At 36.1% G+C, this 271,831-nt stretch overlaps 26 protein-coding genes, 2 long non-coding RNA genes and 2 pseudogenes across 62 annotated transcripts in view; 14 read left to right on the top strand and 16 right to left on the bottom strand.

Annotated features, from left to right (window-relative positions):
- Positions 1-32,227: 32,227 nt before the first annotated feature.
- LOC105431889 (uncharacterized) lies at positions 32,228-43,827 on the bottom strand. 4 transcript variants are annotated; one of them, XM_089081712.1, is made up of 16 exons: positions 43,502-43,827; positions 40,794-40,857; positions 40,227-40,497; positions 39,606-39,789; positions 39,095-39,281; positions 38,894-38,982; positions 38,400-38,673; positions 37,912-37,993; positions 37,641-37,832; positions 36,983-37,178; positions 36,729-36,907; positions 35,414-35,777; positions 34,805-35,139; positions 34,431-34,742; positions 34,101-34,214; positions 32,228-34,035 (listed from the first exon to the last, which is right to left on the bottom strand). In XM_089081712.1, the coding sequence occupies exons 1-16, from the start codon at positions 43,590-43,592 to the stop codon at positions 33,892-33,894; spliced, it is 3,078 nt and encodes a 1,025-aa protein (XP_088937838.1). In that variant the 5' UTR covers positions 43,593-43,827; the 3' UTR covers positions 32,228-33,891. The 4 variants fall into 4 exon arrangements, with proteins under 4 accessions (XP_088937838.1, XP_011644677.3, XP_088937837.1 ...); XM_011646375.3 differs by having other exon boundaries at positions 32,228-34,214; positions 37,680-37,832; XM_089081711.1 differs by having other exon boundaries at positions 32,228-34,214; positions 36,729-37,178; positions 37,680-37,832; positions 40,227-40,325; positions 40,392-40,497.
- A 50,671-nt stretch (positions 43,828-94,498) lies between these two features.
- On the top strand, positions 94,499-96,920 carry LOC105431893 (NAD-dependent methylenetetrahydrofolate dehydrogenase). Its single transcript, XM_011646380.3, has 4 exons — positions 94,499-94,959; positions 95,360-95,544; positions 95,619-95,987; positions 96,409-96,920. The coding sequence occupies exons 1-4, from the start codon at positions 94,886-94,888 to the stop codon at positions 96,798-96,800; spliced, it is 1,020 nt and encodes a 339-aa protein (XP_011644682.2). The 5' UTR covers positions 94,499-94,885; the 3' UTR covers positions 96,801-96,920.
- Positions 96,921-97,595: 675 nt separating this feature from the next.
- LOC105431892 (glyoxylate reductase/hydroxypyruvate reductase) lies at positions 97,596-99,673 on the top strand. Its single transcript, XM_011646379.3, has 4 exons — positions 97,596-97,783; positions 98,178-98,498; positions 98,583-99,040; positions 99,138-99,673. Exons 1-4 carry the CDS (start codon positions 97,596-97,598, stop codon positions 99,269-99,271), a joined length of 1,101 nt encoding a protein of 366 aa, XP_011644681.2. The 3' UTR covers positions 99,272-99,673.
- On the bottom strand, positions 99,353-105,216 carry LOC105431891 (mitochondrial thiamine pyrophosphate carrier). 5 transcript variants are annotated; one of them, XR_016140331.1, is made up of 6 exons: positions 104,954-105,216; positions 103,673-104,159; positions 103,286-103,453; positions 101,829-103,122; positions 100,925-100,992; positions 100,826-100,848 (listed from the first exon to the last, which is right to left on the bottom strand). XR_016140331.1 is itself a non-coding variant. In XM_011646377.3 (4 exons), exons 1-4 carry the CDS (start codon positions 101,045-101,047, stop codon positions 99,622-99,624), a joined length of 927 nt encoding a protein of 308 aa, XP_011644679.2. In that variant the 5' UTR covers positions 101,048-101,058; the 3' UTR covers positions 99,353-99,621. The 5 variants fall into 5 exon arrangements, 2 of the variants coding, with proteins under 2 accessions (XP_011644679.2, XP_088937566.1); XR_016140332.1 differs by lacking the exon at positions 104,954-105,216 and adding an exon at positions 104,324-104,947; XR_016140330.1 differs by lacking the exon at positions 104,954-105,216 and having other exon boundaries at positions 103,673-104,947.
- Positions 101,357-103,406, top strand: LOC105431890 (hatching enzyme 1.2). Its single transcript, XM_011646376.3, has 6 exons — positions 101,357-101,501; positions 101,968-102,068; positions 102,144-102,240; positions 102,359-102,488; positions 102,572-102,768; positions 102,911-103,406. The coding sequence occupies exons 1-6, from the start codon at positions 101,357-101,359 to the stop codon at positions 103,180-103,182; spliced, it is 942 nt and encodes a 313-aa protein (XP_011644678.3). The 3' UTR covers positions 103,183-103,406.
- Positions 105,217-106,076: 860 nt separating the features above from the next.
- Positions 106,077-108,821, top strand: LOC105431894 (mevalonate kinase-like). 3 transcript variants are annotated; one of them, XR_016140470.1, is made up of 5 exons: positions 106,077-106,214; positions 106,368-107,574; positions 107,689-107,948; positions 108,301-108,437; positions 108,594-108,821. XR_016140470.1 is itself a non-coding variant. In XM_089081984.1 (4 exons), the coding sequence occupies exons 2-4, from the start codon at positions 106,651-106,653 to the stop codon at positions 108,307-108,309; spliced, it is 1,179 nt and encodes a 392-aa protein (XP_088938110.1). In that variant the 5' UTR covers positions 106,077-106,214; positions 106,368-106,650; the 3' UTR covers positions 108,310-108,821. The 3 variants fall into 3 exon arrangements, 2 of the variants coding, with proteins under 2 accessions (XP_088938110.1, XP_011644683.2); XM_089081984.1 differs by having other exon boundaries at positions 107,689-107,934; positions 108,301-108,821; XM_011646381.2 differs by having other exon boundaries at positions 108,301-108,821.
- A 2,209-nt stretch (positions 108,822-111,030) lies between these two features.
- LOC105431895 (transmembrane protein 170B) lies at positions 111,031-112,839 on the top strand. 6 transcript variants are annotated; one of them, XM_089081419.1, is made up of 6 exons: positions 111,031-111,101; positions 111,175-111,254; positions 111,337-111,547; positions 111,636-111,868; positions 112,186-112,291; positions 112,359-112,839. In XM_089081419.1, the coding sequence occupies exons 4-6, from the start codon at positions 111,775-111,777 to the stop codon at positions 112,552-112,554; spliced, it is 396 nt and encodes a 131-aa protein (XP_088937545.1). In that variant the 5' UTR covers positions 111,031-111,101; positions 111,175-111,254; positions 111,337-111,547; positions 111,636-111,774; the 3' UTR covers positions 112,555-112,839. The 6 variants fall into 6 exon arrangements, with proteins under 6 accessions (XP_088937545.1, XP_088937546.1, XP_088937548.1 ...); XM_089081420.1 differs by having other exon boundaries at positions 111,042-111,101; positions 111,373-111,547; XM_089081422.1 differs by having other exon boundaries at positions 111,044-111,254; positions 111,373-111,461.
- On the top strand, positions 112,186-140,042 carry kar (monocarboxylate transporter 10-like protein kar). 4 transcript variants are annotated; one of them, XM_089081415.1, is made up of 9 exons: positions 112,186-112,291; positions 130,342-130,924; positions 135,357-135,508; positions 135,670-135,943; positions 136,239-136,383; positions 136,804-136,969; positions 137,136-137,382; positions 137,535-137,687; positions 138,226-140,042. In XM_089081415.1, the coding sequence occupies exons 2-9, from the start codon at positions 130,402-130,404 to the stop codon at positions 138,483-138,485; spliced, it is 1,920 nt and encodes a 639-aa protein (XP_088937541.1). In that variant the 5' UTR covers positions 112,186-112,291; positions 130,342-130,401; the 3' UTR covers positions 138,486-140,042. The 4 variants fall into 4 exon arrangements, with proteins under 4 accessions (XP_088937541.1, XP_088937540.1, XP_088937539.1 ...); XM_089081414.1 differs by lacking the exon at positions 112,186-112,291 and adding an exon at positions 118,195-118,335; XM_089081413.1 differs by lacking the exon at positions 112,186-112,291 and adding an exon at positions 122,003-122,208.
- On the bottom strand, positions 112,887-116,454 carry Ufl1 (UFM1 specific ligase 1). Its single transcript, XM_011646384.3, has 5 exons — positions 116,360-116,454; positions 115,267-115,844; positions 114,925-115,071; positions 113,493-114,851; positions 112,887-113,168 (listed from the first exon to the last, which is right to left on the bottom strand). Exons 1-5 carry the CDS (start codon positions 116,437-116,439, stop codon positions 113,023-113,025), a joined length of 2,310 nt encoding a protein of 769 aa, XP_011644686.2. The 5' UTR covers positions 116,440-116,454; the 3' UTR covers positions 112,887-113,022.
- LOC148935406 (uncharacterized) lies at positions 125,546-127,016 on the bottom strand. Its single transcript, XR_016140327.1, has 2 exons — positions 126,587-127,016; positions 125,546-126,470 (listed from the first exon to the last, which is right to left on the bottom strand). It is a non-coding gene; the product is annotated as an uncharacterized LOC148935406 (long non-coding RNA).
- Positions 140,043-141,401: 1,359 nt separating the features above from the next.
- Positions 141,402-145,013, top strand: RNaseZ (ribonuclease Z). Its single transcript, XM_011646387.3, has 7 exons — positions 141,402-141,555; positions 141,643-141,910; positions 141,993-142,737; positions 142,820-143,136; positions 143,227-143,622; positions 143,694-144,037; positions 144,387-145,013. Exons 2-7 carry the CDS (start codon positions 141,665-141,667, stop codon positions 144,784-144,786), a joined length of 2,448 nt encoding a protein of 815 aa, XP_011644689.2. The 5' UTR covers positions 141,402-141,555; positions 141,643-141,664; the 3' UTR covers positions 144,787-145,013.
- Positions 145,014-145,188: 175 nt separating this feature from the next.
- Positions 145,189-161,861, bottom strand: singed (fascin domain-containing protein singed). Of its 2 annotated transcripts, none has more exons than XM_011646394.3 (8): positions 161,838-161,861; positions 149,854-149,953; positions 149,301-149,544; positions 148,736-148,869; positions 148,112-148,407; positions 147,731-147,891; positions 147,179-147,649; positions 145,189-147,041 (listed from the first exon to the last, which is right to left on the bottom strand). In XM_011646394.3, the coding sequence occupies exons 2-8, from the start codon at positions 149,917-149,919 to the stop codon at positions 146,836-146,838; spliced, it is 1,578 nt and encodes a 525-aa protein (XP_011644696.2). In that variant the 5' UTR covers positions 149,920-149,953; positions 161,838-161,861; the 3' UTR covers positions 145,189-146,835. The 2 variants fall into 2 exon arrangements, with proteins under 2 accessions (XP_011644696.2, XP_025075345.2); XM_025219560.2 differs by lacking the exon at positions 161,838-161,861 and adding an exon at positions 161,516-161,831.
- Positions 161,862-169,033: 7,172 nt separating this feature from the next.
- LOC105431898 (rho GDP-dissociation inhibitor) lies at positions 169,034-173,558 on the bottom strand. 5 transcript variants are annotated; one of them, XM_089081437.1, is made up of 4 exons: positions 173,103-173,558; positions 171,676-171,861; positions 171,127-171,351; positions 169,034-170,903 (listed from the first exon to the last, which is right to left on the bottom strand). In XM_089081437.1, exons 2-4 carry the CDS (start codon positions 171,857-171,859, stop codon positions 170,704-170,706), a joined length of 609 nt encoding a protein of 202 aa, XP_088937563.1. In that variant the 5' UTR covers positions 171,860-171,861; positions 173,103-173,558; the 3' UTR covers positions 169,034-170,703. The 5 variants fall into 5 exon arrangements, with proteins under 5 accessions (XP_088937563.1, XP_011644694.1, XP_088937561.1 ...); XM_011646392.3 differs by having other exon boundaries at positions 173,107-173,532; XM_089081435.1 differs by lacking the exon at positions 173,103-173,558 and adding an exon at positions 172,979-173,093 and having other exon boundaries at positions 171,676-171,831.
- Positions 173,559-173,722: 164 nt separating this feature from the next.
- LOC105431901 (Dynein axonemal assembly factor 5) lies at positions 173,723-177,438 on the bottom strand. Its single transcript, XM_011646397.3, has 7 exons — positions 177,299-177,438; positions 176,493-177,224; positions 176,153-176,392; positions 175,846-176,041; positions 175,386-175,692; positions 174,304-175,279; positions 173,723-174,104 (listed from the first exon to the last, which is right to left on the bottom strand). The coding sequence occupies exons 1-7, from the start codon at positions 177,417-177,419 to the stop codon at positions 173,968-173,970; spliced, it is 2,709 nt and encodes a 902-aa protein (XP_011644699.2). The 5' UTR covers positions 177,420-177,438; the 3' UTR covers positions 173,723-173,967.
- A 24-nt stretch (positions 177,439-177,462) lies between these two features.
- On the bottom strand, positions 177,463-181,652 carry LOC105431902 (phosphoribosyl pyrophosphate synthase-associated protein 2). Its single transcript, XM_011646398.3, has 6 exons — positions 181,157-181,652; positions 180,754-180,907; positions 178,977-179,385; positions 178,410-178,688; positions 178,190-178,336; positions 177,463-178,112 (listed from the first exon to the last, which is right to left on the bottom strand). The coding sequence occupies exons 2-6, from the start codon at positions 180,828-180,830 to the stop codon at positions 177,954-177,956; spliced, it is 1,071 nt and encodes a 356-aa protein (XP_011644700.1). The 5' UTR covers positions 180,831-180,907; positions 181,157-181,652; the 3' UTR covers positions 177,463-177,953.
- An 865-nt stretch (positions 181,653-182,517) lies between these two features.
- On the top strand, positions 182,518-186,344 carry Exo70 (exocyst complex component 7). Its single transcript, XM_089081389.1, has 8 exons — positions 182,518-182,700; positions 182,759-182,831; positions 182,936-183,331; positions 183,409-183,947; positions 184,038-184,589; positions 185,155-185,392; positions 185,484-185,744; positions 185,967-186,344. The coding sequence occupies exons 2-8, from the start codon at positions 182,804-182,806 to the stop codon at positions 186,236-186,238; spliced, it is 2,286 nt and encodes a 761-aa protein (XP_088937515.1). The 5' UTR covers positions 182,518-182,700; positions 182,759-182,803; the 3' UTR covers positions 186,239-186,344.
- Rac1 (ras-related protein Rac1) lies at positions 186,305-190,653 on the bottom strand. The gene is made up of 3 exons (XM_011646402.2): positions 189,916-190,653; positions 188,921-189,308; positions 186,305-188,605 (listed from the first exon to the last, which is right to left on the bottom strand). The coding sequence occupies exons 1-3, from the start codon at positions 189,948-189,950 to the stop codon at positions 188,450-188,452; spliced, it is 579 nt and encodes a 192-aa protein (XP_011644704.1). The 5' UTR covers positions 189,951-190,653; the 3' UTR covers positions 186,305-188,449.
- A 129-nt stretch (positions 190,654-190,782) lies between these two features.
- On the top strand, positions 190,783-194,020 carry FucTB (alpha-(1,3)-fucosyltransferase 10). Of its 7 annotated transcripts, none has more exons than XM_089081390.1 (7): positions 190,783-190,821; positions 191,080-191,264; positions 191,337-191,531; positions 191,620-191,839; positions 191,958-192,147; positions 192,214-192,391; positions 192,466-194,020. In XM_089081390.1, the coding sequence occupies exons 2-7, from the start codon at positions 191,154-191,156 to the stop codon at positions 192,949-192,951; spliced, it is 1,380 nt and encodes a 459-aa protein (XP_088937516.1). In that variant the 5' UTR covers positions 190,783-190,821; positions 191,080-191,153; the 3' UTR covers positions 192,952-194,020. The 7 variants fall into 7 exon arrangements, with proteins under 7 accessions (XP_088937516.1, XP_088937517.1, XP_088937519.1 ...); XM_089081391.1 differs by lacking the exon at positions 190,783-190,821 and adding an exon at positions 190,828-191,008; XM_089081393.1 differs by lacking the exon at positions 190,783-190,821 and adding an exon at positions 191,294-191,336 and having other exon boundaries at positions 190,828-191,222; positions 191,407-191,459.
- TBCD (tubulin folding cofactor D) lies at positions 192,948-198,661 on the bottom strand. The gene is made up of 17 exons (XM_011646403.3): positions 197,979-198,661; positions 197,752-197,890; positions 197,482-197,668; positions 197,175-197,403; positions 196,905-197,053; positions 196,587-196,816; positions 196,365-196,504; positions 196,168-196,273; positions 195,897-196,074; positions 195,663-195,821; positions 195,356-195,559; positions 195,096-195,260; positions 194,893-195,017; positions 194,666-194,820; positions 194,346-194,544; positions 193,851-194,153; positions 192,948-193,682 (listed from the first exon to the last, which is right to left on the bottom strand). Exons 1-17 carry the CDS (start codon positions 198,497-198,499, stop codon positions 193,401-193,403), a joined length of 3,471 nt encoding a protein of 1,156 aa, XP_011644705.2. The 5' UTR covers positions 198,500-198,661; the 3' UTR covers positions 192,948-193,400.
- A 414-nt stretch (positions 198,662-199,075) lies between these two features.
- On the bottom strand, positions 199,076-202,402 carry LOC105431945 (double-strand break repair protein MRE11-like; annotated as a pseudogene). The gene is made up of 11 exons (XR_016140347.1): positions 202,266-202,402; positions 201,993-202,166; positions 201,291-201,686; positions 201,030-201,225; positions 200,683-200,941; positions 200,446-200,524; positions 200,193-200,337; positions 199,947-200,110; positions 199,740-199,864; positions 199,429-199,649; positions 199,076-199,350 (listed from the first exon to the last, which is right to left on the bottom strand). The product of XR_016140347.1 is annotated as a double-strand break repair protein MRE11-like (transcript).
- LOC148935405 (dynactin subunit 4-like) lies at positions 202,304-205,243 on the top strand (annotated as a pseudogene). Its single transcript, XR_016140346.1, has 9 exons — positions 202,304-202,433; positions 202,586-202,655; positions 202,738-202,940; positions 203,028-203,170; positions 203,253-203,421; positions 203,539-203,722; positions 203,831-204,014; positions 204,096-204,286; positions 204,368-205,243. The product of XR_016140346.1 is annotated as a dynactin subunit 4-like (transcript).
- Positions 204,998-206,961, bottom strand: LOC105431907 (small ribosomal subunit protein uS11A). Its single transcript, XM_089081508.1, has 4 exons — positions 206,801-206,961; positions 206,353-206,504; positions 206,070-206,157; positions 204,998-205,273 (listed from the first exon to the last, which is right to left on the bottom strand). Exons 2-4 carry the CDS (start codon positions 206,499-206,501, stop codon positions 205,055-205,057), a joined length of 456 nt encoding a protein of 151 aa, XP_088937634.1. The 5' UTR covers positions 206,502-206,504; positions 206,801-206,961; the 3' UTR covers positions 204,998-205,054.
- A 1,123-nt stretch (positions 206,962-208,084) lies between these two features.
- On the top strand, positions 208,085-210,209 carry Prp18 (pre-mRNA processing factor 18). Its single transcript, XM_089081529.1, has 5 exons — positions 208,085-208,307; positions 208,392-208,478; positions 208,561-208,839; positions 208,920-209,348; positions 209,461-210,209. The coding sequence occupies exons 2-5, from the start codon at positions 208,416-208,418 to the stop codon at positions 209,695-209,697; spliced, it is 1,008 nt and encodes a 335-aa protein (XP_088937655.1). The 5' UTR covers positions 208,085-208,307; positions 208,392-208,415; the 3' UTR covers positions 209,698-210,209.
- P5cr (Pyrroline 5-carboyxlate reductase) lies at positions 209,888-212,068 on the bottom strand. Its single transcript, XM_011646410.3, has 6 exons — positions 211,506-212,068; positions 211,160-211,413; positions 210,983-211,064; positions 210,735-210,874; positions 210,439-210,650; positions 209,888-210,345 (listed from the first exon to the last, which is right to left on the bottom strand). The coding sequence occupies exons 1-6, from the start codon at positions 211,603-211,605 to the stop codon at positions 210,255-210,257; spliced, it is 879 nt and encodes a 292-aa protein (XP_011644712.1). The 5' UTR covers positions 211,606-212,068; the 3' UTR covers positions 209,888-210,254.
- Positions 212,069-212,368: 300 nt separating this feature from the next.
- LOC105431911 (ADP-ribosylation factor-like protein 2) lies at positions 212,369-217,474 on the top strand. Its single transcript, XM_011646412.3, has 8 exons — positions 212,369-212,699; positions 212,804-212,874; positions 212,990-213,123; positions 213,259-213,374; positions 213,601-213,777; positions 213,880-214,057; positions 214,176-214,206; positions 214,277-217,474. Exons 1-8 carry the CDS (start codon positions 212,641-212,643, stop codon positions 214,582-214,584), a joined length of 1,074 nt encoding a protein of 357 aa, XP_011644714.2. The 5' UTR covers positions 212,369-212,640; the 3' UTR covers positions 214,585-217,474.
- Positions 215,074-223,587, bottom strand: LOC105431912 (caspase-1). The gene is made up of 4 exons (XM_011646413.3): positions 223,329-223,587; positions 219,229-219,488; positions 218,338-218,640; positions 215,074-218,221 (listed from the first exon to the last, which is right to left on the bottom strand). Exons 1-4 carry the CDS (start codon positions 223,406-223,408, stop codon positions 217,971-217,973), a joined length of 894 nt encoding a protein of 297 aa, XP_011644715.3. The 5' UTR covers positions 223,409-223,587; the 3' UTR covers positions 215,074-217,970.
- Positions 223,588-224,087: 500 nt separating this feature from the next.
- LOC105431913 (uncharacterized) lies at positions 224,088-228,790 on the top strand. The gene is made up of 4 exons (XM_011646414.2): positions 224,088-224,736; positions 225,248-225,370; positions 225,473-225,653; positions 225,901-228,790. The coding sequence occupies exons 1-4, from the start codon at positions 224,664-224,666 to the stop codon at positions 227,873-227,875; spliced, it is 2,352 nt and encodes a 783-aa protein (XP_011644716.2). The 5' UTR covers positions 224,088-224,663; the 3' UTR covers positions 227,876-228,790.
- A 43-nt stretch (positions 228,791-228,833) lies between these two features.
- On the bottom strand, positions 228,834-230,840 carry LOC105431914 (translational activator of cytochrome c oxidase 1). Its single transcript, XM_011646416.3, has 4 exons — positions 230,207-230,840; positions 229,733-229,976; positions 229,357-229,516; positions 228,834-229,187 (listed from the first exon to the last, which is right to left on the bottom strand). Exons 1-4 carry the CDS (start codon positions 230,385-230,387, stop codon positions 228,987-228,989), a joined length of 786 nt encoding a protein of 261 aa, XP_011644718.2. The 5' UTR covers positions 230,388-230,840; the 3' UTR covers positions 228,834-228,986.
- Positions 230,841-246,582: 15,742 nt separating this feature from the next.
- The window catches only part of LOC148935403 (uncharacterized), a 162,810-nt gene continuing 137,561 nt past the window's right edge, over positions 246,583-271,831 (top strand). For 3 of the 5 annotated variants that reach the window (XR_016140357.1, XR_016140356.1, XM_089081536.1), the window contains exon 1: positions 246,584-246,996. Coding sequence is in view for 2 of the 5 variants with exons in the window: in XM_089081536.1 (XP_088937662.1) it covers positions 246,941-246,996 (56 nt within the window). In the remaining 3 variants the exon portion in view is untranslated. Of the gene's footprint in view, positions 246,997-247,809; positions 250,539-271,831 lie in introns of those variants that run through there. The other 2 variants (XM_089081535.1, XR_016140362.1) reach the window with 2 other exon arrangements.
- LOC148935404 (uncharacterized) overlaps positions 260,684-271,831 on the bottom strand; it is a 19,755-nt gene continuing 8,607 nt past the window's right edge. Inside the window, exon 2 of the long non-coding RNA XR_016140363.1 lies at positions 260,684-261,477. This is a non-coding gene — a long non-coding RNA (uncharacterized LOC148935404). The remainder of the gene's footprint in view (positions 261,478-271,831) is intronic.

Genomic DNA, 271,831 nt, shown 5'->3' with positions numbered 1-271,831 from the left:
CAGCACCACCGACGACGAAACGTGCGGGCGTCGCTTTCCGATGCTGCCGATCGCCCGCCAACAGCAATGGTGTCACACTATGAATTCGAGCAATTTCTCTCTCTCTCTCTCTCTCTCTCCCTCTCCCTCTTCGTATCGCGCATTGCATTCGAATAATTATCATCCCGATTTTGGAGGCAGCATGTTATTCCAACACAACAACTGATTTACGTCCCGAACTTCTAAACGCGGACTCCCTTTGCAGCGTTATGTCAATTAATACGTATTACAAATATGTGACGTTCAAAAGGCGGTAAAGTTTATTACACATCATTATTAAATATAATGTCGCTTTTAGATTTATTTAGATGTTTGCGCGGGAAGAACGGTCCTGCTGAATTATTCAAAAGTTTAATCAAATACATATCTGAAAATGATTTTATTGTGCCATCGAAATTATTATATAGAATATTTAAACGGGACGGCAAAAAGTGTTATTCTTTTCCAGAATCCAATTAGAATATTTTGTATAATTATTTTGATGACTCGACAAAACTATTTTCAAATCTGGACAAACTTTAAATATTTCAACAAAATCCTTTTTTTTTTTTCATAAAACGATATATTGCGAAGCAATATTTAAGATATATATATATATATATATATATATATATATATCTTAAATTAATAGTATTTATTATAATTATTATAATTATATTAATGTGCATATTAAATATTACATCATTTATATTATATCATTTACAGTGTTTTCGTTAATCAGTTAATTCGGAGCATCGATTAGTATTTTCATACGTAGTTAATAATCGTTAATTAATTCACGTCGTGTGATCGATTATGTCGTAGTGATCGAACTTAGAATAGAATGAGCGCCATACCTCCAGAGGCATAAATAATTATCCAATAGCTACACGATAATGTGTAGCAGTAAACGCATGCATTACCAGACAAGCGGTGCCAGATTCACGAGTCATACAATGGATAGTATCATGAATTGAGATGTTAATCTTTCATGCATTGAAGTCGCCAAATATTTGCTATTTCAATTTAATAATTTACGAGAAATTGGCAAATCAAATTATTGGCAAAGAGAATAATTTAATAACTTAGCTTTTCAAACATTTTCCAGAAAAATTCTTATTAATATTCAAAAAACAAAGTGGCACAAAATGAATTTTATGTTTGCATCAATATTAAATTATACCGAAGCAATGAACTAAATTTGATTTTATACGTTTTACGTAATATATATGTTATATGTTGTACGCAATATGTTTCATTTCTTATATATTTCATTTGATATCTTTCCAAAACTCTCTTCCGCGCGACCGTAATTGGGCAGTGCATTAGACGAAGCAGAGAACAAAGCCAGTTAACGAAAAAGCGTTTCTTGTCTTCTGAAGGAAGAAAATGTTTACAAAGCCACGTACGGATTGGCGTCCTACGAATGGAATGGAAGAATTTCAACTTCAAAGAGAGAGTATTAAGTTTGTGATTCGCCGCCTGCCTGTCCGCGACAACAAAGAAGGCGGTGAATATAATAACAAAGTCGAAAGCTGCCTCTCGTGACGTCATTAGTCGTTCGACGTGTGAATAAATGCGTTATAAAGAAAAGGGAAGAAAAAAAAAACACGATAGACATAATTACGAGTGCTCGTCAGGTTCGGATAGCCTTAACTATTTTTCGACCGATCGAGTCCCTAATTCGCGTTCTCAAAGAGAACCCGACATTTTTCCGGACGATGGTTTTAGCAGACCTGCGACTGATAATCGAGGAACGAGGAGCGTGCTCGACGAAGATGAATTCCGTACAAAAAGATTTTCACGTCTACCACCGTCTCACGCTTTGATCGGCGTATATACCGATCAAAGCGACGTTTCACTGTCTCATTTCGATTCTGTTTTACTTCGCCCGCATATCGATATCCTCCCGGATTCTTTTTTTTCCGGGCTTTTTACATTTCTTCTCGATCCTTTAACGCGCGCGAGCGCGGCGCCTCCGCGAGTCCCTTTCTTCGCCTCCCTCCACCCCCTCCGGGACCAATTCTCAGTCTGGCGTGGAATATACCGGAAGATGAAAGAAAGGATCCAGTCATTAACTCGTCGTCGCATCGACAAAAGGAACCGCGCACAGACGCGGAAATACGCGGATGCATTTTTTATTTAATTCCGTAAGAATTCCGCGACGGTGTCGGGGAGAAAAACGAGAAGCAATAAGAAAGTGTCAATAGTGGAGAATAAAATTACAGTCGGTGGTTACACCTACCAGGTGTAAACGCGCCATTCCATTTATCTGCAACTGCGTACATATAATAAGTTACGCTAATGCGTTTCTCTCGTTTCTGACTTAACGATGAAATATTTCTGTTATTTCCAACATACCCATAAATCGAGAGAGAAGTAAAAATAAATTAATTAATAGTCCTATTAGTAATTGTATCCTATTAGGATAATTGCAGGGTTGGTTAGGAACGCGTTACTTGTAATGCCGTTACAGTTATCTTTTTTTTTTTGATAACGTAGTTATATATTTTCTCAGTAACGAATTTAACAATTATTTTTATCGTTATTTTCTATATTTTGAATCTATTTATGTCATAATTTCTATATATTCAATATTCAGTCTTCAATCGATATTTAGTCTGTTGTTACATTTAAAACTCATCTTAAGTATAGTTTGACATAAAGCAATCACAAAAACAAATTTTATAATTACTGTTTTTTAAAAATTTATAAACAGAGAATTTATAAACAGAGAAAAGTGTAAATTTGCCATATTTATGAATATAATGAAAACTACATCATTTGTATTTGTGTTTTGCGTATTTTAAAATGTTTTTAAATCTTTCAGTCTTGCGAATTTAAGATAAAAAGTTTTATTATTTTTATACTGATAGTTTAACAAAAAATATATTTTTTTGAGAAAAATTTATTTTTTGTTTAATCTGCTCTCGTTTTAGTACTATAAACGTAACGGAACGGAAAAGGTAACTAATCGTTTCCTTTTTAAGTAACGATAACCAGTTACTATTCAGAATTAGTAATGGTGACAAATTGTTTTTAAAAAGTAACTTTCCCAACCCTTTAATAATTCCCGTTGAATCATAAGCGCGAGTGACAAAATGCGAATTCGCGAATTAAAACGCGGCGTACTCGTATATCGATTACGAATGCGGCAGGCAATTCACGCGTCCGATGATAATTAAGCTCTCCGTTAGCAGATTGATTTGTGTACAAAGAGGGAGATCCTCATCGTTTATACACGTAAAGTTCTCCGCGCGCAAATACGCGTGGGCGCCGACAATCAGATATGTATACTCGTCGCGCAGCTTATCCAGCCGCGACACACCACACACACACACACACACACACATACCCCACACCCCCCCCCACACACACACACACACACACACACACACACACACACACCCCACACCCCACACACACACACACACACACACACACACACACACACACACACACACCACACCCCCCCCCACACACACACACACACACACACACACACATACACATACACACATACAGAGGCTCGTGGACGATTATTGTGACAATTTCATTTCGCATTATACCGTCCGCGCCGTCCCCTCGCGCCCTCGACCGGCCAATAACTTCGTACCGGCCGAAAACTGCCCCTCTCGCCTATCTCCGATCGTCGGACACCGATGCTACATTCGGTAAATTTCCCTTCGGGACGTGTTCCGTGTGTATCGAAATCCCGTTTAATCGAAATTTCGAATGTGCGTTTAATCCATCCCCCGCCGATCGCCTCTTCCCTCAAAACATCCCTTTCCGCAACAATCATCTCTGTCGCGCGCAAATGTGCTCGGGAAAAAAAAAATATATATATATATATATATAAAAAATGTCTCTCTGTACACCGTTATGAACCTGAAGCCTGCGATGGACGGATTCAAAAGTCGGAGCACTCGAGGCCAAATTGCCGTTAACGTTCTCCCGCCGGAAACTGCGCGATTTTCAAAGCGATTTTTGTATCCGGTTTTCGAATTTATTGACAGAAAGCTTTAAACAATACACGTGAAAAGCTATTAGTTTTTTGTTTCAGACAATAGAGTTTATCGCATAACGATGAGCAAGTATCAGTTTCGCGAGGGCTGTTATCGGATCTAAAATTACATCGGCAATCAATTTATATATCAGTTTTTTAACCAGATTTACAACCAAAATATTAATATTACAGTTGTCGTTGTTGTTGTAATTGTTATTATCGACCTATTACCAATCGGTTTATACGATAACAACGGAGGAATAATAATCGCAACTTGTTCGTCCTAAGCAAAACGTTTCTCTTTACTTATCGGAATCACCAGGGGGGAGAGGGGGAGGGGATGCATACATTTCAAATTGAGGACTGCAATAACACGCACATTGTTGTGAGAATAAATTCCAGGTCGAATTCTCTCGGCGCGTCGTGCCGATCAGCGGTTTTTCCACGGCACGTCCGCAGCAACGTGAATTCGAGCGAAAGCCAACGAGCGGCGACAAACGCCGGCCAATTGTCTCCGGCGCCGATCAATTCAAGCCGGTCGATTATATTTTCCAAAAATGCAAACGACTCTATAACGCGCCTCCCGCCCTTTCCCGCCCGCGGTGAATCCTCTCTCTCTTTCTCTTTCTCTTTTTCTCTCTCTCTCTCTCTCTCTCTCTCTCTCTCTCTCTCTCTCTCTTTCTCTTCCCGTTTCTCTCCTTTTCGCCCGCGCGCCGATCCCGCCTTTTTTTTTCTTTCAGGCAAGAATTTTTCAATATTCGCTACACTTCCCTCGGGATGTTCCGCGTATCGATATTCCATTTCGTCGGGAATTGAGCGACCGACGTACGGCGATGGTGACAGAGAATGACGGGCGGCGCGGGGGAGAGCAGGGGAGGAGAGGAGGGGTGGAGAGGCCATGGAAAAAGGACTCGCCACGCCATCCGGCTGAAAGATGTGACGAGCCTGTCGTTTACCTTTATCGTCGCCCTTACTTTCGTCATCGTCATTATATCGGATTATCGTCCCTGCCATCCTGGATGCATTTCTTGGCTGCTCTATTCGCTACCGTGAGAGTTTATCGTAACGCGTCGCGTCTCGTCTCGTCTCGTCACGTCGCCTCGACGATCGAGCCCGCGGCGAGAGATGCATAAAGCGCGACACGACATTTACATAAGAGTTACATCCCACACATGGTTTGCGGAGTGCAGTCGCAGTTACAGCCAGGAAAAGAAAAAGAATGGTCTTACGCGTCAAACGTTTCGTCGCAATCAATCATGGTAGCTGCACGCCCGGTGAACGTTCGCAAGTGCGCGAGTTTCCTTCATCTCTCTATTACATAAAAATATAAAAGAGATTTCTCTCTTTTTCTTTTTTTTCTTTTTTTTTTTTTTTTTTTTGTATCAAGACAGATTTAGCAACACGAGATTACAAGAAGTGCAACAACAGAACAGAGCGGGAAGAAGGGAGGGATGCGAGACTGTATATGGAGTCTGATTTATTAAAGCCCTTCAATTTGCTGTTCCTTTTTCCTATGGGGCTTTCGCTTTGTACTAAAATTCGATAAATGAAATTAATGCACACGGTGTTTCCACATGGCGGAGCCACCGCACGAATTGATTTCATCTCCAATTTCTGCACATTTCGTCCTGGCTTTTAATTCTGTTTTTTTCCCCGCGCGCAGAGACTCATCCTATACTCCGCCGCTACTCTCTCCGCCGCCAGTAATCCTTTATCGCCCCATAACACGCTCGCGGCTGCATCATTTGCGCGTTCCTTTTTTCCATTCGTTTATTCTATTTGCATGCGACAAGGATTTGCTTGCCTGTGCTAATAAATCACCGGTATCCCTCGGTCTGCCAGGACAAAACAAGCCCGGCCGCTATGCGGCTTGGAATCTACGGGGTGTCCAATAACCATTGTATGATACTTTAACAACGATACTCTTGGAATTAATTAAAGATGGATATCCTAATGTAAAAGTGTCAGTATCGCAGTAATTTCCGATTTATAAGCCGATAGTGCTGCATGTTCAAATAATCGCGCTTACGCGGATATCGATCTTCTTTCGCGAGATATTCATTGCACTTTACATCATTTTACTTTATTTTTTTAAAAATAGAGTAAGTAGAGTTTTTAAGAATAGAGATGACGTTAATTTATCAATAAATATGAATGGATGAGCTATGAACTAAACTGGGATAAAAATTGACTCGTTATAGAAATAAATATATTAATTAGTCACTGAAATATTTCCTATACCTTTTTTATTTTATGTTTGATGTATATATATATATATATATATATATATATATGTATATATTGAAAAATATTTTTAAATATTGTTCTTCCTGCATCAATATACAATATTTAATTTAGATAGATAGACGAACCAAAGCTTTATCATTTTTAATAATAAATAATGATAGAATAACTATTGCAAAATTAAATTTCGTCACATATAAAATATTTTTTATTATTTATTTTCTATTTATGCTGGCACAAAATTTTTTTACAAATTTTGACATTTATCTTGATATTAATATACTCTCAAAATATATTATTATAATAAGATAATATTTTTTCTATTCTTTATGCGCGGTAAATCGACGGATATGATTATTCCGAAAATAAATATTAATGTATTAATTCTGTCCTCTAACCCATCCATTTTGAAGCAACGGATCTGTGAAATTTTGCATTTATCTTTTTCATTTTTGCAATATTTTTTTCACAGATCCATTACCTTAAATTAAAATAAAGGATACTTCGTCACTCACCAACATGCGACGCGCAATGACGGAGTTGTAGCTGTGTGTACGTTGTGTGTACATTAATCTGTAAGATACAAATATAAAATTCAAACTACTAAAATAATCAATATTTTTTAAAATATTTGATAAACAATTCGAATCTTCCATATTACACATTATACACACAAAAGAATCATGTAATTTCCAAATATCTTTCTGTAAAATGGAAACTTTTATAAAATTTAAAAAATATAAAAATATAATTCATATATATATATATATATATATATATATATATATGAATATAATTCTAATTAAATTATAAACATGCAAAAAATATATATAATATATATTTCATTATTTCAATAATTTTCCATATAAAATATTGTAAAAACCTCAAGGCAAAGAATCGTAAAATGTTTCACATTTTGTTTTATTTATTTTATTTTATTTATTTTATTTTATACCATGTAAAATAGTGCACTAAATGACGCGAACGATTTATTCCGTGAATAATAAATAAATAATAAATTACCTCGGGGTTACATCATCATCGTCCGATGTCTCCTCCTCCTCCTCCTCCTCCTCCTCCTCCTATGTAGTTCCCCTGTGTCGGCACTCACACAGCGCTCGATTCACACATCCACGCACACTCGGGAAAACGTGGTTAATTGCGATCGTACGCCGGATCGGTTATCGGAATCGATGATCGCGCGTTACTTTGAACGGCACTCTCGACGTTAATCGCACGAGACACGCGCTTTATTACGCCATGACGCGGATGAACGACGCGAGGGGGAGAGCACAGTTTCCCGCGGAAGCTACGCTCGCGCGAATCACGTCTCGTGGATCAGTGCAATGCTCGAAATCGTAGAATCACATCTCCTTTCTCGACTGCCAACGTGACAAATCTCGATCGAACGAACATTACCGAGCTGCATTACACAAATGGTAAACGTCGAAACGCGGATTCAATTTGCGAACTATGTATATTCACCAGTTAACTCGTACGAAAGAAATATTTTTATATTCCGGCAAACATGGGCGTGAACCAAGATAGGAAAAAGATTCAAATCCCTTTGAAGTAGTCGCATAATTTTTTAATTTTGTAAATTTTTATCACCCCTCCTTTTCTTTTTACTTTATTTTAATTTATCACATTTTTAATAATATTCAATGATGTTTCTCAAAGGCCTTTTTATGTTCCTTTTTTAATTTTTTTTTCAATACCTTTTTATAACAAAATAATTATACTTTGTTTGTAATAACAATAATAATAAAATGTGTAGAATTTTAATAATAGCAATATTAAAATTCTACACATTTTTTATAACTGTATTTTGCTTATTTTTTTTTTTTAGGAAAAAAAATAAAAGTTCTGATTTACAAAACCTAATATTTTTCTCATTCAAAAACGAGGAGATATTTTAAGCTCTAAAATATCCAAAAAAGCAATTCATTAATATAAAAAATTGCTGTTTAGACGTTAACGTAAGAATTGATAAACCCTCCTCCTCGAAAAATCCTGGATATGCCCATGCGAAATTCTGAAAATTTATTCAAATACAAATCTGGAAATAAAATTTTGTTAAATCCTCAAAGTTATTACGCACGACAAATCGGTTGCCAGAGGATTAAAAATTTAATATTCCTTTACCGTACGACAAATTTTTCAAACACATCGAGAATACAGCTCGAGAATGAAGCTTTCGAGTCTTCGGGAAAAAAAAGTCTCGTAACTAATTAATATGTTTTTCGGAATTAATATGTTTTCGCACGACGAAGACGTCTTCTGAATGATCTAAAATATTACCCCCGGGCATATGCTCGTCGTTCGCCCCTCGGACGACAATCGGATCCCGATGGCGTCTCTGACAACAGAACAACTGGCACTGAGAGCGGCACGCGCCGCGTCGCTCCGAGTCCTTCGCCGCGCGAACAACAACAACAACAACAACAACAACAACACGACGAGCCCTGTGTACGCGATTTCGAGCAGGCGTCGCGTGCCGTGAATAACGGCGTACATAATAACAGTGTATACGCGTATAAGGTCGGTGTGTGTGTCGGAGCGTCAGCACGAGACGACCAACGTTACATGATCCAGGTACGCGGAGCGTGCCATCCCTCGCATCTCGCAATCAATCTACGAACGGGTTATTACCGCGCACCTTGCGTTTCCTTTCGCAGTCTCGTTAACGTTAACCCCGCTCGCGTACCGCGTCAAATTGAAATTTTATAGCTGTCTATTATTACGCGAGAGGGCCGGGAGAGCTGTTCGTTTATAAAATGAAAGACGAATGCATTAGCGATTAATTGTTACATCGAAATGCGATTATTAGTATATACATTATATTCATCATAATAAGTTATTGTTGTGCAATTATATTTCGTAATGTCCATAAAAATAAATAATTATATCGTTCAATTAAATAATTGTGAAATTTCATATTTTATTGTTATATATGATTCTTTTTTTTTTTTGACTCGTGAAACATACGTGTTTTTGTTTCAGGACAATGCCTATCTATTCACCGGTCCAGAATGCAACCAACTTTTCACTTAGATCGATCGACCGACCGGAGATACGAAGAAAATAGCGAGAGCTTCAACTTCCTTCTCAAGTGACCACCGATTGCTACTTGGAGGTATCATACTCTATGTAATTTTTTCATCTTTCTATTTTTGAAAAAAAAAAAAAAAGCGAAGCTTGTAAGAAACGAAGAGCATCATTTTAAGTATGTTGAGTGATTATTTACTCGCTTATCGACCCTCTTTGTTTTAACTCGCTCATTTTAAAACTCATTTAAAATCCTTTATCTTAATATTTTTTTCTCGGTAATGCGAAGGAAGGAAATATAATAGAGTTTTTCGTAAAATCTCAAAATTAATTGCGATGCAGTTTTAAATAACGCGCGATAAATAATTAGTTGTGTAGCGACGGCGGCAATTTACGATGACATATAGGAGACATCGCGCACCGGAAACTCCCGACATAATCCGCGACGATCTTCGAACGAGCTTTTAAGCACGTCGCGCGGATTTCAGGCAGCGTCATAAAATTTCTTAGCAACTCTCCCCCGCACGGGACGTCGCTATTCGTCCCTCCCAGGAAGAATAATCTTGCAAGCTGAAAAGGAGGACGTGGAATGATGACTCAGTCGGTAGCTTTGCAAGAAGACCCGAAGGCGACATTTTAACGGTATCCCCATCGCCGGATGTTTCATATCCTCTCTTTGTCTCCCTCTGAATATGTATGGATCCATGTATGTGTGTATGTGTAAATGTATGCGCGAGTATGTGCGGCGAGGATCAGTGCAAATCAAAGGCAGGTAAGAATAAAGAAGTGTCGCTGAAGTGTTTATTTTAATATGTGTGTTCTTCCGTGAATTCGAATTGTGCGAAAATGGGAGCGGAAGGATATTTAAAGGAGGAAATCTCGTGGGAAGGGGGGGGGGGAGGGCTAAGGAAATTAATATACTCTCTCGGTAGCTTTAATGGCCTCTGCGACACGATTGTTCTTTGTGGCCAAGTTGCGTCCAACTCGCACAACGTGCAAACGAACGCGGTAAACGCGAGGTAGAATGCATACGTGAGCACATCTACAAGCGTCTATAGCCGCAGGTCAGCCACGCAAACACACGCTGACATTCGCAAAAACATCGCACACGCAGGAGACCCCCGGTGAATGGTTTGCGGACGCGCATGAAGCACCACCATGAGTGAGAAGTTCTTGTTCAAATCCTTCCGAGAAACCGCTTCATGAGTTTCTCACGTGATTTTTTTTTTTAGGTAGCATTTCGAAGTAAATAAATAAATCCTCGGGTTCTTTCAGAAAAGCGCACATCCGCGCAATCCATGAAAAGTTTTACTTTCTTCGCTGTATCTGTCTTCTTTAGGTTTACTCCTCCCTTAATGAAGAAATGTAAGAAATAAATTTGGACTTTTATGACTTATATTTTATGATAACCGAGATCTTTTCTTTTCAATGTTTCAATTATTCAATGTTTCAATGTTTAATTATTTTATATACTTTAATAATTTTATTTCTTTCTATTACTATATTATATATTTTAATAATTTTATTAACTATTTGCGTATTTCCTTTAGAAAATTAAATGAAAAAAGAGAAAAAAAATTAATGTCTTACAAGTAAACCTACTCAAATAGGAACATTCTGATTTCTTTCAAACTTGGCACAAATGTAGAACTAAATGGAAAGAAAAAGATTTCATTTATGTCTTTCCATTACCATAAATGGTTTTAAGAGCAGTTAATACCTTTTATTATGCTCACATCTATGAGAATAATAATATATAAAAAATAAAATTTAACAGAATAGGATGTATTCGTAATCAGCGAAAAACTCCTATATTCTGTGTTTTTTATATTATTATATTATTATTATATATACATTATTATATTATTTATATGTATATTATATTATTATATTTTTATAAATTTTATTTTTATATATTATTATATTATATATATATATTTATTAATGTACTCAGGATGTGAGAATAATAAATAAAAGGATAGTAACTACTTCTAAAATTGTTGCTTATGGGCAAAAATGGAAAAATGTGGACGAAATATTTTTCGTAGTTCTACTTTCGTGCCAAGTTTGAAAAAAATCGGAGTGTTCTCATTCGGGTAGGTTTACTCGTTGGTGTTTCGAAATCTATTACGTTTCAATCTATTACGTTTCGTGTTTGATAATAATATTTCAAAATACGGATATAATTAGAGCTTGAATCAAGGGAGGAAGGTGGAGACAAGTAAAATCGAAATTCGCAGACGTGGCGGATCGTTTTTAAAAAACGCGTCGGAAGTAAGCCTTAATCTGCAATTGAACGGAAACTTAATGGCGGACCGTTGGATTTCACCGTTGGAATGCGGCGCGGCAGCCACTTGGCAATCCGCTCAAATACTGCTGCATCCAGAAGCGCGTTCAGAAGCCGATCGGACTGCCTATCTTCTGTTCCATCTCACAATCCGGCTTCGTTCCCGGTACATCCTCCTCTCGCGATGGTCGTGGGAAACCACATCCTGGCGTGACTCCAAATTGCGTGCAAAACCATCAGTGGTAAATGCGAGTCGAGCGTCGGGGAGCAGAGTAGATGGACGAAACGAGCGAGAGAGAGAGAGAGAGAGAGAGAGAGAGAGAGAGAGAGAGAGAGAGGGATGGAGGGAGGGATAGAAAAGGGCAGCTGTCGATCGCGATCGATTGATCCTAGCCGCTGCGCGTTGAAAGGCAATTAATCATTAATGACCTGCCGTAAAAGAACGGCGCCGGCTTTTAGCAGGAGAACTTTTGAAGTGCGGGACGGTGTACGGTGAAGTGTGTACCGTAATTCGGCGATACAGCTAATTCGCTGATAATGAAATTCGCAGCTGTTGTTTCGTGCCGCCGGGAAAGCGCGTTTCTTAAAACCGTTGCCTTGTACACATCCCCCTACTTTGCTTTATTTAAAGCCCCTCTCACCGATATAAACCTCTAAATCGGAGACCCTCTTCATCCAGGAGACCCAAATTAATAAAGCGAGTGGAAAACGCACTTACTTCTCCCTCGATTTAAATTGCAATTTTAATCTTCGGAGTAACGTGACATCGCCACAGCCGCCGGTACTTCATCAATTCCACTTGTTGCCGTTAAGTTATTTACGCGGAACGTAAAGCTCGGAACGACGGGCCCAATCGTGTCTTTTCCGCGATAATTGAAGCCGTGTGCAGGTGCCTCACTGACAGCCCAATTACGCGCGAAGATACTTACAATCAAGCCAATAATTGTCGTCGAGTGCCGGCGCGGATAGCGCCAGGCTGCAATATTCGCCCGACGGCGGCCGATACATCGACAGTGCCAGACGTAATTAGCTCGGCGCCCGGCACTGTTTCTAGATTTCAATTTCGTTGGGCAAGCACGGGCGGATTACTGATACATGGCGATCTTTCGTGGTGACGACACCGGAGAATAACGGCTCGCCGAGTGCTAATCGCGCTAATCGCGCTAATCGCGCACGGGGAACGTCTCCATTAGAACGCCCGCTAATTCTCCGTACAAACGAGAACGTCCGGCATTTTACAAATATATATATATATATATATATATATATATATATAGAGCGATGCGATTACACTGAAATTTTCGATTACGGTATAACTTATTATACTTAATCGTAATACACGCATCCACTCCGCGAGGGGGAGTCGACGTCGAATCCGATATTGAATAATTCACGTTCCTACATATTTCTCTTTTTACTCAAGGACTCACTTTGAGCGACCGGTAGCTCACATACACATTCCGATGTTAATATCTCTTTGTGATCCACTCCGGGCCAACGAAGGACAGAATTGACTCCACTCCAGTCGGACGGGAAATTGAGTTCTGGATATGAAATAATTAATGCCAGCTCTCGCAAGCGACACGGACGTTGCGCGTCACCACGTTACGTCCTCGATCTGCTCTCTCTCTCTCTCTCTCTCCCCCCTCCCCCCTTTCTCTTTCTTTCTCTCTCCGCAATCCCAAAGCGCGGCCTCGCCATCCCATTCACCGGTCCCTCGTGTCGCACCCCTACGACCCTTCGTTTCACCTGCGTCACCTCCTGCGTCTGCCTGACCACCACCGCCGCCGCCGCCACCGCCGCCGCCGTCGCCGCCGCTGTCGTTTCCGGTCATAACTCAAAATCCCTCAGGTGTGCTAACCGCGTATACCGGCGGTCACGTTGGAATGTTAGGTCGCGAGTTTCCACCATTATTAAGCCTCGTCCGCGTTTCGCAATCGCCGCACGTGCGCCACGACATAATACACACACATGACCTCTCCCTCCCTCCCTCCCTCCCTCTCTCCATCCCTCCCTCCCTTCCTTCCTCCCTCTCTTTCTCTCTCTCTCTCTCTTCTCCTGCAAGAGGCCAGGAGGGCACGCTCGGTGCGGCGAACCCATCGGCAGAAATCGCGCGGACGTCGGGCGGACGTTCCGAAATTGTCGCCGCAGCGACAAATTCGCAACCGTGATAAATTTGCGGTCGTAATAAATGGAGCGGCCGGGAATAAGCCGTCGGTAAAACGTTCCTGCTCCTGACACTTAAGGTATTACCCAACAATTACCTAACTAGAAACTAGGCGAGAAGAGATTTTCTCGTGATGGATTTCACGAGAGGACGGGACGATGCGCGCGAGCTTTTCGATTAATAAGATCCCCGGAAAGAAGAGGAGTTGTAATGCGCGGTGATTCGTCCTCGAACGACACCGGTGGATGCGTGCGTTCCGATACCTAAAACGGCAAAAATCCAAATTACGGCAAAGGATCGATAATAAACTTTTCCGATACTTAGTACTAAGGGTCGATCGGTTACAAGGCGACGAAAATTATTAATTCAAACATTCGCCGGTAAACGCATATATTTTATCCCTATCGACCGTGAATATAAAGTTCCGGGGAAGCGAGGTTCCGAACTTCTTCAGTCAAATGTGCCAAATTGAAGCCGAATTATAACTTTCCTGTGATGTGTCAAACCGAACTCGTGCCGATCTCGGATGTAAAGTTCGAAGTCGACTTTTATGAGCATAGTTCCCCCGCTTTCATAAGATCGTCCTACTTTTAGTTTGGCTTCTACTCTCAGGGCGACCGCCGATTGATACCTGACAATCAAAATTAAAAAACTCGACTCTGTTCTTTATAATCACAAAATCGAAATTCAAGTTTTCTTTGCAATCAAATATCTTTGATTTATCGCTAATTAAATTGTTGCTAATCCTTTATAAAAAAAAGAGATGTTAAGTCGATTACTCGCATTTCTCGAAGTTTATTGTTGCCGCTCTTCCGCGATGATTGCTGATTGCTTCTTTTGCTGCGCTAATTTCGTGAATTTTCTGTCAATTTACAAATGACAATTTGTAAAAGGCGGGCGAGATTAGTAGCGAATGAAATTTTGAATCGGTTTTGAACAAAGATAAGATGAACAAGGATGAATGAGTTTCTATTTTTCATCACGACAGTACGTCGCTACCATCAACGAATAATATAAAAATATATAATATGAAAAGCTTAGTGACGCGCGTGTAACGCGCGCCTGTTATGTTCTAGTGTGTATTAAAAAATAATATGTAACGATAACAATATTTTCTCTCTTTTAAAAGTTCGTAATATTAAAATTTCCTCTTTTTTCTTAAAGTTAAAAATTATTTAAGTAATAAATTTTAAACTGTCAATGTATAAATTTATATAGAATATTAATTATTTAAAAAAAAAAATATATATATATATATATATTATTGAAAATTTTCTTTCAAAAATTCATAATTTATAAATTTAATGTAATGTAGGTTTCCTAATATATGTTACAATTTAAATCTATTTTACGATGATCGACAGAAGACCTATATCTCAAAATATTACCTGTAAATAGATTTTTAGTTAATTTTACGTTAGAACATTCGAGAATAATGTCCAATATAGATGTATAAATTTTAAAAGACGGAAAAAGATTATACAAATTACATGCACTTTTATAGATATTAATAAATTAAAGAGTCACGGATAAATTCCGGATAAATTTATCAAAAGCGCAATTATATACATTTCAAAAATTTATTACCTCTTACTTCTCTATTCTCAGCTCATTAAACCGCAATTGATACAGAGAGATTTCCGTATATATTTTGAGAAGAAACATTTTTAGTCAAATAATATTTGTCCAGTGCTAGATTTCGAGAGCGTAGCTTTCTTTGATCCCGTGATATCCCTTTGGAAAGTCAGGTCGCCAAATGTTTGCCGTCATATCATAAGAGAACATAATCGTGACTGTAATTGCGTTTAACTTCTCGGCAAGCTTTCCACCGTTCCGTATCAAAACAACTGGAACTCGTCTATTCTCCGACGGCGGCGGCGGCGGCGGCGGCGGCGGCGGCGGCTATGAATTATCCCGTTTAACCCGTCCCGCCGTCGTGTTTTCGCGACGTAACCGCATCGTTTCATTACGCGTAATAGAGAAATCTTGCGCGCGAGCTGCCGCGCGAGAGTTTGCCGGGGCAGCACGTGCAAAAAGCGACGAAAGGGATTCGCCCTCCGTAACAGCCGACCGACCGACCGACCGACCAAGCCAACGTGAGACATATACAGACACGCCGAAAGCTCGGTATTGCTTTTTGCCGCGCCAGCCAATTTGTCGGGGCCGATTCCGACAAGTCGTGGCAAGAAAACGTTTGACAAACGTCCGGATATTCCCGCGGTAGGGCCATCGCGCAGGGTCTCGCCAAACCTGGGCTTCGCCGGACTGGGCTTCGCCAAGTCCGATCCCTGCGAAAGAGACGAATGGAACCTCGGCGAAAGTTCGACGCCGCCCTCGTTAACGACGAGGCCGCATTAATTTTGATCGGTCGTCCTTATCAATTGACAAGCAGCCCTTCGACGGATCGCGGTAGCATTAGCGGACGTTACTCGCCCGAGTTTGCCTGCACATATATATATATATATATATATATATATATATAATATGTTTACCGTTTGTATCTTTGTTACAGGATGGTGTAACAATGTGGAGTAAAGAAATTCATGAGATATCTGTAGCTTGATAAAATACTATATATTATGTTATATTAATATTATATAAAATAAATGAAACGTGCGTCTCTTGTTGACAATTTTATGAAATATATACAATGGCGGCACACACGCGTCTTTAAATTAATCCAGATTTTTCGTATGTGCGACTCAACAAACGTCATCCTTGGGAAACGCATTTTCGCCAATTAGGCGAGATTAATGCTCCGCGACTTTTCATTACTCTGACTTTTAAAAAAGAATAGTCATAATTTTTTTATAAATGTAATTATTCCAATTTTCTCTTTCTCTATAAACTCGCGATCAATTTCGCACACTTGTTGAAGTATGGCAAAGGAAAGTGCGGGTTGCTTTTCTTTTCTGGCATCGATTACAGCTTACCCGGCGGCTACGCATTAAAGTCGGCGAGAAGAAAAAAAAGGAGAGCGTAAGATAATTTTTCGCGACGGCGTTAACGAGATTTTAATATGCAGGTAGCGCGGCTACGGAGGAAAGTCAGAAAATATCGTTGCCCTTTTCAGGGAGTCTATCCGGAAGCGTTCGTTCACGCAAAAGGGTTGAAATGGCCGTAAAGAAGGAGGAAGAGAGGAAAGTCCGAAAGAAATCGCGCCCTCTACATCGGGTCGCTGAAAAGTTTGCGTTTCATCCCTTTCACGAGACCTCATTGAGCTTTTCATTCGTCTCCTTACGAATCAATTCGTATCACCTCCGATCTCGACCCGCTCCATCGTCATCCCTCGTTCTCACCCCCCTTCGCGACTCTGCAAATTGCTGTGCTGCGGAAATTCCATGCCGCCCGACGCAAAGTAGCCCTTGTATGCACATTTGCCAATTTTCGATATTACCCCCTTTAACATTTGTTTGCTTATTAATAACTACCCCTGTTTCGACTGCTTCTTCCCGTACTCGAACTCAGTCTCGTATTTCAAGCCATTTCGCCCATCACGCGACGTTTGCATAAAGAAAACACTTCAGATTTCCAGCGCTGCCGAATAAATTTCGCGCGGCACTCTTTTTTTCGAAAATATGTTTTGCTACCTCGAATTCCGCGAAAAATAATATTTACGTTGCGACCACAAAATAACACGGGCCGTCTGGTGTTAGAGTCTTGATACGAGCGATCTATTGTGGCAATTCTCGAACAATTTCGACAGATAAATTTTGCATACCGCGTTTCCGAATTAATCACAACGCGAAAACGCGTTGAATTATCGCGATTTTTTTGATGTTAAAGTATCGATGAAAAAAAAAAAAAAAAAAAAAAAAGAAATACCAATGGTAAGATCTCGGAGCAAAAGTTTCTCTCGCGCGCGACACAGGGAGAAAGCACCCCTTTCGTAAACACCGTCGTCGACTTAGCGTGTAAACCCTCCCCATTTTAACAATTTCGAGCATTTTGACAAGCGCCAGAGAGTAAGGAAAATTTCATTCCGAACCCGGCCACGTACAACAAAATAGTTCTACGATTGGGCGAACTTGCGAAATAGCTTGGAAACGATGAGTTTCATATATATATATATATATATATATATATATATATATATATATACCCGGTCGGCACGTGTATTCCGTACGCGTATGCTACTTCCCTTTTTTTTCCCCCACCCCCTATCGTACATGGCGGTTCACGCGCGAAAATGGAAGCTAATTCATTCGTTTCTTCACAACGCGGTGTGTCGTTTATCGTAATATTTTTCGAGCCGAATATATAACGTATCTGTATGTAACGTTCGTCCCCGCGTATATACGATTTGAATTACATTTCACCCTGATTATTCCGGCAAATAGAAATCTCGCGCATTATATTACGCGCGTGTCACATCCATTAACTCGAAATGAGAAATTTCTTTGCATTAACGACATAATGTTTCGACGAGCGGTGAATATATTATCAGACGGAATTTTTTTCATCAACGTTCATCCGAATACCTGATTTTGCCTGTGTACAGATGAGTAACGTTACGCGATTCCACCAATTTTGATGACCCATATATTAGTTCGTTTAATTACGTCCAATTTCCATATAGAATTAACGTATGTCGCATCTCTGTAACTTCATCGTTATCGATTCAATCGAGTTTCGATTCATTAATTATCAAATTGATCGTTTTCCCAATTAATTAACTAACCATGTCACTGGTATACGAGCACTAATTTTTTGTTTGCCCGTGCACGTTGCGAATACTTAAAATGTAATTATTCTGCTAGTATCTTGTGTCGTAACGTCAAATATAACGCAATGCGAACGAAAAATTCACCTTTTCACATTTAGGAAGTAAAAGCAAAGTCAATATTATAACAATATATAACATTTAATATATATAGAGTGTCCCTGATTTTAATGGCCACACTTTGTCAGTATATTCTATGGACTTAAATAAAAAAAAATATTATATAAACATAGATAGTTTATACCTTTATAAAAGTTATAACATAAAAGTTATTTATAAAAGTTATAACAAAAATGAGAGAAATGTTAATTTTTGGTTATTGCGAAATAATGTAGGAATAAATCAATGTTTACATTTGTTCACATCTGTTTATCTAAGCTGTGTTTACTTACTCTGAAATCGTCAAAAACATGATACTTTTAACATTTCCGGAATTAATTAATACTCCATTTCAAAATGTAACGGATTCGTATAATAAATGAATTGGTATGAAAAATTAATGATACGTTCAATGAAATAAAACAAAATAAAAATGAAATTCGTAGAGTAATAAATTCGATTTTTGACCGCTGTCAATCTTGTATTCATCAAAAACGGTGAACATTTAATCAAAAATTAACATTTCTTTCGTATTTCGTATTTCGTATTTTTGTCATAACTTTCGAATAAAGCTGTAAACGACCTATGTTTATATAATATTTTTTTCTTATTTAGACCCATAAAATACATTAATAAAATTTGATCATTAAAACCTGAGATATCCTGTATATTATCATACATTTAGAGAGACGTTATGTTAAAAAATAAATCACACAGATTAATGGAAAATGGAAGCGTCCTCGTAATAATATGCAAATGATTTTTATTTAACAGCATTATTAATAGCGTTTGAATTGTAAACTTTTAAGAATAACGGGCTTCCTGCGAACTAATCTTCAAATAGAAGCTCATCATTTGAAAAATTTTTTGCCCTAATAAAATTTTAATTTCATTTAATTATACTGCGATTGTATCGAACTAGAGGTAAAGTTATAAATGTATCAAGCAAAGAACTTCCGTTTTTCGACGACTTATTTTTAGTTTGAGTTAAGTCACTCCGCATTCGTTGTGCGCGCCATCGCTTCCAAGCCTCTTTTCTTCGAGTGGCTTCAAAGTGTCAGGGCCGCACGCCTGTGTAGATACGCGATAGTTTACGAGTCCGAGTTGCCGCATATCGATCCTCGAAAGTTGAAGTGAGTCCTCTCTCTCTCTCTCGCGCGCGCATACACACACACACACACACACACACACACACACACACACACACACACACACACACACACACACACACACACACACACACACACCATCCCCTTTTGGCCCGCGCTCGCTCACCCTCTCGGCTCCGGCGCGGCGCGGCGCGGCGCCTAAATGCATTCGATCGGTGCTCCTAAAATAGAAATTGCATCCCCGCGCGAAGGGCCATAAAAGGAAAATTCCCGCCGCGAAGGAGGCGAAAGGAGAGCCGTGTGGCAGGGTGAGAGCAGACAATCGCGGGTAAGTAGCGGGTTGACACGCTCGGGAATGTCTTCGCGCCGGGGATGAAACTCGCGAGCTTTCCCGGAGATGCGCGCCGGAGAGGCGGTTGCGGAGGAAAACGATCGGCGGAGAGAGGGGGGAGGGGGAGAGGATCGAAAGAACGGGACGCGACGGAGGGCGAGGGAGGATGGCTGATGCGAATTGAATCATGGGGGCGTTTTAGCGTCTACGTGGCCCGCATTCGGAATTTCGGCGCCCCGAACTACATTCAATACTCCGGGCTTCGTCTTAGCGCACGTGCACACACACACACACACACACACACACACACACACGCGCGCGCGCGCGCGCGCGTGCACACATAGGGATACACGTACGGACCAGAGCGAGGCAAGGCACGGAGAAAAAAATGGATACGTATTTTCGATTTGCAATTCTGCGGCTCGTGATCTCGGCGGCGCATATGCGATGTATCAAACTGGAAAATCCCCCAAAGGTACCCCCCGGAAGGCATTAAAAATACAGATCCAGGCCGCGAGGCAACGGACGGTAAAAATAATACGCGCGCACTTCCGCGCGGTCTGTAGAGATAGCGAGTGTAGCTGGAAGTTCCACAGAACGAATTGTTAATTCCCATAGCGAGAGTTATGACTTATATAAATTAATTATTAACATCTAATTCACGCTACGTAAATTAAGGTTCATACGGGGAAGGGAGGAAGAGATCAAAGCGTCCCTCCGAAACCGGCAAAAATGAAGGTGAGAGCGAAAACTTTATACGCATCTAAATTCCAATCGTGTTTACCAAAAATTCCATTGAAGCGACGAGGAGGGCATGCTTATCGCAACTGTAGTTTATATCGCCTATCTCGTACGCGTATCTGACCATCTTTGGCCGGTATACGTTTTTTTCCTATTCACGAAGCGAAGAAAAGGAGATCCGATAAAGGAAAGCAAGGGTGGTTTTACTCCTCCGCGAGATCGAAACGAGAGAGAGAGAGAGAGAGAGAGAGAGAGAGAGAGAGAGAGAGAGAAAAGGAAACGCAAGAGGAAGAAGGCGAAGAAGGTTCCTCGAGACTGCATCGATTTTTAAACTTGCTTGGTCGTGTGCAGGGGTTGGCGAGGGACCGAGAGGAGGCGGAGAGGAGGGGAAGGGTGCGACCCTTTCAGAATTTGTCCGATTGAAAATTTATCCGATGTGCACGGTGTATCAAGCAGTCGCCATTTCTATCGGCGCGCGCGTGTGCGCGTCGTCCTTCCTCCTTTTCTCCTCGTCTTTACTCGTTTATTTTTTAAGGGCGCACCTTTTTTCGCTCCCCTCCCCCCCCTCTGCCCGCGCGGATACGCGTTCCTTTTCCTAGCGTCTTCGTCCCTTTCATACCTTCAATATAATCCGCGGCTCGTCAATAATTCCAACGATCGAGCGCAGGCAGAAAGGGGATGGTGAAAGAAGAAGTGTTTTATCCACGACGTTGTTATAAGTTATTTCGCATCGTAAAGAATTTAAGATGGACGGGGGCTTCGCCGTTCGAAGTTTTGGAATTTTTCAACAAGAGATCTTCTTCTACCCTTTTTTTTTTTTCAACGGAGATTTTCCACCCCTCTTTCAATAGGGGAAATCCTCTTCCACCATCTCGCGAATACGAAAATTTGTAAAATTAATACAAACATTATACATTCTGAATCATTATGAATCATCATTATCAATCATTTCTGAATCATTATACATTCATAACGTGAAACTGAAAAGATTAACGGTCATTAGTTGAAAATAATTTGACGAAAAAAGGAAAATAAAAAATATCAAGACAGAGGAAATCATCCGGCGAAATCATCGTAGATATTTCTAAAGGAACGCGTGGCAAAAGTAACACCTGGCGTCAAATCAACCCTATGGGCGATTTACTTATTTATTCGATGTGCGAGAGAGAGAGAGAGAGAGAGAGAGAGAAGCCCAAGATGGGTTACGGGGGAGGGGGGGGGGTACGAGGGGGATTACTGTGGAACATGCAGGCCGCGAGTAAAGTGTATCGTCAAAATGCGTCGGGTGTTATTCGCGCACACCGACATAACGTGGCAATAATCCCGTGGAAACACTATTGTGGTAACGCGCGGAATCGACTGGGCCGCTTCTGATGTGATTGATATGGTCGGACAACCGTGGCGTATCGTTGCGCGATTACGATCGAAACTAGGGTCGGCCGCAAGCCGCCCTCGAGATCTCACCCTTGTTCGTACCGCCGGCGAATTTCACACATTCGAGCACACGGCGCTTCGAACGACACCGCGCGCGATATTTCCGCGTAAAAATCCACCGTCGCGCGATTTCCCCGATAATCGATTTCTCGCGGGAGAAATCGACGGGGGGCGAGATGAGAGAAGGATCATCGATTTGAGGGCTGAGCAAAAATAAATTCGCATGACTCTCGTCGCTTTCGCCGCCACGATTCGCCGCACCGCTTCGGCGTAACACAACATTGCGTTAACATCGTATTTGTGCAATGTCTATGGTGTAACGCACATTACGGTGATTGCTCAATTCGGGAAAACGTGTATCGTATTTCCCTTACAATGAAATTTCTTTTGTCCAAACACATCGATCAATTATTGCGCGATGATTCGATAGTTTGATTTCACATTGAACGATAAGTATTATTAAATTACGTTATTATGCCGTTGAATTATTCAACGTTAAATCTAAAAAGTCGCAAAATGAAGAAACTGAAAAAAAAAAAAAAAAAACTTGAGGATTTTGACACACATATTTTAATCGAGAATGATTATTGACAATCGAATTAGGATCGCTATTTGCGAAAGGCAACTCCGTTTTAAAAATTCACAAGTGTCCTAATTATTTCTAATAAACAAACAATTATTCATTTCGAAACATTCCAAAATACTTGAACACAGACAGGTCCGACAGACAGGTAATCGAGATTAATGCAGAGGTATCGGACATTTTCTCTCATATATCTTTATTTCATTGGCCACGGGCCTCTTGCGATTCTCCACTCGTATCCACTTTCTATGTTTTAATTACTGACCGCGCGCGTTCGTTTACAGTGGAAAAAAAAAAATAAAAAAAAAAAGTAAAAAATAAAATAAAATAAAACGAAGAAAAACGCGGGCGGACGAGCGCGATTGGAAAAAAATATCAACGGGCGAGCAACTGGCGCTGATAATGAAGCGGCTAAAAATTCAATTAACGAAAACACGCCAATTGATGAGTCTCCTTCCTTTTTTTCCAATTTCGACTAACCGAACAAGCTAATTTTTGCGAAATTGATACGTTGTACGTGTATCACAGGTTTATCGAAGTGTGAATTTCCGCGATACGCGACCGAAACGAAATCGTAATATAATTAGAGGCAAAAAAGGTAAATATTAATTGCGAAATTATGCTCTCGCTCGCAGATTCTCGTCGATAATGAGGGGATGGATGAAATTAATTTACGCTTTCAGGATTTTGTACCCTGCCCGTGTAAACGCGCCCACGTTACAATATGCAACGCGTTTGCACGCGTTTTACATGCCTGCTTCTGAAAGTGCACACGCATACATAACAGCGCGGCCATGTGTCATCATGCTCTATTTTCATGCCTCCAAAATACGCATTATTAATAATAAATAAGAGAATGCATATTATCACATGTTACAGTCAACTCATTTTATCTCAAACAACCTAATCTTGCGCAATTAATTAATACTGCATTTACGATTTATATTCAAAAATATTTACGAGTTACGCGCATGCAGAAATATTTTGAATATTTATAGAACTCGATATATATATATATAGATCGAGGGAGCAGATATTATTTAAGCACATAAAGAATTTTCTGAAATAAACTTCTCTTTAATCTTTCTCCCATCAAAAAATTAATATTAAATAATGATGTTGGTAAAAAAAAAAAAAAAAAAAAAAAACAGAATTGATAAATTCATTTTACTCCGCTTACCGTAGATATTACCTAACGTATACGTTATAATCCTACCAATTTAATAATTTTTATCCGATAATTATTCTTCCAAATGCCAAAAAAATAAATCATTCGATTATCGAAAAAGTATTCCTAGTTGCAACAAGGCTTTTTTAAAAAAAAGTGGGGGGACGGGTATTAAAATTGGCATAAAATGATCTCTTCGTTTAAATACAAAGTTTAATAAAAAGATGTCAGTATATTAATTAGAAACGTGTTAGAAGGAAGCTGTAACAATTGTGGAGGAAATAATCTTTTGTTCTTGAAGATTGTGATTTCATTCCGTTTCGGCCGGTGTAGCTGGACTACTACATAGCCGCCCCCGCACAGAGATCTGCAGAAAATTCCTGATATAATATTCAAAATCCTCAACCCTGCATCGTGCGGATAGCTCCTCTTAATCCAATTTAATTTGACTTATTAAACTCACCATCTGGCGACGTACACGCACACCCCCGGATTATCACTATTAATAATTTTCCGAGTTCGTTCGAACGCGATATATATATATATATATATATATATATAGATTGATATATATTGACCGTCGATGCGAATAAGCGACGAATTAAACATTGCTTTTGTGGATTTATTTATTTCGTCGAATTTACGCGTCCCGATTTTCGATTTTATCCCGTAAATCAATTTCGCATTTGGCGCTTTGTTACACGCGCGTGCAAAATGCAGAAATTATATCTCTGGCGTTTTCTCGATCGCGAAATTCAAACGTCGTCGAATTGAACTGCTTGAGTCGCTTTTAACGCGCGCTTAATTTATTCATACAATTCAAATTTGACAAACAAGGCTAAATGGAGAGAGTGAGTGAGAGAGAGAGAGAGAGAGAAAGAGAGACGAGAGAGGTTTAAAGTCGCCCCTCTGCGGAACGGAAGCTCTGCCTCGCGATGGTATTTAGCGAAGTTTGGAAATCTTGAGCAATCACATGAGCAGAGTGTAAATGTTATTGGATAGCTCCGTTGCGTTTCGGAACATGTTTGAAAAGCGGAAACGGTCCCGGCAACTGGCCCCGGCGCTATTACACATATTGGTTTGCAGATCGTTAGCGGGCTTTCCACTTACAACCATATAAATGTTCTTCCGTGGTGACGCGAAACGGCTTGTCGCTGCTGATAATTCCCGTGAAAACCTCGTGACCCAAAATAGCGCGCGTGACGTGTTCCCAAAACGAATAAGTAGCGTGCTTAACAGCGTGTCTAACAGACAACGTCGCGTTGAATCTTAATAAGAAAGTAACGAATTTTCTTTTTTTTTTTTCATTTACAAATAAATTTGAAAGACCACTTAAATAAACCGCATATAAATATTTTACGCTGAACACGACAGGCCTCTCGCTAATTTACATATATTTCTTTTTTTTTTTTAATTTTCATACAAAGATACTCGTGTGATACTTCTTGTCGCGGAACTTATGTAGCTTTGCCCCTTTTACACGTGAGTTCGTATATTATCTTTACATCTCGCGAGGCACGCGATAGAACATAAAAATAGGCTTTTATTTTATTTTTAACGTCGTGGAATAAGGAGTTGTGATATGCGCGATGCGCGATCCGCGACACTTTCCTTGCGATGATTAAATCACGCGTGTTACACACGTCGGGGTATAGTAATGTCGCGTCAGGAACGAGATCTCTCGGCGAGGCTCTTTGCCCGATGGTCAATTAGTTAATGAACAACGGGTTTTATTAATTAATTCGCCCCGCGGCACCGCGCTCGGCGCGGGCTTAATAGCCGCTGGCTGGCTCGAAATATATTGTACCGTTGAATTTAACTACTCGATAATATTGTCCCGGCGGGCCGTAGCAATATCCAAGATTCATACCCCCGAATCGAAACCGAGGGAGGGGAGGGGGTATTCGATAATTCCGAATATTTTATCGGTACTTCCTCGCCCAGTAGTTTTATTTGCCGCGCATCGGGAGATTTCGTGCAGATTTCATTTCTGCGCGGCCTTATCACCTCACTTTATGGAATTTTAATGATACCTACTTTGCTTTTAGCGATTATGTTGCCTAATCAGATAGAAATGAGTATGTATTTATTTCGCCTTTTCTTTCTCGCCAAAGAAACATAAAACACACTTCACTCGAAACACTCGAGAAAAAAAATTAAATCGAGAATACAGATAATGGACTATACGAATCAAAGCTAAGTAATTGCTAGAGATATTTTTAACAAATAACTTTTACAAAAAAAAAACATCCTAATTGTCAAACGTTTCGACCTTCAATATCATCATCAGTGCGTAAAACATAAAATAAAAAACAAACTAATTATTAATAAGTATTAATAATAACTAATAATTCTTAAGTTTTTAATAATTATTAAAAACAAAATAAATCGAAAGAAATTAAGTAATATTACATAAATATTGTTACAGCAATTAAATTTAATTAACAAAGATAGAGCCACCTTAAAGTTGTCCGAGGTATAAAAATCATAGAAAAGTGGGAAATCAGAAACTTCATCGTAACCCTTTATCAAAAGTTGATAAGATGTTAATAAAACGATTGGATTCCTGAACGTAACTACAAACAAGCATAATAGGAAGAAGAAGGATCAATCGAGAGTATCTCAGGAGTTGTCAAAGTGAAATTCGAAATGGAAGTGAAAAAAAAAAAAAAAAAAAATTATCGAGAAAAATACCGCGACTCTCGCGTGTATTTTTGAGTAAAGTATCTCTTTCCGTAGATTGAACTTGACACTGTGTGCGAAAGTAACGCAATGCGTAATCAGCATTCGACGGACGCTTACTGCACGATCCAATTCCATCTTGGAGCCATAAATTTTTTTGCGGCGCTCGTAAAGAGCCGCTTGAGCAGAATCGCCGTGATATATCGGATATTCCTCACAAAAGGCTGCAACGAGAGTCAAGATAGCCGAGAGGCCGCTGGCACGCTATAATCGAGGCGTATAAAACTTTCGAGGCTTTAAGAATGTAAAAGAGCCAGATGAAAGATAGAGACATCGATGCTCGATACTCTTCCTCTTACATTTTACGTTACATTTTTTTTTTTTTGGTAAAAGAATTGATCTCTGATTTCCTCTGAGCGGCAAAGTAACTCGACATATTATCGAATTTTAATTAACCGACAAATGGAACACAAATAGCATTAATTAATTGCATTTAATTTATTACGTTCTATCAGAAATATTTTACGATAATTATTTCGAAATCTTTACCATACACAACTCGTAGAAAAATATGAATTTTTATTGCTTCTTTACCTAAAGTGATGTATATGTAACGACAAAATCAAGAACATTGAATATTCAAGAAAATTGAGTTTTCTGTTATCAGCAAAAAGAGTCGTGTTCTAGTGAGTTTTCATTGTGAGTAATAAGAAATGTCCGTGGTCAGCCGGTATAAGAACCAAATGAAGAAGCGTCAACATCCATTTGACAAATTCTATCTAAATTCTACGAGGACTGAAGTAAGGAATATTAAATGGGAAATATGATAATCGAGAAACCGCTGAATGCCTGAATTTAATTCACTGTATAATCAAACGTCAGCAAAATTAACAAAGAGATGAATATTTAAAGAGCACGGCAATAATATTTCCTTCAAGAAAAGATTGTTATCATCTTCCGACAGAACGATATTCGAGATATTCGAAATATTCGTACATAATTCACGCGTAATCCGAGCAAGTTTAGCAATACCATTTCTCAAACAAAAATATAGTTGGAAAAAACCGCGCGTTATTTTACGTCATATTTATTTTTATCGATCCTTCAAAAGTGGAGAATTATCGAATCCAATAAAAGATACTCCCTATCGCCAATGACGGCGAACATTTGTCGTAGCAAGGTTGCAGCTTCATTTCCGGTCCACTCTTCCGCTCTCTCTCTCTCTCTCTCTCTCTCTCTCTCTCTCTCTCTCTCTCTCTCTCTCTCTCTCTCTCTCTCTCTCTCTCTCTCTCTCTCTCTCTCTCTCTCTCTCTCCCCCTCTCCTCCCCCCCCTCTCTCTCTCTCTTTCTTTTCCCTCATGCTCCTTTTATTCTGTCGTAGCGAAGAAACCTTATGTCTGCACGATAGTTCTTGGAGTAGACTGAAATCAGATTGGGTCAGATCAGGTTCGCGTCTCCCGCCTTTTAAAACAAAAGGCAGCATCCTGGGAAAATTTCTGCTCGACTGAACGATTCCCTGTCTCCTTTCGTCTCCGTACAATTCTTCCTAACGATTTTTAGTAGTATAATACAATGTGCACGTGCGACTAATCCAATAGTAAACGCGCAGCGTTCTCCATCACTTCGTAACTCTATCACTTCGATCCCGATATTTTTCATCGGTGAGTTTTATTCATTGAATGAATTAGGAGATAAAAAGGAATAATTTTCTTCTACAGAAAAAAAATAAAGAATATTTCTTTCTAAAAAACTTTACTCGATAAAAATTTCTATATATAATTCTTCTATATATAATTTCTATATATAATTATAGAATAGATCCATAATAATAATAATTATGTATAATATATAATTAAATAGTATAATAATATATAATTACGTATGATTATATATAGTTATATATTAATACATATATTTATATATAATTATGAGCGTGTGCAGGCAGAATGGTTTGGGGAATTCAAATCCTTTAATCGTCCGAAATTTCTTATTCATTTTTTTATTTTTAATTTTAAAATACTTAAAATACAAACTTTTGACTCTGAATAAATTTTTTGTTATCATATAAAATGTTATTTTTTCCCCGTTACAATTATATAAATAGTTTCCGTTAGAGTTTTGATAGTGTTCGACATATGAAATAAATGTGCAAGATTTTTTAATCGAAAATCAGAATATACGTTTTGCATTCGCAATCGAAGTCGATACCCCTGGCCAAGATTTAATTTACAAAACACAAATAGTGCTATTTTGTATGATTTAAAAAAAGAATCGTATAAGAAAAAAAAGTTGCATTGTTTATTTATGTTATTGTTTATTTTTTGTAAACTTTATTGAATGATCTTATTTATCTTTTCATAATTTCTCTTTTTCTTTTTATTTTATTTTACACATTTTTAATAATATTTAGCAATGTTTCTCATACAGTAGCCTTTCCTATGTTTTTGTTTAAATTTATTTTTAAATTCTTTTTTCTAAAAAAATAATCAGAATTTATATATAATAATAACAATAGCAATATTAAAGATCTATACATTTTAATAATTTTGTTTATATTTTTTCAGAAAAAAAATATGATTTATAAAACCTAATATTTTTCTCATTCAAAATCAGAAATAAAGAGATATTCTAAGTTCTAAAATATTCAAGAAAGCACTTCATTAATGCAAAAAATTGCTGTTTATATATTAAGAATTGATATAAACCTCTTCCTCTAAAAAAAATATCCTAGACATGCCATGTATATATATATATATATATATATATATATATATATATATATTTATATATATATATAATCATATATCACCACTTCATATATTATATATTTTTATTTTATATATATAAACATATGACGCCGTATATGTAATTATATATAACATATATGAAAAATTTTTTATCGAATGGAAATGTTAGTGATAGATATATCACAGAGTGTAAAAAATATATTAGAGAAAATAATAGATTTATTCCATTGTGAAATTAAAAGGAAGAAACATTTGAGGAAGTAGTTTATCTCAAGATCCTTAGCACGAAGTTTTAGCACGTAATATCTATTTTATATCATCATTTTTAGCACGTATAATCTCTTTTATATCAAGCCTCCGACGTTCCAAGAGCGCAGTGGTAATCAACCGACGGGCGCAGTTTTATATGTCGCAAGTCGGTATTAATTTAACGTTACGCCACTATGGCGACTGACTCGCCGGCTGACTCGCGCTCGTCTCTTTCTCCTTTCTTCCGTCGAGCGGCTCGAAATGCGAAGGGGTCTTGTCGCGCGTCTCGCACACCGAGGAAGATCGAATTTGCGAAATGGCTGTGTATGAGGGCTGAATACCTGACGAGGTAATTCGCGAGGGCACGAGCAGCACGAGCGGACGATGGGAACGACGTAATGTCCCGTAGTAGAAAGTAGAAAGGAAAAGCTCGCGTAGAGGGAGCGAAATTCAAAGTAAATTTTCCAAAGTAGGCGGCAGCGGCATTACGGCAGCTCCTACGTCAATTGACTTTGTTAGGAAGAATAGTTGTCGTCAGACTTGCGCAACAGACGTCACGTTTAGCCTTTTTTGCGACGGGCTTCTCTTTGAATCATCCATCCCCCATCCATCCCAGCCTCCCCCCCCCCCGAAAAAAATGCGAAACGTGAAAATGCGAGCGAGAACGGTATCTAATCCATGAAATCCGCATATAATAAAATGACTTTTAAAACTGACGGAAGAACTACTTGCGGATTCTGAATTTTTAATGTCGTGCGTTTTTGTACGTTGAAGTTAAATAAAATTTCTCTCGAAGTAAAATCTAGAGATTAACCGTGGGAGGGGAGAGAAAGAGAGAGAGAGAGAGAGAGAGAGAGAGAGAGAGAGAGAAAGACCCTTATACTATCCACCTCTTGAATCTTAACTTACAAAAACTGAACTTTTTCATCTGCAATGTTAAACAGTCCTTTCTGATTACAACTTTCATCAAATCTTCATCAGGCCAAAATCGATTCCGCGGTTAATGCGATAAATGCGGAATAGTTTTTCTTTTTTTTTTTTTTTTTTTACGTAAAAAGTTCGCGGGGAATCGAGTGAAATCATATTACACTTACACCTCGACTTTGTCTGCCGTACATTAAATCTCGCGTTCGACTGAGCATCGCCAATCTTAATCTTGTGGGATTTAATCAACACGTGGATTTTTCTTCCGTCGCGAATTGTCAAACGCGTTTGAGTGGAACGAGGCACGCACGGTATCGATAGAAATACGAGGAGGTAGGCGAAGGAAGGAAAAAAGGGAGGAAGGAAAAAAGGGAGGAAAGGTTGGTGAAGGGAAAAAGGTGCGGGGAAGAAGGAAGGGCGGATCGCTCGGTTTTCATCTGCGAAAATCAAGGCGAAATCTGCCAGCGGTAAGAAAGTCCGTGCTAATTAAGGCTGCTTCTTCGGAGATTCCCCTTTCGCGGCCAGCTTCCCCCTCGGCCTCGGCTTTTAAATAAATTATTCCGAGTTAAAAGCCTCTTCGCACTTCCTCAGATAATCCGCGGGGCCGTTTCGCTCACCAAAGTTATACCCACGGGAGAAATCTCGCGTCGGTGGAAAAGGACGGGCGCTTATACAGGGCTTTGCCGCGGCGCCATAATGCGCCGAGTGATCTAACGCGAGAATACTTTCTCGCCGCAATTACGTTATAAAGCAAACAGAAGAATGCTCATCCTCCGGGCCGTTCCCATCGCCCGGTTCTTTTACGAAAACGCGATTAGCCCACCGAGCCAAATTCAATTATCCCTCAGCGACGCTGCCCCGCCGATCTCTCTTTTTGCCCGATAAATCGTTACCCCTAAATGGATTTATTGGAAATGATTATCCGATAATAAATCGCGCGCGCGCACGCGCTTAGAATACGTTTTTCCGGAAAATAGAATTTTACACGTTGCTGAGGAAGCATGAAGAAGTCGATAATATTACGAAAGTAACGTCGCGGATCTCAAAAGACGAAAATCCTCCGGCGTAGGAAGCATCGATTAAGAACAGTTGTAAACATTCCAGTCGGCTTTTCTTCGGAACTCCTCGTCTTTTGTGAGGTGTCGTCGAACGACAGCGAGTCGTTGTTAACGCCATTGTTCTCACGGTACTCCCGGCGCGTTAGAAACATCCCCTCGCGGGATGTGCCTTCGAGTTAAGTAGATGTTTCTCGGTACGTCGGGTGCATTTTTAAATAATTCGATGCAAAAGCAGCCGAGAAGAGGCGCGAATTCCCTCCCGAGAGGGAGGACCTGGGAATGACGGGAGGAGACGACACGATGGGGGAAGGAGGAAAGGAAAGAACGAATGGAATTTCCGTGGGATTCGCTCTACCTCGCGGCAGACGTGGCTGGAAAGCGCGAGCGATTCGGAGCGACTTTTACAACTTAATTTTTGCGTATTTGCGAGCTGCGACGACGACGGGTTGCCGGCTTTGCGGGAGGAAAGTAAATTTTCCGACACGTTTGCTCGCGCACATGACGTCGCGTTCGTAAGCAGCAGTGTGTCGCCGTCGGATTTGCGTCAGAATTTTATTAATTTGCTACTCCCACCAATTTTATCTATTTTACGAAGAAAGATTTTACGAAGAAAATTGATTTAAGTTTATAACGTCCCTTTTATCGAGTTTCAGTAAAAATACCTGGAATGGAAAATGAATAATCTCTCTCATATCATATAACAATAATAATAGTCGATCAATATTACCCCATGATGGATAATAATATTCTATAAAATCTTTGAGGGAGAAAAAACGATTTCAACTTGACCAAAGAGATCGCGTCGAAAGAAAAGATGCCGAACATTTTACATCAGAAAACGCTACATTGCTTTATCGATACACGAAAAGGCAATATTACTTCTTTCATAATTTATCACGCTTGTTTCGATCTTGTGCCTTCCCCGAGATATTATATTACTAGTCTTTCGTGCGTTATCTAAATGTAGAGAGGTTTCTACGAGCTGACTATCAAGTAGTGAAGATAAATGCTAAGTCCGACCATAAGATATCACTCGATAGATATACCGAGGCTTACGTACCAATACCAATATTACTGCCCTTGTAGATTTATAAATTTACCATACATTTTCACACGACGAAATGTGACATAAAAAAAAAGGACCAAAATTTGGCGATTATTCAGAGATACAATCAAATATTATTTTTTTTTAATTACATAGTATATCGCTATTAAAATATATTAATTATATCTATGAACAATTTTGCGCACAAGAGTCTATTGTCAATAAATCACTAATTGATTTGTTTTTCATGTTAATTTTAAATTCTACAAATTACGGAAATCAGGTTGCTTGTACGGGTTACTATATAAGACGGTGCGGTTCCGAATGGGAGCTGACTATCAAGTAGCAAGGATGGATGCCAGGGCAGACAGTATTAACCACTCCACCTATTGGTATTGGCACGTGTACGCGGAGAAAATATTGCCGAGTCAAGAATTCGCGAATAAATCTAAATAACCTTCGTATCGGGATACCGCAGTCTTTCGTATCTCTCTATCCCACGTATTTATTAAAAACAGCAATGCTGGGATGATTTTTCTCCCCCATGCTAACGGATATAACCATCCTTTGTTTTTGTCGAATAAAAGGCAAGCTCGGGAAAAGGGACTTCTATTTATACACTTTATTTTTTAACATTCAAATCTGAATATAAAATACTAGAGATTTATACAATCGTATTACATAAATCAATGTAGAAAACTCGAAAGTAATATGGCGTAATTCAAGAATCATATATAAAAATCAATGAAATTGAATATCTGAGATATTAGTTATTTCGATTTACAAGCATATTTCATAAGATATATATTTGCAATTTATTAAAAAATATAATATTCATATTTTTTGATAGATATTTCATTCAACTGTTAGTCACAAGTCAATTGTATGTTCTCAAAAATATTGGATAGCACAATTTCCACGTAATGTCACTTATTGTTTAACGATAAAATTTGCAAAAAAAATGCGTAAATAAAAATTTGATTTATAGTAGATTTAAATTAGTGCAATCTTTTATAGAACGAAAAACTATAAAAATGCCAAAAAGACGCACCTGCTTTTTCATTGCATAATTTAATTATTTTCATTCGTGTATCACCTTCCACTTCTCTGTACGCACCGAATAGAATCGAAGCAACGCACGAATTCCACTGGAACATTTCCAGACGAATAGTGACACAAAACAACGAATAACTCCTATAAGAGTCCACTTCGTCTACTATCGCGTTTCGTCAATCCAGATCCAACATTTCTCCGGATGTAAAACTGTCCCCGTGATCATCCTTTTGACTTCTATCGATGTGGCCATCGGGCGACAAGTCCTTACCGGCAAGGCGATTACCGAAATTCAGAAAATCCGAGCAGGGGCTGCCAGCCTGCATATCGGAGAAATATTCTCTTTTTCGTCGCTCATATAATAATTATTGTGAAAAGTGTTTACTTGGAGCAAAAAGTTATCCGCATCATTCTCCATCGGTGGTTGCCGATGTAACCGTCTCGGCGACATGGTCGCACATTGTTGCAAAACATTATCGCAGAGATCCAGCGTGCTTTCCTGCAATTAAAAAAAAAAAATGTCTCATTGGAAAAATAGAACACTCGTTAAATCTTAATTGAATCTTTATCCAAGAGTCCGCTTTCAGTCATCATTTGTAAATTATTAGCGATAAATATGACATTTATGATGATATACTATGTTTTAAACTTTAAATAACTTTAAATACTTGTGTTTTAAAAGATTAATTAGAAGAAAAAAATATATATCACTTACAAATTTAGGCTTTTCATCAAGAACTTTAACGATATCACCTTCTTCGGTCGTAGTGATAATGCCAGTACCGAGCTTTTTACCAAGTATCTTCACTTCCTTTTTACATCCCTCGGATGCGTCGGCGATATTAGATACGCAAATGTTCTGCATAGTAACATTCTTGAGAAACTGCTCGTAAGGACTGAGAAATCTAGAATCTTGATAATGTGGAGTTATCAACTCATGACTATGATTTTTCGGTCCCAAAATCTTCACCTCGTTTAGACCGGGATACATCTTCGGAGGTGGCAAACAGAATTTGTCGCTAAAAGACTGCAAAATTCGTTATAAACGTAAACGTAAAAATATTCCCAACGATGTTCAAGTGTTTGTACCTTCATGCATTGACTTCCAGAGTCGAGCATCTTCATATCCGATTGACCGAAAGGTATTAAGCCCGTATCGCAGTCGTCGTCAAACACCGAGGGTAACTTCATCTTTGAATCGTATTCCGCATGATGATCTTCCATAGGGGAGACACCGAGAATATTTAGATCTTCCGTAAAGCTCTGACTGCTCTTCAGATACGGTAGCGTCTCACTCAGCAGTGACAATTGCGGATGGTTCTTCATTAACATAGACGATAACGAGGACTGCGAGTTGGTAGATAGGTTCGAGGGATGACCCAAGATGCTCGTTAGGTCCTGCTGGCTCGACGGCACAGTCATTGCTAGAATCATGCCATTGACAATAATTATGAAGACGCAACTATTTTAGAACTGATTCCCAACACCTCAAGAGACTCAGTGAAATCATAAATTTATATATATCGTCCGTTTTTATTATCGTCACCTTAGATCAACTTAATTTTTTAATTAATTATACTAATTATCTAAATTATTCAAATTAAAGCCAGCTCTAACTTACTTAAAACTTGCAATAATCCTGTGTGAATGTTTAAGGGACTTTTGTAAATTATGCTATTAAGACGCCAATTGACCTACCATCGTCGTGCCCGGCAAGAGCGCTATCGCCATCGATAGCCAGCGATTTGGAACCCAGCAAGAGGTCGTCGATTTTCGCCTGGGAGAAGAATGTCATGCCATCCACGAAACGATCGTCTAAGTTTTTAGTGTCAAGAATTCTAATATCTTTATCTTCGAGAATTTCAATGTTGTCCATTGACATACTGCTGGGCTTCTGATCGGATTCCAGCACCATGATCTGATTATCATTGTCGCCAATGATGACTTCACTGTTATTGCGTATATTCGCGAGATTGATGGCGTCCGCCTGTTCGCCGTCAAGAATCGTTACGTCGTGGGAATTCTGCACCATTAAGTCGCGGGCCTCGCTGTTCGTCATGACCTGTAGTCATAATGCGAGTGTATAAGGGCATTGAACTGTTTAAAGCTTCGTCATGATCGGAATAATTTACTACGATAAAGCGAATTGTGTGCGAAAATATGCAAAAGAAAATATGATTAAAAAATACATTTTATTATATTTATATAATTACATAGAAGATAATTTGAAAATAGAGAAGAATAAAATACATAAAATTTTAAATAGGGTTCATCTACCAATCTAAATGTTGCCAATGGGAATTAATTAGTCTTCCAAAGTTACTTCAGAAAATTAGGATGGAAATTAGGATTTAATTAAGATTCTTGTAATATATAGAGTCCTATCGATATAAATGTTAAAATTAATCGGATTTCTAAAGCTAATTTGAAGAAGCGCCAAAGATAAATTCCAGCGAACGCTATATATTCCTATAAGAACGTTACACAAGCACGTTTCGCAAATGCGGCAACGCAGCAGTTCTCTAAATAGAGAACTCTATGTAAAGGAATGAAGGCGCCTGACGTGAATACTCGGAATGTGTCGCGCGTACCGTAAGTCGAAAAGTCGATCGAAAAGACGTCGATGCCGTAATGCCGGGTCTGCGTGAAGAAAAGTACGTCGTCTACCCGGAGATAAAGATGTCGAAAAGCGACGTTGTACCTCCGGATTCGTGTTTTTACATTAAATTTCCACAATAATATTGTCTCTTAAATTTATTACAATTGGCATCGATCGGATTCGAGGCATTGATTATCACAGATTATCGCAGATATTTAATCTTGAATTTTGTAAAACCGCGAAAATAATACAGAAATAATAGTAGCAAAAATAATTGGATTAAATCCTAGAGAAAGTTATTTTAAAAGTTCCAACAAGGGATATCATTCCGTTCCCAAAACGTGACTGTTACCGAACTGCTACGAGCGCTAACACAGTTTCATACGTACAATGTGGTAATCGTTTCTACATTACCTCGTAACGACCATCCTCCATGGCGCGAACGAACTGTATTCCACCTTGCGCAGCCAGCTCCAGTAACTCGTTACACTCGCCTATCGACGTAGTTGAGTTTGGGCAATTTTGCCGGTCCGGCTCGTTGCGATTAAGCATAGATGGAGAGAACTGCGAGTCCAACGCCGTCACCAGATCATCTGGCGACGATAGATTAAAGAAAGGAGCGCATCTGCTTCTTTGCCTCGTCTTGCAAGATTGACGAGAGAGCTTACCTTGCTCCTCTTCTGCACCAGGAGGCTCAATGACAAAGCTAGATTTTCCATCGGATTCGATATTCTGTATTACAGTAGCAACTACTGGTACTTTCACCTGAACAGCCTTATTGCTGTCAGTATCCGAAGTCTCGATAGAATTCAGAGTTATTTTTCCTGCCATTCTCAAATCCTCGGCAGTCGCAGGTGTAAGTATCTTTATGATAAATAACACATAATTATCAAACATTTATATGAATGTCGAATAGCCAAGTATTAATAAATATTAACACTCAATTAAAAGGTCTAAACAATCACTTGTACCGATCCTATTGTAACAGATTAAATTTAAGAGAAACCTGTCGGGATTACCAATGACAAAATAAACTAAACAAATACTCTCGCGAAATCTGCTTGCTGTAATTTGAATATGTCTTTTAATAACTTTCTTGCAATGTTAACTAAAGCTTCATGAAGTAAAAATATAAGCTATATTAACAAAAAATTTTTAATTAACTTCACTGTAACTCTGACGTTTCGTAGTTATGCATAAATTCATGTATTCCATTCATGACAAACATATATAAATATATATTACATTATTTTACTCGCGATTTTTTAAATAACCCAAATAATTTGCGAGCTTACCTGTTTTTTTTTTTTTCTCTAAAAACATAACTTGCGATGATTTATGTTGACAACATATAAGAATACTTACGTGCTTATTACTCGCAGTTGGCGAAATTTTAACGAGTACCGGTATACCTTTTGCGGGTTTATAAAGAGCAAAAGGAGTCTGTCCCTGGAGCAATGCCATTTCCATTGCTTTTGTATCGATTTTGTCTATCACAATGCTGTCCATCAAATCCGACTTTCATGAAACAGGAGCGCAAAGCTAATTACAAAATCCATAATTCCTTGTATATCTCGTAAATCAAATATATACTAACCGAGCCAAAATAATCTTTCTCTTTGGTCTCGCTTGTTTGATTCCGATCGCCATTGTATAACTGAATGATCCTAACATTTTTGCTGAAAATGCATAATTATATAATCATACGCTGAAATATCTGTAATTAAATCAATTTTGTGTGAAATAATAATTAAATGCATAAACGCTTTGAACATCCCTAGCCTCTGCGGAAAATAAACTAATTAAGAGAGATCTCTTTTATAGGAATTCAATCTGTGAAATTATAACTAATTTCTGCCTTCAATTTATCTCTTTTTGCGATATCTTCCCTTTTATATCCAATAAAAATACCAATGATAATCCAGAGGAATCAATATTTTTAATTAAATGAGTTTGGAATTTACTATTCGCATTCTGTGGATATTCAGGGATGGCAGACAAATTCCAACGATTTTTTTAGAACGTTTATGTATTTATTATACGCATTGCACATAATTATAATTAATGTCGCAATCATTTTCTTACCTTTTGCCGGCATTGGTCTCGTTCACGGTTGATTGTGTGCTGCCCGTGCTTCGATATTTAACACCGTGCTTGTGCTCCTCGTGCGAACGCAAAGCGAACCTGCGTGGAAACTCCTTTCCACAGACTCCGCACGAATATTGCATCTTATCGGCGTGTGCGTGCGCTTTTACCTTGTGACAGACCAAATTCGACATCTGATTGAAACCCTTGCCGCATAACTCGCATTTGTACGGTCGCTCGTTCGTGTGCGTAAACACGTGGTTTCGCAGATTGCCTGCAAGGAACATTAATTGCCAAATTTTTGGACAATGCGGTTCGCACATTTATACACGAAAGTACGTAGTAAATTCACCAGATATTAATATAAAATAAATCTAAGGGGGGGGGGGAAAGAGAGAAGGAAGGTTTTATGATAATCGGAAATTTTCTCGGAAGGAATTTGCCGATGCGAGATAACAGATCAGCGTGTAATTTATATTTCGTGCGTGTTATACCCTTTTGATGAAATCCTTTACCGCACACGTGGCACTTGTGCGGTTTGTTTTCCGAATGTGTTTTTCGATGGGAGATTAACGTAGATACTCTGAAATATGAATTATTTTAAAATCGATTTTATAAATACATATTCAAGATTTATTACTTGTTTTTATTGTTTACACATTCAAAATTTAGAGTTACTAGAGAAGGTTTCCGACCTGTTAAACGTTTTCTTGCAAAATTCGCATACATAGGGCCTGGCATCGCTATGTATAGCTTTATGCTGACTCAATGTTGACAACTGTCGGAAAGCCTTGCCGCAAGCCTCGCATTTAAAGTTTCTCTCGTCGGTATGGGTCGGCAAATGTCTCATCAGAGTGTACTGATGGCGGAACTCTTTTGAACCTGATTCGAATATTAAACGTGAAAGTTTCTTATAACGAAAACAAGCTCGGGCCTTTCGAGTTGACATTAAAAAGTAATTAACTCGCTGCGCTGCGAAATCGAATGAGAAATCTAAATCGCATTTTCTATGAGAAAAAAAAAAAGTTTTGCTTTTATTTTTATTCCACTTTTCTAAATCTTGTTTTTTGATACAAATATTAGTTGGTACCAATATGAGAACGCGACAATTATCATTCATATAAAATAACGTTTAATAATTCTACAAAAACTTCTCTAAAAATTAAAATAAATACAGATGTTACTACAGCAAAAAGCGTTACATACAAATACCGCATTCCCAGATTTTGAGCGTCTTTCCATCGCGTTTCAAATATTTTACAAAGTGCAACCTGGATCGCGGATCATCCTTATCAATAAGCCGAGTTGTGGAGGACGAAGGTCCTTCGGCAACAGGATGCGAATATACAACTACATTCTTATCCGGTACGCTGACACTTTGCTCGAAAATCTGAAAAGAACAATTTAAAATACCAACGAAAATAAGATAAAAAAGATAAAAAAAAAAAAAAAAAAAAAAACAGAGGAATTCAGAAGACATACCGCAATTAAGAAACGCTGTAAAATTAAAATATCCGCGAAAGTTTGGTACAATTTTAAGGATTGTATTATGCTGAGCAAAAATACAGTTTCCAACAATATTTCCGTAATTATGCATCGCGATGTAGATAGGCAAATACTTGGAGCATAAAACTATAGAAATGGGCGTATGCAAATGACGTTCCTCGAAGTAAGAAGAAAGGGGCAAACTAGATAAACGGAGCGGCGCCCGTCAGGTGAAATATTTCATGTAAACTGCTGCTGTAACGATATTCACTCGCTCTCGGCAAACAACTTGCCGCGCTAATAGTTCGACAAATATTTAAGATACCTTACTTTGGCACTTACTTTGTACCTTAACGAGTCCTTGTCGACGAGTTTCGTGACAGTGCCGTCGATATTGATCACTTCGGAACCTATGCTTGTATCCAGGTCCACGCATTCTTCCTTAAAAGTAATTTCATTCGATCGCAAATAAGTCTCATCGATAAAACAATTGTGGGGATTGGTTACTTGGCTCAAATGATGATTGATGTTGGATCCTAATCCTGAAACACTCGGTACGTCGCCACTTCTCGATTCCGAGGCCGGATCTTCCTTCACGTAAACCTCGTAAACGCTAAGTCACCACATTGATTTCAGAAATTAATGGAATTAATAACGGAATTACGACAAATGTACATATATATTCATACATTTTTCATATAATCACATATCGCAATTTTATTTACATGTATAAAAAAATTACCTACAAAACTGAATGTTGTGAAGCAATTAAATGTCATAGAAAAAAAATATTTTATACATAAATATACAATTCAGTAATTATATATTTTTTATATATACCGATACTAAAGAGAAATAATTCACATTTGTGTTTATATTGATTGACTTACGCGAATATTGCAAGCTCACCTGATAACTTCATCCGGAATGGGACGAGGAAACTGCACCTGCGGATCGCCATACTGAGTTTCCCCTGAAGTTGAAAGCACATTTCATGGAGAAATCGTTGTCTTATCTAAGACTCCTGCTGGTTTACTACAGCCATCTTGAATTATGTCAGAAGCGAGAAAACACATGATGAAAATTCTTGCAAAATATATTAAAATAGAAATGTTTTTTAATAAAATCACATTTGCACTCAATAAAACAGACTTGTAAAATATACCGAAAACTCTTTTTCTGATAATCAATAAATAATTACATATTTAAAAGTGAAAAATATGTCTAATTAAGGGCAGAGTCACAATTTAATTTAATTTTTATGACTAAAAGAGGAGTTTTATATTTTTATGACTAAAAGAAGAGTTTTATCAGTGTGTTCTTAAGTAAAAAATGTTATTTTATCGAAAAACGTTTCTACTTTAATTTATTTTACACGAATTTTCGTCGTATTTTCTCGCTTCTAACATCATAATCCAAGATGGTTGCAGTGAACCAGCAGGAGTCTTAAAAATAATTACGGTATGTTGGGTCCTTCGTATCGCTCGTAAAAAGCACGTTTGGTATTTTAAAACAAATTTACTTATTCCGCAAATTTGCACTTTATTATTTTTTATACCCAAGTATGAATACACAATCTATGTAACCCATATTTTGAAAAAGTTATCTTTTTAAAAAATCTATCTAATTTTTATCACTGAAGTTTTAGCAACAATATATATATATATATATATATATATATATATATATATATATAGTCGATAAAATTTACAATTCAACAAAGCAGAGTAAAAATACTACAAAATGATCCTTCATTCTCGACAATGTCGATGTTTTCTCGCTCGGAAAGAAATACACTTTCGATATTATTCGGAAAAATCGAAAATCTCTTTCTGCTTTTGTTACTACTTTGTCCAAAATTCTCTGGAGGAGGGGGAAGGGGGGGACTCCATTGAACTGTCTCTTAATCGGTGAATAATATCTCAACCGAAATAATGCGATACAATCGTATCATACAGGTATCACACGTGCAGCTTGATAAACGCAACGATATTACATCGTGTAATATCGATATTACATCCGTCTCAGAGTTTCAGTTTCATAAATTATGCAATAAGATATTTCATATATATATATATATATATATATATATATATATATATATATATAGTGTATATATATATATATATATATATATATATACATACTATCGACATTAGTTTTATGAATTAAATTTTGCATTAACAAACGCAGCTATTAACGAAGAAATGGATAATTATATTCACAACCATTGTTAGATTAAAATATAAAATAATTAATACTAAATCTATTGCAATATCTATTAATTAAAAATTAAAGCCGATGAAACAAACAAAGAGAATATAATCTGATACAATTAATCTTCCATTGTCATATGCCAATTACAATCTGTTTCCATTATTTATAATATATTTAAAAAATGGAATATATTCTTAATGTATTTTTAACATAATATTTGATAAATATGCAGTATAACACTCTCTACTCCAGTTTTGCTGTAATTTTGTAAATTTGTGTATTTTTATGCGTAGAATATATTCTGAGAAGGAAAATCATCACACAAGTTTTCTTTTACTTTTAAAGGTTTTTGATGTTAATAAATTAAAATATTAATGATAAGATAATTAGCTGCATATTTTGTTTTAATTAATTACAAACATATACATTATTTTCTTATATAATTTAAATTATAAGAGAATGCTTTGTGATTCAAAATTTATATCTTTTTCACTCTTTTTATGTGAATTAAAATTCAAATATAAAAAAGCTTTGAAATAAAAAAAAAAAAAAACTCGAGACTTGAGAGACGATTTTTCTTCTCAGAATATTCTATGTATAATACGAAAATATATAAATTTACAAAATTACAAAAAAAATCAGAGGAGGACGTTATACCGCATATTTACCTAAAATAACTAATGCTCTATCGAAATATCTGTTAATTAAAATCAAAGCTCACGAAACAAAGAGAATATGATCTAATATAATTAATCTAGCCGTTGTCTGCAATCTGCAAATCTATTTCTATTACTACATAATGTATATAAAAAAAATAGAACATATTTTACTTTTAACATAATATTTAATCCTATTATTTATGATTCACTAACATAAATATTTAGTATTATTTTCCAGAGCATTTTACTCTGACATTTTTTGCCGCAATTTGCGATTCCCAGGCATTGCTGCGTACACAAACTTTAACTCGCAACGCCAAATAACGCCATCATAGTCGGGAAAGGAAGCGTACGACGACATTCTGCAGGAAGCAGCGACGATTCCGAGAATCCGCAAGCCAGGAATCCAGCAACGCACAATTCGTTCGCGGAAAGATACAACGCGTTCTTTTATTCACCGAGTAATTCCTACTCTACTACAGGAGGAAAACGGCCTTTTTTTTCTTCTCAGAACACGCGAGCACCGATCCTCTCGAGGTGACACGGCACGTCGCGATTCGCGGCTCGGCTCTCCCGGCAGATCTCTCGGCTTGTTTTTTGTCTGGCGTCAAATAAACGAAAGCCGCCATTATCAGAGCTCATTTTTCATATGGGTCACACGCGCGACGCGTCCGCTCGCGGATCCGCGGCCCGTCGCCGAGAGGAAACGGCGAGGATCGAGGTGTAATTCGCGTTACTTACAATTGTATCCCTGCAGCAAATTGCCGTGCGACATCTTCGCATCGATCCCGCGCCGGTGGATCGGTCCTTGGCCGCCCTCCGTCATTCGCATCGATCGCCACCGGATAAATTCTTGGAATCTCAGGTGGACGACGCGGCGCGAGCGCCCTCTCGCGTGGAGCCTCCGAGATCCGGCGGGAATATGCGCTTCCGATCGCAAGCCTTTTGTCTAGGGGAGCTCGTCAAAATGCTCGATTCTTCCACTTACCTTCGACGAGCGCGAGGAATCAGGCAGATCGACAAAAAGGTCTGTCTTTTTCTTTTTCTAATTTGCGATATATTCACAAAAGGCGAGTTTTTTTTCATCGATTATCGATCAATCGCGTTTCTGCGCGAATCCTACTTTTTTATGAAGCAAAGTTGTACTTGCGATTCATCAATCAATTAAAAATCAATGAGTTAAAAAAACTCGCTTAAAGTTTCAAAGAAAAGTTTGGCGTAGCTTTAATCGATATTTAAAAAAAAAAATGCAGAAAATATTTCAATTTATGGTAGTGTGTCGAATTGGTTAAACGACTGATTTCACTCTTTAGAATAGAATTAGTTTATCGTCACTGAAAAATAATGAATAGTTACTAATAATTAACAATGTTCTTGATTAAATTTACTTTTCATTTATATATATATATATATATATATATATATAATTCTATGAATCAAAAGTGAGAGAGAGAGAGAGAAAGATAAAGGATAAGTTGAACCGCAATCAAAATTAATCTAGTGGGTGGAAATGGGAGTTAAAAAATAACTTAGTAATATTAACTATTTTAATCAATAATATTGAACTGCAGGAAACAATGGTTATGAAAAATAAAATCAGTGGTATGTGTATGTGTATACATTGGTTTAATCAGTAAATATTATTTAATACAATAAGGAGAAAATGGTACGTTGATTATAAAATGATAAAATTAATATTGTAATATATTTATTAGTCCAATGTTTCCTAAATATATGAAATAATAATAACTCATACATATATATATTTATATAAATAATAGAGGAAAAAGTGATATTATGGCCATCCATTTACGTTTTGTACAATAACTTTGTTAATAGTCAATATTTTAAATTGAAAACTTAACGATCATATTCATCAAAATGTTATTCAATAGGTTCTAGATTCAAAGTTGAAATATTTATTGCATTGGATATTATTTGGATATTATTTATAAAAATGTAATGACATACATAATGGGTCGAAAAAGAACAGGAGTGATAATTTGAGTTATAAAAATAAATTTAGAAATTTAATTTTATTTAAAAGAGACACAGACACATATTTTATCATAAAATTATTATATATTATTTTTATTTTAAAATAAACTACAATAAATAAATGTAAATATCAATAAAATCAATATAAAAATATTAATATAAAAATCAATATTAAAAAATATCAATATAAATAAATATATAATTTAAAATAAATTATACACTTTAAATAATAATTATATGTTTAAAATAAACTGTTAGAAAAAACGATATAACCGCAAAGCTTTATAAAATAAACAGAAATAGATACTGATTTACTTCAATTAGAAAAGAGATTACAGACAAACTGCATTTTTAACTTGAACTTAAATTATAATCGAAGAATTATTTTAATACAAAAATCTCGAAAATAAACATATTACCAGCACGCTTAGAGGACCTCATTAATAAAATATTATGTTATTGTTTAACTTTGCATAACTAAATGTATTTAGCTGAATAAAATGTTAAATAATAAAAAAATACTCAAGTGTACGTATATTCATGTGACAATACGTTGAAATTTAATTTAAAAAAAAATGAGAAAGTAAGTGTAATTGAATGTTAAAGTATACTTTAGAAAAATTGCTTGAAAATAAAAATGCCTTATAACAAATGTTGATTATTGTGTACTAGCGTATTAGCGTCATTGCATAACAGCAAGCTGCTAAACAAATGATTTTATAAATAATGATTACTAGAACTTGTCTAATAACGAAGATATTACAAATGACCATAGTATCCATTTCTCTTCTATTAATAAATAAAAAAATAATAGGATATACATTATGGTCTTAGATATGATATATACAAAGCATAACGAGACAAATTTAAGATGTATAAAATTATTAATATGTTAAAAATTAATGTTTAAAATATATTAATATAGATTGAATATACTAAAAGAAATGTCATACTTTATGTAATATTTTAAAACAATAGTTTTCTAAAAATGGATTTCTTTTAAATTAATTGAGAATTTAACAGAGGCATAAATAGACAATGAAAATTATTTTAATTGTTTTGAACATAACATCTTTTTTACGACTGTTTTACGACTGTTTCCATTAATTTGGCGATTGAATGCATTTTTGTAATGTATTTCAATAAATGATAATTTATCTCAAATGAATATGATATTTCTATAAAAATGAATTCATAGACACAGTTCAGTTAGTGGAATTTCAATTAGTTTGAATATACTTCTTTCATATTCTTAATATAATCATCTATTAATATAACTTTGGAATATGGCCTCTTCTTTGTCATTTATTATCGCGAACTTGATAATGCAGGAATTGAAGAGTACGAGATCTTTGCGATTATTATTTTTCCGGTATCAATCTACTGTAAATATATCGATGACATGATTCTTTCTTCTATTGCAGCAAATACAATCTTCAAATTGTTTAATTCATTCCATTCAAGATTACAATTTATATTTGAAAGTACTAACAAAATCAACTTTTTAAATTCTTTTTAAGTTCTTTTAATCATCAAAAATACGATTAAATTTGGTACCATAAACCTACCTATTCCAAAATATATTTCGATTTTATGTTACAACATCCATTTTCCCCAAAAAGAGGCACAACAATGAGTTTAATAGGCAATATTTTTTTTATGTGATTTATCGATTATAGCAATAGCAGGGTGTGTACTAGCGGGAAAAATCGGGAAAACCTGAAATTTTCAGGAGATTTAATTTTTCTCCTTGAAAATCGTGGATTTTCATGAAATTTCATTAGTATTCAAAGAAATTTTTGAAATTTTACTTTTAAATATAAATTTTATTTCTTTTTGGCAAAATTATTTCTTATATTTTAGATGTTCATTCTTTTTCTTAAAAATACCATCTTTTATTTTATATTTTTGTGTATATTTCTGTTATGTGTCGAATGTTTAAATAGTGTTTTATAGTAATTCTTTAATAGATATATTATTCAGATTAACTTCGTAATTAATAAATCAATATTAACTTTTTAGTGTATAGTTGCATAATATATATTATTTAATTAATATAATTTATAATAATATTCCTTATCATTATGCGTTGTGTATTTTTGAACCATTTTTGAAAGTCTGTATCTCTGATAAGCTAAATCTATGTATTGTAGACAAATTGTTATACGATTCTTCATATTATTTTTTTTAGTATTCTTCAACTTAATATTCAAATTTCAAGTAGTTTTTCTCTATAATTAAATGATTAAAAAATATGAAAAAATTCGTGTGATAAATAAATTTATTTTAAAACTGCCTTAAAAATTTTTATAAATTTCCTGGATTTTGATTAAAATTCCTGGAAAATTCGGGAATACTCAGGGAATTTATGTACAAAATTTGAGTACACACTCTGAATAACATTAAGAAAATACTTGTCGAGATAGACGTCAAATCAATTCTATTATTATCGATTAATCCATTGATTATACAATAGAATATTATTTCTATTGACTATAAATAGTAAGATATCAGAAGAAGCAAAGTATGTATACACTGATGGTCAGTGAAATAATAAAGGATTTAAAAATAGCTTAGAGAATCCAAATTTATCTTAAACTGAATCAGTCTGTTTAATCAGAATTTCACTGATTTTCAGTGAAATTTTATTTTATTATTTTAAACAATGACGTTTTAATTAATTCGGCTCAGGATAGTAGATTTGGATTGTTTAAGTCATTTTTAAGTTCTTTTATATGATCCGATATTCCGATTTCACTGTTCCTCCTCCTTCTCTCTCTCTCTCTCTCTCTCTCTCTCTCTCTCTCTCTCTCTCTCTCTCTCTCTCTCTCTCTCTCTCTCTCTCTCTCTCTCTCTCTCTCTCTCTCTCACTCACTCACCATAGACGGAGACAGGATATTTGCGGGAATAGCATTAATATGCTGAGAAACATCTGTACTCCATTCGATCGGCGACGAACTAACGGAAACCATCTCGAGACCGAAGAACTACTCCCCTTCCTGTTTTCGAATTCCGGTCAGGTATGTCGGCAGCCGCGCTTTCCACCTACCGACATGGACTCCGCCATACTTGCCCGACTCAATTATGACTTGCTACTTCTTGTTAGCCGCTGTTTAAGTTAAACTCCAACCTTCCTTCCTGCCTGCCTATCTGCCTTTCTCGTCTGCGTCCTTATTCGAGTCACCCGTCAGTCTCCTTTCTCGTGGACAGTTTTTTTTTTTTCACACAGACGTCTTCTTCCGAAGAAAGAAGCATTTAAAGCGTTATGGATTAACGTCTTAGAAAATTGTCATCATTTCGAAAACATTTATAGCAAAACATTTGTAGCAAAAAGCTGTAAAAGTTTTAAAGAAGATATCCAATCGTATTTTTAATTGGTACAACGAGATACTCCCTTGTAAGCCAATAGCTGAGCAATGGATGGTTCATTTCTCGCATACAAGCATTTGGACATCCGGCTGCAAAATTGCATTACCTGTTGCTCACAACAAGTTACACTTTGGCATACGGAATTATATATGGAATTTCAGCTTTCCCTCCCGGATTCTTTCAGAAAGATCTAAACTCGCAGTACGATACGCGATGTATTATTCGGTGAATATATATATCGCGCCTGCGATTGGTCCAGCGCAGTGAAAAAAAAGTGCTCGCGAACTGTGTGCTGGCATTCACGCCGATGTTTGCCAGCTACTTGCAAACTGTTGAGGAAGTGACGGCAGTTCTCGCTGGCTGTTCTTACTGCGAAACTTGGTTTCTCCACGACGGTGTTGCAGGGAACAAAGCACGCCTTTCTCTTTCTCTCTCTCTCTCCCTCCCTCTCCCTCCCCCCTCTCTCTCTCTCTCTCTCTCTCTCGATAGCGAGAGCATTACGAATGCAGGGGAGGGAAATTCAAGGTGACGTCAAAAATTACATGCACACCTCCGAAACATCGCGGCAAATTTTTATATATATATAAAATTTTGACTGAAATATTCAATTCAAATCTAGAACGGAGTGTGATTAAGCACTGTTCTAAATACGAACAAGTTCCTGGAAATTGATTACGGTTCGATACGTGAGTGGCCTAATTCCTCCTTTCAGGAAGGACGGAAGGCATCGAAACTTAATTTTAGCAATAATCTTTTAGTTAACAAGTTAACAACTTTCGTATTTATTTTTGCAAGCTCTCGGAAAAGTGGGTCGGACGATTGTTGCGCTGAAAAGCTTTCGATTTCAAATAGGATTTACTTGAAATACGTGGCCTTTGCTGCTTAAAAAGAATCTTAATTTAAAGTTTTTACTTTTGCCCAAGATGTACCTCGTATTTCTAGATAAGGCAACATTATGGCGAAGTTATATTCTTTTGTTCGCTGCATCTAATACTCGCGTATTCTTTTCTTTCTTTCTCTCTCTCTCTCTCTCTCTCTCTCTCTTTCTCCCTCCCTCCAAAGCTTCTCGAATTGATCGAAATTTTTCGCAGGTCGTAAGATTTTCAAATGAAAGCGCGGTCATTAGAATGGCGAAGGAATTGTTTTTCTCGGAAAACGTTTGATTTACCTCATCAGCGAGTTTTTAACTTCGGTGTGAGGGCTTGAATGGTCGGTCGGGTGCTCGAACGGAACGCTTTCACGAACTCGACTCGGCGAGTGGCTGTGGAAAGGTGCGAGAATTCGAGAGGAAGAGGGAAGAGACGGGAAGAATGGAAAGATGGAGACGGTGGAAAAGGGGAAGAGGGGAGCGTGGGAGCTCGCACGGCGGCGGTAGGGTGGCAATTTGATTTTGCAACCCAGATAAAGAAAGCTTTCTCCCTCGTTATTGGTTACTACGAGTTCGAACCTCCTCGCCTTTTAAACTCGGGGGAAGAATTTCCCGGTGCGCGATGGAACAGCCACCGGGGATAGTTCCGCCGGCGTGAACTTTCTAATGCGATATTCCCGCGCGCGCGCACGGGGCGTAAATTACAGACGCGGCACGAAGATGCGTGACCGCGTGGTATAGATGCTCTCAGTGGTATCGAATGTTCGGCGAACGGCTGCTGGTGAGATGGATAGCCTTGTGTCGGGATGAACCATCTGCAAACTGTGCAACGATGAATCATTGCCAGGAATAAGGAATGGGATGTCAAAGATACAATTCTCCCTTTCTCTCTCTCTCTATCTCTCTTTCTCTCTCTATCTCTCCTCTCTTCTTCCCTGCCTGTTCTTATTTTTATGGAAAGAAAAGAATATCTCGATCTCTCTCTAGCCTCTTATGTAAAATTCGGAATATTTTTCTTAATTTTCTGAGATAATCTTTCTCCACCCTTTTCGAGTGTTGTCAAAATAATATCGCTGGGAGACGACACGACCGGGCTCAAAGTCCAGATCGCTGAAACAAGAATTCGCGATCGTCGACATAACAAATGTTCGATCGGGCATCGCCATTTGCCCGTCTCTCCAAGCGAACGACACGGGGACATGGGATCGAGGAAGAAAGTCCCCAGACTCCCTTCCGAAGTGCCGATGGAGTCGGCCGACCCAAAAACAATGCCGTAACTCGATAGAGACGTCATCCTACCGTCAAGAAACTCGGGGTGACAAGAATAGGGTGACTCGCGAAGCCGCCGCCGCCGCCGCCGCCACCGCCACCGCCACCACTGCCGTCCCGTCACCGATTCTCTCACCCTCGCTCTTCCCCGTTCCCATCTTGCCCGACCACCGATCTCGCAAAGACTCGAACGACGACGACGACGACGACGACGATGCTCGTCTTCTGGCCGACCACGAACTGTCCAACTGTCCAAGTGCCCATTTTCGCGCGGGCTATGACGGGACACCTCCATCTTTCTCCTATCGCGAATAATATCTCTCCGGGATACCGACAGGCATGTCTCGCGGGCGAGTCCTGACAAATACGTAACCGCGGCCCTCGTATCATTCGAGTTTACCCTACCAGAATGTAGCCGCGCATATCTCGACGGGCGAGTCTTTCGGAAAAATGTCGCGTCGACTCCTGTCGACGTTATTGCTCGTCCGTAGTTTCCCATGCGGAAAGATCACCCTCCGCCTAATGACGTTGTCTAGAATCACGGGATCTCTCGGTGAATTCAATTATATTAGGGATACCCATAAAGTAATGTTTTTTTGATATGCAGAATTTTATTTTACTTAACAGCTTAGTAGATTAATTTACAAAATAATCATCCATTTATTGACAATCTTTTATTGACAATTTTTTTTCATCCTCTTGGCAAATTTTCAATTAACTTCTTCGTAACAAACTCAAGATTTTGGTCCATCGGAAAGATCGAAATCATTGTTTTTAAATTTTTTTAAGCACCAAATGTTTAATATGCATGTTATCCATACTTTGGCCTTTTATTCTTGATGGTATATTCAAATTCTTTCAAAATTTTACGATAAGCACATTAAATGTCAATAAATTTAATTATTACATAGATTACATAATAATATAAATCACGTTCACCAATAAGATGGTAATGTTTACTCAATCTAAAAAAAATGACTTATGGATACTAATGTCAGTAAGTACGCTAATTTCCTTTATAAAATGAACAAGAAGATCCCGACGCATTTCACCCATTCGATCTTAGGAAATTAACAATTTTTCCTAAATGAAGTCGCGATAATCCTGAAGATGAAATAGATAGAGTATGAGTAGAACGGATTAAAGAAGAAAACATTATGTAACGTTCTCTTTAAACATCGAAAACACACACACACACACACACACACACACACACACACACACGCACGCACGCACATGCACATGTGACTTTTTTAGACTACACTTTGCAAGGAAATTAATTTTCTTAATGATCGCGCGTGCGTAAAATTTCGTTTTCATTTATTAATTTTCTTAATGGCATAATCTTCAGTTTACATCCAATTGCTATCGCTTCTTCCGGGATCAGATCGCCAGAACGAATGGGGGACGCGCATCCCCTTTAACCGGAACGGCTATAAAAAATTAATTTTCTTAATGCAACACTATCTGCGAAATGGGGGTGAATGCCGAGATTGCGAAATAATTAGTGTTTCCTCGGTTGGCGCCCGGGAACTGAAACCTCCAGGAAAATTTTCTCCGGTATTAAGGCTCCGGTCCGAGTGCATAAGTTTCATAGCGATTGCCCACTAGAATATTATATTATGTATACTCTGTATGTAATATACCTACATATACCTTTTCTGCAGGTGCATGGCGCACCATCATGTATGTAAAATCGCGAGACTTTTATGATAACCGTAATGCCCCAGTGTTTAAAACCGCTCGAGGTTCTAGGATTGCTGTTAACTAGATAAGTAGTTCGTCCCGTGAATTAATGTTTCCGCATCGAGAAAATTTCCCTACGATATATAATTTTCTGCATCTCCCATTCTTGAATATTTTACTTAAAGTGTTGCCTTTCTTCCACTTCGAAAGCGTTCTCGAGCATCAAATTTTTTCATTCGCTAAAAGTACTAAACTCGTACGTTCTCTTTTACGACAACATGTAATACACCTGTGAATTAGTAGTGAATCATGTTTATTGATGTATATGTCGATAATAATTCGAGAAAAGGACGGTCGAAGCGATAAATATTATTCGACGTTTTCTTCCGTCGTAACAGTTTGATTGCGCGCTTCTTCATATCGCGTCCGCGTCGTGTAAGAAGCGAATGTTTGTAAGTTTCTTCAAGGTTGAAAGGCATGTTTTGCATTTCCGGTACCATTAAGAAAATGAAATTTGCAATTCAGATAGGCGAGAGAGATACTTCTCGCATTTGCATTGACGTTGCCGACTTTTTCAGTAGAAAAATTGGAATGTACCTCGCAACGCGTTGCTAGAACCTATCGAGAATCAGGTTAATCATCACGAGAAAGGAAAAACGTAGATGGTTCGAAACGTCGAATCGGCCGATCGTCATCCGGGATCAGCTGTAAGGGTGAGCCATTTTATCCCCGACAAATTTGACGCTGAGCTCCTATCACCTTACGTCCCTTCGAATGACGTGCGATGTACTCGATATCGGGGACGCCTCGCCCTTTATGTGTCGACTAACCGCTTCTCGAGATTATTTCGGATGGGTCAGTCAGAATCAAGAGAGCTCCCGTCAACGCGGGGCCGTAAGTCTTCCGGAAACGAAGGGGAAGGACGGCGACGGACGAGGAAAACGGCATCTCCCTCCGGCAATCTCGTGTCGCGACGTCGTAACTGCCTCGGACGTCCTATAGGTCCGTAACTGTTTCGGAATCTGGGGAAGGCGCTCGGACGGGGGAGGGAAGGGGTGATGGTTGGCAGCGGAGTACAGCGTAAATTGTTAAGGCGAGGCCTCGCCTAGTTATAAATTAGGAAAGAGGCAATCTCGCCCGGGTCGGATGTTTTCCCGCATTTCCCACGTCCTCCCCGCGCACTCCCCAGATTCCGATTCCCTCGCGCTACTTCCCTGTCTCTTTGTACGGGGCTTTAGTACCGGTCATAAAAAAAGGAGGAAGCGAGCCGTCTCAGAAATCCAGCTGAAATTAAGCCCCGCCGTATGGTTCCTTCAAAAAAAAAAAAAAAAAAAAAAAAGAATAAAGGAAAAAGAGAAGGAGGAGGAGGGAAAAGGATGGAGAGGAAAGAGAGAAAGGACATTCGGATCCGGAAACTCTGCGGCATCTTCCTCTGGGTGCGTCCCCCTTTCTTACCTAATCACAGTTAGGCCACCGTCTTGCTGTCTTTCGCGAGATTGTGTCGTGTTTGTGTGATAGTATCGCGGCAAAGCGCGCCCTTTGTCATGGAAAGCGGTTTAAGGAAAAGCCCGATTCGCAGGAAGTCGGAGACGCGTTCCCTGTAACTAAGGACGTCTTCAAGATTCTATAAGGTAGTCCGCACACAAAGAGGCGAGTAACTATAACAAATAGTTATACTTACCTCTAGCTACTTACTTTCTTCTAACCATGAAGAAATGCGAAATATTTTTCCGCGACGTACCTCGTCCGCTGATTCTTAGGAGGAAGCTTGCGACGTTTGCGAAAAAAAAAAAAAAAAAAAAGAAGAAAAAGGAAAGGATTAAATAATCCCTACACATTTGTACAAGCTGCACTTGCACGGGCGAGATCGTGTTTTATTATTTAAAAGCGGAAACGTAAAATATGGGTCAGAAAATGGATAGGTTTTTCATCGATGAAAACGACACGTACGCGATTAAAATGAGATATGAAAAGATTATTTACATACGGAGAGCGTGTCGGACGGACAATCTGATATATACATCACTAAAAACGTGATTCAATTATATAAAATTTTTTTTTTTTTTTTTTTTTAATCTAACTCCACCCGGATCTTTTATTAGATTTTCGGGATATATTCTTGACGTATATATATATATATATATATATTCTGTCGCGCGTTTTCCCGCCCAAAACGGGCTTAAGCGCGGGCGAGCGGAGGTAACACGCGAATATTCCATATCTCGTCGAACGTGCCCTTTGTTCGATTCGGATAATACGGGAGTGTCAGATTTCAATCTCTCGATATGCGAGATACGCCGGGGCGTGCGCGGCTCCTTTTTAATATCTCTAATATTTCCAGTCAATATTCCCCATTTATTCCCGATCCATCACTTGTCTGACGTGTAACCGGATGCCTCTTCCCCCCCCTCCCCCCCCGCCTCCCCGCCCCGCGCCCCATCCCATCCCACCGATATAGAGTCAATCCGATATAGAGAGCGGAGTTCGAATTTCCCGCACCGTAAGGCGATCCGCTGTAAGTTGAGTGCAGAGGCAAATGTTTTCTTTCCAGATGGAAAATAACCAGCGTCGCATTTCCCGTACGGCATGTGTGTGTGTGTGTGTGTGTGTGTGTGTGTGTGTGTGTGTGTGTGTGTGTGTCAGCGAGCATGCGCGCGCCCCCCATATGCCATATCCTGCTGATATGGAAAAATAATTCCATCTCTTGTAATTTCCTACCGGAACGCCCCCGGTGAGGGATCCGTTTCGTCGAGGATTTTTCTGTGGTTTCCGAAGTTCGAAGTCGATGCCAACCGAGACTGGTTCATCCCACTTCTCCGTCCTTAAACGCGCGAGCTCTTTACGACAACACAGCCACGCGTTTTTCTTTGTTTCCCCCCCCCCCTCCACCGATATCGTTTAATTTAAAAATAAAATACAAAAATTACGAAACGGCAAACGGTGCGCGTTTTTTATTTCATTATTTGCGCGCACCTCGGATTGCCTCTCCGGCCGAATAAAGGCTACGATAAAAGTTGTCGATTATGCATTTGAGATGCGCGAGAAGATCGTACGCGAGAAGAAAGATTGTTTCCGTTAAAAGCGAGCTTACATCCTCCAATTGTCCAACTCTCACAGAGAGTGGATCACGACGGGCAATCCCGGTCGAGTTCGTATCTCGACCGAAAGCGGGAAACGATAGAAAAAAGAAAGGACCGAGGAGGACTGTCGCAGTGGCCGGCCACAGAGGGATCGCGATTTCTATCCAGTGGTTACGCCCAGAACTAGTCAGGCAGTGGGTTGGCCCGATTAGGATCAGCCGAGGGAAAGAGGCCCGGAACGAGCCCCCGGTTATCCGGCTCACGCGCGTCGTTCTCCTCGCAAAAACGGACGTCCAGCGTCTCCGACTACTGATCTGTACCTAGAATGTTCCTCTCCGGCTACGTGTCGGCGGACGATGGTGGGCATCGACGGTTATCTGGTGGAAATTTCGCCAGGGGGAAACGATCGCGGACGAGGAACACGATTTCCACTTGCGTTGTACTTTAATCGGGAAACTCGCCGGCGCAGTTGTCCGAAATCGTGCGCAAAAAGGAAGAAAAGTAAGAATCGCCTTGCGCTAAGAAGAAAAATAGCTATCTTTATTATTGCGATAATTATGTTATAATATGCGGATAAAGTTCCATTTGCGATCTTTTACTTCAATTTCCGACGTCTTCTTTCAAATTTTTCGTTCTATTGTGTCCTTAGTGCGTTAGTTATTTTTTTCCTAAATTGCATTATTTATATTACAATTGAACGTGGAGAAAAATGATTTGTTGATAACAGATTTTACGCAACAAAATTTACTATGTGGATAACAAAGAAATTTTGTTAAAAGTATTAATTGCCATTTGTTGAATACAATTTTGCTGGGTTTACAAATTATTTTACTGCGAAAACAAATTAGTTTTTATTCAGTCACTAAAATTTTCTTGAACTGGTGATTTCCAACAATAAATGTATTTGCTAACAAAAGAAGTATTCTGTTCGACACCGATTTGATTCTTTCTGAAATATTGTTAAATACAAAAACTTAAGAGACACATATTTTTTACATGTTTGTTTTGAATTTTAACAGATAAAATACCCCTTCAGAATCAGCTGTTGAATTTTAAGCGAATATCACAAAAACTGTTAGGTATATATATATATATATATATATATATATATATATATATATGCAAAAATATTTTAAATTAAAGTTGTGTAATATTTAATGTTCTTTGCAATTACATATTTAAAATTTTATAAAAATCTAAAATTTTTAATATCTCCCTCAATCTTTTTTTTTTTTTTTTAAGAGAAAAACCTTTTTTAAAATAGTCTTATAAGAAAAATTCTATTTTATATTTCTGAATTATCTTTTCAAAGTATGAAGTTTTCATCTTCTCAGATTGCATAATTAAATATAAATAACATTTATTAATGTTTCATCATTTTTATGAATTGTTTTTCAATATGATTATCTGATGAATCCAAAAGCGGAAATACTGTCAGAAAAAATGGTTGATATAAAAAAACGTGTTTATCTACCCTTTCTCGACGCAATATCTTAAGAGTATGAGACGAGAATATCAAACACACAGTTTATTTTCGGCGAAGCACACAACAGCGGCAATCGGAATCCCGGCACTCAACGACGGCACGAAACAAGGTGCGGGCCATTTCCTGCCACCCCGGTAATCGACCCCAAGTGATTGGATATGGATTATAATGGAAGTTAGACTTAATGCCGATGTACTCCACCCTGAAGCATTCGTGGCGTTATGTGATGCCCGTAATCCTCGAATGCAGATTGAGAATTGATCGCTCAATGGAACGCATTTCGGTCGCTTCGTCATGAACATTCTATCGCAATTGCAATAAATTAAACGAACTACCTGATAAATCAGTAAGAATCAATTTTTTCTTGCAAGAAAAAAAATTATTTTTCATATTAAATCCTTTTATATCTCAATATCCCTTCGCTAGTCGTATAACGCGGAATACAAACCTAACCATCAGCATACAGAAGAAATATCAGTTACTTGTCCCTTATCGTCGATTTTAAGCTCGCAAACTTTTTTCTACCTTCGCTCCCTCCTTCCCCCTCCCCCCCCCCCGAAGTACTCCGGGCTGCTTTAACGCTATCTAGGATGTATCATGTAAATGATTTGCCAAGGGATTTGCTAAGCGAGCTGTATCTTGATTTGTGTACTCACACATTCTGTGAGTAGTGCTAAAATAGTCTGCAACTTTTATTTATTAAAATTTTAAAAATAATTGTCCGCTATGCGGACAATTTTATGTAATAATTATAAGGAAGTTGACAAAGCGTCATAAAATAGTTTGCTTTTTAATCTCATATTGCAGGAATTGCATTTGTTCGATTGTTAAAGCTATAAATCGATAGAAAGTTAATAAAAATTAATTGATAAAATTTAGATAAAAAAAAAGATTTAATTTCTAGTACACACAGCTTTTTGAGTTCCGATTCGGTTGACTTTCGGGCCACGACTTCCGCTCCTGCGTCGGCACAGACACAGAAGTGTTGGCTAAATTAGGCGTAATCATCGCGGGGGGGGGGGGGAAACACGCGCGCGCATTTGTGTATTTGCAAAACTAATCCACGGGGCACCGCGAGGCGAATGGTGAATCGTTTCAACGGCAGACGAGCGAGAAAGCGGCAAGGAGTTTCCAATCTGGCCGCCGTCGTTTCCGGGAGAATTATGCGTTTCCTTGCTTAGAGGTAAGGTAATTAGTCCGGTCTGTTGAACATTAATGCGATTATTTTACATAAACGCCCTTTGTAGGAAGTTGTAATTGGATGAAGCTCCGTTTTACGTTTGATTCACAATCTTAACCTCGCGTTTCTGAATGTGCGCGCGTTATTATACGACGTTGCCGATTAAATGTTCTTGCGCTTTGCGTTCCGCGGAAGCGGAAGCGTAAGCGCGGTAGGACGATTACGGTAATGCGATTCGCGAAAGATTGATATGCGCGAGATACGCAACGTTAATAATATACGGGGTGTTCCGCGAGTCGAGGCCCGGCCGCTCGGGAGACGAAATAGGGAGATCCAAAAATTGATTGAAATTGTTTTGCTTCCGAATCTGTTTTGCCAAAATTGAAAGAAGAGATTGGTTTTTATGAGTTTTATAACATAATCAAAATCAAATAAAAGTTGCGGGCTGCTTTAACACTATCCAGGATGCATAAACGATTTGCCAAGGGGGATTTGCTAAGCGAGCTATATATCTTGATTTGTGTACCCACACATTCTGTGAATAATGCTAAAATAGTCCGCAACTTTTATTTGCGAAACTCGAAAACGATGCATTTTCGGACCTGTGTTTATCAACTTCCTTGTTTCCCTTATTCATTTCCCGAATGATTGACTTACGGATCACCCTATACATCTCTGATATTAATTGTGATAGAATTGTATTGCGTATTAAGTTGTTGCAAAAGTTTATTGTTTCCTTATCGAGAGATATCTATTTTGAATAAGAAGTCAAAGGTCATTAAGTGCCTTAAACCAGAAACTATAAATTTATTGCAGGCATGAACGATTATGAGATAATAAGCACTTCGAAATACTTAATAATTTCATTTTATTTTAATTGATAAATAAGGGAAAATGTCTCAAACAATGCTAAAATGTTTTTTTTTGTTGAAAACATATTGATATTTCTAAATATTCTCACGCGTTAATTTGTTTTTAGAGAGAAAATAATTATTTCTTCAAGTAAAGAATAATGTAGGCTCATTGTGTTTACAAAGTAATATGATTCGAGTAAATTAAGGTGGAAAAAATTAATAAAAAATTTATCACATAATGTGTTAAGATGAATATTTCGAACTTTATTTAATTCTCATTAGCATTAATATAACAAAAAATTAATAGAAAAACTCTTAGAATATAACAATAAGTAAAATTACAACATAATTCTAATATTATTAGCACATTAAAATCAATTATTATTGTTTGTTTAACTTTGACACAGCCTCTTAATTTTTGTCATTTTTACATCATTTACGTACATTATTATTTAAAAATATTATTTGTTCATTTATATATCACTGTTATCTGTTATCTGTTCACTTTTTCTATTTTACTAATATTTTGATATGAATTTTGGTTATGTTGTAATTTTACTTACTTTTTATGTTTATTTTTTTTTGTAAAAATTGTTTCTTTCAATTTTTTATTATTGATGCTGATGAGGGCTAAATAAAATCCGAAACGTTTATGTGATTCATTTTTTTTAATTATTAATTTTATCTTAAAAACTGCTCGAATTTGATCGTTAAATCTTCATGATCGTTTCTTCATTCATGAAGGAATTACTGATATACGTAACGCCCGCAAAATTCACGATTTAATATAATATGGATCGTTTAGTTACGGCATGTATGTTCAATAAAATCCGTCAGAATTGTCGAGGAACGACGCGGATAGGGCCACGAGCGAAGAGGAGAATTCTTTGAAAGTCCTCGAAATTAATAGGCTGCCTCTCGACCCGAAGTATCACGAATTAGATCTTGAGATAATGCCGCTTCAGCGCTAATGAATCCAAACTATTGAACTCCAATTACATCCTAAAATTGCTTAACTACGCTGAAATCCTGACGAGGAAATGAGAGATGAAGTAGTTACAGAACGTACCAGAGAAACAGAGAGAGAGAGAGAGAGAGAGAGAGAGAGAGAGAGAGAGAGGAGGGAAAAGAAAACGAGATGATAATGTGTCGATATATGCTACATTGTAAATTCATCCCATCTATCTGTCGCATTACATCGCGATATATTAATATACCCTGATCTTTATAGCGAAACAAAAGCGTATCTCGTCTCTAAATGAACGGAAAAAAAAGGAATATGGAAAATTGAATTCGAGCCAAGGCCGGTCGCGATAGCGGTAGGTGTAATCACGGTCTTTGCCGGCCCTTCTCTGTGACACAGGCTCGATCAGATTGGAACATTGCTATTCGGGCCGAACACACAAACCCGCCCGCCCATGAAAGTTGTTCCGCCGACCACAGATTCCCCGGTGATAACCGTCGTTCCCTAGGAATGGCCGCTTATCTGACGATTTTTTCAGGGTTTTGCACCGCAATCGACCGGAAGGCCTTCCCCTCCCGGGCCGAAATTAAATGCCCGAATTCTGAAGTCTCGAATTGGGTGTAAGCTTGGACGGCTCTCGTTAAGGGAGGCCGCCTCGGTAATTGAATCGCGCGGGATTTCCGGAAAATATCCATGGATCCCATCACTTATCGTCGGCGCAATCGAGACCACGTGCCAAGCGCGGTTTAACGTAAATTAGTCATGACTAGAAATATTAATATTTGTCTTCTGTATGGCATTCTTGCTCTATCCCGGGACACCCTATCCTCTTGAACTTCTTTTTCCGCTGCCATAAATATCATATAACAACTCTTTCTTCCGTCTAAGTTTTAACACCTGACATATACTTGCTTTCAAACTCGACCATCAGCTCTATCGTATGCCGCTTTCTCTTCCCCGGCATTCTCACACTTCTCACAGTTTCCCCCTCGAGAATAATCCGTTCCTTTTATGAAAGCTCGTTCTCAGTTCTTTCACGTGTTATCCCATCTTGCCCCCCCCTCTCTCTCTCTCTCTCTCTCTCTCTCTCTCTCTCTATCAAAACATCATCTCTCCTGGCAATCCAATTGCGAAATTTGCCAGTTCAGCCGCTTTCAGTTGTGCGAATTTTCCGAGTGCCATTATCGCTGCAAATAAATGAATATTTATGAATCTGCGATTTATGCAAAATGAAATTGCGGCTTAATAGAGGGTCCCATACTGCTCGTAAACATTGTACTAAATCCGCGGAACGAAAAGCCTGCTTTTCGCGAGAAAAGCAGAAAGAGCATCTCTTACTTAGAAAGGCGTGGCGACGAAAGAGGAAGAAAGGTAAGGTCGCGTGGGGAGAGAGGAGACGCGGGACGTGGGAAAGGGAGGGGGGGGGAGGGGAGATAAGAGTGACAAGAGTAAGAAGAATGGTCCGCGACGACACAGTGGAGAGCAAACCATAAAGATAGTAAAGAGCCGCGCACACCAATTCCACGGTCTATCTAGGCGACACGAGACGAGAGAGAGAGAGAGAGAGAGAGAGACCTTTGAAAATCGCGTTGCGCCTTTTATCAAACACACAGCACGGTTGCGCCTTCGCCGCGATTCAGGCGGGCTAAAGAAAACTGCGTCTGAAAGCTCCTCGCGAGAGGATCTCCGATGGACGACGACGGCGAGGACGACGACGAGCCATCGTTTGCGACTTCGTTTCCCGAAGAATTCCCGTCTGAGAAATTCCCGCTGTTTCGTCGATTACTCGACGTTAAACGTTAATGAAACATCTTTTCTTGTTGTAATCCCAACTATAAACTTCCCTCACAACTTTGAACTTAATTTAAAATGTTGTTGCCCAGATATTTGATAGCGAAGACTGGAGATTTACTATATATAAATTACACGGGGCAACATAGAAAAAACTTTTTTAATCATTTTAGCTGTTTTTAACGTATTTTTATTTGTCAGACAATGAATAAGCTGCCCAAATTTGGCCATCACGTCACAATTTTGAGAAAAATGACATTAAAGAGGCAAAAAAGAATCAATTTTAAGGATTTGTGTGATGTAACATTGATAACATATATTTTTTTTTTTTTAATTTCATTAATGCCACGCAAAAGTATCATTTTTAAAATGCTTTTGTTCTGCTCCGCTATAATTTTTCGCTTTTGAGATATAATCATTTGAATAGTTTTTTTCTAATAAAAATAGGTATTTTGTTCCATCTCAATACATGCTATGTGGAAAGTACGTGCTTTTGTACTTACACAATATAATCGGATTGTGTAATATAACTAAATAAAGAAGCAATATAAAATGAAATATTTTTCATTACTAATTTCATTTAATCACAGATAGTACACCATAAAAACGTCGACGAAAAACGTTGTAGAAAAACTGTAGATGATAGAGCAAACTTGAAATTATTTTTGGAAATTATTTTGGAACATTAAATTCCTATATAAATAAAACCAAAGCATATATTTTTAAAGAAGTTTCTAAAAATTTTAATTTTGTTGACATGCGTTATGTGGCAATACATGCCAAATATTCTCGAAGATCAAATATTCTCAGAAAAATCTATATGGATGGATATTCCTTAAACATCTCCTGCGAGGATGCAAAATTTTTCTCTTATTCGAGACGAAGAGTTTTGAATGATCATCGGAGATACATTAAAATATAAGATATAAACGTGGCTGAACGTGAAGAATTCACCTCGCGCCTTCAGGCCGGAAGTTCGCAGAAGAGTAAACAAATTGTCTCTCAGTTACGCGCTAATGGGTTAAAGTGTACGAAATGTGCAGCGAACGATAGTGCCGGTCTTCAACGTGGCTACGAGCCAGCGTTATTGACACACACAGGCCGCGCCGGGGCGAGATCGTTTCGAAGATCCGCGTGAAACCGCGGTTAAATCCGACGTAAAAATAAAGGCGCGCTTTACGTCCCCGAGGGATCCGGGAGGGGTGCGGGAAAGTAGAGCGCCCCGGGAAACGGAGAGGGACGACACACAGCCGTGGGATTTACACGTGCCGTCCGGTGGTGGGTGTGCGCGCGGGGGTGTGCGCGCGAGGGGCGGGAGGGAGGGATGGGCGACGCGGCAGAGGCGAAACGAGAGAGCGAAAATACGGGGGATAAAAAAAAAAACGGGGGAGAACGTGATCGCGCGCGAGAGCGCGCGGGTGAACCGGAGGGGGTGGATCGCGCGGAGAGGGAGTGGGGATGAATCTCACGACCGGCATTTATGTAGCCCGCGTCTGCACTTAACTCTCTATGAGCCAATGAAGTGGCTAAATCACTTTACGACGGACGTTTACAACGCCATCGACCCCTATTTATTTATTACGCCGGTCTATACCCTCGGCCGCTCCCCTTTCGTCTTCCACCCCTTCCGCCTTTCGCGCCTTGTTTCTGCTCTCTCTTCCTGGAGGAAAATAACTCTCCTCCTTTCGTCCCGGGCTTATATCCCGGGAAAACAAATTTAATATGTGTGTCGCGGGCGCGATATGGGAAATTTCATTTTTGCGGGAGTTGCGTCGGCTGAAATTGCATACCGTTTCGGTTTAGGTTTTATCGACGGCAAATGGCGGGCAAATGAATGAAATTATCGGAGGGTGCGCCATGTCGTCAGACGATACGCACGGTGATTATAGCTATCAGTTTCCCCCCCGTACATGCACATGTCACTCTTTAATCAATTTGCGTGAAATGCGAAACCGGAAATTCCCTCTCCCCCCGGGGAGAGATGTTTGAGTTCGTTTCCGCAAGCGTGTACCGACGACGGGAACGCTAATACGATTTTCGATACGATATAAACTGGGAGTCATTAACGAGCAACGATGATGTACTTATGTTTATATTATACACACACACACACACACACACACACACACACACACACATATATATATATATATATACATAAAACGTCTCTCTTCTATCTCATTTTCCCTCAAAGAACCTCACTGAAATCCTCTTCGGGGGATAAAAAGGATGGAGGGTGCGCGCGATGTTGTTTACCGTGGCGTCGATCAATTTGAAGCGGAGTGGAGACTCGCTTAATTAATGCATTCTAATCCGGCTCTCGCGTTTAATAAAGAAAAGAGAAGAAAAACCGATGTTCCCGGTGGGAGAGAGAGAGAGAGAGAGAGCCGGGGGCAGGAGAGAGAGTTTACCGAATTCATTACCATTCCGTTAATGCCATGCATATTTATAGTCGCAGGCGTCTCTTCTGCGTCGTCGTCGTCGTCGTCGTCGTCGTCAACGGGACAGCTCGATGACGTACGCAGATGTTCATTTACTCGGTTTATCAAGAGAAACGCATACAATGAATAAGTAGCGAGGACTGCAATTTGCGCGCGAAAAATCTCGACAGCTGCGCGCCGGCAATCTTTCTCGTTTCTCCTTTATTTTTTTTCCACGAATGAAGAATGTTAATGGTTATTGTCGCGCGGACTTAACTTTACAAAAGTGTGAGATAATAATCTAATATATCTCACGTGTCACTTACACGATACATACTTAAAAATAATCGTTCTCGTTTTCGCGAGAACGATGTGCGATCCGTTTACTTAAGAAATGGAATCAGTTGAAGATGTTGTTGACTTCCCTTAAAAATAAGTGCAGGATACACGTATCGTAGATGACTTTTATAGATTGCATTTCTATTATTGTACGAGAGTATTTCTACATTTACCTTCGGTTTCCACGCTGCGAAATATTTAACTTCTTTCGCGAGCCGCGTTATAACTATTTATTATAAATTCTCTCTTTCTCCTTCTGGATAGAACAATTATTTTAAATTTTTAATTTGCCTCATTTCAGTGCACATCACAATAAATTATATGAATCTTGCAGTAAAGTTATTTGATTTTGAAATTGCATTAAAAGTCAGGAGTTTCGGTCATCAAAGAAAGCGATTTGGCAAAAGGGAGGACAGAGTTACCGCGTGATTTGCGCCATATTTCTAAAGTAATAAAGCCGTTCCTCCTCCGCGAATGCGGAATGTCGTATCGCCTTTATGACCCTTATACCAGGCGCTTAAATCAAACTTACCGAGGCCCTTCGAGCGGGTAAGAGGGAGTTAGGCAACCAGAGAGAAGGGTTGCGCACCCTATCGCGGAGTTGCAACTCTCGGACCGTCCGCCGCCGTATGCTCGATTACATGTAAAGTTTTGTCATTTGTGGTTGGACCGTATTACACGGGTTCACGGAGCTTATTTTACGCAAGGGCGAATCTCCATATGGAAGCTAATGAAACTTATGCTTCGGGCCACCCTCAGAAGAGCGAGGGCCGCCGCCCTCTTCTATTTTCAAAAATATGTGACAATATTTTAAGATTGTTACAACGTTACGTTGTCGGAGTTACACGAAACTTTCTCGCTGTATTAACGAAATGAGTTGCGGCTTGCGTTTAATCTCGATGGAAATTTGTTTTACGTAGACCTCATTTGGCAGTTACGCATTTTAGTATTATGCAAATCCAGCAGCATGTAAATATTGATATTTTTCATTGTGCATTTAACGCAACATTATTATTGTGCATTTAATAATTATAACACCGAACAACACCGAACATCAATTCGAATTTCTGATTTTTAATGTTGGCATAAGCGACGTAATAGATAATCTAATATTGTTACCATAAATGGCGTAAATTTGGGCGTTTTGGGCGTTTTAACGTTTCGAAGTAAAAACATATTTGGATGCATTTAAAGGTATTCAAATATGTTTTTTTTTTCTTTTATTTAAATGAAAGCCTCATTAATGGCAAAAAGTGTGTACAGCGCAGTTACGATTTAAATGAACAGGCAGTTACATTATTTAATCGTTGCACGGATATGCAATCCGCTGTAGCAATGAGAAATTTTCTTCATTGAAATTGTCTGGCAATCGTATGTAATTAACTCGCTCATTCGCATTGGCATTCGCATTTTATTACAACTGAATATTGAATTTTTCCATTAACAGCTAGCGTGCGCATATAATTGCTATTTAACAAGTCATCCCCCGAGACAGTATAACAAATTAATTATTAATTTGCAGCAGATTTTTATAATTTATCGATGTTCCGAGTACACTTAAAAAAGAGAAAAGAGAAAAGAAGATATAAAAGAGTCCTGAAAAAAAAAAAAAAAAAGACGCGATATGGAGATCTCGTCAAATGCATGATGCAATTAATTGGAAAATAATATTTTTATATATTTTATATTTATATATATTTTTATTTATATTTATACATACTATTTATGTCTATTTTTATTAGCTACATTATTTTTTCAATTACATGTAATTATCACAATTTCGAAGTAGCAGTACGAGTTCTCGTTATCTTCAGCTTTCACAAGGGGAGACACTAGATAGAGGGTACTCGGTCGAGTGTCTTCGGCGCAGAATTAACCGATTTCAAAATCGAATTTGTTCGCCCGCGCCACTACGTGAATTTTAAAGCTCGAGCGAAATATCCTGCGTGGAGGGACTACGTACGGCCGATTCTTAACAGAAGTAGACAGATGGACTGAAGTGCGGAAGCTCTGTATTCAAGTACTAGCTGCGCGCGACGAAGGTACTCGTGCGAGGATGCGAAACGGCAGGGAGGAGCGGGTCGAGGGAGTAAAAGAGGAAGTAAAAGTGGAAGAGAGGAAGAAGAGAGAGAGAGAGAGAGAGAGAGAGAGAGAGAGAGATGGGAAAGCGAGGGGGTGAGGGAGAGTAGAAGGGCAGGACGCTGTACTTGAAGTTGATGGCGTCAGCTGTTACCTACTGTTGTCGACTTTAAGTCGAAGCCCTACACCTACCCCCGCTTCTCTCTCTCTCTCTCTCTCTCTCTCTCTCTCTCTCTCCCCCCTCTCTCTCTCTCTCCCCCTCTCTCTCTTTTTTCCGCTTCCGTACCGGGGCACAACGAAAAGAATATAATATTAAATCTCACGGTCCGTACCCTCGACTCTCGGTCGGATAATCCGCGGTTTACGTCGCGGCGACCGTGCACCCCCCGCACCCCCGAGGACGTCTCTCTTTTCGTGGCCGATACGAGGAGATGGTATACGCGAAAAGTTATCAGGCTTTCTATTATACGTATCTTACGTCTGCCTTCGCGCCCTGAAAGAAATCCCTCAGTGCATCCCTCTCCTCCCTCCCTCACACTTTCTCTCTTTTTCTCCCTCCCCCTTTTCTACATTTTTCTCTCTTCTTCTATCCATCTCTGTCTCTAGATTTCGGTTCTCACTGTCCTATATTCAGCGTGCGATTCTCTGGGAAACTCAATTTGATGTCTTCTGTTATTCTGTTTGTACCGTTGCACCTCTTTCTGCTCCTCCCGCCCTGTTTCCCGCCGGAGCCCGAGGGCAAACCTCGCTTTTTCCATCGCTCGCGTAAACATTTGAACTAGGAGTGGATCGAATGGCGACAAGAAATTCCTTCTTTGATCCTTCCAAATATTAATAATTATGTCATTATTTTTTATGTGAACGGAATGAAAGTAATAGGGCTTTCTTTTTTTAGTATACGATAACCAAAATAATAATTTGTAAACAAGATTACGTGAGGAATACGTACAACCTATCTTTTCCAATTTTCGCAAAAATTTAAGCGCGAATAATTCTCCACTTTATAATTATTCGCGCGGAAAGCTTCGTGCTCATTACGACGAAAACATATATATAAAGCGAACAATACAAATAACGCATCAAAATAAACAATTCTGTTTGCGAAACGGATTGAGGATGATTCGATTGCCGAGAGTCCATTGATCGACGGGAGCTCGGCCCGTTTAATCAGACGTCATCGTCATGTTTGTTCGTCATTTATTCATCACGGCTTTTATTTTCCATATAATTACCGTTTAACAATTCTGATCTTTCCAGATCATTTCGTTCATGACGACGTATGCATTGACGAAAATCTCACGAAAGTCTCAATTTAACAGCCCCATTGTAGCTTTAGTCGCAATAATTTTCCTTATCGACATCTCTTTTATTCTTATTAAATAGCATTTTATAAAAAATTAAGGAACTTTACCAAAATTCTACAATATTCTCTCTCTCTCTCTCTCTCTCTCTCTCTCTCTCTCTCTCTCTCTCTCCCTCCCCCCCCTCTTCACTCTTCTCTCAATAATTTCTCGTTGTCCGTAGCTTTGTTTTATTTTGGTAAAAGTTTGAAAGTTGATGTCATTCGAAAATCCAACTTTCATTAAGGTTTAAAAATTACGAAATATATCGATCACACTTAGACTGATCGGTAATTAATTTAAGGAATATCCCGTTACACGTCACTTTCCCCCCTCCCCTCCCCTCTCCCAATTAATTTTTGACGCGATTAACTTTTCTAAATTCAGACATAATGCAACATGCTCCGAAAATATACGACGCACAGACATTCGCTGGCATTAATTTATTGGAGTTAAATGCGAGAAGTTTCTCTTCCCTACGCGAATACGTATTCGCGACGGCAGTTCATCTCCCGCGGTCCCCCGCTGATTCTCCGCGAAATTCTCGAACGCATAATTTCATAGAAATATCTCGCGTGTTTCACGAGTCTGTCCCGGGGCTCACGCGGACTTTTTTCTACTTCGCGGCGCGGAAAATGGCGGCTGCGGCCCGCCGACGTCACAGTCTGCCGGTGTCACGATGAAGAATCCGCCGCGATTCATTCTCCTTTCCCTTTTGTGTCTCCTCTTTCTTTTCTTTTTTTTCCCCTTCCTTCCTTCTCTTTCCCCTTTTTCGAGCGGTTGTATAACTTTGACCCTCGTGTACAAGTTATTCTATTTTAACGCTCGCAATCGCGGCTTGGCTTGAATTTGCCATGGCAGCACACGCTTCAGTCGAACACACGACGCTACGTCACCGTCGTCGGTTTCTGCTCGTGACAATACCCCCTATTATTCGTGTAAACGAATGAAATCACCTTTCAACATCGGTATTTCCAAGATAATTATCCGCGTTACAATCGCGTTCCTGATCCCAAACTGATAGTGGATATTTCATGGATAAATATTTTGACGAGTTGAAGTCGATCCCACATATCTAAAAATTTTTTACAATTTAATACGTTGAATGCTGGATTTAATTTGATTGTCCTTACAATTTATGTACATCTACTTAAATTTACATAATTAGAAACAAAAACATTATTTATACGTTTACGTGTATTTTTTATTTTAGAGTATTAACCCTTTGAAGCAGAGTGTGACATATGCACACCTCTTTTGAAAATTAAAAAAAATATTTCTTGCACCATGATTTCTTTATAACTTCATATTAATTTACACGATTAGATACAAAAACATTTATACGTTTATATGTATATTTTTTAGAGTATTTATCCTTTAAAGCACGATGTGACATACGTCATATCTCTTTTGAAAATTAAAAAAGAAATATTTTTTGCACTCCGATTTCTTTACTGATCTCATACCTAATAATATTTTTAATTGTTGAGTCTGAATCTAAAGTAAAAATTTCACATTTCACAATTAGTTTGTCCAAGATGGCAATTCAAAGTCCGACAAATTTTTGCACATGTATACTATAGCAAAAAATATTATTTAGGATATCAATTATATAGGATCAATTATAGGATATCAAAACTTGGTATCCGAAGATTTTTGTGATCACTGATTTCGAATTTGAATCAAAATTTATAAATTTTCCAAAAATCTAAGATGGCGGATCAAAATCATAAAAAGTCATCAAATTTGATAACCAACATCAAATTTGATACTTTGGGTTTCTTTAGTTTCGAATCTAAAGCTAAAAATTACCAAATTCAAAATTGTGCATTGAAAATAACAAGCTCAAATAAAATATACTCGAATTTCCATGAAAACATATACTCGGTGATTCGCGATTAATTTCACTAATTTTAAATCCAAATAAAATTTTGAATTTGGAGAGTTTTCAAAATTTGTTTGCATGTTTATAATCAGCGACCCCAAAAACTTGTGTACCAAGTTTCAAGAAATTTGTATGTAAAGAGAACTGTATATATACTTCAAAGGGTTAAAAATCAACATTAATTATGGTTAGACAATTTCAAATATTAGTATTATAGAATGTTATCCATTTTTATCATATTGAATCCAATAACGCCGGTGACCGACATGTGACATCAACTGTTAAGGTTTCTCTTATATAATAATTTTATATAACGTCAAGAATTTTCATTAAATGGTGTTAGTCTGCATGCTTTCTTACGTGTGGTAAAATTCTTCGTAAATTCTTAATTCTTAGAATTTTAGCTTCGTAATAATAATAAAATTTGCCGAACCGCAAGTAAAACCTGTAGAGTAATCCGTCGACTAACCTGAAAGAATACAAAAAAAAAAAATCGAGTTTTCTAGTTTCACGTTATTCGATATCGTTGGCTCGTTTTCCGTAACCGAAAGAATCGTGTTTCGGCCGACCGGTGTAACCGTTCGGCGGAACTGAAAGTCGCGCGGTCTTTTTTAATTGAAATACATACGAGAAACGAGCTTGTCGATAGAAAAGTTTCGGTGGATTATCAAACAACGCTATTGCGCGCGCAATTATTCTGAAAATAAATTAACAATCTAGCCTAATAATAAAGATTGATTTTCCGCGTGTTCGCAACGCTATTGCGCGCGCAATTATTCTGAAAATAAATTAACAATCTAGCCTAATAATAAAGATTAATTTTCCGAAATAAGCTCATCAAGATGAATGTAAAATTGAGATAAGGATTTTCGCGCGTCTCGTTAATCTGAGGGACAAAAATCGATTTCGCGTGGATTGCATCTCATATAGACTCACCGAACGCGGTTCGGTTACCACTGTCACGTACAGGTCTTCTAAACTTACACAGACTATGAATGTCTATTAATATCTGTGTAAGTTCAAAAGATCTTTAGGTTACATTGGAAATTGAGGGATTAAGAGAGCCTTCATGTATTTCACGTCACCGAAATAATTGGGCGCGGCGCGCAATAATTTTCTAATCACAAATCTAATCTTGAACGTATAATCACACGTGTCGTGTGATCTCGTGTATCTCGTCTCGACGGACGGTGTTTTCGATTATACTCTTAAAAAAAAAAAAAAGAAAAAAAAATCGGTGAAAATCTGAAACAGCCCTTCGCAACTTAAAAGACAACCGCTCGAGAGCTCTGCGCGGCGCGCGCATAAAAGGGCGTTTCGCCCCATAAATGTCAACGTCACCCTTTTTTTTTCCTCTCCCCCGAGTCCCCGAGTGTACAGTGGCCGAAAGAATCATGTTTCAATTCGCGTTACATTCGCATGCGACCGAAAATGCGACGGTGGTGTATTTAACTGGATTTCGCGCGGAAGCACTCGTGGGACGGCGCAGCACTGAAACGAACGGTCGGTCGGTCGGTCGGTCGATCGATCGATCTCGACAATTTCGGCGCCGACAGATCGAGAGGGCTCTGACGCGGTTACTGAAAATCTAAAAAAATAAAAAAATAGGGGGAAGAAAACAGAAAAAAAAAGGGGGGGATGAAATGGACACGCGGCGATGGTCGAGCGAGGAGAGACGCGCGCGTAGAGAAATAGCAGCGTCAACGACTGACAAAAAAGGGGCGCGAGCGCGAGCTGTGTTTCAGGAGGAAAATATTGCGGCGCGATAAACGTCACCGATAAGCGCGTGGAGACGACCAATAAATTTTTTGACGGTTGACGGCGCCCGCGAGAGAGCGAACTTGTTTAGTGGCCGTAGGAATTCGAAATAAAATGCGCACCCTCCCTCTCTTCTGCCCCTCTCTCTCTCTCTCTTTCTCTCTCTCTCTCTCTCTCTCTCTTTCTTTCTCGTTTTTATTTTTTTTTCTCGTCGTTTTATTCACCAACCTTTTGCAGAGGGAAGCCCACACGCTGGAGTGCGTAACGGCGCAGGAATTTTCCGCGCGTTGTTGGAAAGTTTTTGTTGCAGTCACGGGCGCACAGGAAACCAATTTTTCCTCTTTTTGTCGTTTTTTTAATGAAATCAAACTATTTCTTTCACATTCCGTTTGACATTACTCCGCTTTCCTCGATAGAAACAATTTGTCAATGTGGATGTATGGGGTGTTTCAGCAGTCGATTTTTTTCCTAACTGGAAATGTCGGGACGTCAATCTTTTCGAGCAACGAGCAGTTGGAAAATTATTCCATTTTCTAATTGAGAAAGTGTTAAATATTTAAAAAATGAATCCCTACGCGTCATTCAATCTTAACGGATCTTAATCTAGTGAAAGATATCTGGATTAAATAGATATCTATTATTAACGAGATGTGAGAAATAGTGCTCGTTAAAAGAAAATGTAATAGCTCCCAAAACAATTAGGACCCTGTCAACGAGCTTAAATAGTCGTATTTTAAACTATATCATTGTTCGCTTCAAACAACGAGATCTTGTTAAAATAAATAATTTACAAGACGAATTTACACGAAATCCGACAGAATGTATATTTAATTAATCACTAAAAGTTTAACTTCCTTTGGAAAATATTCGCCCTCCAGTATTAACATTTTAATTTTCTATACTCTTTCTACTTGTATATTTAATCTCTTGATTAGGAATTTAAGATTATTAATTGAATGGTCCGAGTAAGAAATAATACGGAGGAGGAAAAGAAGGGGAGAGAAAGAGAGAGAGAAAGGGGGAGGTGGGAGGGGGGAGGAGCGACAGTAGATTATCTCGTGCAGAAGCTCGAAATGTAAAAGGGTTGGCAAGATAAAAAAAAAAAGCATCCACCTCGTTCCGTACATCATCGGATAGTGGCTAGTATAAATGGGTGTCGCCGATAGCCCTCGGCCACCCGTTGGGAAAACCGATAGCGCAACGATCATCGAGTAAAAGCGTGATTGATAAAAAAGGAAGCGACTATTGCCGCTCCTCTCTCGCGGGGGATCGTATCTGCCGGCGGTGGCATCGAAATGAAATGATTATCGCATGCAACGATTTAACCCCCGTCGTTAAATTGGCGCTTGTAATAAAACGTTGGGAGCATCGATTGTCGTTTAAACGCGATAACTTACCCAGAAAAGTGTTTCCCTTCGATGAGGGGCCTCGGGGGATGCTTCTTCGTGCTTCTTTTGAAAACGCGTGTAGCGTAAGGGACATTAGGACGGACGACCGCGATAAGAGATATCGATGCGATATCACCCTCATGATGATTGAATAATTTTCTACTTCTATGAATCTTATTGTAAATTTACGTAAACGTAAATTTTGTTGATATATATAAAATTCCTGAAACGTGAACTTGAGAAAAGCCCTACGAGTCCGACGAAAACGGAAAAAGAGAGATTTAATCAGGAGAGATAACGTCACTGTTTCGATGTAGATTCACGATAGATGATGACACGGGATTATGTTTGGAGACTGGGGTATTAACCGAACCGGTGCACACAGTGCATTCTCTGGATGTCAATAAAGGGATAAAGAGATGGAATCGACTTTGCTTGCCTTATACTGAGATATCGACTTTGTCCGCAATATCCGGCGCAGATATTTTGCAACGGTCCGAGTATGTTTCACTCGATTCTTTATCCGAAAAGCTATTTCCGAAGATCCCCGAAAGGTAGAAATGAAGCAGACTTTTTATTAGAATGATATAGCCATACAAATTATAGAGAATAAATTCTCCTCTGTTTTTTAGTAACGAGCGAGCAACATCGATACTTTATCAGCTTAGCTTTCGACACACGACGGGTTTATAAAAAATTAGAAGAAACCTTCAAGTAACGTGACGTTAAATTCTAAATGCAAATAAATACTTTAAATAAATATTTTAAAAATGTTAAACTCCCGAAATTGTCAAAAATAAAAATGAGAATAATGCCCGATTCCACCAACGTAGATTTATCTTAATCTCGGTTTAACTTGCTCTTCATTTTCTTCTAATTCTTAGAACTAGAAAAAGATAAAGAGTAAATTGAACTGTAATTAAAATTAATCTACGTTGGTGGAATCGGGCATAAGAGAGCTAATGAGGATATAAGCGCGATATTCGTTGTGTAATATTTTGTTAAAAAAAAATAACCTAATTTATTTAATTACTTGTATGTTTCGGCTCCGTTTTAGGCCATCTTCAGCATAAAATATTGTAGAAATTTTTTCAAAAAATTTGCAAATAAAGTCAAGTATCTCCCCAATCATTCATGTCAATCCAATATCGCTGACACGTGGTTGGAACGAAACATAATTCTATTAAAAGAAACGTTCCAATAATTAATATTCACGCTGTTTAAATTTAGAAAGAGAGAGAGAGAGAGATGACAAAGAAGAAATGATTCACACATATGCCAGAAAAAGCACAAACGGTATCCGTCAAGTTATAAAAATTCACTAGTTGTGTCAAAAATTAAAATTAAACTTAATTAGTTAAAATTAATAAAAAATGAAGAGCTTATTTGTTTGAAAGTCAACAAAATAAGCCATTGATAATACGTGATACAAGATATAAAGATTGTAATAAAATCAGTAATACATAGATAATAATAAAGAAGAATAAAATAAAAATGTTCTATGTTGTAGAAATCGAGAATTACATTTATAAATTATCACCGAGCACCGAGATGTAAACCGTGGTGTAAAAAATTCCGTGTCTGATCGATATTTATTTTTCCGCGCTATCCAAATACTAAGTACACGAAAGTTCATTCCTTTCCTATCACTGTTTACTGTGGCTGAAAATCAGCCGAAAATCAGCCGAAAATTTACCGCAAATAAATTTCTGAATACGAGGAAAAAAAATCGGCTCGTCTCAAATTTCTACATGACACATTGATACTAACCGCTATAAACAATAGCTTTCCTAGCGTGGACGAAAATGTCCACCTGTGACGCGAGGCTCGTTACACGCTCGTGCACGCGCGGAATGATACGGATACCGCACCCTCCCCCCCTCCCCCCCGCCCGGTGAACGTGCGAAATTTCCCAATTTTCATTTAATCCTCTAATGCGGTGTATTAAGCACCGATCGGTCATCGTCATCGGCGCGCTTATGCACATCGCTCTCGCGTTTAGGAGCGTTTAGGAGCACGTTTGTACACCGCGTAGCGTTTTCCGACCGGGCGGTCCGACGGGCGCACCGCCGCATCTATTAGTCAATGGCGAATGAATATTTGATAGCGAGAGTTATGGTCCGATCAAATTCCAGCTCCCGTGTACACCCGCTGCTTACGGATATTTTATGTACATGACCGGATGATATATATATATATATATATAGGATGTATCTCTTATTTACGGCCCGTTGCAGATCGACGTGCGCGAACGATATTTCCACACTTCGCGAAAATTCCCACCTATTCCGAGTACGCTCGCGCTGTATTATTAGACATTAGACAGCCCCGAGAAATGATGATATTATTCATCCCCTAATTATCCACGCGAAAAGAAGAAGTTTGACTTAAATGACTAATTAAAAGACTACAGGTTCTCGGACGTCATTTATGTGAAAATTTGACTTCTCCACGTTATTTCGATCGAGCTTGCCTTGGACTTTAAATTTTATGTATGTATTTTATTTATGTGACTTTATATTTTTTTATAACGATGATGTGTCTGTTTCTTCGATGTATTTTTTATAAATCTTACCGAATTCTTTTATCATAGACAATAATGTCTTGTTTATTTGTATCAGTCTGTTATTCTCTCTGTTTAACATGGCATTTAACTAATTAACGTGACAGCTATATACATATTTATTATTTTTATATTTAAATTTTTATTTAAAAAGAATTTTTATTTAATAATTTAATAATTTTTTTAATTTGCTGAAGAAGACTCGATGTAATCGAAACATACAAGTTTTTAAAGTTTTGATTTTATAAGTTGACATATTATTTTAATTTGTTCTGATAAATATTTATCACTTATATTTGTTTTGCTCGTTTATTAGCCTTGACTTGTTGATTTTTGTTTTACACATACGAGCTGTAATATATATAAATCTATCTATCTTTTTTTATCTATTTTTATATTTTTATACATAAGCAAGAATATTATAATCTTCATATAGAAGATTTTTGGTCTTGAGCAAAAGTAATACTTGCATTAATACAAATTAAAATCAAGTCTAAAATTTTTAAGATTATAATTTATAAAGATTCTTGGTTAAATTATATGAGAATATTTGTCTTGATTGAAAACTAATTTTTTTTCTGTATGTATGAAATATTTTCAAGTCTTCGGAAGTCTTTAATTTTAATAGTAGATTCCTTTTTCATAAACATGAAAATTGATTAATCTATTTAAAACTTAAAGGGCAAAATATTTTTTTTTTATATCTCGAATAATTTTGAAAGAGGGACTAATCATTATAACTTTTAAATGTTTAGCATTAAACATACAATACGTTTCACGTTCTACGAAAGTTCTAAGCTTTTACTAATGGAACTTTCAAACTGCTATTAATGATCGGATGTGATTAGAATGGAATAAGACGGTTCAAACATGAAACAGTTTGTAAAGACGGATTACAACATTTCCCTTTTGAATAGAAACGTTTTCTAATGAATATAACTATTAATAGGAAACTATTTAACGACCTTGTACAGCGTCTAGTTTCTATTACGCGCAATGAAGATATTACATTATAGAGCTGCGTATTACACATCGAACTAGAATCGATTTGTTCGTAATACGATGTAATTGAATGTAATAAGATATTTCTCTACCTTAGATATAATATGTATCTATAACAGATATTTATTACAGAAAATGTAATTATATATTGCTCTCATTTACCACTGATATATAACTCAAAAAACAGTTTTTCAAAAAATGAGTCTGAATGTTTCGAATCATTAAAATTTTTTAACGTGTGATTTCAGTGTAATAAAGAATTGATTATAAAGAAATAATAGTATTATTAGCTCTTCATTAAGTGTATTTCTAATAAAAATGATAATAATTCTTAAAGACAACCTTTTTCGATTTATGATATACAATTCTTTTTAATGAAGATTGTTAAGAGCTTAATTATATCGCTCTATCAGTAATAAAAAAAACTCTGTTCTTTTTTTGCAAATTACTAAAAAATAATTCGGCTTTAGCTTCGAGCTGTTGCATTCCAAGTCCATTAAAAATAATGGCACACGGTTCGCGATCTAAACATAATAATTGTCCTGAATTTATAGATATAAATGCAAAAAGAAAAGAAAAATTTTTAGATTAGCCTAAAATCTTTGTTATCGAACAACTTATTATCCTATTTTTTGAATCTTAATTCGGCTTATTACATGATCGGCTTATTATTTGATCATTTAAGAAATAATTGTTGTGATAATTATAAAATATATTTTCTCATTGAACCATGTTTCTGACAAGCGAAGAATTAATTTGATCAACACAGTAGTCAATCATTTGCAGAATATGAAGCGAGAGCGTTTAAAACTTATAGACTTCCGGAATGTCGAGAACAATCTCACGGATTAACGTTACGTTGCGTAATAGAAGATACGCTTTAAGTAAAAGATCTCGCGCGCCCGATTGCTACGCTCTCCATTGTTATTGTTACATTGTTTCGCTAAAATTAATGGACTAACCGTGCTCCTTCTCTCTACGATTTAACGACCTTATCTACGTCTCGAAAATCTCTGAATGTATTTTCGCAAAATCAATTTTGACGAAACTTCAACAGTTTCAACGGGGTGGGAGAAAGTCCAAATTGTAATTTTACAATGCACAATAATCCTATAATAATAATCAAATTACCACATTACGTCACACGTTACGTCACAACGCGACGTAATTAAATTCCACGCGCACACGCGTGCGCGTAATATTAAAATGATTTCTGCGGAACGCGGGAGAATAATGATTTCTGTCAACAACATAATCGCTGTGTTATCGCTGGACGACGATACGATAAGAGGTAAACGCGTACAAAGCGTAAAGTCGCTACGGCTGACCAGCGTCGGCTGTTACTACTTGAATTGATACGCCGCGCCGCGTGGCCATTCTTCCTCGCGCATACCGGCCCTTTTGTTTCCCTTCATCCATTACCTGGAATACTCTGCGAAGAGACGAGGAAAACAGAAGCACGTGTATACGTGTGTGTATATATATGTGTGTGTGTGTGTGTGTGTGTGTGTGTGTGTGTGTGTGTGTGTGTGTGTGTGTGTGTGTGTGTGTTAATGAATGTGCACCGCGCCTGATGCACGTGTTTCTTTGAACTCGCACACTCACGCGCGCGCGCGCGCACACACACGCACACACACACACACACACACACACACACACACACACACACACACACACGTGCGTCGAATTCGCACGTACGGAATACGCACGTCAACGGAATAACACCGAGATGTTTCGCGATGGTATTAAATGCATCCTCCGAAATGATTCCGAAACGGGAAACGTTTCCAAAACGAATGATGCAATTGAGAATCAATGAGACAAAACGATAGTGAATGTACGCCACTTGTCGAAAGTCTGAATACACGCTATCTCTTCCGGAGAATTTCTTTAAAAGTAACCGAACAAATAGGAACTTTTAATAAATTATTTTATTAAGTTAATAATGAAAGAAATAATGAAAGAAGTTTACTATACTGTTTATTTTGTTTTTTATTGTGCATCGTTTGTTTATTATTATTTTTAATTATTATTATTTTTTTATATGTTCGGATTTTTGATAGGTAATGTTGTTCTTAAAGCTGCTGATGCAAAACAGAGACATTTTCTCTCTCTCTCTCTCTCTCTCTCTCTCTCTCTCTTTCTCGATCGCCCGTTCTCCGTGTCTCATTATTAGAATTTCCTCTGTAATTCTATAAAATATTTCAATATTATTCTGTAAACAGTCTGTATATGTACGTGCTGCCGTATCCGCGGCACGCTCTGGCCTTAGCTATTTAGTCATCGCGCGTGACTCGCCTGGCGAACCGGGCTTCTACCTCCCCCCCCCCCCGGTTCTCAAAGGGAAAGCCGAACGAGAGAAGCGAACGAGATAAGAAGGCGGACTGGCGCCTTCGTCGAGAGCGGGAGGAAAAAATCCAAGAGAATATACGGCGACGGGCGAAACGAAGGTGAATGTAATCGGGCAGTCGCGAACTTTATCGGCTGCCTCTCTCTCTCTCTCTCTCTCTCTCTCTCTCTCTCTCTCTCTCTCTCTCTCTCTCTCTCTCTCTCTCTCTCTCTCTCTCTCTCTCTCTCTCTCTCTCTTGAGTTTGTACACCGTCGCTTTACCCGTCGCCATTCTCGCAAGTTGACGCTGTCGGCCCTCTCTCGAATCGCTCCTCTCTCATCGTCTTCCTTTCCTTCTTCTTCTGCCGCGGCCCTGAGACGCGACGCCTGATTGAACGGCTTTGTCGCGACACAGAGGCACGTCGTCCCGTTGCGGTAAATACATTTCCCGGCAAGCTTTCCCGAGCAGATTTTCGACAAAACGGTTACGTCAGATAATACAGCGTATTCGACAGTACGTACAACGTACAACTCCGCTCAATCGCTATCGACGACTACGTCTACGGGAGTAGTAGACCCGAAGTTTAAAAGTTAATTTAATAAATAATATTCGACGAACGCTCTTTCATTTTCCGACAAAAAGGAAAGTTTAATCACTTAATGAAGGTAAAGAAAAAGTGCTCCACAGAAAAAAAAATTAATTTTAAATTAAGAAAAATATTCTCATATATCTTAAAGAGTTTAGTTCTCGATTTAATTGAATTTGTATTGATGCAAGTATTATTTTGATTCAATTCGAGATTAAAAATTTTCTATATGAAGATTATAATATTCTTGCTTATATTTGAGAATATATAGTCTTTAACACTAACTTTTTTCTATGAGAGAATCAATGTAAAAAATGCACAAATTATATTTAAAGAGATTTATTTTTATAAAAAAATAACCAAACGTTTTGACTCAATTTTGAACCGTCTTCATTGGTACATAAATATGATGAGAATAATATATCTCTAATTTCAAAATAAGATCATCAATGAGAAAAGAGTGTCGTTCACGCTGATTACAAGAGTGAAATATCGATCGTGAAAAATCCTAGAATGAAACGGCACACAATTGTTCGTAAACAGTGAGAAAAACCAATCATTTATCAAATGGACACAGATTATAAAAATATAAAAATACACCGTAAAAAAAGCAGTACATATAAGTATCAGGACAAGTAAAAATCAGTAAAATATAATTGAAATACGAGTCAATCTAAAAAGTCAATCTAATGATGTATCTACAAAGATTAAAGACGATAAATTTCACCGAACCAAGATACAAAAAAGATATATTAAATCTCAGCCTTATAAATTAAGGCTGTTTTTTTTTTCTGATAAATAACATTTCAAAAATTAAATATCTTCCCAGATTGCGTTCAGAGTCTAAAATAATTTTAACTTTTAATTAATCATAGATACGTAGTTACATTTACTAGACATTTCGCAAAATCCTTTATACAACATACAATAACAACACAGCAGCGAGTTTACGGCTTCGTTTCGGAAAGTCGCCTTGTTCTCGCCGCGATCGTGCGTACGATCGCACGCGAGATCGGCAACTACGACAAATTTTGCCGTGGTAGTGGTATTACATGCAACATGAACGTAATATTAAGGCTTAAGCGTGTTCTCCAATGGATTTCGACGATATAAATCGATGTCGTAACACCGCGAGCGCGAGACATTTACGCAGCATTTAACACGCTCTGTTTCTAAACCAGTGTATCAGTAAGGCAGGTGTAAGTGGGATCGTGTAAACGTAGTTACAACTGTGCGGCTGGAGGAGTTTAATCCATTACACCGCCTCGAAGTGACCATCGTTGGCGACTTGGAAATTGAGCTAAGTATTCCCCCCTCCCCCCCTCCGTGAAATCTCGTTAATCGCACGGCCAACTAGCTGCCCCGAGTCAATCGGAAATGTCGGTAATTCATAATTACCGTATTATTCCGTGTGTATAATTTAATTTATAATTATTTTAATTTATAATTATTGATATAGTAAAAATGTCAATAATTAATTTATACTTACCATTATTTATTATTTATTACTGTAAATGTTTGATCTACAATTATCGCATTATTATCGCGCAAATGCCGCGTCTTAAGTCGTCATGTAATTATTATCTCTTACGAATTATTTAAGTGTCACCGACATCACAACGACATCTCCCTGTTCGCATTGTTCGCGAAACGCGGAGAGATATTTAATCGATTTATTTCTCGCGCACGCAATAAAACGGTCCCGCTCGCCTTTCTTCGTCCCACTTTCCCGGCTCGGGAAACGGACGATTTAGCTTTGAGACATCGAAGCGACTTAACGAGATTCAATCAATATCAGGCGCGTGCGGAGAATGGCAAAAGAGTCTCGCGTAATAATACCAAATCCCGTAAAACGGATGGGGGGAAACGGATCGGGGGATGGTCGATCGCGCGTACGTATCGGGCATCTCTTTTTCTTCTCTCCCCGGCGTAAAATTTAATTCCACCGAGTCGTAAGCTTTCGCGGGATGAGCGATTCGCTGATATTGCGTATCCCGCAGAATCGCGAAGCGACGGAGCGACTCGTGACGACTCGGATTTACGGATGGCGCTTTTAGCTTGTCCCGCCATTTTTCTGGTCGCGAGTCCGGATTTGTGAAAGGAGAACGAAAGCGCCGGCTGGCCGCCGTGAAGGTGGAGAGGGAACGAGACAAAAAGCCGCTGTTCGACGTGAAAGAGAGAAAGAGGAGGGCTTGTTGTAACAGCAGGCACTGACTTTATCGGGCTTTCGAGTTTATATATTTTTCTTTTACAAGGGGTTGCCGCCCCCGCATTTTCACGCTCTCGAACCCGTACCCAATCCTCTCTTCTCACTCTCGACAACTTTCTCTCTCTCTCTCTCTCTCTCTCTCTCTCTCTCTCTCTCTCTTTCTCTTTCTTTCTCTCTCTTCTCTCACCCTGCTGTTTCCACCACCGACACTTGCATTCACCGGCAGCCGCCCCATTTCGTGCACTGCGCATTCATTTCAGGCCCCACCCCCGCTGAGTCCTCCTCGTACCCTCTCTATCGCGCACCCCTATTTCGCGCTTAGAAACCAACCTCTCTCCACCATTCTCTCCATCGGTTATTTATTTGCGATAGTCCGTACTTTTTACACCGCTGGCCGCTATCGTGTCGGAGCCCTTTGTTCCCTGGAGCCACCCTCGGAGTGCGATTCCTTCCTCCCTCTCAACGGGAGGTTGAAAAGCAGCGAGGTGTACGAAGGGCTACCCGGCGGCACCGTTACTAAGGTGCATCGTGAAGATGGAAAAATAATGATTTCCGTCCTTCCGAGATACTCCGTATTATCGAGGAACACGGTCATCAAGGCTTCATTTAGTGCGTTTCTCTCCCTCTCTCCCTTCTTCCTTTTTTTTCTTTTGTCGGGAGCCTCGCACGATGTTCGATAATGCGGCTTTCCAGGCTTGATGGTGGTTTTATCGAACCCGTTCATGAGCTCCGCTCAATTAGCTTCCCCTCGATGCAACGACAAAAGCGTAACGACGCGTGTCCATTTCCCGAGTTTCTTCGCGCTTCGATTTCTGCACTCTGTTTTTTTTTTGTTTTTGTTTTTGTTTTTTTTTTTTTTTTTTTTTTTAATCAATCTCCTCCCCGCCCGAGTCCATTCCGGAATGTGAAAGATGATATAAAATATATCCTTATTTGTATTTTTCGACGGTAGGAAATTGACGATCGTGTACAATTTAATACCATAAATTTAATACGGTAAATATAACGATGTAACTTGAACGCGTAACGGTGCTGCGGCTCATCTCACGTACGCGGAACGACGTACTCTTAAAGGGCCGATTAGCGGGTCCAATTAATTGGGAAAGCCGCCCCTCCGTTTTCGCAGGGAGAACAGAAGCACCGGACACACGCGCGCAGACAAGCAGGCTCGCTCGCTCACTCGCTCTCTCTCGAGCCGGTAACAACAGGAAGATTAATCGCTTTAATTTCCGAGACATGATTAATCATAATTAACAGCTTGCGTTGGTAGCAGCCCCACGGCACGACGAGAGAGGCGCTGAAAGAGAGAGGGATGAGAGAATCACGAGAGCGAGGAGGAGCGGCGCTGCGAGAGACTACGACAGATAATATCGAAATATGCGAGATCGAAGATAAGAACCCGAATTTGAATGTAACACATTGAAGCGAACGGGAGAGAGAGAGAGAGAGAGAGAGAGAGAGAGAGAGAAGCTATTACCTTTTCCTCGCCTCTGTCGCGAATCGCTGCGATTTCTTTCGTTCAAAAATTTCGCATTTCGAAATCCATGCTTCAAAATCAACTTCGTCAAAAAGAAAGAAAATCAATACTGATCCCACAATTTTCTGATCTTCAGGGTCAGACGTAAAATAAGGGTAGTTAGATCGTAGATTGAAATTTCGCTTCGGGACCGAGATCCATCGGAGATTACGACGAGAGCGTCTCATCGTCTCGTAAACCGTGTCTTCTTCCCCTCCCCCTCCCGCTCCCCTCTCCCTCTCCTCCTGCGTTCCTCTCTCTCTCTCGGACTAATGGCGCGCTTAGAATCGCTATTGTTGGAGGAAGTGGCATACGTTTTACGCGTCGCGGGGGAGGTTTCGCGTTGCCGCGCGAAATCTTTAGGTATTCTCTATACAATAGAACATCGTGTAAAAGTTACGCGAAGCCCCGGCGGCTGTACGCCCGCGAATCCTCAAATGCACTGGCAGACTTACGTTTAAATATTCAGGTCTAAAGATGTAAAATTATGCCGCGGAGAACGTGAACTGTACCCAAAGCGGAGTAAGACTTAAGACATTGACTGGGAACGGGAAGCAACTTTGAAAATTTCGTATTCCCAGGGAATCTTAGTGTATATCCGCCTTTTAGGGAGAGAAGTACAGGACACAAACTTGAGGACGGAGGCTGCGCCTTCGTCTGTTTGCTTCAATAATGTCGTATTAACATGTGAAAATAAAAAGTAAGGTACGGCGCGCGCGGGGAGGGATAATTCCTGCGAAACCATGATATGACCAGCGGGACTCTTTAATCAATGTAAAATTCGCGATTCTCTTAGCGATTGAATTTGATTGAACGCCTATCTAGTTTTGTCCGTTGAGTATTGATTATTAATTTTCTAATCTAATCTAACCAGATTACACAAACCGTTTTGCTAGAAATCAAATTTTCTCAGAAAATTATATGAAGGATATTAGATTTATTTATTAAATCCTCCTTTTCCAATTTGGAAAAATCTTCTTTTCTCTTGCCAATTTTTTGCTCTTCCAACTGTGAATAATTAAAGAACTATTTTATATTCCTGCACTCGACGAATTGATACCGACTTGTTACGCTAATGCGAGATAAAATTCGCGGAAATGATCTTGTTATCGGCGAGAGTGACGCTTTAAGAAGGATATGATAAGTGGCCATTAACAGTCGGAGTTGCTCATAGTAATTGGCGGGGGGGGGGGGGGGAGGAAGGGGAAACATAAGTGAGAGAACACGAGGGAGGGGGGGAGGAAGGAAAGGGAGAGCGATATAATCCGACGAAAGGAGGTCAAGAGCCGGTTGGTTAGAATGAATAATATCCCGACACATGCGGCGAACAGTTTCAACCCCGCGGCGCTTCATTTAGCACGCACCGCATCCGCTCCCGCCCCCTCCCATCCCTCGCATTTCCCTCGCCTGCCCCGTTGCGCGAGAGAGAGAGAGAGAGAGAGAGAGAGAGAGAGAGAGAGCAGTGTTTTTCGCAAATTAAGAGATTCACAATAATGGCCTTAATGGTGGTCGTAAGACCTAGCAGCTGAAAATTACGTTGCCACTTAAACGCGATTATTTATTGCCTAATTTACTATTACTGCCGACAGGACGCCGCCGTGTACTTCGGTACACCGACTCGTTTACAGCATTACTCGGCTCGGTTGCGCGGCCCCACGATTAATTTCTTTTTTTTTTTCCGCTTTCTCAATTATCCGAAGCGGCGGCTGAGGTTTAAAGACTCTCAGCGAGAGACGCGTGGGAAATTTTGCGAAATCAATTAATCGCGTAGAAACAAAGTGTGCGGACACGTAGTAGCGATAACGTTTCTCTCTCTCTCTCTCTCTCTCTCTCTCTCTCTCTTCCCCTCCCCCGAACTCTTCCGCTCGAGATGTCAAATTCAAAGCTGGAGGTTACTCAGAATATTTCGGTGCGTTTGTGTCCTCGTGATGGATCGGCCAAATTTCAGATTACGCGGTGATTTGTGTGCGGAAGCGCATGCGGGGGATTACAATTTAAAAGGGGGCTTTCGAAAGACGAGGAGAATCGACAGTTATGTAATAAAAGCGTCGAAATCTCAACGCCGGACTGAGATGTCGAGGATCAAGAGGCGTTATATGAAGTCTTAAGCCTCGCCGGCGAGAGAGAGTCTTTGGGGCTGCTGCTACCACCGCTGCCTGATCGGGAAGTATTTCTCATTTAACCTTTCAGGCTGCTCTCAGGATTACCCCTCGACCGATCCCACTTTCCGCCGCCCACCCACCCTTCTCCCCTCTCCCCCGCCCCCTCGCTCGCACACGTCTACCGAAGACATCAATAACGCCGGCTCCAAAGTTTTGCTCCGCTTCAAAGTGTTTCTCCTACCTTCTTCTCACCGCCCTTCCTCTTTTTCCTACATTTTTTATACCTTACGTCCGATAGTCCGGGAAGCAATGAACTTTGCTCAAAAAATGACAAACGAGCGCTCGCAAGAAGTGGCGGGAAGCCATGGGGAAGCGATGACCGGGAGCGAGAGCGCAGCCACGGGGGTAGAAATCTGCCGGGTTTGTCTCTGGATCTATCGTAATGTGGAATTCCAAATAATCTCAGTTACATCCTCCACGATATCGATTACAAATCGATTACAAATCTTTAATTATTCTTATATTATGAAAATATCCACATTGTCAGGCCAAAAATCTTCTCTTTTAAAATAAATAATTTGATCTTGCGTGCGACTCGAGTATGATATCTGCAAAATGAACCACTGCCATTTTTTGCGTTTACGATCAGATGAACGAGATCTACGCTACGAGATCTCAAAACGGCAAAAAAAAGAAAAGCAAGAAATACCAACAAGATCAAAATCCGAGCCAACAATCGGCGGAGAGTCCGAGCGGGGCGCTCGAAAAGAGAAACGAAGAATCGGGAGAGCAGTTAAAGGCACTGCATCAGGTAGATCAAACATTTTCCGTCGGTTTCCCGCTTCACCTCCTCCCCTGCGAAAACATCATGGAAACCACAGCGCGAAAGGCTGGAACGAAAAAAAATCTCTTAACCAAATGACGCGAAAGAAGGATCCGTGGCGAAAAGGAAAAGGAGGAGCGAAGGGGATGGCGGACAGAAAGAAGAAAAGCTCCCTGGAATTTTAAGCTCCTTCGAAAAGAGCGGCCGATAAGAGGTCGGGACGAACCGGCTCGCGGCGAGGGAGGGGCGAATAAAAAGTTCTGCAAATTTGAGTGGTGGTTTTAACGCCGATGTACGAACCACCGTGGCTGACCGCCGATAAAACCGCTCCCCCGACCCTCCTCCCCCCCGCAGGCCGGTGCCGAAGGCGATCCCGGTTGCGATCGATTGTAATTAAATGGAAACGCTTTTACGTCCACGATGGGCTCGTTACGCTTATCGCTCCATTTTCCACCCCCTTCTTTTTGTCGCGAAATAATATTTTAATTATTACAGCCGCGACGCGCGACGTCAAGCGCGGATTTAACGGCGATAAAAGTGGCTTGCCTGGAACAATGATTTCTTAGCGCGGATAGAAAGATAAAGCTTTCCCGTTAGATATAAATTTATAAGCATAAATCCACGCAAAAACTTTTTTTAGAATTATTGCCGAGCGTCATCTGTCGCGAAAACATTCGCGCGACATTTTCTAAACGCTTTTCGCTTCTCGACAACTAAATTGCTGACGTTAAGCAAAGCTGCACAGAATCCTGCTTTAATTACGAGAGAATGACTCGCAAAGATAGTTCTAATGAAAAACGGTGTGCGCAATATATATCGTATGAACGCTACGTATGAACAATATATGAACAATAAATATACCGAATGGCCGGCAATTTTGTGCGCGAGAAAAATAAAGAGTATATATGAAAAATTAAATGAGAATTATAAAAATCAATTTTTTTCAAAGGCAAATGAATTCTCCCGATATCTCGCGGCAAAGATTTATAATTTCGGCTTATTTTCAAGAGAAATCAAGAGAAGCCAATCGAGTGATCGTATCGATCCCGTAAATTATTTAATCGAAAAAAATACATCGACACCTACAATACATTTTTACGCGAATGGAACGCGATAGGCAGGTTTATTCAAATTTATGCAACAAAGTTACATTTATCGTACACGACTGCGTATCATCGTGTCGTTTTACATTTCTTTTTTTTTTTTTTTTTTTTTTTTTTTAACGTGACATCGTTTTCTCTTAACTATAACGTGCGCGGTCATTACATTAATGTCATGTAACTACCAGCGGTGTATCAAAATGCACTATGTGATATCTAGAAATGTATCCGCGTATATATTCTTATCGAGCAGGGAGAATCTCGGTATGCTTTGTGTAACGCAACGTATATATTTATACGCGAACGCCCGTATATATTTCTACACAAACATTAATTTAATTATGCAAATCCTATACACGCTATCCCGGACTAAATTAATTTCAATTTGAAATTGATTCGGAGTTTTTGTGATTTTTATTATTTGAAACATCAGTCGGATCATCCTCGTCCATCCAGAATGGAAAAAGAGTCAGCGATTATCTTTCTCGCCGCAATTGTAAGCCTTCAATTGACATCCCTTACGCCGTATTACATGTATTTTGATATCAGCAACGGCTGGCCCCAAAGATCCGGCGGATCCGTGTTTCCGGCAAGTAGTAATACCGCAAATGCGGTCAGCCGCCAGTCCAGATTCTGATGGAAATCGCCGGCCGCAAATCCAGATTTCCACGAGAATCGCGAAACACGTCCGACATCCTCCCGATGAGAAATCGTAGAATTTACCCCACCGTTGCCGCCACCGCTTACATTAAATTAAAAGCTTAATTAACTGCGCTCTGCAGATGGCAATCAATGACCGACGGAATTCCATAATAAGCCGTTGCCTTAGTAATTCGCGCGTGAGATCGGAAATAATGTCGGGGTCAACGACGATAGCTGTCGGGAAAAAAGGGAAGATTTTCGAGGCAGCACGTGAAAAACGAGAAATTCGGTGAAAAAAATCGAAGCGTACACCATTCGTTTATAATTCCTAGGCACTTTATGAAATAAAATAAAATACACATTTTTGTGTGATTTTTTTTTTTTTATTTCGGCAACTACATTCTTTTTGATTACAAAATAAGAAAAATGTCTGTTAGATGTCTATTATATTATTGCTGGAAAAAACTTACTTTTATTTTATTTTATTTTATTTTATTTGAATTTAATTTATTTTATTTTTTTAAGATTAGTCAAGACTTCTAAACGATAGCGTCAAAAAATTAATTTTGATGCGTCGCATCTTTTTTTTAATCTGTTATCGTTAAACATTTCATTTCTATTATTGAACTCGAGGACTTAGTCAATCGCTTCTATAAATAAATTTATTTGCGCGATTATGATAGACGATCGTGTTGCTAGTTTATCGAACGCGATAATAAAAATTTAGCGGCAATCGCTACAACGTGTTGCAACGATACTACGATCGTTACGCACAATTTCAATCAAAATAACCACAGTGTCAGTGCCCTGTCATCGTCGTCTGCGATATGTGCGAGCAAATATCCATTGCAAAAGTTGATTCGCGACAAGCCGATGCGTGACCTACTGACGTCAACCGTCGACATCGCTCTTGTTTTCAGAGATGTCGGTGCGCCACCAGTTTTTACGTCATAACTTCTCGTTAGCGGCGATATTCCGAACAAGTTTACTCATATCTGCGCGATTTTTTTTTTTTCGCCGGAGTTTATCAAGACCTCCTCCCCCCCCCCCTTCCTCCCCCGGATATGTCTGATATAAAAATAGAAGTGGGCGGTGTGACATCCGATTGTCGCAATGATGAAGTGAAAAGTGACAGCATAATATGGAGCATCTCGATTTTATTACAATTTAATACTACAAATATATAAAAAAAATAACGAATCTTTGAAATTTTTTATTACTAATAGAACGATATAACAACTCTTCTAAAATTTTTGATTAAAAAGAGAATTTTGTATTAAGATCATCAGAAGTCAGAAAGAATTATTTTTAAGCATTTATTTTTATGATATTTGAAATTCAATACGTTGAATGAAGAGCTAATGATATTTTTCTTTATAATCAATTATTATATTAAAATTTAAAAATATTAAAAAATTTTAATAACGTTTTAAAACATTCAACTCGTTTTCTTATTTTCTGTGTTATATCATTGTTGTAACATTGTTGTAAAAATGAATGATATTTATATTAGTAGTACATATTTCTTTTTGTCAAATATTGAATTTAGCGAACGGCAGACAAATAATAGATAACTCATATTTCTTTTAATATTTAATTTTTTCTTTAATATTTAACTCTAGAGGGTCTATAATGAAACATATATCTTTAAAAAGTCTCCAGCATACTGAAAAAATTCTATTTTTGGTAAATATTAAGCTATTAAAATTAAAATCAGAGTTTATTTTCAAGAAAATCAAGAGAATTCTTTAAATTTTAATTAAAAGATATTGTGACAAAAATAATTATAAAATATAACAATTATTTACGTAATAAGATCAGAAAGTTCTTAGATTATGAAAGGTTCGACATGATGTATAGTAATTACTTTTGTGAAAAAAATAGTTCTACTGAAGTATCTAAAAATTTGAGCAGATACAAATTTAACAATAATTTTGTCAAACCATCAAAATAATTATGTAGAACGTTCACATTAATTGCTAAAATATTAAAAAATTTTTAAATATTATCATCATGCTTAAGCAACCTATGTAATTATTTTCAGATCTGACCACTTTTTTAGATACTTTAACAAAATTGTTCTTTCTATACGAATAATTATTACTCTAATATAACTGACAATATAAATTTTTCATGATACATGTGTAAAAAGCGTAATTTTATTTGAGCCCTTTAGCTCATAATTTCAAAGATATCGAGAAAAGAAAACTAAAGTCATTTGTGTAGAATATGATGTAAGATTATGTATTGGGATATATTTTTAAAAATTCCATGAAAAATAAAATGTTATGTTACATTTCACCGTATATAAAAATTTCATTAAAATTTGATATCTTAATTCTTGCATTCGCCATATCCGCCACGTCATTTTTTATTTTCATACTTTGATATCTTCGTATTCGGTAATTCTAAAAAATTCAATTATAAACAACTTTAGAATTTATGATAATATTTTACTTCTGACATGACACCTGTCATATTAGAATTTTTATATCTTACTTCCATTTTTACATTCTCAGCAACCCCACGAACTTCTAAAAATAATCAAACAGAGATATATGTCTCAACTCTCAAAAATAATCAGATCTCGATCAGGATTCGAAGCGCAAAGCTGTGTTCTACATAGATAAGAGGAAAGAAGGTTTCGAGTAAGACTGTCGAATTTGGAAGCATTCGCGCAAGCTGCTCTCGCTGTGTCAATAGCGATAACGACGTATGTTCCGATTACCGGCAACCGGTTTTATCGGTGAGAAACGCGCAGATTCTTCGGACGATAAATTATGTATGAGCGCTGTCGCGAAGCTTACCGGGCGGAGGGTAAAGGACAAAGGGGCGAGAGGTAGGTACGAGACAGGAATACATATTTATTCATTCAACGGGCGCATATTTTTTTGCATAATGCAGCCTGCCGCGCGGTGCTCCGATCGCGTCGACGTCGTCTGAAATATCGGGAGTAATTCCACGCTCGAAGGGAAGAAAGGCGAAGGAAGGGTTGGACGAGGAGGGTCGAAAGAGGAAACGCGACGCTTACGCGTCTTACGTGGAAGGCGGAGGGGGAGGATGGGACTCGCGGAGGGAGGGGAGGGGGGAGGGGGGGGAGGCGGGTTTACGGGGAACGGGCGCCGCTAAAGAGACGCATAATTATCATAGTTGCGCAGTTATGGCGGGCGCTGAATTGTTAAAATGTTGAGTGACGAGGAATTCTGGACGGGCACAAAACCAGCTCGTGAATTTAGGAAATTCAAGCTGCACGGACACACGCGAAAAGAACTCGCTGGAATTAATCACCACCGACTAAAATAACTGAACTGCGTGACATAGTTGCATCTCTCGCTCTCGCTCTCTCTCTCTCTCTCTCCCCCCCCCCTTTCGTCACCCTTTCTCCCGGCGAGATGTAAAACCGGATATTTGCGCGGGCGGGATATTTTATATATAATTTACATTGTGTCTCCACTGGGAAGAGAGTATATTAACATCCGCGTCAATGCGCGACGCTGTAAGAACTCGCGCTCGAATTAATTTCAACATTGATCATTCTTCTTCGTTATATGTTACAATAATGGAACGCCACTCTCAAATGAACTAACGATGCCGGAACATAATTAATTATTATTTAATACGTGCATACACACGTGCGCGCGCGCGCGTATTAAATAATAATTTTGTCCCATTCAAGCATAGTTAGTCTATTCAAAAATAAAATGGCGTTCTATTATTGTAAAAAAAATATATATATTTTTTTTTTTATTATATTATGTGTCATATATGTATTTTCCATATCGTCAAAGACATCGGAAACGTTTCTCGTTGCAACGTCAAGTATTTCGGCCGGGCGTGCCGCAATCAATTTGAAATTTTGACAGCATGATTTTAGCAACAAACGCGCGTTCACACATACCAGCACTTTGATCGGAACTGAGACCAACTATTTGATCAATGGTCGCACGTCGAGGCAGCCTCAAGCTCGGCTTATAATATCGCGGAAAGTATGCGCCCAATGCGCCAAATCTTGCGGCCAACTAAATATTCGGCCGCACCACGGGGGGATCTGCTAAAATTGTCCGGTATCCCATTCTCGTCCTCAAAATAGTTAACAATAATCGATAGACCGCTATTTCGAAACAAAGTGACGACAATGCATTGTTGCGAGATTACACTGAAAGACGCGAAGCATTCCACCGGTCCATCGTCGTAAGCAGCGACAGACCTCATTAATTTCTAATTTTGTTACTTTAACTATCAGATATTCTCCTTTTATTATTCTCGCTTTCTCTTTCCCAGATTTATCTCTTTTTAATAAATTAATAAATTTAATATTAAAATATTAATGAATTTAAAAATAATTATTATGCATCAAGATTCAGCAATGATCATAAAAATGCCATTTTTATACAACATCTAGTAGAAACAAGGAATTTTGTTTCCTCGTTATATTTTATAAAAAGAGACAAATCTGAAAGAAGAAAATAATGAGAACGTCTGATTATTTAAAATAATTAGAAATTAGAAATCAATAAGATCTGTCGCTGTTAACAATAACGGATACTTTTTTATTAATAAATTCCAAAATAATTATTACGCACCAAGATCCAGCGATGACCATAAAAATATCTTCTTATATGACACCCAGTACGAAAACTTTGTTTCTTTCTTTATAAGAGACAAATCTGAAAAGAAAGGAAAATATGTTGAACAAATAAATATTCCCGACATCAATCGACATTAATATAAATTCGGTAGGCGGCCTCCTCGTTTTTGCCTCTTCGTCCCTTCGGATTTCGGGCAAGTTTGCGCGTCAAATTTCGCGATATGTCGCGTAACGGCGTACGTGCGGACACCGGGCCCGGGTGTTTAATATTTACTATGCGGGCCACGTTACAGTAGTTACGACACGATGGATCGGAGTAATAATACGGCGTTACGGCACGCCGGTACGCCCAGTCATATTTCATACTCTTAATACAGTTCCAACGTGATATTACCTCGTCGCCGGGACGCGCGTCTCTTTTCCGGGGCCCGAAAGTTGCCAATAATTTTACGTAATCGCCTCGGCGTCTGGCGCATTATCACATTCCGCGAACCGAGAACACATCTTAACGAGTGACCTGCACGCTCGATATCGCGATACGACGGTATTACGAATTGCGTTGCTTAATCGGATTAGTGGAAAAAGCACACACGACGTCGACGTTGTTTTCGCGTTAATCGATTGATTAATTAATGAACGGTTATTAATCTCTGAATGAGGAATATTATCCGTCTGTTTACGGAACTTCGCCTCGTGAGAAATCCAAATATTGTTTGATTTAATAAAAATATCTTAAGAGAACTCTTTTGAGAAAGAATCAGAAAAATTTATTAATAATTATTAATTTATACATAATATTATTCAATATTTATTAATAATTCATATATTCTTTTAATATTTCTACGCTACGACCTGTCGACGTAAAAAATAATGTCTCTGAATGTGTAAATAAATTGTTGAAAAAATTAATTTTGTAACATAGATATATAATATTTTAAAGTAGTAATAAATATAAAGTAATAAATATAAAGTATTATGGACGACGAAAGTGTCGTTCACAAATAAAAATTATCTTTGCATGTATAACTAACATAGAACAGTAACGTATTTATGAATAGGAAATATACATTCAATGAAAAAAGATAATTTCAAAGATAGAATGAATCAAATAATTTATTGTTTTATTATTTATATGCAACTTTCAACAGAATATTCAACATATCATGTCGATCACCTATTAACGTATAACGTATATCTTTTTTTATATGAAAAAAAAAAGAAGAGTCAATAGTTTCTTTTTTTATCCCCTTCTTAATTCTTAATCTCAAATTTAAATCCTGAATCCAGAGCTTTTTTAAGTTTCCAAGGAAATTTTTAAATATTTCAAGATTTTTAATTTAAGTATTAAGCCACACGTCATTCCAACATATTTTTTTTTTTTTTATTAGTAAAAAGTTTCGTTCACAAAGTACTGAGCTCGAGCGTTGGGTCAATATTACAAATAATTCTATTGTTATTCATATAGCTAGCAATAAGTAAGATATAATGAAAAGATTAGTAAAAAGAAAAAAGAGAAATTTAAATTAACATGTAGCAAATTAACTTCGGAAATATAAATCAAAAAATAAGGAACGTTTCGTAAACTCTGAAACTTTGAACTATGCAACTATGACTAAAATAATAAATAGTAAAAGTGATATTAATAAACAATAAGTTAAATCTAAACTAAACTAGATTCAATGCAATATAATATGAATCTAGACTAAACTAAACCCGGTTGAAATATAAGCACTTTAACGGAATTGTAGCTCCATCTCGAAGCAGTTCTCAAATCATTTCCTTATAAATATATATCTCGGCTAGTAACGTCGATCTCTTCTTTTTGATTTTTCCACATAATTAATGATTAATGAAAAATACAATTTTGTAGCAATTTACAATATTATTGCAATACGATATTATTGCAAATATATAATATAATCATTACTCATGAGGTTTAAAAAATATGTTGTAAAGCGTCTGAATAATAATTAATTATACAGATAAGAAGAATAAGGAACAAGAAATTGAAAATAGAGAATTAGGAATAAAAATTAAAAATTAAAAATTTCAACTCATAGAGAAATTCATTCTTCAATAGACAATCAAAGAAATAGCATAGTGTTCTTTTATTAATAAAAAATTATTTTCTCTCTCTCTCTCTAATTTTTTATATTTAATTCCTTATTTCTATTTATTGTATCTGAACCTTATGAACTTAATATTTAATATTAATATTAAATCATAAACTAATATTTTTCGCTCACTCATACCAATGAATCGTGAATTTATCGATCGTCAATAATATCTGTACTTTTATAAAAAAAAAAAAAAAATAATGATTCTTCAAAGCCCATTAAAGTTGTTTTTTTTTTTTTTTTTTTTTTTTTTTTTTTTTTTTTTTTTTCATATCTTTTCTCACTTTCGACAAATTTTAAATATATGTTTATTTTATATATTTTTTCTAATTTAGTTATAAAGAAATAGAACATAAAAAAACAGACTATAGAGTATAATCGATAACGTTCCAACCGAAACATTCGTCAAGATGGACCCATCGACTCCGGAATTTGACCGGCTCCGCTTTTTTCCGCTCTCGCGGTTTTTCCGGCCGGGAAAAGGCGGAACCGGTCCGACGAGTGTTCTAATCCGCTCGCCTTTCACTCGCGATCTCGTTTGGCAGCAAACCCGATCGATTTCGCAACCCCTGCAGCGCTGTCGACCCCCTGCAAACCAGCGCTTATCGCGAGCGCAACGTCAGCTGTTTGTCCGTTGAACATCTTGCGTTATCGCGAAGACCCCCCGCGTTATCAAGGATTACACAAGCCTCTTGCGGGAATCCTCCGCCGAAATTCATGGTAAGTTGACGGCATGCGGTAGCACGACAACCTCAGATCGTCGTGTGAAACTCACGAAGCAACAGCGGCCGACAATGTTCTCCTGGAGGAACGTTCTCTCCGTCGTCTCGCAGAAGTTCGCGAGGAAGTTACATCTCTCGAAAATCCGGTAACGATCATTTTTCTCTTGGAATGGACATGCATGCAATTATTTTTGACATAATTTTTGATATAAAAAAAAGAAATATAATGCATTGTAATATCTCTTAGAATGTATGAGGGACATCTGTAATATATGTAGTAACATTATTATGTACCATAAATATCTTTTATATATTAGAGATTGAAATTTTTTTAATGTTAGACAATAAATATATATATCAAATATGTATTGAAGGAAAAATGAAAGTGATCGATAAAATTGAAAAACAATTTTATTTAGTTTTAAACGCGTTTTCTCCCTGTCAGTAAATTCACTATATATTATTCATTACTAATCAAAAAAACATATAAATATATTAACTTGCGATTATTATCCATTATTTTTATTACAATTTTGCTGGTTACAGACAAGAAGCTGTGATAATAGACGGAACGAAAATAGCAGAGGAAATTCAAGAGGAATTAAAGACAGTTGTAGATACTTGTACAAATGCCGGGAAGAAGAGGCCAAAGCTAGTGGCGATATTGGTGGGAAATCATCCATCCAGTAAAGCATACGTTGGTAGGAAAATGAAGGCGGCAAAGTTGATAGGTAGATTTTTTTATTTTCAACAAATCGCTGGTTTCTACTCTTCTCGCATACTAATCTTATCTATCAATCATCAGGAATCGAGAGTTATACTATTCATTTGGGAGAAAATATAACGCAGGCAGAGCTTCTTAACGAAATCGACAGTCTCAACAGAGATCCATCAGTCGATGGTGTCTTGGTACAATTACCATTACCTAAGGGCATGAATGAAAGAGAAGTATGCCAAGCAATAATTCCCAAGAAAGATGTGGATGGCTTCCACTTAGAGAATCTCGGTAATCTGACCCTCGATAACAGCAGTATTGTACCAGCCACTGCCCTAGCCGTGAAGGAATTAGTACTCAGAACTAAAATCGAGACCTTTGGGAAGAATGCCGTGGTTGTGGGTAGATCGAAGCATGTCGGGCTGCCTATCGCATTGTTACTTCATGCCGATGGCAAAGGTGATTGACTTATCAATTCGGCAACCAAATTTGATCATATTAAAGTCACGATAGCATACTTATTTTGACACCATAGACGTTTCAAATTGCATCACTGTCTGTGACGTTATCTAATATTTTGCGTCTATTTCTATTTCACAATGATAATTTCTTTTAAATATACACATATAAAAAACAATGATATGTTTCAAACACAAAAGACAAACATTTCTGATCACGATTGGATCTTCATGCCTAATTATTACTTTTTGAATTCATATATATATATATATATGATTTTATATATTTTTTTTTATTTCTCTTTGTCTTCTTCTTTTAATGGGAAAACTTTTTTACGGATTAGAATTTTAATAACATGAATTCTTCATGTTATTGTTTCATCTTTAAATTCCCAAACTAATTGTGCAAATTCCAATTTCAGGTGAAACAGGTGCGATGGATATGACAACGACAATCTGCCATCGTCACACGCCTCACACAGAGTTAGAAAAATATACGAAATTGGCGGATTTGGTAGTAGTGGCGGCCGGGGTTCCCGGCTTGATCACCAAGGACATGATAAAGCCGGGTGCTTGCGTAATCGATGTGGGTATCACCAGAGTGAAGACAGCAGACGGCAAGTATCGTTTGGTGGGAGATGTGGATTACGACAGCGTGAAGGAGGTCGCTGGATACATCACACCGGTTCCCGGTGGTGTCGGTCCCATGACAGTGGCGATGCTGATGAAAAACACAGTCACGGCCGCTATGAGAAATCAAGAAGACATAAAACAGTCCGATCAATTGGAAGACAGCGAGGCATTTGTATATTGACGCATGATAATAGAATATGTTATTTGAAATGATCGATAGATATATTTTTGTATTTTGTAGTATAAAAATAAGTATTATTCTTGCGAAGATAATTATAAATAAAGCTATTTTATTTGTTAATTTAAATGACATTAATAGGAACATTATGTAACAGTTGAGTAAAAAACAAGATTGTAGCAAACAATCTGTTCCTTTTACATACTTTATTGCGTTCTTTTGTTATTTTCATGTAATTTCTTTGTTACTTTCTTTCATGATTTTTTTAACACTTTTTACTTTATAAATACTCATTATTATTTTGTAAATACTTATTAATTTCAATAGTAAATTTTTATTAAATGGAACATTTCAGAAATATCTTTAAATCTCCTAAATATCTTAAAAATATTAATTTTAGATTTTCTGAAATATAATTTCAGATTCCCAGAAACCTATTAGCTTCAAATCCCAAAAAATATTAGCTTCAAGTTTCAGAAATATTAGCTTCTGATTTTCAGAAATACTTATCAGCCTCAAATCTCAGAGATATTAGCTTCAGGCTCCCAGAAATATAACTCCACTACTGTTTCCCTGTTATCTCGGATGTGCAATTTCGAATGCATAAATCTTTCATTATCGCAACAAATATTCTTGCGCATATTCGCCAGACATTGGCAAGATATCACATCACTGTAAAAATCTTTCTTTATTTAATTCTCTAGAAAATTTCAAACATTACAAATGAGGTTAGTTAATTGACGTGTCACGCGATCATTCGTCCGATCCTGGTCCGAAAATCATAAATATCAGTAAACAATGGTATTCGCGACTGCCCTCCGTCTTGTCAGGCAAAGCGAGAAGATCGTTCGTTTAAAGAGAATCGGCTTAACGACTTACAATTATTCAAGAAGCTTGTCATCGGCTCCCATCGAAATGAGCAAACCTAAAGTTCTTATTACACGACCAGATGTACCTTCTGCTGGTTTGAACTTGCTACGTAAGCGGTAAGCCAGGAAATTATTTTGATTTAAATTATCATCGTCTTATTCTTCATTCTTTGTTCGACATAATACGCTTCTGCTTGATTTGTTCTCTCGTCTTACACCATTTTCTTTTTTTCATACAGAGCTACATTAATAATTAGTATCAGCTGAGCTGTTATGTTTCTAGTTAGAAATAAAACAGTATGTAATTGGCGATGAAAGTAATTATTTTTGAATTTATATAAATTCAGAAATAAAAAGAGATTATTAGGCTTTGAAGATCTTGCTATACCAAGTAATGTCTATTCCATTCCTATGTTTGAATTAAATACATAATTCACATGTAAATGCATTTCTCTAATTTGATCGCCAATGTATCCTTACACTTTTGACAAGTTTGATTTTGTACTTGCAGATATCACCTTATAATATGGGACCGATATGAGCCGATACCACGCAATGAATTAATGAACATGGTCCGTGGAGTAGATGCTATCTTCTGCATGCTAACGGATAAGATAGATAACGAGATTCTAGATTGTGCAGGTCTGCAGTTAAAGGTCGTAGCATCTATGTCGGTGGGTCTAGATCATCTAGATTTGTCTGCCTTGCAAAGAAGAAGCATCAGAATTGGTTATACTCCAAATGTTTTGACTGAAAGCACAGCGGAGCTGATAATAACTCTCTTATTAACCACGTCGAGGAATATAATAGAAGCGAACGCAGCTGTCCACAAGTATGTCAAATGTTAAATGTTATATACTACAGAATTATACAATGTTTGAGACATGTTGAAATTAAATTGTTACGTTTATCGCAGAGGCGAGTGGCCACCCTGGTCGCCTACATGGATGTGTGGTGTGGGACTAGCTGGGAAAACTGTAGGAATCGTTGGCTTAGGTAGGATAGGTATCAGAGTCGCTGAAATACTTAAGGGCTTCAACGTTGCCAAAATACTATACACTAGCAGGATTGAAAAACCGGAAGCGTCGAGATTCAATGGTGAAAAAGTTGACTTTGTCACGTTACTCCGCAAAAGTGACTTTGTCATAGTAACCGTAGCATTGACGCCGCAAACGAAATACATGTTCAATTCTGAAGCCTTTCATCAAATGAAGAACACGGCTATATTCGTAAATGGTAGCCGCGGAGACGTAGTAGATCAAGAAGCGCTAATCGAAGCCTTAAGGGAAAACGTGATCGCAGCGGCTGGTTTAGATGTTACATCACCGGAACCACTGCCATTGCACAGTGAACTTTTAACACTAGATAATTGTGGTAAGTACAACACAAAACTATATGAAGAAATTATATGGAACATTAGTTTAACAACATATGCATGTAATGATAGTAATCTGCATTCGTGTCTTTTTAGTAATATTGCCTCACATAGGAAGTGCTACCATAGAAACTAGAGACGAAATGGCCTGTATCACTGCGAAAAATATCATAGCGGTCCTAGAAGGGATTCCTGAAGAAATGCCTGCGGAATATTGTGTAAATGTGTGAATTGTTAACATTGCCATACGTAATCATGAAAGATCCTCACTTAATCATGATTGAATTGTGATATATTTAGTCAGTCAAAGATACAAATCTATATAATTTATTTTTCCAATGATTTTATCTATTATATAATAAAAAATTTATGTAACTTATTTATAAGTATATACAAATATAATTCATCAGTTAAAAATCAGTCTTTAGTTAAGAATCAGTCTTTTTACAAGGTACAAATTAACATGTAATATAAAAATGTATTTTTACAAGTATCTGCATGTGACTATGAACATGAGAATAAATCCGTTCCGATTCTTTTTTTTTATAAAATAATATAATATAATATCTTCATAATAGTTTCATAATATCTTTAAGAGCAATAAAACTTGTTCATATACAGTAAAATGCAAAGCTGTGGTTGTGGCCGCTTTCACTTGACTCGGAACTAGACCTTTAAACAAACCTTGCACACCCTCCTCTTTTACTGTTATCTTAAAGCAATCCACTAATCCATTGCACTGAAAAAATTTACCAAATCCCTTACGACCATGCCGGAAACCTTGTATTTGCAATCTCTTTCTAGCAAGATCGAATGGATATATGATAGTTTTCGCTACGAGTCCAGCGGCACTGCCAGATAGCATAGAGTTATAGAAACTAGTATCAGTTCCAGAAATGTATTTCTTGTAAATATCGGTGAAGAGTCCATAAAACATAAATTGAAGACCGGTATGTGGAGCAATTTGCAGTAAAGTCGGTAATAAGCCGGAATAGAAAGTTCTCGGCGATTCCTGCCGAAGAATTGAACTGAAAAAAGAGACAAGAGACATTACAAAACTCAAAGATAAGAAAATGTTATTTTTACAAATAGATCTCTATGCCTAGTCAGTAAAATATTTTGAATTATGACCGTCATCATCAACATAGTACTAATCAAAAGTAATCAGTAATTAATTAAAAACAAACTCTGTAGCTTGCCTGCAGGAATGTAAAATTCCATTGTATATTTGATGATTATTTGATTGGGCTACTAATCTAGTTCTTATAGTATCGAAAGGAAATGAAACAATAGTCGCCATGCCGCCAGCACCAGCACCAGCGACAAATTGTATTGTATGACGCCGTTCTTCAACCTGTGGAGTTTGCTGCAGTATCTTCATAAATACATTATAGGAATAAAACTACAATCACAAATGACGTATTATTAAAAACATCAAGCATACAAAGTATCTAATATAACAAATAATTATATGTTAATTAATATCCATTTTTATCAATGTAAATTAAATTTAAACTTGGTTTAGTTTATTATTTTTTTAATTCTGTGAACTAGAAAAAGGCAAAAAGTAATTTAAACTAAGATTAAAAGTACATAGATACATGGATACATAGGTACATAGATAGTATAGTATTAAATAAATTTCATCGGGCACCTGAGTCATTCCATAGACAACTGAAAGCAACTGTGCAGGAACATGACCCTTCCATAAAGCGGTAATTCCTTCTTCCTTCAAAATTAGAAGAAAAGCTTGTGACACAGACCTATATTTGCTAACATGATACCTGGAGATAGGTTCAACTTGTAACTACAATACAGAAACATTAATTAATTGATTGCAGGAAGATATGTTACAATATGCTTTATCATAAAATATGCTTTACTTGAAATCTAATTTTTATAACATCCAAAGGTTGACATAGAAATCTTGTTGTAAATCCACTGGCTGCGCCTGCAATTGCATGATCCAAATTTGGTTCAGTGGATTTTTGTATTGAAAAACCCATAGTTATTCCAACACACACTATTATTTATTTATACAGGTAGCATACAAAACAAAACTTGTATTAAAGATGTTATATTGATTAGACTTGTATATTGATAAATTTAAAAAAACATAAGCGAGTATGAGACCAGTTATTTGTTACGTCACGTTTATTTCATATTAAACTTGTAAAATACGATTGTAAGAAGCTCGAGAAATTAAAGCCTCATGCTCGTGAATTCACGTGTCTCGCCGATCAGTATTGTCCCAACCTACCTTAACTTTACTTATTTTTTGAAAAAAACCGCGTAAGCCACGGTGGCTCGCGAAAATGTTGCAATACAAAAAAATACGAAAGATGCGGTCATTCATATATATGTGTCACTTGTTTTGCATGGTAGTTATCAGTTTTACGATCGCGTTACCGATAAACAAAAATTCCGTCAATGTGATACATCCTATCGTGCCTGATATCGGTAAGTAGATGTGTCTCGACGAGCAAACTCTTAGCAATATTTTTACAGATCAATGGCAAATTCGTTCAGAATACAAAATACAAATCATCAACTAGTATCACTTGTATCTATATTAAACTTGTATTTTATATCAATAGAATTTGCCATCAATCTTAAAATGTATAATATTATATCAATATTATATATAATTTTATTTTTAATTTTCTCATCAATGTGCCAGTTGATCGACAAATTTTGATTAAATTTTTGTATTTTGCTAATAGTTTGTTCTGAAATCTGATTTTGAACTTGTCTTTCTGTAAATAAAATTTGTAACAGACAACTTACTTAGAATTTATTCTCAACAGACTTGATTAGACATTATATGAAGCATTTAAAAAACTTTTAAAAAATATTGGCACGATAAAAATTGAATAACTTGTTTTAAAACAATAATGCGCAAATCACAGGATAAAATCCTTTACAGTTAGGATATCAAATCAGAATTTATTGCGTCTTTATGAGTCGTCGCAAGATCCAGAAGTCCGTCCTGGTTTACTCGAGGGAGATATAGCTGTAACCAACAAGGTATACGCATGCTGCTCTCTCTTTTCTTTTACATTTTACATTTTTTATAATATATTCCATATCTTTTTTATGTAGTACTTCGATTATTGGCGTGTCGGTCTACGCTGGGATGTTTTTCCGGATAAACTATGGGAGAACAGGACAGTTCCTTATGTGATTAGCGCCCTGTATGGTATGTAAAAATATTTCATATAGAAATTCAAAAACAATAAATATCATTGCTATTTAAGTAAAATTAAGAACTATAATTACAATTAAATTAAAAATATAATATACACATCTGTTCCCAGACGCAGCGGATTATGTGAAAATATATAAAGCCATAACATATATAAATTACATGACGTGTATCAAGTTTGTTCCATGGGACGGTAAAATAAAGGATTTCTTACTGATATGGCCGATAATGTATCCCAAAGGGTAAAGGAATCGCATTATAAAAAATAAGAATTACATTTTTGTTATTTCTCCTGTTTCATCAATTTCTGAAAATCAATTTACAGATGCTGGTCATTCGTGGGGAAATTCGGTGGAGCACAAATACTCTCTTTAGAACCACCAGATGAGAAAGGACCAAACTGCTTGGAAAATGAGGGAAAAGCGATACACGAGTTGATGCACGCTCTTGGTATCTTCCACGAGCACAGTCGCGCCGATAGAGATGTGTATATAGACATACACTATGAGAATATTATTCTTGGTAAAATTAAATTTTCTAAAGTATATACATAACTTTAACCATCCATATTATAATGAAAATCCATATTATATGTATAAAAAAATATCTAATTATATATTTTTATATTATATCAAGATATTTTGTCCTCTTTTTTCTTTACTAGGATTTAAATCCAACTTCGACAAGCAATCGCCAGAAAATGCAACGTATAATTATGAATACGGATATGACAGCATAATGCATTATGGAAGCCACTTCTTTAGCGTAGATCCTTCAAAACCGACTATGACACCGAAAACATCGGGTGTCACGATCGGCCAGCGAAAAGCGATGAGTAAAACCGATTGTTTAAAGCTGAACGATCTGTATGGATGCCTAGACAAACCGGAGGAAGCACAAATATATTACAATATTTGCAAAGTGTTGGGATTATAAATCTATACCATTAAAAATAATTTGTTTTAAAAATATTAATGATGCTCTCCAGATAGTAAGAAGTTAAACTTCTAAAGGTAAAAAAATATAAATCAATATTTACTTAAAAATATATATTATGAAATTTCAATCCAGTGTACTTTATCCTCTCAATGCTTAATATTTTATCTTGACTGAATTCATCTTGTAATTAATTTGTCAATATATGAACAATGTCACAGAAAGTGCCAAGTTTTTGGTTGTGATTATTCATTTCTTGATCTTCCACATTCTGCAACAATAAATTTATATATAATTATTAAAATTTGATTTAAAGATTTTTTTATAATCGTACAAGATAGCTTAAATTGTCAGTTCTTCTTAGAGGTAAATGAATGTGTGTGTAATCATAATGATATCATAAACCAGTATCATCATACATATAAAACACTTATTAAAAGATTTATAAAGTTATTTGAAATCTTTAGTTTATTAATTATAAAAAACTTACCTATATCCAAGTATCATCCAATACTCCGTCCAAAACAATCTTCACAATATTTCAAATATCTATAGTTTGATATTTCTTTGTCTTTAAATCTTAAAGCAATCCATATTTCATTGTATAATGAATATATAAAAATTATTTTGAATATGGACTTTTGCCATTATTCTTTTTTACATCAAAGCTTTTTTTGAAAAGCTTTTTAATTCAATGCTTGTAACCTTTTCATTTTTAGAACAGTGTTGAATTTCAACATATAAAATTCTTCTTTTAGGTTGGAAAATGTTTAAAAAATACATACAATGTAATTTGTATTATATGATAAATAATCCAACTATCCAATGTTGCATAATGTTCATCCAACAATGCAAAGCCTAACATTGTTCTGCAGAAAAATTACTTTTTGTCTTAGATCTCTGTTTATTACTTTTTTCAGATGAATACACGAAACATCAATGAGCCCTATTTGAAGTTTGCCCCGAGATATGCAATCCTGTAAAATCAAGAATCACCAAATAAGTATATGTACATTGATATTGAATTTATAAAAATGTATCAATATATTTTCATAAGGTTCAAAGAAATGTTGGAAACTTAGAGAAACGGCTCCAGACAGTATCGTGTGGATTCCGAAGGCAAGTTCCCTCTTTGCTTTACCTCCCACAAGCATTCATGCTCCAGCGAAATACAAGCTGGAGGCATGCCAAAATGAGAGGATATGATATATCGATCTATGATATACAATTAACGAATAATCTTTGTAAACAATGATTTATATCTATTTTTACGAATATAGATTAATATTTTTAATCTCTTTTTACTCTTTACTATTTTTCTAATTCTTAATACTAAATAAAGAAATAAAAAATAAATTAAACCGAAATAAAAATTAATCTACACTGATAGAAAATAAAAATATATTATATATGTATATATTAGAGAGAGAAATTAAAAAAAATAAGAAAAACCGAAATTGAAATTCATTTATTATTAATAAAAATGAACATTAAAAGAATAAATAGAATCCTCGACAATACAATTCACGAATCTTCTATTACGTTTATTTCAGAAAAAACATAAGATTCGTTCTATCCACGTGCTTAGTTAACCATGAAGCCCCTGATTCAAAAAACCGTCAATACAGCAAATTGCACACGCAATATTCATGAGCTAGAAATAATCAGCAAGGCAATACAATAAATATTTTCTTAATCTTAAATATTTTATGAACAAATACAAAATAAATTTATCGACAAAATTATGAAGAGAACAAAACAAACGTCTCACCTTGACGGTTGCTGGCTGTGGAAAGACCGGGAGGGAGCCAAAAATGCTAAGGCTCGTTGCACCATAGGACGTTAAGTAAAGCGGCGAAGCAGCAATGCGGCAGCCAATCACCGTCTTGTTTTTTGATATATACCTTCGTGTCGGTCCACAATAAGTATTTAATCTTTAAGTCGTAAGAAATTAATCAATCATAGTCGATTATTCTTTTCATATTCGATTATAATTGATCAATTTCTTACTTCTTAAAGCTTAAATCACCTATTGTGGACCGACACTTCGTTACATATTAGAAAACAAGACGGTGATTGGCTATCACGTGCCGCTTTGCCGTGTCCTGTGTGCAACCAGCCTAAGAACGTCTAATCGAATATGGATTCTCTCTTCCTTTAGGCCTGTTTTATAAAGCGTCGTCTGTCGGTGTCGCAGCCGCAAGCCATAAGAATTGACCAGTCACAGACGAATGTGAAGAGAATACTTGATTGTGATCGATCCATTTTTACAGCCCACGATCCACACACCGACACACGACGCATTGTAGCAAATTGTGGAAAAGAAGAGTTTTACATGATAAATTTTTTTATCATAGAAAATGTTTTTCTTGTTTTATTAAGAATTTTAATTATAAGGCATTTAACTTTTAAAATAATTAAAATTTAAAATAAGTGTTTTTAATAAATAAATCTAATGCACATAATAGATATATCATATTATGCTAACAAGTCTCACTTTTCATTTATATTCATTTAATACACATTTAAGAATATCATATTGTTTTTATATTTTTCGACCAATAAACGATCAGAAAAATGCTTCTTTATTTTAAAATAATTAATCTTCGGATAATTCTTGTATATTTAAATTGAATTTTTCTGGATATACTGACGGTAATGTTAAAATTGATAAATTTCTCTTATGTGTTCACGTATATGTGTGTTAAAATTATAATTAACAAAATTTAATTTAACCATTACTGCTTATTAGACGAGCTATATACGATATCAAAAATTACATTAATGTTTAAATTTGTATATGTTTTGTGTATGTCATTTTAAAATCATAAGTTATATTGATGTTGTGAAAAAATTGTTATTTTTCACGTTGTTATAATAATGTTTTTGGAAATGTACTGTCCGCAGTATCACGTACGTTAACAGAAATGAAAGATTAATTTGACTTATAAATTGTTCTTATAAATTGTAATTATTTAACTGTAACAAATTAAATTATCCTTTTAAATTTGAAAAAAGTTCTTTAATCTTATGTAAGTAGCATTTATATATCATTCTAATTATAAATCAGCGTTTTAATATTTTTTTATTATTATATTTCTTTTCTTACTTACTTGTTTATTTTTGTATTAATATTAAATTTGGATTTTTTACGAAATTACAATAATTAAAAATGTGTGATGCAGGCTTTTGTAAAAGAAATGAAGAAGATTAATATTATTTTGCTAACGACAAGAAAATGAGAGGCCAAGAAGTATTGAATGTTAAATCTTATTGAATCTTCTTTATTAACCATTAACGAATTGGTGATAAGTTATCTTTTCCGTAATCGGACTTTTTTATGATATTGATTTGACGTATCACGAAAAAATAATAAATCTTTACGAGCAATATTTTTATTTTGACACACATCCGGTCACTCGACATTACGCCAGTTTCTCAGATATTAGAATATTTTTTGCGAAAAATATGTACAGATTTAACATTTCGGCACCTGGTAAAGTGTCGTTATACGGGGATTTCATAAAGGGATCTAATCTAACTTGCGTGGCAGCCAGCTTAAATATGCGTACTAGGCTCTCATTCGCTTCGTTACCTCCAAGAGTCGTCCCGAAGGAAAGTATCCAACTAAATTTCTCCAGCATTGATTTACAGATAAAGATACCATTAAATTTACTCCTCTTATACTTCTTTAACAAGAATTTCAATCGTCAACGTCCTCTATTTGAGATTTATAATCAAGTTAAAAATTACGTCCAAATGTTAAGTGGATGCAGCGGCAATTATGATCCAAGCAATCTTCAACACCGATTAAGCTTAGAAGCGTTTTTCTCTCTGCTCATTGTTATCGCCTACGAACAAAATATTAATATAACATCCAGCTTTATCGTAAAAGTATTAACGGAACTGCCATTTGGCTACGGTCTGGCCAGTTCGTCATCGTTCGTCGTATGTCTCACGGCGTGCTTTTGGCGTTGGTCATTGCTGCAAAAAGGGATTGTTCCTTACGAATTTCCTCCCGATGATCTTTTAAGGATCGCGATTTATGCCAGCTATTGTGATGAGAAGATATACAACAATACCATGTGCCCGATAGACATTTTCGTAACCATAAAAGGTGGAATAACGGTATATGAGAACAATGCAATGTTGAAGACGTATCAACATTTTCCGAACATAAAGATCTTGCTGGTCTATTCAATCGATAATGGGAACATCGATAAAAATAGGGAAATAAATTTGGAGAATCGTCCGGACTTGAAATCTGTTCTGGATAGCATCAACAATTTATCTCGGACGTCTATTGATGTATTTGAAAAGATGAAGAATGATACGGACAATGTTAATGTCGAATTAGATACCTTTCCAGAGAGTTACTACGCTGAATTAGCGGTAAATGTTATCCGATGAATTTCATCAACACTCTGCCTATTCAGCTGTTTTTTATAGCTTCTCACAGTTGTTTACTTAAAAGTTTAATGATTTCTTAATATATCTGTTTTGCAGGAACTCACCCGTATGAATCAGGGATTATTAAAAGTATTAAATGTATCGCATAAAAATGCAGATCTTATTTGTGCACTCGCGCAGGAACATTTTTTACAAGGGAAGATGACGAATAGTACAGATGATTACATTTTAATTTTGCTACCACCAGACATCGCAATGGATTATCTCGATAAATTCATTAACGTACTCGAAAGTCGTGATTTTGTTGCCGTGAAAACTACTTTGTGTGGAAAGTGGGCTGGAGTAGGAATTGAATAGTACATTTAAATTAACTTAATATAATATATATTGTGATATAATTTATAATTATAATAAATATCAAGTCTTTTGAAAAAAGTAGTTTTTAAAAATACATACAATATTTTTTATAAATATATGAATATATTATCTTTAATAATTAAAATATTGATAAAGTAAATACACCGTAATGATGTGTTTATTGTTTAAAATATCACATTTGAGAATGTAATTTTGCATCTTTGTACTGCATCTTCTCTGAACGTCTGAATTTCACAACATTTTCCCTACGTCAAGAGACGTTATTAAATTATTAGTAGACATATAAATTCTGAAATAAACAATGTTAATAATAAAAAATATGTATTTCAGGTATTGTAAGTGAAGGAAAAAAAATTCGTGTTTTTTGCTAACGACTCTTAATGAGGAATTGAGTTTTACGAGATTTTCTTTATAAATAGAAGATTGACAACAAATTAGACGATTATCTTTGGCATCTTGGCTCACCCGTTAGTATTAGTGGTATTGTTCGTTTAGATAAAAAAGAATAACAATTATTATCAATATTACAAACACAATTCTTGTGCTGGTGTACATCTGCGAGAACCATTGTTTTTTGATATTATACGATTTAACTCTCGATATTACGATTTTCCGGATATTAGAAGATTTTTTTTCGCAAAAGACATACTTAAGTTCAACATATCTGCACCGAAGACGACATTCTTAAGTGGAGAACACATTGTGGGAGATAATAAAACTTGCGTAGCGATCAGCATAGATAGGCGTATAACGCTGCAATTCATCGAATTTGATTCAGAGTCTCCTTCCGACTAATTTTATATTACTAATTTTCGACGATGTCAAATTATACATGAACATACCTTTAGAAACTTATATTAATTATTTTCCTAACTCACATTCGCGTGTGCTTAATGATAATTTAATTGACGAAATCATGAATTTTTTATTAACGGAATATATGGGCACGTAAAATCGCGACGACCCCAGACATTTAATATATATAATATATATATATATATATATAATATATATATATATAAAATATATTTAATATATATATATATATATATAAAATATATTTAATATATATAATATATTAATATATTTAAGTTTACGTATGTTCTTTTATCTGTTCGTGACGATCTTTAACAAATAAAATATTAATATAACAGGCTCTTTTGTCGTAAAAATATTGTCGGAATTGTCGATCGGAGAAGGTTTTAGCAGCTCCACGTCGTTTGCGATATGCGTCTGCAAAAAGGGATCGCGAATTCTTTAGAGATGAATTGATGCTGAGAATCGCGATTTACACTTCCATGTGCGATATTCTCATATGTGAATCTAAGCTTCGCTGCACAGTTTCGTATCTGCAAACGGTTCAGTAATGATATATACAAAGATAATTTTTTTTGTCTAAAATGTATCATGTATTTTCGAGCATAAAGGAAGCTTGCTAATCTTCTCGAATATTAGCAGAAAACTCGTGAACGAATTGTCGAATATGCAATGGAGTATTCATTGTTCGCACCCCCCTTTTGTATTCATGCTACTTCGGAAATGTTTGCTAAATTGTTCGAAAATAATATATCAAAAATATTGGAATTTGATAAAACTGAGCCTCTTACTTACGTACCTACAGGGCTTTTGCGTGAAATCTATCGGTAAATCTCATTGGGCGAATTTCTATTGTTATATATACTTGCGCGTGATTATTTTTTTAAACTTTTCGTAGTTAGTAGTCTTTTCGTTAGTTTCATGTCTCATCTTTAATTAATGTATACTTTATTAATCTATACTAATCCCATCTTTTATGTATATTATCTTTCTTCTTAAATAAATAAGAATTTATTCATGTTTATATATTTCTATTATTGAAGATATTTTTTTCTAAATATATTTTCTAAATACATTTCTTGAAATGATTCGCTTGAGTGCTTCGTTTTAATAATAAATAATAATAATAAATAATAATAAATTTTATAATTATAAATATATACCTTCTATATTTAATAAATCCATACACAAGAAAATTAAACTCAAACAAGACAAATATTTTTATATATAAATAAAAATATTATAATCTTCATACAGAAGATTTTTAATATATATATATATATATTTTATATGAAAAACGTTTACTGAGTAATGTAAAATAATTGCGAAATTAAATAAATAATTAATTCTCTATATAAAATTTACTTTATATGTTTATTCATCTTTTTTCAGTTATTTTACATATAATGTTTCCTAAGAATAGGAAATATATCAATATTAGGAAATATATCATATTCATATATCAATTATAATTGCGTCCGTGATTCAGATTCACCGAAAAAGCATTTAATATTCTCGATCGCAGTAAAGTCGAGCGGAGCGAGAAGAAGGGACGACGTTCTCTTCTCGCTCGACGCATCGACCTTAAGGTCTGTTCTTTTCAGTTGAACTGGCTGCATTAGTTCACAGTTTATCTTTCTTCTTCTAGGGATTCGCTTACCGACAACTATCGATATTGTTAACGATAATCAATGACAGCCATACTTTTTTCCAAGATCGTCCTTGCCATTGGCTGTCGTTAGTCACGACATCGATAGTGTCGGTGGACATGTACAAAATCCCGGCCCCGTGTAAAGTCTTGTGTCCGACCACGTCCCGATCGACCACTAGCCACTCACAGCGCTTGAACAGTGGAAAAATTCTAGGCACCGGCCCTTGTGAGTGGTTGTGGTCATTGAGACTCTCCTTCTTGTGTCCACGATGCTAGAAACGATGCGAGATTTCGATGAAGAAAAACTTGATCAATCATATTGATCAATTGACGGAAATAGTCACTACAATTGATCAATTTTTTTCTCTGTCCGAGATCTCGGATCGATTTTTAGCATCATGGACAAAGGGCTTAAGAAAGAAAAATAAACTGTGAACTAGTGCAGCTAGTTCAGCCAAAAAGAACAGGCCTTTGGTCGAGCGCGCGTAGGCACACGGATAGAGGGAGCGTCTCTGTGTGCGTAAGAGGGAAAATCACCAGCGCACTGGTGAAAATCACTCGGGCACAAGTTCGCACCACTGGTTTTCGTCACTGACTGGCATCCCTGCCCGTCAGTTCTGACTTGCACTAGTTCAGTTGAATTCAGTTCTAGTGCAATCCTCATGTAAGAATAGAAAACAAATTTTTTATATTTATTTCATTTCAAGCGCAGAAAATGTAAAATTTGTTTTTTGTAGCTGAACTAGTGTACACTCATTGTACTTACAATGAAATATATATTTATAAAGTGAAAATTTGACAAAAACAAGATAAGAAGGTTAGTGTAGAAACAAAAGACCCATAATATCCCATCATATAAGTACAAGATCCATAATCGCAAAAATAAATGATCTTTGTAGCTAAATTAATCGTTGTACATACTTAAAATGAAATAGATATATATTTGGAGATTGACGAAATCGAGATGAAAATTTTAATGCAATCTAATGCGGGAATAGAAGACGAACCTAAAGAGCAGTCCAGAGTAAATATTTGTTTATGTTTTACACTTCTGTCATGATCTCCATCATTTTTTCTATTGCTATCGCAGCCACAGTCGATTAATAATTCGTATGTAATATTTTAGTTTTAATAATGATGCCTTGATTTAACATCGCATCCATGATTTTTAAAACTGATTCTTATTAATGCATAATAGTGTGACCTATCCAAGAGGACTTATCCAAAAGGAATAATCTATAAGTAGTGAAAAAATGACGCATGAAGAATCGAATAATCAATGAAAGACTCGCCAGTTGTATGACGAGTCTCTCTCTCTCTCTCTTGTTAATATTCAAATGGACACACAAACGGACTTTCATTTGTCGCGACCACAGATAACATTGCAAAACATGAATCCAGGCAGCAAGTTACCTCTAACATCATTCGCAGGTAAATGATCAAATTACTTACAATTACTTACAATTAATTATAATCAGGTGTTACAAGTGACTTGGATCAAGATTGGTAATTAATGCAACTTCTAATTGATGATTAATTCACTCGAATTTCTATTCACTGTTCCTGATTTTTAATTATTTTTTTCTTTTTATATTAAAAGATTTGTAATTCCATTTGTTAATAAAATATCGCAGATATTATTTGACAAGTTTCTTGTCCATTAAGTTAATTAGAATTTGGTCAAAGTCATTCTTATTTTTAGATTTGTAAAAATTATTGATCTCTCTTGATCCTGTTTCTTTTTTCAGAAATGTGGTATCAAATATTTCTCTGGGCCCTGTTCTCCTCGATGTTTATACACACGATAGCTGGTGCATATTGTTTCGATACTTTGCGCAAGCACAAATATGGCAAGTAAGTGAGTTCTGATAATTCATCTGTGACATGGTCAATTCACAATTGATGTTATATATATCTGCAGATACTTTCCACTGGTTATCATAATAATGGGTGTACTGTTGCCACTGACATCGGGTGTTGTCAGTTCGGCGGCGGTTGCCTTTGTATATAGAGCGTCCAGTTACCAAATGCCACCCTTATATGCATTATTATGGGGTATCGGACAAACTGTGGTAACAGTATGTGTAGGATTGACACGAATCTTGGCAACTTTGTAATCAGTTTTCACAAAAGCTGCACTTGTAATATTTGTAGATATATCCAAGAATAATAATCAAGTATTTCCTAAATTATATATATGTACATATATATAGATAAGTTCATCATTCTAAGCTAGTTGCATTGACATTTATTATTTGAATTGTAAAAATAGTGAAAATTGCAATTATTATTCAAAACTAACTGTTGGAAAGTTCTTGCAATAAGAAAACATATTTATCAAATATTAGAGTAAAAGCATCATAATTATCATACATGTATAATAATAAAGTTGTAATTAAACATTTCTTCAATAATTATTTATATATATATATATATATATATATATATATATATATATAGACCCTATATATTTTTTTATAAAATATAACATGTTAATTGGTATTATACAACAAATATCTGCATAAAATGGATTTAGACTATATTACATTATATTATACAGTCGTTTGTGTAGTCTCTTAAATTTCTTAAGACTTGTCTATTTTCACGTGTTGTGTGTGTGTCTTGAAATCATTTGCGATATTTTTTATGTTCGACAATCCTTCTTCCAAGGCTCTGGAGGCCTCCATTTTTGCGTCTTCATCAGAAGCACTTAATAAATTAAGTACCAAATCTGAAAGAAAATGCAATATTTGTTTTAGATAATTATATTTTATAAAAAAGGAATTATTTATTAGTAGTTAGTCTGCAAGTTTGGATATTGGAAACTTTTCTTCAAACTATCCAGGATTATTAGTTACAAATTTAAGAAACTTATTTATTTTTCAAGATCAATGAAAATATCAATCGAAAACGTTCTGCACTTTTAGATTATGCGGTTAACAAAATTCCCTAATAGTAAAGATATCTTTTAAATTTTCATATTCTTGAATTCTCAAAATCTCGAGAATATTCTTCAAAAAATAAATTATCGAATTTTCCATCTTTAACTACATACCATGGTATTTAGAAAGAATCAACATTGTATTGGGTTCCAATTGCTTTTGAAGAAATGCGAGCACGGTTGTTACGTGTCTACCGGACATGTGTAAAGCGTTTTGTGTGACAGCGGTGAAAAGTATACTCGTAACCAAGTGCAATGCCAACGCGGGATCTTGCGTAGCATTCAACTCTTCCAACAGAGCTTCTCTATGAGCTAGTACCTGCGGACGTTCTTTCTTTTTATCGTATTTCTTCAGGACCAGACAACAGGCTGCCATCGCTGCGTCAACGCTGTTCAGAAAATCCTCCACCGAATCTCCCATCACCGTTTTATGGGTAGTGGCCAATGATTCTTTAACATCTGCTGGCAATTCTAGCAGCAGTTTTTGTCTCGTTTCCGTTGTGAGATTTTCCGGCACTTGTAGCATATTCTGTTGAGCAGCTAATTTGAATATACTCGTTACAAAATCGAGGCCTAGGGACTTGAGCAGATATTTGGTTAGCGAAACTTGATCCGCCTTGTCCAAGTGCTTGATGCCTTTGTCAAATATTCGAATATTCGTTATTAAAACATTCAACCGTTCGCCGATCTCGTTTAAATTCGTAGTCTTATTAGACTGCGCCAATTGCTCCGCTAACGATAATGCGGACTTGTTCAGTCTTGGTTGCAAATAATACGCTAATTCGTCCGCCATTTCTTCGATAACGGATACGTTCTCGTCTTTCATAACTTCCACTTTCACGTCTTCCACGGATATCAATATAATCTCGCCTTTCCCGGCCGCTGTTTGTTTTATTTCATCTTCGTCAGAATCATTCTCCTGCGTCTTTCCCTGAAGGTACTTCTTCTTCGTAGACTTCGTCTTAGTTTCTCTGCCTTGACTACCACCGCCCGCTTTACCAATAGCTGCTTTTTTTCTCCGTTCTTCCTTTTTGCTCGTTTTACCTTCGATAATCAAATCCACAGATTTAGATTTCAATTTATTTTCTGCAACAGATTGGATCCATTTCCCGCTAGCTACCATGTCTCGAGCCTTTTGTTCCGCTGTAGATTCAAGGGATTTAGTTAAAGTCTGTAAAAATGCCTCCGAGACCACAACTGTCTTTGCAAATATATGCACATTGGCCCTCGTTTTTTTTATAGCTAACTTGAGAAGAATTTCCGCGTCTTCGTCACTAAATACAGATGGTAAAAGGGGATACAGATCAACAAAGGATCCGGTTGCAACGACTTCTTCAATATTGGCATCGACCTGATCGGTTATTACTGTTCCCACAGCTACTGATTTCAGGAAGACCATATTCTCGTTTGGAAAGTGACGTTTTATAAAACCCAATGGATCTGATATCCCGAGTCTAGTAAGACCATCGTATTCTATGAAATAAGAATGAATTATCAGAATAATTACCATAATTATTAAGAAATTCTTATAAATCACATATTTTACCTAAATATCCATTCTGCTTGTAAAAGTTTTCAACCCACTCGTTTTGACTTTTAGAGTATATAGTAGGTATATAAATACTATTTCCACCCTGTTTCCCGGTTACAACTCCCGGCACTTGTTTTACTTCTTGCAAACTATCCAGGATCGCTGTACAAATAATGAAATAAGTAGAAAGTCTGAATATTATGAGAATAGATATGATATTGAATAGAGATAGCTAATATTAGATATTATTTCAACAAATATAATTATATTGTTATAAATGTAATAATATAAAAAGCAATCCATTCATGTGGATGTTAAAAACTTATTGATAGTATCAGGTTATATTTTTGCACTCACAAAAAAATATTCTTTCTGGCACACCGCACTGCCCCAATATTGCAGATAAGGGAGTAGGCTTTGTGACAGCGGACAAAGCGCCTTTAATTTTTGCTTTATTTCTAGCAATGAAGCTTTCGGTATAAAAAACTTTAGGATCCTGAGAGTCTTGGGTAGCATGTATTATCTTTCCAAGTTCTTTTTCGACAACTGATTGTAAAAAATCAGCCGGTAGGTTATAGGTTAGCGTTAACTCGGCTACATTAATACAACCATGCTGTACAAGATTGTCATTTATCTCCTCCGCGATTTTGTTGATATAACTCTTATCGATGAGCTGTCCCAATATCACCTTCAATTCTTTATTATGTTTCTCGATCTCTGTTACTACTTTAGTTACTTGTGACAGATTAACATTAAGAATTTGCGCCAGGTCGACTAAGCTAACTTTCCCACTGTGAATATACAATTCGTCTTTGATTTCCTTTGCAAGATGCTGAGGTGTAACATATTCTTTGCCATCGTTGGTAAATATAATATCCAGAAGCTTATTTTCGACCAACATTGTTATAATCTCTACACAATTTCGTTCTGAGAGCCTGCAACGTACATTTAATTACATTGGACCATTGCAAAAAAACAATAAAATTTATTAAAACTAACATATCTCATTAATAAATTAATTGAATTTTTAAAGCTTTTATTCAATAAACTTTTATTTCAATATCAATAAAAAGAAAAGTGACATGAAACATCTAATATAAAAAAATAAATAAATAAGACGTTTTTAGATCGTCAATAATTATAAAATTATTTGTATTTCTTATAGAGTAACAATTAATATAACAAAAGTGGTCTCGATATCTCCACATTTAAATAAAAATAAATTGATGTTATCGTCAGTACCATATGTTCGAATTTATTCAGAAGCGCTGCGACACAAAAATATGTGCAAGATATACGACTCGAGTAACGAGAATTGTGATCGAGATAGAATTTATTTCGCAGGCCTGTTATTTGTCGTATTATTTGCAATCGTTTTATCAGGCTATTTTGCTATGGCAAAAAAAAAGGAGTAACATTAGGTTAATAGATTGAAGTAAAGGACTCTCACTTTTGCAAAGTTGAGCTGAGCTGTGCCTTCTGAAAATCGGCGGCCAGCCGCTTCACCTCTTCCCAGTCCATGCTCGACATTTTTCAATTGTTTTTCGTATCGTCTAAGCTGTCAAATTGAAACCGGAGAAACCGTGACGTTGCTGGCATGCTCTGTCAAACGTTGCGGTTATCGGATTATTACGCGTGTAACACAGCAGATCTGTTCTCGGTAGTTGCACTTTGTCCCTCTCTCTACACTCGAAATAAAATAACAGATCTACAATTGGACATAGGAGAAATAACCAGGAAACGGAGATTTAAAAAACTTTGATTAAAACTCCTTAAGGCCTGGTTGCACTAATGTTATTTTTTTCTTTAAGCGGGACTTAAAATTTTAAATTTGTATCAAAGCAAACGCGAAGCCTAAAATGCTTTAATTTACGTTAATCTTAATAAAATAAATAAAAATGTTTGCTTTGTTGTAACAAATTTAAGATTTTAAGTCTCGCTTAAAGTCAAAATATCATTGATGCAATTGAGCCTAAATTGATTAAACAGTTGTTTAATATTGTTTTATCAACATGGATAAAATTATCAATGTTGCTTAATATTCAGAAGTGCAGGAATTCAAATTAAGAATAATAGATTATATTATATATAATTAGAATAATTTTGTTTTTAGCAATTTAACGATCGCTTGTTTCCGGTTTAATGTTTATTTCTATCAATGAAATAAATTAACTTTAAGCTTGCTTTTTATTTCTTTTTAATTCTAAAAATTAGAAAAAAAATGAATTTGAAACTTAATTAAAATTAATAGATATCTGTAGAAATAAACAATCGGGATTTCATTAAGATCGCAATTCATTTCAAATTACGATTAATAGACTTATTTATTCGGCAGAATTATTTAAAACAACATTTAATTAGTTCCTTTCAGTAATCTTTTCTCCTATATATCATGCAAAATGAATCAAATTCTATTTTACGCTAACAATAGCACACACACACACTTGACAAGCTAATCGTAGACTAATCAGTATCGCGTAACTTGGAATTACTTCTTTATTGCAAAATAATCGAGACTTCTCTATTCCGAAGTTCCAGCGCTTTGCAAATTTTGTCCAAATCACTCGACGAAGTGAATTCTTCACTCGTACACTCTCGGCACGTGTTCCTCACAACTTCACAGTACCCCTCCACGTATAATCCACGTGTAAACATGGCGATAATTTTAAAAAACCGTCATTCGAGCTGTCATTCGATTCTGAACGTTCACGTGTATCCTGTGAAAAGTTCAGAAGCATTTCGGAAAAGCAAACCTTTCCTCTTCCCTCTCGATTTCCGCGGGAATTGCCTCTTTTTTTTTTTCGAATCTCGCTCGACAAAGAAAGCGACTACGACGTGTTTCGTCTCTCTCTCTCTCTCTCTCTCTCTCTCTCTCTTTCTCTCTCTCGCGTTCGCGCGACGCGAGCGCGTTACGTAACGTGATCGAGGCGTGATCCTCGATACCGAACGTCGAAAAACAGCACGGTTCGATCCCCAGGAATCGAAAATTCAAGAGCGAAAAGAGGGAGAGATGGAGGGGGAGGAAGAGGGGGGAGGAACACGGCGGGAAACACGAGGCAGAAGTTTCACGTCCGCCGGCGCATGTCACCTCGGCCGGCTTCACGGCGTTATCATCGGTCTCGGGCGTCGATAGCACACACGTCACGACCAGTCGTCGGCTAGGGCCGGGGTGACGTTTCTCGTGGCGGCGAGAATTGCGAATTCCTCGCGTAACATGCTGGAGAGATCGGCCGTGCGCGACGGTGGTACGTGGATGGAAAGATCGTATCGTATCGCACGATGTGTACGCTCGTGCACAATTCCGAACGTCTGTACTGTCTTTTGTAAGTCAGTAGGTCAGTCAGCTGGCTGGGTCGATCAGCTGGGTCATGCTTAGATGAGTGCGACAAGGCGGCCGAACTCGGAAGAATAGAAAATCCTCGACCGGTAGTCTCTCCATCCGCTATTGTCGTTTATTTGCTACGACCAACGATGTAACGTTGAAAAAGAAAAAAAAGGCCTTTATCAAAGTCCATGTTAATCCTCCGTGATTCCGATTTGCCAATTTATCGCATCACGTCATCATCTTTTGTTAAACCGTTTCATTTTTTTTTTGCCGCTGAAGAAGATTTGGTGTAGTTCGAAAGTTGTTGACAGTTAAATTTGATACTTTGTGTTGATAAAGTCAATTATATTTATTTCTAATACTTATTATTTGCTCGTTAGTTGGTCTTGGTACTTTGCATTATATAATACCAGCGATCATTAATGTTTAATTTTAGTTACAAAGAAAAAAATTTTTCCAGAAAATGGATTCGAGTATTTTGAATCAGATTAAGATTTTATAATATTATTTTTAAATACGATTTTAGTGTAATAACTAATTATAAAGGAATAAAAGTATCATTGGTCTTTCATTCAATGTATTGGATTCTTATCTAGAATTAGAAAAATGAATCCTTAAAAGCAACTCTTTTTGACACTAATGCAAAATTAGAAGCGAGTTTTAAAAGTCAATCATGTCATCCTACTAATAATAAAAATTCCAAAGATTCTTTTTTGCACTAAAAAAATGACAATTTTTTAAATTATATCGTTATTGAAGCAAATAAACGATATAAAGAAAACTCTGCGATGTCTCACTAAAAAGCCTCACTAAAAATCATTCTTTTTTTTTTTTTATTTCTTGAATCTATAATCGCGTCTGCCACATTTTTATCCATTATTTTATTTATTTTTATTTATTCTCTCGACTAGATCTTTTTAATATTTATTTTTACCAATGTAAATTAATTTTAATTTGATTTAAATTATTCTTTTCATTCTTTTCTAATATTAAGAATTAAAAAAAAGACAGAGTAAATAAAATCAAAATTAAAATAAAAAATTAAATCAAAATTAAAATTAATTTAGATAGATAAAAATGGACACAAAATGTAACGAGTTAGATTGCTGCGAAAGATTTGTCGTTACTTTCTATTAAGTTCTGCTCAGATCAAAGTCGCCGATCCGAATAATTTCTAAGAAGAGACACTTGGCTTTCGGACGGAAGAAAAGTACCAAGACAAGTGTCCGAATATATACAAATAAAAATTATTATGGAATACTATTTTCTTTCTCAGATCTTTCTACAAGAAATTTTTTGCATTAACTTGAAATGCAAACACAGGATACATTTTTTAATATATAAATGAAGACATTCATAAAAATTATAAATGAAGACATTCATAAAAAAAACTTGAACTCATACTTTTTTATATTGACATTAAAATTTTATATTGAAAATTCGAATTAAACGAATTCGCATGAGTGGACTGTATAAGTTGCATAATGAATGGTGGATTTTATCATTTAATATGTGCATAGAATTTATTAATTATTATTATTTTCTATATCGCAACGTTTAAACGATATTTGCGGTTATACTTTTCATTAAATTTCATTAACGACGTAAATATTATGTAATTCAATTCGGTCACATTTGTCATATTGTTATTGATCGCGATATCAAATGTACAACTTATCTGCAGACTATATGACTCGAGATAACATATTTGATAAAACTTATTATGTCACATTTATGCTGTTGTATATCTTTGACTTTTGCAAAAGAAAGAGAGATAAAGATGATTTATATTGCACAAGTACTCAAAAAAGTTATACAGATAAAAAAACGCATTTCTTATATTTATATTGTTTGGAATAGAAATAAATAGATAAATAAATGTGGATTATAAAGAAGTTAATAATAAACAAAATAACATAATTTTTATAAAAATTATAGAAATACTTAACTTTAAATAATTAAATATATAGTTTTAGCATTTTTCTTAATAGGTGACAAAAACTTTTGGTTATGAATATTCTCTAAAATTAACTGCAAAAAACAAAACTAATAACACAATAACAGTTTACAAAAACTAGATTTTTGTATATTTCTTATAGAGAATGAACAATATATTTATAACTTTTGATTCGAATTTCAAAACAATGTTAATTTTATTCACAAAAAATTTTAAATACTATAAAAATGCCATATTTTGCACATTAAATCTCAATTGGGCTGATAAAATTTAGCTTGCAGCATCGTTTTCATCATCTAAAAATCTGTAAGAAATACTTTGATTCAAAATAATTTTTTGCTAAAAACTTATTTATAGAAAGATTTTATTATAGGTATCGAATAAACATATTTTATTCGATCGGCATTTTAAAATCGATATTAAAAATCTGCTAACTTTTAACGATATATTATAGTGCATAAGTTACATAATGAATGGTGACAACAGATATAACTATTCTTTCCGATACTTTTCTGAGGAATGAAAATATCAGCATGGACGTATACAAGAAAGGGTATGAGGGGATCAAACCTCCCTCGAAATTTAAAAAAGAAAGTTAAAGTTATGATTTACAAAACTTAATATTCCTCATTCAAAATCAGGAATGAAAAGACATTCTAATCTTTAAAATATCCAAAAAGCAATTCATTAAATTGCTTTCTTGGATAAAAATTGCTATTTTATCTGTTATTGACAGAATTGATAAACCCTCCCCTTTCTGACAAAAAATCCTGGATACGTCCACGTGTCAGGCGGGGAAATTTTAAAAAAGTGTCAGAAATTTTCTAATTTTTAATATATTCCTGAACTAGGTATAAATAAAAACGACAGTGCCAGGTTCATGTTAAACGGCTCATTTTATCGCATTTCCTGTGACATTCGTTTCTTATCCGATATTCTCACAGATAAGACCGCGCGTTTCGGAAAGTTTTGCGTCATTACGTTACACGTTTTTCATGTATCGCGTAATTTTTCTCTACTCGAATCAATTTCAGATCTAATCTGAATCAGATCTGATCTGAGTCCTTCGAAAATCATTGGAAATAAACGCGCGATTCGGTGCGATCGCAATCTCTCGAGAGCTCTGAGATCTCCTCCGCGCGAGGAGGCCTCTCTACCTTCCCTTTCCCCACGTCTACATTTTTGGCGGCGTGAGACGTGAGTCGTTTTTCACGGCGTAGAACGATCACAATTCGCCATCCACACACAATCCAAATTATTCACGCGTGCGTCGCGGCGCGCCGCGACTATTCACGCACCGCCGCACGGTCTATCATTATCGCGTCGCCTCTATCTTTCCATGCCCCCTTCCCCCTCCTCCCACCCCTATCGGCGCATCCTCCTCCCACCCCTATCGGCGCATCCTCCTCCCACCCCTATCGGCGCATCCTCCTCTCGCTGTATTTCTTTTCTTCTTCGTTAATTCCTCTCTCTCTCTCTCTCTCTCTCTCCCCCCCCCTCTCTCTCTCTCTCTCTCTTTGTCGAGGCGTTAGACCGACAGATGCGCATAAAAAGCGTCGAGCGTTAGAACTTGTGGACATCGTCGGACCAATCGAGAGTTCCCCCGAGAAAATGATGATCTATCATTTCGAAATTCTCGACCGCGATTGGCCGACCCGCCCTGCTCGGGCTCGGAGTTCCACGTTAACTTACGCATTTTCATGCGTGCGTGCGTGCGTCCGTGCGTGCGTGCGGTCGGCGCCTGGCGTATTACGCCCTCGGCGCTTGAAACTTTTCGGCCCCGGTTTCGCGTTCCCGGTCGGCTCCTTCAGTTTACCGCCGACGTCGCGATCGGTCGGCCGGTCCCCGAGAGTGATTAGACGGACGTTTCTCCTTCTTTTCGCTCCCACTCCTTCTCCCTCCCCCCCCCCCCTTCCCGCCTCTTGATCGCGCCCTTCCGCCGTGATTCCACGAAAGTTTTTCCGCGTATCGCCAGCCGCGTCGCGGATGCCACGTGCTCGAGGATCGTGCTGAATCGGTAATATGATGAACGCATCTCTGTTTTTAATCGCGTTGTGCGTATCTGCAACTGGGATAAAAAGGCCGGAGCCAAACGAAATATAAATGAACAAGTTCAATGTTCATTCTGTTTCTTCTCTCTTTTTCTCTTTGATATTATCCAATCATATATATAATTTTTTTTTTTTCTATTTAAAATAAAATAACGGTGCAGCTACGAAGAAAAGATCTAAGAGGCTAGAAGGAGGAACAAAAGTCGGTTTGATGAATGTGTCATCTTCCCATTTATATTTCAATTGAATCTTACTTGAATTTTTTTCAAGTCAATCTCATCCAGGATTACTGGCGTCGAGAATAAATTAAATTAAAGTTCAATCGATCGTTCGACAAGGTCAGGTCAGAAGATATACATTTCAAGTCACCTTAGACCTCAGGTATTATTGATAATTTTGGAATGGAACTTCGCTTCAAGTACCGAACATGTAACTTTTCCTCTAGGATGAAAACATTAAAAGTGAAAGTTTTTACTATTGAAAATAATGGAAAAAAAAATCAAGAAGATATTATGGAACTCGATACGTTTCCACGTTTTCCCTAGGGAAAAAGTTACACGATCAGTATTCAGAAATTGTGGTGTTGAGAGAAACGGGCAGCCGATGTTTATTTTAACGTCTCGAATTTCTAAAAGCGACTCGCAGCCGAAACTTCCGGGCTGATGAGAAGGCTCGATTTATGATTTCACGATATTTTCGCATGATTTTCACAGATGAACGAAGAGAAACGTCATGTTTAAAGAATCAGGATCTCTAAAGCTCATATTCTGAATACAGGATGTTTCAAAAGTGGAAGTCAATCGCTCAGGTGATTGAGGAAAACAAAGAACAAGAAAATCAAAAACAAGAAAAAAAGTTGGTATATGTTCTATAAATCTGGAAGTGCATTATTTTCAAATTATCACCATTTTTACACATAGAAATGGCAATAACTTCAAAACAATGTATTTTTAGACCTACGTTTATATCAATTTTCTTGTTTTTGGATCCTCAAATGATCATTCATCTCTCAACTGATCGACCTCGACTTACGGAACTACTCTATATAAAAGTGCTTTTAAAAATGGCTTTTAAATTCTTTCCGATTGGTTATGAGCCTATCTTTTAGAAGTCTATCTTTTATCGATAAGAGAGGATTCAAAATACGGGCCTATATCTCGATTTCAGGAGATTCGCGTTTCCGCAGACGAACGCCGCGCCGGCCTCAGACACGTCGCGGCTCGCCGCCTTGATGAATCATCCGGCACTCCCGAATTGGTCCCGCGTCTACCGTACGCCATGTAAATTATCAAACCAATAAAACGTCATCGAGAAACATCGCGGAAAAGAGAAATGACGGATGGATATCGCGTTTCGTCGCCGTCGTGTTGCCGCGCGCGCACACGCGCGAGATTTCGAGTGCTCGGGCCTTTTTAAAGCGGAGATGCGAATCTGTGCGCATGTGTGTGTGCGTGTGTGTGTGTGTGTGCGTGCGTGCGTGCGTGCACGCATGATATAACAGTGACACGCGTCTGTGTCGAAGGCTCGGATTTCCAAGCGGAGGAACGCCAAGAAGAGACCGCGAATCACGGGATCGGAGTGAACACGCGCGTTTCCTCCGATTTCGCTGATCGAGCGGAACATTGATGCCGATGTCGTCGTTTCGTCTGGACAAGGTCAAAAAGATTTTGACTAAGGTGGCCAAATATCTCATTACGCCTCGACAATCCGCTCGTGCCGCGTGACCGACGCGACTGACGCAACCGCGGCTCGACGCGACGACATGCGAGGAATTCTCTCTATTGTTCTAGAGACCCGACTCTCTACGCGCGAAATAAATTAAAAGACTTATCTTGCCACGTGCCATGTAACATGATTCTCCTGATATCGTTCGCTCATTAACCTTTCGTTAATCTCGAACTTCGATAAACGAGGTGATATTTTGTAACGTAAACGTTTTTTAGTTAAAGGCCACTGTTTCTCTTACCATTTTATAAATGATAAAAGTAATTAATACGTATCAAAAATTATCTATAAAAACTATTTGCATTAAACGATCGCTTGATATATTATGCGAGTTAATGCAGTATATGGACTTGTTAATTTTTTTTAGTTGAACTGTTCATTTTTTTTTCCTTTTTTTTTCCAACGTGAAGAAGAAATAAACTATGCAAGAAATTTAGTTAAAAAATTTAGTTAAAAAAAAACAGATTTTTCCAGTAATGGAAAAATGTATATATATATATATATATATATATATATATATATATATATATAGAAGATATGTGGGAGAATCACTCGGAAAAAATTAACACATCTTAACACATTTCGTGCCGTGCCAATTTTATGTAATTTATGTCATCTAGGCTGCGTGAATCATCGTAACCATGTAATATATTCATTATATTTATTAAATAAGTTTTGTTCCATAATAATGAATTAATTACAAAAATTATTATTATAAAAAAAGTTACCAGTGTTTATGGTATCGATATCACATCTTGAACATGTACTAACAAATGATATCAAGAAATATTTTACGATTCTGTTTCTTTTTTGCTAAAAATCAGTATCAAAAGGCCTGAACAGAAAGTTCAGCATGGTATTTTATTGGTAACTTACGTGATACGAAATGTGTTAAGATTCTAGCGTTTAATCGAATATAAAAAAATAACCTTATCATATATATATATATATATATATATATATATATAATAAGAAAATTATTTATTTCAACATGTGCAAAAAATATATTAACTTTTATTAACTTTTATCGTATCATATTTCAAGATATTGTTTCTAAATATACAGAATTTTTTACTTATAGATAAGATATTATGCAAGTATTCAGATTTCTCTCAGTTTAGAATATTTATACATAAGACGGAAAATTTTACAATTTTTAATTCATTATTGAAATAAACAATTAACTTTTTTGGAAAATTTTACATAAATTTACCGTAAAGTTTAAGAAAAAAATTATAATTTTTTACGAATTAAGATAAGAATATTTATTAAATGTATAATCATTACGTATAACGATTCAATAATATTATTTACCATCAAATTTAAAAGATTTTTTTATAAAAATTTTGTTTTCGAAATATTTTGAAATAAGTTGGATTCAATTATATAATGAATGTCCAACTAAGTTTTTTGGTAAATATTTTTTTATGACGTAAAAGTACATATAAAAATTATATCACTCTGTTATGTTTATATTTCAATCAAATAAACATCTTCTGAATTTTAATTTGTCATTTAAAAAAATTTAATAAAATTATTATGTAATATGATATTTGTAAAATAGATACTATTTTGATATTTTATTACTTTAAATGTTACTTAAATGTTATTACTTTAATTATTACTTAAACGTTTTAAATAAATTTGTTTTAAAAAAATGTTTTAAACAAACAAAACTTGATTAAGGAAGCATTAAACTATTTGCATTAAACGATCATTTGAAATATTACGCGAGTTAATGCAATATTAAGCATTGAAAAATCTTAAAAATATTCTAAGAATTTATAAGATTAGCTGATAATTCTTTCAAGAGCCATTATGACAACAATTTCTCAAATATTTTGAAATATGTTCATTCACATGAAATGTTACACATGACCAATTTTTACGTAAATATCAATAAGTTCAATCAGAATTTTCGTATCAAGAGTTAGCAAAAAAATATTCCTTTTTAATGTGACTTTTAATAATATCTTAATCCGGAAATGTGAACAATAGCTTTTTTTACTTTCAAAAATAATACTTTACATTCTTTTTTGTTACAAAACAGTTACGAATGTATTATCGCTTATTTAATATGCCGATATGCTCCGTCCGAGCAGCTTAATTAGGTTCTTGAATATTCACCGAACTCCGCGTTGGCGATAGCGATGTACCGTCGCGATACAAAATAGAAGCTCGTTCATTCTTGTTTATCTTAGCCTTGCCCTTGTTCATTTTTATATAAGTGACGTGCGGATAACGAAATTTTTTATTGCGGAAATTTTTGTTATTATGTTCTTAATCGTGCGGATGTGACCTGTTTTGTACTTACCAGATTCGTAAAAATGGGCGGCAGCTAAAATTATCTTCGGACATTACATGTAAAAGCATTTTTTCCACTTCTTTCAACAGCTGTCAAATCGTGCATTTTCTGCCTGAACAGACTTTATTTCACTACCTTTTACAGCTATTTATTGACTGTCAGGAAGGGAAAGGATAGCAGTCCCATTTTTACAAGTGTCTTAAAACCATATTAGATGTTATTTTAGTCAAATATCTCTTTATTTGAAAATAAAATTTTTTATTGCGATAGTTTTGCAAATAATAATATAAAAATTTTATTGTGTCATTTCTCACCTATGATTCGATTCCAATGTCACGATTCCAATATGGCCGCGGTGATTACTCAGGAGTCTTAAAATTATTGCTATAATTGCTATAATTATATGCTCCGATAACAAAGAATTTACTTATTTTTTTTTTAGATCTATTTGCAAATAATACATTTTGTTTCTTTGTGTTTTCTGTCATGCTCCAATGATGTGCTTGCGTCACATCAAAATCTATTATATATGAGAAAAAAAGAAAGGTTCGTTTACGTTTGTTTTAGCTTTGTAGTTTTCGAGTGCGAGACACACGCTGATCGATGATCGATGATCGATGATTTATTGAATTGTTAAGGGCTATTAAACGTTTGACACGAAGCGATTTGAATGTCGAGGTCTGCAGACCAATTCGCAAAACTTCGGGATCGTGATTCTAGAAGCCGAGTTCCACAATTGCAACTACATCTTGAACAAAGACACATAAAGAAAATGATATCTGAGAGAGATAGAATTATAGATTTCTGTTCTGTTTGTGTGTTGTAATAAGGTGACAGATATGAGAGGTATTGTTAATTTTTCGATGAAATTAAATATTTGAAAAATTTGTGTTTGATGACGAGTCGACACGTATCAACCGTCAGCAATGGTTGTTATTCCAATTTGCAAACCGCAAGCCGATGCGTATCGCAACGATTAATACGTAAAAATAACACGCATATCGCACATATTTCGAAATATTGCGACAGTGAGATAAAACGTAAAAATTATCGTTAAAAATTAGCTCGTTAAGGTAAATTCCAAGTTTAGTTCCAATGAAATTGGATACTCGATTTACCTTAATCGAGGCATGTTTATCTGAGAAAAACGCGGAGGAATTCCGATTCGACAGCAGTTTCAGTTTGATTACGAGTATATCGCAATCGTGATAAAAGAAGACTGACAGTCATTGAATCAAATATCCTTGATATGTAACTCATTAAATAATCTTTATTTTTAAAAACGTAAAAAAAGCGAAGAAAATATGTCTCCCTGATTTAACATCGCTTGTCTTGAAAATTAAGAAAAAAAAAAAAAAAAAACTTATTTGGTTGCCAGTCAAGATAGGCTTTCCTCTTAAGAATTTACTTGCCGTAATAAAGACGTCTTGCATTTTCATCGTTGAGAAAATAATCTCGTTGTGGTAAACTTACGAATGACAGTCGTACATTGCATCTTTTGTAGCGCTTGAATAGAGGTTCGCTACTTTGTCGTGAAAGATCGACATAATTGCATTAGCGATGAGATTCGGCCTTTATTAAGATAGATATAGATTTCATCATAGATCTTGGACTTGATATTTCGTTGTAGTGGCCGATGTCAAGATTTGTGCAATGTAACGATGAGCAGAGCATTATCGTAGTTATTATCGTATTTTTATCACCCGTGAGAGTTATTATTATTTCGATTATGGAGGTTCGATAGAGCTGCTGGATTTGGGAGACCGAAAATGACGGGATTAACGATTTCGCACGCAATTTCTGCCTTACACCGATGTGTCAAATCGGTAAGGGTGGCAGTTAAACGGTTAAGCCGCAGTCTTTGAAGCTACATCGTCCAGCTTCAAAGACTAATCAAGCTCGCATCGCGGACTTTTGTGTGGCGGCAAACGGAGTAGCAAACGCGTCGTTGCGTATCTTCCATGTGCGACGAACAGAACGCTCGTGGACGGAAAGATTTTTTTTTTTTGCAACGAGGTGTCGGTTTTAGCACGCACGGAAAAGAACTTTTCCGTAACGCTGCTTCTTTGTCCGTAGCATTTCGCGCATATCCCGAAATAACGCGTATATGAAAAATGCAAAAATATAAAATACGCATGTTTACATTTTTTTTTTTTTTTTCACTTACTTGAAGTTAAAGTGAAATTTAATATAAAAAACGCACGAATTATTTGAATATGAGATAGTGTTGCTGAATAGATATATAAATATTTATTTATTACAAAAAAAAGCTGTTTTATGTAATTACAGATGACGTCAATATTGACGTCATCTGTAATTACATAAAATACTCGTGAATAATTCATTTGAAATTATTATTATATTATTATATTTTCCTCGTTTGAGTTTTTCCTGATTTTCCTTGAATTCTTAACATTTTAGTTTTAGTCAATATTTCATATAAAGTCCATCTCTTTTTAAGAGATACATCCTTATTTTATCATTATCAACAATTCCTGAATTCCTTCTTTCATAATTCTTGAATTTTCAAAATTCTATTTACTTTATTTAATCTCTTAAAAAGAGATGAACTTTATGCGAAATCTTGAATTTTTAAAATTTTATTTAATATTTCATATAAAGTTTATCTCTTTTTAAGATATTAAATAAAATTTTAAGAATTCAAGAAATATCTAGTAAAATGCTGGGATAAAAAATCTTTTATTTATTAATAAAAAAATTCTAAAATTTTAAATGAGAAAAATCAATAATTTTAAGTAGTGACTTAGTTATGAGAATAGTTTTTCTCGTTTTAAAATTCTTTAATAAATGAAAGATTTTTAATTCATAAATTGTGATAATAGGAAAATAAGAATGCATCTCTTAAAAAGAGATGAGCTTTATACGTGTTCTTAAAGTCTTAAAATTTTATTTATTTTATTTAATCTCTTAAAAAGAGATGAACTTTATGCGAGTTCCTGAATTTTTAAAATTTTATTTAATATTTTATTTAATATTTTGTATAAAATTCATCTCTTTTTAAGATGTTAAATATTAAATAAAATTTTAAGAATTCAAAAAATATCTAGTAATGCTGGATTAAAAATCTGGCAAAGAGTGCAAACAAATAAAATTTTATATTGATTTCATGCGGACGTTAACAGATATAAATGAGAGTTATATGATATACAATGTTGTAAAATCTATCGAAGCAATTTTTTATATGTATTCATATGTATTTTTTATATGTATTTTTCATATGTATTTCATTCGCCCATTTAAACCAAGGACATAACTCAAAGTCTTTTTTTTTTTTCAAAAAACGAGTTTGAATGTTTTAAATCATTAAAATTTATAATATTATTTTTAAACGCTTTACACTAACATTACAGAGGAATAAAAATATTATTAGGTTTTCATTCGTTTTATTTTCATTTCATTTATAAATATTTTGAATATTGGATGTATTGAATTTTTATCAATTATGAAAATAATTATTAAAAGCAATCCTTTTTAACTTATTTTTTTGATGCAAAATTCTCTTTTCAATGAAGAATTTTAGAAATTCTATATAATAAATAATAAAAACTCTAGGGCCAGTATTCAGTTCTTATATTTAATATCATCTTAAATAAGCTCATATAGCTATTCTGTTGGTTGAAATTTTATCTTAAGACGATATTAAATATAAGAACTGACTATGAATACCAGTCTAGATCACTCTTCTTTTTTTTTTTTTTAACAAACAATTTCAAGGATGATATTTTTTTAGAAAGATGACATTTTTTTAGTCATAGTTAGTGCAAAGTAAATAAACAATGTATTCTTTGAATTAATTTGAAATCAATTTATCCTGAAACGCATTGTATTAAAGAATAGATAACGATCTTCAAAGAGAGAGAGAGAGAGAGAGGGATCAAGGAAAGATTGATTTTCGATTATCTAAATAAATTACCGTCACGTGTCAACGCGATGATGGAAGATCTCGCATATTAAGCATTTTTCATGAAAGTTATCTAATCATGCACTCCAATTCAGCTCGTGAGACCATAAATAAAACATTCTTTTTTTTTTTTTTCTTTATCGGAAGTTTACAGATATCTTTTCGGACCGCGGTGGCAATAATCAACCCGAATAATCGTCGATAACGATGACGATCAACGAGGAGGTCGGTGATGGCGACGTTGGCAGCTTCGGTCTGGAAGGTGACGTTGCCGGGTCGATCCGAGCGATCGATCGCACAGCTGCGGGTGATCCAATCGGCACGGCGAGCAGCCACGTTCGGCCTCGTCAGGCCGACCTCGACAATTCCGATTCGGGTGAGGGCAATCCCCTTCTGGCCGAGAGCGCGGCAGTAACGATCGACGCGCCGATCGGGAAGCTGAGGAGAATGCAGCTCAAGAGGAAAGTGGAGAACGCGGCGACGGTGCAGATCGACGGAAACAACACGACGTACCGGAAGGGGCCCAACGAGGAGCCCATGAGGAGCCAACGGGTCGAGGACGCGGTCGTCGGGCCGCCCGACGGCGGCCTCAGGGCCTGGATGATCATGATCGGCAGCTTCACGATCAACGGCGTGCTCTTCAGCATCATCAACACGTATTCTCTCATCTACCCGGAGCTACAGAAGCGACTCACGGAGGCTGGCGAGACCGAGGTGTCCTCTAAAGCAGGTGTGAAACCTTTTTCGATTCGCGGCTTCAAAACAATTAGCTTCGTTGTTAACTTCGGGAGAAACGAACGGTTTTTCGATTTTTCTTTTTTTTTTTCTTTTTTTTTCTTTTTTTTTTTTTTAATCCTTTGAAAGACTGATTACCGTACCGTGTATTTCGTCGATTTGAAAATGTATTGGCTGTGCGATAATAGTAAAAAGTTGTGTGTTATCAAAATTGAAAAGATTGTAGATCGTAGTAAGATTTAATATAAGAATTCTCGAAATTGCAAAAACATCAAAAAATTTAAAAATAAGGACTGTCAACTATCAGCGCGATAAGTAATACGCAATACTGAAAAAAAGATTTTTTTTTATGTTTATACTATTTAGAACATTCGGTAAACATATTTGAGTTATGAAGAAGTTAAAAGTTTACACGAAATATTATGATTTTTAACATTTATTATTTGTTAAAGAAAAAAAAATTTATACTCAATATTTTTTCTTATGATAAAAATTTTTGATTGTGAATAAGTTTGAAATTAATTACAAGAGAAAAAATTAATATTTTATAGAATAATTTTGAATATTGGATAATTTAAACATACATAAAATATAAAAATAATGTATACCAAATTATTAATTTTCCATCAAAATATATGTTCTAAATATATAATTTCGGCATTAGTATTACAATATAGAACTTCTCTTTATATAAAAATTATTATAAATTTAAAAATTAAATAATTTCCAAACTATTCAGAAAATTTTTAACTAAATATTTAGAAAAAATAATAGAGAAATGTATGAAATTTTGCTTCCAACGATACGATTTATTTTGTGTATGATATATGATATATATTTAACATTTTTTGCAAAAACTTTCTTTACAAAGTGGACTTTAAAAGTGATAATAATATTATACAGGAAACATTGTTTTTCTGCTTTAATATTTTATTGCAAAGATTATTATTACGTTTTCAATGCTGTGTACTCACATAGAGAAGTTTAATAGGTGTCTGTGATCGAAAAAATTTTTAATCCGACTTATAAACAAACATATATATATATATATATATATATATATATATATACACATCTGCACACATTTTGAAAAAAATCAAGTGCTGAATTGCTGATTTATGGATGGAATATTAACAAGTGTGCCCAGAAAGAGGGAGTTAAGTAAGGAGTTTGGTAAGATTATAACAATTACTTATCAAGAGTGTCTAAGAGTGTTTATTTAATGATAAGGTATGAACGTTTCCGACCTGTGATTTTCCTTTTTTAATCAAAATATGTAATGCATGACTTTATCAATAATTTTTATTTTTGCACAGCATTGCTATTATTATAATAATTTATATATTACTAGAAAACAATAGACACAAGTTTTGACTTTTGCATACATTTTCTACATGATATATTTCAAGTTTCCAAAGTTTTAAATTGTACTAACACAAAAATATCATCGTTAAATATGAGTCTATCACTGTATAGAATATTTAAAAAATTATATTAATTATGTAAAAATTAATTAAAATAATAAATTATAATAGATTAGTTACAAAATAATAGAAGCAAATCAAAGTGTAAGTTACATTTATATTTAGACATAAAAAAGGTATAAAAATTTATATTGCCGTAATTTAATTCAAAATTTAATTCAAAATCTTTTAACTATTAATTTATTATTTATAACTATGCCTAAAATTAAAATAAGTCGAAATATGATTGTGTGAAACTTAAAATTTTGTATTTGGATTTGTTTATATTTAATTTTCTAATGGCAACGAAATATATTAAAATATGCATATGTTTTTATTACAAGTCTGTCCAACTTTCGAGCTAAGCACTTTCCCCTTTCCATTGAGGAAAAGCGGGAAAAAGGGGAAGCGTATAGTTTACGAACCGGAAATTGGACAGGCCTGTTCTATTCAAATATTTACAAATATAATTGAATTCCGTGTACAATTGAATCGTAATTGAATATAAACGAGATTTTACTTCATCTTTTAATTTTTAATGATAAACGTAATGTATAACGAAAATATTCATAATTGTTAAAATGCCATACTAAATTATATATATATATATATAAAATGAACGAAAGAATTTTGAAGAAGAATTTTCCATTCCGATTTTTAACAATGATTATACGACTACTTCAGATGAAGTACAAGTGACACAAATGGATAATTTTTATCTTTTGTTAAACGATAACAATTAACTTTTAATATCCATTTAGAACGCAACTGTTTCTTAATATCGCAGCAATTACACAGATCCTTATAATTACGACCACGTTAATTAAATATTATAAATATATCGCAACATTTATAATGCGTACTATGTATGACGTAATTGATGACATTGTTTATGATATATGTATCGACGAATGAAACAATTCATTTTAAATCGCACAAAACCTGTGCGATTGATAACTGGCGAAAATCTAATTGTAATATTTCAATTTCATTTGATTAATAATTTTTCGTGCCGATCGTGCAATATAAACATCCGAGAGATTCGCAATCACGTGCGGTTCGATGAACCCCGCTATCCGGATTTTTTCAATAGATCTTGCTTTTTTGTATTCCGATAACGCCGTATCAGTTGTGCGAAATGACGTCTTTCGTTATTGTTCGTTACTGTTATAAATTATATATTTATCTTTCTTCATTTTGCCCGTTAAGTTTGAGTGGAAAGGAATTGATCGACTAATGAATAAATTAAAAGTCGTCTGATTATTTATATGGAACCCTTAAACACCGAGTATAGATTGTTGACGACAATTAGACAGTAATTTATAGTAATAGAGGCTAATTCATGCCGCTTCATTAACTCGATCATCGGGCCTGCTTGTAATGAAAAGAAAAATACAATTCATAAATTGCCGACCTGGATACTTTATTGTTAATTCACAATGTGCATCTTATCGATCGCCACGATCTTTAATTGTCGGTAACTATCTTGTTCATTATTGAAACACATATGTTCATTGCCTTCAGACTTCTTTTCAGTCTTCTTTTTATTATCTTTATTATTGAAACGATAGAAATGCTTATTGCGTGTGAAGGTCTGATAATTACTTGTTTTGTTTAAATAAAACATTAATCTATTTAATTATGCAAAGTTTAATTAGTGTGTCAATAAAGATACAGATCAATTAAGAAATAAAATGGCACATAACAAAGAATAAATTATAGAAATTAAAGGGATACGTTACAGTAAAATTTAAAAAAAACCGATTTTTTTTTTTTCGAAAGGTTGAAATTCGAAATACTTTTCGAGTTGTATAAAACATGCTTATTTGGCCAGTTTTCTAAACTCTAAACTCTAAACTTTTAACCTAACTTAAGTCCTGTCTCGTGTGTTAGGTTACAAAAATTTCTTCGATCATATAGTCAATGTTGTGTTTGTTTTATCAGCGATAGATTAATAAATTCTGATAACTTATCGATAACTGAATCTATAAATTTTTCTCAAAATCACTTATCTTCAACTGACAGCGTCTATAATTTTGGAACAATTTTTGATTGATTGATTTCAAATTTCAAGTAATTTTGCAAAATAAATAATTAATTTTACAAAATAAATAATTTCAGTTAAGCGCAGACATTTTTTTAAATTCTTAATTTCTGAGAACAAGATGTTTACAGATATTAAAATCTAGTAAAATTAAAAATTTTTTTTCAAACAGCTACCATTTTATAAAAAAAAATTATTTTTAAAAATCCCTACGCTTAATTGAAACTACTCATATAATTTCGAAACTTTCGAAAGAATTTTTCATTTTCGATAATTACTTGATTTCTCTACGCTATCAATGGGCCATATTGTTTGAACAAAGAAATCTACAACACTATATATTTGTATTTTTACATACAAAAATTCTTAAAATTCAAAGTGTATGCAATCAGTATACTAGTTAATATCTTTTCTAAGACTTGTAGTTTTTAAAAAAAATCACAAAGAAGAGCTTTTTTGAATCTTTATTGTAGCATATTCCTTTAAAAGAACAGAAAGGAATACTCGGTAAGATTTTAGGTGCTTCATAATCTTGAATTTATATAATTATATTTATATAATTATATATTTATATAATTTATATAATTATATAATTTAAAAGAATAAAGGAAAGGATTATTAGGCATTTAAAAAACTTTTTTAATTTTTAATTTTTTTTATTTTTTTATTTTTTATTTTTACATTTATATATATATATATATATGTATAAAGTCAAAAGATTGTTAGACACTTAAGATCCTATCTACCGAGCTCTATTGCTCATATTTCTTTCTGTTGTTTAACATATTCTCGACTTGTATACATCGAATAGAAATTAAAAGGGATGCGATAAAAACGACAGTTTCCTTTGATATTTTCACAGTAGAGGAGTCAATTCGAGTCATCCTATAAACTCATCAGACAACTCGAAATTGTTTCAGCTTTGGTAGGCTCACTGACTATTGGAACCACATTCTTCCTATCGCCGATCGCCGGAATACTGACGGATAAATTTGGCATTCAGACTACCACCTTTGTAGGAGGTGCGATTGCATCCATTGGCCTGTTGCTTTCCTCGCTGCTAACACACAAGGTAAATGGAAGGCAAAAAGGAGATACTCCTCTTATTCTAATCTCTCTCTATTCCAATTTCTTCCGAAAACATTTATGTTCTATGTGTGTGTGTGTGTGTGTGTGTGTGTGTGTGTGTGTGTGTGTGTGTGTGTGTGTGTGTGTGTGTGTGTGTGTTTTCAGGTGGAATGGCTTTATCTAACATACAGCGTCATGTTCGGGCTCGGCGCGAGTCTCGCTTACACCCCGAGTCTGGCGATTTTGGGCCACTACTTCAAGAAGTATCTTGGTCTGGTGAACGGCATCGTCACGGCCGGAAGTTCCATATTCACGACGTTGCTGCCGTCCCTGATGGAGCTTCTGATATGGCGTTTCGGTCTGGAAGGGACGTTAAGAAGCATGGCCGTGCTCACGGCCATCATCATGGCTTGCGCGATTCTCTTCAAGCCGATACCACGTAAGCCTCTTTGGAAAAACTCGCAGGCTTTTTGTAATTTGACCTTTTAAGTGCATCTGTCAATTTTGCTAATATTTATTTATTTATTTTTGTCGATAGAAATTTACAAAATTAAAAATCTCTCCACGTTTGTTTTGTAAAGGGGGACCGCTGCGTCGGTTACATTTAAAATTATTTGCATTAACTTTTTTTTGAATTTTGGATTCATTCAAAGTTGATTCAAAATTTCGTTAATAACTGCGATTTAATAGTTGTGATAATTGAGGAGACGAATCAACGAATATCTTCGTTATAGTAATCACCAGCACAGCGCAGGAAGATGAGCCGCGACACAAGACGAAATCGATACGAAGTCGTCTGAAAGAATTCGTGAATGTATCTATCTGGAAGAAAAAGCGATACGTCGTGTGGGCTAGTTCTATTCCTCTCGCTCTTTTTGGGTAAGTTCGACCCGTTTGCGCGCGATCATTAATGTTTAGCCCCAGCGAATTGCAACGATCTCGACTTATCTCGGTTCGTTATATACGCAAACGGTGCGATAAACCGAAATAGACGACCCCGATAAATCAATCGCCAAAGCAGCATTCGTCACGAAGCATTCGAATCCAAATAGATAATCCCGATAAATCACCAATCTGGCTACTTTCTATATTCTGCGAAATCTTTTTATGGAGCGATATCTCGAACGTTTATCAAACGCGATTATGTTAATCTTTCTCCAGAACTCACGCAAATATAATCGCTTCTTTCTATTGGCTGAGCATCTTCCCTTTCTTTCGTTTCAATGCGATTTTGAGTTTCTGTTAAATTACATTTTATTTTAATTATATAGATGAAGAAAATTTAATTTGTTATTTCAGATACTTCGTCCCGTACGTTCACATAGGCAAGTTTGTGGCTATGACGTTCAAAGATGCCGACAGCAAGTTACCGGTCATGTGCATCGGTATCACTTCCGGTATCGGCCGTTTAATCTTCGGCTACATCGCCGACTTGCCGAAGGTGAATCGCATATTTTTGCAGCAGGTGAGTACTCGACAGAGACTTCGAATTCCAACGTGTAATGTGTCTAAAGTCTGTTTTAATAATAAACATGTCAATGTATATCAAATATTCATCATTCTTTTTTCTCACGCTAGAATTTTGATACAAGTCTAAATAAAACAAGGAAAATAGAGAATATTTCTTTCAGATATCATTTCTGATTATCGGCATCCTGACGATGCTTCTTCCAGTCACCGAATCTTTCATCGTACTCCTGGTCATTTCACTAGGCATGGGATTGTTCGATGGATGCTTTATATCGTTACTCGGCCCGATCGCGTTCGATATCTGCGGTCGCAGCGGCGCCACCCAAGCCATCGGCTTTCTTCTCGGAATGTGCTCTATACCTCTAACGGTTGGTCCGCCGATCGCGGGTCTCCTATACGATCATACCGGTAATAATTGTAATAATTTTCTCGCATATCTCGAAAGGGAGATTATGATGATTTAAAATAGATACGATACAGAGAATTTTTGCTTGTTTTTGCCATACGATTATAAACTAAATAATTAATAATACATGTTATATTGTTTATGTTATTATCAGGATCCTATAAGTTGCCTTTCCTGTTAGCCGGCGTTCCCCCGATAGTGGGAGCGCTGACGATGTTTCTGATAAGGTGCGTTAAACAGAACGATGATGGAAGTGAAAACAATCCTTCCCCCGAGAGTCCCCCGAGCAAAACGGATTGCCAGAATGGTCGGTAAAACAGGTATCTGGATATCATCAATTTTAATGACCGTAATATATATTTTGTGCTGTAAGAAGATGCAAGAAAATATTTGCATTTGTGTGTTGTTTCTATCTCAGTAGAGCTATCTGTTGTAGAGCTATTTGTTGTAGAATTATCTATTGCAGAGCTGTCTATTGTAGAGCTATCTATTGTAGAGCTATCTGTTGTAGAGCTATCTGTTGTAGAGCTATCTGTTGTAGAACTATATGTTGTAATATGTACTGCAGAGTTTTTCATAAGATCGCGAGCTTTAAAGTGGTCGCGGAGGATCCCTAAAATCCCCCCCTTTCTGATGTTTACATATTTGCAATTGGATAATAAAGAGGTCGATCCAAAAAAAATTTGAAAAACATTGTTTCGTATTTTGTTGCAACGAATTTATATTATTGTACTTGCTTTTGTGTTTAGCCGGGTTATTGGAATGTATTATTTTAGTTATACGCTTATTGATATCTATGCCTATACCTATTTATATTCTGTACTTTGGAATTATCAAATTTGCAGGCAGAGCGAGAAGTAATAGTTTCTCACCAATGTTCATCGAGCGGAAATGCGAGCAAGCGGTGCAAGAAAGGTATAGGACAATGTGCAAAAATTTGCAGCTGTCTCAGCACCATCATATTAAACCACGGGGCGAATTGCAAAACGGTTTAGCGCAAAAGAGTTGCAAACATGAATACACCAATAACTATAGATATTCAGAGAGTGTGCCATTGCTTCATGGAGACTGGATCTCACGACGTCCGAGCACAAGTTTCTCTTAGCAAATCGTCGATACCTCATACGTTTTGAGCCCACGTTCTGATGCGTTTCTCGCGTATTTCTTCGCTTTGTGGAATTTTATTATCTAATATTTATTCGGTGAAATGAATATGAAAACCGAATCTATTGAGAAATATCGTTTTGCATATCATAGTGTACATGACGAGTGCACAGAAAGAATTATGTATATAATTTTTACTTAAGATATATATATTGCTATATATATTGCTATATATATATATATATATATGCTAATCAATTTTTGATCAATCATTTTTAAGTTAAGAATTATTTAACTCGATAATTAATTGTCTGTATTCTGGAAAATGTCAATAATGTTTCATCAATTTTAGCGTGTCCTAAGACGTATAGCTAGTTTTGGAAAAACGTACTTATCGAAATAATCGATTTAGGCTTTCCTGCTATAGAGATATATTTTAGCGACATACAAATCAAAACATCGAACTTTTAAAAGAAAGATATATTGTAGAAAACATATATTTATTAGAATTATATATCTGATTAGAAAGAAATTATATTCAAGCAAATGTAATTGTTCCAATTAAAACGTGCCTAGTAAAATTAAGAATTATAAATTATAGGAAAATGATTCATTTGATAGAATAGTTATATTGCTTGGTATGTAAATTCTTTTTATAGAAATAATAAAAATGTAAAAACTCTACAGGAAAAAAATTAATATACGAATTACGTTTTTCCAAGATCAATCAATCCGTTACAGGCGTTAAAGTGACAAATATATCATTTACAAGTTACTAATTTAAAAACAAAAATATTTTGTGAAATATAATTTTAGATTTTAATATACAATGCACATTAAATTAATAACATTACATTATTAAACAATAACATTAAATTATTTAACAATTGTAAATTCCATCAGAATCGACATACAACACTGTCAGCCGGATAGCATTTATTTTTTAAATTTATTGATTATATGTATATATATTTTTTTAATTATATTGATTGCATTATATAATTTCTATATTATTAATTGTTATTTGCGCCACAAAAGGATCTGCCATTTGTACAAATTATTTTACTCGTTTTGTTGTTATTGTATTGCAAAACAATGACTTAATGTTTCATTATTTTAAAAAATGTTTAATTATTATTAATTAGTTATTTTATGTAGTAACTTCCTCATTGAAGTGTTATTCTTTTACAAAATTTTTAAGTAAATTAATGAGGAATTTAAGAGAATGTATATGAAAACAAATATTTTTATATCAAGAGTTGCCTGAACAGCGACATCGCAATATAATGTTCATTATTTTATATATGACATGAATATGATATAGATATAAAAATATATCAATGCCATAAGATGAAAAAAAAACAGTATTATTTATTCTCACATTTACTTACGCAAAGCCAATTCCTGTTCGTGATTTAATAATGCAAGAGTAAAACAAATTCGTGCGAAGAATAAAATTGTTGTTGCGCATAGTTCTTACTTATTTTCTTATAATATTGTTTATAATATAGACATAAAAAAGAAAATTAAAAATAAAGTTACAATATTTGCAATTTTATTACGCATAAATTTCTCTTATATATTCCTCTTCATCTTACATTTTCCTCTTACATTGTTTTTAATGTTAAAGAATTTTTATTTTCTCAATTTAAAATCTCCAATTTTCAGAATTACGATTTTTTAAAATCTCGAAAAATTCTCAGAATTTTAAATAGTGTAATTTTCCTACCGATTATTTCTTCTTCATCTATTTTCAAGATTTTCCATTTTCCATTTTCGGTCCAAAATTTCAAATTTTCACAATTTTTGAAAATTTAAATACTGCAACTTTATTGCCAAATTTTTTAGGGTAATTCGGATATATTGCGAATTCTCAAAATGGCAGAGGATTTTTCTATTCAGTTTGACCTGCTCTACTAAGAGCGGGTCAAACTGAATATATAATATTTATATTATATAAATTTTGTTTTATATATATAATACTAACATTATATATATATATATATATATATATATATATATATATATAAATATTTTATATATATATATATATATATATAAATATTATATTAAATATATATATATATATATTAAAATATGCATTTATATATATATATATATATATTAGTTTTTTATTATAGGTTCCGTTCAGCAGAAAAAACAGCTTTGCAATTTTGAATTAAATTCTTTAATATGATCGAGGATGCGGTCAAAATTTCATTATAAATGCTTTGTAGGATCGAAATTCACTGCCAGTACTGAAAATCTATAATAAATACGTAATTTGAACTATATATTTTCAGTATTGACAGTGAATATCGAAGATTACACATTTTCTCGAAAAATAGAGGGGATAATGTTGGTACCAACGAAATCCTTTGACATATATATGTATATATACACACAATACACACATTAATATATATAATATTTATCATTGTTTCCCATCTTGTTCACTTTATGTTCTCACTTATTATGTTCTGCGCACTTTATGTTTTCACTTATTTGACCTTATTTAATTTTAATAAAATATTACAATGTATTTTATATTTACATTTTGACATGCCCGCGCATATGTCAAAAAGAATATGTAAACAGTAAAAGAATATGTAAGTGTCGGTCCACAATAGGTGAGTTAAATTAGGTGATTTAAGATGTAAGAAATTGACCAATTATAATCGAATATGAAAAGAATAATCGACTATGATTAAATGTCGGTCCACAATAGCGTCGGTCCACAATAAGTATTTAAACCTTAAGCCGTAAGAAATTGACCAATCATAATCAACTATTCTTTTCATATTCGATTATAATTGGTCAATTTCTTATTTCTTAAAGTTTAAATCACCTATTGTGGACCGACACTAACGGATTACTACTTGAACAGTGCTACTAATTCATACAAACTAAAATTATGTCGTTCAGAGGATTTCGTTGATGCCAACATTATCCCCTCCATTTTTCGGGAAAATGTCGTGTAACCTAACACAGCCATAGAATTTCTCTCTAGTCTGTAACGGACTGTTGCGGATTATGGTGGCGATCGTGTGTGATTGCATCAGGCACACGAGGTACAAGGCTGTTATGATTCTTCATTCGTGTTGTACGCATTATTCGGTCATATATGCGATTAATGGTGAATGCTTCTGACACATTAGCTAAGCGAGAAGAACCGAACGAATGAGGGCCAACGTGTGCTCGTTCGTGTGTCACGTTGTAAACCGTAATCTTCGCTCGTTGCTCCCGCCTCACGTTGATCACGGTTTCCAGCGGAATCTATTGATTCGTCGCGGCCAAATTTTACAGGCTTATCGCTATAGCATCATGCCGCGTTCCATGGAGCAGATGCTCTACATGCAAAGAATGAGGCAGAAAATAAAAGAAAAGTCGACAAAGTATGTCAGCAATGCAAAAGTGTCGTTGTCGGTAAGTGTCGCGTCGAAGTCGATAATCGACTCGACAACTGTAAAACTCGTAACTTGAATATCAACGAATTTATTTCTTGCAGATTATAGGTAGCGGGGCTTATGGCACGCCAAGATGCGTCTACCTGACGACAGGCCACACCAGGTATGTCTTCAACTGTGGCGAGGGCACGCAGAGATTGGCATATGAACACAAATACAAACTGATCAAGCTGGAGCATATATTCATAACATCGGCAACTTGGAATAATTTAGGTGGCACGCCGGGAATGTTCCTGACGCTACAGGATGTTGGAGTACCACGGATTTATATACATGGTCCCAAAGGGATGATGGATATATTCAACACGATTAAGAAAATTGTGTTGCTGCAAGCTCTAAAGATCAATGAAGCCAAATGCAATGAGTCAGAGTCATACGTGGATCCACTGATGACTGTTTCATATGTTATCATTACGAAATCAAACAAGCAGGAAGCAGAGTCCATTGCTGTAGGAGAAGAGGTGGTCGACGACATTAATTACTGTGATTATAAGACTAACTCAAATGGCAAGCGAACATATGATAAGATAGCAGAGACTGAGCCAAAAGTACAGAGGATAGACCCAAAGCCCAACGAGGGGAGAATATCAACCGTGATGTCATACATTTGTAAATTGCATCCTCGAAAAGGTACATTATCTTTAGAAAAATGTAGAGAGAAGGGTGTGACACCTGGTCCTTTACTTGGGCAGCTCAAAGCTGGCATGGATATTACTCTTCCTGATGGTACAGTTGTTTTGAGCAAGGACGTTTGCTCTCCAGAAACACCAGGCCCTACTTTTATAGGTATAGTGGTGATTTTATGATTTTATTCATGTTTTTACTTTAAAGAATTAATTAATCTTATTACATTGAATTTTTTTTGTAGTTGTTGAATGTCCATCGGAAGATTATTTAGAATCCTTCGTGAACCATTCTGCCTTCGCGCGGCATCAAACGGATGTAGCGAAAGATGGCGACGTTCCATGCTGCATCATTCATTTTACCCCTCAAAAAGTGATGGACGATTCTCGCTATGTAAATTGGATGAATAAATTCGGTCTCACTACGCGGCACATAATCGTGAACGAGGAGAATGAGTGCATGGGTACTGAAGCGGTTCATAAGCACCAGCACAAGCTCCATATGTTGCATCCTGAGATATTTCCTTTTTTAAATGAAGAAAGCTTTCAAAAGAAGACGAGGGTGAGATGCGTTACACATGGAACTCGTTGACTTTAGAAGTTAATTCGTTGACTCTATCTTAAAATAATCGTACAAATCTTCTTTTTCTAGGCGGGAGATTTGCCCATCATACATCGGCCCCGAACGCATCACACACTCCACCTACAGCCGCAGCTGAAATTCGATACGGAACACGAAGTATCGCTGCATCCGCAGGAATACGTAGACGAGGTTTTCAAGATCGATGGTATTTTAGACGCGTTGGCGGAACTACAAACGAACATCAACGCTCGAACGAAGATGCTGCCTGTCGGTAATGAATATCCAAAGATCGTCATGTTAGGTACCGGCTCTAGCATACCAAATAAAGTCAGAAACACGAGCGGCATACTTTTGCGAGTTGACGAGGATCATAGCATGTTGCTGGATTGCGGTGAAGGCACGTTCGGACAGATAGTGAAAATCTATGGAAAGTCCGAAACGCCCAATGTCATAAAAACGATCAAGGTGAGTGCTTTTTATCTCTTCCGTAATTCCGCAGCTGCGACTTCTGTAATATTTCTGTAATTGTATTTCAGGCAGTCTACATATCGCACATGCATGCGGATCATCATATCGGATTGATTGGCCTATTGAAGGAAAGAAAAAAAGTCACGCAGGAACCTTTGTATTTGTTCGCGCCGGGACACATCGCCGCGTGGTTGCAAATGTATCATAAATGTTTCGAGCCTATTTTATATCAAATCAAGCTAATTTCGAACAGCGAGTTCTTCATGAATGTACACCAACCGGAAGAATACAAATACCAACCTATGTACAAGGCGCTGAACGTACAAGCCGTGAAAACAGTATATGTCAAGCATTGTCCTTATTCTTTTGGCGTTTCCGTGACACTTCATAATGGAAAGAAAATAGTATATAGGTAAGCACGGTAATCTTCCAATCTACAATAAGTGTAAATTTCCGACAAGAAACATTTCTTAAGCTGCTTTAATTCATAATTCCTAAGCTTTAAGAATTATGAATTAGATCCCTGTAATGTTTAGGGCTTAAGGCAATGCAAAAAGTACTTTTGGCCAAAAGTACCTTTTACCTAGAGTATAAGAATTAAAGCTTACATCACTTATTATAGATTGGGATCTAAGTTTTTCTGTCCGAAGGCCATTTCAATTATATATGTATATATAATGGTTTTAGCATTTAGTTCAAAATAAGTATTTCACCTTCTTTTGACATGGCTCATAAATATGATGGTAATATAATTTTTTTAGTGGTGACACTATGCCTTGCGAGAATCTTGTGAAACTTGGTCAAGATTGTGATCTACTCATTCATGAAGCGACAATGGAGGACAAGTTGATAAAAGAAGCGAAATTAAAACTTCATTCGACAGTCTCGGAGGCCATACAGATAGGCGAACAGATGAGGTCAAAATTTACATTATTGACACATTTCAGTCAGCGCTACTCTGTCATTCCTCATTTGCCTCATTTGGATAAGAACGGCCCTAAATTAGATAATGTCGGCATCGCGTACGACAATATGCAAATCAGCCTTTCACAATTACCGTTGTTGCCTTTGATGTACCCGACATTAAAGATAATGTTTAACAAATATTATCTGGAAATAGAAGACCGAGCTGCTAAAAGACAGCGAATGGCGGCTGATTAATTGTAAATATTTTATATGCTAATGTAAATTATGACATTACAACTTCCGCCTTATACCGACATAGCTTTTCTTTGAAGGGTCAACTTTTTTATAAAATAAACATTTAATGAATGTTTTGCATATATAGTGAGATGAATTTAACTAACCGTTAAAATTTTGTCTTTAATCTTTTAAGTTTTGTGTAAAGTAAACCGATCTATAAATAAAAAATAGTTCTCTTCTCTAAAGTTATTTGTATAAATTGAGAAAATAAGAACCTTATAAAAATTGAGCATGACAGATCTGATAAGTCAATCTATATACCGACCTGTATATAATCCTGTGTGTTTGTGTGTATGTATCACACTATAAATTTGCAAGAGGAGTTATATTTGTCACACAAGAAACAATTCTGTGACATAGTCCTGATCAATAAAAAAATCGTCTTATTATATTTTTTAATTTATTACATCCATTGTTCTTAATGTGTTTCTACCGTGAAAAAGTAGTAAAAATGAGAAATTGCCGCTTATACATAAGTATATTTAAGAGAGTAATGTGTGTATCGTCGTCAGTGGAGACATACATCTGAGCAATGTCCTGACCAAAGAAGGAAAATATTCAACGAATAGTTTTCGCACGCTTCGCATCATAGATACGTGCTTTACGCTCTAAAATTAAGTGGCGCGAAGCGTACGCAGTATCACGCTACAATTAGTATAATTAGTGTAATGATATTCAAGAGGCAAACATATATTTACACGAGACTGACAAACCTTAATGTCTCCTCCTGTCTTTCTCTCTCTCTTTTTCTTGAAATAATCTAGCTGAAAAATCGATTTTTGTACCTCGCATTTTTTATTTCATATACCAAAAAATTCTTAAATTATAAAATAATTTGTCGATCGTCGTCGGCAAAAGAGACTGAAATAAAATCTGTTTTAACTGCTAAAAAACGTGTAACACCGCCACATTATCCTTAATGAACATAAAGAAAAAGGAAGAAAAAAAAAGCGATCGTGTGTGCTACGAATCTTTCCATCACCAAGCCTTAATTCGGCATATTTCATTTCATTACTTAACATACGCGGTAGGCTAGTACGTGTGAAGCATGCGAGGGTAATACAGCGAAATTGCGCGTGCATCTCGTTAAATGCGCTTCTCCTAACTTATCGTAAGGGATGTATCTCAGTAATGAAATCTAGAAGTTGATTGCTGATTTTCTTAAACGGGAACAGCGACCAGGTATTGATCGAATTGAACCTTTCTTTCTTACCTTTCTTTCAATTGTGCCTTCTTAGCTGTTACTTCTATATATCCTTTTAAATAATCTGCCTAATATATAAAAGTTGTATTCATAACGATAGCAAAAACTCGTTACCACACCACGAGCAGAATAAAAAAAAATCTGTTTCTCCCTGAATGCATGCCCACATTATCATATAAATTCTTTTTGTCTCGAAATAAATTAGCATAAATTAAAATAATAAACATATACATATAATATAACGATTGTTACACCAATTCTGCGATCAGTTAAAATAATGCATACGAAAGAGATATATATATATATATATATATATATATATATATATATATATATGTATGTATGTATGTATATGTAGATATATAATATATAATGAGCTCGCAGCGTGGTAAGCTATATGTACTTATAAATATATAAAGATATATAAAAGTGTACGTGTGTGTTACGTATAAGATAGACCGTAGACAATTATGATATCCGGTCCTTTGGACGTCTCTCTCGGACTTTTTTTTGCGTTATCTGAATAAATTGTCAGTCTTGAATATATTGCGAATCCGTGAAGCTTTACCAGAAAAAGAAAAGAAAGTATACGTATCGCGATCGAACGTCGAATAGACTGTCGCTTCGACGCCGGCACGACGCGGTATGCTCGATTAAGTACGCAGGCAGGAAACCAGCGTGAACCGCCAATGATCCTGTTTATTCCGGGGATATGGTACTGCGAGTTACGACCAAAGCTGAGGAGGCAGTGGAATACACATCTTGCTCGTTGCATTTACGTTTTCTTTCTTTCATCCTCCGCATTAGAATTCCCACTTCGTGGCAGATTCGTAGTCCGATTCGCCCAGGCGCAGCGCGCCGTTCTTGCCTGCGGTAAGATACCGGCCGTCCACGCACTTAATGCAGATCCGTGATGGTTCGCGCAGTTCCAGATAAAAGCCATCGGACGGCATATCCGAATCGACAGTTACTCCCTCGCTGTCCGCGTGCCAGTATTTCCCGTTTTGTCCTGTGATAAACGAATGATGGATTCAATCTTCTTATCACATTATTTTATATGTCCACGATTACGTATAAAAAAGTTAGGTGCAATTAATTCAGGCCGATTGACATAGCAATCAGTTACGGATTGATAAAAGGGATTACCTTTGAACCTGACTACGCCACGTTCACATCGCTCGACGCGTATCGTCTCGTAGACGGCCTTGTTGCATTCGAGCTTGGGACTGGCCGCGCTTTTGGGCCCGACGAAGCCCTGCTCGCATCGTAGCACCAGCACAGGTCGATTCATCAAGTAGAAGTAATATTTGGCGGCGTCGGAATCGTTGCTGTTCAACGAGTCAGCGTTTGCGTAGAGATGGCCGGATCGCTTGGTGGCCAGGAACTTGCCATTGTTCGCGCGCAATGCGACCGTGCCGTCGTCCGATTGCCACGCCAGGTCGAAGAGCGCGTTCGACGAACGTTTATGATCGGATGCCTGTATACCGCCGCCAGCCTCCAGGCTCCAGTAACGGTCCTGCATCGTTCGCACGTACCATCGTTTCGTCACTCGATCGAATTCTAACTGGAATGTCTCGTGGCCGGAGATCTCATCTTGATTGGCCGTCACGTCAACACCTAATTAATCAGGTTTTTTATTAATTGATCCTCTCAGCTTCATCTCGTGATGGAGGATCATCAAGAGAAGTCTAGAATTACCTTGCTTCACGGAAACATATCGTTGGTTCAACGCCGCGACGAAAGACGCCTGCGGCAAAGATTCCTCCAAGGAGAAGAGCTCATCGCGCGTAACAGTCGTTGATCTCGACTTCAGAACAGCCTTACTTCCGATCGGTGCCAAATACGCGCCGTGTATATCCCTGTGATGTTTTAATTTATCGAAATTAATTTAATTACTTTGATGTAATTCATCAGAATTAACGCAGAAATTAATTTCAATCTTGAAAAACGATTGCGTCTTTTGTACACAGCGTTCTTCGCGTTTTTTCGACATGAGATAACCGTTAATTAAGAGAGAGAGAGAGAAGCTTTACATTTCCGTTAATAAAAGATACAAAGAGATTATATGACTGAGGATACCGAAGAGCGAGAAGACCAGCGTGGAATTCCGCGGCGTACAAGCAGTCTCGCGTGCAGGCGTCCAGAAGTTTGCCGTCACGTGCGAGATATTTATTATTGCAAGTATGCAGCGCATAATGACCGCCCTCGGACTTGGAATGATTCCCGTGGCTGTCGTCGTCGCCCATGGTCGCCGGGCGGAATTCCAAGGTAAATAGAGTATCCTCACCCCAGGGCACCGGCGCATCCACGTGAATTTCATCCTGAGTGGCGCTCAGATGTGCGAAACGTTTTCTTCCGGCCGAACGAAGGTTCACCTAAATAATCAAGGCGATTAATTTTTTGGTTAAATACCGCCGTGAAATCGTGTTTTTAATCGAAAAATAATTTCCAAACCGATCGAAGAAGCTCGAAAGGACGCGCGCAGGTATCACCCTGTATAAAGATACAGTACAAAGTGTAAGAACGAAGCAAACGCCGGAACGAATTAAGACCGTCGGGGGGAAAATCAGTTGGTCGAGAAAATACAGTTATTAGCGGAGGTTGTGCGTGTAGCGATGTGACTAGATTGCGTAAAACCGTTCGCCGTAAATGCTCCGTTCGCGCGAAATCTCGAAATACAACAGGTACTTAAGGTATATATACCTGCGGTCTGGCGGCGAGGTGTACGAGCCAATATTCCGCCTCGCCTGGGGCCTTAGCGGTACACTTCAATTCATCTTGGCTCGAGCCTAAGAAGTAGCCTCTCTGGAGGTTCTTCAGCGCCCATCGCCCGCTGCCTGCAATTTGTCACGATTGCCTTGAGAGAATCGCCGATATACTTTTGCCCATTCATTACAGAGCCCCGATTGATGCCGGATGTTTGGAATAACCGGCAACGCGAGTCGGATAGGAAGGATAAAAATAGCCTCTCTTTTACCTCGATTAAAAAAGGATGGTTTACGAGTCGACATTTCTGGACGTAGCTGCGACGCGAGAATTTTACCACCTCAAATCGAGATACGTCCAGAATCATCGAGATTCTCTTCCTTTTCTTGCATGTTACATATAACTTTAAATGTATTTATCTTCTTTTTTTTTATGCGAAGAAGACATTCTTATTGAAAAAAAAAAAAAAAAAAAAAAAAAAAAAATAAAACGCAATTCAATTCTTTATGTCTCTAATATTCTAACGTTTTATGCAAATTAAGCATGGACGAAGCATATGTACCGTCGGAAGCGAGTTGTATTTGGAAAGCGCATCCCGGATCCGACGAGTCCTCGCTCTCGCACGTCACATTACCAAACTGGTCGACTGCTAAGTATCGATCCAAGTGCGAGCGTAGGAAAACCTGATGCTCGCTGCCCTCCAGAGTCCACAGTTGCTTCTTCTTCAGGCTCGATCCGTTAGCGTTGATTTTAAAGCCGAACGTCTCCGCCGTTAGGTACTTAAACTTCCCGTTGATCAAACCCACCTGGAAGGCATCACAACAATTACAGCTCGCTTTTTAACTTTACCTATCGATTTATGAAAATCCATCAAGTGCGTTCTCGTCAAATCTCGTTAATAAGCAACTCGAATAAAACTTAATTAAGTGTCTGACGTTATATTAATATTAACTATACATGATTTTAATTTGCGATCGAGATGCGATTGGATGCGAGAGAAATGAGGAAACGGTAATCCAAATCTCTCCGGTGCCGTTACGACAACGGTCTTCGCGGCCTCGGTAAACTGCAGTTTACATTAGGCTAATTTGCTTACTCGATCAATCAATACATACCGTCCATCCGGATTTATCGATCCCTCCGTTCTCGGATCCTACATTCTCCGAACCGTTGCTCTGCATCGTACTGCCGTAGCTGGACGTCTTCTCAACACGTCTGAAACAAATATACGCGTATAATTAAACTGCGGCCTTCATTCCAGGCGCCTCCATTCCCGAGGGCGCCGTGATCATCTCGCGTATCACAAGTGATGAAAGAAAAATTCTCGAGCGCGTTTTCTACGCCGCGTGGAAACTTTATCATCTCTTCCTCGTCGGGGGAAGAGTCCGTCTACGAGAACTTGAGGAATTTACTCGTATCTCGTATCGTATTCATTTCTACCAGTGTAATTTTAATCTCGTATAATACTTTGCTCTCGTATAACCTTGAATCTATTCTTTACTGCTCGAATTAGAAAAACAGAAGACAGGCAAGTTAAATAAAAGAGATTAAAATTAATCTACATTGGTAGAAGTGAGGATTAGATTGAAAAGCACGATTGCACAATTATTTTATTAATTACACACAGGATTGACATATTTTGTTAAAATCAAATTTCAATTTAATTAATACTAGAAGTATCGCGCGAACATGTTTGAACTATTTTTATAAATTAATATTTCTTTCTATTCTTTTTTAAAAATATAATACTTGACTTTTCTATTTTTTTTTTTTTTTTTCATATTTATTTTCTTTATTCCGAATTGGGAAATTAAAATCAAGAGATTCTTAAAATTTTGTTTCTTACTAAAAAAAAAAAATTAATTTATAAAAATAGAATCGGCCGAAAATGAATCCGAAATGCGATCACTTCTGGCGTTAAATCGCGAGGCAAGCAAAAGGATCGCATTCGTCTTTGTTTAAATCCGCCGCGCAAAGACAGACGACCGCGAGAGCTTTCCTTTCGGGCTGCTGCTCCGAAATGGCATTGTACTCGTTTACTCGCGGGATACATACGTGAACATTGCAAGTCGGCGGGGAAAAAGCGTGGGAGAGAAGGGAGGGGGGGGGAGGGGGTTTTATGTTGCGCGCCGATTGAGAAATCCGCCGCTGCGCGTATTGATCCCCCCCCCCCCCCTCCGAGTCTCATCCCGGCGCTATCATCAGCGGACGAGCCCGGCACGTCCCACGACTCGGAACGAAACATTTGCTATTATTTGCTGGATAAGCGTTCCTCCCCCGCGCGTCTCGCAGCGATTCTGCCTCGTTTTCTTTTTTTTTCTCCCCCCCCCTCCCCTTTCCTCTCCTTCGCAATCCTATCGCATCCTGTCTTACGCTGCGACAATACGAGCACGCACGCCCGCGTCATTTGCTCGTGGCGGAAATCTCACGGGAAATTTCCTCCACGCGTGTGTCCTCGGCACAATGGCGAAGAATCGAGCGAGAAATTTAAATAAAATCCCGTCGCGTTTGATAAACTTACAAAACCTTATAAACCTTAGCTTCGTTAAAATTTATTGGGAAATCCTCGACGGGAGGATTCAAATGGTGTAAGATCGTTTCGCGTTTTACGCGTTATCTCTCATCGGAGATGGTGTTTTTCCGGTTGCGTCGCGGGAACGGCGCTTATATTATTCATTTACGACGATTAATTCTGCATACTCGTGTGATTTTATTAATTATAGGCGACGCGCTTTCATCTTATCGTTCGCGATCCGATCTCGCGGAGAATCTCGCGGATCAATCTCTCGAGAATCTCTCGCCAGTCACTTAGGATCAATTCGCGCCTGTTAAATCGGCCACTAGCGTTTTAACCGTTAATTTAACCGGCCGAGTGAGAAGCATTCACTCGAGAGGGTATCAACCTTCGACTGTCACATCCGCATCTAAGAGACGAAAGGAAGTGAAGGTTCGAGATTGAGGAGCTTACGTCCTAAATCGAATCATTCAAAGGAATTAGGCCTCACACTCTTGATCTGACTCACAATCGATTTCCGTCTTTTGACAAGGAACACATTGTCATACGTAAAATATTCTTTTATGGTCGAAGCTGTTTGTTGCAAATAGCAAAAAAAAAAAAAAAAACAAGCCGCTTGAGATTCGACCTGACGTACAGAGGAAAAAAAAATAAAAAAAAAAAAAACACGATTGAAATTAATACTACAATATATTTTTAATTAGTATTTAATGTTGAAATTATTTATGATATAATAATATTAAATAAAATGATACTAAATATTTTAATATCTTTAATTTAAAGATGTTATTATTTAAAATATACGTGTAAGATAAAAATATGTAAATCCTGTAACATGTAAATTATTTACTAGTAAATAATAATTAACTTTGTTGTCACATTTGTTAAGATTTTAAGATTACGAATGTTCTTTATGAATCCTAATCTGATCTTTTCTTTAAACGATAGTATCTACTTTAGATCTTTCAAGTTTTATGACTCGGTATTTGATGTATGTTCAGTCTTACTGTCAGTGACATTTTATTTGGCACTTATACGAGCTTTTTATTTTTATTTTCCTTCGTTTTTTTTTTTCCTCCTCGACTGAGTCACTGAACCGGTGTATAATGCATTCCATTCGATGCAGGAGATTCCCCGAAAGCAGGGCTCTCCTCTCACGAGAGGCGATCGATGCGCTCGATTCATCTCGAGATAATTACGCGCGGGATCGTGCATAAAAGCGGCGTTGCTCCGCCAATTTCCTGACTGGAGCGTTCCCATAACGTATCGCTAAAACGTTTACGCCCAGGAATAACACAGAGGAGTTCCTTGAACTCGTAAAAGGAATTCTTCAGGAAGGCAAGCGTGACCGTGATATTCGTAGCTTGACGATCAAAAAGGAAAAGAAAGCACAGTTTATTTAATTCAATAAGCTCAATTACTCTTCGTAAATCAGGATTCTGTGGCCTGTTCAAGAAGACTTTAAGACTCGTTTTATGAGCCTCAGTCACGAAAACTATGAGTCATAGATCACAGCGATTGAAAATTAGAAGATAAAATCACCGAGATAAATGTTCATTAGCATATAATCGTGTTAATAAGTATTTTAATGTCTTTCACGTTTCCTTAACTCGCTTCCTGCCTATAAAAATATCTACCGGGCATGATTTTCGAGCATCTCATTTCACAATCACGAGGAGAACCGTCTGAGATACAACGTAAAATAATTTCCAGGTAAATTTCTGAGGTAAAAAATGCAAGTTACAAGCGTGAACTCTGCGAAGCGACAGGCGTCGCTTTGTCAACGCGGGCGGACGGTTTCGCTCTTAAATTTTCCCGTCACGAACCCGAACGGAAATACTTTCAACCGCAGCGGACAAGGACAGCGTTAAAGCACGAAGACGCGTCGACGTCGATTTCGATTCCAGAAACTCCCTTCGATCCCGCGATTGAATCAAGATCTCTCGATCGGACTCATCTTTACTATCAGATTAGGAAATTAAATTTATATTTAAAGCTCGGCTCTCTCTCGCTTCACCCATTTGAATTATAATGTCAAAAGCGAGAAATGACATGTAAAAAGTTTCTTGCGTGGTATAGCTTTATTTTGTACATTTCCTTTAAAAATATGATATTTTTATATTCTTAAAACTTGTAAAAAATATCAGAAAGTAAGATCTGATCAACAAATCATGTAAAAATGTAAAATAATTCTTGAAATAATGGTACGCTGCTTAGATATAAGAAATCACTGGATCGCTAGATCTAGTTGTTTCTGATAGCTGAGCAATGACCATTATTTCAAGAATTATTTTACACTTTTATGTGATTTATTGAACAGATATTTTACTTTTTACAAGTTTTAAGAATATAAAAATATTGTATTTTTAAGGAAAAAGTACAAAAAGCTATGCGGCGCAAGAAACTGCTTTTTGTATGTCATTTCTTACGTCTGACGTCACACAAGCCATGTCGCGCTGCGAGAGAACCGAGTCTTAAACTTACATATTTAATTTGTTCTATTAATACTTTTATAAATTACTAACGAGCTACCGTCTTTGTGATCGCGAATAAACAGAAGATAAATAAACCGCTGTCAGCGATAAAGGGACCCGAAAGCGGATCCGCAAGCCGGTCGGATTTAGAACGATAAATGTTGGCGCGATTCTTGCCGCACTCTCGAACTTGGCGTGACTTTTACGAGGCCAAACATGCGACGAACATGCGGCGTGTGATGGTGGTGAGCCATGTGATGGTGGTGGCGCGAGCAGATATCGGTCCAAGAAAAGCCGCAAACGGGTTCTTTGGCCGAACTTGGTGACCATCGAGGACACATCGATATACATCGCCTTGCACAATCTACGCAACCCCGTCCTTTCGCTCCTATTTAATTTTTTTTTTTCTTCATTGGAGACGCGTAACAGAGTCGTCCCGTGCTAATGTCTCGAATGACAAGTTTTCAGATAAATTTTGGCTAGCTTTTAATTGTTTAAAAATTTTTAAACATGTGAAAAAAAATATGAATGTGACCGTATTTTCTTAGAAAAAGTAAAGGACAAATTGAAAATTGTATTTATTGTGTTGAAAATTGTATATAAATGGAAATTTTAAGGCTTTGTTTCCACATATTTCCAAATCAGTTTGTAATTTGACAGGAATTTGCACATTACAAAATTTTCAACATATCGCACAAAATAAAATGTGCAATTTGAAACTAGTTCGACTGTTGGAACGAATTCTTCGTTTAAATCTGAAATAGGTTCTAAAAAATGAAGAATAAAAATGATTCTGATCTGAATAATTTTAATAAAAAAAATTGAAAAATATAGTTGATAGAAGACAAATTATATATTTTTTTAACAAAAATTAAAAAACACTCTTAATGATATTTTTATGATCAATGTACGACGAAACTAAATTTGTCGGTTGTTTCCTCAAAAATTCGATCATTAATATGATATTAGACATTGGAATGCTAATTAGATAAAGATTTCTCGTAATATTGTTAAAATAAAGAACAAAATCGACTTTTTTAAACAAATAAATAAAAAAATAAATTTAAAACACAGCTACTTGAAATAAGGAATTAAAAATAAGGAATAAGGAATTATCCTTTACAATAAGAGATACGTGGTCACCGTAGATTCTTTTAATTCAGTAGTCTACAAATTTTTTACTAGACAAGAAATATATTTTAAACTTTTCCAGCCAAAAATAAAATAGAGGATATTGTATCGATGTTTCAGAGATATAAGAGAAAAAAAACATTCCAACAAATTTTTAATTAATGGCATTCAAACTGCAATAACGAGTAAGTAATTAAGCGATTGGCCCGCGGGGAGTAGGTTGCCGACCTCTGCTCCAGTTAAGTGGAAAATGCAGAAAGAAGAAGCAACGTAAGAAACAGTCGCGCGTGAAAATTCTACACTGACCTGAAACGGGAACAGCTTCGTTGCCACATAACGAACATCCAACTCCAACGAATAAAAGGGACTAATACACACCCGGACGTTTAATTAGTCGCTCCCGCGTCCGAATTATCGCGCAGCTCGCATTCCCGTTTCCGAGATATTGGCCGACTAATTGGAGAAAATCCGCGGGTGTTTATGCCGAGGCGGTGCGAATCCGCGAGCGAGGGACTCGCACAGCCGCGTTTCCGCGCCGGGATCGCCGGCGGTGGAGTCACGCGAGCTCCCCCTCGCTCCCCCTCCCGGTCGCGTCCGGATGCCAGCGGGGAATCCGTTATGCATCGGAAACGCGATGGTAAGAAGAAGATCTTACCCGGCGTGAGATTACGAGTGTAAATAAAAACGGGAGGAAAGAGAGCACCGGAGGCAAGATCCGTGTCGCGCCGCGTGTTCGACGCGGCGTGATGCGCGGAGTAACGAACGGTACAGACGTCCGGTACATCGCGGCGATGAGCCGACATTTCGTTATGTAACGCACCGGGGAGTTCACCTTCCGTTCGGGGAGGTCTCCCTTCGCGCCGGAGATCAGTCTGAGAGAAATTTTTGCCTGAACCTGTTAGGCATTCACGGCCTCGCGGGACCATATGAAGGCCACTCAAGGGATACGTTTGTCTATTTTTATTTACAAAATTAACAGAAAGATTACAGATTATTTCAGATGGAATTTAAAAATAATAGAAAAACCAGCGATTTAAAACCTGGATAAAAAATTATTTAAATAAGTATGTGCTTAATGGAAATGTAATTAAGAAACAATGATAAAAATTTCTAAAAGTTAAACTTATTTTTATGAGTACAAACGAAACAAATGGTGGTACAAATAAAATTAAATTTTTATTTACAGTTCAATTAATTGTTGCATCATAATGAAATTTTATATAAATAATCTTGAATACTTCCTAAAGTATATTATATGAAAAAAAAATGAAATTTTTGTCATTATTTCTTAATTGCAATTCCATTACAGAGCACATTTCTATTTATTTATTTAAATAATTTTTGATCCAGATTCTAATCACTGTTAAATTTTTTTATTAATTTTAAATGCAATTTAGAATAATCTGTAAGCTTTTCACAATTTTTCCATTGTAAAAATAAAAATTATAAAAACAGATGTAACACGTCCTTAAGATGATCTATCATAAATCACGTCAGAATTCTGTTTATTCCATTGCATAAAACACACTTGAAAAAAATCAAAATTCACACGCTTGTAAGATGTACAATATTAAATATGAAATTATAAATATAGAATTTCTGGAAATTTTCACATTGTGAATGATTCACTGTGAATGGTTTAAAAAATGGATTTTACAACGAGACAACCTAAGAGATTTGCGAGTCCTTTTTAAGGCAAAATTAAATTATTAATGATTAAACAACAGAATTTTTAATGAACTTTCGGTGACATTCCCTTTTCTCTCGCTCGAAAGTTGCAGCTGCGACTGGCTGCAAAAATCCGCGACAAGAAACCGGTGCAGCACGCGCGAGTGCGACATGCGTGTTATTTCTCTATGTTTTTTTGTGCCGCCTGCTGCGGACCCTTTTTGTCGTCGGATGACTTTCGCAAATGCCCGTCGCGATGATGGTTAAAGTAATGCTGAGTGTATGATAGCAGCTGCTTAAGCCGTCGCAACGATCGAACGATCGGCAAGAACACAAACCATTTCTCCGAGATCATCCGCAATTTGGATGATCGCGGCAATTGCGATACTCAATTACAGCATGTTGATGATCCAATTTATCGTACGTAGGATGTCAATTTATTTCCTTTCAATAATCTTTATTCATTTTTATCCATTTTTATAAAAATATTCAAAATTTCGATTTTATCAAGATGGCAAGATGGAAAGTGTATCAATTAAATATTTCGATCATTGTGTTTGGTTAATTAAATTTGTGTGTGGTTAATTAAATTTCTGAGCTTTGGCAGAACGTTCCAGAAGTAGAAACTCGATTGTCAGGATAAATCTGGCGACACATGTGTTGCGGATCATTCGTAGCATCCTAAACTTGCGTTAGAATAAAACGTCGTAACAGAAGACGACGTAATAGCATTCGGCTCGATTAGCTTCTACGAGAATAATATACGTAATCCGTGATTGTTTCTGTCGTTTGTAATCTGAGTCCACTTAAAATGCAATCTGCTCGCCAATTATGATCACGATTAAATTAAATTTAACTCCACGTAATAATTCAGCAATAATTCATGAAAAGAACGGTTTTGAAGTATCTAAATATTTGATCAGATACAGAGATCTGAAAATAATCTCTCTGTTGGTTAATTAAAAATAAATTAAGTTTGAAATTATTTTCAGATCTGTATCTGGCCAAATTTTTAGATATTTCAGAAAAATTATTCTAAAATTATTCTGGAGAGTTATACGGAAAGAATAGTTTTGCTGGATAAATTTGAAAAATAATTTTATTGGGCTATCGAAATAATTAAGTAGGACATTCAAATTAATTGCTAGAATAAAATGTTGCGATATTATTATCATATTTAAACGTCCTACATAATAATTTTGATCCAACGAAATTATTTTCAGATTTGTATCTGTCCAAATTTTTAGATATTCCAATAAAACTATTCTTTCGTATCCGAAGAGACCAGCAGAATTACGTGGAAAGAATAGTTTTGTTGAAAAATTTAATATCGGATAAATCTGAAAAATAATTTTATTAAGGTAAAATAATTACGCAAGACATTTAAATTAATTGCTAAAATAATTTTACATTATTATTATCATATTTAAGTATTTTACGTAATAATTTTGATAACCAACAAAATTATTTTTTAAATCCACATCTAAATTTTTGGATTCCGCGGAAGCAAAATTGTCTCTTCCGTGTACCGTGAGGCGAGTGAACATGTTACTGAATGTCACGTGTGTCACAGTCGAAAATGCTTTGTTACAACGATAATTACATTTCCGCGAATAATTCGAAATCACCGACTGTGTCACATTACTGCGAAGTTAAACGAAGTTAGTGAAAGCGACCGTTCTAAACTAGTTCTCTACGAATGTGTTATGCGTATTCGCCGGCAGAATCGCGTACTCCCTTTTGCGTTTCGGGCGGAAGGAAGGGGGCATAGGTGCAAAGTGCATCACGTCACCCCGGCGCATAGAAACGCGCGAGCAGTTCTCTCGTGTCGCCCTCGCGTTTAAATGGCCGCGATTGTTACCCAGTCCCACGGATGCACAATCGCGGGGCGCATGCATTAATCTTGCGAGGGGGCGATACCGCCCGTCTGACACTACGCGTTTATTCCAGACGTTCATTCCCTCCCCCTCCCCCTCCCTCCCCCTGCTCCCCCCGGCCGTTCCTTTCGCGCGCGACAGCGCGTTGTGAACTTTGTTCCGCTCGCGCTAACTCATAACCGGATTATTTTTTCGCTCGCAAAAAAAGAAGAAGTTCCACAACCGGTAAGCGGTTAATTAAATCACTGAGACTTAAAAAAATATAGGAAAAATATAGGAATATGAAAAATATGTGAAATTTCAAGTTACGGGGGGATTAGCGCAGGCCTCCTCGGGAGGATTCCTCGACCGAGACGATAAAAGAGCACATTTTATCGAATATCGCCCACATGTTTCTATTTTACATGTAACGTAGATAAAAGGGATCTTAATATTGTTTTTTCAATGGATTCTTTCGTTAAGTGTACATCTTGGCCTTGTGGAGGATGAGAGAAAAGCGTCGTTCAATTTTTACACGTAATATAATTAGCTGCCTACGCCAATGACAGAATCTGTCGGGGGTCTCCGGGGCAAATGTCCCACGCGTTTCAAGCCGTTAATGAATACACTGAATACACTCGGGAACAATGTTATAAGAGATACATTTTTGTAAATAACTACATGCAATTACAGAGATATTTTAAGAAAAATGTAAACAAGTACAGATATAGATATATATTTTAAGAAAATAATTAGATATAGATATAACTTTTAGAATGTATCTAGATATCCATATCTAGATTCCATTAAATATACAATTTTTTCAATATTATTTAACATTATTTAATTTGATGATTAGGATCATCTTAAGTACAATCTTAATTTATTAGCCAATTATTAGCATTATTAGCCAATTAGACAACTGTATCAATATCTTTGGAAGTTGAAAATGATCTTAAAAGAACGGATTATAAATATCGCCCATAGATATGGAAATAATAATGTGTAAAAAAATTATTATTCACGCATATATTATTAGAATAAAATTACCAAAAAGAAAATAGAAAATTGAGAAACAGCAAAAGAACATCGAGAGAAAATGAAAAAACTCTTTGGAGAAATTATTTCAAAACTGTGCCTAAATCAATATTTTAAATAGGATACAGAAAGAAATGTAATTGGTTGTTGCTACAGTTATTAGATTAAAAACTTTAACTATAGTTGTATATATAGATACACAAAAGATATTCAGATAATAACTAGATATCTTACATCAGGTCAGGTATCAGTTCCTTAATCTCTCGGAAAACTCGATTGAAACTAAAAACTACTCGAAGAAAAAGATCGAGCGATCGAATCTCCAATTAAAAATACGCTTGTTTCAAACATTCTGCGTGGCAGATTTCTCGAATATATTTCAGGCAGAAGGAAAATCGAGGTGGCCGACAGATCGCAGCCATCGCCAGTCGAACAGAACAAATCGATTCTTACGGATTGAAAAGCGCGAACGAGGAAAAGGGAGGAACCGAAAAAAAGATCCAGAAGGATCGAGGCGGAGTAATCGAGCTCTTTGTCGCTTCCTGATTACTTCCCCTGGAAACATCGATGTGTCACTCCCTGGCGCTCTTACGTTTCGACCGGGTCCGACCCCACCCAGGGCGGACGGGCAAGGCGGGCAGGCAGGCAAAACGAAGAGAAGTCGAAGCACACAAATGCCGGATGACTCACCATTCACCCGGTGCTTCCGCACCGAAACGAACTCCCCCGCAATCCCGCAACCGCATCGCATCCCTCACGCGAAGGACGGTAAAAATAGCGAAGGCCGCGGCGGCGGCGTCGACAGCGATTTTCACGCCGTGCGAAACGCTCGCGCCTCCGCCCGCCTGCCCGCCCATCCGTCCGTCCGTCCGTCCGTCCGTCCGTCCGCCTTTCGAAGGGCTCCTCCGTCCGGTCTCCATGGGAACTGGCCCTCGGTGTGAGCCCTTCAAGGCTACGCGAACTCTCCCGCGGGATCTGCACGGGATTTACGCAATTCCCGATCGCGTTCGTCCTGCTGGGAGTCGCCGGACGGCGACTCCGGCTCTCGTAAAACTCGGATTGGAGTAAATCGAACTGCCCTTCACCGCCCCCTCCTGCTCGGGAGGTGCAATTTGCATTTAATTAGCTACTAGGCGATTCCTCACAAGTCGCCGGGGAGCGATTCCACACAACTGGAGTACGTCCTGAAAATGTTTTCGACTCTGATTGATGTTCACTTTTATGGTTTTAATGTGAACTATCTCCTCGATTCAATTTATTCTTTATCTTCTTTTAAATATTAAAAAATGATAAGGAGTATCATTGAACCGAGATTAGAATTAATCTATACATCGATAGAGAAATGGATGTAAATCATCCGAGTACATCCCGGGGTTAAAGCCTTGTTTTGCTATTAACTTCGAGATGTTGACTTTGCTTCAGCGAGAATCGCTTTAATTCGCTATTTATAAATTAATTGATCGGAAAACAATATCGAGCGAAGGTTTCTCGCGCGTATCGTCGTGTCCGTGCGACGAACGACGTTTCCCCTCGCGAAGACAGGAGGTCGATGGACGCGAGTTACACGCGATCAAGGTTGAAATTACACCTCGGCCTTTAATTTCGAGTAGATTCCAAGAGACACGTGGACTGCGTCGTCGCGCGATATCTCGGTGTTCGATTCGCCGATGAGCGGCGACGACGCTCGAGTTCACATCGCGATCCCCGCGCGCATCCCTTTTGTCGCCAAGGGAGTGTTGAACCTTCACCTACTACGCGCAACAGCGGCTCGAGTGAAGCTAGAGAACGGGGAAAACCCGTTCCCCGCGATGAGAGGGACGGCGGGGGGGGGGGAGAGGGGAGGAACGAAAGGTCATTTAAAAGACGACGTCGCGTTCCGTCTAAATCACCGACCGGCTGCGCGTTGTTGTATTCTCGGGCGTTCATCCCCGGTGCCGGCACACGTTCTCGGGGAAACGAGGGTCGGAGCAGGATGGAACGCGAGAGCGAGAGAATCATCCGGAACCGGAATTTGCGACGTCGTTCGGTTCGCCGCGTTCCGCCGATAAGCACGAACAGGAAGCTGAAACCGCCGCTGCCGCCGGCTCCTCCTTACCTTTCTCGCTCTTCCTCGCTCGTCCTCGCGTTGCGCTCTCGCTCCCGCTCCTTCCGCGCGGAGTCCTGTGGCTTTCTCGCTCGCTCGCTCCTGTGCCGCTCTCGTCCTCCGCCGAGCGTATCGATGGCACAACACGCGTCTCGGTCCCGCCGTGACTCCTGGCTCCCGGCTCGACTCGACTCGGCCGCGCCTCGGTCTCGTCGTTGTGCGAGACGAGACGGAAAGAAAGAGAGAGAGAGAGAGAGAGAGAAAGAGAGAGAGAGAGAGAAAGAGAAATGAGACGGATCGTTGACGAAGCGATCGGAAAGGAGCGAGCACTCACTGGCAGACGCGCGCAAACACACTGAACCACACGCTCGACGCTCGTCACGCTACTAAAGCCGAGAGAGCTGAGGCCCGACGCGCGCCGCTCCTAGGCAGCGGGCCCCGTCCAGCGACGACGCGGGAGCGCGCGCGAGGGTGGGGGCTGCTCCGGCACTCTAGCGATGGCGACGACACCCTCGCGTGCGGAGAGGGATTGATCCGAAAGGAGAACACCTCCTCTTCTTCTTTTCTCATCTGTCGGCCTCTTTCGGCCGGAGAACCCCGATCGAACTTTTATCGGACGGGAAGATTAATGGATCTCGCACGTTGCCACGCGTCTCGTGCACCTGGCGTGAATGTCGATGTTTTTTTTTTCTTCTTTCTTTTTTTATATATCTCGATGCGTAAAGTTGTACGACCGCGAAAGCGCAGAGTTTAATGATTAGCCCCTCCAAGGGGCACGGATTAATGAAATGTGTTAATCGCGCGACGGAATAGGTACCTGTTGGAGAACTTGTTGAGTTCCCACTGCGGAGAAATCAACCCCCCCTCCCTTTTTTCCTCCCTTTATAGACAAGTGCGCGTGATACTTGTTCAATAGATGCGAGCAGATCGAAACCGGTCCGGGCCCATCGCTCGCAGCTGACTCGGCACGGAGCCGAGCGAGCGAGAGAGAAAATGAGAGAGTCAGAGAATCATGCGCAGGAAGAAGAGAGAAGGAGAGGGTAGCGCGCTAGGGGTGAACGCGCACATCGAACAGCGCCGGTTAAGTTAGGTTTCCACAGGGGCGGTGAACCTCGTCCGAAGTCCTCACCATTGTTGGCCGGTGATAGCGATAGCGATCCCGCGCTATTTTCGAGCGCGAGTTGTACTCGGAGGGCGGAATCGATATCGAAAATTGTCGCGGTTTCTCGAACTCTCCACAATCGAAACATCAAAATGCACCAATCCCACTTTATTATTCACGCTATTGACAAATTTATGTCAGATTGTTTTCCTAATGAACAAAAAATTTCAGTGTCGCGATGATAAATAGTTGATCACTAGAGAATGCCATTGAAAAGTCAAACGTCAATCAACTTTGATGGCAGTCAAGTCGGACTAATGGGGTCACTACAGTCAATGGATAAATAAGAAATTCGCAATTGTAAATTATGGTGCATGTATAGAAAAGAAAAAAAATAAATAAATAAAAATGAATAAAAAATAAGTAGTATAAAAATAAAAAATGATTGATAATAAATGATAATAATAATAAACTAATGATAAAAATAAAAAATAAACTATTCAATATTTATAGTTGTTTATTTGTTTTTTAAAAATGTTTGTATTGTCATTAGTTATCTTTAAAAAAAAAGATAATAAAATTGTTATTAAAAAAATTTTTAAAACCCCCAAAAACACCAGTAAATGGCCAGTAAGCTTCAATTAATAATCGATGTATTTATAAATAATCATATAAATTTTTCCTTTAAATAGAAAAAGAATATATATTTTTAAATATATAATTATAATTTAAATACACATGTTTAAAGTACATTTTCTTTTTACTTAATTTAATTACATTTTCAAATAAAAAATTAAATCTGTAAATTGTAAATCTGAAAATTGAACATAAAAAATATCAATTAATTCGCAATTTTTTTTGAAGTCTTATTATTTTAATATTTTTCTTAAAATTACTAGTGATTATTCAGTGATATTTCCATTTCATTTACATTTTCATTTTATATGATATTTAATTATATGATATGAAATTTTTTTGAACGTATTGATTAATTATAAGATAAAGAATTTCTCAGGACTTAAAAACTTTACTATTTTTACAGCCAATTAACACGGTCCCTCTCTTCTCCCCTCTCTCGTCCCGGTTTCTCTCTTCCACATATATATCATGATGTCCAGATGCACTCGACCTTATTTCCATTTCCGCGAGTCTTTCTCGCTCGCGATAAGAATAAGAAGGAAATAACGAGGCTCATCTCCGGGGTGACGGCAGAATCGTGAAAAATCTCTTGCCGGGCGTTCAATCCATCTCTCCGCATGCTAATCCACGATTTCTCGCCAGGTGGAATCCGACGGAGGATTCGAAAGAGATCCCCCCGGCGTTCGTCTGGACGGTGCATCTCGCACATTCGACGCTTCTCGGAATAGCAAAGGAGGAGGGAGGGAAAAAGGGACGGAAAGCGTATTGAGTGACGTTACGAAGAAGATCCGATTTGTGTTCCAGATACGGAACCGGGTCCCTCGGATGCGAGATGCGCGTCCGGATCTCCGGATGCAGGTGGATTAGATTGATCGAAGATCGGTCCGGGCTGACTCGTGAAACACAGGCCTCCTAATGGCCGCGCGTGTTCGCTTTCCAATTAAAGCGCGCGAAACAATGATATCGCACATCACCCGCGATAACGACGTTATGGAAATCCGCGCTTAATGGTTCCCTTCCCGGACGTTTCAATGATATCAGTTTACGATGCGTGGAAAAGTATATATCGCGCGACATTTTATCTTCCGCTCGCAATGGCTTTTTATAGCTCGCTAATCTCGTGAAAATTAAAATTTGTCCTTAATGTGTAAAATAAGTTGCCTCGCGTTTTTTCGAAAACGTTCTCGGACGAGGGGCGACTTTTAGTTCTCGCGTTGATGGTCACTGCTCATTAATCCCGTCGAAATCTCGTCGAACGATCCGGATGGCGGTGCATCGAAATCCGCGGCAGCAACGAGCGAGAATCCCGTTACGAGCTTCGCGTCGGCCGAGCGACCAATTAAGAAGACCTATTCCTAATTAGTTCGAATAGCCGCGACTTAATTTGATTTGGCTCGAAAAGCCGGAGGCTTTTTCGAGCGTGTCTAACGAGAGCCTCGCGTCCGCCCGGGATCGCTCGCTTTCCGGAAACGCGCCGTCGTTTTCAGCGAAAGCGTCACTCCCCCTCCTCCTCCTCCATCACACATCTTCTTCTCTTCCGCGCTCATTTTATTGCGCCGCGAATCGTGTTCGACAACGCGTTAAAAATGTATTATACCTATTTTTACATTTACAACGAAAAAATTATGGAAAACTTACAAATTCCTAAATCGCACTTAAAAATAATACAAAAAGATTTAATGACAGAACGTGAATAAAAAATTATTTAAATAGACAAGTGGAAGTGTGCTCTAATAGAAATGTTAATTAAGAAATAACGACAAAAATCTCAATTTCTTTTTTTATATACTTTAAGTATTTGAACTTATTTATATAAAGTTCATTGCGATGCAGAAATTATTCTGAGTAAAAATTTAATTTTATTTGTACCATCATTCGTTTTGCTTGTATTCTTAATTAAAATTTAATTTTTATTTACAGAACAACTAATCTGCATCGCAGTAAAACTTTAATATAAATATAAATAAATTATTTTAAATGTTTAAACTATTCATATAAAAGAATTGAGATTTTTCTCATAATTTTTTTAATTACACTTCTATTAGACCACACTTTTACTTATTTATTTAAATAATTTTTAACCCAATTTCTAAATCACCGCAAAATTTTTTCTACTATTTTTAAGATCTAGAATAATCTACGATTCTTTCATTGAAAATAAATTAATTTAAGTTAAGAAATTCGTGAGAATTAACTTAATTTTCTTCGTTCACGATCCTATTCCTTGATTTTATGATCGTCAGCAGCTTTATTCAGTCCTTCAATAATAAAAATAAAAGAAGAAATATGTAAGCTCAACAGATTAATAAGTCTCGTTTTGTTTTGGATTTCACGGAACAATTCGACAAACAAATACGCGACGAAGGTCTGTTACCGAGAAAGGGGCTCTCCGAGGGATCAGTCTGATAAGTGAATTCCGCGAGATCATCGCTGTGTTTACGATCGTTTATGATGCGTATCGCGGAACGATCCGGCTCGATAATAACCGCCCCGTATCGTCGTAAAACACGCGCAGGATTCTCGCAATCGCATCGTTGAGGCTCGATGTGAAGCAACACGACGTGAACGCATCTCTCTTCGACGTTTCGGCAATGTCTCGTCGCACGCGCGAGCCTCAACACGCGGCTCTACTCGGAAATCGTATCTTGCCAATTCGGAATCTGCGGAATCGCGTCCGATTTCCGAGAGGCGGACAATAACGCCATTAGCATGATCCCGCTGATTGTCGAAGCGACGAATACAATGTATTCGCATACGTCGCGCTTCGCAATGAAATTAAAGCGAAAGAGCGGGACGCGCGCGCGCGCGCGCGCGCGCGCGTCGCAGCACAAAGAGCGTCTTGTTCCGCGTTCGAGCCCGAGACAACAACAACTCGGGGCTGTTCTCGGAACCGCTTATCTCTGAAACGAGGTACCTTCGCCGTCGTGTCATGAAAACGAGATCTCAGCCGAGGACATGGTCTCGCATTGTTCGCGATCGCATTGTCAAAACGCGCCAACGAGGCCGAGAAGCTCGATGACATTGTGATCTCCGAGGATACACGGCTCTGTCGACGGCAGATCTCCCACGAGGAATCTTCATCCCACGGCCGTGTACAACCGTGCGATGGTCGCCAATCGAATGTGCGCAGGGACGCCACACCCTGCGCGAGTCCTTCGATTTTCACCCGCTGCGCCCGAAATCCCGGAAAGCGGAACGCCCTCCCCTTTCCTCTCTGTCCTAGGCGTCCTCGGTAGTTCTATCTTGTATTTAAAACCGTCTTAAAGTCCGGCGTCGAAAGAGATTTTATCCGGCCGACGAGATAATCGTGCAGCATCTCGAGAGGTTGCACTTAAGTCAGTTTTAAATATTAGTTTCAGATTAAGTAAAAAGAATAATTTAACTGGAGTATCATAATCTAATTAGATACAGATCTGAAAATAATTTTGTTGAGTCATTGATTATGTAAAATACTCAAGTTAGATGCCAGTGTATCTAATATTTTTGCTATTAATATCATGCTAAGGATGTATAAAAGTAGCAAAAAGTTTTCGAAATTTAAAAACAACATACGAATGTACATTTGTTGTATTTATATATTATGTGAAATAATAAATAAATAAATTTGAATTATGAAGAAATTGAAGTATAAGCAATATAACATATTTTTAATATTTACATGAAAGAAAATACTTGTAATTAATATTTTTCCCAATAGATAATAAAAATTTTTGATCATGATTATCTTCTGAAATTAAACAAGAAAAATAAAAGTAATTAATCATTTATAAAAAGATTTTTAATAAATCGAATAAATTAAACATATCAAATTAATAATTTTAAAATAAAATATATATCCTAAATATCCTATTTAGTTCTTATATTAATTATGTTGTAATATGTTATTTCTTTCTATAAAAATTAATATATGTATACAGTTAAAAATTAAATTTTCGATTCCGAAAATTGTGCTTGTATTGTTAGTTTTTACTTAAATACTCAAATAAATGATAAAAAACAAAAACTTACAAAACTTTTATGTTTTTGCCAATGTTTTCATATATGATATATATATATATATATATATATATATATATATATATATATTACCTAAAAAGTCCTATCCTATTTTAAGGTTTATCAAAATTATTTTTAAATCTTTATTTGGCCAAAGTTTTAAATATTTCAGCAAAACCGTTCTTTCCGTATATGTAAATGTTGCTTCTAATTATTTCGACAAAGTTCATTAAACAAAGCTAATACGATTATGTCATCAAATCAATCAACTCAAGCTACAATCTTTTAATTAAAATTATAATTAATATTCCTCTCTCACTGCCATATCTTGTCACTGCTTTCAATAAATTACATATAAAGTTATAATCATTTCATTAAACGGATAAAAGAAAAAATAGGCGTGGGGGCGATGAAGAGGAAGGAAAGAACGGAATGAAATATCGCAAAAATTACATGTGAATCAGAGTGTAAAATAAATTCGAGCTGTCGAATTTAATTCAAGAAGTGTAAACTTTACATGTAAACTTTAACAAAGATACATATCCACATATATTTAGAATCGCTAGAAGATATGTTTTTGCGGGATGTATTCGGGAAAGCGAAAGAGAATCGAACCTCAAAGATTCTTCTCTCTCTTCCTCTTTCTCGTTGCTTCGCGGAAGAGAAGCGTCGTCGTCGGGAGAAAGCAGGAAGAGAGCGAGAGACACGCCGATCGATTTTTCACTTTCCGCGGATCTCTTCGGTCCCAATCGCACGTAATTTTCGGCATTTGTCCCTCGATGTTTCTCCGGTGCACAAACGCCGTGCACGCGTCGTTGACGAGCGGGCGCGAGAACGCGCGGGCCGCGGGTTCGCTGACCGGCGTAGAGAACACGCACACGCAAGGAGAGAGAAAGAGAGGGAGAGGAAGGGAGGGAGGGAGGGAGGGAGGGAGGGAGAGAGGGAGAGAGAGAGAGAGAATGAGGAGAGATGGCGAAGAGTGGACCGTGACCGTGGCCGTGGCCGTGACCGTGGCCGAGTTGTCGCGATCGCAATAGCATCGCCGGTGGCGGCCCGCGACATGCGTACCCGCGTTGCGAATGCACTATGATTTTCCACATGCATCTCGGGGAGCGATTAAAACACGTGTATTTACATTTACGCAAATATATGTACGTCGAAAGATGCGCTATATATACATAGGTACAGAGCCGAGATCTCGGCTCAGAATATCTTGCGACGGGAACTGTCTTGCGAGACTTCACCTCCTCGACACGTAGAAAGGAATATATTTTTTTTTTACTCTGAAGACATAAAAAAAAAATGTACATTTTTTTTTTATGAGGAATCGATCCAATCTCCACGAGATAAAAAAAAATAAAAAAATAATAAAAAAAGGAATATAATAAGTTGAAGGAAAGCTATTTCTTTCATGTCCTCGATTCTTCGATGCTCATATTAGTTTCATGCCAAGATGAAAAACAATAGAATGAATTCCAGATGTAAATCTAATCCATATAGAACATGATATTCACACGATATCGACTATCCCAATTTGCCCGAGTATCAAGAGATATTTTTAGCAGACTCTGCGATGTCGATCGATTAGTAGTAACTTGTCCTCAATAAAATGTATCTTTATACAGAAATTTATCTCAGTTTTTTTGAATAAATCGTGCGAAATGATTATTCAAAAGTTCTCGAGAATAATTTGATGAATAAGAGAAGATAAGTGTCTCATTCATCTATGAAGGTAAAAAGAAAAGTATATATGAAAATGACATATATCATCGGATAAAGAGAAGCGAAGAGAATATTGACATAAATTGTATATTTGCTATACAATAATCGCATTCGCCGCGTATAATATATAAGTATATTGCGTCACATAATAACAAATGAATACACGTGGTATACAAAGCACGATGAAGTACACACAAATCCTAAGCTTAATTAATCCCAGAATTCTAAGACGCGTACTCTCTTTCTCTTTTTCTCTTTTTTCCTCTCTTCACTTACAAGGTGCGAACGAATATACAAAAAAAAAAAAAGGAAAAGGAAGAAAGCAGTGACGGAAACCTAGGAACTTCTACTCGGCGATATATATGAGACGCGAGGGCACAATCGGAATACGACTACGTCATACGTAGATGAAAAAATATGACAATTTTCTGAATGAAAAAACGACTCAATTTTTATGTAGACATATACGTATATCAATATACTTTGTGACACTTTCTCCAATGAGGTAACTATTCTCGATCTATTTGTTTCTCCCGTGAAGCTCGTAACAAAGGTACAAAACGTCTATTCTAATATATTCTTCTTCTTTCGTCATTGCTCATTATCATACAAATGCATGGCGATCCTAGCCTACATGATCGATTGTTATACGATTATCGGAAAAACACCACAAACTCTAACTAACATTGTATGGCCATACGATATACACATTTTTTTGTTTTTACACGGATCAGATGTGCGCGTTTCTGGGGTGATTAGGGCTTCTCAGCGATTTTAGTTATTTTGTGTAACATATTCGCTATAGATACATTCCCAGAAAAACATGGCTGTCGGAATTTTCTCGATATATAAAACACCATGTGTAATTGTCATCCAATATCTTCTGCGGGAACTGGAAGAGGCGCGTTACGTATGTTTCATATTATATCAGAAATCTATCTAGAATCTATTTTGCTTGCGAGGTTGTTAATTGTTGTAATTAAAATATGCATTGTGTTCAGCTAAAATCTAATTTTCAGAGCGCAAAATTTATCTTCTTATAGAGATATTATAGAAATGAGAGGAATAGAAGCACTATACGATTTTCTTTGCAATCTCTTTTATCAGCTTCTTTTCAAGTAATAGATATTCGTCATATAATTTTGTACATTGTGTAGAAAATGTCAAATATGTGATAAACATACAAAATATTGAGCAGAATCTGTCCGCTCTCCGAAAACCATGTTGTACAAATATTATCTAAATACTTTAGAGCACTCTTTTCTTCTTTTAATAAGTGTTTTATATATATAATGGATCAACCGTTGGTTATAACATTCACTGTAAATTTCACTCGCTACGCATCTAATACTCATCTGTCCGGAAATACCGGTTTGTCACGTCATATATAGCTTAAATCACTACTACTGGTGTCTGCTTGTACTAGTGACTAAAATATATATGTATACGTGTGTGTACTTCGTAATTCTCGAATACTATTTTTATAACTAAATGTCTAAACCAATTATACGAACAAAACTTAATAAATATCGATTATATTCTTTCTCTTTTAGTACGTTATAAAATACGTATGTAATTAATTTCTTATGGCAACGTCGACCACTACTAAAGATTATTAAAAATCATTCATCCGAGTCTGTATTTTGGCATTTTTACGTCTTTAATTATTATTCGCAAAGTGTATTAAGGCTAGGAGTTGTAAATTATCCTTGGCTTCTATGTTCCGAATGGAATAGAAGACTTATTCCTTCCAATCTTTCTTGATTTCAAACGCCCATTCCCATTTAAGATGCTCGTGTTTATCATCGTCTGTGAAGAGAGAACTCACGCTGTAAGAGCCTCGCGCGACGACACCGGCTGGCGCATCCTCAGCTGGAGTGGTATAGGACTGAAGTTCCGTTTTAGGAGGATACGAGCCTACCATATGCGTCATCTTGTCAACTGAAACAAAAAAAATCATGCATATAAAATCTGTTTGATCGTATATTACAAGATTAGATTACTATATATTTCATTTACCCGTGACTCCTAATTTGCATTAGAAGCATTAACACACAAGAAATTGAATTTATTGCAATTAGTTAAGAATATGATATTGACAAATAAAGTCAAATATGGAATGACAAGTAAATCAATAAGCAAAAAAAAAATAGAAACGTTATACCTGGTACGCCAAGGCGATAAGTCTTCTGAATATATTTCAATCCGTGCACGATTTCGCGCTGTACAATAAAGTCAATCCTGATTCTATAGCTTACACCTTCCTTGATGACAAATGTTTGTTTTTTCAATTGTGATAAATCGCCAGTCAAGTCTAGTTCCATATCTGGCCGATCAGCTACGCACAGCGCCAGTTTTTTTACTATTACTTTTCTAGGATCATTAGGATCTGCAACAATTATGCATAATTATTAAAATTGTTATCGATATTATAGAAAATTGATTATCATTTCTCTGTGTATTGAATACAAATCGTTGTAAGACATTTTTCAACAAATATAGAAAAATTATACAAAAAAGAACAGATATTGATATGGATATAAAAATTATTTTTACAGAATTTCTGTGGATTCATAATTCGCAAGAGTTATGGAATGAAATATGTATGGAGCTTGCATATTTAACTATGATGAAAGCAAAACAAACAGTGAAGTAACTTTAAACACACGTGATTACGTAGGTAACGAATATATATATTTAAATAAACACTCACCTACTATGATACCGCCAGACTTTGCTTCTCCCAGAAGCGTCTCCTTGTATTTGCGTAGACTCTCATCCTCCTTATCTGTCTCCAGAATTTGTTCGATGGACTTCTCTGGTGGAGGCTTATAGTTAGATTCTACTTCGAGTTCTTCATCCAACGCATCTACATGATCACCCGTAGGGTCAGACATCGCTACGTTCAAATCAGGAAAGATATGTATATGTATATATATATATATATATATAAAAAGACTTGCGAGAAAGATAGAGATGGAGAGGAAAAAGAGAGAGAAAGGAAGAAAGATAAAAAATGTGAGGAACGCGTGTTCGCGCGAGATCGCTATGGAATCTGCTGGAGAAAACTCCGGGAATTTGGCAGCGATGTGGAATCACGGCGATCGCGACGGACAGCGGGATGGAAAAGCGCGCGCGTATATTGGCGGAATATTTTTAGAAAGTTCCAAGAGAGAGAGAGAGAGAGGGAGAGAGAGAGAAAGAGATCGATCGGACAGCCGCGCGTAATGACAGAAACCAGCGAGAGATCCTTCAATTCGTCATCTGTGTCTTTTGCACTTCGAAACAAAGTGAAGGCGCAAAAAGTGCATCTAAATGAGCGGCTCTGTGAATGCAACACAACACCGCCACTCGTTATAATTATAACAATATGTTTCAAATGTAATTTGAGAGAAAAGGAGACATGCGAAAGGAACAAATTATGATAAAAAAATGGAGCAATCTCGCGTTTGAGGTGCAACAATTCTGACCTTTTACACCACGCTTGAATCTCTTGTAGTTGTATCGTTTCAAATTTTTTATATTTAAAATGAAATAAGAGTATACAATTGTAAAATTATCCGGAGAAACATATAAAAAAATTAAGAAATTCAACTGCGAGAAACAAAGAATATCGTACTCGTTCTATTTCAAGTAAGTGCAAGAGCAAGAGGTGCAAGCGGTGCAGATGTGAGGAAACGTCCGCGGGATGACCGGCCGAAAAATTCCGATTTTTCAGCTGTGTTTTCGCGCTTCTCTCATTCTCTCGCATTTTTCCCTCTATTTACACTTTTCGCCCGACTCGACTGTTCGCGGCGAAAAATCTCTAGCGCTGCGAAAAGCGCTCACTCGCGCGATGCACTTTCGCGTAGCTACGACGTCGAAGAATTCAAGAGATTCGAGAAACCGGCTCCGATTTCTTTCTCTCTCTCTCTCTCTCTCTCTCTTTTCCGTTTCCTCCGTCATCGTAGAACCGGAAGAATCGGGACGAAAGGTGCTGATGAGGGGACGATTTTAGGAGATGGAGTTTCGCTCGCCGAGGAGAGGCGCCGACTCCCACGACGAACTCCGCCTCCTCTGGAGCGGAGACCGCGAACGACGTAAATCTCTCGCTCGCATCACCCGGTGTCCGACACGTGTTTACACCGTTCGTACACTTACTTACCGTCGCTTTCGGATTGGCTTGGCAGACCGCTCACAACAACAATAGAAGCAACTCTCGCGCCCGTGAAAATTCGCACCGGATTATCAGCCGATTGTTAGTCCCTGCGGTCCCCGCTCTTGGTCCACCCCTCCGCCACACACCCAGCTGAACGGAAGCACGGGCAACATGGCGGCGCGTTCGGAAGGGCGGGTACTTCCCATGTACGTTTGTATCTCGCGCAGTCCGCGCGGAGGTTATGTCATGTGAGATTTGCCACTCGCAAATGTGCATGGGATCCGACGCGACCTCCGCGTATCCAATTGTCTGTCGAGGAGAGAGAGTCGTTTGCAGCCCTAGATTTTACGCGGAGGCGCGTCTACTGTCCGTCATAACGAACTGTAGGAATATCATATGAAGCATCTCATATGTTCGCCAACTTGCCAACAATATGGCGCTAAATTTTTGATTTGCGCTATTTTCGTGGGAACAACATTCGCGATCCTTTAACGTTGACCTCTTTAGATTTATTTTTAAAATTTATTTTGACCTTGTCAAATGAAAACTGACGTGTAATATCGTTGTATTTTTCAACTTGATCATGCATAAATTTATATTAATAAAAGCTTTCAGTTACATGTCACTTGTATTGATCATATTTTTTAAAAGTTCTTCTAAATAAAAAAACTATAAAAAAAAGCTCGATTTTTTAATTACTGTATAAAATTAAGTATTTTATGTGACTATTGTTATATTTTTTCAACAAATTAACATTTAATAGAAGTTCTTATCCCTTATCCCTTTAGAAAGATTATTTAATTTATATTATTAAATCATATTTTAATGATTACATAATTGTCTGTTGTGTCCTTTGAGAAAAGGAGTTCAATCCTGCTTGAATATACTTTGACAATATTCCAAAAGTGTATCTACTCCTGTTTTGTTCCTAAAATTTGGTCGACAGCCATGCAGCTTTTGATGCAATAGTTCAGGATAAATCTTTGCGACACGTTTTAATGCATCTAAAAAAAACAGTATAAAATTAAGTTAAAAATCACATTAAAAATCGCATTAAATTTTACTTAAAATTGCAAAGTTATAAATATTAAGATTTGCATTATATAAAATTGGATATATATTTAAATATCATATTTAAACCAATCTGAAAAAAGATATCCCAGGAAAGATAAAAAAAACTGTAGCGAGAATATTCACTGTTACCTAGCATTATCTCTTGGAAGCGAGACTCAGGATCGTCCAAATGAATAATCATCGTCGTATATAGAGCATCGATGTGACTTCTGCTAACGACAGTGTCATAATCCTCGGATGCGGCATTCCATACATCGACAAGGGCCTCCACGGCGGCATAACGAATATCGTCACAACCGTCGTCAAGTCTTTTCATTATCACTGGATACGTTCGATGGATATGCTCGTTGTTTAGACAAGACAGCTTTTTTCCGATTGTTACTAATAGACAAATAGCACGCATGGAGTATAATCGAGTCTTCTTCGCCTTATCGTCCACCAAACTGATCAAAACGGGCACGATTTTGTCGAAGATGGATGGGAACTGCTCCGCCGTGATGGACATTTTAGATTCGTCTCTTTCTTCATTTGTAAATGATTCTGTTTCGTTGATCTCGTCGAGATTGATTATTTTATTCTGTAGAACAGCGCAGAGGCAGCAAACGGCGGCTGTGCGAATGGCTTCGGCTGCTCTGCCGGCGGTCCAAATGAGTGCAGGTACGATTAGCTCTTCAATAATTGTATTCACGAATTTACGCGGGTCCTCAATATATCGATGTAGAGCTTGATTGTTGAGAAAATACTCCGAAAGTAGAATAAAGTGTCGTAGCTTCACTTCAGGATCAGCATTCTTGTCCATGGTTTCCTTGAGGATAGATAGTACGAGATCCATATTACGTGCCATGGCGATTCCGGCGTGGCTTAAACAAGCGGAGAAAATTTGCGATTCTGCTTTGTAGACCGTCCATGAGGCGCAATCATCATCAATTAATATTATTAGTGGCCTCATGTGATTGCAGAAAAGATCATCGAGATCTTTTAGCGAATTTATGTCGACGAGCATCTTCAAGAGTCTGTCCGCTTCCTCGCAAATGGAAGGCTCTACACTCATCGAATACATGCTAAATATTATAGTGAATAAAGCTTGCGTAACTGCCATGCAATCCTGTAATATAACGCACTGATAGATCTAAGAATTAAGCAAGAAAAATTTTTAAATTCAATTAAATCAACATAACAAACGTGTATATAACGAAGAATTGTATCCGGACCTCTTTACAAACTACGAGAAGGGAATTACAGCAGGATAGTATCTGACGTTGATAGTTGCTCTTCTTGCTCCAGCAGATACTTGGCCGTTGCAAAAAGTTCGTAATTTTGTCCAACTGCTGCGACAAAGCCCTCCGTTCGCTACCGCTAAGAATCATCGCGAAAACACGCATGTGTCCGCTCGTTGGAGATTCATCCAGTGTGGGAAGCACCAAGTGACAGTAAATTTTTGGTTGCACGAAATAGCCTAAATATCGCGCCGCAGTTTCCACGCAACCCACGACTCTTTTATCTTCGTCGTTGCAAGCACTGTAACAAATAATGTTATAACTACAGCAATTTTTTTTTTAGAAACAGTCAATGTTTATAAAACAAAAATCTTAAAAATAAAATAATTTTGTAAAGAAATAAACGCACTATAAATTCTATATTTAACTTTTAATGGGAGATTAAAATATTTACCGGTACATAGGTGGTAAGAGCTTTCCAATATGTTGCGTGACGTTCTCTTCAACATTTAATATCATTACACAGAGCAATTGTGCGGAGCGTACACGTATATCCGGCAACCAATCTCCAAGTTCCGCGCTGATGCCGCCGATAAGCTTGCATAAATTCTGCTGTGCGATCACACGGCATCCTAAATTCGGCCTAGAAACTAGCAGTGCCTCATATAGTTTAGCTCTATAGCAATATAATACACCAGTTGCTTGCGAATGCGTATGTGTGGGGGAAAGGGAAGAAGTGCAGCTTTTTAAAGATAACTTACCTTCCGGAGGATAATGTTCCAAGTCTTCCGCAAGAAAGTCCATCTTATCCTTCAATTTCTCGTCGTTTTCATTTTCCACCAAGTACAATTTTCCCGCAGCGTCCCACATATCTGCTGCTTTCACACGAATCTCCGGGAGCTCGTCGTGCAATCCTGTCATGATCAGAGGGAGAAGTTTGTGCCACCAACCGTATCTGTCAGGAAGTTCTATCAACCAGCGGCCGGAGATTTCAATTACAGCTTTAAAAGTCCAATGCAAAAGCATATTAAAGAATTGAATAAAATGATTGGAAAATGATTACAAAAAATATTTATTATATATTTATTATATGAAGTATACCTTCCCTGACGATCCCATTTTGATCAAAGAGCCTCTGTGCTAAAGGAGTTGCCACTTCTTCCATCGACTTGCTATTTCCATACCGAATCACATCGCCTATCGCTTCAACAGCAGCGCGTCGAACTCTGTAGTGCTGGTGCGTAAAGTTGCTCAGAATAGGTTTAACCAAATATTCCGATTGCGAGTAGAAATGCCTCGGTAGAGTTTTTGCGTAATCCGATATGCATCTGCAGCTCTCTTTTTTCACATTCGGATAATTATCCGTAACGGTGCGCGCCAGTATTCCCGTTATGTCTTGAACATACGGCGCCAGTAAATCTGTATACTTCAAAATTATTATTCGTAAAAGGGATACACATTTCAGGCGCACTTCTTCCGACGGCTCAATCAATTCCTGTACGCCTAATCGTCTGGACATTATCGGTATAATGTAGATTATGTGCTTATCGTCAGGAGGCAGAGCTTCCAAAAATATTTTCAGTATCCCTATGGTCAGATCTCGACACGTCTCCATGTTGTCATTCATAATTCTAACTAAAAATCTGTGTATGTTCTCCCATATTTTAGCTAGATTGTCTGGTTCACTTGACGTTTTCTCTTCAGATATATTTTTTAATATCTCTTCTAGTGCTTGTTTCCGACGATTCTTTTCTTCCGCTTGCAATAAAACTGTAATCTTACTTAATTCAAGATTCAACATCATACTATTCGCAATGGATTTCTTCCTCTTTCCTAGAATTGAAGCAACGATGATGTAAAAGCACAAAGTTTTACACGAACTTTATAGAGTATAGAGAGAAACATACCCGATTTAAACACTGTACGTCTCCATGACAACACTTCTGTTCGGGTTGATAATAGATATATCGTCTCTTGACGCAATTGTCGCCAGTAAAAATTCTGTAAATATCTTCTATAAATATTCATTTAAAATCTCCTTTTATTTGATACTAAGATATTTACAAAAAACTTTTATATCTTGAAATATATTTATTATGTCTTGATCTAAAATACACATTTTACATAATCATTCAATAAAACTATCACTAGATCATTGGTAAGCACAGGAATACATATCTATGACCATACAGAATTCTAAAATTTGACAATATCTAATACCATATGTGACTATGTTTCATATTGAAATATGCTTATCGATTTTTCTAATGGCCTAGTAGTAATAAACTAAGCTATAGTATAGACAGTTTATATAGAGAAAAAAATAACTACAAAGGAAATGTACATTAAGACATTCGGCCGATTATTCTCACCGATGAACGCAAGGAACTAGTTTATATATTCATTGTGTTATTTCGCAAGTTTTGGGGAAATATAAAAATAGTGTAGAAAATTAAGAGACGGATATGTATTCTGGACATGGTCCCCGGAATTGAATCCTAACTTTGAACCGTCATTTAGTCGCGATTAAAATATAACTTCCCAAATGCAATCGTCTAGCTCCTAGTCTTCCAGAGTTACATTCTTAAATAAATACGACATTGACTCCTTATTGTGTATACGTCGAATAGCCTCTGCTAAAAGAATACTGATGTCGACAGTCTTGATTTTTGGGCACTGCATCTTCTGCACGTCGTGAGGAACGGTATTAGTTACGACAACCTGAAAAAATTTAACGGATCAAATATTTTCTTTTATGTCAATTTTCCACAATAAGTCTATTGTTTCAATGTTACTACCTCGTCGATTGGAGACTCTTCGATGAGTCTAGGCGCGTCTGAACTAAGCAAACCATGCGTAGCTAAGACATATATTTTATAAGCTCCTCTCTCTTTAAGTACTTCGGCAGCTGCTACGTACGATTGTACATCATCTATCATGTCGTCCTGCAACATTATTTCTCGTCAAATATAAATTATACTTATATACGGCGTATATAATATATATCATTTTACCTACCACCATAATAGCGATACGTCCTCCAACATCTCCGACGACGCTTATTGGCGGCTTTTCCTTCGCTGGATGCAAAGGAACACCCACACCTACTTCCATCGTACGTGCGGCCAGTGCTAATGCGGGTGGTGAATAGCGGCCGTCGTTCATGTCGGATTCGGCTTCTCTTTGTTCTCCGTGAATTACAGCAATTCCCAGGCGCAGCCTCTCTGCATAGCTAGTCGCTTTTTTTGCGCTACCTGGATTTCTTGCAACGATTACAGAATTATGATAGTCAGGAATCTGACAAAAAGAAGATACAATTTATGTAAAAAGAGCGTGATATAAAATAAAATCACACATGTGGAGTAATATTAAATTTAATCCAATTTTACTTAATTTAAATATCTTAAATTGGGTAAAATAAAAATGTTATTCTGCAATATTATCAAAAATAAATAAGATGAAAATATATCTTCAATGCAAAATATAGAATACTAATATAAGATTTTCTACAATGTAACATTATTAGTAATTTACAATTATTATTAATAATTTACAATGATGAATTGTTACAATTTTGTTACATACGGATTCTTGAATGTATTGCAGAAGGAATGGACTAGCTCTTAGATTATCCACAGGAACGTCAAAAAAACCTTGGATTTCTTTCTGATGAAGATCCATCGTAATAATGTGAGTTAGGCCGCTCGTGCATAACATCTTCGCCAAAAGTTTAGATACTATACAGCCACGTTTGCGCATTTTGCACTGCTTGGAGTAAGGCAAGTATGGAATCACTCCAACAATGTTTTTGGCAGAGGATGTTTTACATGCATAGGCCATGATGAGAAGCTCCATTATGTTGTTGTTTACATCTTTTGTACCGGTTTGGATTAGAAATAAATCTTTGCCGCGTACAGAATCTCCTATCTCCACCATTGTCTCGCGATTCGATTTGTAGTAAACAGCACAGCCACCAGGTTTTATACCCAAACGACTTTGAACATCATAGAAATATATTAATATTTTTTGTATTAATATATTGTATTCCTTTTTTTTTAACATTTAAATTTATTAAATTGAATTTTAGTTATATTATTAATGAATAGCAAACTGTTTAAAATCAATATATTTATTTGCAACTTCAAAAATATATCAATAATAGAAAACTTACCAATTTATAAACAATTGTGATAAACAAAGCATAAAAGTCAAGCAAGGTATACATACTGAATAATATTTATGATGTAAATAATGATAATATAAATCTGTATAAATTTTGATTTTAAATTAAATCTCTTTAATCTTCAGTGTATAGCTGTTACAATATTAAAATGATATTAAGATATTTGTTTCATTTCTTAAAAAGTCAATCAATTAATTAAAATTGTAATATAATTGCTTCTGATTCATTTTGATAATGACTTCTAATCTTAATAGAGAAAATTAATATCATACAGTAGCTTGTTTTATCCAAAGTGATATAATTCCATTGTCGTTTCACAGTTTTTTGTCATATTTTCTTTGACCAAAAAATTTTATTATTTTTATAAAAGATATCGTGATTATTCATAAACTTGTAATATGTCAGCAATTGTAAAGTCAAATATGGTTGATAATTTGTGATTAATCATCACAAGTGCTATCATTGATCCGAAGAAAGAATAATTTGTTTTTTGAAGGAAATGGAATTGTAAGATATGCATTTTAAACTCATATAATTTTAATCAATTGATGTTTTTTTCAAGAAAAAAAATATTTTATATTATTTTAATTTTAACAGCTATATTGAAGATAACTTAATCTAAAATCAAAATATTTATACATTCATATTATTAATACTCATATTATAAATATTATTCAATATGTCTTTGGCTTTTATGTTCACAATTATTTAAAAGTATATATTAGAATGAGACAGTATTATTAAATAACCAAATAATTATAATTTTTAACAATGAATACATTACACATTATTATGTAATAAAAATGTAAGATAAAGATAAAATATAATTGCTAGTAAGCAATATAATTATAAAAATAATGTAATTACTAAATAATAAAAAAATAACAAATTTGTATTTGTTTCAAATAACTTTGCAAATAAAAGATTAATCCTTTTAGAAAAATGTTTTTCTTTATTTTCAATTTTAAAGATTAGTAATATGCTATTATTAATGTAGATAATTTTTATAAAATAATTTAAAAAAATTTTCTTTACTTTCTCAATTATAGATATATGGATATAATATGCTATTGTTATTGTAAATAACCTTGTAAAACAATCGCGATGAGGCTTAAAATTATCCAGACACATCAACTTTTAGTGTTTACATTTTTTGTCATTTCATCATTTATTACTTACTTTGCAATCAAATCTGCGAGCTCTGGATGTGAATTGCCTGCGATGATGACTATGTCCGATGAAACTGGTTTCTCCATTATTTCGCCGATAAAAAAATTGCGTAAAAATAATGAGATTACCGGAGAACAAATAGAATAATAAATGCGTAATTCACCTGAAAAAGAACCCAGAAAACTTTATAAACCGCAAACTTCTCAATTTCGAATTTATATTTTGAACAAATGAAAACTGCGCGTTTCGAAACTACAGAAATTTATAACGTGGCTAGTTTTATTTTGTTATTAAAATTATGCAACGCAATTGCCTTCCTTAATGTGGATTTAACGAAAATTGGAAGAAAGATCGTTTCGTTTATTCGCAATGGAACAAAATCGAGAAGTGCGTATATAAAATGTGACCGTACCTTGTGATAAACAAACAATCGATCAAACTCGGGCTCCTCACGCGCTCCCGACGACTCGATTATGTCGCGCCCGTAAATTCAATTAGACTGTCCCTCACATCCGTCCGTTTCGCACACTTCGTGATCCAATCGCTATTCGATTTACGAGGCCGATTCGAAAGCTGTCGGCGTTCTTGAATCTCGCCACTTCACTGTCAAGCCACGATAATTATGACGCGACCCTCGTCGAGTACAACGGGCGTCGTCTACGGCTCGCGCGCGAAGCGACCTGAAGTTGGCCGCTTTCGAAAATCAAACGCGTCTCGATACTCATGCACCGTGACTGCCGCACGAAAAATTCAAAGTCACGTTTCTCGCCGATCAACTCGAGATCACGCAATGAGTTTATCTTATCTTATAAATTCACTTCTCTTCCTCTTATCGAGTGTCAAGCTTTTATAACTATTATATATAAACAACTAACTTCAGATATGAAGAGACATACGACGCTAAGTATACAACTATTATCTCATTAATCGCACGATAAACTCGTGGCCGAGAAAAATCGGCCAATCACGTGACTCGAGGGTGTCGCTGTGTCCTTCGTGTTGGATACGTGATTGGCTGACGCGTTCTTTTCTCGCGCATGCGCATTGATTATGGCCTCAGTAAAGTATTCAACCTATGAAAAAGACAAAGGTTTTTAAATTCTTTAATTAGACATTTTAAAATTAATCTCAAAAAATAAATCTCAAAAAAATAATTTTTAAAAATAATAAAAAATATAAAAATATAAATAAAATAATAAAAAAATATTTATCAAAATATATAATATATAAAATATAATATAAAATATATGATAAGTAATTGAACATTTTTTTGTATTTGTTATATGAGCTATTTTTATTTGAATCCCGTCAAGATTTATTCCTATTCATCATATATTAAATAAGTACGTTTATATAATGCTATAATATTATATATATTATTGCAATATTATACTTTTTTTAGTTTTTTATAGTTTTTATAATTTTTATTTCTATGAATAATCAATAGTAGGCATAAAAATGCAGTTTTAAATAAAATTAAATATTACCAAGTTGTAAAATATGTATATATTTAAGAAACAGCAAGATAATAATAAATCATAAATTAATATTATGGTATGAGCTGCTTTAAATTTTAATCAAACAAAATTTCACGAGTATCTGTTTTCAGTTAAAAATGCATACGTAACTGGAATGCATTATTGGCTGGATTCCGTAAAGCGCATGTATGCGCATTTTATTATAATATACGTGACATAAATTATAGATAAATGCGCGCATATGCTCTTTACGGAATCCAGCCATTATTGCATTGCGCATGCGCGAAAAGAGCATTACTGAAAACAATACCGGTAATAACGAGATGCGGATCTGTCTGGATCCGCCTTTAAGTTCAAAGAAAGGAGGTTTCCTCGGCGACCTCGACAGAACTGAGAGTTTGTCGGTTCCACCCTAACCTGGTCTGAATTGTCATCGGCTCACCTGTAAAGGAGCCGAGGAATTTGAAGAACATTTTTGGTAATCATGTAAACAGGAATATATCGATGATATATAATAAAAATATATTTATTTGTAGATCGGTGATACGCGAAAATTTTGAAAACAACATGCAGATGTAACAATGAAAGAGAAAAAGAACAGATGTCAAAGTTATTATTGTTAAGTTATGATTTGGTGATAGAATAGTTGAAATAACGACAATTTAAAAGTAGAAAATGTAATTCTTTTCTCTTTTGAATACTGGATGTTACAGATAACTGGAGTGTGTTGAGCCTTGTATTAGGCTTTGGGGATAAAATCCCCATAAAGTCAGGACTGCCAAAGATATTACAGTCATGCTTCTCTAACAGAGACTTACTTATTGTTTATAATTCATTGATCAGTTTTGTTCTCAATTGTACGTACAAAAACCAAGGAAACATGCATGCGACGCGCGCTGACACTTCCGAGAGACGATTCGAGATACAGTGTAAACTCGAGTCAGAAATTGCTGCTTTGGAAGCTCTAAAAGAGGCGGAGGAACGCAGTCGACGATTAACGAGTGGAGTAGTAGGAATACTCTCTTCCTTGGAGGATCGTTTAGCTACACTGCGACGTACAATACTTCCTGTTTACAATGAAACTGGAAATCTCCAAGCTCAACAACATAGTATGTGTTTGATATTTTTTTTAAATCTTAGAGCCATCTACAAATTTTATAATTTTTTCCTCACTCTTGTATCACAGATATAGAGAAGACTTTAAGCGTGCTGGATCATGCTATTGGATATTATGGCGTATGTCAAGAGGTAGAAGCTGTGGTACGTGCTGAACCAAGTGGGCCTAGTGGTTTGGATGGTTTTCTTGAGGCTATGAATCGTCTCTATAATGCTCAGCGGTATTTCCAAAAAAACAATCCTAGTTCCGTCGAGTTGCAAAATGTCACAGGTCTCTTCTCGATTGGCCTAGAATCGCTTTATGCCGAATTCCATGATATTCTCAATCGTCAAAGTAGACCGATCCTTCCTATTGTGCTTCTGGATCTCATCGGCTCCGACGAGGATACCAGCGGCGAAGACGCGCCGCAATCTCTCTGCCAACTGCCCGAGAGCGTGATGAGCGATCTGCTCAAGATCGCTGGATGGCTCGAGGAAAGAGGTCATCGTAAACACACAAAGATGTACGCTTCCGTACGTTCTGTAATTGTTCTGAGATCTTTGCTGCTGCTTAAGGAACATCAAAGGAGCGCCAGCGGTGGTAGCACCCACGGTGGAAGTCCTATGCCTGTAAATAAGCTTTATATACATGTAGAAATAAATAGTTTTTTTAAATATCATTTATACTAATATAAATGTTAATATAAATGTTATCCGTAGCGAGCGAAATTTGCTAACCGGCACTCTCTGGATGGTCAGGAAAATGCAGGCCGTAAGGCGTCGCGGCGGTTGCAACATGCGTTGGATAAAGCCAACAGAATGCTGTTGAAAGCATCGCAAACAACGAGACTGAACCTGGCTCTGAACTCGGTCTCCAGAAAACCAACGCTGCAGCTCGCCCCATATTCGATAGAGGATGCAGCGCCAGACGAACAAGAAATGGAGAATTATCTGCTGCTGGCAGCTGGCTTGCACAAGCTCATACAAGCCGAGCGCGCGCTGGTTGCGAAAATACTGCCGGCTTCTTTACAGGCACAAGTACTTGAAGCTACCGTACGCGATGCTATGGACTTAGTAGCTCATGACGGAGACAGCATAGCCACGCGTGCCAAACGTTGTATCACGAGACGCGATTTTTCCGCCGTTCTCGTGGTTTTCCCGATTCTGAAACATCTCGGCGAGTTGAAGCCCGACCTCGAAAGGACGGTTGAAGGTTGCGATTACGCTCTCCGCTCGAAGTTCGCATCCGTACTCGATACATTACACACAACCGTATGTTTTGAAGCTTTTTAGTTCCATATACAATCTGAATTTTCATTTTAAATTGATATTTATAATTAAAATTAAATTAATTTAAATTTAACTTTAAATTAATTATCAGATATTTGTCAGTTTATAAAATATCGAAAATACAATTTCTAATAAATATTTAATCAATATGTTTCGGGAAATACGTTGACAATGCGTCTTATCAGAAAGCATATTTCATCAAATATATTAAAGAATGAAAGTATACGAGAGTAATTTATTTCAATATTTTCCGATTGAGATATAAATGACGATTTTTGTGATGCAATAGAAATATCCATCTACGTTTCATACATTTCTGTATTATTCTATTCGCGAATATTTTAACATCTTAAAAGAGATTATTTCACTGTAGAGATTAAATCATTCATTTTTAAGAAATATAAAATATATGATAAAAAAAATTATTGTAGATAGAAACCGATACAATTGTACAACTTTATTTATTTGCATGCATTTGATTAATTTATGATAAATCAAAGGTAAAAATGTTTGTTAAAACGTAATTAAACAAACTTTAATTTTACAGGGTGCTAAAGCTTTGGAAGAATTTGCAGAAAGCGTGAGAAATGAATCCGGTGCGGGTTTGCCAAAGGATGGTACCGTGGCGGAGGGAACGAGCAATGTCCTAGTCTTTCTGGAACAACTAGCTGAATACGCGGATATGGCAGGTGCCGTTCTTCGACGTAATCTTTTCACAGATCAATCTGCACTGTACTCAAAAGATCCGGAAAATGTACATAAAACAGTTCTCGGTGTATATATCAGTAAGTATATGTCTATTGTTTAATTTAAAACTGAATTTAAGCATTGAAATAAGAGCACTGTTAATGTGATAATCATCTTGTATTCTTGCAGAAAAGGTTCTTGCTCAATTGAATCTAGCGCTAGTGAGTAAAAGCGACGCGTCTTATTCCGATCTCGCTTTACGAGCTTTATTTCGGCTGAATAACCACAATTACGTGGTTAACGCTCTCTCTCGAAGCTCCCTTATGGAACTGCTCTTACTGGCCGAGCCGAGTGCGGAACAAACGTACCATGATCTACTTCTCAAAGACAAAAACAATTACGTTACCACGACGTTTGCCAAAGCCCGATCGTATCTCGCAGATGAACCAGGTTTGTGTTTTTTCAATGCAAAATCTTTCATCGATGCTATAAACAAGATTCTAAATATTTTTTTACTAAGTCAGTACAGAAAGAAATAGCAAACATACGTTTTCAAATCGCATTCATATCGTGTATTGTTAGTCTAATTTTTGAAACAATGACGAATGTTCAACAATTAATGGACCTAGACTTAGTCGCATTCACTTCTTCTTTTTTTTTTCTCCTGCACAGATCTCGCCGCCAAAATATTGAAGGAGAAGTTCTTGGGTTTCGCGAGAGAACTCGAGGAAGTGACCAAGTGTCAACGTTCTTACTCGGTACCTGATAGATGTTTGCGCGAGGAGTTGAGGAAGGAACTGCGCGAGGCGATCGTGCCGCTGTACACTGCGTTCCATAATAAGTACCGCGGCACATCGTTCTCGAAGAATCCGGCGAAATACATCAAGTACACACCTGATCAAATATCGGCGCTGATCAACACGTTTTTCGATACCGCCGCATAATAATGTATGTACACGTGTATATTGTATCGAAGATCTTTCTTCTCGACAAGGAGAATTAGCAGAATGTTTAATAAACACCCATTTAATAAAGCATATTTAGTTACAATAGTTTTTATGATTCTTTTCCGTGTGGACCGAATCTTCACATCTCTCCTTTTCAAACAGATTGACAGAGATTAGTATGGATCTGCGACGATTGAGAGTCTAGTTAGGTCTTGGTCCAGCTTCCCCCCCCCCCCGTGTTTTGTTTTATATATATTTATAATATATATATAAAAAACAAGTAACGATTTAGATTCGATCAGCGACTTATATATATATGTATATATATGTATATATATATATATATATATATATCTATTTTTATATATATATGTATATATGTATATGGCTCGTATTACCACTTATAATATACGTGTACACATTGCACGTATACTATACATGGTAATAAGTAGGAATACATTTGAAGTTCAGCATTGTTATGTACAGTTGTTATATAGCATATTTTCTCTCGTTACATACTTACACACTCGAGCTACTCATGTCTCTCTTCCATACCAACAGCCTCTCGTTTTCTCGCATACACGCGAAACATTCACACATCCTCTGCTTCAGTAGTCATATCCTGTTTTCGTATAAATGCGGCAATACTTTTTTTTTCCTCGTTTTAATTCCAGTCCGATGACACGGCAGTTCCTGTGAGAAAGAACATGATGCATTGTGCGCGATTGATCACAGGTCTTATCGCACGAGAGATACTCGCGTGCGAGGTAACATGAAGCAGAGAAATCGTTAAACTCGATTTGACATTTATACTTATATCACATACATCTAGAACTTTTGTATAGTTAGCTATCTTTCTTTCGCTTAAATTATTGGTATGTAACGTTTACGATAATGTTAACCAATTTCAGTGGAAGAAGGAAGCCATGTTATGCGGCCGCTGCGCTACCACGATTCCGCTTGGAAAAAATATATATATATATATATATTTTTTTTTTTTTTTTACTTTTTTCCGTCTATTGTGATTATCTTTTCAGAATCGTCGAACTCACTCTCGAAAAGCGCAAAATATTGTTAAATTATTGCATTACGAACAGAATTAAATATAGGACGTGCACAGTAAATATTGAATGGCATTCGATATGCATATCTAGCGCCTTCAATTAGATTTTATATACAATTTCTCAAATAAATCTAAGATTTTACGAACATAACAGTTGAGTGTTTTTCGGAAGCTAACGAATTCTCTTTGAAAGCAATTCGAGTCAAAGCTTCGCTAGAGTTTTCGATAACATATATTATGTTGAGAAATGTTCGGAATCAAAAGAAATACTTATGGTTGTTCTAAGTACTTGGAGAAATGTGTATATGCATGGAGTTACCGTTATTCACATTTATAATGACATCTATATGAATATCGTCCAAACAGGTTTGCCATGTATTCTACGGATATATTTCTAAAAAATATTTTCTTTTTCTTTCTGAATGTATATCTTGATGCACATTGAAATCCTTTGCAATCAGGAAAACAACTACATTTTTTCTTTCTTTTCCCCCATTTTAAATGCGTTAACTATACGTGTCCTACCTAAAATGTACAATGGCAAATAGCATAAAATGGTTTTCCTCTTTGATTAAATTGATCAATATATACGGTCAGTGTTTGGACGCTTATACAGTTATATGGTAATATTTGCTTTTTTTTCTTTTACCATTCATTATATAATTATTATAGTATTAATAACGTACTCTAGTATACTGTACAGTAGTTAGTTCAGTTATTTTGGCTTCTTTTACATTCCTTTCGCTTAGAACATCCAGTCGATTCGCGCTTATAGCCCTATAGATCAGACTGTCTAGACTGGAAGCGTTATTCGCGTAGACAGCAGAAAACCTTCTTAATTTTCTTTCCTTTAGGATGCTGGAGGCCACATAAAAGTGAATTTATATCTCAAATACATGATTCTTTGTGAACCCTCTTTTGTTTTGCTCGCTGGAAATTTATACTGAACCGATGTTTGTGCGTTTATATGCGTTTATATGCTGGCAAATGTTCGCCTTTGCTGACATAGGCTGGTACAACCTGGGGTTCCAAATAGTCGGTAACTTGCCCGATAGATTCAACTCGTGCTTGGTACACTGGAGATAAGACGACGAGACACTTTAACACATTCCAGTACCAACGTGCAAAGAGGGATACATTTAATATTATAGAAGGAAACATCTGCGCTTTGGCTTCACTTGCAGAACGGGGCATAGTACGGCGCGTATCGCCTCGTCAAACACAGTTTTCAAGCCTTTCTGCGTCAAAGCAGAACATTCCAAATATTTGACAGCACCAATCTCCTTTGCCATTGCCAAACCCTGTAAATAAGATACATTTATAAATATTTTACAGTTTTAAACTATAGTCTTTTATATATAAAATTTGAAATATATACATAATTATAACAATTATTATATTTAAAACTATTATTGCGCATTGTTAATTTTCTTAATATTATTATATTTGTAACTTATAACATATTTACTGTGCAAGCAAAAAACATGATATTGATTTCTCTATTATTTTCTTTTTCTCGACTTTAAATATATAAAGATATATGATTTTTACCTGGATATTTCTTAATTTTTTAAAATCTTTTTCATAATTATGTTAATAATGAAATTGAAACAAACCTGAGGATAAGTAATGGGAGCTAGTTTTTTGTCTTTCAAACGTTCGATGGTCTCTTTATCCTCGCGAAGATCGAGTTTGGTGCCAACTAAAATAATCGGCGTAGCAGGACAATGATGACGTACTTCCGGATACCACTTGGCACGCACGTTCTCAAAACTCGCTGGGTTTACTAATGAGAAGCAGATTAGAAAGACGTCGGTTTGTGGATAGGATAGTGGCCGCAGTCTATCGTAATCCTCCTGCCCTGCTGTGTCCCACAGGCCAAGATTAATCGGCTTCCCATCAACCATCACGTTCGCAGAATAATTGTCAAATACAGTTGGAATGTATTCTCCAGGAAACGCATTAGTGGTGTAACTTATCAGCAAACATGTTTTACCCACCGCACTAAAGAACAGAAATATAGCAATTAATATAATAGCTACTTCGCTAAGACTGATACAAAGAGAATTCATTTTTTTACAAGAAATTAGATGACCTTTGCCTCTCATTAGATGAATCATCGTGCGAGAAGCAGAATTTTCATTCGTGAATCGCGGGGAATGTCGGAACATTATATTTCTGTTAAAAAAAAAAAAAGAAAAAAAGAAAAAAAGAAAAAAAAGAGCTGTCGATGTTTCTCCCGCGCGTCAGGGTCACTGTTACGGCAAGAATGGCCGTGGAGGTAATAAAAAAAAAAGGGGAGGGAAGAAAAAAACTCGTGACGTTTTCGTGAAAACACGCGTTAACGTCGTTCCGCGGAGCCCGCGCACGGGCGTGGTGGCCTCACGACGGGGCCGAGGCTGAGACCGAGGCCGAGGCACCGTGCCCGTGTCCCGGGGAAAGCGGAGACGAAAGGAGCGATCAAAGCACGGAGCACGGCCGTGAGGCGTTGAGATCCCCGCGCACAGCCCATGAATCGCGGGATCCACGGTACCCTCGCGTCCCGCCCGAGCCCGAGATTCCCGGATGCACGAATGGATTGTCCACGCGGTGGTCCCCGCGCATTACGTACCCGTCGCCGACGACCACGCACTTGATGGCTTGCATCCTGGATGTCCGATGTCGTCCGTAATGCACACAGGAGCACGTAAAATCGCACGATACACCAAGTCGATTCTAAGCGGAAGGGAGAGAGAAAGAGAGAAACGGAGAGAGGGAGAGAGAGAGAGAGAGAAAGGAAGATAGAAGAGAGAGGGCGGGAGAGGAAGAGACAAACGGCGCGGTACGCGACAGGAAGAGGGCAGCGGCAACGGAGGAGGAGAAGGAGAAGGAGGAGAAGGAGGAGGAGGAGGAGGAGGAGGAGAAGGAGGAGGAAGAGAGGAGCGCGGTTGAAAAGGCGGAGGGAGCAGGAGAGAGATGATAAAGAGAGGAGGTCGCGGGGAGGAAGCGCGACGGATGCAGCGACGCGATTGAGGTTAGAGCGCGATGGAGAATACGCGACGGAGGCGCGATGAGCTCCAGCGACTGATTGGTCGGCCCGACTGGTCAGCTAGCTGGATGGCTGGTTCACTCAGCTTGGCTAGCTAGCTGGCTGGCTTGCTGGCTTGCTGGTTTGCTAGCTTGCCCGCTTGCTTGTTTGTTTGCCTGCTTGCTCTCGGTCGACCCGACGGTATGCGAATACGATGATCGCAGCGGGAGGTAGGAACGCACGAAGCGAGCTCGGTCGCGACGCACCTTCGGAATTCCTACGGCTGATTCGGTTCCGTTCGTCGCGGTTCGTCGCACGGCGAGCGGGGCGCTGCGAATGAAGCGCCGAACGACTTCGGCGCCGGGGAAGGGTTATCGACACTTCTATTCGGCGCGCGGGATGCCGACAGGTGGCGGCAGTGATATCGCGCTTTTGCGCATGCGCGTCAAGAAATTCAGTAATGTATATTCGAGTGGAAAATTTGTGGTTTAGCTCGTAGTAGAAGTTAAAGTAATATCAAAAATAATAAGAGAGTTAATATGATTTATGCAATATGGATTTAAACGTTGCTATCAATTTTTTTATTAATTTTACCTGAATTTTCACTTTATTATGATTTTTTTACAAAAACGTCGAAATAGGGTATCTCTAGAATCTTTAAAAGTCGAGATTGATACGATATCAATGCTGTTCTCGAGTGCGCATGCATGAAAAAATTTAGACCACGCTGGCATTTGTGTATCAAAATTTGACATTTCATTTTTTTAGGTTATATCTCATTAGTCAATTAGCAATTAGCAATTAAGACATTTCCTTTTCATGAACATGATTTCGAAATTATAATGCCGCGGAAGATACGTGTTATGTTCGCGACCGCGACAGCGCTGGGTATATGTGTAGTGATATTTCAGGTATTTACAAATAAACGAGCGATTAACGTCGACTTGACATCTGCGAGAGTTGATTTAACTTTTTTTTTCAGTTATGCTTAATATTCCGCGACCATATGAAATTGTCTTCTTCAGGTAATTTGTTACTGCCATATCAGTACTTCTCAACAAAGATTGACATATCTCGATGTTCTGTCACGCCCAGATGACGACATACCCGTCATATTATGGTGGACGCCGTTTGGTAATAATAATCAAGTGAGAACCTGCGGAAACTTTAGGTGTTACTTTACGTACAATAGAGTATTTCAAAACAATAAACGCTTGAAAGTATGACTTTTTTTTATGTTTTTTCCTTTCTGAATTATTTCAAGTATATAATTTACTTAATTATCATTCGTTACTAATATTTTTACAGGGTATTCTGTTTTATGGAAGTGATCTCCACATTTATGATTTGCCCAACTGGAGAAGCAATGCCATATCGTGGGGCTTGCTCCATGAAGAATCTCCCAGGAACAAGCCTATACTTGTTCATGAAAAAGCACTCAATCTTTTTAATTACTCCTCGACTTTTAGTAGGTTCAGTAATGTACCATTGACGCTTCTTGATTTATCAAGTCAAGAAGAATTAGTAGGTAAATGTGGACAAAACATTTTACAAAGATTATCTCCAATTTCTGACGCAATTTAAATAACGAGATATCAAAAGTTTATGAAGCTTTATCTATATATAAAAGATGTAACGATTTGTAGATAAATCATATTATGTACCTACCAAAGAAAAGTCTGCATTGATGCATGCAGAGAACTTAGCACCAGTATTATATATTCAATCTGACTGTGATACAGCTAGTGACAGAGACCGCTATGTCATAGAACTAATGAAACATATTCGAATCGATTCCTATGGTGCATGTGTGAATAATGCTCAGCTTGATGACAGGTACATTTACTTAATATAATTTTAATTTGAGTGAAATTAATGATTGGATAAAATACATCTGTTCAGGTTGAGGCACAATTATCTTGATATTTTAAATGATCGTGAATTTTTGTCCTTTGTGGCCAAGTACAAATTTACCATAGCTTTTGAAAATGCAATCTGTGATGATTATATCACAGAAAAACTGTGGAGGCCGCTCATTGTTGGCTCTGTACCCATATATTATGGATCACCATCCTTTAAGGTATTGTTTTGAAAATTATTAACTAACTAAGTTTTGTAATTAAATCAGTTTTATCTAAATTCTTGATTTTATAGGATTGGCTACCAAATAATAAATCTGCTATTTCAATATTAGATTTTGCTAGTCCCATAAAACTTGCCAACTTTCTGCACAACCTCTTGAAAAATGATTCAGCATATGAAGAATATCTATCTCATAAATTAGATAAGCGTGAAAACCATATTACAAACAATAGATTGCTACGCGCACTTGAAAAGAGATCGATAGGTCCTAATGAATTTGGGAATTACATGGAAGAATTTGAATGCTTTGTATGCGAAAAAGTACAGAGAAATAATCATGAGTTGAAAAAAAGTATAGTTACGAAAAAGCAATACAATTGTCCTATGCCAATAGATCCAATAACAGGTGGAATTAATAAACACAATTGGTGGAGAGAACAGTGGAAAATTGAGAAATGTGGAGCTAAATTATTAGCTCATTATATAACTAATAATATCAGTATTGATATCAATTTTGATGAACAGAAGATAAAAATATTTAACAAGAATGAATGTTGAGATACATAAAACGAAAAATGTATTTTTGAAAAATGTATTTTGACAATTTTGATAATGTAAATACGACTGATTCGTGAACTGTGTAGGTGTATGAATACCTATAAATCTGAGTGTATGTTATAAGCATTTCTATTTTGATATTATAGAAATATTTTTTACATATTCATTCTGTAAATAACGTGATAGAAATTATTAAATTCATCTTACAAAATGTATAAGCCTGCACAATAGAAAAAGATATCTTTACGCATACATATATACAATATTTTTAAATTCAGTAATCAGTATTAGAGTTTAGTAGTATTAAACTCTTGTATTCAATTGAGAGAATTATCAGAATCTCTTAATTATTTTATCGTATTAGTTAAACTTTGTCTCACTTCGTGCCATAGAAATAAAATATAATTTTAACGAAAAGCTGTGATTTCGTACGCACAAATTAGCTTTTCTCAATTCGTTGATTTTATTTGCAAAACTGGAGCAGGTACCTTCATTAGCTCGCATAAATTATTTCTGATTGGACGTAAATCTGTGATTGGTTGCTCCCAATCGGTCGCATTCAATTTTGTAAGTATATTTGCTAAATCTTCTTCCGCTATATCCATCTCCTCTCCATAAACCGTCAATGCTTCATAAGTACGAATAGCCGTTGTTTTCCTTAAGCTTGTATATTTATGACATAAAAATATACTCAATTGACAAAATGCTCTTTTCGAAACAGGTCCTCGTATCTAAAAGTATAATATTTAATATTAATATAATACTCAATATAAGATACTAATTAATTTCAATCAGGAAATTTGACAAAATTATGTATTATATTATTATATAATTGTTATATATTATAAATTAGAGTAATTATCGTTACGAGTATCGATAATTCATCAATTTTTACAAACCTGTAACAACTGACAGAAAACATTTATACTACTAATGAGCAATTTCATATTGCTAAAATATTTTATTTCTTGTTTTAATAACGTCAATATACGATCTGCAATTGTATTGTCCGCATCATCCAAGACAGATTGTATACAGCCTGAACTTAATAAACGATCCAAGAAAGCCAGTATCGATATTATCATTCTTTCATTTTTATGACTTTCCTCGAATATATTTAATATATTTTCACATAAATCTTTTAAACCGATTTCATCAATCTCTTGTAGATACGTAAATAAAGAGACACTTGAGTATTTCACCTGATAAAAGAGTAAAAGATAAGAGGATTATCAAATCATAAATTAGAATTAGTTATATAACTAGTAAAATTTAAGATCTTACTAAAAGAAAAAGTTAATGACTTTTAATAAGAAAATTAGCGTATAAATGTTTAAATAAGATTTTGTGAGATCTCTCTAAATTATATAATTTTTAATAAATGTTAAATTTACCAAAGATTCGCTTAAGCCGCCGACACTAAATATAATTCCGCGTAATAAATTCATTTTATATGGCGGAAAACTTAACATCTTAATAAATCGCGGAAATGTTGCAGATTCCATTCGCCATTCGATAGTCTCCTTACATTCATTATAAGGAAATATAGCCTTCAATTCGTTATGATGTGGTATATTTGGAAGTGGCGGATCGCTATAAAAAAAAAAGATTGTATTCATAATTGATCTTACTAATTAAAATATTGTATACTCTATTTCTCTTGCTTTTCTGACAAAGAATTGAGAATAGAGTCAGACTGAAAACATATTTTTACCTGTGTATAAGCGCACTAAATACCGTACCAGCTTGAGCTCGAATTCCATCTATTCTCTCGACAGCCTGCTGTGCAATACCGCCGATAATATTAGCCATTAAATCTTTATTTAACACAGATAATAATTTTGCTTGCAGTACCAAGTTTGTCAATACCTGCAACAATACAAATGTTTCAATAGCAATTCTATGATGCGTATTGACAATCAATCTTTTTACAATACGCACGTGTAATCCAATCATAGCTGCTTCTCGTACCCAAGCGCCTATATCTCCACGACTGTCTATCGTATATTCTTTGAGAGCCAACAAATAACAATTGTACAAATCTGGCACAAATGATTGCCATTTGTCTGAAAAAAAAAAAAAGAATTTTTGCAATAAATACTGTGAATTATTAATAAATAAATAACATATGAATGGAAACCTACCGACTTCGTCGATTCCTAATGTTTGTAGCACCATAATTAGAGAATGCAAAGCTTCTTTTCTACTTTGCGCCCATTTCAGTGTATTTTCGGATATGTGAGTGCATGTGATTAATGCTTCTATGATGTCTTTCACTCTCTCACGAATAACAAACAATGGGAAATGACCTGTCAATATATGAAATAAATGAAAGAAATGTAAATATATATATTTGATTTTTGTAAATGTTATTTAATATTTTATCATGCGTCTTTCGATTTACCTATCGCTTGTGCAAATCCTATTCTAATAGGCTGATTATTTGATTGTAGGGCTTTCAAATAACGATTAACCACAGCACTTCGGGCATCGTAATCGATATCTACATAGTATTCTATGAAAAAGTTTGTGTGCGCTTCAGCTGCTTTTAATTTTACTACCGATACTTCGTGACTCAAGCACTCTTCTAATAATTTCTGCCAGTCATCTGTAATATATAATTAATTTTTATATATTAAATATAAAATTTTATATATTAAATATAAAAATAACTTTATAAGAAAAAGAGATTTCTAACTATTAATACGTGCCTACAACATCTGTAAAATGAATAGGAAAGTGAACAATAGAGCATTTCTTTATTAGCAAAGCACACGCTTGTTTCATTAGTTCTCCTCCAAGTCCTTTAAATTGTCCTCTACTTCTAAAAGTTCGTACTATATCTTGTATATCAGCAACAGCCGTAATTCCTAAATAAAAATCAATCCTGCTATATTAAAGAAAAATAAAAATTGATCTCCATGTATAGTTTCACAGATTCTTACCGATGATAATTTCAATTTTATCATTAAAATGATGATGTAAAGCTTCGAGAATTTCCGCAGTAGCTAATACTGCGCCATGTCTAACATTTAAATCGATAGAATTTAGCATGTCCAACAAAGCTGGCAATACTGTGTTTATCATATAATGTGGATCGGCTGGAGTCAGATTGAAAAGCGACTGCAACAAATTACTAATGACAAAACTGAAAATTTATAATAATCATCTTCATAAACATTTAATCAGATATTACTGATCGAGACTTAAACTTACTCTAGCTGAAAGCTCCCTGATTGCAGTATCCCAATGTGTAACCTTTCTTGCTACTAGATGATCTATCAAGGGCTTCGTATACTCTTCATATTGTGCGATTTGGACGCTAAAAAATAATATCATAAGTAATTAAATAATATCATAAGTAATAAGAACTGAATATTTATGTGTATCTGAAATGTGTATGAAGTCTATACCTGATTTTGAGATATGTGTGACTCCGGACGCCAACTTCAAAATAATCGGCAACAGTCAATATATCTATGCCATGCGGAAAGTTGCCCTGTCTGCCAACGTTTTCTTGAAACGCTGCGGACGCTGCTCTCCTACAGTTTATCTATCGACGCAACAACGTGTTATACAAACTATGAACACGATGTAGATAGAAGTTATACAGATTAGAAATATACAACTAATACCTCTCTATCGAAGCACGTTACAACTAATAACATTGCCGCGATTTCTTTGACATAACGTTCAAAAATGTGCGAATCGTAGGCTCTTGGGAAAGACCAACATATATAACAAGCAGCATCTCTGATTAAATAACCGATCGATCCGTAAGCTCTAGGTTCGTCAAAGACTAAGGCTTGTAGGACTACGGGAATGACATCACTCAAACGATGAGGTAATAATAGGCCACGTCTTCCTGAAATATGTGCAGTACAAATATACATACAAATGATGGAATAAAAATTGTTATATATTTCTAAACATAAAAAGTATATGCTATATACCAAGCTCCGCGAGAGCTAAACAACCGCCATGCCATGCCGAATCTGATTCACGTCCAGAAAAAAGATTCAATACAAATCCTAATACGTCGTCAGCTAAATCCACCGGCAATCTCGCTGTTATTCTGCCAATACCTTTTGCTGCTGACCATCTATATCATATAATGTAATTGGTATATTATATAAATTTATTATATGATTTTTACATTGTACATCTATATATATAATTTAATATTTTAATATGGAAAATATATAAATATAACATGTGCATACCTTATAGTAATAGCTTTATCTCGAAGACCCTGTATGAGTTGCTCTATTATATCCTCGATGGCTGGAGGAATCTCTTGATCTTCATTATCATTTGAGATGGATTTCTTAATCTCAATAACATTTTCAGTGTTACCAATATTATCCATTTTAACATTAGGCATGATACTTATTGGCCGACTCATTTTCTGATAGCGCCAGGATGCTAATTTTGTTTTTAACAATACCAAACCTATCAAATAAAAAATATTTTAATAATTACAAGAAGTGAATATATTAAATAAAATATATATTTTAAAGTTTCTAATACCTATGCGCTGAACAACTTTTATTCCAAATTTTCTAATAAGATCTGCGGGATTGTCGCTCAGTCGAAGCTTCAGCATATTATCTAGAAGCATTTGGCTATACGGCTTGACATCCTCTCTGGCACTGTGTTTTAATATTGAAGCTATTACAGCCAGAGGTCCATGTCTCAGAGGATCATTTTCTATACACTGAAAAATATAAAATATTAAACAAAAAATTTTTTTATATACAAAAATATTATTCACATTTTATATCATGAAGAAAACATTACCTTTAAACACCACATAATCATTTCTTCCAAGTATAACTTCTTGACATCTGATCTTGTTAAAAAGTTTGCTACTAAAAACACAGCTGCTACAGCACACGCATCTTTTGAAAGGCAATACAATTTGCATACTTTTAAAATTCTAAAACATATATAAAAGTAAAAGCAACGTATATTCTATCATCTTTTAATTAAACATTATATAATATGAGTAATAGCATCGATAATACCTGACAATGATAGTTTGCTCTGGATCCATGTTCTCTGACATCTCCAAACGAGATAGAGGAAATGGTATCTTCGAGATGATGGACAACCAGACAAGTAAGACATACCTAGTCTCCCACGTTTCCACATCATTCGGATCTTGTTTTTCCAGCATCTTCAGCACAGGCAAGAGATCCACCACTTCATGTGGGAGGTAAGTAACAATCTTCTTATATGTCTTCACAGACATGATAATAAACAGATATTTGAATGTGTTATGCTTGATGTTCTCTGGAGTGTCATCATCTTTAATGATCGATAACAAGGATCCTAGGATTCTCTCAAGATACGGGTCCAGGAGATGGTGCTGGTCTTGGTATTGCGACAGAATAAAGTTGAAGCGGTCCCGATTCCTCTCAACGAGACTCGCCGTCAGATCCGGCCTTCTCAGCTCCGCTATCAGATCGGTCACCTCGTCTACCTCCCGGAACGCATTGAAGCCGCATCCCACCTTCTCCGGGTCCGCGCAGTCGTTCAGCACCATGGTTCGTCCTGGTACCGTCCGCGTCCGTTTTGAATCTCGTTCGTATGTATCATAAGATGCGCGACCAAAAGCTTGTCCTCGGGATAACCATAACCGCGCGACGACGTCGACTTTGACAGATCCGGAGCGCTGCACCTCGCGTGCTCGCGTCTTCGAACAAATGAACGTCTAGATGTGAAATTCGTCGAAGGTGCTTATCGTGTACATGCGTTTAATTGACCAATTACGATCGAGTGTCGCAAATTATGGATACTGTTTGATCAATTCGTTTGGACTTTTACTAAAGACCCTCTAAGTCTCGATCCACAATAGGTGATTTAAGCTTTAAGAAGTAAGAAATTGACCAATTATAATCGAATATGAAAAGAATAATCGACTATGATTGGTCAATTTCTTACGACTTAAAGATTAAATACTTATTGTGAACCGACACTAAGGTGATTTCATTGACTGTGAAACGCAATGGTCATGCGCAGTTAAATAGGGAATTTAGCTATATAATTGAAGCGTGCGGAATATTCAGAAAAACTTATTTTATAGGGATATAGGAATATATTGGCTTAAACTTTTTGACCGTTTTTGTAAAACTTTATATATTAAAATTATCTTCTACATACATTCATATTTTAATATATAAGAATACTTTTCATTAAATTTTATATGTATACAAAATAATGTTCATCTATGTATATAAAAAAGAATATAATCTACTTACTTTTCTATGTGTAGATACATACACATGCATATATAGTTTTCTTATATTTTCTTATATTTTCTTATATATATTATTCGGAATCACTTATTACAATATATTGATCACGAGTTTTCTTTGACTGCGCACTCCTAGAATTCTGTTTAAAAATATAAATGTAATCATCAAACACACAAATTAATGTACTCTAACAATATTTTTAGATAATTGTTTATACCAGCATTTTTATAATAGATGCATTCCCCCCTTCATTAGATTTTTCTTTGCCTCCTCTAGATCCTCTGCAACCTCTTGAACCTCTACCCCTCTCTTTAGTCTTGGTCGATAATATTGAACTGAAATTATCTTCATCACTATCATTTTTAATTGTTACATCAGCATTACGAGAATGCTCTCCAATTCTAGAACTTATTTGTGAATGCTTGTTGGTTGTTAGAGCTTTTAGAACTTGCAAAAAGGTATATTCATAAAAATCTTATATGCTACACACATATGTAAATATGAACATCATATACAAATCTCATATACAAATCATTACATTATCTTGCTCCTGTTGATCTTCAGAAAGTCTCTTATCGCGGAAATTTTTAATATCTTCGGTTGTTTCAGTATTTTGTGCTCGAACGTATTCAATGGTTCTTTTCATTTGATCTCTAAGTAAACCCAAACAATTCAGATAAATTATGAGTTGAAATTCACGAGTATTAATTTTGAAAATAAATTATCACTAATTACCTTACAATATTCTTGAAGGCGTCTATATCGTTTCGTTCAACATATCGATTTAAAGCTTCATTCAATGTTGTTACAGTCAATACCGTTAATTTATCTTTATTTTCTTCCATATCAAAATATTTCTTAATTCCACCTGGCACTGTGCTGCACCAATCCTGCCCTGCCTGCAAAAATAAAAAATCTCGAGAGTGTTAAAAGATGTCAAATCAAATCAAATTAATTATATCACAAAAAGAATGTTTTTACATCTTCCTGGAATAATTCTGTAATATCGTCGATATCATCAATTCCATCACGAATGGCACGTTTTGCTTTCTCTCCACTCTTTATTTTACGAAATAAAATCATGTCCATTGGATTAGCAACTTCATCACAGTATTTTTGTGCTAAACTAGAAACATACATTTTTTGTTTTTAAAAATAAATAAGAATGAAGAATGAAGAATGAATATATACAGCAATATAAAATTATTATAAATTAAATATATTATTCTCAAACCTTAATGTGTCAAATTGTTCATTGTCATCATAAAAGATTCTTAATCGAATTAATGGTTGCATCGGTTGATTAGAGTATCCTAGAATATGACATTTTTAAATTCACATTATATTATAAATAATAAAAGTATAAGAGAGAGAGAGAGAGAGAGAGAGAGAGAGAGAGAGAGAGAGAGAATATATACTTTTTAGAAATTTTAATTTTTTTAGAAAACTGTTTATAACATGATTAATTTACCTGTGAGCTGTTCAGCTACTCGAGGCATGAATTCATCTTCAATATACTGATCTACATAATGACATATAGAATCTGCTATTAGAGACACAATTCTCTATTTTAATGTCACGATCTTGAAGAATCATGTTATCAAAAATATATGGCCGAACACTTTTCAACTTTAAAGGCTTCATTTTGAAATGCCTCTTATTAATTTTAAGGAGACCTACATGTTTAGGTTTCGATTCACCTTCACATAAAGAAGTAGCAATAGAACTTCCTAAAATTTTATAATTATTGAGAAATTAACTGGAGAAGTTAACATTTATATTATCTATATGTAAATTTCAGAAGAAACATAGTTTTACCTGGTTGGGAAATATAGTATCCACCTTCATTTAACTCAGCATCAATACGACATTCATGCTCGTGACCCCAAATAACTAAATTAAGAAATTAATGCAATCTATTTTCTGGAATATAAACATAATCGCCATGCTTGACGCGATTTTGATGTAGAACAAATATGTTGAAAGTATCAATATCTTTCGGGCATAATAAATCCTATTTTCAAAAATTATTGTTAATCACTGTAATCAAATATGAAAATATTCATGAAACAGATATACCTTCTCATCTCTGTATAGTCTGGATAATCTTTGATCATTAATATAACTCAAACCATAAAGTGCAACATGAGTATTATTTTTTTTCAAAATTATTGGTGAGACAACAATGGCGAGTAAGATCTGTCCATTTGCCAAAGTAATTCACAAATCCAGTAGCTGACAGTACATCCATTGATCCAACCAAAACCTAACAGATAACAAATAAAATATAATTTGATATAAGGTATAATTAGAAACTTAATAAGAAAAAAGTTTATACTTGGATCATCATGATTCCCATGGATGATAAATACTGGCATTGAAACATTTAAATTAGGATTTTCATAATTCACATGCTTTTGTGCGCAGTGTCAGAATATCACATCTGAGTCACTTAAGAATTGTAGTTTGCATTCTCTAAAAATATAATTAAAAAAATTATTTTGTATCCAAACACTACAAATGAGAATATATAAGAATATAAAAAGTTAAAAACAGAAAATTATCTTCAATCAATGAAAGAGTATATTCCTTAATATTTCTTAATTGTAAATTATAGATTCTTATGTATTAATTTGTTTTCTCTTGTTTATAATTTAACTTGTTATCTCTATTTTCTTGTTTCTTGTTCATTATGTCTGGAATCTTATATCCTTTTATCATATTACTTTTATATTAACTGTTACATTAGTTTAGTTTAATGCCAATTTAAATATAACTCACTTGGAACCTAGGCAATATTTTCGCAACAATTCAACACACATCTGAGTAATGTGGCTTGCGTTGGTTTAGTATCATGAAACAAATCGCCACCCAGCAAAATGAAGTCGACTTCATTATCCTGGCCATACTTCAGTATTTCTTCCAATGTAATAAAACTATCATCCGATTGTCCTCCTGTCAAGAAAAATTATCATGTTCATTGTGATATCGATTTTCAATCTAATGTTTTTCTCTTACTTGTAACAGCATTATTGAAAAATTATGAAAACAAACCTCTCTTCTTATTGAGATTAAAACCAAGATGAATATCCGTAGCTACTAGAATTTTCATAGTTCACAGATTTTAAAATTCATTCATTTCAGTATGACATACTTAAATCAAAGATATATTTTTGTCGACATTGCCTGATGATACGATGCGGCTACTATGTTTGTCAGGAGGTGCGTTTTTTAAAGTGAATGAGTAAATCTGGAGTTCAATTGGATTAAAAGGATTTAATTGGGACTATACTTGATTATTGAATTTGCTCTCGAAGTATTTTAATATGTGTGCAAAGTTCTTATGTTTCTGAAAGACGTCTTTTATGTTCAAGTCAACTCCCATTACTGCCCTAATTGTGTGGAGAATTTGCATTCATCAGAAGTGCGTCTTAAAAAGAACAAGTATGTTTACAATATATTAGAATTAATTACTTCTTATTCTAAAGATGAAATTATGATGATAGTAATAATAACATATTTACAGATGCTCCAATTGTTTCGACTATCCTTGTTGCTTTCAAACATTATGTACAAGAGCAGGATTAGCATCAGTGAGAACAGCAGCAACTGTGGCTGAAGGTGAAGAAAACAAGGATGTTAAAGCTACTCCCAAAAAAGTATATTATTTATTCTGTTCATTATGCCGATGGAGTTCTCGAGATGCAGGAATACCTGATCAATCCGTAGGTAAGAAAATTATCATTGGTAATAAAAATATAAATAACAATTTTAAAATATTTTTCTAAAAAATATCTCTTGAATTTGTGCTCATAGCAACTGGAGGATGGCCCGAGCAGGAAAATCCACATGTAACACGTATTAATGTTCTTATTGATTATCATAAGATATTAGCTTCTATAGAGAAACAACAGTGTGAAAGAAAGAAATTTCATCCAAAACGTTCTTTTATGCCAGCTGTAAGTTCAGTAAGAACTAATTATTTATTTGCTCTAAGATGTTTTTCGAATTATTTTCTAATTACTTTTGACTTGCCAATAGCAGACAATGTAGTTTTACATCAGCACTAGTTTGCAAGCGTATCGGACGTCCCATAAAACCACCAATGCAATCTCAATCGTCTGCTCAACCAGTACCATCTGTTGCAAGCGAGGAAGTAGAGGAATTACCGGGAGACATATATTTGCAGAATCTGTAGATATAACTAAAAGTAAGAAAGCTATTAAGCATGTAACATAGATTTTGATACAAATCGACATATATATAATTATATATTTTATTATAAATATATTATTAATATATTATTATAAATAATTTTGTGTAACAGTTACTACATTGGAACAAAGATTACAGCATCCAGAGGTGCAAGCTGAGAAGATAAACGAATTGCCCCCTCAGCATAGACAGTTTTTGGTCAAACGATCACAACGTTGCAGAGTGTGTGAACATAATGTTAGCAAATCGGATCTCTGCCCCCAATCTACAAAATTCAAGATTTTTTTAGCTGCATTGTAAATATTACATTAAAGTATCAATCATTGATTAATTTAAGACTTAATCTTGACTTATATTTGTGCTTATGAAGCTTTATGAAAATCAAAATTGTTTTTTGTCTTTAGTTATCATATTCCAGAAGTAAAGATCGTTACTCGTGAACCACTTCGACCAGGGAAATCAAGTGAATTGCTTCTTAAATTCTGCAATCCAACGCAGCATCAGACTCAAATAACTATTCTGCATTTAAATGCTTCGTTATCTACTTCATTGATTGAAGAAAATGACGCTAAACAGGAGGATACACAAGTAATATATCGAATATTATAACATTTTTTATAAAACATTTTATGAAACATTAACATTTTAATATTTTGATTATAATTATAGGGAAGTGAATCTCTAAATTTGCTGCCATCTGCTGTACAGCAAGCACTTGTGACAGAAGATCCTAAACCAATAAAAATTATACCAAATGCAGATTTGATGCTGCCCCACAGCTCATTTATACTTCCACCAAGAGATGATGCTGCTGAATATGATGATACAAGTGATAATCATAATTTTCAAGATGATCCAAAGTATGTAGAATATAAGTGTACATGTTACGTAAAATTAATACATAGATAATATAGATTTTATTGTTTATGCAAATTTTTTAGGCTTGTAGTATGGCGTAAAGGGAACAAAGCTGTAATACGTTTATACGTAATTCCGCACGATGCTAACAAAAATAATGAAAATCCAATTACAGTTGGATTTATCATGCAACATGGATATGTAAACCATTGCAGCATTGGAACATAAATCACCACAAAAGGTAGATGTAAAAGTGAAGTTATCTTAATGTTGGTCAATTAATTCGTGAAGTATAATTTGTTTCAATTTGGGATGATTACAGAGATACAGAATACTCTGTACATGAATGCTTTATAATTTTTCGCTTATATAATAACTCATGAAATTATAATATTAAGGACGTTTAAATATTTATAATTCAATGTATTATTTTATAGTATATTTATCGGCACTAAAAACATAAAGCGTATGATGCAAGTTGTTAATCCATATACATACAAATTTTATATACTTTTTCAAAATTTATCATTAATCATATTGTTCTATATTATATAATTAAAAAAATCGATTCTTACATTAAGAATATTTTCATGTATTCGTTATCACGCGAAATTGTTTCATAAGGATATTGTAATAAGTATATAAAGCATAGTTTTATAGAAATAATCTGTATAAAAAAAAATTGTGCAGTATTTCACAAGAAACACAATGTCTTTTTTTTCTTTTAAACATTTATTGAAAGATAATAAAGAACATAGAATAAGAATAGTTTATAGCCTACGTCCACGACGACCTCCCTTCCTGCGAGTGGAATCCGATGGAATAGGAGTGACATCTTCAATACGACCAATTTTCATGCTTGAACGAGCTAAAGCACGCAGAGCAGATTGCGCACCTGGTCCAGGAGTTTTTGTTTTATTGCCTCCTGTAGCTCTTAATTTGATGTGCAGTGCTGTAATCCCTAGCGATTTACATTTTTCTGCTACATCCTGCAAAAGATAAAAGTGCAATTTATAATTAACATTTTAATATTATATTAAATACCTCTAATCAATATACAAAATGTTTCTCGTAACTGGGTCATTTCGAGATCATTATCATTTTTTTTAAATGGAATGATATATTTTCATTAACATAATAACATAGTTCATAAAAAAAATTCAATCATATAAGATATATTTAACATCAATATTTAACATCATATTTAACATATCTTAGGCTAACAACATATCTTGTGATTGAATTTGTTCTTTTATGAACTGTATTATTATGTTAATGAAAATATACCATTCTATTAAAAAAAAATATTGATCTTGAAATTTCGTAAAATAATAATCATTAAAGAAAATTTCGATCATAATATTTGCTACTTTAAAATGAACAACTACCTTTTGGTGTTTTTTCATATCATTAAAAATACCAGAGATATTCTAAATAATCCAGCTATAAGCAATATATACATAAAATAAATAAAATTAGTATATATATATATATATATATATATATAAAATATATATAATAATGTTAAAATATTGTGAGTGTATGTGTGCAATGTGTGTGTACGTATAACATTGAATATATTGAATGTTTTCTTTTGCTTGAGAGGAAAGTACATGATACAAGTACATGTTTTCAATTATCAAAAGGAATTTGTTTTTTCACAAACATGAACGCTCCTTAGATTATGTTGATTTATCATCTAGGTGCTGCCTGGATGTGGATATCAATATATAAAGATACAATATTTATAATTTAAATATAATTATTAAATCAAGCAATATATACCTGAGCCGCAAGCATAGCAGCATACGGAGAAGCTTCGTCACGGTCTGCTTTTACTTTCATGCCACCAGTAACTCTAGCGATTGTTTCTCTATAAAAATCAAACGTATATCATAAGTTTATAAAATTAATACTAATAAAGTCCTAAATTTGTTCTTTTTAATTGAATTTTTTTGCAACCGTTCATCTTTCTTTTTTTCTAATATTAAGAAAAAAAGAAAAAAGATGAACCATGCAAAAAGTCCAGCTAGAAAGAATAGATCTCATGATTAAACATAACACAAACCTTCCCGATAAATCAGTAACGTGCACAAATGTATCGTTAAAACTGGCGAAGATGTGAGCCACTCCGAAAACGACCTCTCCTTCGCGAAGTTGAGGTCCAAGCGAGACCTGTACTTCTTCCTTCTGTACTTTTCCTCTTTTTGGCGGCATTTTCTAAAGTAACAGGATATAATTTCGATTATTAATTTGCAGCTCAATCATCTCTATTTTCACTCTCCTACAAATCTGTATAAACAGTCTTGAAATAGATTTAAGGTTACGTTGCGGCAAGCACGTGTGCACAAGCAAGAACGTATACTATCAGCTATAACTATAAGATTCATCCAGTCACATCCACATGATCTACTAGATATAAAACAATTTCCTAGCAGAAATTTATTTATAAATATTCAATTAACAAATCTGATTTAATATTTTTGTCAAATAAACGATATTTATTGCTAAATTACCTGCGAATTGTAATCACTACATTCTACCGTTTCAACGCGATTTACACAGGACTCGTAAAAGAACGTTTCCGGTAAGTGTCGGTCCACAATAAGTATTTAATCTCTAAGTCGTAAGAAATTGACCAATCATAGTCGATTATTCTTTTCATATTCGATTATAATTGGTCAATTTCTTAGTTCTTAAAGCTTAAATCACCTATTGTGGACCGACACTAAACAGTGTCTACAATGAGACTTTAAGATGTAAGACTTAAAAATTGGTCAATCACAATCGATTATTCTTCTATAAATCGATTATGATTGGCCAATTTCTTAAATCTTATGTCTTAAAGTCTTATTGTAGACGCCGCTTTAGTGTCAGTCCACAATAAGTATTTAATCTTTAAGCCGTAAGAAATTGACCAATCATAGTCGATTATTCTTTTCATATTCGATTATGATTGGTCAATTTCTTACTTCTTAAAGCTTAAATCGCTTATTGTGGACCGACACTAATAAGAGTCACAATAGCAAAACTTTAGTTAGACATTGCTCTTTCTATGCAGAGTCTCTTTTACCAAAACGAGACAAGAGAGAGAGAGAGAATGAGAGAGAGAGAGAGAAAGATAATGGGAGAGAAAAAAAGAGAGATAGCGTGCCCCCCCCGCCCGCCTCACACACCCAGAGTGATGGGGAGGAGTCTTTCTCTAATCTTTACGCACATAAATCTTAAGTGTCGGTCCACAATAGGTGATTTAAGCTTTAAGAAGTAAGAAATTGACCAATTATAATCGAATATGAAAAGAATACTCGATTGTGATTAGTCAATTTCTTACGGCTTAAAAATTAAATACTTATTGTGGACCGACACTAAAATACGTTTAAAGAAAATATGTGTAGAAGAAGATTGAAGAATTATTAAAAATGATTAGATATAATGTTTTTTGAAATAAATTTTAAAAACCAAAAATTTTATTTATTTCTTTTTTTATATATTTGACTTTCAAAGATAAGTTTGATAAGGAAAGATATTAAACATAAACAATTTTATAAGTTGTACATTATTTAAACATATAAAAATGTATTAGGTATTTATTAATACCTTTAAAATGTATTGTATTATTTGTAAATTATTTGTATTATTTAAATTAAAAAATAACGCAAATATTAAATGTATTTAAATATAAGCGGCAATTGTTAAGAAATGGCTGGTTTGTTTCATAAGTATCGGTTCACAATAGATGGTTTATTGTGAACCGACACTAACTCTTATTAGAGAATCTCTATTCCTTACATCTCTCTGCATTTTCTATGGCTATAATGGCGGACTTTTGTGGCCTTTATGGATTTTTGTTCTCTATGTTTACATCATGAACAATTTATTTCCGAGTCTCTCTGAAAAATTAAATAAATTCGCTACGCGACAGAAAATTTGATAAAGAGATTAAGCAGATTTGAAAAAAAAGTTTATTAACGCAACGAAACTGTGTTAATAAATAATATATGTGTTAATAAATAATTCATTAAGGTGTTAATAATAATTCATATAACCTCTTTTTGGAAGATAAATTGTAGCGTGAAACGCTAATAAAGCTTATTTTTTGATAATTAGATTGTTTATCCATTTATTAGCAAGATGGATATTCTAAAAGCGGAGATAATGAAGAAACGCAAGGAATTGGAAGAGAGCCATGTCTTGGTATGTTACATGTGTTTTGTGATTTTGTGGCGTTATATGTAATAATTTGATAGATATTTACGTTGAAATATTTTCTCCACAGGAAAATAATAAGAAATACTTTAAAAGGAGTCAGCTGATATTTAAGCAACAGGAAGTGCACGAGACTGACAAGGGGAGCAATGAAGATGCTCCTTCCAATGACAGTCAGCATTCGGAAGAACATGTAACAGACAGCAGCTCGGAACATTTGCTATCCAGACAGGAAGTAATCAGGCGATTACGTGAACGGGGAGAACCCATATTGATATTTGGTGAATCTGAGATTGAAGCATTCAAAAGATTGAGAAAGTGTGAAATTCTTGAACCAGAAGTGAATAAAGTAAAGTTTCAATATGCTTATATATTTCTTCAATCCAAATGGTAAAAAAATGACAATTTTTATCAATATTTTATCAATAGGGATTTAGAAATGATTTTCAAGAGGCCATGGAACAAGTGGATCAAGCATATCTCAATGAGATCTTGACATCTTCTAAGTCCCAAAATCTTGATGGTAAGGGAGATGTGAATGTACCTGATGAGGGTGTTACTTATGAAGATATAGAAAAAATGTCGACGAAACTGAACAAGGGAGACAAAGACTTCGATATGAATGTAATTACTCTGTTTGTACAATATTTGGTTCAAATGTGGGGCAATCAATTAAATAGCCGGTCAACCGCCGAGAAGATGAGCACGAAGGGGAAGATGAACAGCGCTACGTATGCTCAAACAAGAGAATATTTAAAGCCGCTCTTAAGAAAGCTGAAAAACAAATCTCTTCCAGAGGATATAACTGACAGTTTAACAGAAATCGTTAAGCATCTATTACAGCGTAATTATATATTGGTATGCATCTAATTACATATGAGTATCTTGTCAATATGGCAAATGTAATAATAATATCTACAATAAAGAGTGTTCCGAGTGTTTTATATAACATTGATTGTTTTTATTTCAGGCTAGTGATGCCTACTTGCAAATGGCAATAGGGAATTCTCCATGGCCTATCGGTGTAACTATGGTTGGTATCCATGCTCGTACCGGTAGAGAGAAGATCTTCTCCAAGAATGTTGCTCACGTTATGAATGATGAAACTCAGAGGAAATACATTCAAGCACTCAAGAGACTGATGACTAAATGTCAAGAATATTATCCTACAGATCCTTCGCGTTGTGTAGAATATTCAAAAAATTAGATTTCCTACACGCGCGATATAGCATTTTCTATGCCATAGAAAAATTTGAGCAGTAAGATTTAAACAGAATTGATTAAACATTCTTAATCATTCTTAACAATAATTTTATATTGTGATTAGTTGATTCGCTTACTACTTAAATTTTTTGAGTTATTGCCTTAACATGTACAAAATAAATAAGACAATCAAATTTAAGTTTGCATGTAGATATTGTAAATTATTATTATTATTATAAATATTCAGAGCAACAGATTGTTATAAATCTTAATTATAAAATAATCTGTCACCAATTTGGAACTTTTTTCTGAGGTAATTAACATGATGTATATATTTATTTTTGTATATATAAACTTTTATAAACTATATCACTGAATTATATCACGTTTCGCAAAAATAAAATTCGCACTTAAAAAAAAAACAAGACTTAGAAAATTACATGCTTGTATTATATGAATCTAATATCTTTAAATAATATCTTTAATAAATGAATACAAAATATTATATCCAACTAAGTAATGGATAACTAATGTTTATTTAATCTATTATGTATCCCAAAATTATTTTGGATCCATGTTATTGTTATATGATAGAGCTGTTAGTTCGTTTGATCTCTTCACAGCAGCTTCGATAGCGTTCATGAAAGATCCTCTGTTTTCAATTAAGCAAAATATCAAGATTTAAAAATTAAATTATTATTGCCATTATATCACAAAAAGATGTATAAAATATCTTGTCAAGTACCTGACTCCGCCTATTTCTATAGCGTGAATGCCAGTAATGGTGGTACCTCCAGGCGAGCAGACCTCGTCTTTCAATTGGCCGGGATGTCGTCCGGTCTCGAGTACCATTTTACCAGCACCTATCAGCACTTGTGCCGCAAATTTAGTTGCCATTGGCCTTGGCACACCCATTCTTACAGCCCCATCTGCTAATGCCTCTATGATTGGATATACCTGAATAAAAAAATAATTTGAAACAATATATATGCTATATATTCCTACTTCTCTAATCATGAGATAATTATTGTAACAACTTACAAATGCTGGACCACAACCTGATAGAGTACCAACAGCATTCATAAGACTCTCTGGAACATTTTGACTCATACCGATATAAGAGAATAACTTATCTACCAGTTGTAAATCCATTGAAGTAGCATCTTCGTTGCTGCAATAAACTAAAAATTATATTTATACACAAGTTATTAATACACAAGTTATTAATATACAAGTTATTAATACACAAGTTTGTCTTCTATGTTGCGTTCTATGTTCTTTTGATGTACCTATAATTCCCTCCCCAACCATCATGGGTGTATTTGGCATGGTCCTAATTATCCTTGGTGAATTCACAATCCATCTGATTTTCTAAAAATTATTTTAGAAAGTTGAATTGTCAGTAAGAATTGAAACAATATTATAATATCAATGTTACAAAGTCATACAAAATCTGCTTAACTTACAGCATATAAGACTTCAAGGGGTACACCAGCAAGAACCGAGATAAAGAGCTTACTTTCGAACTTTTCGCCCGTAGCAGACTTTACAGTTTCAAGCGCATCCTCCAGTATTTGCGGTTTCACAGATAAAAACACAACATCGCAGTTGTCTACGACTTGGCTGTTACTAAACGTTGGCTTTGCTCCTAAATCTTTCCAAAACCTATGCGTCCTGTCTGTACGACTGGAGATCCAGACATTTTCTGGAGTTAATACATCTGTTGCACAAAGGAGAAAATAAAATGTGTATCATTCTGTAATTTCTGTACACGTTTTCTTTTAGTTTGAAAAGTGACGTGAAGATATTTACTTTTTCGAATTAAACCAGCGCCTATGGCACTGGCCATATTTCCACCACCAATAAATCCAATTTTAATCTTTTTTAGATCTTGGTCTACCATAGCTGACATCGCAATAATATACAAACGTGTTAAACAATACCGAATGTGATACGTGAAACAGTATTAAATAATCGTACACTGTACAGACAATATCACGCAGCGTTCTTGTATATGTGTAAAACAACCGGTCAAGGTGGTTCCTTGTACCATAAGTTATGCCAATATAGAATGTGATACGTGAATGCAAATAAATCGAATTTTCGGACTGATTTTGTGTGTAAGCTTTTGTTTACATTAAAGTAATTAAAAATTTTGATTAATTTTGATTCAAATTTTGATTATTTATTTCATTTTTACTGATTTGTATTAATTTTAATTTCGGTTTAATTTATTTTCCATTTTTTCTAATCCTTAGAACTAAAAAGATAATAAATTAAACGAGATTGAAGTTAATTTAGATTGGTAGAAATGGGACAACAAAATTATATCTAATTAATTTGAAATACAAAAATACATCGAAGATAAGATAGGTCTCAAGGATTTTATACAACTTTGGCGGAAGTAAAGTTCAGAATTTTTCAAAATTATTTTTACAGAGGTACATATTAAAATTGCAAATAATCATAATGTAAGTAATCATAACAGTAAATATCAGCTCTAAACACGATCAGTCCGAATGACGCATATGCGGGATATATAGGGTGTTCTAAACATTTATGCTGTGGAGTATCCCCCAGAGCTGTAGCAAGTTCAACTGGCGCCTCGGCCAAACCGATCTCGACTTAATTACCTCTATTACATTTCCAAAATAATATAAAAAAATATACTTATATCTGCCTCTTTTCCTATGATATTAATACGTAAAAAGAGATAGGTATTTTAAACAAAAAGTGAAAAATAATCAACAGACGCATTTGACTGGCTACTTTTGGGACGCTTTATACATGCGCGTGATGCGTCACGCATGTATGATGGTGACTGATGGTGTATGTATATGTATGCCGATTACGCGAGGTTGTATACGCGATGGATGACAGGAGCCCGTCGGAGCGCGATTAGGACCACGAGAAATACCTAGTCGCGGATTTTTCTCCCCCCTCCGCGATGGGCAATTGCATCAGGAGCGTGCTGAAGAGGCTGCGAAGGAACCGTGCCGCGGAAAAGTATGCATTTATTTACGACACAAAAGATGCGTGTGATGAGAGGAGATCGTGGGAGATGGGGAATGGGGGATGATCTTGTTTACATTCCTTTTTCGCGATTTCAGGACCATTATCCTGCTCATTGTGGGACTGGACAACGCTGGGAAGTCGACGATACTGAACCACATCAGTGGCGGTAAAAATGTTTTTAAGAATTAAAAAGTTTTTAACGGAGAGATACTGGGAGAGTTTATCACTGCACAGCATCAATTCTCTTTTTTTTTGCGTAATATGTTTCTTTTTCTATCTAGATCCAGATCAGAATGTATTGCCTACGATGGGATTCCGGACGGTATCCTTAAAGCATAAATCCTATTTCGTGAAGATATACGATGTAGGAGGTAGTTCCCAGATCAGAGCGTTGTGGCCTAAATATTACAACGATGTGAGTAACCTATGTATGTTTGTAAATAGACAATGTATCATAAATAAACGTTGTGATAAAAATATCAGTGAGATTGAGCGATCGGCAAAGAAAAACTCCAATATTCTATTTCACGTCTTATTTGACGTCTTCTAGATACATGGTCTTATATACGTGGTGGATGCTAGCGATATTTCTCGTCTTGCGGAAAATAAAGTCGTGTTTAATGAATTAATCACACATGAGCATATCTCGACGAAACCAATATTGTTGTAAGAGATTAATTGAATTTATGTCTCTGCACACTTTTATCTGCGCACATTTCGTGTACTTCATGCTTTTGAATATACACTCTCTATAGTTTAGGAAAAACAAATTAGATCATTTGCATATAATGATCAAGGATGTTGAAATGATCAAGGATATTAATCATTATATGCAAATTATGTTTGTATTGTCGATAATAATCTCATTCAAATTTTCGTGATGTATGTATAGACTCGCCAACAAACAGGATTTAAATGGAGCTATCGACGAGTTGGATGTAGTTGAAAATCTGGATGTAGAGCATGCAGCCAACACTATGAGATGTCCGACAAGGGTCGAAACGTGCTCTTGCATTTTTGACAAGGAACAATCCAAGAGCAATACTGCAGGCATAAAAGATGGATATAAGTAAGCTTATAATTACAATTAAGAAAATTTAAATATACGCACGGAATAGGAGTTTAATGGTATATACTTCCATATTGATGATCAGAACTTATTTTCTGGCAGGTGGTTGTTGGATACTATAGTAAAGAACTATACTATCCTGAATAGCAGAGTAAAACAATTACAAAATAATCAACGTAAAAGCATTCAGGAGACACAATCTGTTGCGTCAAATACACCATCAAGAATGTCAGTACATTCCAATCCTTTTAAACCTATTAAAGATCTTCTGGCAGCAAAGGTGCGAATGAATATTAATTGTATAGCTATCTCTATTTATATTCATCATTTTAAAAATCTAATGACAAATTTTTTTAATGATTTTTCATTATCATTGATCTTTTTTCTTTAAATTTCAGGATGAAGTTTTAATAAGTGAATCGTGCAATGGTACGTATTTATGTTATTTATGTAATAAATATATCTTGATGCTCCAATTTTATATAAAATTTTTTAATAGGTACCAGTGAAGGAAGAAGCATTATAAAAGCTTTTACACGGAGAAATAAGACTGCCCCTCTTCCAGTTGAACAAACGACAGTTGAATGTGAAAGTCTTTCACGAAATCCTATTCCTAATGTAGAAACTCTGCCTGAAGAGAAAAGTACACAGACTATGACTACAATATTAGACCCTTTGAGTCTAAATACTAATCATAGTGAAAGTTACAATATGAAATTAATCCGTCCGTACACAGCGCCAGAAAGATCACAACGATTATCAAGTAATATGACGATAGTTAATATTCCTGGACAAGTACCTCAATGACAGGATCTGTAAATTTTGTATATAAGTTGTTTGTAAGTTAAAAGGGACCATACATAATTTAATGAATCATATATTATGCTATGAACAAAAAACTGTAAATGGCCATAAAAATAAGTTACATTAAGCTAAACATTATATAGCTTTTAAATAAGTGATATCTTTGCTAATTTTCATAAATTTTGCTTAACTTTATATATATATATGTGTGTTTTAGGTTACTATCTTTTTTGTATAAACGCTTTATATCATCTCTATTGTTAAACTCGAAAGGCAAAAATAATTTTAGCTTTACTAATATCAATAATGACATATATTAAACTGAAAAAAATTTGTAAATTTATGATACATATAGATATAATAAATTCGTTACTTACTCAACGAAATACGTGTATGTAAAATACATTTTTGGTTATTTAAAAGAAAGATATTAAGATTTTAGATTTTATAATATATTATTTTGATATATTTTGATATATTTTATATAATATCTATGTTGTATCAATTTATTGTGTAAATTTGTATACAAGTTCGTGTATAGAAAGATATTACAAATATATACGATACAAAGCACATAAAATATTACTAAAAGCTATGTATGTAATGATGCTGCAAAACTGCTTCAATACTCCGGTAACATCGATTCAAAAATTTTAATTTCAATACAAATTTTTGCGGCATATATATATATATATATATATATATATATATGTATACCGTATATGTATGCCGTTTTCGACTGTAGTAAATTTGAATCGATCCAAGATTGACTGAACTGAATATATATCAAATTCAAGTTTGATTAAAAATGTGTAAAGAAAAAAAATATTAGATTATAAAATTAAATTTTTAATTATCTTTTAATTACTTTTTAATTATTTAATATATTTTTTTTTAAGCATTAAGCGTCTGAAATCATTAAAATATGCTTATTTTAATGAACTCTCAAATTAATTAATTAATTAATTTTCAAAGTAACTGAGAATTTATAGTGCGTAATTAATGTGCATTTAAAATATTCTTAAAACCGTAATATATATATATATATATATAATTTTTCAAACAGGAGGATTTACAGTGATATGAACGTTTCGGCTTATTTTCAAATCATCTTCAGCGATGTACGTATATTCCTAGAAAGTTTCGTGAATTTGTAGTTTCCATAGTTTTCGTAGTTTCCGGCATGGATGAACGACTCCTAATTTCCCATAATTGAAAATCTTAATCTGTTTATCCATCAGTTTGTCCATCATCGATATTATTTCTTATAGTACATGACAAATAACATTGAATTTATAATTCGTCTCTTAATCTAGTAACTGGTGGACACAAACGGACTGTTTAATCATAGTAAATTCTTGTATTAGAAAAATTATATATATATATATATATATATATATATATATATATGAGACGAAATTATATTTAATATATATATATTATATATATTAAGAATATCTTGAATGCGCATCAATTATTGCACTATATATTTATCTGCCTTTTCCAAAAGTTAATTAATCCAAAAGTTTATTCGTTAAAATATGATTATAATTAGTTTGATTATAGCTCTAGTAAGGAGATCATATGTCATTAATCGCTCTCAGAACGATCAAAACTCATTGCGGTCGAAAACGCTAATAATGGCTATTCTTAGCGCCATGTTTATCACAACACACAATGCGAGACATTGTGCAATTTTATATTTTGCAATGACATCTTTCACTTTTGAGCAATTGCTTTCATATCATTTAGATAAGATGTTCGCATTGCAAAATACGTCTGTATAAAAACTGCAAATATCTTATATGAGGAACAATAAAGGAGAACACGATTCGCAGAAACTATCATTGTATATCAAAAATGTCTAAATATACGCCATGCATGTCATGCATATGCTAGTAGTCTTACATAGTTTAACCATAGTTATCAAACAATTATGTGTATAAGGCATATAAATTCCATTTATCTTACTATGAAAGACTTTGTATCACGTTTCGCAAATTTCGTTACCGTTTCTCTTGCGAATACAGCAATCTCCACCGTCATATGATAGTTGTTCTTTTTCTTTTTTCTTTAAATTCTTATCGAATATCTTATGCTCATTAAACTAGTTACAAACCCGCTGAATGATCTCACAATCAGTGTTTGCAGGCAAGGTAACGCATCTTAACAGTCTAATTACAATGTGACTTATCTTACATCTTTTTCTTTCTTTAACACTTTTGTAACATTCGAATACTCGTTGCAATTGCAGTTTATGGTAAATTACAACTATTTTATCTCAGACAGATCATAATTGTGTACTGTAAGACTGAATGTGTTTTGTAACATTTTGTAACATTGTTTTGTATATCAGGTTATTATTTATTGCAAAATACGCACATATTGCTTTTACCGGTTTGGTATAAAATATATGTGTCTATGTATATATATATATGTATTTATATATATGTATATATATATATATATATATATATATATATATATATATATATATAATCATTGGAAAGATCAGGACAGTCACATTATAATATATATATATATATATATATATAATTTATAATTATATATATGATTAAAAAATATTCTGCTTGTATGTGTATAACATCGATGCTACTGTAATATGAAATAGCGATAACCTTTTCTATATATGTTTTATATTTTTATGAATTATTGACGAAAAATATGATTAAGAATATTGTATATAGCATGTATTTTTGCAGTCAATAACTCTTTTATTTGTACTTATTATATACTTTAATTGTACGAAATAAGAATGTCATAAGCAAGATATCTGGACAAAACAATGTCTAAAATCGGGACATAAAATGCCTGGGTACTTGCTTTTGAAATTTCCTTCAAATAAATTGATCCAAATATCTTATACTTTAATTACTTTATACTTAATACTTATTGTAAATAATTGCGCTAAATGTAAAAAAAAATTGATGCACTTTTATCACAACACAAATTTTTGTCATTTAACGGAGTATAAATAATGAAAATTGAAAATGTAGGAAAGAAATTCTGGCAGTAATCTGCTTTCCTAATAAAGACAAAGGAACAATAAAATGAGCACAAGAGAAAATAAAAATACCATGTATAAAAATCTGTTTCTGCAAAAAAAAAATTTTCTGTAAAAAAAGATTATTCCATATTGCTATTATCTAAATGTAATATATTTATATTGGGACACAACCAGAATTTCTAAAATCATTTTAAAACGATACTGGATATATAAAATGTTACATATCTAGTACATCTAATCATATTAGCAAACTGTTGGCGCATGAATAAAATTGATACTGCACCATTTGCAGCTAAACGATATGGCTTGTATACCGTAAATAGGTATATAAAAGCAATAATAATCTCTTTTATTCTACAGGCTATACAACTCCATTCTTCGGAGAGGTAAATTTTACCAATCGAGTCAACATAGTGGTAATGCACGGAATCTGTTTCTGCTGATGCATAGCGAGGTTGTCCGGCGTGTTTGACTCGAAATCCAGGGCAACACGTTGGCACACAAATGTCAGCAAAGTCAATAAGTCATAGCGAATACCGTTCTCACGTAATTCTGAGCATAATGCTTGCATAAACCATGATCCGCGGCTTGTGTTCCTCCAAGAATAATAACCTATCAATTTCCAAAAATTATTTTTAAATTGCAAGTTATTTCAGTCAGATAATTCAACCTTCTCTCGAGATATTATCTTTTTATAATGATGTAGTTTTTAGATGCAGAAACAGTACCTGGAATAGTTGAATAAGCAATGAGGAAGTCCGCTTGAGTGGGAATACGAAATGTCGGAGCATATCCATCCGTTTCAGTACGTTCTTTAAGATTAACACCCGGATCCAATCTGTCACCCTGGCAGGCTTGTATAAAGAACAGCTTAGGTCTGCCAGCGAGACTCGGGCACTTATCAGCAGTAAAGTACTGCCACAGAGAATCCGCTTTATACGAGGTATCATGAGCATAGAGCAATCCTAATTCACCGTGGCTTAATACAGCTACCACCAAACAATCATGTTCGGAGTGATCCATATCCGCAACTGCAAAGATAACAAGTATCAATTTTATTCAATTTTTTTCTATTTCGTATTGTGTGCATGCATGCACACAATGCGAAATATGCGTGTGTGTATACACACACACACACACACACACACGCGCGCGCGCGCGCGCGCGCGCGCGACATCATATATATACATATCACATTATTATATCTTTCCATCATGTATTCTATCCAGAGGGGGAAGGGGAAGAACTCGCCCGAAATTAAAAAAAATTAAAGTTAAAGTTATGGCAAAACCTAATATTTTTCTCATTCAAAATCAGAAACAAGAAGATATTTTAAGCTCCAAAAAAGCAATTCATTAACATAAAAAATTGTGTTTGTGTTAACAGAATTGATAACACAAACTTTCGCCATCCCGAAAAAAAATCTTGAACGCCTATACTATATGCCTGTACTGATATCTATACTGATATCTATACTGATATCTTACACGACATTTATAAAATTAATTTCGAATATCTGGTTTATATTTCTATATGAATATTTCTTAAGAAATAAAAAAAGATTCTAAAAAAAATTGTTTTTTTAAAGAAATGACGATATGATTTAAAATGCCACTTACCTTTTTCTAACTGTTTCACTATATCTCTGTGAACCAAATTGTGATAATGATTTACATCAAAGCCAAGATTTTTCAACGTGATGGTTAAATTTTCGCAATCGACATTTGTACCATGTCGGGGCTTAAGATGCGAGATGGTGAAGAATTCATGATTGAAGATGACAGCAAGACCACGCTTGGTATGATTCATATTATAGTACGTGGCATAACGTTGAGTAGGTGCTAACTGTGCTAGATTGGAAACAGGAACTATGTTGCTCCTAAAAAAATTTCATTCTAAATTCATTTTAAATTTAAAAATTTCATTCTAAATTTGTTCCAAAAATCAACTTGTTTCACAAATACATGATAAAAATTAAAAAATTAATTTTTAATTTAAAAAATTTTTACAAATAATTTGAGATTCTTATTTACCAGATAAAACGATATGAATATATAATGTTTCTCTTTTGTTTTCCAATAATATATTAATAAAATATAATAATAAATTAAAATAAAAATTACTAATAAATTAATAAAAATTAATATATTATTATTCAATATCAAATTATGAGAATTACTATATCTTTATTGTCCATTCTCGATATGCTATAATATGTGATTATGATACTTGTATTTAACATTCCTAGTTCTAATTCCATATAAAAAAAACTTTTTCTTGAATATTTTTTAAAATAAACTTTCTATCACTTTTTTATTATCAAAAAGAAAAATTAAATAAATGAAATCTTTTACATCTTTTTCCTTTTTTCGGGAGAATATAATTGATTTATATCTTTGGAAACTCGGTTGTAAAAACATTCGACACGGATAGTCGGAAAGTTCGTTTTGTGATTGAGGTAATATTTTTCGCAATAAGATTTTTTCGGAAAATCGATATCATATTTAATTATCATTCTGACTTCGAACTGTCATGTTGTAGATCAATTAAAAATATCGCACGTCGTTAGCGACATGCAATTGTCTAAAACAATTATAAACAATTGTCTAAAACAATTATAAAAAATTATTTTGAATTATATATAAATTTATATATTTATATATAAATATATATAAATTTATATATAAATTTATATATTTATGTATAAATTTATATATAAATTAAAAAAATAAATAAATAAGAAATATATACATAAAAAAAATTAATTAAAAAATGACATTAGGCATTTAAGATCCTACTTGCCGAGTAATGCTATTTATTATATATTCTTTAAACATATTCTCGGTTTTACTTGATTTTTTTATACATTTTTAGATCTCACAGTCTTCTGATAATTTTGCGACAAGTACATATTCAAGCTTAAATAAAAGAAATATTTATACTCTGATATATTATGTCTGATATATCTTTTGTCTGCTGAATTTTGATACTATTCCTTAAATATGCATAATTGTCTATCGCAGAATTGTCGAAAGGATAAGATTTATAGAAACATAAATTAAATAACAGCGAGAAACATAGTCGGTTTCTCGGCAAACAGAATCTTGGTTGCTAAATCGTAATATGAAGTAAATTCAATAATTATATCACCAACTATGTCATTTAGTGTCATTTAGTTTAGCAGACTTTCAACGTAGTTGAATTGATTCTATAATAATTCGATAATCAAATATTTTTAATATCGATTAAAATCCCTTTTATTATTCCCCCCATGAGAATTATAAATTAAATATTTGTCGAAACTTTAATAAAAAGCAGATAAAATTTTATTTATTTAATATATAATAAAGCAAAGTTTAAGAAAATTAAAATAATAAAATAAGATTTAAAAAAATATAAATTTTAAATTGAAATTATGTTTAGAATAAATTGAATAAATTAATAGAACAGAATAAATTAATTAATATTTTTGTAGAAAGTTCATCCAGTGTATTGTTAAAAAAATTTATTAAAAAAAAGGAAAAGAAAAAAATTCTTCAGATTTGAGCTGATGATGTTGCATGTTCACATGTTACAATACATTGAAATACATATGAAAAATTCTTTATAAATATATGGCTTGATTTCAAATAACTTTATTAACTTTTTATTAAAAAACAGAATTCATACTGTTTTATAGATTCATATTCTGAATCCATTTTTAAAAGTGCCTCCAAAAGTGGCTTGTAAGTATGGTGATCATATGTCTTTTATTCTAAAGAGCAGTCCTTTACCATAGATAACTGTTTTTTAGATTTTTTTTATTTTCTCAAAACTCTATTTTGTTCTTTATTTTACGGGAAGTTCTTTTTTAATTAGTTCTTAATGTCTAATATTTACTGATGAATACTGATGAATAAATTTTTAAAATAAAATATATAAAATATACACATATATAAATATAATATGTTTGTATTAATATGTCTAATATTTTTAATTTTGTTAATCAAAATTATTCAGATTAAATCCGTTTTTATTTTTTATTAATTTTAAATCTATTCCAAAATTTGAATCAAGGATTTATTCCAATCCAAATTGGAATCAATCCTTGATTCAAATATTTCAAATAATATGAGTTCTTGATTTCAAACTATTAGAAAATAAAATGCACAGTATCTCATGTAAATATATTAGAAAATTTCGTAACGTATGCACAGATTTCTAATAGTCACAAACTGGTTTGGAAACATATAGAAACAAAGCTCTAAAATTTTCAAATTTATTCTTACTTTCTGGAAGAAAATCTGATATACTTATGAGTCTTTTGATTGAGCTATTTTTAGAGATTTTTATAAAAAAGGATTCAGAATGAACCTTAGTCAACAATCTCAAGCTACACATGTAAAAATTGTACAAACAAAAATTCCAATTTTTATTAAATTTTTTTATATTAAATTTCTATATTAAGTTTATTTATTTTTATAGAAAAAATTATTTTTAAGAATTTCTTAAAAGAAAAATTCTTTTGTATTATTTGAATTAATAATGTTCATATATTAGAATATATTAAGAATAGATATAAAAAAAACTCTTCATAGATATGTGATTTGATTTTAAATAACTTCATTAAATAACTTCATTTAATTTTTAAAGCTTCTCTCAAGCTACATATAAAAATTTTGCAAATAAAAATTTCAATTTTGTATTAAGTTTTTAATTTCCTTATGCTTTTATAGAAAAGATTTATTTTTAAAATTTATTTAAAAAATTTCATCAATGGGATTTGAACTAATAATGCTGGATATATCATGTTGAGAATGAATATAAAAGAATCCTTCATAAATATAACTTAATTTTAAATAATTTAATCAATTTTTAAAAAGTAAAAAACTATGCAGTTATATTGTTTCTGTCATTGTTAGTCAATAAACATACAAAAATTTTTGAAATAAAAACTTAATTTCACAAATTTTCAATAAAATCAAGCTTCAATTTCGTTTAAATTTATGTTCTCGTAAAAAATTATTATATTAGATTTAAAAAAAAATTCTTTGTTAGAATTGAAATCAACTACTTATATTATTTATATGTATATACAATAGATATAGAATTGAGAATAGATACAAAAGAATTCACAAATATGCAACTCAATTTTGAATAATTTTATTAATTTTTTATTAAAAAAAAACGGACCCACTTATATTGTTTGATCAAATCAATAAGAACTTATCATGTTACTTGTAAAAAATGTTCATCCATCTAGCGACTATAATTTCTACATTTTCTCTTCTAAAAAATATAACTTAATTGCGAATTATACATGATTCATAAATCGATAAAAGCGAACATCACATTTAGTCTGTTCAACGCGATCGGGCAGTAGTTCATTTTTAGCATATCGTTATTATTATATGTCATATCACATCAGTCAACGTCCCTCCTACTCGTGCAAGATAGGGTATCTTTTCTTTGTTGCAATATCATATCGCATTTAATTACTCATCGATGTCACATCAAATTTTATTATTAAATATATTTTCTATCGTAACACGCAGCCATAGTAATGTCGTGTGAAAATTTCAAATACGGATTTCAATTACGCTTGTACAAAGCAACGCTTTACGCGCGAACACTGTGTGACGATAATTCGCGTATGTATGTGTGACGACGTTAAAATGTATGTGCATGATGAACATACGCGCCATGCGCGTGCTTTGCGTCGCGAGATCCATTCGCGTACCTGCCGATTGATCCAAATGCGTCGCCGACATCATCGCGTTGCATCCCGTTGTTCATGCTGTTGCTGTCGGTGGTACACATGGCGTTGATCCTGATTCCGACCAGGAGGGAGCTTTCTCGTTGCACGAAAGATAGGCGTCCTCGTCGAAGAAGTGCGTCGCAAGAGCAACTCCAACAGCTCGAGCAGATTGACACGTACAACCAAACATACGCAAGGTAGATGCGCGTCTGCAAACAACACGCGCGAAGTGACTCACAGCTGCGACAGCGTTGCCAATCGAAGCACGTAAAAGATTTATTTTTCGGCTAGTTCCTTTTATATTATCATAGGTCAGAGAGGGTCGATCATGTAACTTTTCCCCTAGGGCGGAAGCAAAGTGCAAAGTGAAAAGTTTCACGTGAACTTACGACTTCACGGGACTTCATGTTAAGGCGGGAGCACATATTTCTGCATAATGCATAATGCATAGGAAAATGAACCAATCATAATCCTCCATTTCTACTCTTACGATGGAAATGAAAAATTTTGATTGGTTTATTTTTTTATACGTAATGCATTATGTATTATGCAGAAGTGTGTGCTCCTGCCCTTATTCTTTTAAGTCCTGTCTACAATGCATCGTGCGTCGTGAAATTTTTCACTTTTCACCCTAGGGGAAAAGTTATATGATTGACCTCCAGTATGCGAAAGCCATTAACGGTAACATAATATACATCAATGAAATGCTAGGAAAAGAGTAAATACAGGGGTACCAATGTTCTTCTCCGAGCGCACATTATTTATGCGTGCCAGTTCATTATTTGTTATTATATCTTGATCAGATAAAAGGTTCGGTTGAAAGAATCATCTTTTTTTTGAATTGGATTTTTTTAACTGAATCTTTTGTTCGATCAAATACTACGAATCAGTCCATATAATGACGATGCTTTAAACGCAATCATTGACGTTTGGGCATATATCGTATGAAAGTTCTTTTTTTTGGGATCTGTTGGATTAGATCTCGAATATCTTGCACATAAAACACATGGTTGAATACCTGAAATAATCTAATTATTATTTTTTATTATCATCTCGCTTCGGGACGAAGCAACGCTCTTCTTCCAAATTTTGTTTCATATAAAAACGCGTCAAATGAACATAATTTATCAATATTGGAGCTGAGATAATTAAATTGAATAATTATTTAATCTGATTTTCCCGCGACCGTTTACATCTCTTGGTGTATATCTATCTTGTTATAAGAAGAGGAACAGCTTTCAGAATTAACATTGTGAAGGAAATTCAAATCTTCTTACTTCTGGTCGTGTCTGTGTTCAGAGAAATTAAAATTAAATTATGTCTATGCTCGCGGAGCGCCGGCAGAAACAGAAATGGAGTCTCAATCCCCGAGGAAAGTGGTGGGCCGAAGGTAAATATTTCTTATATATAAAAAGTCTTATATATAAAAATATATATATAAGACTCGTAGATATATGGAAAATTTACTGTTCTCATGATTTGTAAATTATGACTCTTGTCTGTGTATCTGATGTTCATTTTTATCAATATAGATTAATCATGATTTAATTTATTTTATTTTATCAAATAATTAATTTATTTTATCAAATAGATAAAATTCTAAATTTCTTTTCTAAATTTCAAGCAAAAAATTGTTCGACACGAAGACTCAGTCTGCCGATGGAAGCCTCTATTGTCTATTTGTCCATTTGTTGAAACATATATCAACTATAATTATCATTAATTTATTTTATATTTTCTTTTAGAAAATCTCTCCAAGAATTAAAAAAAAAAAGAAAAGAATAAATTAAATCGAGATTAAAGTTTATGTTGATATAAATAGATATGAATATGTATCTGTTATATACAAATATGTCAGCTTGTTTTATATTTTTTTCATTAATGTATCAACATTGGTATAGATTCGAACAAATTTGGTCAGAAGATGCTAGAGAAAATGGGTTGGACAAAGGGAAAAGGACTTGGCGCTAATGAGCAAGGCATTACAGAATTTTCCAATGTATCATACAAAAATGATACAAGTGGTAACTAAAACAATATAATACTTGTATTTTGTTTTATGCAGAAGTTGGCTACTTTATAGACACTTATATATACTTGAATGAAATTTTATTTCTTTCTTAAAGGTATAGGATATGATGATAAAAGTTCTGAAGCTTGGACTGAACACCGGGAAAAATTTAGCAATTTTCTGGAGCAGCTTAACAGGGAACAAACTCAAGATACTGTGAAAACAGTAGATGGAAATGATAACATGGATAAACAGTCTATCGAGTTGAAGTCCAAGCAGAGTCAAGCTCGAGTGCAGTAAGTATTATATTTTTGTTACAAATTTATAATTATATGATATGTACATATTTAAATTTAAATTAAATTGCAAATGATTTAGTAATGAAATCTATATTTTTTATAATTTTATTATCCTTTTATATAGAAATAATATTCAATATTTTATAAACGATACATTAAATAATAAAAATTAAATATATTATCATATATAATATATAATATATTATCATTATGTAATTATGAAAATATGTTAATTTGTTTGCAGTTATCAGAAGTTTACACGTGGCAAGGATATAAATAAATACAAATGCAAGGATTTAGCAAATATATTCGGTCAAAAAGAATTGACTGGTAAAACTCAAATTAAGATAGACAAAGCTGATAATAACTGTGGGATGGAAACTTCTAGTAATAAAGATAATTGGTATGGAGTCATTACAATTAATGGTGGTAACATGGTGGACTATTTCAAACTTAAATCAAAGTATAATAATGCAACTGATTATTTGAAATATAATACAAAGATGAGTAATGATACAAGCCTATCAAGCAGTATGACTGATAATCGAACAACTGATTCTGAAAGTGAAAATGATCAACGTATTGGTTTTGGATTTATATCCAAAGTGGAAAATTCATCATTATCTAATTATGGAACGTTGAAAGAGCCTGTCGAAAAGAGCAGTTATGCTTTTGATAACCCCTGCTTAAGTAGTCCTATAGAAGATGTTTGTAATATCAAAGATTCTTCTTCAAAATCTGCGAAAAAGAGAAAGAAGAAATATGAAAATGATACTTTGCATACTATTGAAACGGATAAATATAACGCCAGGAAAAAATTAAAAATTGATACTATTGATAACTGCGGAAATGGTTTTGTTAATTCGGCTCTCAATCTAGACGCAAATCCCGAAGAAGATTGTAATGGTAAAGAATTTGAAGTATCCAGAGCACAGTTTGGTCTTGAAAACTGTGGTTTAGATCTTACAGATGAAAGAAATGACAAAAAACGCGTAACATTTAATGATCATGTTATGTTATGCGAATATAACATAAATTCTACAAAGAAAAAGAAAGGAGAGGCTACATTGGATAAATTCGAAGTTGAAAATAAGAAGAACAAAAAGAAACGGAAGCATGAGAATATTACGACTCCTATATCAAATGGCTTTGTCAATAAAGCATTAGATATAGAGGTGTTACATGAAGAAATTAATGATAATGAGTTGAATGAACATAAAACTAAAAAAATTAAGAAGAGAAGGATATATAAAACATCTAGTCTGGAAACGATACAAGAGTCACCAGAGAAGGAAATAACCGAGATTAATATAGAATCGGAAATTGATTTAAATACTGGAGATGTAGAAAATGCAGAAATCGATACTGAACAAAAATTGAAGAAGAAAAAGAAGAAAAAAAATAAAGTTGAAAAGATTATTGTAATTGATATCACGAAGAATGAAGAACCGGATATTGAAATTGAAGATGTAATTAGCAAAAAGATTAAGAAAGATAAGAAGAATAAAGAAGAAGTGACAGTAATTTCTAAAAAACATAAAAATAAGAAGAATAAAGAAAATAGCAAAAGTGAAAAAGACGTTATTCAAATTGAAGTAAGCGATGATCAACAAGATATCAGTTCTAATTCAAAGCAGCAACACAATGATAATTTAATTAAGGATGATAATAAAAATGAAAAAATAATTGAAACATTATCAGTTTCTACAACCAAAGAAGAAAAAAAAGAAGAAATGAAATCATTAGAAGCTACTAAACAAAAGAAGAAAAAAAGTAAGAGCATCAATAAAGAAGATTGTTCAAGCACAATTAATGAATGTTATGTAGAGAAAGAGATCTCTGATAAGGAAAATACTGATAAAGAGCAATGTTCACCTACCAAATCAACAAAGAAACATAAAAAAAGCAAAAAATCGAAAGATAAGAATGTATCTGATATAGGAGATTCTTCCAATCTTGATAAAGAAGATATGAACGAAAATGTAAAACAAGAAAAAGTAGAAAAAGCGGAATCTACTGATACACCTTCAAAAAAAGAAAACTTGATTGATACTATTGAAAATATAATTAGCAGTCCATGGAGTGTAAAAGCAAGAATGTCTAAGAAAATGTTGGTAACACTTTTCCACAATAATGCAATATTAGATTTCCCAGGTTCCAATATTCGTAATATAAAGGGATATGGTGCTGATATCGAAAGTGAATTAGATTGTGTATAATTTTGATATTTTTCAATGACAAATAAATAATACACAAGTTTGACAAGTTTGACAGTTTGACAAGAATTTTGTCAAATATCGTGAATAATATTTTTGATATATGTACATTATGTACGTATGTACATATTTTGTGTATATACATTATGTACATACATTATGTATATACATTTTTTTCTTACAACAAAATTATCGTTTAATAGATATATTTATTGAAACATTGTAACAAAAGTTCGTAGCATTGTTTAATAGATACAATTGAAATTCGCGAAAGTTTGTAATGCGTGACTTGTTCATCTATGTATTATTTACATTTTCTGTATAAAAAATATTTTAACACGTCTTGTAAACATAAATCTAATCAAATCGATTTAATATCAATTTATATTCATATTTGTTTGAAAATAAAAATAAGATATATTTTTAATATTTTATTTTCAGAAAAATAAAAACTTAATACAAGCGTTTATGGAGATAGAGCTAAAAATTTGTTTGCAAATAGTTTATTTAATTCAAAAATGGTGATTTTAAGTTCAAAAATTAGAAACGTTTAAGTAGACTTTTGATTGTTAATAATGACTAAATTTAATTCTAAAAATAATCCATATTATATGAGATGGGATCCATATTATATGAGATTGGAAAAATATTTTGGATATCTCATATGTGATAATTATTTTTGAATTTCATTAAAAAACGACTACGAATTTTTGTTATAACTAATACATTAATTTATTATAATAGAAAATTATTTCAATGTATGTAATCAAGTAAATTATTTAATATATTGACAAATAGATTTTTTTCAAAAAGTATAATTAACTTTATATTATAAGATAGATAAGACAAGTGTTCTATTTACAACTGCACGTTTGTTTGACAATGCAATTTTAATAAAAGTATTTTTTCAAATCAAAATTCTTATATTGAATTAAGTCCCTATCAAAATAAATCCATATACTTTTTATCAATTGTTTTCAAAATATATTTACAATATGTACAAGATTTATGTATAAGAAAAATGACGCTGAAGTCATTGATTATAATTATATGAAACATACAAACAATTTATATTTTCTTTATTATTTATATATCTTTTATATTAAAATATAAATTATGCTAAATTATCATATATATGACTGACATCTTCTAAGCTTAAAACTTTCTCGCGAATGAGAGAAATAGCTTCTAAATCTGATTCATTTAATTTTATTACAACTTTTGGTATATAATCTTCTTCTGCCAAAAGTATACAATATTGAAGATCTTCTAAAAGATGTTTTATCTTGTTTAAAAGTTTTGGATCACATTTAAACTACAACAAAAAATGTATTGATGAATATATATGATTAATTTGTATTGTACAAAAAATTTTGATATCACACATATGTATGTTCAAATATATGAATATATTTTTTGTTACTTATATAATACTTATATAATCTCTTAATTATCTAATTAAAGAATAAATTTCTATTGGATACCTGGAAATATTCCATATCATTTTCTTTGAATTCCTCTACATCTTCTGCCCCAATGTTAATAGCATCCTCCATAGCTTGATCAATATTGCCTTTCTTTTCAACTATAATACTACCTATATGAGTAAACATGTTTTTGGCGGCGGTATCTGTTGCTTTTCCTCTATACATGATTGAAAAGATAAATATTAAGATAGAAGATATATTTTAGAATGCTAATTTAATTTTATTTTTATTCACATTGGCTTCTACAATATTTTTACTACATGAAAGTACTATATAATAAAACAAAATAAAACTGTTTCAAAATATCAATATTTCATAATATTTATATTTCGAATAACTTTAATAATATATAGGAGAAATATATCACTCATACTTAGTCTTTTTAATTTTTGAATTAAGCTCTATTGCAAATGACTTGGGATTATCTGTTTTATAACAAACGAGCATTACATAACCATTTGGTCCACGAACTTCTATTAAACCCGTTTGAATTTTGTTTTTACGAGTCTCCATTTTCTCAAGAAAAGATTTTATTGATGCAACAGGCATATTTGCCCTTTTAGCTCGTTCAATGACTTGTGATAATTTTGGATTATAACTCAAGTTTGTGCCACCCTCTGAAAAGATATTTTTAATTTTTTTCATAATAGCTTATATATGTTAATACTAAAAAATGATCATATTATAACTTAGAGATAAAGTACTTATAGTAATGTAAAATTGCAAAAATACATTGCATTTTGCAAAAATATGTTCAAACATAACTTGTTAATCACACAAGTAAAACATACTTTTGCATTTAACATATTTTAGTAAATATATAACTGTTAAGATAGGTATAACATACCATTAATAGCATTAATCATTTGCATTTTCAAGTGATGAAACAGCAACATCCTTTCGTTATCATTTTCTTCTTTTGTATGTTTTATATTTGCCCATTTGCTATGACCGGCATATCTTTTAAGCATTTTAGGCAGAAGATAAGTACATCTTTTGAGCAATAATCTGTTCACCACTTGTGTCATTTTTGGAAAAATTTGTTACATAGCAGACGATAAGATGTTAATTTCGCTGTTTTACACTTTATCTTTTACTTTCCTGTCTTTTCCCGATATTTAGATATATTATTTTAGTTTAAAAAAAGAGGAGGGACTATAAGAAATATTCAAAACAAGTAAATTCATTAAAGAGGTTAGAGGTTGTTTATTACCATCCGAATGAAACTTTAATATTACGTTTTGAAGTCTGACGCTAGATGGAGCCACTTAATGATTTCATAATGCTATCGCATTTTCGATATTTTTTAAATAAATCTGCTTTGTGATATATGAATATTTTTATAACTGCCAATGTAGCGGAATTTTTTAAAACTTTTTTTTATCTTTGATTTGTATTCACACCGACGAGATACTATTGAAGACCGACAATCTTATAAGAGTAGCGTGATCGCTTTTGGGGCCCGGGGATAATTGAAAAACGTTGATATTATCGTTTTGATTGTACTGAAGATAACAAAGGGAGGAAAATGTTTATTTATTACTGTTATTATGATGAATTTAATTTTAAATTAATAATTCTTTTTACGAACTATTAATTTAAAATTAAATCCGTCATAATAACACTAATAACAGTTATAATAACAATAATAAATGAACGTTATCTTCCCTTTGTTATCCTCAGTACAATCAAAACGGTCGATAATATCAATGTTCTTCAATTATCCCCGGGTCCCCGGGGCCCCATTAGTGGACACGAAAATTTACCCACGGTTATCGGTCTTTAGTATCTCGTCGGTGGTATTCATTAAGTGATGTATATTGATTTGTGTTAGTAAGCAAATGTTATAAAGCCTGTTCTACAATGCGTCGTGTGTCGTGAATTGTAAGAATGGGCCAATCACAGATGAATATGGAGAAAATACTTGATTATGATTGGCCCATTCTTACGTTCAAGCACGACACACGACATGTTGTAGAATAGGTCTAATTACACTTATAAAAGATATAAAATTATGCGACTGAAGTACGAACGAGTAGAAAGATGGTTTAAGTGCATAAAGTGTAATTAACGCGAACAAGAATTACTATTGCATAGAGACGCCATATTGATTTTGCACCGTATTTCGTTCAAAATCAAAGCAAATCGATCTGTATTTTTCACGTCTTTTACCGAGGAAAAAGTAAGAAAAATAAACGTTCGCATTATCGGATAAAAAAAATTGGCGGTGAGTAATTTTTATGAACCATTAATGATGGTAGATCATCGCGCGCGATCGACATCCGTTGCGATTAATCGCGCGTCGGCCATATTGATTTCGCGCTATATGTTGTTTAAAGGGATGCTGGACTTGTCTGTATTACCGAAACAAAACGCAGTAATTTTTGCTCTCATTTTTTATTAACTTTATGGAAATTCTTTTCCACAATTAAAGTTTATGCACTAATACATGTCTAGCATATAAATTTCAAGAGAAAGTTTTTTCAAATTTAGATCTTTTGTATCGTTTGATATTTTAAAATGGTGTCAAGTCGCGTCAATATTTGCTTTATATAAAAATTTTACAACCTCTACCTACAAAACTGATATTGCTAGACTAGAAGATTACATGAAGAAACAACGTTGAGTTTTTAGAATTAAACTAGATACCAAATGTAATACAAAAAAGCAATACAAAAATTTATTCATGTGTGTATCATGTGTGTACAGAAATGTATATATGAGTATATGTATGTATAGATAAATGTATCTAGTACGTTCAGATGTGCATATGTGTGAACGTTTTCGTCGAACGGTTTCGCTCGTCAGTCCAAGATTTTCTTAAAGCCCGAATGAGATCACTCAATATTTTTTACGTCGTTTATTGAGAAAAAGTGAGTTACGTAGGAAGATAAATATCGGAAGTGTCGGACAAGGTGGTAAGTAATCATCGTAAATTATCGATCAATCCGAATCGATTCATGCGATTGAAATCTATATTGTGATCATAGACATAGTATACCTAGACCGAGTGTTGATGTCTACGTAGAAAAAGATAAACTCTGATTTGTGCCTTCTCGTTCTCTCTTGTTCGCATGTGCGTATAAATCGTACGTCTGTAAAGCGGTGTCTACAATTTTAGACTTTAAGATGTAAGCTTAAAAAAATTGGCCAATCACAATCGATTTATAGAAGAATAATCGATTGTGATTGGCCAATTTCTTAAGTCTTAAAGTCTCATTGTAGACACCGCTTAAGTGGGGATCGTAAGTAGAGGCGTATATTTTGTACGCATACGTGAACGAGAGAAAGAGAGAGAGAGAGAGAGAGAGAGAGAGAGAGAGAGAAAGAACGCGAAGGCATAAAACAGATTATATCCTTTTCTACGTACACATCTACCCCCACTCCTCGAATAAAGGCAAACGCTCGATCTAGGTATACTATGTCTATGATTGTGCTTACCCGATCGCGATTCGCATAGTCAGTAATCGTTACGCCGGCCATATTATTTTCGCGCCATATTTCCGTTCGAAGTTGAAGTGGGATTGCTCCGCGTTTTAAATCCTTTATCGGAAAAAATAAATCGCATAGAAAACAACAATATACATCAGGATGAGGCATTGGATGAGACAGTGAGTAAAATTTTTTGCGGATTGTCGCGCTGGCCATTGTGATCCCGCGTCGTGTCGGAAAATGAAGTGCCGAAATCATATCGCGTTTCTTTTCCCGGAAGTTATTTTGTTTTCGTAATCGCGTTTTCGTCGCGTTTGCGGCATTTATTGAGAAAAAAATGAAGCGCCTGAATGGAAGCGAACAGATCGTCGGCTATGAGAGATCAAGGTAAGTGAGTAGCAATTAGTAGCATAGTACTTTGTTAAAATACTATTTCTCGCCTCAAATTGATTACTGGGTGTGTAGCACTCGGCGAAATGAGAAAGGATTCGACATTTTCTCGAAAATTTACAGCTGCTCGTTACGGCGGGGCATAAAGATAAGAGACCGCATACAAAGTTTGTTAGGAGGTTTATTTCTCGTCGGGGTAATTGCTCAACGTAATTAACTGCAACGCTCCTTCTTTTCAAAAAAGGAAGAGAAATCAATTTTGCAACATTTTGCGTCAAAGAACTTACGTCGCGAATTTGCTGTTCGACGTAGCCGCGACAAACACAGAAATAAGACTGCATGAAGCGAAGTTTATTCACACACACACACACACACACACACACACACACACACACACACACACACACACACACACACACACACACACACACCTTTCCCTCTTTTCAGGTTAATCACTGACGGCACGGCGCGAGAATCAAAGGGAACGGGTGCGGCGAGCCCTATCCACACGGATTGTGTCAAAGGAACCAGCGGCTACAAAATTAACGCGATTAGGCTGCCGGTGGACTCGCTCGGGGGTAAGTAAAAAGAATGGCATCGAACGAGTCGACTAAATTTAGAAAGCCGAGGGTGAAGGCGCTTAACGAACCGGCAGAGGGTCGATATTTAGTTCCGCGCAATCTTCATCTTAGAGGCCGCGGCGGGCATTGAAAGGTTGGTCTGGTTTAAAGCACGTAATAAAACAGGCACATTGTGATAGGGAGAGTCATTAAAGACATACAACAGTGCAGGTTGCGATATTTTTCTCTCGATATATATTTCTCGCAGTAAATTATCAAGATTTGCAGTCAACGCAACCCGTTAATTGTAACAGTCATTTGCAGAGTGTTGACCTAATGTACGGACCTAATGTACGGACAATATGTACGGACAGTGCGAGCACGTATGCGCTTTTAAATGTTATATATTTCACGTCGTTTGTTTATGCAATTTTCTCTCACGTGCGTGTTAATAATAGTCACAAGTAATTTAACATCGCGATCTGTTGGAGGAACGAGCTCTGTTGCGCTCGTCGGTTAATTTTGCCTATAGATAACGTAATAGATGGATGAAGGTTTCATTACAAGTTTATCCCTGAAGTTTAATTCGCCAGAGCCACTTGATTTTGAATGCTGAACGCAGCTCTGTAATTAGAAGACGTTAGACGATCCAAATTTCACGTTCAATATTGTCTTTCGTTATTATTACACGGATTACATTTCCGCACATTACGGGTTACAATATGCTTATTTACACACACAGCCGCTTTTTTATTTATTACTTCTTATTACGTATTACGTTTCCGTGTTACATTCGAATTTCGGTATCGAGTACCATTTCATTAGTAAATTGCGCGACAGACTTGTGTACTGTTTCCGTCATCGTATTAAGGAAGTTAATTAATAGTCAAGAGTGTATGTATGCGAGTCCGATCAATCATTCTCCATCTCATCAGATCGTTAGTCATTCGAGAAGGGACACAAGTGCTCGACTCTGGTTACGAATAATGGAATAATAGCGACGACCGAATGTAGATAAGCAATCGTTCGTCATTGTTTTCGTCGATCAGAATTTTTATTTAAAATAAAAAATATATATGATTCAGCGACTCACTTTCCGCTTTCAAATTCAATCGATGGGTAACTTAAAAGAAAATTTAGCATCCGAGAATTATCGTGGATAATAAGAAACGACATATATATATATATATATATATTTAGTTTAATCAAAGATAAATAATATAAGAATAACAAAAGACGTATTGAAAAAAAATAATATAATATCTAGTTACTTTTCTTGTGTTTTCGGAAATTGCCTTCCTTTGTGAAAGAAAGAAATTATAAAACATAATATTTATATAAACCAAAAGGTTGATATATATTACAATATTGTTAGAAAAAGATTATAAACATTTACATATATATATATAATAATAATACACTTTTTGTAAAAAGATATATAATAATAACTCTACATTTTTTATATATACATAAACAAAAGTTTGATATAGATTTATATCTCGTATTTTTTTTACAGCTAATTTATTTTATTAAATGTTTCAAGTTAATTACATTTAAATGTTAAAAAAAAAAAAAAAAACGTAATTAATTGCTTACAAAGGGCGTGAACCACGTTTTTGCATCTGCAAAAACGTCTTTTTTTCCGTCAAACAACTGAATAATTACTTCGGTAAAAAGCGACGCGTGTAAATGGGGCACTTTAATTCGCGCAAATCGATACGTCGTTCCATCGGAATGAAAACGTTCGGGCTTAATGACTATCGCACGAGTCGCTTCGTCTTCTCGCTCTGATTTTTGCCGAGCCCTTCCGTCCGTTTTTCCTTCCTTACGTGTGTACGTTGCCGTCGGTGCGTATAGGTGTACACGTCACGTTCAATTTTATGAAGGAGAACGCGTGGGAGGGGAGGGGGGGGAGGGGTGCCGACGGGGATGGCGACGTTTAATAAAGGGCGTGGGCATGTGTATGTATGTGTGCTAGGGGTGCTAGTTAGCACGGCGCTTGGCGCCGTCGACGTCGTCGCCGTCTGGACGCGTATAGTCTCCTCTCGACGTTCTGCACCGACGACCTCGTCTTTTAAAGCACACACTGACGCGCAAACGATGCTTCTTTAAACAGCGAGCCAATGATACGAAATAAAGTAACTTGGCGTTTAGCTGACGCGCAACACACCGACACATCGCCGTGCACTCTCGAAAAATAACCAAGTAAACGGAACTTAATAAATGAATAAGCACGGACTATCAAGATGCATGGGATTTTGTTCGTTCCGTTGCGTAACATAATGGGATCGCTACGTGCTCAAGCATGAAAAAAATTGTAAAGCTTTTTTGCTCGCCTCTCAGCGTGCTCACAGCGGTAAATACGTAAAAATGCAAAAATTGCTAAGAAATAAGTAAACAAATAAATAAATAAATAAATCATGAAGAATCATTGAAAATGTTGTGCTTAAATTTCGGCGCAACGTATAGCTCGAAATATACTCTTCACTTTTTTTTTAATATTGTAAATTTAGGATTGCACTCTTGAAATTTTCAACTTTGGTCGAAGTCTCTTTTTGTTCGCCAATCCCAATTCTTCTCGCTTCGTTGCAACTTGCGCAAGAGTCTATTTTATCGTACGTGATATTTCATTGTAAATGATTTAATTTTCAATTCCGAAATATCTATTGTCGATCGAACCTCGTCTCGTCGTGCTCGCGAACGTCTGCTCGATCACCCGGTATATTTCATGTTTTCAATTGAATAGGTACTATGTACACTACTCCGGTCTTTATTAGTCGCCTGTGGTAAAGAGAGAAGGTCGGTTGGTTTGCACGTAATCCAAGTTAACATTCGGGGGATTAGAACTTCCTCCCACCCGTTCTCATTCGTATATTCTACCCCCGCTTTACGCCGACCCTTCGCCGCAGTTCACCGTATTTAGTCAGCAGTAAAAGCTTTAATGAAAAGGATCTTGGTTTCACGAGGCACTAAAATCGGTTATATTGGCAGCGAGAAGAGAGGTTCGACGAACGAACGCCCTTTATCGAACGATCACATAAATGCATCCCTACCTCCTTCCCCTCTTTCTTCTCGTCCTCTCTCTCTTTCTCTCTCTCTCTCTCTCTCTCTCTCTCTCTCTCTCTCTCATCTCGAAAACCAATACAAAACTTTGGATTAAAAACACGTCCGGGAAGCGATGTAATACCATCGCGAGAAGTCCGATTGAAGTGGACGAATGCATCACGGACGTGACGCAATGTGCCGCGTAATATTCATGATGACGTATCGATTGCTTTTCTATTTTCATTAGATATCTCAAATGTATTAGTCTAAAATTTTACGGCGAACCGTTTTTTGTCTTGGAAATTACTTGGAGATCTCCTTCTCGAATTACGCTGCGCTCCGCGCAATCGTAGAGACGCTATAGTTATAATATATGCGAAAACGATAACGGAGTACAAATCGATGTGTATGTCAATAATGGCACATTATCGATAGCACGCGAGCACTCGACGCTCATTATCGTAAACGACGCGGTCGACAGACAGTGTTGTCTGTCGATTGTAGTTCTTCCCAATACTTTATTCCCCACACGTGTGCTTGCGGGTTTAACGACGTGTTCCCATCGTTTATTAAATTAACGATCAGTCGTGAAGCTTACCTTTATTGGATGCTTTTGGAGAGCGTATAGGAGGGGAATAAGGGATGTGGATTTAGCTACAGGCTGTTCTAAACGAATTAATTTCGCACGAGAGTCTGCTATTATTATTTTCTACAATTAATTAAACGTTATATTTTTAAAATAAAATAGCAAAATAGTAGCAAAAAGAGTAAAATAGTTTTAAATTTTAAGAAATTCTAAAAGTAACATAAATTCATTGCTTACTCTATTTTTAAATTTGTAGAGAAAATGATAAGAAAAGGAAAAAAAAAATAGTATAAAGTAGTATACTATTTGCGACACTTAAAGATTTCATGGCAACAATTCTAAAAGTAATGTGTGTCATAGTATTGAGAATATGAAACGGTAAAGTGCAATTTTCGCATTAAAATTATATCGATCCTTGCCTAATCGAAGAAAATTATCGAGTAAAAGTAAAAGACAATTAACAAGCATTACAGTAGGATTAAGATAGTAATTATTTAAGCGATAAGATAACATTTTATCAGACTTATCGGATATTTAGGTCATTAGAATAGATTATTGAATTTTCCTGCAAATTACTCTTAAATTGTAAATAAATTTCCTTAATGTGTATAGATCCGTTTGGAAAAGTGAAAAAATGAAATAATTATATTTATATATGTTTCTACGGTAGGAAGATTAAGATCTTTGAACTTTGATTTCTTAGAACTGAGATTTCGCTGTATTTCGTGTGATATTTGAGTCACTTGACAGAACATTAACGTCACCAGGAATGGTCCGAACATATCTCCTCTTTTTGTATTCACGATTTTCGGGCTTCATCGAAAAACGTGTCGTAAATTCGTTCCACGTATCAAAAACCGCGGGGAGGACGCGATCTGGGAGAGTATCTCAAATGCCAGAGCGCGATGCCACGTGTAAGAAACACGACTGGCCAGAGGCAGACAGCTCGTCCCCGTAAGAAAGAAAAGGACGAAGGCTCTCCCCGGCAGAGGAGAGTATTTCATCGTTCTTTCGCGGGTTTTTTGCGGCTCTTCTATTCTTGCCAAGTCCTGGGCGGGTATTACCTCCTTTGAATCTACCTCCTCGAACAAGGCTTGATCTTTAAGGCGCTAAGGGGGGAGAGGGGGAGGGGTTAGTAATTTGCGGATTATACGGAAGCAGGACGCCCGGTGAGGGATAGGAAGCGAGGAAGGAGCTGCTGGGCAATAGAAGGGAAAAGGAATAGCGTCACTGGTGAACTCGGCCGAACGATGGTATGCACCCTCGTCTGTAATTTTCTGACCTCTTCTCTTCCCCGCGTCGCTCCCCCTGTTTTCGCCCCTGTCTAGCTTCCGCGTCGTCGTCCCGTGCGATTCAGCAGCCGTGGAGCAGAACCGCGAAAGACTTTTCATTTGAATAACTGTGGCGATGTGCTATTTACTCGTGGACGAGGGGTGGTACTTGGGGGGGGGGGTTCGATGGCAATTTACGCTGCATTCTGTATTTCATCTTTGTACGTCATGGTCTTAGGATGGCTGTATGGGTCCATCAGTGGCAGTTGATAATGCTGGGAAGATTATAGAGAACTTACAAAGTCTCGTTTCCTGAATATACTGTAATTGATCGGCTTCTCTTCTATCTATTTCAAAGCGAGTTTCAACGAGTTCAGAGCTCGCAAGAAACTCTGCTGATAGCGCATTCTTTCGATATAGAAGATCGTAATATTAAATGGTAATATATGATATTAGGCAGTGAGTCGGAGTCATTAAATGCGATTGTGATACTGAAAATTGTTTACAAATTTTGTTTCTCTAAATTTAGCATCTTTTTTTTTATTTAATTGAAGTTAAGATGTGACATTACGCCTCTATAAATTGATTTTCTTCGAAATGATGTTATTAAGAAAATGTTTGTTCAGACGAGCGCTTTTTTATGTGTACTCTGAGAGAGTTTGTTTATAATTTTTACAGTCAGTGAATTTATGGATTATTCGATATAGCGACGGAGAAACAATGGTACTCATGGGAATAACGATAGGCGTACGTAACTCCCAGCCTTATAAATATTGCGATAATTAATGTATCGGAAACGGTATTATCATTCCGCATTAATTTTAACAGACATTATTAGTTCCGGAGTACGTGTCACATTCTTTATTTTTCAAGTAATTTTTAAAAACACTGAATAAATGAAATAATCTTATAGATCCGGAAAACTCTTTTAATAATTCATAAGTTTATTATACGTATAATACACGACATCTTTATAGACGCCCTTTAAAATTTAAAAAGTAGCAGGTTATTTTTACTTAAAAAAAAAAAAAAAAAAAAAAAATCTTTGCTTGCTTATTTTTCTAACATTTGAATCTCTCTTCTGCTTTTTCTCTCTTTCTTTCTAAAAGAACCAGTAATCCATTACCAGTAATTTAATACGATGACGATCGCTAAATACATCTACGATATAACGATAAAAAAAAAAAACGCGAAATGTGTTAGGACGAAGGTGTAAGAGTTAAAGCGTCTCGACGCAATGGCGGCACAATGGCGGAAAAGTACGATCTTTTGGAAACGTATACATTACGTCTTGTTAAAGCGGCAGTCATTTCTCCCCAGACATCCTGTAGGCGGTGCGGTGAGTAAATAGGTTGCATTTAAAGGCACTCAGCGCGCAGCGTGTGGCCCGGTCGAAACACGCGAGTAAAGCCGCATTGACATTATCGGCTCTCCCTTCGGTCCTTCTTCCGGGTCAGGAAGCGGCCCCCGGGGTGCCTTGTAGGTAGCGCGCACACGGGGAGAGACAATGGATTCTTTTATTGATGGAAAGAGAAGAAAAAAAGGTTACATGGGAGAATCAATGGCGCGCTATAGTGTGTCGTAGGTGTAGCGACTAGCGACACGAATACGGCGATCGTGAGATATTGTTTGCTGTAAGATAAAAGCTTGTGTTAGTATCAAGAAAATTTCCCATTTTTTTTTTAACAATCACCTTAAATCAGATTTTTTGTTGAATCGGATCTCATTTTTATTACATGGCATTAAATAAAATATTGTGAACCATATATATAACGGATAAAATGGCTTATGCAAAAAAGCATGGACTTCTGGACATTAGTAACTTATTTATTTATTCAACTGATAAAATTTGACACTTTTAGCAATTCTGGGGACGATAATTTTAACATTTTCCCGATAGTTTTTATAATATGTCAATCAATTAATTCTTCAATCGTAAATTTTTCATTTTCCCTATTCTAGTATTCCCCTTTTCTAGTATTGATCTTTAAATGAGGTTTATGAGGCTTTAAGTTACATCGATAACCGGCTGTTTCGCGAAGAGAACTTCACAGGAATTCTATACAATATACGTTTACACGACGTTGGCCAATTACTATAAGAAATATCACGAAAAGTGGTCGGAGATCGCGAGCGCTACGTGCGAATGGCCAAGCATGAAAGCCACGGGCACAAATGCATCAGTTGGTATTGATTGCAGCAGCGCCGGGGGAGCAGACGCTCTCTCACACCGACGTCGCATGGTGCACGCATGTCGTGCGGTGGCACCAGGAGATGTACCACACACACACACGCACACACGCACACATCACGCGCGCGCGCGCGCGCGCGCGGGGAGGATGCATCGATGTAGAGAGAAGAGGAACTACCACGCGACGGTAAGGCGACAGGGATAGGGATGCAGGGTGTGCAGAGCCGATGTTCCACGCGGAGGTCATGGAACGTCAGTGATTGACGATGCACGCATGTCACCCACACATACGCGGATCTCTCACGTACGGACGGACGGACGGACGGGTGGACGGTTATTCTCTCGGCAGGGGTGCGCGACGGGATCAAGGACGAGCACGTCCGCAGAAGTAGACACCGTAGAGGGAAAAGCCCAACAAGGCAGGCAGTCACACACGTCGGGCCGATACTGACCTACTTCAAGCTTTCGATCCTCTTTAACGCCCCTCTCGCTCCCCTCGCCGTCCTCTCCCTTTCGCGCGGTCTCCTTGCATATACAGCTCGCGTTGTGCCTGATTTAAAAATAATTACTCAAAGTGAGTACGATGTTATCTCTCACTCTTGTAATATAAGTGATTCGTGGAATTTTTCTTGAGACAAGTTACAAGTCCCTTTCCAGGTAGTCGCCAGGTAGACTGTTATGGAAAAGTGCGTGGCTAGAATTTTATCTAATGTAATTTTGATAGAAACTGAAATGTTAAGATGAGGATCACTTTGACAAGTCTTCCTCAATAATATTGTGATTAATCTTGGTCAGTTAATTTTAGAGGTAGTCGAAATTTGGGATTGCTGGGTTGCTATTTAAATAAGCTGTTTTCAGAAAGCCACCTCAAAATAACTCAATCTGACGGAATCTGTTATGGGCTTGCAATTTTGATCCAAACTAATATCCGTTTGCATAGATATAGTGTATCATCATCTCTACATGATATTCTATTGAGTCTAACGGACATACGGTCCAGCGGATGTTCGTGTATGTTCGCGCATCTCCTATGTATGGGCGATCTACGAAGCGAGCATCGTACGGTTGTAATAGCTCTGGTCCTATTGATTACACCGTAATATTACACCATAATATTAGCCTAAATTAACATATCCATAAACTCCATTTACTTGAACTTACAATATTGTATCATTAGTTGAGCTTTCATAATATTACATACTTACATATAATTTTGCTATGATAAATAATATTTAACCGTTAAGTACTGAGATAAAATAGTGACACTTTTACCGAGATTGGTCCTTGGGACATCGATTCAAAAAAATTGGAATAAAAACGCAGAGTTTTATAAATCTATGTTTTATTAATCAAAATATGCATATCGAATGAAGCACTTGAAAGCGAAAATGGACAGACATAGGCGTTTTGTTTTTTTTCTTCGCGTGGTCCCAGACCAACCTCAGTAAAAATGTCGCTATTTTAGGATTAATAATGTAATATGAATTTTCTCTATCTTTCTCGAATATTTTTTTCTTTATAATTCTGCGTCTTTAAACTTGACTTTAAATTATTTAAATTCTAACTATTTTTTCTAATAAATAAATTTTAATACATTGTGTTCCCTTTTTTTTTCCTTTTTTGATTAATTTATTATTTGACTAACGAAACTTTTTAATAAAAAATTATTGTATAATAAATAGCCGTAATATTTTATATATGTATTCTTTTATTCTCAACGCTTTTTCCGCGTTTAGCAAATAACATTGTATGTAGCAATAAACATTGTACTAAGTCAAAATTTTGCTGTTGACATCTATCGTTGCAAAACGCAATGGCTCTGTACCGTATTGCAAAAGGTACGTAATATCTTGTAATGATCGCGCAAGATTGGTATTGTTTGCTTATCTCGCATTGAACCACGCGTAATCTGCATCGGACGGGTTGCCGCTCGATTATTAATTCAGTGCTAACGAGGCGGATAATCATAATACACATCAGTGAATTGTTTCGATACGATAATAACGATCATAATAATTAGTTTGGCCGAGTCGAATTGGAGAATGTGCGTTATATGATATTCAATACATTGGTTTGCTCAATCTTTGCAATAGTATTTTGCAATTTGTGACAAAATTGCCCTATGTTCGATTATTCAGTAATTGATTTCCTATTATAATTACTATGCAATGTACTATCTATGTTATTATAAAGCTAATGCTTGATCTATCTATCAGTAAATTGCTGTGATTTTTAATAAGTGAAATTTTTTTCGATTCAAAACGCGTCTTTTCGAAGCTATTTATTTTATATCGAACTATCGAAAAAAGATCATCTCATATTATTTACGATTTGCATTTGGAATAAACGCAATATAAATTGGATTATGAAACATTGCGATAATTCGTGGATATTTAATTCGCATCATTGTATCTTGACGACAAGTAATGGTAATGTCATTATAATTATGGAACTTTGGTCTTGAATATTCAAGAGGTGTGAACAGTTACTAGTAAGCTCTATGATTCGCGTCAAGAGAGTCCTTTAATTAGCTTACCGAAATAAATTAGGGAGTTTGAGCGGTCGAAGATAAGACAGCGCGACCGAAATGGACGAATAAAAAAAGGCAAAAGTATATCCGCTTTATTCCATTCACACCCTCCCTCTTTCGCATAGAGTTGACTTATTTACTTATTTGATCTCGTCGGTGGTCGGCCGACAATACTCGTTTGGATTTTTTTCCCAATATGTATCCGCGCGAGTAAATCGCCGGCGGTTCAGCGGCGGGAGAAACGGATAAGCGGAGAACAGACTCATCCGGTTTCCCGGCGAATGAAAACGTAGTGTCATCTGTTGCTCCCCGCGTTGGACCGCCAACAAGTGGTATCAGCCGAAATTTAAGGGGTCGAGAAAACTCGGGTCAGCCACCCCTGGCGTTGTACCATTACTCCCCTCCCCCCCTCCCTCTTTTCTCAACCCCCCGTGCGGCGCGCTATCGGCGGCCCACCTCCCCGCGTTACAGCCACGTCGTAGGGGATGGATCTCTCGCGCTTCCGGGTTTTAATTGTGTCCCGGAAAAATCTCTCGTCGAGATCTTCTCCGAGTGGATATCCGCTGAGCATAATGGCTCGCGAAAGAAAAAAAGGAAAGGAAACGACAACGCGATATGGTCTGGATTATCACGTGATCATCGGGTGATAACTCGATTATCGGCATCATGCTTTTGTAATTGAAGCAATTTTTATGAATTTGTTTACTATATTATTAATACATTTTTTTAATATTTTTTATTTTACATCGTAAATTATCTGCAAAATTATATTGATCACACAAAGCAGACATGATTTTATATTAACTAACGATGTTAGCTAATAATTAAGAAGAATTCCATCATATACAAAACAATAATGAATAAATGCAAATTGATTATACGATACAGTCGACGATGAAATACTGTATTGATTCATTGCGGAAATAAATTATATGACATAGGATGAATGATGGTGAATGGGATTGAATGAGTTATGTTTCATATTACACTAAATTAGCGACTGTACTAAAACATGATAGTTACAGCAATATATTAAACAATAAATTAACATATGTCAAAACATATATACATATATTAAAAAAAAAATTGTGACGGAGCGTCACACACGACACCCTCTTACTTACTCAAAGATTTTAAATCTCGCAAATGATACGTTGACTGTTAAACGAGTTAATATAGAATTTACTTATTTTATAACTTACGAACATCATATTTGCAAAATTTTTTTTATTCTTGTCACGTCTCTCCATCGCTTATCATCCGCTATCGACAAACAACAAGATTAAAGAAGTTGTTTGCGAAGGATGAAATTGGGGGGAGGGGAGGGAGAAGAGAGAGACTACGCCACCGCAGCCTCAGTCTTATTTAGTTTGGATAGCGAGGCTATCGAATCCTACGACTAGTCGCAAGATATATTGCGAGCGTTGACATTTCGCGCGATGCATAAAACTTCCGCGAAATTCAACGACGTTAATCATAACGTCACGACCACCCGCCACGACAAACTATCGAGGCGCATACGCACGCGGGTTTGCACCCCTTGACAAATCCTCTTGTCCACAGAGTATTCCTGCGGTTTGTCTGCATACAAACGCGCGTACTCGCGTACACGGATACACACGAATACGAATGTATTCGCGAGTGGAGGTATAATCGCATCGTTAGCGCGCAAAACAGCGCGCCGATCGATAAAACTTCTTTCGCTCGAAGAAGCCTCTAGCTCGATTTTGACGAATGTAACCGAATTTTTATTTTGCTTTTATCGATGCTACGCTCATCATAATTCTCGAATATGAAATAGAACACAATTTTAATCCCTTCGTGATAAGTAAGTTTATTTTACTTTCACACATTCACATTTTACTTTCACCGTGCTCTCCCTTTTGCAGTCGACGCAAAAAAAGTTGTTGAAAAGTTATTTTTTTCCAAACTCCAACTTAAAAAGTTGTACCTTTTCCACTCGTTCGACGTAACAATGGCACCTCGTCCAAATCGCTTTGATATAAAATGTTGCACGCGTATATTTATAATATTTGACGCTGTTAGATAACGTACACATTCCACGCCTGAGCATTTTATAATGGCTATAGCATTAAACATTTGCATCGCCGAGCTATGAATGACAATGGGTTCATATCGCCATGGCGGAATAGGTAGTGTTAGCTTGCGAGGAATATTCTGCCATGGAGATGTAGGTCAGTTTATCTGCGTGGAATATTCCACTTATTAATGTCGCAATTTTCTATGCCGCTATCTGGACTAAGAATAATGATAATACAAACAGTGTCTGTGTTCTTTATTTAAAATATTAATATCTCACTCGGATTTTATCTCGCTATGATTATTACATTAATTTTCAAAGCTTCTTGCAGACGTGTACATACAATTAAACTCGATATGACGGGTACATTTGTGTCGTACGTAAAATGTTTACAAAAGATCGTTATTTTTTTATGAATTTGATTATTTTTTTAAGTACTTACTGCAAGTACGTGTGCTTGATATTTTTTTATCGCGTTTACTCTGGAAAATCTAATTTCGTGTAAAAGTAATACTGAATCATCATGAAAAAAATCTTGTTCCTTAGAAAGCATAAAGCCGTAGAAAGGTTGTATCTTTGCTTCTCTATTTCGTTTTATTTTTTTATTAAACAAATGGCAGGTTTGTTCAACTTAATATAACAAAAGCGAGATTCGGATCTCGCCGAGAATAGTTCATAAATGCTGGATCGAAACGACAACCAATAGACCTTCCCCATTTCTTCCGGTTGATAGCAGGCCGCAAAATAATCATAGACGTAATGCTCGAGGAAAGGGGAAACGAAGGAAGGTGTGGATAGCACTTGTTCTGAAAGCGGTCTGAGTGGTCGAGCGAAAGGAATGGGAGATCGGGATGATCTAACGAAGAGGCGGGAGGAGTGGTGGACGGCGAAGATGGTCGTGCAAGTCGGCGGAGGGAGAAAAATCTTCGAACGGGGTGAAGCAAGAGGGTAAAGAGACGAGCGGGCTCTCCCACTCTGGGAAAAGGGTAGAGACGCTACAGGATCGAGAGGGATGAAAGCGACCGTGGGATGGCAGCGCGGCGAAGGGAGGCAGGGTGGAACGAATTACTCGCGTGGCGCAGGCGCCATTTTGCAAACACGAACGGCCATCTTGTAATAGGTATGAGGGTGCGAGGAGCCGTGCGGGGGGATGGTAGGAAGATAATATAACCATTCCTGGTATCGAACAGCGCTTCAGTGCTTTCCGAGACAGAGACAGACCTACAGCCCACGATCAGGAATTGCTCCTGCGTCGAGCTCGCTCGCGATTTTCCGCAATTTTTTTTTTTTTCCCTCTCATCGCCCTCGGTTATCTTTCGATTTCTTTCGACCACCACGAACCTGGACGGACAGCCTTATCTTGCGTATCGTCGTGACGGCACGACGTGCTCGCTCGTAGACGACTCACCTTTCTTTTTTTCCCTTTCGTTTTCTTTCCTTTTTTCCAAGTGCTTTTGGAATTCTAAAAGGATTGGACGGAATCGGGAGCAGAACTCAGTTCGGACGTTATCTTAGAGAATCAGACACGCGGAACTATGCCGAAGCTCTGCGCAGGACACAAGCGCTCTTTACGAGCCAATGGCTGTTGCAGGTGCGCGTAACGTGTATTATTTGTTACAAGGATGCTGCGTATCTGTTGCAAATTGGGTCATGTCACGCGCGAACGGTCGATACGCGTATGGCCGAGCTGAACGCGGTGCGTTGCCCACGCTCGCCCCCTGCATTTTTTTGCCCCCGTCGGTGATATGATAATTATTTTCTGTAATTCTGTATAAGATATATATTACGAAATTAAGTCGCTTCCACATAATTAATTTATTTACACCGAGGGCGTGCGTAGAAATTACACGTACCTGTTGCATACTGCATTTTTAATAAGCCGGAATTCACAACGGTTAAAAATAATGCACGACGCGCTGAGTGAAACGTTTTCGCCGTGATCTCACGTTTGCACACGTTTTATCTAACGTGTAACGCACAATTACGCGGGCATATAAAACAGCAATGTAAAATGTATATCGTCGATGTACGGTGCGCGGTCGTAATATCGATTTTTCATGCGCGACGACGACGACGACGACGACGACGACGACGACGACGACGACGACGACGACGACGACGACGACGACGACGACGACGACGACGACGACGACGACGACGACGACGACGACGACGACGACGACGACGACGACGACGACGACGACGACGACGACGACGACGACGACGACGACGACGACGACGACGACGACGACGACGACGACGACGACGACGACGACGACGACGACGACGACGACGACGACGACGACGACGACGACGACGACGACGACGACGACGACGACGACGACGACGACGACGACGACGACGACGACGACGACGACGACGACGACGACGACGACGACGACGACGACGACGACGACGACGACGACGACGACGACGACGACGACGACGACGACGACGACGACGACGACGACGACGACGACGACGACGACGACGACGACGACGACGACGACGACGACGACGACGACGACGACGACGACGACGATGACGACGACGACGACGACGATGACGACGACGACGACGATGGCGGCGGCGACATCGTACCGGAATTTTTGATGCGCAAACACGTCTCTCCTCGCATTAAAACGCATGAGCTGCATTTTGTCACCTAGTTATCGTCTGATTCGCGCAAATCCCCGAAAATAATCCAGAAGAATGGATTTCCAGTGACTGCGAACCTGCTAATTAGGAATCCATGTCGTAAGTTACATCGTGTCGCTACCTGTTGCGCGTTACTTTTCTACTGGAAGACCATATCGACCATAACATTTTTTTCTCGTACGACTCAAACCGCTTGCAAATGGCTCATCAATCCATCCCGTAATTTTTCGTAGAGATATTGAAATTTCTCTTTCGTTTGAGAATGTAAGTCCAATGTAACGATAAATTTTCGAATGCTTAATAATTTATTTATTAATCTATTTTACTTTTAAACTATCAAAATCGATTGGATTGATTTTATATGCTACAATATTGTATATTATTTTATTTTATCTAATGCTGTATATTTGGACAACAATAGCAAATGTTTGTTGGGAATATTAACAGTATTAGCAAAATTCAAATAGTAATTATACCAAATAATCTAATAATACCAAATAGTGATTAATCTAATCATGTTATAGAATGTTATAGATTAAACTTGACAAATATGTACAAACATAAAATGTCAATCAACAAATAATAAGTATTAGTAAATTGCATTATGTTTTTACGTATAATAAAAAATTTTATATAACTCTACCTACGAAAGAAATATTCAATGAATTATGAAGATAGGATAATTTTGCCAATTCATTCGTAAATTCGTTCCGAGGAATGTAGAGAGGAGAGATGGTAGAAACGCTTAATAAAAGTACCTCGCGCGATTTAATTTTTTTTCTCACTTGTCTTTTCACGTCATTTCGCTGTGCATTACAGTAGAGTTTAACTCAATTACATCGCTGTTGTATCGCAGCACAATGTGGAATGCGTATATTGTATCCTCGTGCGTCATTAATATGTAGCCCGTACAGGCTGCTGCGATGGCGGAGACGCGAGTGTGCGGCATGTCGGCAAAATTAATTCTACATCGTAGACGGATACTAAGTGCCTACCTGTTGCACCGCGTGATAGGACGATCGCGTTTTGAGCAGATCAGAAAGCGCGGACGACGCGGAAGACGCTCCTGGCACTTGGCAAATGAAAAATTTTACACGCCTACCTGTAACAGGCGGACAGGATTGGCGCCTCGCAACTTGTTGCTCGCGATGGCGGCAATCTTCGGCCAATTCTCAGCCGTGGTACCGTGGTATCCAAGCCTGATACCTCGATTTACTTTAAAAAAATACTTCGCGATCTCAACTTCTTCAAGTGGGACATTCCTCGAGCGCGCGTTTGAGAAACTTTTTTTTATACCTCGCTTTCTATTTTACTCGAGTCAAATCCGTTCTCTCCTTCGTGTTTATCGTGAAGTCAATATTTGAGAAAAATCGAGTCGAAACGCACTTTTCCATCCTTGGTACACGATAGATCCTGCATTTGCACATACACTCTGAAAAGATTTCTCGCTCGCGTCTCCGGATACATGTTTACCCGAGACATTTTTGCCGAGAATAGAATCTCGCCTTTGATTTCCTAAGCCAGCGTTCTTTCGTTTGATTACACCCCTATAGCTGGAAATAATGTATCTATCTATTCTGCTGCCGGTAAATATACGCTAGCAGGTAGCTTTCAAATACGCGTCAAGGAACGTTGGTGGGAAACTTCAAGATGACTTACTTTGTCTGACTTACGTGACGGAGACGCATACTAGCGCACCTGTTGCACGTTAATTCAAGATAAGGGAAAAGAGAAGAGAGAGAAATCGAGAGAGAGAGAGAGAGACAGAGAGGGGGGGGAGGGAGAGAGAGAAAAAAAGAAAGATCGCATTGTGTCTCGGTCGAACATTTAAACAATTTCCTTCGACTTTGCGCTACCTGTTGCACCGTGGCATCAGTAGATTTAAGCTTTCCGTCAATCTTCATAGCCCACTTTGTTTATCAAGCCCGACGAGTAACCTAGTAAACTACAGAAATTGCCCGACGGCTATTGGCACTAGCAAGTTTGATTAATAATGATAATAGTAAGCGATGTTGACCGACTATTTACATAGCAAGAATAAATCGCCGCGGAATAAACTTTAATCCCTTTATATGGATATTTATTACTAATTTTAAACAAACAATTTAACATTAAGCTCGAAAGCTCAATTTTACGGTACTTTATTCGTTTTATATTTAAAATAAATTTTGTCGCATTATAGTCACGTAAGCGCGCATTGTAGTACGAGTGAGCGATGTAACATCATTATTCAATCATTTGATATAAAACTATTTACGTAAACAGACCAGCAATCACGGATCACAGACGTGACAAAACCCGTGTTTACGGATTTAATCGCGATTGAAACTGATTTTCGTGATGATTATTTACATAATCTGAAAATTGTATCGATCGCGAAATAATTGATAACATTGTTGGTTTTATCATCCATGAAAACATCGCTCACGACATCGGGTGTTCCGTCGCTGGGAAGAAGACGTCGCGACAATTTCGGTGAGTTTAAAAAAAACATGTATATTTATATTAGATTTAAGATTTAATTATTAGAATTAGAAATAAGGAAGGTTGGTAAAGTGGAGAATTTTATAAGGTAAATTTATCTCTTTGAAGATGAACCGAAGAGGAAGAAGCTGCTTATTCCATTTCCTTACAAAGTAATATATATATATATATATATATATATATATATATATATATATGTATATATACAGGAGAGATTTGCAGAACTTCTTCGGAAAAAATGTGATAAATTACTTTACCGCTGGCAGGAAGTAGGCCAGATTTATGAAGCTAAAAGTGCCCGAAATCTAAAAGGGCTGAAAATCATCAAAGCGCAGCGAGCGCGGGATATGACCGTAATGTGCCACGCTGAAAGTAACCAAAATGGAGCGTGACCTCGTATGTGATTTTCACGAATCACATTACAGGTGACCTCTTTTGCATAATGTATGTCATACGTTACCGCTGAAACGCGACAGTACGATGATCTCGCCTGAGGCTGAAAGCTTTAAGCTTTGGGAAGAATAAAAATCACTGAAATATGAAAGAATGAGAATATCCACAGCGCAGGATACTCCTTCCGCGAATGTTGTACAATTCTTACGTATGTATTGTTCGTAATAAAAGAAACAGGTGTCTTTCAACTGTGTTTGGTATAAAGAAGGTGTCGCGACGCGATAAGATACAAAATGTACACGTCATTAACCACGTTTCATAAATGCGTTATTTTGAATCGTTCTCGAAGGTTAGGTTACCGAGCACGGAATTCTACCTGTTCCCTTGTAAGTTTATTATTACAACTGTAATTTACAGCAGAAATTTATAACAGTAATTTACATGCAACTTGATATTAATACATTATGTTATCGTGAATGCAATGTGAAAGCAAAAAAGATATAGCAATAGTATGGAATACCTTAGATGAGAATTTTTTTTTATATATTTAAATAATTTTTACTTTTGTGATTTTCACTTTTGTTTTTTTTTTCTTTCTTGCATCTTCTTGACACCTTGAACTGTTGTGGATTTAATATTATAAAGTAATTGTTTTGTTAAGCACACGAGCAAATTCCACATACTTTTGCAGTCAATTTTCGAAAGGCATAGTTATCGCAAATTAAACGACGATAAAGCTTTAATTGCGAGAATCATTTGCCAGGACCATTTCGTATATACGCCGTATACCAAAGGAACGATTACTAACCACGCCTTACGCCGGCTTGGTCGTTTGACTGAGCTCCACCGGGGAAATTCGTTATACGATTAGATAATTAAGTTAATTGACGAAGAGTAATGGAAGACGGGCGTCTTATCAGTCGTAAAATTTGGCGCTGTAACCATGTTACGTCTTACAATTAGAGAGTTATTACATCGCTCACTAATATTCGTCGTTTCATTTACGTTCATTCGTCGGATCAACTTTATTTCTATAACAATTATTCAACAATTAATCAGCCACTGAAAATCCCGAACAGCCACTTTTTTCACAATTATTTAATGCATATCGATATGTACGTCAAAAAAATTCGTTTAAACGCATCGTTCCAGATAAAAAAAAAAGAAGATTTTCTTCTCAATGGGACAAAATATAAAAACGAGAAGGGAAAATACAATACGAAATTATACAAATTTCATGTAATTACCACGTAAAAAACGTGTATCTGCAAATTAGAAAATGTACCGAAAGTATCGCAGATAAAATCGCGATCAGACCTAGCGGTCACGTATCTCTCTGATGAACTCGGGTGTAGCCTCCGTCGAATTTCGTCCGATTTAGATTCAGATCGCGCGCACGATTGGGCATTTATTTCAAATTAGGCGACTGGGAATTGGTTCATCTATTTTGGAGCATTTTTAATCACTGTTGATCAGCCCGCTCACTCTCGTGCAAAACACCGCGGCGCGCAACGTGGATTATTTCCCGACCGTGATGCCCTAATAACATCGTTATACATATACACGGCACACACATATATATATATATATATATATATATATATATATAAAAAACCGGATCGCAGATGACAATAGCGTCAGGTTAATTCGCCACCCGGCGGCGACGCGACTCCGCCGTTTTTTTTTTCCCCATTTATTCCGACCGAATTGCAATCGGCTCGATTACGGGCGGATTTAGATGCCGGCGCGATGTTTCGCAGTGAGAATAATCCCGGCGTCGCGTCTCCCTTCCTCTTTCTCCTTCTTCCTCCCTCGCACGTCTATTTTCATTTGTATCCGCGTGCGGAAATCGCATCGCTCGATAAAACGCTCGAGATGCGTCAATCGGTATGAAGGTGAACTGTATACGGCTAATTTATTAGGATCAGGATGTCGATTTTCATGTCGGCTGCACGTTCTATGTATCGTTCCAAGTATCGATTTGTGCGTATTTAATGACTTGTTCTCCGATAATTATTTTCTATTTCAATTATTTTTATAACTACTGTCTTTGAATTATTTTTATAGATAAAATGTATTATGGATTACTTGTAAACCAATTGTTGTTTGACAGACGACTAATGTTTATATAATTTTACAATTGTGATTATGTCTCTGTAATTACAAAATTATACAGACATTATACAGTTGTTTATCAAGCAATTTGCAAGTAATGCATTTCTATCTGTAGAAGTAACTTAAAGACAATAATTATAAAAATAATTAAAATAGAAAAAAAATATATATAAAATAAATAAAATTAATAAAATTAAAAATTAATTAAAAATGAAATATATAATATACAAGCTATTTCAAGTTTAAGGTGCCAAATTTAGTCGGTACATTCTATGGATAGATAAGAAAAAAATGTTATATGAGTATAGGTTGTTTGACGCTTCATTAAAAAGTTATAAACAAAAAAACGAAATTCAAAGGGAACAGTTGAACTGAAAAAAAATATATTTACAGAGATGAAACAAAATACAAACGAATTTCGTACAGTGATAAATTCATTTTTAATCGCTGTCAATCTTGTTAACGATGATGACCACTTTGAAATAGAACATTACTTGCATCTACAAATTTAGATAAAAATTAGTATCAATAGTAATAATTGGTATTAAATAATTAGTTGTAATAATTAGTATTTAGTAAAAATTAGTGATTGATTAATTTGATGAGTGCTAATAAACACAACTCGCATAAAACTACATATCGCTATTCTTAACTGTCCTTAAAATTCTTAAAATCTTTAAAAAATTTAATCCTTCCTTATCTAGACTCATAGAATATACTGACAAAGTTTGGCACCTTAAACCTGGAACCTCGTACATACAAAATTAACACACACACACACACACACACACACACACACACACACACACACACAGAGAGAGAGAGAGAGAGAGAGAGAGAGAGAGAGAGAGAGAGAGAGAGAGAGAGAGAGAGAGAGAGAGAGAGAGAGAATATACATAAATGTGTATGTATTTTATATATATATATATATATAAAATTATATAGAAACATGATTTTATCCGTGTGCGCGATATTCGGGAATAGTGCTTTTCATTGCGGCTGCAATGCCAGCTCGCGTTCCGACGCAAATATATGCATCATAATATAATCTGGTAGCACATGCATGTGTGTGTGTGTGTGTGTGTGTGTGTGTGTGTGTGTGTGTGTGTGTGTGTGTGTGTGTGTGTGTGTGTGTGTGTGTGTGTATCGCTTGCTGGCACCCGTATGCCTGCCAAATACATCCCCCAGACACATACCGTTATCCAGGATATATGACATCATTATTTCCTGCGTGACTCATCTTTATCTTTCAAATTGGGACGAATCGCATTGAGTGCATAAAAAGCGGTGAACTAGCCGGCAAAAGGCGACGCCCGTTTTATTACGGAAAAAGTAGAACAACCCTATCATTGGGGCAGCCATTAAAAATCTGATTTACGAGCGCGATATTGATTACCCGTAAAATACTTTAATATTAATTACATAATTTTGTCTGAATATTTTAATTTCAAGTATTATGAACAAAATTACAGTTTTTAAAAAAAAAACTAGAATTACAAATGATTGAAGTTATTACTAATCGCTGTCCACATTTCCATCAGATATGCTCGTAAATTGCGTATTGCGCATTTATTCGCATAAATAAATAATTTCAAACGAGGTAATGTATTTTTAACTAACAGTATTTTATTTTTTTTTTTATCGGTTTAACTTAATATTTAATTTTATACTCAGCAGGAAAAATGAGGACGTCGCATTTGTTATTTTTATAATATGTATATAGCTAGATTTGTGATTTTGGAAAAGCCAGAAAAATTGGGACATTGGAAATTACGGAATCAACGAACGCGAGGCTGTTTATTAAGAATGAGTCGATGCACATTGTGCACATCGGGATGCGGCTCAAATGGCCGATGGAACGTTGCACATAACGGAAGATGAAAGAACGCGCATGCCGATGTGGTGTTCTTATTCGAGTGAAACTGCATATATACGGGGGGTGCTTTCAGAAAAACAAGAAATACAGCGACGGAAATAGTGGTGAGAACACAAAAGGTACAATAGACGGTGAAAACTTTTCCCAGGGATGGAGACAGGGGTGGATACTTGAAAGATGCGGTATTGAAACGCACAGGCTCGCCGAAAGAATTCAGGTCAACGGAAAGAAGCCCGGGGGGAGGTGCAGGAGCACTTCTTTTACCGCTTTGAAGTTTCCCGAAAATTTTTAATCCCCCTTTTTATTTCATTACCTTGACATCTTCAGCTCTCTTCAAAATCAGTATTTTCCAATCGTAATGTGAGCGCGTTTGATCAAAAAAACATCGAGTGAAATATTCAGAGCAAAATTTTACATTTTGAAATAATAATTTACTCACCCCTCCTAGCGTTTGCTCCCTCGTGTTGGGTTCGATAAATATTCCACTCTTCTCCTCTTCGCAAATTTGTTTATTGCATTTAATGGAAAAAACAGTTTTGTAACGTTAACGGAAACACGGTTAATTACGATCGCGCGTAACTGCCAATCATCAACAAAAGAATAATCGTCCGCACTACAGCGTGCTCGACGTTAATTGCATACACGTCCTTTGCTATTGCGGATAGAATCGCACGCGAAACGCAATCGTGAAAATAATGCGGGGAAAAAAAAAAAATACGAAGCTCTATGATTCACTCGCCATCGACGAAGCTCGTGCGGGACGAAATCTCAAACAGCGGAGGATCGCAATAACGTATAGTAAACATCATTATTAAAATACGAACTTAATTACAGTTGTACGTAATGATTAAATTATTGTAATGCCATTCGACTTCGTAATGAAATCAACTTGCCTCGTACATTCATCGCGTCCCGCTTTCAACCGAAAAATTGAAAGCTAATGTTGGTAATTCTAATACCGTGCGGTGACGATGACTTTCTAAATATAAGTAAAGTAAATAATTTATAACTAATGAGGTAATATTTGTAATTTTCCCCTGTGATTGCGACGTAAAATGAATGAAATTAAACGAAATATTTTCTGGACAAATAAATAGTATTTACGGTCACATATACGCGTTTACAGTCACAGAATTTAATTAATCGCACTGAAAGTTGTTAATTGTTCGTAGAAAATTGCGTGTGATGTCTTTCGATATGTGCATTTTGTGTTTCGATGTGTGGCACACATCGCCTCTATCTGCGCGACTGATGATTATCGATGTTGCGTATGAAAACAGATACGATACACAACACTTTCCGCGAAATACCTAAAGTATTATATTATGTAAATATAAATTAAACGTTTTATTTCTTGTATTGCCAACTGCTGTCGATAGAATTGAGCTGTTATACCATTCGTTTTACGGTTTTTTTTAGCGTCGTTTAAGAAATAGGTTAATTTTATTTGATTGAAAAAGCACACATACACATATACACATTTTGGAATACAAATATTATTATTAATCAATAAGAGAATTTTAAATGACGAGAAAAATTGTATCAATTTGATTGACGTAAATATGTAATATTGCAAATAATAAATGTTAACTGTTGTTTAATTCTCTTTTTTCGTGACTCTAAATTTAAATTTGAGAGTTTGAGGAAAAGATTGATGTTAGGTATAATTTTTTAATATTACGTAAAAATTTGCGCGACACCCTCTATATATCGCATTTTGTCCGTGACTTAAACTTCGAGAGCATTATTTTATGATTAATTAATTTTCTACGAAACACGATTCTTAACTATTACAAGGAAACACTTTATTAGTTTACTGCAACAATAATAATTAGTAAATTCTAGTATAATACAGCCTTTTGTATTAATTAAATGTCATAAAAAATATTTATTAATTTGCAACTCCACTTTCTTATTGCTTTTTATTTAATTTTGCAAATATACTTTAAAAAAGAAACACGTCACGATTACAAGTATTGTATAATACATGCAGCAAAGGTATGTATCGATACGTTCGTGCAGAGCATCTTTATGCATTCATGCGACTAGGCAAGCTCAATGCATGTCATGTTCTGCATTGCCAAAATTATCACACACGTATAAGAAGATACGCCTAAAAGCATATACATATTTATAGGGATCGCTTCGTATACGTGCCATCGTTGTGCCTGTTGAGTTTGCCTGCCTAACCAATTTCCAGAGCTTTTTACCTGTTGCTCCAATATAAACCGTATTCAAATATCTTCGTGCGTTATCTCTTTCTAATGATAAATATTGAACGACTTTTGTACACGTGTCAAACTCTGTCGCCACACGCCACGTGCCAATTTGCATACGATCTCGGTTAGCGAAATTATTTTATTTATATAGCGCATTTATATATAAAGAACTTATATATAAAGGAAATTTATGGAAATTTAAAAAAAATTCTCCTAGAGAACTAAAAATATCATCGTGCATGCGCGGAATTACTGTATTTTTGTTTTTATCATGGAAATACAGATGGTTCTGTAGCTTTTCATAAATTCTGACAATTATCTTCACATCCGAAAGGATAAGAACAAAAATAAAAAAGTTCCAGATATATCTCAGTCGTCCTCGGGAACGAATTTTCCAAGTTTTGAAAAATTAAAATTTTTCCCTCAAATCTGATATTTTCTCAAGAATTAAAATTTTTCCTTCAAATTTTTCTTGATATTTTCTTGATAATTTTAGATAATGTTTAAAGAATTTTGTAAAATATTAAAATTCTAATATTACAATTTTATAAAATATTACTAATTCTAAACTTTCTTAATTAATATAAAAGAAGAATTTATTAAATTATTATTAAATTATTAAATTATAATAATGAGAATAATATCGATTATAATATTTATTTTTTCAGGCGTTCGTTTTGTTACATTTGATAATTAAATTTCTTTTTTAAATGTACCACTAATAATTTCTATTTTGAGAATTAGCTGAAATTCTTTCAATTATAAATTTTTCAAAAATATGTCTATAATTCTAACACTTTACAGAGACTTTACAGAGGTCACTAAAGCGCTATTCCGATTTTAGCGGGTAATGCATTATCGATGTTCGATATAAGATTTCCGAAATTGAACACCACAGTATGCAAGAATCTTGACTCGATAATGTCAGCTTATCATATTACGTGAGTTTAACGCTAAAATGAAGGAAAATATATTCAACGAGGCGAAAGTTATCTTGGGTTTGTTCTGGCAGTCTTCTATTTCTTCGTCACGTTCCAACAATTCCATCATTTGAAATGTTTTTAAACGTGTTGATGAAATGTGTCAAAAGGTATTAATTTCACTTAAAATCTTACAAAAAAAAATTTCTATACATCTCGACGTTTATAAATAACGTTTTTTTAACGGAGAAAAATTCCACGTAACAATGCATCTTTTCAATTATTTATTTCTATTGCCGCATTGTTACCCAGCTGATTAAATGTTTTATGAGCTTTAAATGGCGAAAATTACCTGAAACCTGGTTCCAGAAAAATTATCTTGAATACTCAGTCCCCGAAATATCCCGAGTACTAAAAGTCCGAAGTTTTAATAGTCCACCATCATCTTCCAAGCCCGCCATAAATAACGGAGTTAATGGGCTTTCCGAGCAACGGCTTTGCCAAAATTTCAAAATCGATAAATTTTCTGAGATAACGTGAAGGAACATTTTCGAAATTCGGCACTTTTAGGAATTATCAGCGTTTAAATGTGCCAAAAGCCAACTGTAAAGTTACGAAGAGGAATAGACGCGTTTAATATTTGTTTAACTGAGAATCATGTAGCAATTTCCTAACAATATATCCTTGTTTTTTTAAATAGCACATTAATACATATTAATAAGCAAACTATTCTTTTGAACTTCTTTACTTTACTCTCCGCTATTCCTTAAACCCGAAAGTTTTGAACTATATTAAAATAAAGTGACGACGCGCCCAGATAAAATTTGCCCAGATTTCACGCGTCGCGTGTATGCAGCTCGCAATTTCCGGCAAAAACTCGTCGCTCGCCTTTACAGAAGCGGTTTTGTATGGGGGGGGTCGTCGTTTCGTATATGAAGTTGTCGTACGAGGGTGGGAAGGGCGCGCTCGCGTTGCGCGGGGGGGGGGGGGGGTTGCGCAACGAATCAAGTTAAACTTTAATCAGGCATAAATGACGGCGGGGGCGTAACTTTTAACGGGCCAATAAAAAGGGGGAAATGAAAATCGTCAGCAGGCGTATCGTGTACCGGCGCTGATAATGGCGCCGCAATGTGCAACGGATGGTCGTTTTACTGGTCACGTTATCGTTATGTCGCTTCGTGCCCGGGGAAAATGACGGAGTCGCTGCCAGTCGACAAATTTATGGATTTCGCCGTTCGCGATTAGAGGGGGAGGGGGGAAACCGCGCGGGCCTTGCCGATTTACGCCGAATAATTTTTGTTGGGCGCGATTTCCTTTCGGAAAATCCCGACTGGGGCTGGCAACCGAAACGGCGAGCGGCGACCGAACGAGCGAGCGACCGATCGATCGTTCCGCGTCGTCGCTTTGCTATAAGGAGTAATGAAAGCAGGAGGCAGAGGGAGCGGGCGGGGAGGGGGGAGGGGGGCGACGTGCCGATGAACTAACTTTACGGATATCGAATATTAATATCGAGATATAGTTTAGAATATATCTTTCGTTCTCCGCGTCTTAATTATGTGCGAGGTAAGACTCCTTGGAGATAGATGGATGAGGAAATTATCCGAATCTTGGTTCACTCGAGTACAACAAATCGTCGTTCCATGTGTTAAATTTTTTTGCTTTTGCAATATAATATACTACGGCATTAATTTTACCATTGCAGAATAGAAAAGAGACAGATATTTCTTTTCTTTTCTTTAATGCAACCAACGCGTGTTTGTAATATTAATGAATATATTATCTCAATTTAATTTGAAAATGAATTATACAGATACAAGGAAGGAATTTTAAATTAGCGTTTCTTATTAAAATTTTACACAATAAAATTTTATTATATAAAGAAAAGAGCGAACGTATGTTAAATTTAATATTCTTTTCCTTATTAATTTAATATTTTCTTTAACATGATAATTTTATTAAATATGACATTTTATTATTTATTAATTTTATTAATTTAAAGGTCTGTATTAATTACAAACTGGTTCTTTTTATATACATTTCAATAATATATTTCATCATATATTTTAATTTGTTATACTAGAGTTTAACTGTAGGGAGTACGGGTTTTTTTATATTTTAATAATTCCTTATGCTTTAATAACAGATATTGAATTTTATTAAATCATATCATTTATCTGTTAGCAAATCAGCACGTATTATACTTTTAATAGCATTTCGTGACCGTACGATAATCATGATCGTTACGCTACTTTGTAAAACGCTTTTGCTTCGCATGGCATGCATATCATAGAAGATCTAAACGGTCGATACAATAATCTCGCACAAACGTGTAATTAGTGGCTGCGGTAAAAATTTTGACACGTTCCGCTATAACGATGTTATGCCTCCGATTAAATCATGCACCGAAATATCAATATTACAATGATTTAAAAATGAATAAGTAATCAGCCAAAGCTCTCAGATATTCGTAACCGAAATAACATTTCGATACGTTGGAATTTAACAAGAGAGGTAACATTTTCTGTAAGATATTAAAATAAAAATGGAAACATCATCGTTATAGAAATCCAATAAAATTCCATTCGAGCAAATCTAAAATTTTGCTTTAGATTACTATATTAATATTGTTATCGGTAAAAAAAATCTTCATCTATGTTAATAATAAGGTGATCGAAACTGTAATATGAATACCAATAATCCCCTATATATTTTTCTCTTTCTGTGTCTTCGTTGGTATAATCTCTGGGGCATTTCGTCATCTTTATGAAAGAACCTCTAGATGGCATATCGTTCTTTGCGTTCGGGATTCAGGTAAACAATTTATTCGGAAAGACCAAGAAAGCTGCGGTCGCTATCGAGGGAACCCTATCCGCCGGTGTATCGTGGTATTAATTTGTGGCATCTTCTAGGTACCTAGATCCCTTTACCCCCCTCTCCTCCCCCCCCTCTCTCTCTCTCTCTCTCTCTTTCTTTCTCTCTCTCTCTGTCTCTCTGGCTCAGACTCTGTACTCACAAGCTTAGCCGAGGTAGATGGTAGTCAAAGGTACGTCACTTAAAACTTACGTCACGGTAAAGTCCGCAACTTACATTTGAAGGCAAGGCTAGAGCGGACCGGCAGAAGGCCAAAGGCTTGCGGTATCCTCGAGGGCTGCTTCGCGGATGCAGCAAGGAACGAGGGAGAGAGGAGAGAGAGAGAGAGAGAGAGGGAGGGGGAAGGAGGGAGGTTACGATCGTCCCTCTTTAATTTGAGACACAGTGTGCACTCGTCGTCTTTGAAGCAGTCTCGCCCACTGTCGTGTAAGTAATCAGTTGAGCCCCGTCCGGCACTGTTGCTATGGCGTTCCGACACTTGTACTCGCATCGCCTCGAGACTGGTCTTCCCTCGTCTTGGTTTTCCCCTTTTAAAGCTAAAAGAGAAACGAGATCCGTAAGAAAACCTCGACCAGTCATCTTTGCGATTGCGGGATGTACTTTGCAGTATGCACGCCAGCGACGCCGTTTCTCGACGCGAGTTCAGTCAATTTTTAAAATTGGTCTGTAACTTAAATTAAATATTCCAATTGAAACTCATCTTAATTGTATTAATGGTATTCATTGCGAGGATATGTACGCGTAGCATGCGATAACCCTTCATAAGATAGCGACGAGAAATAGTGCAAGAGTTGCAATTTCTTTCGGACGAAATGCAATACTGATATTAACTCGAGCTTTTACACTGAGCTGTTTTTGCGAAAAGAGCGTTGGTCTCCGAGGACCAAGACGTTCATCGATCTTCCGTGAATCACGGATCAACTTAGTCGCGGTATTCCCCCTAGTCTGACGCAAGTCTGACCTTTACCACTGACGCGTCTCCGGAAAATCCCAGCGGGCTGCGGAGCGAGAGGGCACGGGGGAGGAAGGAGGGTTCTATCGGTTTCTCGGAACAAGGAAGCAAGGAAAAGGACACGCCAAGGTCTCTTGGCCGTCGTTCCGCTTTAATTTGCGACATCGTGTGTCACACTCGTGTCTTTGAAGTAGTTTTGCCCTTCGCCGTCATCGGTGGTCGCGGGGAAACAGGCGGACGGCGATGCCGCGTCCGCGACGGAGGTGCCGTAGGACAGTTTTAAAAACATGTGGCCAAAACGGATTATCCAAATTCAATCTATTATAATTATGCAATCCAAGACTAGACAGATAGCTAACGATTAAATTCACGCGATAAGATGCGGAAAATCTATAACTTTGTATTTTAATTTTTGAATATCTCTCTCTCTCTCTCTTTCTCTCCACAGAGATAAAGCGCGGCGCTGTACAAACACTGTAGGCTACTTGTCCGACATAAATCTAGTCTGCTCTACCTGGATGAACTCTAACTCGCTTGAATGTAACGTATATACATATCTTACACATGTCGTGCATATATCTTCGCGCGCGTCTCGCGTCAAGAAACTCGCGCGAAACTCAATTTTGCGAGAAAGCGTGGAAAAAAATATCGGCGATTGACAAATATTGTGGCAATTTCTACTGCATTGCAATCCTTTAAAATTACGTACACTCGCGCTGCAATATTATTTATTGAGAGAAATTTACGGTCACGGCTATGGAGTCGAATACAAAAGAGACGCCGGGGAGAACTCGCGCTTCGCGACCTCCCGGCCGACGTCGAGCGGGATGACGTGGAATATATCGGAATTAGAGGTAATTGAAGCGAAGCGATCAGAGACGAGCGCGCTTATGACGAGAATAATTGAACTGCAAGGATTAATGATGAATTCACGTAGACCAGGTCGGCTTACGCGCTCGCGGATCGATAGGTCGCGTGCGGGAAAGGAGGGGGAGGGCGGGTGGGGGAGGCCGGGTTGGTAATCAGGCACGATCACCGAGGAAATAGAACATACAAATACGTGTATCACAATATCGAGAGATTACGTTGGCTTCTACTTGGCGAAATACGAAGAGTTTTAGCTGGCGCTCGCGTGCGGCGCTTTAATATCGAATTTCCCCTTCGCGGGAATGGCTGTCAATCATCTCATTGAACGTTACCGTCCAATATATATCGTTGCAAGTTTACCGAGTTTATAAAAGAAAGGCGTGCAATAAAATAATGGGATTCCGTGGATAACGGTGGACGGACGGTCGAAAATTCGGGGAGATTCGAGCGATCTCGAGCATCTCGCTTGAGGGTTACGGTTTACCGATCCCCTGGAAAGTTGCAGCAACTTGGAACCAACAGAGAGAGTCGTCGCATCAGATCGCTCTGTCATGTCTCAGACGGACACGATTGATTTATGATGTCATAAAAGTATTCGATCGGGCAGGATACCGTCTTGACGTCGATGTTACTCGACAGAACCAAGGATGACTCTCGAGTGCGGCCGAACTCAATTCACTCGGGATTCAAATTAATGCTCTCGCCTCTTTTTCGTCTCGCCTTTCCTTTCTTTCCTTCTCTTTCCCCTCTCTCTCTCTCTCTCTCTCTCTCTCTCTCTCTCTGTCTCTTTCTCTTTTTCTTCTTTCACGTCTCGCTTTACCCGCGTTTCTTCTTTCGATGAATTTCATTACAGAGCGTGTTTTAGCCGGAATGTATCCGTGCACATGTCGCTGCATTTATGCATGTCCGCGTATAATTCTTGGTCGTTTTCCCGACGCATCCACGTGCATTCTTGCAACTTACAACGCGCCCCCTTTGCGGCGGCCGGAGGTTACGGACCGCGCTCGCTCGAGGGAAGAATATTTAGAGAAATGGTAAAGAGAGGTAGAGAGAGGAAAAAATCAATGTTGCGCGAAACGGGCGAGATGTATATATACGGGGATGTATGTTCCGATTGGAACCGCCGATCTAATAGTGGAAATTGAAATTTATTTTAAATGTCGCTCAGTAGGCGGTTTATGACGCTCGTGTTACAACGGGATTCAATATTATCGGTCTTGTTCAGACATATGCAATCAGAACGTTGCCCTCTATATGACCAATATTAACTTTTTATCTACTATTTTATTATTATCTTATTGTTATTCCTCTTTTGTATTTCTTTCATCTCGTATTCTTTCATAATTATGTCGCATTTTTTTGGAAGCTATACTATTTGATTTCACGTCTTTCTTTTTATTATCTTTCTATTTCTATTTTCTAATAAATTATTTTTTGGTCATAATTGTTCTTAGAGTTTTTGCATCTAATGTCCACTTGTTATCCGATCTTTGAATAAACGGGAATATTCATTCAGAAGCTGAAATATTCATTTTCTTTTATTTAGATACGACAATCTATTTTAAGAAAAAACACTTTTTATGAGCAGTCATAATTCTGTTATCGTAACGGATTAACGAATCCCTCCTTTAGGGTTGCTCTCATTTCTAATTGTAACCGAATACTCACGTCGGCGGAGATATACGTGAAACGGAATTGCATTACGATATTTTCGTCAAAATTATCGTTCAGTAGCTTTTTCCCGAAGGCCAGGTTACTCGGGGTTGGTAATTGCAACACAATACTCGATGCGATAGCACGCCGAAGGCGCGCGTAACGAAGTACGAAGTACGGCGATAGGACGACGAGCGTATCGAGAGTTCGTTATAATAATCGTTATGTTAATCGAGCGTTTTATGGTGTAGGCGAGGGTCGAAAGTAAAGTTTCATATCCATTAACTGGCAAATTTGCTTAAGGCCTTCTGGCCCGAAATGATCCTACGATATTTGTATGACCGTATGACCGCGCGGTGTTAAGCTTTAGCGGAGATACAAAAAAATTTTACGGAGAACCGTAAACAGAATTATGCTAGGGAGATGTACCGGAATAACAGTTAGTTTTAAGAGTGAAATTTGTAAGATTACATTAAAATATAAGAAATAAATATATAACATAATTATATAATATTAAATATAGATTTTCCCAAAAAGTTTGAAATTTAAATCTCTAATTTTGTCAAATTAATTTTAAATTTTTATTTAAAATTAATGCGTGCCACGGATCATATTGCATATCGCAGGAACGATAAGTTTTGATTTTTTTTCTTCCCGCGTCTCGGGAAAAGCTGTCTGAAAATATATGCGAGCATTATCGAACAATAGGAGTGGCGCGAAAGTTATCGGTAGCTATTATTTCGTCCGTTTTCTCTCTTTCTGTCTCTCTCCCTCTCTCTCTCTCTCTCTTTCTCTTTCTCTCTCTCTCTCTCTCTCTCTCTCTCTGACTTTCCCAATTTACTGCCGCCCACTCGCAGTTTCGGTGCTAAACTATTTATTAACGCCGGCTAACTTACTCGCCGCAGAACTTTGATCTGCGTTAAACGAATTACTGCGTGAACACCATAAACTGGAGTATTCAGCACTCAGCTCCGCGCCGCTCGATGTGGGTCAACGTGCTCCTCTTGGATACTGCGATTAAATTGTTCAAACGGAGGACGGAAACGCGGACGAGCTAAAAATGTCTCTATCGCGAGATTTTACGGCAGAATATTCCGTGACGTTTATGTGAAAAACGCATCCGTTTCGGAACGATAATCAGAATCGGTATTGAATTTTCAGCAGATGAAAGCTATTAAACTTAACAAACAAGCAGAATGTGTATTACGCACATTCGTATTAAATTTACTTCTGAAAAAAATATACTATTGACGGCTATATCAAAGCTTTATGCGAAATTGTAAAAGGAAAAAAAAAAAAAAAAATAAGAATAAAGAAGAGGTCTTGTCGATAGAATATAAAAATTATGCTAAGAGCTCCGAATGCGCTATTTTATGCTCGCGATAAAAAAAAATTACGTCGCGTTCGGGACGATCGAAAGTTTCGCCTTAGCCATTCTGTGCCGTGGAATATATACGCGAAGGAATTTCGAATTTCGCAATTTGAAAAATTCGCTCTGGTTTAACCCGCCCGTACGGCGGAGTCGATTAAAATGAAACGACCGAGGTTTCGTTTAAAGACGGCCGTGCGCCGTGGAAAAGCTCTACGAATACGGGGACATTTATTATGGCGGTTAAAGGTGATTTTCCAAGCGGTGGTGCGGTCATTCCACGATACCACCACTCGCGTTCACGCGGAAAACGTAGGATCGTAAAGGGAGCGAAACGAGAAGTTGCGACGTGGCCGTAGGGGAGAGGGGAAGAAGGAGGTTTGATCTACGTATGAGGAGGCGGGGGGGAGAGGGTGCGCGCGCCCGCACCTGAAGCTTTACGACTTCGTTCACTTTACATTAAAAGCATTCTCGCGGTTAATGGACGACTTCTCGTTAACGAACTCTAACTGTGAATTATCGGCAACTGTGAAATTCCGGGGACGACACAGAGTTCGAGCCGAGCGTCCAACCGACCGTCTTTCGCCTTTCGATCTTCTTTTCGCGCGAGCACGCGCGCCGCGCGCGTTCCGGCGCGCTCATAAATTATCATCGTCGATTAAAACTTTATTGCCGGCGTAGCCCCGCTCGCACGCCCCCCCCCCCTCCTTCTCCCCCCTCGAGGGTAGACTGTAAACGTCGGACGCACGGAGATAGAAAATTTCCAAGTTCGCCGTTCGTTCGTTTTGAAAGTTCCTTGCGTTGCGTTCTCCGAACGCTATCGTCGCGCCGAGGATCCACTAAATCTCGAAGATGGCAATCTTCGCTTGCTTTCCCTCCTCCGTTATGCCGATTCTGAAGAGAGATTGTTATCGATCCGAAGAGAGAGAGAGAGAGAGAGAGAGAGAGAGAGAGAGAGAGAGAGAGAGAGAGAGAGAGGAGCACGCGAAAGAGTTCGCGTACAGTTCGTATACAGAGCTGGGAAAGAAGCTTGTAGTTCGCCAGAAGTTCGGCCGAATAACATTCCTCCCTCCCCTTCCCTCCCCTTCCCTCCCCGCGGTATTGAATTAACGTGCGATTCTTTCGCCCTTTCGCGAAAGTGTCGTGGCTACGGAAATAGGCGGTTGAAAGTTGGATACAATGTTCAATGTTGCGTTCAAATATCCGTTCACTGTCGTAAAAGAACAGCTATTCCTTGCGTGATTGCAGTTTTATTGAAAATACGCTTGTACTCGAAGTGTTTCATTATTTGTTAGAGAGAGAGAGAGAGAGTACGTCAGGGAATATTTTTATTGGCCTTTATAGTGACTAATGTTATTCGAGAGAATTTTATAGTTATCTAACAATTAATCGCTTATAAAATGTCATGTTACAAACAATAAATTTATATATAGAAAATATATAACAAATATATATATATATATATATATATACGTGTACAAAATATATATATATATATATATATATATATACACTAACATTTACTTTTATATTATCTCTGTTCTATTATCTTCAAAATGCTCAAGAATTGCGTCAGCATTTTTCAGGAAATACGTAAATCTATTTAATTCGCGCGAAATGCTGCATTTTGAGTCGCAAATGACGGACTTAAAAAGATGCTGTTGAAGCATAAGAAAATTTGTTTGCATGAAAAGAATACGAATAAAAAGACTGCATCTCTTGAAATGTTGAAAATTGCAATATGAATTTTCCACTCTTAAAATTTAAAGATATATTGCATCTACTTTTATAATTTTTACAATGAAAAGTTATAAAAAACTTAGATTATTCTAAATCGCATTTAATAATAATAATAATACAAAAAAGTTTAATGGCGATTTAAAATAAGAGTTAAAAATTATTTAAATAAATAAAAAGAAGTATGCACTAATGGAAATATTAAGAAATAATGATAATCTCAATTTTTTTATATAAGTACTTTAAGTATTCTAGATTCTTTATGTAAAGTTTCAATGTGATACAGATTAAGTATTCTGTAAATTAAAACCTAATTTTATTTATATTGCCACTCATTTTGCTTATATTTTTAATAAAAATTTAATTTTTATTTACAAAGCAATTAATCTCGCAATGAAACTATATAAATCATCATGAATACTTAATACACTATAATAAAACACTATAATATAAAAAAATTCAAATTTTCGTTTTTCATTATTTCTTAATTGCATTTTTAAAGCTTCACACTTCTATTTTATATTAAATAATTATATGTTTTATTTTTCAATTTTATAATTTTAAATAATTTTTTATCCAGTTGACCGCAAAATTTTTCGTGTCACTTTTAAGTGCGATGTAAAATAATCTATCATTTTTTTTTTTTAATTGTAAATAAAAATAGGTGTAATGGTACAATAGCCTTGAGTGATATTGTATTCTCTTTGCAATTGTTACATATCTTATTAAATTTATTAAATTTAATCACGGGCGTACCCGCACATGAGCGTATATCACATACGTCTCGAAGGCTGTTATCTCCGCTCTCGGACGACATCGTTGCACATTGTCACAGATAGAGATAGGCTAATGGTCGGACGGTGTGAATACAGGTATGGGGATCGTAAGACGACTGGCTGCAGGATAATTAATCGCTCACGTATTGCGCTCTGTGTGTGTGTGTGGGTGCGCGTGTGTGGTGTGTGTGTGTGTGTGTGTGTGTGTGTGTGTGTGTGTGTGTGCGTGTGTGTGTGCGTGTGTGCGTGCACGCGGCTGCATGCTTGCATGATGGAACACAGAATAATTATTGTTCCCGCTGTCACGTGACGCGTGTTATTTTCCTCTGAATCCGCGTGCGTAATTAACGACGGATTACAACGACTGGTTAATTATTGCAAAGCTCACTTCTGGACCGGCCGTCCCTACGTCGGAGCGCGTCACTTCGCCGTGATGTCTACTCGATCAATTATATTCTAGTGGCCTGTAATACCGCAGAAATAGGAACGAATCAATACACATGTCTGTGTCAGGCATTTTTGAAAAGGCTGAAGCTTTAATGCTCCTAGTAATCAATTGTCAAACGCGAAAAAAGGGGAATTTGCTGGTCTGGTCGTATTAATGAAACACCGGATCTATAATTGAAATTTCTTTTAAATGAATCAAAGAATTGGATTAATTGGATCTCGTAGGAATCCAATGCGCTCAGCTCAGAAATCTTCATATCCAGACGATTTGATTTTAACTGTCTGTCTGGAATTTTCGTTTCGGAAGTTCGCAGCTTGAGTTCCGCATCTCGCAAAGTGCCTCTTGTTATTCATCCCGCCTGTACGCAAATCCCGACCGCTTACTGTATATTATCACGCATACAATCGTGCGGCTTCAATTGGTTCATCATAAAGCTGGTGGATGCCTCGCAATTGTATACTCAGCCGGCGAAATCCCCTTGTAAGTTGTTAATTTTATGCATAAGAGCGCGCGCGCGCGGATCGAGATGATTCCTACATTACACGCATGTTATAATCTTACTAGCAGCGGTTCTCGAATAATGGATCGCAAATCATATTCTCTTGTTTCATACATGATTCCCTACCTTGGGGTATATTCTTTACAGCTTTTCGAGAACTTATACAAATAAAATCTCTTTTTTGATCTTTTACAATACAGGGATACAGTAGAAATTTTGATGGGAAATCTATCAAAAGTTGTAAAAGGCGAGAAAGTCAAATACTAACTACGGAAAGAAAGATCCAATCAAGACTAACGATAATGACAAAGAAGGAAATATCCAATCTGATGAAATGATGAAAAAAATCGATTTCATCTTATTTCATCATAATTGAAAAGATCGATTAAACAAACAAGATAATATGTAGGTTATATATAGAAAATCGCAAAATTTGCATTATTTTTTTCTCGAATAAATTCCTGAATTTTGACAAATTGAACTTGGAGACCCAAATAATCCTCTTGAATCACTGTGGGAGTTGATTTTAATACGTCACACGTACCTGACCATGTTATACATCGGGACGCGCGCGCGTGTGTGTGTGTGTGTGTGTGTGTGTGTGTGTCCATGAGCATAACGAAACTTTCATAATACATCCCGTTATGGCTTTCTACCATATAAACGCGGCTCATTCAATGCATATTACGGAACGGTGTAATTCTATTGAGCGGCTCCCTCATTGATTTCTACACATTAAATAACACAAAAATCGTCCGCGTAGTTTTCGTTCGATAAACATTATCCTTGCTCGCAACCAAGTCTTGCTTCGAATACCGCGTTATATAGTGCAAAAAAAAAAAAAACGCGTGTAGTCTACCGCTGCAATAATGTATTCTATTTTGCAGCAACGTTTTGCCATTTACAACCAGTTTACTGAAATGCACGTCTCAGATATTTCAAGCGTTTCCTGAAGATATATACGTAAACTCGCGACATTTCTGCCTTTTTCTCCCTTCGATCCGCCACATGCTTCAACGTCCAACAATGCTAACGCGAGCCATTCTAGCTATTTGTACGGATAGACATTTTGTATCCTACGCTATATGTACCATTTTATTATCCATCGGTGCCAAATTTCCTCTTCGCGGAAGCTTGCAAATGTCGATCGGCCAAAATATCCGCGTCCGCAGGGGGATGAAAATGGGGAAGAGAGGTCACGGGGGCGGCGGCCTTTTTCGGGAACGCGTACGACAACAGTAGTAGATGAAATTCCATCGCGCAATTTGCCGGCCGTAACGGTTTACGGTTATTTATAAATCAATCCGGGCGGAAAATGAGAATCGGAAGGAGCACATTTTCCGGGAAAAAAAAAAAAAAAAACTAAATTCCTCGTAATTTTCGCTGATTAGCGCGACGTATTCGGCGCGGCGCCGCGATTCGAGCTCTCATGGCTCTCGTAAACTCGTAACCAGACTGCGTAAGTTACGAGCAACCGCTCGTTCTCGTTGTACACCGCAATTAGTGTGATCTATCGCGTAAATGTAATAACGCGCCGCCGCCGCCGCCGCCGCCGCCGCCGCCGCGTTTTAAGTGTTTCGTTTCAGCGGCCGTAAAAATATGACGACGGCGGTGTATCGAGTTACCCGCGGAATCCCCTCATTTGCTTACCCTTTGCCTATCTCGTTTCCTAACCGGTCGTTTCCTCTCTCTCTCTCTCTCTCTCTCTCTCTCTCTCTCTCTCTATCTCTCTCGAGCGGAAAATACGCGCGGTGCGAATCCGATTTAAACGCACCGATTTGCATACGTGCCGATGTTCCTGCGGAGAGAATTGTGTATGTAGGGTGAATTCCGAAGGGGATGCGATAGCGGGTACGCGCGACCACGAGTACATAATCACTTTTTTGCCGCGCCTGCCGCCTACCTGTGTTCGATGTGCAACGCTGCTCCGGCGTGCTTTGGACAGCGCTTTTAATGCTATTTCTCTGTAACGCGAACCATTATAATGGGAATGAAGTAACGTCAATCCTGTACTCGCGCTCCTCTCTCTCTCTCTCTCTCTCTCTCTCTCTCTCTCTCTCTCTCTCTCTCTCTCTGTCCCTCTCCCCTTCCTCTTTACATCACTGTACCTGTTCGTATTACTCCTTTGGCTGATGAACTTTTTGAAATGACGTCTGATATAATTATTAGAAAAAAAATTAATACTACATTAACATGCCGTGGATGTAACACGCACGGATATAACAGGAGATGAAATAGAAGATATATAGTTAATGATAAAAGCGTGATAATAGAATTCTATATACTGCAGTTACGTGCATATAATAATGTAACTTTAAGAAAATAAAATCTAGACGAGAAGGAAAAAGAACAATTATTCATAATTTCATAACTTAAAATAAAGTAAAAATTAAAATAATTATTAACGATTATGTAATTTTTGACATGACATTTATTAACCTATAGTTACTATATTTATTCATTCATTTGAAAACATGTTGCGATATAAAAATGAAAAATAATACGTTATTATATGCATTTTTAGATACATAATAGTTTTATAGAGAAAGCGAAAATATATTTACTAATTTCTAAAGATATGCGAACTAT

The sequence above is a fragment of the Pogonomyrmex barbatus genome, unplaced genomic scaffold (genome assembly GCF_055798465.1).
Source record: "Pogonomyrmex barbatus isolate J1 unplaced genomic scaffold, ASM5579846v1 scaffold5, whole genome shotgun sequence".
NCBI classification, from domain to species: domain Eukaryota; kingdom Metazoa; phylum Arthropoda; class Insecta; order Hymenoptera; family Formicidae; genus Pogonomyrmex; species Pogonomyrmex barbatus.
Note: the sequence above shows the minus strand (reverse complement) of the source record. Positions and strands in the feature narration are given on the sequence as shown.

What these genes read in the sequence shown, in the direction of transcription:
- LOC105431893 (XM_011646380.3), top strand. Translation starts at nt 94,886, where the DNA reads ATGTTCTCCTGGAGGAACGTTCTCTCCGTCGTCTCGCAGAAGTTCGCG. An exon ending in TTACATCTCTCGAAAATCCG is followed by an intron (nt 94,960 to 95,359) that starts GTAACGATCATT and finishes TGCTGGTTACAG; the next exon opens with ACAAGAAGCTGTGATAATAG. An exon ending in GAAGGCGGCAAAGTTGATAG is followed by an intron (nt 95,545 to 95,618) that starts GTAGATTTTTTT and finishes ATCAATCATCAG; the next exon opens with GAATCGAGAGTTATACTATT.
- Rac1 (XM_011646402.2), bottom strand. Translation starts at nt 189,950, where the DNA reads ATGCAAGCCATCAAGTGCGTGGTCGTCGGCGACGG. An exon ending in TGCGTGGTCGTCGGCGACGG is followed by an intron (nt 189,309 to 189,915) that starts GTACGTAATGCG and finishes TCTGTTCTTTAG; the next exon opens with TGCGGTGGGTAAAACATGTT. An exon ending in CTCCCATTACTTATCCTCAG is followed by an intron (nt 188,606 to 188,920) that starts GTTTGTTTCAAT and finishes TCTTATTTACAG; the next exon opens with GGTTTGGCAATGGCAAAGGA.
- kar (XM_089081415.1), top strand. Translation starts at nt 130,402, where the DNA reads ATGACGATCAACGAGGAGGTCGGTGATGGCGACGTTGGCAGCTTCGGT. An exon ending in CGAGGTGTCCTCTAAAGCAG is followed by an intron (nt 130,925 to 135,356) that starts GTGTGAAACCTT and finishes AAATTGTTTCAG; the next exon opens with CTTTGGTAGGCTCACTGACT. An exon ending in CCTCGCTGCTAACACACAAG is followed by an intron (nt 135,509 to 135,669) that starts GTAAATGGAAGG and finishes GTGTGTTTTCAG; the next exon opens with GTGGAATGGCTTTATCTAAC.
- LOC105431913 (XM_011646414.2), top strand. Translation starts at nt 224,664, where the DNA reads ATGTCTATGCTCGCGGAGCGCCGGCAGAAACAGAAATGGAGTCTCAAT. An exon ending in AGGAAAGTGGTGGGCCGAAG is followed by an intron (nt 224,737 to 225,247) that starts GTAAATATTTCT and finishes ACATTGGTATAG; the next exon opens with ATTCGAACAAATTTGGTCAG. An exon ending in ATACAAAAATGATACAAGTG is followed by an intron (nt 225,371 to 225,472) that starts GTAACTAAAACA and finishes TCTTTCTTAAAG; the next exon opens with GTATAGGATATGATGATAAA.
- LOC105431901 (XM_011646397.3), bottom strand. Translation starts at nt 177,419, where the DNA reads ATGAATATTTATAGAAGATATTTACAGAATTTTTACTGGCGACAATTG. An exon ending in AAATGGGATCGTCAGGGAAG is followed by an intron (nt 176,393 to 176,492) that starts GTATACTTCATA and finishes GGACTTTTAAAG; the next exon opens with CTGTAATTGAAATCTCCGGC. An exon ending in CTTCCAAGAGATAATGCTAG is followed by an intron (nt 174,105 to 174,303) that starts GTAACAGTGAAT and finishes TGTTTTTTTTAG; the next exon opens with ATGCATTAAAACGTGTCGCA.
- LOC105431890 (XM_011646376.3), top strand. Translation starts at nt 101,357, where the DNA reads ATGTTGCAATACAAAAAAATACGAAAGATGCGGTCATTCATATATATG. An exon ending in TCCTATCGTGCCTGATATCG is followed by an intron (nt 101,502 to 101,967) that starts GTAAGTAGATGT and finishes AATCCTTTACAG; the next exon opens with TTAGGATATCAAATCAGAAT. An exon ending in CTATGAGAATATTATTCTTG is followed by an intron (nt 102,769 to 102,910) that starts GTAAAATTAAAT and finishes TTTCTTTACTAG; the next exon opens with GATTTAAATCCAACTTCGAC.
- Prp18 (XM_089081529.1), top strand. Translation starts at nt 208,416, where the DNA reads ATGGATATTCTAAAAGCGGAGATAATGAAGAAACGCAAGGAATTGGAA. An exon ending in TGGAAGAGAGCCATGTCTTG is followed by an intron (nt 208,479 to 208,560) that starts GTATGTTACATG and finishes TTTTCTCCACAG; the next exon opens with GAAAATAATAAGAAATACTT. An exon ending in TACAGCGTAATTATATATTG is followed by an intron (nt 209,349 to 209,460) that starts GTATGCATCTAA and finishes TTTTTATTTCAG; the next exon opens with GCTAGTGATGCCTACTTGCA.
- LOC105431914 (XM_011646416.3), bottom strand. Translation starts at nt 230,387, where the DNA reads ATGACACAAGTGGTGAACAGATTATTGCTCAAAAGATGTACTTATCTT. An exon ending in TCAAAAATTAAAAAGACTAA is followed by an intron (nt 229,517 to 229,732) that starts GTATGAGTGATA and finishes AATCATGTATAG; the next exon opens with AGGAAAAGCAACAGATACCG. An exon ending in ATGATATGGAATATTTCCAG is followed by an intron (nt 229,188 to 229,356) that starts GTATCCAATAGA and finishes TTTTTGTTGTAG; the next exon opens with TTTAAATGTGATCCAAAACT.
- LOC105431902 (XM_011646398.3), bottom strand. Translation starts at nt 180,830, where the DNA reads ATGGAGAAACCAGTTTCATCGGACATAGTCATCATCGCAGGCAATTCA. An exon ending in TGCAATACATTCAAGAATCC is followed by an intron (nt 178,689 to 178,976) that starts GTATGTAACAAA and finishes TCTTTTTGTCAG; the next exon opens with ATTCCTGACTATCATAATTC. An exon ending in GACGTATCGCTATTATGGTG is followed by an intron (nt 178,337 to 178,409) that starts GTAGGTAAAATG and finishes ATAATGTTGCAG; the next exon opens with GACGACATGATAGATGATGT.
- LOC105431898 (XM_089081434.1), bottom strand. Translation starts at nt 172,907, where the DNA reads ATGACGGAGGAAACGGAAAAGAGAGAGAGAGAGAGAGAGAGAGAAAGA. An exon ending in AGTCGAGTCGGGCGAAAAGT is followed by an intron (nt 171,832 to 172,729) that starts GTAAATAGAGGG and finishes GTGATCATGTAG; the next exon opens with ATGCGTTGGATGAAGAACTC. An exon ending in TTATCGCCTTGGCGTACCAG is followed by an intron (nt 170,904 to 171,126) that starts GTATAACGTTTC and finishes TTTTTGTTTCAG; the next exon opens with TTGACAAGATGACGCATATG.
- LOC105431891 (XM_011646377.3), bottom strand. Translation starts at nt 101,047, where the DNA reads ATGGGTTTTTCAATACAAAAATCCACTGAACCAAATTTGGATCATGCA. An exon ending in TTATAAAAATTAGATTTCAA is followed by an intron (nt 100,849 to 100,924) that starts GTAAAGCATATT and finishes TCTGTATTGTAG; the next exon opens with TTACAAGTTGAACCTATCTC. An exon ending in GGAATTTTACATTCCTGCAG is followed by an intron (nt 100,070 to 100,240) that starts GCAAGCTACAGA and finishes CTCTTTTTTCAG; the next exon opens with TTCAATTCTTCGGCAGGAAT.
- LOC105431907 (XM_089081508.1), bottom strand. Translation starts at nt 206,501, where the DNA reads ATGCCGCCAAAAAGAGGAAAAGTACAGAAGGAAGAAGTACAGGTCTCG. An exon ending in GTTACTGATTTATCGGGAAG is followed by an intron (nt 206,158 to 206,352) that starts GTTTGTGTTATG and finishes TGATTTTTATAG; the next exon opens with AGAAACAATCGCTAGAGTTA. An exon ending in CTGCTATGCTTGCGGCTCAG is followed by an intron (nt 205,274 to 206,069) that starts GTATATATTGCT and finishes TATCTTTTGCAG; the next exon opens with GATGTAGCAGAAAAATGTAA.
- singed (XM_011646394.3), bottom strand. Translation starts at nt 149,919, where the DNA reads ATGCAGAGCAACGGTTCGGAGAATGTAGGATCCGAGAACGGAGGGATC. An exon ending in TCGATAAATCCGGATGGACG is followed by an intron (nt 149,545 to 149,853) that starts GTATGTATTGAT and finishes GATGCCTTCCAG; the next exon opens with GTGGGTTTGATCAACGGGAA. An exon ending in ACCTCGCCGCCAGACCGCAG is followed by an intron (nt 148,408 to 148,735) that starts GTATATATACCT and finishes TTGATTATTTAG; the next exon opens with GTGAACCTTCGTTCGGCCGG.
- LOC105431892 (XM_011646379.3), top strand. Translation starts at nt 97,596, where the DNA reads ATGGTATTCGCGACTGCCCTCCGTCTTGTCAGGCAAAGCGAGAAGATC. An exon ending in GCGAACGCAGCTGTCCACAA is followed by an intron (nt 98,499 to 98,582) that starts GTATGTCAAATG and finishes CGTTTATCGCAG; the next exon opens with AGGCGAGTGGCCACCCTGGT. An exon ending in TTTAACACTAGATAATTGTG is followed by an intron (nt 99,041 to 99,137) that starts GTAAGTACAACA and finishes GTGTCTTTTTAG; the next exon opens with TAATATTGCCTCACATAGGA.
- TBCD (XM_011646403.3), bottom strand. Translation starts at nt 198,499, where the DNA reads ATGGTGCTGAACGACTGCGCGGACCCGGAGAAGGTGGGATGCGGCTTC. An exon ending in TTTAGCTCTCGCGGAGCTTG is followed by an intron (nt 196,817 to 196,904) that starts GTATATAGCATA and finishes CACATATTTCAG; the next exon opens with GAAGACGTGGCCTATTATTA. An exon ending in TCAGGGAGCTTTCAGCTAGA is followed by an intron (nt 196,075 to 196,167) that starts GTAAGTTTAAGT and finishes AATTTGTTGCAG; the next exon opens with TCGCTTTTCAATCTGACTCC.
- Exo70 (XM_089081389.1), top strand. Translation starts at nt 182,804, where the DNA reads ATGAAAGAGAAAAAGAACAGATGTCAAA. An exon ending in ACGGTGGAAGTCCTATGCCT is followed by an intron (nt 183,948 to 184,037) that starts GTAAATAAGCTT and finishes TGTTATCCGTAG; the next exon opens with CGAGCGAAATTTGCTAACCG. An exon ending in AGTTCTCGGTGTATATATCA is followed by an intron (nt 185,393 to 185,483) that starts GTAAGTATATGT and finishes GTATTCTTGCAG; the next exon opens with AAAAGGTTCTTGCTCAATTG.
- FucTB (XM_089081390.1), top strand. Translation starts at nt 191,154, where the DNA reads ATGCCGCGGAAGATACGTGTTATGTTCGCGACCGCGACAGCGCTGGGT. An exon ending in AAGTCAAGAAGAATTAGTAG is followed by an intron (nt 191,840 to 191,957) that starts GTAAATGTGGAC and finishes AACGATTTGTAG; the next exon opens with ATAAATCATATTATGTACCT. An exon ending in AATGCTCAGCTTGATGACAG is followed by an intron (nt 192,148 to 192,213) that starts GTACATTTACTT and finishes ACATCTGTTCAG; the next exon opens with GTTGAGGCACAATTATCTTG.
- LOC105431911 (XM_011646412.3), top strand. Translation starts at nt 212,641, where the DNA reads ATGGGCAATTGCATCAGGAGCGTGCTGAAGAGGCTGCGAAGGAACCGT. An exon ending in TCGACGAAACCAATATTGTT is followed by an intron (nt 213,375 to 213,600) that starts GTAAGAGATTAA and finishes ATGTATGTATAG; the next exon opens with ACTCGCCAACAAACAGGATT. An exon ending in GGCATAAAAGATGGATATAA is followed by an intron (nt 213,778 to 213,879) that starts GTAAGCTTATAA and finishes ATTTTCTGGCAG; the next exon opens with GTGGTTGTTGGATACTATAG.
- P5cr (XM_011646410.3), bottom strand. Translation starts at nt 211,605, where the DNA reads ATGTCAGCTATGGTAGACCAAGATCTAAAAAAGATTAAAATTGGATTT. An exon ending in GGTTGGGGAGGGAATTATAG is followed by an intron (nt 210,875 to 210,982) that starts GTACATCAAAAG and finishes TATAATTTTTAG; the next exon opens with TTTATTGCAGCAACGAAGAT. An exon ending in CAGGTTGTGGTCCAGCATTT is followed by an intron (nt 210,651 to 210,734) that starts GTAAGTTGTTAC and finishes TTTTTTATTCAG; the next exon opens with GTATATCCAATCATAGAGGC.
- LOC105431889 (XM_089081712.1), bottom strand. Translation starts at nt 43,592, where the DNA reads ATGCGAATGACGGAGGGCGGCCAAGGACCGATCCACCGGCGCGGGATC. An exon ending in AGGACTCGTTAAGGTACAAA is followed by an intron (nt 39,790 to 40,226) that starts GTAAGTGCCAAA and finishes TGTTCTTTTCAG; the next exon opens with ATTTTCGAGCAAAGTGTCAG. An exon ending in TGGAGGATGGTCGTTACGAG is followed by an intron (nt 35,778 to 36,728) that starts GTAATGTAGAAA and finishes TTATGACTACAG; the next exon opens with GTCATGACGAACAGCGAGGC.
- LOC105431912 (XM_011646413.3), bottom strand. Translation starts at nt 223,408, where the DNA reads ATGTGTACCACCGACAGCAACAGCATGAACAACGGGATGCAACGCGAT. An exon ending in GCATTTGGATCAATCGGCAG is followed by an intron (nt 219,489 to 223,328) that starts GTACGCGAATGG and finishes AAATTTTTTTAG; the next exon opens with GAGCAACATAGTTCCTGTTT. An exon ending in TGCTTATTCAACTATTCCAG is followed by an intron (nt 218,222 to 218,337) that starts GTACTGTTTCTG and finishes GGAAATTGATAG; the next exon opens with GTTATTATTCTTGGAGGAAC.
- Ufl1 (XM_011646384.3), bottom strand. Translation starts at nt 116,439, where the DNA reads ATGTCGAGCATGGACTGGGAAGAGGTGAAGCGGCTGGCCGCCGATTTT. An exon ending in CAAGCAGAATGGATATTTAG is followed by an intron (nt 114,852 to 114,924) that starts GTAAAATATGTG and finishes CTTATTTCATAG; the next exon opens with AATACGATGGTCTTACTAGA. An exon ending in GATTCTTTCTAAATACCATG is followed by an intron (nt 113,169 to 113,492) that starts GTATGTAGTTAA and finishes ATTTTCTTTCAG; the next exon opens with ATTTGGTACTTAATTTATTA.
- LOC105431895 (XM_089081419.1), top strand. Translation starts at nt 111,775, where the DNA reads ATGGACACACAAACGGACTTTCATTTGTCGCGACCACAGATAACATTG. An exon ending in ACCTCTAACATCATTCGCAG is followed by an intron (nt 111,869 to 112,185) that starts GTAAATGATCAA and finishes TTCTTTTTTCAG; the next exon opens with AAATGTGGTATCAAATATTT. An exon ending in CGCAAGCACAAATATGGCAA is followed by an intron (nt 112,292 to 112,358) that starts GTAAGTGAGTTC and finishes ATATATCTGCAG; the next exon opens with ATACTTTCCACTGGTTATCA.
- LOC105431894 (XM_011646381.2), top strand. Translation starts at nt 106,651, where the DNA reads ATGTACAGATTTAACATTTCGGCACCTGGTAAAGTGTCGTTATACGGG. An exon ending in GTTACTACGCTGAATTAGCG is followed by an intron (nt 107,575 to 107,688) that starts GTAAATGTTATC and finishes TCTGTTTTGCAG; the next exon opens with GAACTCACCCGTATGAATCA.
- RNaseZ (XM_011646387.3), top strand. Translation starts at nt 141,665, where the DNA reads ATGAGGGCCAACGTGTGCTCGTTCGTGTGTCACGTTGTAAACCGTAAT. An exon ending in ACCAGGCCCTACTTTTATAG is followed by an intron (nt 142,738 to 142,819) that starts GTATAGTGGTGA and finishes TTTTTTTTGTAG; the next exon opens with TTGTTGAATGTCCATCGGAA. An exon ending in GCTTTCAAAAGAAGACGAGG is followed by an intron (nt 143,137 to 143,226) that starts GTGAGATGCGTT and finishes TTCTTTTTCTAG; the next exon opens with GCGGGAGATTTGCCCATCAT.